The sequence below is a fragment of the Haliotis asinina genome, chromosome 7 (assembly GCF_037392515.1).
Source record: "Haliotis asinina isolate JCU_RB_2024 chromosome 7, JCU_Hal_asi_v2, whole genome shotgun sequence".
Lineage (NCBI taxonomy): Eukaryota > Metazoa > Mollusca > Gastropoda > Lepetellida > Haliotidae > Haliotis > Haliotis asinina.
In genome coordinates this window covers 40,621,952-40,843,488 of record NC_090286.1, presented here as the reverse complement: position 1 = coordinate 40,843,488, position 221,537 = coordinate 40,621,952, and the positions used below count along the sequence as shown (strand labels likewise).

At 38.9% G+C, this 221,537-nt stretch overlaps 11 protein-coding genes across 15 annotated transcripts; 7 read left to right on the top strand and 4 right to left on the bottom strand.

Moving 5' to 3' along the window:
• The first annotated feature begins 25,308 nt into the window (after nt 1-25,308).
• LOC137290472 (WD repeat-containing protein 70-like) lies at nt 25,309-38,039 on the top strand. 3 transcript variants are annotated; one of them, XM_067821424.1, is made up of 17 exons: nt 25,309-25,451; nt 25,772-25,840; nt 26,425-26,514; nt 27,053-27,363; nt 27,887-27,946; nt 28,661-28,794; nt 29,105-29,258; nt 29,531-29,607; nt 30,594-30,774; nt 31,681-31,780; nt 31,918-32,002; nt 32,482-32,620; nt 33,734-33,834; nt 34,888-34,967; nt 35,294-35,410; nt 36,455-36,623; nt 37,035-38,039. In XM_067821424.1, exons 2-17 carry the CDS (start codon nt 25,828-25,830, stop codon nt 37,123-37,125), a joined length of 1,902 nt encoding a protein of 633 aa, XP_067677525.1. In that variant the 5' UTR covers nt 25,309-25,451; nt 25,772-25,827; the 3' UTR covers nt 37,126-38,039. The 3 variants fall into 3 exon arrangements, with proteins under 3 accessions (XP_067677525.1, XP_067677527.1, XP_067677526.1); XM_067821426.1 differs by having other exon boundaries at nt 25,317-25,619; XM_067821425.1 differs by having other exon boundaries at nt 25,320-25,435.
• Nucleotides 38,040-38,441: 402 nt separating this feature from the next.
• Nucleotides 38,442-41,163, bottom strand: LOC137291027 (alpha-1,3/1,6-mannosyltransferase ALG2-like). Its single transcript, XM_067822283.1, has 3 exons — nt 40,517-41,163; nt 39,541-39,741; nt 38,442-39,204 (listed from the first exon to the last, which is right to left on the bottom strand). Exons 1-3 carry the CDS (start codon nt 41,010-41,012, stop codon nt 38,693-38,695), a joined length of 1,209 nt encoding a protein of 402 aa, XP_067678384.1. The 5' UTR covers nt 41,013-41,163; the 3' UTR covers nt 38,442-38,692.
• Nucleotides 41,164-46,950: 5,787 nt separating this feature from the next.
• LOC137290756 (NADH-cytochrome b5 reductase-like) lies at nt 46,951-51,214 on the bottom strand. The gene is made up of 7 exons (XM_067821873.1): nt 51,088-51,214; nt 50,234-50,837; nt 49,229-49,371; nt 48,673-48,760; nt 48,454-48,558; nt 47,870-48,073; nt 46,951-47,250 (listed from the first exon to the last, which is right to left on the bottom strand). The coding sequence occupies exons 2-7, from the start codon at nt 50,429-50,431 to the stop codon at nt 47,047-47,049; spliced, it is 942 nt and encodes a 313-aa protein (XP_067677974.1). The 5' UTR covers nt 50,432-50,837; nt 51,088-51,214; the 3' UTR covers nt 46,951-47,046.
• Nucleotides 51,207-62,839, top strand: LOC137290754 (probable proline--tRNA ligase, mitochondrial). Its single transcript, XM_067821870.1, has 13 exons — nt 51,207-51,552; nt 51,757-51,934; nt 54,511-54,584; nt 55,045-55,125; nt 55,518-55,590; nt 55,859-55,966; nt 56,981-57,074; nt 57,750-57,781; nt 59,203-59,285; nt 59,618-59,697; nt 60,781-60,916; nt 61,488-61,667; nt 62,182-62,839. The coding sequence occupies exons 1-13, from the start codon at nt 51,385-51,387 to the stop codon at nt 62,299-62,301; spliced, it is 1,407 nt and encodes a 468-aa protein (XP_067677971.1). The 5' UTR covers nt 51,207-51,384; the 3' UTR covers nt 62,302-62,839.
• Nucleotides 62,840-68,194: 5,355 nt separating this feature from the next.
• LOC137290849 (NAD kinase 2, mitochondrial-like) lies at nt 68,195-76,166 on the bottom strand. The gene is made up of 9 exons (XM_067822002.1): nt 75,773-76,166; nt 75,302-75,390; nt 74,292-74,462; nt 72,064-72,153; nt 71,569-71,802; nt 70,955-71,106; nt 70,352-70,492; nt 70,039-70,078; nt 68,195-69,777 (listed from the first exon to the last, which is right to left on the bottom strand). Exons 1-9 carry the CDS (start codon nt 76,019-76,021, stop codon nt 69,642-69,644), a joined length of 1,302 nt encoding a protein of 433 aa, XP_067678103.1. The 5' UTR covers nt 76,022-76,166; the 3' UTR covers nt 68,195-69,641.
• Nucleotides 76,167-77,381: 1,215 nt separating this feature from the next.
• On the top strand, nt 77,382-98,442 carry LOC137290755 (zinc transporter 7-like). The gene is made up of 11 exons (XM_067821872.1): nt 77,382-77,551; nt 82,484-82,585; nt 84,076-84,189; nt 84,414-84,501; nt 84,762-84,882; nt 85,760-85,810; nt 86,703-86,903; nt 87,502-87,637; nt 87,836-87,926; nt 89,259-89,408; nt 91,715-98,442. Exons 1-11 carry the CDS (start codon nt 77,475-77,477, stop codon nt 91,760-91,762), a joined length of 1,179 nt encoding a protein of 392 aa, XP_067677973.1. The 5' UTR covers nt 77,382-77,474; the 3' UTR covers nt 91,763-98,442.
• A 1,118-nt stretch (nt 98,443-99,560) lies between these two features.
• LOC137290940 (voltage-gated purine nucleotide uniporter SLC17A9-like) lies at nt 99,561-138,991 on the bottom strand. Of its 3 annotated transcripts, none has more exons than XM_067822156.1 (11): nt 138,899-138,991; nt 138,200-138,326; nt 133,856-134,075; nt 125,265-125,364; nt 123,395-123,468; nt 122,177-122,342; nt 116,514-116,610; nt 110,361-110,448; nt 108,282-108,488; nt 107,398-107,427; nt 99,561-107,023 (listed from the first exon to the last, which is right to left on the bottom strand). In XM_067822156.1, the coding sequence occupies exons 1-11, from the start codon at nt 138,985-138,987 to the stop codon at nt 106,884-106,886; spliced, it is 1,338 nt and encodes a 445-aa protein (XP_067678257.1). In that variant the 5' UTR covers nt 138,988-138,991; the 3' UTR covers nt 99,561-106,883. The 3 variants fall into 3 exon arrangements, with proteins under 3 accessions (XP_067678257.1, XP_067678259.1, XP_067678258.1); XM_067822158.1 differs by lacking the exon at nt 116,514-116,610 and adding an exon at nt 115,548-115,644 and having other exon boundaries at nt 138,899-138,979; XM_067822157.1 differs by lacking the exon at nt 116,514-116,610 and adding an exon at nt 113,699-113,795 and having other exon boundaries at nt 138,899-138,979.
• A 205-nt stretch (nt 138,992-139,196) lies between these two features.
• On the top strand, nt 139,197-152,791 carry LOC137290753 (protein LTV1 homolog). Its single transcript, XM_067821869.1, has 11 exons — nt 139,197-139,309; nt 140,807-140,941; nt 141,704-141,859; nt 143,389-143,494; nt 144,069-144,213; nt 145,264-145,447; nt 146,060-146,187; nt 146,741-146,862; nt 147,312-147,370; nt 148,509-148,703; nt 150,035-152,791. Exons 1-11 carry the CDS (start codon nt 139,307-139,309, stop codon nt 150,146-150,148), a joined length of 1,347 nt encoding a protein of 448 aa, XP_067677970.1. The 5' UTR covers nt 139,197-139,306; the 3' UTR covers nt 150,149-152,791.
• Nucleotides 152,792-157,364: 4,573 nt separating this feature from the next.
• Nucleotides 157,365-170,829, top strand: LOC137290750 (thyroid peroxidase-like). The gene is made up of 13 exons (XM_067821867.1): nt 157,365-157,433; nt 159,211-159,292; nt 160,046-160,167; nt 160,452-160,616; nt 162,644-162,701; nt 163,056-163,144; nt 164,892-164,999; nt 165,400-165,495; nt 167,180-167,644; nt 168,114-168,312; nt 169,446-169,615; nt 170,304-170,406; nt 170,711-170,829. Exons 1-13 carry the CDS (start codon nt 157,382-157,384, stop codon nt 170,766-170,768), a joined length of 1,767 nt encoding a protein of 588 aa, XP_067677968.1. The 5' UTR covers nt 157,365-157,381; the 3' UTR covers nt 170,769-170,829.
• Nucleotides 170,830-185,398: 14,569 nt separating this feature from the next.
• LOC137290965 (peroxidasin-like) lies at nt 185,399-196,170 on the top strand. The gene is made up of 13 exons (XM_067822196.1): nt 185,399-185,470; nt 186,331-186,412; nt 187,606-187,727; nt 187,901-188,065; nt 190,004-190,061; nt 190,405-190,493; nt 191,005-191,112; nt 193,007-193,102; nt 193,415-193,879; nt 194,534-194,732; nt 195,179-195,348; nt 195,640-195,742; nt 196,054-196,170. The coding sequence occupies exons 1-13, from the start codon at nt 185,419-185,421 to the stop codon at nt 196,109-196,111; spliced, it is 1,767 nt and encodes a 588-aa protein (XP_067678297.1). The 5' UTR covers nt 185,399-185,418; the 3' UTR covers nt 196,112-196,170.
• A 2,561-nt stretch (nt 196,171-198,731) lies between these two features.
• LOC137291723 (peroxidase mlt-7-like) lies at nt 198,732-211,495 on the top strand. The gene is made up of 13 exons (XM_067823189.1): nt 198,732-198,800; nt 199,594-199,675; nt 201,664-201,785; nt 202,479-202,643; nt 204,445-204,502; nt 204,752-204,840; nt 206,184-206,291; nt 207,073-207,168; nt 208,139-208,603; nt 208,952-209,150; nt 209,812-209,981; nt 210,573-210,675; nt 211,379-211,495. The coding sequence occupies exons 1-13, from the start codon at nt 198,749-198,751 to the stop codon at nt 211,434-211,436; spliced, it is 1,767 nt and encodes a 588-aa protein (XP_067679290.1). The 5' UTR covers nt 198,732-198,748; the 3' UTR covers nt 211,437-211,495.
• The last annotated feature ends 10,042 nt before the right edge of the window (nt 211,496-221,537 follow it).

Sequence of the window (221,537 nt, the reverse complement as noted above, 5' to 3'; positions counted from 1 at the left end):
TTGTCCTGGTCTGTCACATTTTTCTTAAATGGACTTATGGAGTGGAAGGAATATTAGGTGAATGACACGACTTTAGATTAATATCATATAAATTATTCATTATTCTACTGAAAGTCAATTTCTTCGACAATTGTACTGTTTCATAGCCGTGTGAATGTTGATATTAACACAGAAATGAATAGATTGATCTAATGAAAAGATATTGATATTTTCAAACCTTTACATACAATGAATACACATTATGTTAACGGAAAGATTAATGGAAAGGGTCATTAATTCACCGATTATGAAGCCGTCCGCGAAATCTATCTGTATAGATACAATCACTTCACGCCCTTATTTGAAGCACTCTCCATAAGTTTATGTAAGCATCAACAACAACATAACGCATACGGCACCATACCATGTACTTGTGTTAGCAGCATGATTGTATCAACAAGTTTCTACCCAAATTCTTATAAAACAACTCCAGGTTTTAAGTTACGCTACCTCATTACTTTTTCTATGTGTTTTCCTCTTAAAATAAACCCGAAGAAATGCAAAGACCAGTCTAAGACAATCTTTCATAAAAAATAACGAAAGCAATGTCTAATCTATCTTAAACTCGAATTCCGCCTTTGGCTTTTCCCAATTTGCCGTAAAAACTCCACAAGAGGTAGGGAAAACAATTTAGATAAGGTTCTCTATTTGCTTTTGTTATAAGATCAGATTTTCGCTTTGTCGTTGAAATTCACAATCAGAAATATCTTTAAGTCTCATACCGAAAGTCGATCGGAGACCGACGGTTGCTAAGAAAACTAAGGCTGTCATTTTTTTACAAACGTCCACGTAAGACAATATTCCGTCCGCAGACACACATTAGAAAATACCTCGGTTAAATAAACATGGATCGTTTACTTTTCATGTCATATATATATTGTAGATTTCATTGGCAGGAGCCCAATCATAGACATCAGTGTTTTTGGAGTGTTGTTTTCCCAGGATTTGATTTCCTCTTGTTAGCAAACTACATCTAATTAGCGATCCTCAGAAACACATGACACTTTCTGACATGAGGGAATCAGCCCCTGTGGCAATGTCGGGGATCTTCTCGGAAACAGTCCCAGATTTCGAATACTTCAGATAATGGACTAATATGAATAGTTGGATGTTGACTTATCGTACATCGTTTTCGCCTGTTGGAAACAGAACTGTTATACATAGTTTAGTATAGTGTTAAGTTTTCGGCCCACCTAGTCCAGTTACGATATCCACATATATATTGTTAAGATTACAGAGAAAGCCGCGTTTTAACCTCTGGAGACAAAAGCATGATCATTCTTATCGGTATACCAGATCAGATAAAAATACTCCTCATCCTTCATCTACCCAACTTCTAGAATGTCAGTCGAAGACCTCTGGAGGCTGAGTAAGCGGGTGTCACCTCAACCTAACCTATTTGTCATGCCCACATGTCTTGATACGGTTAACATTACAGAGCAAACCGTGTTTTAACCTCTGGAGATAAAAGAATGAGGAAAGAATGACCCGATATGTTTCGACATGCGTTTTTTCTGTGTTTCATTCATATCATTTGACCGCCATTTTGTCTTCTACGTCCAGTGGACTCTTTGTCATCGGATAATAATAGAGACAGGTTACTTTCTGGAATTGACGTCCGTACCTACTGCAACATTCCAGACTATTAAACACGCGAAGATCCGCGCTACAACTGATTTTCAGCAAACCATGCTTGTCGTAAGTGGCGACTAACGGTCGCTGACTTGGTTGACACATGTCGAATCCAAATCGATGATTATATGCTCTTAATCACTGGATTGTCTGGTTCAGACTCGATTTTTCAACAGATCGTAGCCACATAGCAAGAATATTGCTGCTCACTCACTCTAAGACTATTATGGTTCAAGCACTTTTTCTAAAGAAAACACATCTTTGTATCAGCGAAACTGATATCCTGTACTGGATTTTTCCTCAATATTCAAAATTATACTTCTCGAAAGTCGAAAGAGGTACTAGTCTCTCTATACATACCACAAATCTTATCACTGCCTTAACTAGCACCTCGTTCGAATTATGGCAATTATGTAAGTATATCAAGGTTCTACCACATACTGTATTCAAGATCAGCAATCACCACATAAGTGACGATAAAACGAAAGCCGCATCCAAATGTACAGCGCGCGAAGGGTTACTGTCAGGTTTGATTTACTGCATGATACATCCTATGCTTGAACTGGAAATTCATTGCGATAACATTGTCTAAATACAAAGGAAACAAAACACTTTCAGTGAAGGATCTGCTGGGTGAACGTAACAGACATTCTGGGTCATCGTGACCCAGCACGTCGCTACACCGATACTTATGTTATAAAGGTAAAAGAGGGACACTGATTGGCGTCTGGGCAGTTGACACCATATGAATGGAAGGGAGACACGTTCACATCCCCAATATGAGGAGATTGTGGGCAGAGACCAGATCTGTACACTCTGTTTGGTCTGTACAGTCGATATACAGTGGTTGTAAGAAAAGGGAGTCTTGTCTGAACTGTGAGAAGACATGGCGATGAATGTTATGTCTAAATGTCTACTTTCGAGCTTGCAAGAGCCTATCAAGCCCCCGAATAACTACTTTCCTGTTTAACCTAAGACAAATATTTCATGAAAAACTAACATGTATTTAACAAGCTAAATAATCTCCGTCTTATATTAATAACAGTAAATGCAAAAAAGTCCAAAATATTCCGGACACGGATTCAACATTTAAAAACGTCAAAATACCACAGCCCTATCAGTTACAAGTGCAAAAAGCAGGCATACGCAAAGTAAAGTCGATTATCAAGAGCTTTAATTACCGTGGCTCGTTGATGTAATTAGATATTTTCTTTTAAACGGTGAAAAATAGAATGTTTGTTTGCGTATGCTATCATGCGGATCAGCTTGACCGGGCGAGACCTATATACGGAAACAATGCGACTTGCAGACGGAAGGGAGACTTGAGCTGCTCAAGATATGATCTTAACCTTCAACATTCCTTCTTTAAACGCTGGCAGATAGGACTGGGCCTTGACGAGGAATTGTAATAGCTCCAAATATGAGCACGAAGATAGCGCGAGTAGAGGTGGATTTTAAGAGGCACTTGCAGAAAATCTATTAACATACAAAGTGGGGGAAAAACACGTGTTTGGAGTACTTATAAGGGGTTTCGTTTTCGGCAAACTCTTTCGATTTTTTTTCACTGGTTTTAGGTCAGATAATTACATTTTTGAAGTGAGCTAGTTTTATTTCACCGACTGACTCTACAGATATGCCATTGCTTGTAGAATTGTTTACGTACACATATAGATATCTGTCCACTATTTTTTCTAATTTTTAAACAAAATAAAGTTTTCTTGTGTGCTATTTGAAATTTTAAAGAATGTTAGAAATTTAGCAGTACGTTCTCATTGCTATTATTATTATTGAATTAGAATAGTGTTATAGTATTAGGACAAGACGCAGATTGCCCATTGACAGTGACTATATAGCTAGTTGCGTCATGTGTGACCGCCCATCATTCACTGTTCGGTGTGGGAAAGTGTTTCTTCAGATCAGTCTTTCAAAATGTGATATAACTAAAATATTTAAACATCCGTCTTTCCATACACTGATTTTAGAGCACCCCACTATACATAAAAGTTCGCATCGCTCTGCGTTAAATTACATGTACCCTAGTCGACCTGTACTATTGGTTGATACTGATTTATGCATTCCTTGCCCAGAACGTCCATTCCAAACGCATGGGAAAGGATTTCTCCTCTAATAAATTAATCGGTATTTTTTTTTTTTTTACGTTTTCACAAAACATGACACCAGATGATCGCTGGGTTTTTACACCCCTCATGAGTGTCGTTCAAACTGGGCATTGCGCACTGGTGTAAAGTAGACTGACTATGTCATGATGTTTTATGTTTTGTGTAACTGAACCCTATTGTGTGAGTGAGTAGCGTCATGCTGTCTTCAGCAACATTCAAGTAACATCGCAACAGGGGCTTGAAGCATTCAAGATCCATGATGCTAAAAAAGTAAACTGTCAACAGCAATGTGTTTCGACGTCATGTGTAATATTTATTGTGGTACATCACGCTACGAGGTCAATGAACCCACTGACATCCATTCACTGGACACACGGGCCACAAGGCCAAGTGATGTGCCAGTGTTATGTTTCCTGTCTTTCAGTAAGACTCACAAGTGCTATAATTCCTTGCTTTCATGGGACTTGTGATTGTTTCTGTACTCACTGACTGTTTTCTGCCCCATCGACCTCCGGATGTGGAACGATATCTGCGAACAATGGCATAAGAAGAATTTCAGATGACGAGACCGTGCTGTCAGTGTGAACCGGATGTGAACCAAACAGTATATGTCCGTTACACAATATCATTGCGAGAGGAGTGCATATTTTTTTATGTGCTGGAGTATCTCAGTTCAAAAATTGTCTGCTGCAGTCTCAAGTTGCTTTTTGGTCACTTGTATATTCACACAGAATTTTCCACAGAGACGTATTGTAATGTCTTCCACTGTTCAGTCCAGAATGTACTCCTCGGATTCTGCGTACCGAAAGGGGTTTTTACTCCCTAGCAGGGGAATCCTGAATGCAAGTAGCAATACTTTGATTAACCTATTCTTTAAAAAGTTTATATCTGTGATAAAGATGACACCTACCAACAATAATATGGATACGTAGATCTATAAACAACAGTTTTAAAAATACCATTAATTCATGTTGCCTTAACTTTGTGGAGTCGGAGACGTCTAAGTTTTGTGTAATTGTGCAATGATCACTTTTGGGAGCGTCATTCTATCCCGGAGGGTACATCAACTCATGCACCGTGAGGGGCCATTGAACAACGTATGTAATTTACCGTACACCTCGATGTTAATATTGAATTGTTTGAAGCACGGGTACAAATCGGTTTGCAACCATCGCTAGATTCTTCAAACAAGAAAAGCAGATTTAGAGTTATCTCCCTTCCATCGATTTGCATTCGCAAAACATCGGTAATTTCCGTGCATCGTACGTGGTCAATGCCATTCGAGATAGAGAATTACTACCACGAAGTTCCAAATGAGTTCAGCATTCCCAGCGGAATACATAGAAATGTCTCTTGCAAGCAGGGTACATTGAAAATAATGCAAGAGCGCTCATCCAATCAGAAAATGTCCCAAAATTCTCTTCAATACTTTAGACAGTTGTGAATGATCCCAAACACCATAGAAAATCGTATTATTATATTATTAAAAAAATATATAAGTATACCTTTCAGAATCGAGAAAGTTGTAAGTATACCCCTGGAAATATTAGAAAGTGTTAAGTACGGCCCTGGTACTTGCGATAGTTGCGATTATACGTCACCATTACTCGAGCAAACTTCCCCCAAACTCTAGAAGGCTTGAAATGTAGTCCCCTTCAAAATACTCGAGAAATATCTACCTTTACTAAATATATTCTATTTTTTAGAAATAGCCGTAAGTATATAAAAAAAGCTACAATTCTTCAATTGAAAAAATAACAAAAAGACACGGGAAAGTTGAAAGCATCCGCGGTTACGCGCATTCCAGAAATCACTGGGAAAGTGTGCATTCTACCTACTCCCGTAACGGATAAAATTCCCTTTCAACACTACCTCATTCTCTACATCGCCACAATCAGAGAGGCGACGATCCAGCCACTTCACTATCTAGTCACAGGCTCTTTAAGCAACAGTGGCATTCTTATATTTATCATCTCCTGCAAGATATCAAACAGATTGTGTTTCAGCTTTCTCTTAATGAAACTGTCGCCTATCATTTTTCAAGGAGCATCAACAACCATTTGAAAACAAAACAAAGCGTTTTCTTTCTAGTTTGATCTTAACCACGGACATCTCTTGATAACCATTTAATTCTTCTATTAAAATAATACCCTTTGAATGCAAGCGTTTACTATGTATCATCTTAGGATAAAACCCAATTGATAAAAAGTTGATAGGGCTCACCCACATCGTGCAAATATACATATTCCTTCAAATGATTTAATTATGATAAGTGACGTCACGTGATACACATCAAATGATGGCGCCCTCTGCTGACGATAAAGGTATCCTTTTAGCATAAGACCGACAGAACATAGAGGCACAGACATCGGCTCCACATCTTAATAATTTGTCGACATGTATTTATTTAATATAAATGGGTGGGTGGGTGGGTGAATAGTGTGTTTTATAGTGAACACGTAGGAAGTATTCGAGCTCCTTGTGCACTACGACGGTCGGGCAATGTAGACTGAGCCTGGTCTCCTGATCAGTTAGCTGCAGGTGACTGCACACGCAGTGTCTTCAGTGAGTGGGTTTAGTTTTACGCCGCTTTTAGCAATATTACATCAATATCACGACGGGGGACACCAGAAACGGACTTCACACAATGTACCCATGCAGGGAATCAAACCCGGTCTTGCGTGGCGAGCGAACGCTTTAACCATTAGACTACCCCACCGCCTCCTCAGGATTAAGTCCTGGGCAGTGACTTCTGTAACTAGTCATAGGTAATGTTGATTTTCTTAAAATTGAGATGATTTGCCATATGGCTGTACTAATGAATGCTGAATATTATTTTGAAAAGTACATCATGGTTAACACGATGCTGAAAAAAACCCAACTAGTCAATAATATACATAAATGGTTGAAATATTATTTTTTCAAAAAAAAAGAAAGAAAGAAAGAATTATGCGCAAACAGAGGCCGGTCAGCGTCATTGACCGTTATACTGGTCTTACAAATTTTTAAACCGTTCTTGATATAGCATCATATATGCCTCTGATATATGCCTCAGCAATCAAATAATACCTCAAAGCCTGAGAATAACCCGTCTCTATTATCTGACGCAACGGATCTCACTGAGTGTAGTGAAGTTTCTAGCCTATTTTATCGGCCCAATGTACAAGATAGAAATGAATAATCCCCAAAGCATCTAAGCAAAAAGCTTTGCTTAAAAGATAATCAAAGTCGACACATAGGCAGTGTTTACAAATGTTTCACATAAAACATGTGACCATAGTACAATCCTCCCAACAGTCAGGCAAGAAATGTCTAGAAGGACAGTCATGGCCAACTGTAGTAACTACATTATAATGAACACGCTTTTTGTTTTTATTGTTGTTGTTGCATAGTGTGATTGAGTATTATCACTATTTCAACCTAAAATGCGTATATACGAACACAACAGGTATGCCGAACTAAAGTTAGAGGTCCCTATGAGTTCCTTACAACTGTATGTTATGTACAAATTTGTATCTACTTCCTTGTTGGTGACAAGTATCACATGATCTTAGATATATACAACTGAAAATTCGTATTTATTTGGTATTCTGATCAGGTACATGCATTTCGCCATGTCATTCTGTGAATTTGAATGAAAATATATACAATATGCCCCATTTTCATTTATTTTGAAATATGGACCATATTCTAAAGTAAACGTAGGTCAACACGGATGTTAGAGAAATGAAAAAAAACAAAACAACATCTCTATTGTCAATATACACAGGCACGTCCGTCTTGCCTTGCTGTGCTACTTCTTGTCAAGAAAGTGTTGCTAACTCAAGTTGTCCAAACAAATAATTTCACGTTCAACTGAACCAGGCAGTGACTTCAAAGCTCGGAGAGGCGACATACAAGCCTTGTCTTTCTTAAACAAATATACTAAGTAAATGTGGAGAAACAACATGGCGCTTGCATAGTTTCCGCTTGACTTCCGTTTTGAGGGAACTGTTAAGATTCCTTACTGCCATATATGATTCACTCGTTTGATTTACATCGTACCGAATGTGTTGTGTCTTTGTTTGTGAGATGAAATTATATTGAATATGTTTTCAATGTTTCTTTGCAGAATACCGGCATTCGCAGCATTCCCCCAGTCCATATTCACGTTCCTGAAACGAGAGTGGAATCCTTAAAGAGACTTTTCATTGATATAACCAAATATGGTGATGGTGTATATTTTATTAAATGTTCAGCAGCCAATGTATGCATTATTTACATAGAAAAAATACTGAACGCGGTTCTCGCTAATTAACTTACGTGTGTCCTTTAGGTTTTTGAGTCAACATGTAATCCACGACAACCACTGAAATATACTCTTGGAAACGAATAAGGGAACACGAAAGTACAAGTGTTCCTATATGTATTTCCAGAATTTCAGCCATAGTACAATACATACAGTCCCTGTAGCAGGATATGTTTTACTGATGTCAGTCTTTTAAAGTCCCTGTAGCAGGATATGTTTTACTGATGTCAGTCTTTTAAAGTCCCTGTAGCAGGATATGTTTTACTGATGTCAGTCTTTTAAAGTCCCTGTAGCAGGATATGTTTTACTGATGTCAGTCTGTTAAAGTCCCCGTAGCAGGATATGTTTTACTGATATCAGTCTGTTAAAGTCCCCGTAGCAGGATATGTTTTACTGATGTCAGTCTTTTAAAGTCCCTGTAGCAGGATATGTTTTACTGATGTCAGTCTTTTAAAGTCCCTGTAGCAGGATATGTTTTACTGATGTCAGTCTTTTAAAGTCCCTGTAGCAGGATATGTTTTACTGATGTCAGTCTGTTAAAGTCCCCGTAGCAGGATATGTTTTACTGATGTCAGTCTGTTAAAGTCCCCGTAGCAGGATATGTTTTACTGATGTCAGTCTGTTGAAGTCCCCGTAGCAGGATATGTTTTACTGATGTCAGTCTTTTAAAGTCCCCGTAGCAGGATATGTTTTACTGATGTCAGTCTTTTAAAGTCCCTGTAGCAGGATATGTTTTACTGATGTCAGTCTTTTAAAGTCCCTGTAGCAGGATATGTTTTACTGATGTCAGTCTGTTAAAGTCCCTGTAGCAGGATATGTTTTACTGATGTCAGTCTGTTAAAGTTCCTGTAGCAGGATATGTTTTACTGATGTCAGTCTTTTAAAGTCCCCGTAGCAGGATATGCTTTACTGATATCAGTCTGTTAAAGTCCCCGTAGCAGGATATGTTTTACTGATGTCAGTCTTTTAAAGTCCCTGTAGCAGGATATGTTTTACTGATGTCAGTCTTTTAAAGTCCCCGTAGCAGGATATGTTTTACTGATGTCAGTCTGTTGAAGTCCCCGTAGCAGGATATGTTTTACTGATGTCAGTCTGTTGAAGTCCCTACACGGATATGTGATTTTAGACCTGACAAAGAGGTTTGCTGTTGAAGAATGAGAAACCTACCTGATTAGAACACAATTTGAACAACTGATACAAAATGAACCCCGTATCATCGTTTAAGGGTCATGTTGGTGATAAATAAAGAGTTTCAGCTCTAAACTTTTAAAAACAGAATCAATTGCTGCAAAAGAGTACACCTTCATTTTGACGTTAAATACTGGACCGTAAACACAAATTATCGTTTAAGTATATAATACATTCCACAATGTCATCACAATTCTTCGTGTCTGACATAGAAATGAACTACGGAATTCTCAAAATATTTTTCTTTTTGTTCACGGAAGCATAAGTGAAAAAAACCCAACATTTTGGACCATGTCTCTCAATCCCTTGATATAGTTACGTGAGCTATGTCAGTATCTGTGCTCGTCAAGCGATGCTAGCGCGATACAGAAGAGATAGGCCATACTGTAATTTGCCGCAGTTTATGTTGTCGAATATACAACACGTTGTCAACAACTACTTCTTCAGCTCCTGTGGTTGCGTGGGTGATGAGAACATACGAAAATCAACGAGGACCAGTGTGATGAGTACGGGGAGCGTACACTGCAACTCTGTGGAAATGGCACGGGTTCCCACGTCGCGTCAACACGGAGCCCAGGTCGCAGAGTGTAACATTCTATAATATCTTAAATTCCGTTTGCTATCTTAATTTTTCTTCAGATTTTTTTTTCGGAAGCAACAGATGATAAGGGACCCTTGACGTGATGGTGGTGATACCTGGGTGTCCTTCAGATAATTATTAGTCTTCTGTGTTTTAGAATTTCATTTTTGTGATAGAAAAAAGCTAAGTGGAAAAAAGAATGGGTCTGTACGTTAAGATTGTAACATTCCTTTTGATATGACATGCATTGCATTTGCTATAACTAGATTACATTTATTCAATATCTTCCTCTAATGGATTTTTATGTTAATTTATGATTTTACTATAAATAAATGTGATTAAATGAAATAATTTAATACGTGGCGTGGAATAAACATTTAGCTAGAAGAATGCTGATGTTCTAAAGTAAATGAACTGTACATAAAATGGGGGAAGTATCATGTCTGAGTAAATTTTACAGTGCTTTGAACAATACTTAAAACTTTGTATATCACACCTCATATAGACCAAGGGGAGAAATGCAACTCCTAAAAGCCTTCAGCTGTGGTAAAAATCACAAGGTCGCTTATGGTGCTTTACGTTTTTCAATAAAATATGTTCATTTCAGAGACTTGCTGTTAGTCTAGGTGCAGGCAAACCTAGAAATACATCATCCGGCATTCGAACCCACGTCGATATTTCTCGTTGACATGTTCCTGGTGGTAGGGAGGACAAAGACCTAACGTGAGTAGAGGACTGCCATCGAAATCATTTAAACAACTTTAAACCACCTTAACCATCTAAAACACCCAGCTAGATATCGTAACTGCATTAACTAACTTAACCAATGTAGCTATCTAAACTTCCTTAAATCAACAATTTAAGTGGCTTTACAAACCTAACAACCATCACCACCTTAATCTTTCAGACCCCCTCAAGTGGCTTCAGCAACATAACAAACTTCACCAGCTGAGCCATCTGAACTGCTTTAACTGAAATTACCATCTTAACAACTATAACTATTTTAATCACCTCAAACACCTGAATCGCCTTACCAATGTTAACCTGTTTAACTATCTAATCCAAAGAAACCGACTTAACTACCTCTATTAATCACCACCTATACATACAGAACTGATTCCTACAAACTTGAGCTTGATGATCCCTCGATCACTGACTTGTTTCACTGCGTGTCCCGATCTCCTTTTGCATGAGTCGCTAGATTGTCTGGTCCAAATTGGACTGTTTACAGTTAGAATGTTGTCGAGTGCGGCGTTAAACAACAACAAAAACACGTATATTAAAACTGTTTTCTCATTGCTGTCTCTCAGTCATCCCCGACTATCTCAACTATTTACAAATCACCGCTGTATAGCTGGAATACTGCTGAGTGTGGTATAAAACTAATATCACTCACTATTTTTTCGATTATATCTCCAGTGTGTTAATTTATTGCTTTGTTGTATGCGGAGTTATATTTAATATATATTTTGAGGAGAGGTCATTTAAAGCTAACTATATGTACCCTTTTCCGAATTTGACATAAATATGTGAGTAAAGAAAGCCATTGATCCAGATGTTTTCATCTACTGCATGTACATCTATGTAGACCTGTATATATTACAATAAAGTGATATAACACCAAGCATGCGAACTTAAGTCAATTTAAACTGAACTCTACCTACCTCAGAGTGTGGCATAGCCACGGTGGAATTATTTCAACAGACAATTTGAAGTAGATATAAACAACAAAACAAAATTAAAGGGAAATTTTATAATACATCATCTGTATCACATGCATCAGTGTATGTGTTTACAGTATCAAAAGTCGCTTTGACATGAAATGATTAATTACAGCTTTTAAGACAGTTCCTTTCCGAAACCTCATATCTAGCTCAACAAGCACTTCATTTCCACACAACGAAAGGGCACGCTAGCTGGCTCATAGTCTTGAGAAGAGGCATTAGTCAACAATCTAGTTGGACATCTTCCAATTACTCCGACAGGGCACAAAGTTTTTCCCGACTTTGATTGAAATTTAAGGATTATTTAATACGAGTTATCTGCCGAAATATTTATGACGAAATTCGCATCACATTAAGATACGATTTACAAAACAAGATCACCCGGGTTGAACCCTTTCTGCTTTTGAATGATGAATTCATTTACATATCTCCCTGAAACAGGGCTGTGACGTCTCGTTTGGACTCTTCCCACTCTGATATTGCATGCGGTTTGAAAAAAACTTCATAGCTATAACTGTTGAAGAAACTCTTGAGCTCCTTGCACTAATCAGATAGGCGATAAATCATCTCCTTGTGTTACTCCAACGATCGGAGGCGAACCCGCCGTCGCTGACGTTGACGCAAGGGAGCACGGAAGCGTTTACGGAAAGTCAATTACAATATTTCCCGCAATGAATATCGCCACGTGAACAGGCCCCTTAAAACGCATTTTACGCTCGTTTAATTGAATGCCTTGACTTTTCGATTGTGTCGAGAGACGTAATAGTTTCCAACGATTTTCGGTACGCCATCATACAATTCCGTGTGTCACTATTTGTATAACAATCACGGATAAATGAACAGTTTGAAAGCTTAAGAAAGGGGAGTTGTAAAGGCGAAATCAATCAATTACTTCTCAACAAATACAGGAGCAATTGCTCCATAAATAGCTGATAGCTCACGAGTTGGTGTTGTTTGTTAGAGGCTTAAATGGAAGAGTATGGTTCGATGGCTTTGAAGAGTTGGAGGGTGGAGCAGTTAAAAGTTTAGTATCTTTAACTGAGTATCCAAACAGTGAAATACTGTACACTTTCGAGTCTTAACACAACTATGATATCTGTATCAAATAAAGGCCGTGCGTTATCCCAGTGGTTAAAGCGTTCGCGCGTCACGCCGAGTACCCGGGTTCGATTCCGCACATGGGTACACTGTGTGAAGTTAATTTCTGGTGTTCCCCGACGTGATATTTCTGGAATGTTGCTAAAAGCAGCAATAAACTAAATTCACTGACTATCAAATACATCACCATCAAATAAGTATTTCTTGTTTCTATCAGTCTTAGCCAACGTCGAACAATAACGTAAACTTTCTTCTGTCGAATACTTTCTTTCTCGTGCGTCGGGGAAATGAATAAAATTCAAGAATACATTTAGATCTGTGTATAATGGCTGAGAGAATGATTGTTGCTTTTTAAAACATCCACTATCCCGGTGTATACCACGACACCTTGTAAATACACGAGGGAAATAACCACACGATTCATTAGGCCACTTCTAACCATATATAACTCTTTCTAACCCGTGCTGTGGCGAGGGTATAACATAGAAGTAAATTAAATCCCAAACATATCATACACCATTAAGAAATATAGGGGATATTGGATTTAAAAGATTGATAAAATGCAAATGATGAAGTCAAGGAGGAAACAGGCGATGAAGAGTAAAATGTGACGATTTATTCCATTTCTTGGCAATCTGTTTGGATAGATATTAGATTTTTTCATATGCATTGGCACTGACTAGTTTCATGCACTCAAACTGGAATGTCCCCGACTTATTTTGAATGGTATATATGCATTTAAACGTATTTCTGTTTATCATCGATCTGTGCGAAGAAATCGGACAAATGTAAAACGCGGTAACCACACTTTCGTCAGAAATAGAATCGTCAAAATAGATTATGAATGGAATTTAGACACATAATACATGGCGACGGGATCCATTACAGATAGCCTAATTAAAATCAGATCTAAGCGTAACGAGAACTAAGATCTGATGTTAATGGGACTGAGAGAGTGATCTCTAATTATACAGGGCACGGAATGGCACATTCACCTTCAATCTTACTATCACGCTTTTCTCTAGCAAACGTTAAAAACTGGTGTTACACATTTTACAGTTGTATTGATATGGATTTGGCTGCGAACGCTCAAGAATATATGTCACCCTCAGCACAGAGATCAAAGGTCATATGTGTAACATACGCCCCTCTCAGTATCATGATGTCAGGGCATCGTCAAGGGTGAAGGTCAGTCAACGTAATCTTCTATCTGACGATTTGGACGTGTCGTCTGCCACTTTTCACGGAAGCTCAGAGTAATTAGCAGTGCAAGCGATGAAGTCAAACCTTACGGATCACGTGATAAAACCCTGCACATTACCGAGGTTCGTCCTATCAGAACTAGATTCATAGATATTAAATGAAGATTAGTCAAAATAGTGTTCTAAATTGCCAGCAGAAAGACACACAATTCTTCATCTGTGGTGTGGTTGATGTTTCGGGACGGTGAATAGTTACGCCTCTTGGACATGCAGGAAACATGATCATGGGTTCCAATCCAGGTTTTCTCCGACTGTTTTTAGCCCCCATACCCTTGCACGTTTTTGACACAAATTAACAGCAAATGAAATTCAGCTTCAGTCACAGTTAAATCAGACACAAATAATTCTGCTCTTCTATGACTAACGCATAGACCCTGAATATACATATAATTTTGATAGTAACGAACAAGCCCATTTAGATTTAGATTTAGATTCAGATTTAGAGCCCCAGAATGACCAGAGGTTACTCGATGAAATCTAGAATACTTCATCTTGGGCCTTAGGTTCTACTACACTAAATGAGAATCACATGCTCCCCAAGCGAACAACTCAAACGGACTGAAGATTGTGACAGCTGTGATTGGATGTAATAGTGTAAGATGTTTATGGGTTTAAAAGCACATTCATCCAGTAACTAAAACTGACCACAATTTTAAGTATTCAGTGCTGTCATTTTTTATCACCATGACCTATGCTTATCTGTGCACCGATATTTTCAAGTAGGTGACATTTGGTGCGGAATGGGGGGTTGATGTGCTCCGCTTCCAGTGCTTGGACAAATCGCCGGACAACTTGGACAGAATGTGTGTTTTAAATAGTTTTTGTAGTTTAAATACCAGACTGTAGCCCTATGTACACGGAATGGCTGTTGATAGCTTGGGTATTTTTTTTAAATATAAGGTTACTATAGAAGTCTATGGGAAAACTTTTGGTGTCGTGTAACTTTTAGCATGATTCCAGGGAGGGCCAGGCAGTAGGAAAATAATGTGATTCAGTGACGGCGAAACAGCCTGGCTGGGACTACCCGTCTATGTACACTCCACTGAACAAATATTTCTTAAAATCATGTCAACAAATGATGTTTCTGCTCATTCTGTCTTTCATCATGTTTATATGTGAATTGTTAAACATATATGTGGCAATAATACTCCTTTGGGTTTGCAGCCTTTCGATGTTCTATAAACCATAAGCTTATCCTTACCTTGTGGCTTCCATCAAAATGTAATCGTCAAAGACACCGTACTTCCCATACTCCTCAAGCCGGCACCACGGAAGCTCACTCACTCACTCTGGCCTGCCACGAGAACACAAACCATTCCTTGGCAGACACAAACATTCAACAAACGTAAGGAGGACAGGATTTGTATGATGATGATGATGATGATGGTGATGACGTTGATGATTATAACTATTTCATGTGACTCGATGGGTTAACCAGTTCATAAGTCCGGACTAAGAAAGGACGCACGCACGCACGCACAAACACAGGCACACACACTAACGTGTAACTAACGCATATCATGCATACATCACATATATAGTGCGCAATTAAAGATGCATGACCCCAGTCCCACCACCTTTTGAGTTGTAGCAAAGTCCGATGATGATAGTATTGTCGGTTTAAGGTATATATTTACCGTAATAATCCATAAATTCAAAACTATAAGGCAACACGTCTATAACATTCATCACCTAGAAGATTCCTACGTTAAGATGTGTACTTAAGTAACAGATTCAGAAAGCTGTAGTGTAGGATCTACGAATGCTGAAGCATGCTGGCAAATAGCTTCCAAAGCAAGCATTATACCTTTAAATGTTTAAACGTCTTCATTATATCATAAGGAACATAGATGCCAGATACAGTTATAAACTAACCAGAGAAAGAAAAACAAACATTTTGTCAAACAGACACAAACTTTGTGAAAATACGTTCATATTGCAAAACGTGACCAAACTCCTTCCAAGCTGTGTTTATATATAAACAAAGTAAGTAAGTTTTCATATCACTGCCGATGACGTCATGGATCTCCGGGAGGCAGAGACTTTGATGTCCACTCTAAGACCCCGAAGCTGAATTCCTACTCCAGAAGCGTAACACTGTGGTGGAGTCGCTGTGTTTAACATTCCTATCGCGCAAGCGAAAATAAAATATGTCGTATGCTTTTGTGGGTTACAAAAAGAAAGCATAAATACGCCTGATATTTCCCCTCGTTAACTCTACACACATCAGCTGAGGAAAGATAGGATTTTGTGTGTTTGCAATCTTACGGAGAAAGTTTAATTCTTGAAATATTTGAAATACTTTCTCCAAGATATACTTTTATAATGCATCATATGTGGAATTTACAAAGTATCCGCATCAGCAGAAATGAAGACTTATTAGGCAATCTGTGGTGCTGAGCGAGCAACTTGTGCATGTAACATTAATCTTCACACAATGGTAACCAGAAACTACTCACGTCAATGTTACAATGTAACATAATCCATGGCTGTGTAACTGCCCGGCTCTCTGGCAGACCAAATTTGGACATACCACAGAGAAACTGAATTTGTCTTAGAAGTAACTCAAGCTGCATGCTTGCAAAACTATAATGTTTGTTTGTCCCAAGAAAAAAGATAATATGTCGATGCTTGTAGAATATGTACAGTACATAATACTACATATGTAATTTTAAGCTAACCTTCGTAAATATTTCCGAATACTGTAAATCTTGAAATGACTGTTGCCTTGATTCGAGGGCCAATAGTGTGGGTCAATATTTACATAAAGTCCTTGGAAAAAAAAAGCTGACATAGGTACATATATTTTTAACGGTCGATGGACCCTTTAAAAATCACATTTGTCGCAGTTTGACAGACTGTTTTACGTCAAGTACAAACTGTTCCATACAAAGTGTTCGTCACCAGGGAGATATGTAATGAGCGTTTACGTGTTACACGTGCGTACTACACGTGAATAAGTCTTGTGTCCGTACGTGTGCACCATTCCAAATAAGCCGTATTTGTTTCAAAATGCTTTCATCATTACACTTTTGAAGCTTAGGAAATAAATGATTAGGAAAGATGCTTTAGGTATCATCTTTAAAAGTAATCTCGAATCCAAATGACTGCTCTGATACATCAGCATTAGCCTTCACGTATCCCCTATGTCTCCAAGAACCATTTAGATTCACTAGTATGGATGAAGACAATATGTGCAAATCAGTTTGATAGAAAGCGTAACGTTTGACACAGTTACCGATATTTTGAATGACATGTGACATTCTCAGAATCTAAACAGGTTAACATGCCACGTTCGATCTTTCAAGTCTTATATTTGTTTGTTTGCCTCTTTCATGATAAAGTGTTTTACGTAAAATCAGTGTAACGTCAACAAAATATATGTACTTTAGCAACTATGGTTTTAAAAACAAATCCATCGAAGTGATTTTAGGCATAAGAATAACATAGTTATCTCTGTAGATATATAACATTGACTTACTATGATATAACTAAACGTTACTATATTAATTATAAGCGGCAAAGGTATTACAAACGAAAGGGTATAGTTTTTCGTTTTACTTTCCAATATTCAACCAGTACAAGACCTGTAATAATAATAAGAAATCTGTCTTAAAACTAGCTTGACTGAACCAGTTCCACTACACGCATCTCTAATAAAGATCTGTTTCAGCGTAGAGAAAAAAAAGTGCTTCACGATATAAACTTTTTCACGGTTATTCCAAATGACAATCCGGTGATGTGTGTTCACAACCAAATAATAACGTTTTGACGTTTTGTGTATTTAAATACTGAAACCAAGACCCCAATGCCTCATCCACGAGACTGCGAAGCCATATAGCTGGAATATTGCTGGGTGCGGCGTAAAACTAAACTCACTCACTCCAAGAGAATGCGTCCTTAGATTGTCAGCATATAACAATTCCCCAACCGCTTAGTCCCAACGAATCCCATTGCTTCCGTTACAAGAATCCATATGACATTACTGATCTCATAAACTGTACCAGGAAGGAGATCCAGTACCACACTTCATCACAGAGATTTCGTGTAAAGGATTATCTTATTGCACTGAGTAATCTAACCATACACTGACACATTCTTTATTTGTATAACTGGCACTGAAGCTAACAACAAACACATTTTTTTACAAAAGGATTGAATCACCGAAGTCCGAATCGTATACAATGTATCACAATAAATGTACCACAAATTTACGCGTTAATTCTGTAGAATGTACTTGAATCTTAATTCAATAAAGAATGATCAAATTCATTGCATCAGCTGACTCGGATACAATCATTCTTTTTTGTTCAATCCGATTTCATTCATCAGTCGAACTGGTTGTTAAACATGACGATACATTGTGTAAAATTAAGTGTATGAGATTCCTTAAAGTATTGACAAAGTCTCTTTCCCAGGGAATAGCGCATCCTTCAAATGTTCAGAATTCCATATGAAAAAATATCAAGTCAAGAGCGGAGTCCAAACTGGGAACCGGTCTTGTATTGTTGCTATTTCAATCAACGACTTTGACACTTCCGCCAATTAATTGCTATATACTATTGACCTTTCTATAGGTAAGCGTGCTTTGTGACTCTGTTCCACACAATGCCCACTGTTCTATGTTGACATTATCCTGTATTTGTCTCGAGCTGACAACCACACAGAACATAAGCATAGTGTCTTTTAGCGGAATATGCAAATATCAAGTTTCAAAATAAATGTGCTTATTAAACAATTCGTGAAAATGATATTGGGATATTTGAGAATTCGTTTAATTTAGTTTAATATATAATTAAAGTAAGAAAGACAAGCAATAATTTCTCACACGTATGAAACTTGCCTCGGGATTTCGTTACCACTGGTGAGTGGCTACACATTTCCGGATGACGTTTAAAATTTGAATTTTGAAATCCTACCGCCCGATGGATCATTTTGTTCCGCTATATATTAGTACCTTATCTGTTGTTGTGATATGCTTGTCTCTTATTTCTATACTCTTCCCAAATCGTATTACGAGAATATGGGTATGTGATTTTATTCTCAACGAGGAATTAGGATTGGTCATTGTTTGCTACATGAAAGAGAAAATGACAGAAATATTACTAGGCTTGGTTCAGAATAAGCATTCCTTTCCTGTACCTACTGGCAATTTTCTAATTTACTATGGGAATTACTGGCGGCGAGTGTAATGATCTCTCGGTTGTGGACAAATTGATATTTTCAAAGCGAATTAATTCATAGTATTTTCTAAATAAGGGCTTGTGATGCTAATGATTTCCTCAAATGATGGAATAGTTATTTCAGTGAAGTAAGGACCACGAATGCAGCACTTCTACACATATATGAAAACAGACTAGATGTCCTTTTACCACATTGGTGAGAGCCAAAACCCGAACCACGTATCTAGGCCCATCTAGACTGTACGAGTTCCTTTGTAGTATGTGTTACTTCGTTTGCTGATAGTTTTACACAAATTCGACAAAAGGAAAACATGTAGTTATGAAATATAAAATGTGCTCATTCTTGTGTGAACATGCTTACATGTATACATGCATAACTTTGTATTTTAAATTGATACGTTCATATTCATATGTCAAGCACATTGACATTCTTTTGTATATCTTAGGAATTTGTCATTAATATCACAGTATTACGTATGAAAATAGCTAGTTTTACATGCTTTTTATAAATTACCGACACAGTTGGCATGCATAAGCATAATCTCTGTATTCAGGGATAGCTAAATCACAAATCAAGTAAACTTTTGAACTCTGTGACTTTATCTGAAGAAACTATTCTATTTGATGATATTCTTAGCGGTTAAAATTATATTGTATTTTAATTTTACTCATTGTTTCATAGCATGAGCATTTTAAAGACTGATTTTATTTTATTAGTTGTGGAAAGCACACAACCCGTTTGAATTAAGTATTCATGTCAGTTCATATTTTATGTAGAAAAACCTGACATGGTTCAACTTTATGATTGTTCACCATTAGTTTATTAATTATCAAAATGACGTTTTTGATTAATGGGCATATTAAACTGTTGGGATTATGTACTACTCAAAACAAGTTAAAGAACACCCAAGACAGTATGTGCTTCAGTACCCACTATAGTCATATGAAGCAAATCGTGTTCCCTGACTTCTTATGAGAAGTATACGTGCTATAGCGTGTATCATTCGTGTAATAATATGTTCAGTTATATTGTGCCAAACTCCACTCACGAGGTGAATGGTCATAGCCCTAACAGTCAAAGCAGGCACATTATTTCCCCGGATAACCCAAGCTGCCTGTTAGGGTTATAGTCACATGACTTATCCCACCGGGTACCCATTTTCTGCTGAGTGAACAGACGAAATTGTGAACACTCTCACTTACCCAAGACGAGACCACATGTGTCATGCGCTTCGTTGTGGGGCAGGACTAAAGTCCTAGAAACTCTCAGGAGTCAAGCTGCTGGTCACCTAGACCGAACACTGTCCGCGCCCATCGTTACTTAACTTCACTTCATTGTGACCTGGGCCTAGATTTTCGAAGCTCTCTTAACGCTAAGATAGTCGTACGTTAATGTTAATGAATGGCACTTACGACTATCTTAGCGCTAAGAGAACTTTGAAAATCTGGGCACTGAGCTTTATGCACAGGACCATTGGCCACCCCATTTTGATGTCTTGATCAAAAACTGTAGTCCCTCAAAACGGAAAGGCTAATTCAAGCAACTGTACAGCACGATGTTTAAAAAACCCCAAAACAAATGACATAGTGAAATAGTGTTGAAAACATTTTTTTGTTCGTTGTTAAACACCACTCTTAGCAATATTCCAGTTATATGACTACGTTTTGTGAATAAATAGTGGAATCTGAACCAGACAATCCAGTGACATGATGATTGATGTGTCTACTCTCTCACATATGTGTGTGTCTCTATATGTGTGTGTGTGTGTGTGTGTGTGTGTGTGTATGTGTGTGTATGTATGTGCATATATACGTGTATGGATGTATGTATGTGTGTGTATATTTGTACATATGTGTATATATATATATATGTGTGTGTGTATATATATATATGTGTGTGTGTGTGTGTGTGTGTGTATGTATGTGTGTGTGTGTGTGTATATATATATATGTATATATATAGTAATCTTTGTCGGGATATTACTTTCACACTTCACATAAACTAGTTGGAAGATTTTTAACATGAACAGTGTCAATAACGTCTTGTTTATCAACGGTGTTTAATAAAATTCCAATAAAAAATGCATTTTCTTGTCACTTCTCAAAACAATCGATAAAATCTTGTAAATAAAAAGATTTAATTCTAATGAGTCAACGGCCCATATGAACATCAGATAAGGCAAGCTGCAGCGAAAGGAGCGCGTCTTTCCAATAGCGCGGGCCAAATAAATGACTTGCTAATTACTTTAAACCAAGGGCCGCTTGAGATCGCAGATTTCGATTTGCTCTAGACTAAAGCCACTTCAGTCGAAAGCATTTCTCAAGTCTCTATATGAAGAATTGAAGAATACAACTTAGGGTAAATACAGGACTATTTCCGTAATACTGGAAACAAGCTGGGCTGGATAGAAGCTGTCGCTGATGTAGCCAGCACCCAAACCAGATTGTGATATTGCCTCATATCAGATTCAGCCCTATTGGAGCCACACGGTACTTATAGTGTTTACGAAATATTACGGCTGTATTGAATTTTGAGATATCAAACGACAGAAGTGTTTTGTAAGAGAAATTGTGGCATGAACTTGAAACAAGTGTTAAAATTTAACGAGTTTTCGATTTAATCCTTTTAAAGCGTGTCAAAGGTTGTTATACTATTGCCTTGCCCCACCCCTAGTCTGTGCTACTGGAGTCTGACATGGTAGGCTTTTGCACTATGGTGAAAGTGTCACGATAAAACCAACACCGCTGACAAATGTTTTCTTATCAGTAAAAATTGGAAAATAAATCCAAATTAGTTATTTTATTTCTGTTTGTTATTGACAATCTATTTTTTCCTTTCAATTTCTTCCCACATTAAAAACACAAGAACATACAACAAGGTTATCCTAAATATCGATTTCTTGTTAAAGAGAAAAACATTCTTATTTTTTTTTAATTAAAACATTGCTTGATGTTGATATCGTATATATCTTTGATGTAGGTCCAGGCAATCGGAGATTCTGTTTTTGTGTGAAGAAAAACATCACCAAAGAAACTCTCGCGGAGAACAATAAATGTGTGTGTGCTGAACGGTCACATTATATGACATGGCGGTTCAGCCTTAGCTTGAATAGTGGCCTGTGGTATTATTGTTTATTCACTGACAAAGAAATCGACAGTTTGATAAGGAAGTACAAGCAAGGTGGTGTTGATTCACGCTTTTTTAGAAATCTGTCAGATAAGGAAATATGACAGCAGTTCTCTTGTACAGTTGTAAAATTGGTAAGTTCTATTTTTGTCTTTGGAAAGAAATAGATGGAAATTAAAACGGATGCGAAATCGAAGATTATGAAGATGAAGAGGACAGCTGTTCTCCAGCTGACATTTAGATGCAGATTAGGCTACATGAGATGACTGTGTGGTTTCAAAGAGTTATGTGGTACAAATTCCCATATTTGACCCACAAGTGATAAAGCTGATGTATGATGCAATTCACTGTGATGGACGTTATGTCAAACGTGTGTAAAGAGCATCATCTAAGGTAATGGGTTGGGCAGAATTATATTTCAGATGGATAGTTTTAATGAGATGCCGATTGTTATAGGGAGTGAATATGGTTTCACGCCGTTTTTAGCAATATTACAGCAATATCACGGCTGGAACACCAGAAGTGGATTTACACATTCTACCTGTGCAGGGAATCGAGTCTAAGTGTTCGTCATGACGACCGAACTCTTTGCTCTTTGGTGTAATCCAAGAGGTTTGATATTTTGATCATAACCGGAATGAAGCTTGGAATAACCCCAAAGATTAGCGGTTCCTGTCAACTTACCGGGACACAACTCTTTACGTCCAGGTGCATGTGCTTGGTACAATAGGTTATGGAAAATAGTGAACTGGTGAAGACGCATCTTTTACATCGCGTTTCGCAAGCAATATTTCAACAATACCAACAACAATTGCACTTTCACAGCAAGGTGCGGAATGTAGTGCTTTTTTAGAATTAGGTCCTATACGGGATTCGAACCCACACTTCCAGAGTAAAGCATCCAGTCATCATAAAAAATCAGCAAATCTAATCACAAAAATGGATTATCACAACTAGTCGTCTGAAATACGATTTCCGTGATCAAGGGCTTGAAATACACAATGCCTTTTAGAAACAATTCTATTTTTGTGGAAGTACTTTACTGAGAAACTGAAATCCCAAATATCATCTTACACTAACCACTTTCTACGTGTTATCACATTCCAGTGATCGATGCTCATGGTGTTGATCACTGGATTGTCTGGTCCAGACACGGTTATGTACAGACCGGGTTGGGATATTGCCGAGTGCACATGGGACTGCATTTTCCTGTACAAGAAGTACACTAGTCCGTCATACAGACCCTGAAGTATAAAACCCACGCAAGTCTAGAAAATGTGGCAAGTCTAGATTTCCATAGCTTCAAGACAAATGAAGAAAGTCTCAGGGCTCCATTTCATTATATTATTTTTTTCACTATGAACGTTTTTTTTTCAGGAAAATATGTTCATTTCAGAGACCAGCTGTTAGTTCGATACCCGGCCGTATCATACCCAAAGACGTGAAATGTGGGTACTTCAGGTTACCCTGTTCGACAAAGGCTAGCTGGCCAAGAGTCAGTTTACCATGTCTGAAGTCGGCATTGCTTTGGGCACAGACAAACTGCATATAGGGCTGCATTTTGTCTTTGTTGCGCAAAGATTCCAGACCCCGGGCACCATGCAGTATCTCTTCGGTCACAAGTCTACCATACCTGAGTTTGAACATGAGTATTCTTGTGTCAAAACACGACAACGTAATTATCTAAAATCACAAATATTTGCCAAAGAAAATGTCACTTAGGGACTGCTCCAATTGCAGCTGCCAAAAAGATGTACCAGAGGACACGTATCTTGTCCATGACTTCCTGTGCAGATTTGCGTCCTTTAGAAACCGGTCCTAGGTTCGAATCCGCAATGATTATGTGTTAGGGAGGTTGCCAGCACCATATGCCCATCTATGTACCACATAGGCGTCACTCACACTTCAAACTTGCATACACACTTATTACACTGACACATTTTTCAATGAGTTGTGAAGGTAGTCTAGCGGTTTATGCGTTGGCGTCACTCACCAAAGAACCTGGTTCGATTCCCCTCATGGATACAATGTGTGAAGTACATTTCTAGCTGATGTCCCAGGCCGCGATATTGCTGAAATATTCCAAAAAGCATACTCATTCACTATTCAAACCCACTGCTAAAAGCTCCCTCAGATACACACGCTTCCATGTTTACAATCTCTCGGCGTTATAGTACTCGCAAGTGAATCACTTAACGAATGTGTACTCAACTATCCGTATAAAAACAACCACTGGCTCCCGGCCTATCATCTCACACGCCTTGCACATTCACACGCTTCATGACAATAATAACGCATTTGCATGTTTTTATAACTTAAGTACATATTTTTTCTCTACTTTCTAATTGCTCTACTTATTATGAGTGCGTCATAACGATTGCAGCATCTGCATCAAAACGTGGCGAGACTTTCCAGCGGGAAGTTCATCCAAACAGTTGCCTGTAATATCATAAGGTCAAGTAACCCCAAAAGTATGTAGTGAGTGAGCTGGGTTCTAACACCACTTGGGATTTAGTTTTACGATATTTTTATCAGTATTCCAGCAATTTCACTGCGGTGGACACCAAAAATGGACATCACAATGTATCCATGTTGGGAATCGAGTCCGGTCTTCGGCATGACAAGCGAACGCTTTCGCCACTCACTACGCTACTGTCCCAAATAACGCCGCTTTGAACATTTTTCCAGTTTATACCACGCCGTGTCAGCCTAACCACCAAGGAAGTGCAGTATGTTTCACAAGAACTGCACTATACTGTTTTCCTTACAGTCGACCAGATTCTGTAATGAAAACGCTCTATATGGAGCAAGGCTAGACTCAGGTCCTGCATTACCCATCTGACAGGGGCTTTCCTTCAGTTTAAATGGAGTTCTTTGTTCTCTGAGTCCGATATATTTTCAAACTAAGCGCTACACTGGAAGTGTGAAAAAGTGCATTTCTCGTTTAAATACATTTTCAGCCAGTTATACTATGCATCTTATTCCTGTGTTATTTAATCGGCCCCATTAGTGATGATTTTGTGCAAATATTTAGCGGTATATCAAAAACATCACGTTAAAAATTGCCTCCCTTCCCAAATTCTTATTTCCAGTTCCGGTTGTAAACAAGTGCACGTTTTTCATATGAAACGTAGAGACATTGTTAATATATATTTCCATGAATGCCATTGAAGGATTCGGATTTTCGGTTTAAGGTGTTGCAATGTGGTCGTACGTTTGCACATATATACTAGTTTATTTCAGATCATTTTCTAAGTGAAGTCATGTTATAAATCGAAAACACAATCGAATGTGTTCCTGTCAGAGTGTATGCTTTGTCGCAAGTTGCCAAATCTATAAGGACTGAGAAACGATTCGAAATTGCTACGTAGACATGGGGTGAGAAATATCTGTTAGTACACTGAGTTATTTGTTGTTTTAAGGGAAAGGAACTTATACTCCGTCGTCGTCTTGGAATGACTGTTCGATCAAAATATTGCAGGTTAATGTTTTTTGTTTCCCTAAAAGACACATTTACATTTTTACTTCAGTGCTGAGCATATCACTTTGTAGAGACTCTGAGGCAGGAAACAGCTAAACAAGAACCATGGAGCCTTCAGGTACTTTTGACAAGATGTGTTTGTACTCATAAATTTATGTTAAACAGTGTCCTCGTTGGGAGCAACTGGTTTGAGAACAGCGGTTCAGTGATCTGATACCTGTCTTATCAAGAGCCATTTTTAAGATAGTACTTGTTGTTTCTCTGTCTAGTTCTTCCCATTATGGAATAAAAGCTGGCTGGAAAGTTTAGGGCATTATATCTGAGTGGAGCATCAGGGACACTCTGTCTGAGTGGGTTATCCATTGTGATCTGCGATGTGATTTCTCAGTATGCTGGCACTATAAACCACCTGTTGTCCTGACATGTACAAGCAGCCGGACAAATATACGTTTATTGTATAAGTGCAATAATCGTAAATGCATTCAACACCATTTCACTTCACCATGCTCTCCAATCCTCAACTAAACTGAAACTGACAGATGTAACTATTCATACTTATTGTGAAACAAACATTAAGCAGCAATTATTGGTACTGAAAGTTTTAATCTCTAGTATTTAATGCTAAGTGGAAATACAAAGCCACAACAACATGAATTAAGGTTACCCTTACCATTCTTACTGATCCTATACTTCTTTCTACAGGTACACAAAAGAAGGCTCGGACGTTTGACTTCATGGCCATGTTTGAAGAAGCCCGTCAGACGGCAAGAGAAAGAAATCAAGACAAAGGGGGTTTGTACAGTTACCTACAAGATTTGAAAAACGTTCCTCATATCTCTAAACATGCTAATTATTCAAAATCACTAAATATTATTCTTCATGCTTGTTTCAATATCAGTGGTAACTAGTGTTAAGGCAATTGTGGATCCCAGCATTAACAATAATGCACAGATTCACACACAAAAAAACCCATCCTTGGACTATGTTGAAAGTGTGATTCTGATATCCAGCTTTATCATTAGTTTGTGTTAGGATCCATGTTATAATTGGATGCAACCCATGCTTGTTGCAAGAAGTTACTGAAGGAATCTGGTGGTCAGACAGGTATTTTCTGACTGCCAGATTCTCAAATTCACCTGTCCAAAGGTCGGGTTAAATATAAATCATTATTGTTTTACAGGTTTAATTTAATTATACTAAGTGAATTAGTATTCTCTGTGGGAAGGTAGATTTTGATCATGGTTGGCAAGGTTTACATCTAACCCATCCAGTGGTCTAGCTGGAACTTTATGGCATTTCATACCATGTATTAATGTGCATTTCTTTCCAGATACAACTGGTGAAACTGTTCAAGAAACTACAGAGAAACAAAAAACTCCCAAGGATGATTCAAGCGACTCCAGTGATTCTGACAGTGACTCAGATAGCTCCTCCTCTTCGGATAATGAGGGAAGTACAGATGAACCAAAACAGAGGTCAAAGGGAGGTAACTCAGATGACGACATAATTGGACCACCTCTTCCACCAGGATTTGCTCAAGTTGGTGGTGATGATTCGAAGATGGCGGGATCTTCAATGGCAGTGTCAAAAAGTGGGGACTCAGAAGATGAAAATGATGATGAGGAAGATGATGAAGAAGAGGTGAGTTGTAAAGACACAATTATTCTTGTGGAACTTCTGGACTCTGAAATGTATATATACAGAAAAATTATTCCTGTATTTATAAAATATATGAAAAAGGAGCTCAAAGACTAAACAATTGTACAGTGCCATAATTTGCTTGGAATCATATTGCTGGAATATTGTCAGAAGCTTTGTAAACAATACTCATTCACTCACTCATGTATAGAGAAGGATAACAATACATGGATGGATATCTCTTTATTTCTGATATTGCCATGTTTCAGTGCAGGTTCTAACACCATTATTTAGACTTTATTGTATTAGATCAGCAATGAGAAAACCTCCAACAATGAATCTTCATCTTTTAAAATCCTGTTCATTATCTTCCGATGATGTCACTTGTGAAATGAAATTAAACAGTTATTATCACATAGTTTGTCAGTGGAAACATTTGCAGAGGTATTATCATTTTAGCACCTGAAGCATTAGGAGTTTGACTGTTTTATGTCGTGAATAATATGATGGTTTATTCTGTCTGCAGTCACTTGACAAGAAAATTCCATCAAGTCATGATCTTGTTCTAGATCATGGGAGCAAAACTGTAAGTTCTCAGCAACTAATTATTCACTAGAGCTGTGATGATATATCGTAGTATCAATAATCATGATACTTTATTGAACGCTAAATACATCAATACTTTTTTTTGTGTATCATGATACGTATCGTTGACCTCAAAGTTGTTAATTATCACAAGAAATTGACGGTTACGTCAATTTTTACAATGTTACTTGATATGAAAATATATGTTTCTGAAAAAAATAGCTGAATAGCATATCTTGATGTGTAGCGAGTCATATCGTATCATTCTAAGACAGCACGATATGTATCGTATCGTGAATTTTCTGTATCGTGACACCTCTATTATTCACACTGGAAGAAAACTGGAAGGTGTACTGTCCCACACTATGATAAATAATCTTTTCTGTTAATTGTTGCCAAGAATTCCAGTGAACAGATCTCAGGAAATACACTGTGCCATCATTTAATTAGTCTAAGGCAATATGAAGATTGCCAGGTTGTCAAGGGTAATACCAGTTATTCATTTATAAAAGCCATTATTAAGGATGAAGGACTTAGGGGCATACGCATATCTAGGGTTGTATTTTAATAAAATACAGAAATGACAAGAGTTGAAATTGGTGGTAAATACATGGTTTGGGGCAGGTTGCTTAAACAACATGTCATTAGTATAAAATATCAGTTTTGTCATAAAAATTACATTGTTAAAACTGTTCATGTCGATGTTGTGTTACAGGTGTCTGCTCTGGCATTAGACCCTTCAGGGGCCCGTCTAGTGACCGGAGGATTTGACTTCGATGTCCGATTCTGGGATTTTGCTGGAATGGATGCCTCATTACAGAGTTTCCGAAATTTACGTCCATGTGAATGGTAATAATCTCCAACTATTATTACTAATACTGGTTTATGGTTGATAATGAGTTCCTTTGTTTTTTTTGTGATTACAAGTGTTTATATTTGGGCATGTTCTTACAATCATCAAAACAGGATTATATTGTTGTAACAAATGATTGTTATCAATATTTGGAACAGTAACGACGCCATTGAAATGCACACCAGGAAAATACAATATGACTTCTGGGTGGAAAATGTCACTGTGGTGTAGAGTGAGTATGTGTAGTTACTAGAATCATTCTGGTTGTTATCATATCTGAATACAAACAACTGTGACATATTTCAGCCATCAGATAAAGTCCCTCTCATACAGTACAACAGGAGATAAGATTCTGGTAGTGGCTGGCAGTGCCCAGGCAAAGGTCATCGACCGTGACGGCTTTGAGGTGCTGGAGTGTGTGAAAGGGGACCAGTACATTGTAGACATGGCCAGCACCAAGGTACTGGGTCACAAGCAGAAAGTCATGGGTCCAGTTGGTTTTCTCACTGCGATTTGAAGTGTGCTTCCATTGCAATGAACAAATATGAAAGTTGATTCTGTAAGTTAACTTATTCAACATGATCCCTGTGACCAGAAATTGTTGTCATTTATGTTCAGTGTATGTGATTGGAAAATCTCCTCTTATGAGCCATTTAAATTCAATGTATATTAAGATGTACTTTCAGTGGTGTGCATTTTCGATAACTCTTCCTGTTACCATGGTTACTGCAGGGCCATACAGCCATGCTGAATAGTGGAAGTTGGAATCCCAAGATCAAGGAGGAGTTTCTCACATGTTCAAATGATGGGTAAGCCATGTGCAATACTTGTGTACTAAAACAGAAAAATGTCAGCTCTATCGTTTATCTAGCATAGATAAAACATGTAGCATGTATACACATTTTGTTTGTTTTATATGTCTATACATTTCATGAGCTTAAAGTTCCTAAAGTAAATGATACATTTCTTGAACTTTTGTTCTGAGTGATTCATTTATACTTCTTTCTAATGAATCTTTGCTCTACGCTGCTTTGAACAACAGTTAAGTCAGATCACATTGTCTTATCTTGAGTTGGGGTGAAAACCAGAGAGTGATGTTAAGTCGCAGACATTTACCACCTTAGTGATACTCTAAGCACAGGTTTGGTGGTGACATGTTTTAATCAGGACAAACCAATGACCATAGGTTTCTGGCATTGACAATGGATGTAAATCTGCACCGTGTACTTAGGCCTTTTTATTGATTTCTTGGTTTACAGATTTTTAAATAAATTTATGTTGTCGGTAAGTAGGGAAAGAAAATGGGAAAATGCAGATGTTATTTGCACACATGAGTGTGTCATAATTGCTAGGTGCAGCTTGCCCAGTTGAGCGGCCTGTGACATAACCTTTGTCTCTTTTCTGTTCGCTTTCACAGAATGTTTGAAAAATATGATTTGCTATTTTTTCACAATTGTATTTTCACTTCTTTTCTATCAGGTCAGTGGCATATAATGTGTCAAGTTCTAGTTAGAGTGCAGAGATTGGGTTAGAGTAAATTAACATAAAATGATTTTCTTTCACACTTTCTTATCATTATAGGCCAAGGAATCCATAAACCATGTAGTGAAAAAAAGGGCTGACATACCTGTACCCCCTATTCTTAACAGACTCAAACCTTACCCTTACACCAAACTGGTTTACATTTACAAACAGTGTTGTTAAAGACTTTTATTTTCATTGCTAAACAACTTTCAAATCAATGTACACTTGCTGCCAACTTGCTTCCTTACTCTAATAAGTTGGATTTGTACAGCACACTGCGACTTTGGGATGTCAATCAGTCTAAGAGACACAAAGGAATAATCAAGCCAAAGAGTAACAGCGGTCGTCGGACTATCCCAACAACCTGCACCTACAGTAATGACGGCATCTACATAGCAGCAGCATGTCAAGATGGCTCTATTCAGCTGTGGGACCACAGGAAACACACTTTTGTATGTACATATAGTATTGATTGTTGAGTCACTGGTATCACACTCAAAGACTCTGCTTTATTGCATGTTCGATAATTCCACAGTTCTGTAATTGCACAGGTTGGTAGCTGAGGCTGTGTCCCCATTCATGTGTCCATTGATTCCAGATCAGTTTTCCTCTGAGTGTCTACTGAGGCAAGTGGTCATCCAGTAATAAGAAAAGCATGCAAACACTTATCTCTCTACATTTTGGCTGCATCTCATGAGAGTGAGTGAGCGAGTGAGTTTAGTTTTTCGCCACACTCAGCAATATTCCAGCTATATGGTGATGGTCTGTAAATAATTTTGCCTGGACCAGACAATCCAGTGATCAACAACATGAGCACTGATCTGCACAATTGGGAACCGATGACATGTGTCAACCAAGTCAGCGAGCCTGACCACCCGATCCTGTTAGTTGCCTCTTACGACAAGCATAGTTGCCTTTTATGGCAAGCATGGGTTGCTGAAGGCCTATTCTACTCAGGGACCTTCACGGGTTCATATCATAAGAGAGATGAGGGGATAGGGTGACTGCAACAGCATGTTCCAACCCCCTTGACTTCATTTAAATCAAATAATTTACATCCATACTGTGTTATGTGAGATTAACTTTCTCTCTGGCTGATGTGCTATGAGACTTCTACATTTATGGTACAAGTTGGCCAAGAGCTATTGTATTTGTTCATGGAGTAAAACATATTCATTCTAATGTGACATCGCTCTGGATGCACTGAAACCCATGGTGGTTTGCAGTGGGTGATTCAAACCTGGGAAGTGAAGAACAACTGCTGAAACATTGGCAGTTGGTTAATGTATGTGCACATCCTCTTGCACCCCACACAAACATACATACGAAGGTACCTAACTGTCCATTGCATTACACAGGTGAATGTCGCTCTCTACAACAGATCAGCCCACATGAATGGATCAGAGACTTCATGCCTGTGTTTTTCCTATGATGGGACAGTGTTGGCTTCAAGGGGAGGTAAGTCTTTCAGTAGAGTTGAACATATGAGTGAGAAATGTGTCCAAATGACTTTCATCAACTGTCCTGTCAAATTGTATAAGCATAAATCATACAGATTTCAAATCCTAAACTAGCCAACTCACTTTTGATGCCAGGGGATGACACTATGAAGCTCTGGGACATCAGAAAATTCAAGGAGCCACTTGCAGTTGTCAAGGATCTTGAAAATTTCTTCCCAATGTAAGTACTGTACTCACAGAATTCCTTACGTAATGAAAGACTCGAAGTGACCGTCCATTATAATTTAGGGAAAGGTGGGATGATGATGACTGTCATGGAGAAGCATGTACAGTGTGAATGATACTCCACTTAAACTCAAGTGACCCTGTCCTGTTATTTACAAAGTCAATGCCCCCCCCTCTCCCTCCCCAACCATCCCCTCCCCAAACATCCCTTCCCATAATATTTAAGCATAATTATTTTATATTTCTATGTACAATATTGCTGACCCCCTCTAGTACACGTGTTCAAAGTTGATGACTTCCTGCCTCCCCAAAACAAAATGGGTGACCCCTAATTAAATCATCATCACTCGCCTGGCCATATATTATGGTCTCTAAAATGGCAGGAGAAGTGAGAAGAGAATTTCTGTTCTTTCTTTAAGACTTACTCATTGTAACTGTAAAGACTTCATTGATTGGCACTATGGTCGTCTACAGGACAGACTGTCTGTTCAGTCCTGATGATCAGATGGTTGTGACTGGGATATCAGTAAGGAAAGGCCAGGGTCCCGGTAAACTCATCTTCTTTGATCGAAACACACTGAACCGGGTGACAGAAATGGAGATAAGTGATTCAGTAAGTACTCATGACTTCCTACTGGAAAATATAGTCAAATTTCTGTTTCAAGGTACATGTCTCTCTTGAAAGTTTTCATTTCTAAAGCTGTTTTCATGTGGAGCTGGCTATTTAAACTAATGAAGCAATTTAAATCTAGATGAGTTTTGAGAAAATTAGTGCAGATCTCGCAGAATGACCAATGCATGCATGTCAGTAATCTTACACTAAGATATGGTGCACTATATCCTGTATATTAGACACTTTGTGTTCAAGACTATATCTCTTTTATAACTCCTTCATGTGGCATTTTAGAAGTTGGGAAGTACAGTATAGACAACCTGTATGGATAACAACTTCTGTATTTTGTAAGTATGAAGCGTCGCTATAGATTCTTGTACCTGCCAAACTCACACTGAGATACAGACGTTGTTATCCATAAAGTTTGTCTATATTGTATTCTCTTTTACAGACACATGCCTCCGAACTTATGATACTGTGCCATCCAATCCTTGTTTTATCCCTAACCAGCAGGAAGGGTAAAAAGTAGTACCATCTTTCAATGCCTTTTGGTATGAGGGGCGGTGGGGTAGCTTTGTGGTTAAGGTGTTCGCATGTAACACCAAAGAACTGGGTTTGATTCCCCACATGGGCACAGTGTGTGAAGCCCATTTCTGGCCTCTGCTGTGATATTGCTGAAACATTGTTAAATGTAGCATAAAACTAAATTCACGCACACACCCACCTTCAGCATGAGGCAGTAAGGTAGTTAGACCACTAATACTTCACTCTCTTTACTCTACCCAGAACTTGACACAATATTTGTGCTGAAGAGATATAGGCCTTAGTGAGCTTAAGAAAATATTTCCCAGGAAAATGCCTTAAGATTCACTTGTCTAATTTTCTTAAGTAAATATAGTTCCATGAGAAAATGGAAAACATCCAGTGTTGAAAGACATACTTAGAGGTCAGTATTCTGCCCCAAGTCTGCAGAAAATAGCAGTGAAAAAGAGGCTGTAAAACCTAGTGAAACAGGATTGCATTGAATGCAGAATTTTGGTCTATAGGAACTTGAACTAATTAATGATTTGTCCCAATTTGCCTGGAATGGTAAATAAACTTCTTATGTTACAGAGTGTGGTACGAGCACTGTGGCACCCCAGGCTAAACCAAATGGTGGTTGGATCCGGTGATGGCATGGTTCGAGTTTACTATGATCCCAAGAAAAGTCACAGGTCAGTTCCAGTCATGAATTTTCCTTGTTACTGTCTGACATTTGCATGTTACAGAGCTGCAGTGTTCCATGATCGATGTGCTTCTGTTGAATATATATCTGTATTAACAGCTGTCTGTTTGTCTCAAGGTTGGTTGGTTAGTTGACAATCCAGTGATCAACAACATGAGCATTGATCAATATAATTGATATAGGATGATGACAAGGAAAAAGCCTGACCACCTGATTTTTTGCATGGGTTACTAAAGACTAAACCAGATCTTCACTGGGTTTGTCTAATGGTAACAGTATCCTTAGGCCTAGTCAATTTTTTTCTGGCTTTTTAACTCTCCTGACTGGACTGATAAACTACTTTGGTCAGTAAAATCCTGTACAGAAACCTTGTGATGTCGTTGATTCCAGTTTCTTGTTCTGTCTTTGCACCCTTAAAAGTCTGGGTTAGAACCCATGCTATGAGGTGACTAGCGGGGTCAGACTCACTGATATTCACACATGTCTGTGTATCCGAACTGTGTAGGTGGCATCTCATGATGGATGCTTGTGATGTCAGCAATTATTTCATCCAGGCAGGATTATTTACAGACCAATGTCATATAGCTGGAAAAATGCTGAGGGCAGCGTTGAACAACAAACAATTTAACAATTTTTCTTTCTTTAAGTATGTGAAAGGCAAAGTTCGAAACAATAATGCAATGCTCATTTATCTATAATGTGCAAAATGTGCTCAAATTGCTAAATATCTGCCTCAGTCAGTGTAAATCAGTGTGGACTTAAATTCGTTCTCAGCTTCTTTGGGAGTATACAACCCATGATGTGTGAGAGGCACTAGAAGGTTAATATCTAATTTTACAGGGTACCCATTCATTTTTCCTTTAGCCTTGGCATATGATGTTTTCAGTTGTTGTTTGATGGTAATTGTTGATAGTTGGAAGTCACATTCTACTGCGTACCCATCATGGGACAAGTAGTTTTGGCATTGCATATATTTAGATTGTTGTTTGAGTGTAATGCAACTCAGTTCTTTGTGTCCCAATGTGTGGTTGTTGTACTACAGGGGGGCCATGTTATGTGTCGTCAAGCAGAAACGGAAGGCCAAACAGGTGCAGGTGATGGCATCACAGACGATCATTACACGTAAGTCAGGTGGTATTGGAGTTGGTATTACTAAGATTAAGGCTGAAAACAGGCAATGATGAAATTACCGTAAGATTCAAACATGGAAGAAAGTGGTACATAACTGGAAAACAGGTTATGATGAAATGTCAGGTTTAGAGGAAGACTGTGAAAATATGCAAGTCAGGCAGACAATTTCTGAGGGAAAATGTTCTGTGACCTTGGACATGTCGCTGTAGATAAGTCAGCATGGTTGAAAAATGTAAACAAGTCATGACTTGTTGTCAAAATGTGAGCAGTCATTTTAAGTTTCAAACATCTAAATTTGCTATATTTGCACGTTCCAGCATATGCACTGCCTATGTTCCGTCAAGGGAAACCCACCAGCACACGTAAACAGGAAGAGAAGGTCAGGAAAGATCCCTTGAAGAGCAGAAGGCCAGATCTACCTGTTAGTGGACCAGGTGAGTTAACAAGTGTCTATATCTATGAAAAGAACGTGTGATTTAACAAACACAAGTGAGTGAAAGTTGCTCAATGCTACATTAGCAGTTTTGCAGATATTTGTGGCAACAAGTATGAAGTGAACAAGTTTAGATAATGTAAACATTGTTGGGGATATCTTGGAGCACAGTGGTGTTGTGGTTAGTATGCTGGCCTCTCACACCAAAGGTTCGAATCCTGGTGGAGACACCAAAATTTGTGACGTGGGTCTCATACTATGATGTGTCCCTCGGCAAGGCACTTTGTCCACATTGCACTCAGTCCACCCAGCTGTTTAAATGGGTACCTGAATAGTGGATGTATGGACCTATATCGTCATGCCTAGCGCTTAGTAGCAGCTCTGAACGTACAGTTCCATCAGGGTAATGATGTAATGCTAGACAGCAACAGGTGGTTGGATTCTAGGCTAAAAATTAGCATTATTATAAGATATTGAGATAACATGTTAGTGGACCAAGCAGAAAGCTATTGTACAATTGGGCCAGATGGTTTAATGAGTTAGATATACAGAGCTTACAAGTGGAGCAAGCAAGATTAAAGCTGTGCAAGGCTAACTGATGAAGTAAGAGCATGTTTCCTGACCAAACAAATAGCAAATGTGGATGTGGATTAGGTAAGTTAAAGATGTGGACCAGGGTCTGAATTTTCGAAGCTATCTTAGCGCTAGATTGCCGTAAGGTAATGTTAATGAATGGCGCTTATGACTATCTTAGCACTGAGAGAGCTTCGAAAATATAGGCCCTGGAAAGTTAAATATGTGGACCAGGTGAGTTGAAGTAAATATGTTAGTGGAACTGGCAGGTTAATGGTAGTGGACATGTTTGATCTTGAGAACATGACAGTTGTCAAACTTGGTTGGGGGAATGTAATGAGGAATGAGGCAGATGCAGGTGGTTGTACAACCAGATGGGTTTTAGTGACACAGGGTAGGTATGTTTGGATGAAATGAGTTTGCGTTTGCTGTAATATATTTGCCCATGACCCCTACTCATCCTCTGTTACAGGTACTGGTGGTCGAGTCGGAGCTAAAGGTGCTACTCTGTCTCAGTATGTGGTTCAGACACTCATCACACGCAAGCCGGACAAGTATGAAAATGATCCTCGTGGTGCCATCTTGAGACATGCAAAGGAGGCAGAGGAGAATCCATACTGGGTGGATCCAGCATATAAGAAGTAAGACCCAGCTCATTATTCTGGAGCCTATCTTAGCAGATGGATAGCAGAGACGGATGTTCTGTTGCTGTATCTATAAATTTAGTAAAACATTCATTGCAGGTCTGTATCCAAGTATTGGCGTAAGATCAACTAAGTGCTCAGAACATCGGAATCTGGTATTTTGTTCAGTTTTCCAGATGTCATGCCATCTACAGACAGTGGAACCTGTTTTTGTCATCAGACTGCATTATGTCATCAGAAGGTATTGATAATATGAAATGAAACAAAATTTTAAAAAATAAGAAAAAATATGGAAGAGAGTGTGTAATATGGTCATGGACTGTCAGCTACGTACAGATCCATTTAGTGCAATAAGTTGTCAGAAAGATGTATATGAGATGTGTGCAGTGTAGAGTCTGTTGCTTGCAGGACACAGCCTAACAAGGTATTCCAGGAACCAGAGACAGAGAAAAAAGATGATGATGATACCCCTTTGTGGAAGAAGCAGAAGATAAGCTAAAATGCATCCTGAGAATCCAGCTTGATGCCTTGTGTATCTCACAACTACTGTTAATGTCCATTAGCATTATGGATGAGGCATTGTTGTACTGCATCTGCACTGTCAGTGGAAAGGAACAGCTAAATCGACGAAAGGACACTTTATTACACAAAAGTGACATGAATCATGTAGATGGATATAAGTGCTTTTATCCTGCGATTAAACAACTGAATCTTGATTTACTTGACACCAGAACTAGAAAGGCTGTGTCCACATCATTATGTCATGTTCCTTCCGTCATAAAGACCAACAAGTCAGGCAATGTAATTAGTCAGACAGGTGTAAAACTACTGGGGGAGGTGGAGTAGACTTGTGGTTGGTGTATTGTCAGTGGGTGGGCATAGTCAGTGTCACTCTGAAGACTTGGGTTTGATTCCTGGCACGACTACAATGTTTGAATCCCACCCTGCATGATATTGCTGGAATATTTCTTAAAGTGGTATCAGACCATATTCACCTTAAAATAACTCTGAAGGTCTGCCCAGCCATTGTCAGTGTAATTTTTACATCGAGAGTAACACTCAACCATGTTCTCATTGTTGATATATGGCAATGATCAGCCTTTACCTCTGTATAACCTTAAAGTGTACACATATATATACAGTGGTGCCATTACCACAGATTATATAAAAAATTAACATTGTTCATAGTTTCATGATCGTGGAGGCTATATTATGATGTGACACATGGAGCTGACATAAGTTTACAGCTACACCTTTGAAGTAATTAGGATCGATATACATGGAGTCAGTACATTGTTTTAGAACTGTTGATAAGTACTGTTAAGTCTCATAATGATGTTCATCAACTGAATATGAAAATCATAAGATTTATGTAAATATTTGATGCAATAAACATTCATGATATAGCATATATACAGCACTGATGTTTTCATTTTAAAGACTGCCTTAACACTTCTGTCACTGAAAGTTTATCAGAGGCTGGAAGTATGGGAAATGATTCATTAACATGATTAAGCATCTTGTCATTATAGGCTACCAGATGGACATGATGGTTGGATTCTTTGACATGGCTGATGATTTTTCACAGTTTCGGTCATTGTAAACAATATCAATCACTGGAATATCTGACCTGAGGATTTATCACAGCTCATCTGCTTATATTGCAGGAAAGACTTTTTATGTTACATGACGTATGGTGCGGACAGTCATGAAGAATAACAATAATGACTCATGGTCCCTGACATGGCTATGGGATGAACTCTACACTGTGTATTACAGAGCTTTAAAGCTGAATCAAAGATAAAAAGACACGCATTCAATGTCATATATAATTTAATTTAGCAGAATTCCTTCAACATACATCCTGTAACCTGTGGTAACTTGTTTAACATAAACGTAATTGATCCCATTCTTCATTTCAAGGTAGTGAGAACTGAGATTTTAGAAACAGTGCATCCGTTACTTTCTTAAGCACGTGTGTTAAGGAAAAAGGAAACACAGTGATGTCCACTGTTTATTCAGTTCCGTCATATCACATACAAGAAAGACTGCAGTTTTTCATTGACTCAAGACTTTCCAGAGAGAAGATCTGTTACAATACCATGCAATTTCTCAGTATAGTGTTCAAAAGAGAATTTTGCAAGCACTCTTTCTTTCCCAGCACTGCCCATTCTTTTACTGAGACCAGAATCCTTTACAAATTTGTCCATTGCTTCACTAAAACTCTCTGGAACAGGCTGACAAAGGAAGCCAGTTTTCTCATCCTCAACGGTCTCTAGGGGTCCTCCACTCTTCACTGCAATCACTGGACACTTCATATACATGGCTTCAATGGGCACAATACCGAAATGTTCCTTGTCAGGCGTGTATAGGAGACATGAACAGTTTGTCAGAAGCGTTCTCTTCTGGGAGTCACTGAAAGAACGCAGGAATGTGATGTTGTCGGCCAGTTTCAGTTTCTCAGCCAGACTCCGAAGCTCCAGGTAGTGTTCTACATTTTCTGTTACCCTTTCATCATACCCTCCTGCCATTATTAAGTGATTGTCTTTCACATCTGGGTGTCGCTCAGTCAACTGACCTGCACAATACAAATGTCTTGATAAATAAATGTTTACCAATCCTTAAACAAAATTAACAGAGAACAATGTGAATGTAATAAGTTATAGAAGCATAAACTTATTTGACAATGTCGAGTTACTACATAACCTGCAGTATACATGAGCATGACAAGAACATGTTAACTTTGCAGTTAACAGGGTGAAGATACAAAGATTCCAAACTATGTGCCTATGGCAGACAATTGTTTCATTGTTTGTGGTGACACAGAAGCCACAAAGCTATAGTATAACTATGATAAAATTAGTTATAATTTGGAAATATATTTTCATTATGTTGCTCTATATGATATACTAACCAAATGCTTCAATTGCTAATCCTAGATTTTTCTTCCTCTCATATCTGTTGATTGATAGAAATATCAGCTTTTTATTTGGGGGCATCAGCTCCTTGGTAGGTGACTCCACTGGCTTGTCGAATGCAGTGAAGTCTGGGATTGGGTACAACACCTCCGGCTTCATGTCCCTCAGTGAGCTGAATGTGTCCCTGAACACTCCAGCTATAAAAAACAGAGTAAGAAATTCATGTATGTCTGTATTCATTCAGTTTCTCAGCAATGATCATCAATATCTTGCCATGAGCAATGTTTGATGGACACATTCATGTTAAAGGGATTCTAAACAGTTAAGACTGACAATCAAAACGGACATCAATCAGTATAAAGACAATCATGAATTCCAAAATTATTTGAAAGATCTTTCTGAGTCTCAGCTGATAAGTCAGTTTCCTTAGAACAATTTGTTTGTTCAAATTTGCTTAGAAAATATGACTGCAAAATTATATACTTAATTATTGTTACTGCATGAAGATAAAATTCCCTTAAGATATTGTGCCCTGTTGTGTATATATCTACTACATCAGTGATGATGCAGCCAAACATAAATTATACACGGTCTCCTTTGATTTGCTTAGACTATCATTACAATAAGGCACATCTTAAAGGATGCACCTGGACATGCATGACTTTACTAGGCTCAGCACAAGCCAGCACCACAGAGCAATTATATCACTGTAGACCTCCACCCTTTAGGATCCCTTGGGGGTAGTGTTACTGTTAGGTACCTTCTACCATCCTTAGGGTTAGGGTTACACAAACTTTACAATGCTAAGGGTTTGGGTTTGACGTTAGGGTTAGGCACACTTGGTCTGGTACTTTTTCCGAACTTGAGGGAGTGCTAATTAATCTGTATCAGTGCACTCGGTAAAGTGCACTACTCCCACTTTCTCCTATACACTGGAAGTAACACCATAATATGTGGCATGGCATACATTACCTGTGAATTTACTGTTGACGAGAACACAATGTGCCATCCCTGTTGTTCGCTCTTCCAGCCAATCTATCGGTGTTCTATACAACTTCTTCAAGAAACTCCTCCTCTGTGTCAGTAGCATGTCAGGGAAATGACAGTAGAAAAGAATTTTGGCACTGCTTAATCGTAACACTGGTATGCATGCAGAAATTTGATCACAAAAAATGAGATCAAAAGAAAGAGAGCTAAAAATAACCAGATAAATTGCCGCATAGATCATTCTGAGATAGGCACAGAGGGCGTAACACTTCCCAAATATACTCCGTGGTAGCCAGTCTCCAGCAGTGATAACCTCGAAAGTTCCATCTTTAGTTTCTTGGAAGCAATGTGCCGGATCATGGTGTGCTGTAACAAACTTGACGTCCATGCCTTTTGATTTCAGGGCCAGGGCAGCGTCGATCACTGCCCTTTCGGCTCCCCCTATTCCCAAGTCGGGATGGAGGAAAATTACTTTTGACATGCCGTGGAGTTTCCCGTAGTTTATGCACGAAATGAGATAGTTTAAACTCCAATATAATACCCACAAAAGCGCACACAGTGCATATTGCGTCAGTTCATAAAGCCACGTCCCTGTAATCACGTTCACCGGAAGTGGACACCATCTTGGTCTCCAAATCACGAAGAGCTACTCTTAACCGTGTAACCATAGCCAGAGTATGGATGAACGACTAGTGGTCATTATTTTAAACACGTTAGAGGACGTTTATATGTGTGTGAAGTGATTATGGTTAAAAGCTGGATAAAGTAGTATCATATATCTATATGTGTATCTTTATATATCTCACTCCGTGCATAAATAAATACTTATTAACTGTAAACAAATGATAATCTTCGGGTGAACATGCAATCAGATACCATAAAAAATATTATATGGTCTCTAATGCAATAAATATATAAAAGATGAGTCCAGATATTTCCTCTTATGAAAACTGCGTTATAAGTAAAGGAGTTTTGAAAAGTGTTAATTATGTAATGAATAACTGTAAAATATCTGATACAAAAGATAACTTCGTTGTAAAGATAAGCCACCATTCCAGATTGAACATTTCAATCCAATGTGTAACTCTGGAACGGGTTGTGGGTATGATGGCATTGTGACATAGAGTGGTTTGAGCAAGTCAAAGATATGACAAAGACACTGATGAAATAGTGTTGTAAACCTAAACATCCATTGATCTTGCATGATGCTCGCTAATCTAACCAGACTTCCATCCCACACAACCTTATAGGACTCATTATTGCATCCTTCCATCACCCAGCAGAAGAAACCACTGGAGTGTGATAATCCCCTTTAATCCCGTATTTATTCCCCTGAAATAACATCCGGGACCAAATGGGATGAAACACTAAAACTTTTGACTCAGTGTTTGTCTGTATTTATTGATTAAAATACATGTACAAGTCTTCCAGTTTTATTACGTACGAGGGCAAACATATCGGAGTTCATCACTTTGTCGTGGTGACGTGACGTCATAACGATGCTGTGACGTCACGTTTCTTCTGCAACATACTATGTTTAGGACATTCATGTCTAAATATCGGTATATCCCTCACTCTGGCTCGGGAAATACCAACATTTAGGCACCCGTATCGTAAACGTAGTATGACATAGGCACTCATATAATATCCTCTATTTATTACTCGCCCGTGGAAGATACTGCAGTGTAATATTTTACGGCAATATTACACTAGTGTAATACCGCTTGACGTATGACGTCAAAATGGTTCAAAGTTGTGACGTCACAATGCTAATGCCGATGTCGCAATTTTACTAGCCCTTGCTTGACTCGGAAAGCTGAGAGTGGTCACACTGTAGGGAATTTCGCGGCAGTTTCTGTCAATTTATGTTGGCGAGTAATAAACAGAATACTAAACTCGATTCCGTGAAATATCATTTTTATTAAACTCGCTAAAGATTAAGTATCAAACTCGCTTTCGCTCGTTTGATACCAGATCATTAACTCGTTTAATAAAAATGGTATTACACGGAAGGTCGTTTAGTATCCTCTATTTACTACCTACGAGGACGAACATATCAGGGTTCATATTTTTCATAAGATGCTCTAGTGCAAAATATCACTTAGTCATGGTAACATGTGATACATACATACATACATACATACATACATACATACATACATACATACATACATACATACAAAAAATTATAAAGCGATTTTTATCAATGCAATTGCGCAAAAGCGCTATCTGAGTCCACTTTATCCATGTGCAGAGGTGAATAGGTGCGTCTTAAGGCCACTTTTAAAAGTTGATAGTTCTATTTCGGAGTGAAGGATGGATGGTAAATTGTTCCAGAGGAAGGGCCCTGCTCTAGAGAAAGATCTATCACCATATGAATTACCTCTATAGTTTGTGGTATTTCAAGGAGAGACTGGTCTTTTGAGAGGAGTGATCTAGTTGGGTGATATTATGGTGTCAGGAGATCTGATAGGTATTTTGGCGCTAGACCGTTTAAGCACTTGAAAACAAGGAGCAGATTTTATAATCGTTTCTTAAGTGGACTGGAAGCCAGTGTAGAGTTTTGAGGGCAGGAGAGATGTGATCAGTCCTGTTAATTTGACAGATCAATCGTGCGGCTGAATTCTGTATTATCTGTAACGTATAGAGGACTGGTTTGTCACACCATAAAGCAAAGAGTTACAATAGTCCATGCGGGATGCCACACATGCCTGAACAAGAGCTTGTGCAGATTTCACGTCCAGGTATCGACGAATCATACCGATGTTACGCAGATGGAAATAAGATTGGCGACTGACATTGATGACACGGGGTTCCGTGCTGAGGGAAGAGTCAAAGGTTACACCAAAATTGCGAACACGTGGGCGCACTGTTATGGCAGATCCACCGATGCAAAACTGTGGAAGCAGAATCTGTTTTTGTAGTCGAAGAGGATGGAACACACTGAATTCAGTTTTATCATCATTTAACATGTGATAATTTGATGACATCCATCTCTTGATGCAATCTACACATTTTTTCTACTTTTGAAAATGAGAAGTTGGCTGAAGATGCGTTAGATGGCTTGAAGGATAACAGATTTGGGTGTCATCAACATAGAGATGCATACTTAAGTTGTAGGACCTCACAATATCAGCAAGGGGAGATGTAACATGTGACGGAGCCCTGAGGCACTACAAACTTCAAGTATGTTGCCTCAGACCTTTCACCCTGAATGACAACTGCCTCCTTCCGGTCACTCAAGTAGGAGACAAACCACCTTAAAGCAAGATATTTGACATTGAAGCTGTTTTCATGGGTAGAGAGTAGCACAGAATGGTCAACAGTGTCAAAAGCTGCAGATAAATCAAGCAATACAAGAATGACCGCTCCACTGGTGTCTATGCCTCTTAAGATGTCGGTCTGAGCCTTCAACAACGCAGTTTCCGTGCTGTGGAAGGATCGATAGGCAGATTGGCACTCTTCATAGGAGTTGTTTCTGGTCATATGGTCTCTGAATTGAGAAGCAACCATGCGCTCAATTAGCTTAGAGATGAATATCAAATTCGATATTGGTCTGTAGTGTTTTAACAATTCATGATCGAGATTCTTCCTCTTTGTGAGGGGAGTGATACTTGCTGTCTCCAGCTGATCAGGCATTACACCTTGGCTTAGTGAGCTGTTGACGACATACGTCCAGATAGGAAGAAGTGATTGAATGGTTTGTTTCAAGAGCCACGTTGGTAATGGATCAAGCAAACATGATTTCCCTTGACATTTGGAGACAAGTTTGGACACTTCATCTTGTGTCACAGATCTGAACGATACCAAAGGAAGGGAGTTCGTGGTTACAGGAATTTGCGCAGCGTCATGATAATCTTTGAAAGTTTGACGTATGATGTTGATCAGTGAAGAAACCGGAAAAAACGATTGGCCAGTTCAACAATAGATGTGTGAGATGGGAGAACAAGAGAGTTCCATTTAAACGACAATCTGTTGGCAATTCTGAACACTTCCTTCTGTCCAGTAGCTGATTTAATGGCACGTTTATAGAAGTTTGATTTTGCTGTCTCTTGCTGTGCATCTGTTTGTGGATGGTTAATTTAATTCTTGTGTACTGACGTTCCAGCCTCCGCCTCTGTCTCTTTGCAGCGCGGATGCTATCGTTATACCATGGAGACTCAGGATGAGCTGTGATGGTACAGGTTTTGACAGGTGCATATTGGTCCACCAGCTGTCGGAGCAGTGAATCGTACATATCCACAGCGTTAGAAACAGACATGTCTTGGTAACTGAAACATGCTGTTGACATATCTTTACCGAGAGACTTAATGTCAACGTTCTTCCTTTTCCGGTATGTGACAACATTCCTCGATCTCCTTTTGACTCTGATTTTTACAGTAAAGATAACACATGTGTGGTCAGATTTGACTGAGTGATCAAAGGTCTTTATGTCCACCTCCTCACGGACGATCACCTGATCCAGAATATGACCCCTAGAATGGGCTGGAAATCCCCACACACTGGCAGTTTTTCACTAACTGTGTTCAGTGTATCCAAAAAATGCCTAGAAATCATCGAAGAACATGTTTCCAGAATTTGGTGGCCTATAAAGCACTACAACATTTACACGCTGTGATGTCATGAACAGTGCAATGACATCACGTTTCTTCAGTGATGTTGCGCTCTACATGCGGCGACAGCAGGTAGCCAGCCCATTATGTTTGAAAGTAGATTTGGGTTTATTGTCCTCAATTTAACGACTTCTGTAATAAACAGAATATTATATTCGTGCCCACAACATTATGTTTACGACACTCGTGTCTAAAGTTTGGTATATCCCTCGCTCTTGCTCGGGAAATACCAACATTTAGCCACTCGTGTCGTAAACGTAGTATGGCACAGGCACTCGTGTAAAACAACTTCAACTTGTGAAATATGTTCACCGATGGCGAAGAGATTGCTCAGCTCGGCCCTGATTGAAGTGCTGGGTGAAGTTAAGTCACAGCCAAAGCATGGGTAACAGATTCATCCTGCACAATAACTGATCTGTAACTGCTGATCTCTTTTAATACCACCGAGCAAATTGGGTAAGTGGAATGACTCCTCACCCAGACAGGCAGTTTCCAGATGCCTTAAAACAACAATATTTACTGTTCAATGAAAAGATTAGCTACTACCTGTAACCTATAATGGAATAGTCTGAGGCGATATTTCCATGTTGAAAGATGGCCAACATACATTAATTTGATTTCATAACATTTGGGTTTAACCTTCTCATTTGACTAACCTTCAAGTTCAGTGTCCATCAGTCGACTGTCTGGTAATTTGAAGACAACACACATTATCTGACTCAATTTGCTGTCTAACACAAGTAAATGGGAAGGAAACTGGATTGGTGACAATACACTAACTGGTTACCTTTGGTCTGTGAAGACTTTGATGATACAATGAGTGCATGCTAATTAATTTATTCAGTCTAAACTGACAAAGAATACTGTGGCTGTTCATTGGACAGTCAGTTATTTGGAAATTCCCTCAATGCTAAGAGTTTGATAAAACATAGGTATCTATAATGAAAGCCTCTTCATATTCCTGATTGCTTGCGTGTGTGTGTTTGGTCCTTTTTGTTCCCGCTCAGCAACATTCCTGGTATATGAAAGTGGAATATAAATTAACAAAAACTGGACTAGGTGATGTGTGTCATTCTTTCCCTTTTGGGAAGATCAATATTCAAGAGCATTCACAATAGGGATAGAATGACATGATTACATCACTCAGTGAACTGTTAGTTGCCTCCCATCACAAGCATGCATTACTGAAAACCAATTGTACTTCACATATTTGAGTGATAAGATAAGTGAGCCTGATTTGGATCAGTGTCTTTTTGATATCTTGATGTGCAATTAGTTTATGGGCCACAGGGAGCCAACAATGCCAGCAGCCTTGACAGCCCTCACTCAGCAACGGATTATGTGGCTCAGGACAACATCAACAATCTTCCACGGTTGTCTCTTTCCCTGGATATGGCTCTCATTAAACATTTTGAGATGACATTGAACGTAGGATCGCTACAGACAGACAGCCACTCACACTTGCACAGTTGGAATAGCAATTGGTGTTTGAGTGGAACCACTTGCCTCAAGCATTTTTTCAGACTCTAGTGAGCTCAATGCAGCGATGTTGCTTGCCCTGTGTGCAAACTTCAGGCCACTATATATGCTACTAAACAGACTGTCACTTTTTGCATTCAGGGGTATCTTCATTTGACAGACTGTGATCAATTTGAACTTACTGGAATTCTTTTGCTGTTCAATATAGAATGAGCCAACCTTGGTGTATGTACAATGATATCCTCTGTAGTATTCAGCAAACAGGCATACATGTATTATTTTTGCAACAACAAAGTTCATATCAAATACTTAAGACCAAAAAGTTCCTTGTCTTTTATAATTTATTCAACAAATTCAATATAAAAATACTTTACTCACATCTTGCAAAAATAAATGATAATTTATACCAGTTATTATAACTTTTTAAAATCTGAAGAATTTGTCCTCTGAGAGTCCAAGAGTTTTAAGATGGTCAATCATATCTGCCTCAAAGGTCTTTGTCCCACAGATAAGCACTAGAAAATTCTCCTTCCTGTTGCCTAGTTCAGAGTCTAGCAGTGTGTCAGAAACTCTCCCGGCATGCACTTGATCTCCGTATCTATAACATCTGGAGGGTTCATCGCTTTCCTGAAAGACATGTGATACAAATAAGGATATTCCTTTTGGCAAACGCACTATTTTGAAATAGTGGTATACCCAGAAAGGAGACAAGTTGTTATTCACCTGCCTGAGGTATGTTATGAAGAAGGAAGGGGTACTGGGGACTTAGGATGTTTGCTAAGTGCATGTTATTGAATAACATGGAGTGCTTGAGGCCTAGGACACCAAAAGCTACTATTCACCTCCCTGAGTGTACTGACCAAAGAAGAAGTACTTGAGGCCTAGGACATCACTAGGTACTATGCACATCCCCAAGTGTATGCTTACTCACTAAAGAAGTACTTGAGCCTAGGACACCAAAAGCTACTATTCACCTCCCTGAGTGTACTGACCAAAGAAGAAGTACTTGAGGCCTAGGACATCACTAGGTACTATGCACATCCCCAAGTGTATGCTTACTCACTAAAGAAGTACTTGAGCCTAGGACACCACAAGCTACTATTCACCTCCCTGAAAATATGTTTACTGACCAAAGAAGAAATGTTTGAGGCCTAGGACACTACTAGCTCCTATTCACCTCCCTGAGTGTGTGTTACTGACCAGCATGGTGTAGTGGTGACCAAAAGTACCGTTAGCTGTTATTCACCTGACTGAGAGCATATATTACTGAAAAGTTCCAGAAAGATGACCAGGCATCTAGTTCATCTTTCATCAAGATATCAGAATAGGTGCGGCAGGCATAGATCAGCCTCACTCTGGTCTCCTCGTCCTCATCTCCAACAACTGCTTGTATGACCTGTGACATTGGGGCTATGCCGGTGCCAGCTGCTAGAAGGTACAATGTTTGACACTGAAAACACAGGGGAATTGCATTACACAGATAAAGAACAAATCTGAAATGATTCAGGTGTGCGGACATTTTACACATCGTTGAAAACCTCATGGGTATGGTGCTGACAATCCTTGACACATGGTCAAGGTCAGTACTTATGAAAGACTGAGTAGATGTTATGAAATTTATACACATTTGCACTACTAAATACCAATAATAATTATTCCACTGCACGTAGTTGGTCATTTAAGCTGTGAATAATTCTTAGCAAGGTTCACTGAATTATTAAACAGCATTTTCTCAAAATCATACATTAATTTCAGAGAATTCACTAAGATGTGACTGTTATAGAACATTTCATGAAAGCTGACAAAGGTAACTTTAAGGAACATACAAACCTGGTTTCGCTTGTAGGAGAAAGTACCAAAAGGACCCCGAATATCAACATATTCCCCTTCCTTCCATGTTTTAACTACCTGGGACATCTGTCCTTTTGGATAAATCTGAAGTAAACAAGATAAACTTATGTCATACCCATATGATTTGTTACAATTGTTTGGAAATGAAACATCTTACATCAAAATGCAAATTTAAAACGTTTTACAACACAAACTCACCTTTATTAGCAGATCAAAGTAACCTTTGACCTCAACACTGGATATAGGTGTGTACTGTCGGGTAACAGGTGTCGAATCTAGGTATCCCCTGGAATAATGGTAATGTAAGATCAGTGATTGTCTTCAGAAGATGTTACATTTCAGTACGTTTGTTTATGTTCACACAGCCCATTCTCTCTATGCTTCGACTCCCCACATGGGTACTGTGTGTGAAGGTAATTTCTGGTGTCCCCCATTGTGATATTACTGGAATATGTGTGAGTGAGTTCAGTTTAATGCTGCACTCAGTAATATTCCAGCTATATGGCGGCAGTCGGTAAATATTCAACTCTGGACCTGACAATCCAGTGATCAAAGCATGAGCATAGATCTGTGCAATTGGGAACCCAATGACATGTGTCATGAAAGTCAGCAGGCCTGACCACCTGATCCCGTTTGTCGCCTTTTATGACAAGACTTACTGAAGATCAATTCTGATCTATACTTTTACGGGTCTCGAATATCAATAAGCACCAATGAGAAGTGTGAGCTCTTGATATTGTTCAATGTTCCCTACCTGATTATGATGTGCTGACCTGTACTCAGACCCAGTGACTTTCCCCTTGGCAGCCTCATCCTGTATCTAGCCGAGTCCTTGGTTTCCATGGTGACAGATATGACTTCAACTCTTCTGTATTTATCTTTTGATAACGCTGGTTCCTGCAGGAAATATGCCATTGGTTTTCTATAATAAATCACAGTAAAAAGGCTCTCCGCTTCCTTGTTTCAAGGACATGTCTAAAAAAACCCAACATATTACTGAGAAATTAATCACATATTGAATTTATCTTCTTTACCACTCCAAAGACTTGGGTTTGATTCTCCACATGGACACAACGACTGTGAAGCCCATTTCTGGTGTCCTGTGCCATGACATTACTGTAATATTTCTAATGGGTTGTAGACCATTTTAGTCTGGATTAGATAAAGCAGTGCTTGATATAATAAACATCATTCAGCAAGGTTTTGAAGTAAGATGACATTTAATTTACAACTCACTTTCATGTATCTATAAATAGTTGCTCCCAAATAGTATATTGAAAATATTGATAGCTTGTGACATGACATCATCTTTTGATGAATGGCATCATGGGTTTTTATTCAGGTAACAGTTTGATGTTGTTATCAACTCGCTCTCCTGTCATCAAGACAAATGATATGATTAAATGATGAAAAAAAACCCAAAACTGGAAATCAAGTTACAATGGTGAACACTTATGAAACTGTTTTCAGGGACAAAGAAACTGATTCATCAAACAAATGACACAGATCTCTTGGATTTATGAATGACTACGAACTTATGAGAAAAATGTGGTAATGACGGCTTTTGGTCAGATTGAACACACAATCCACGATCTCTTTCAACATACTAGAGGCCATTTTTGACCAGGAAATGGTACTACTGATGTTTATATGATTGCAATACATGCAATATTTCTATTGACACTTAGGGATTTTATAGGCAAAAAGTGTCAAAGTGGCAAAAAATCAAGGAAAATATGTTGTTGTATTTGTCTTTTACCTCATTGCCACTGTCTTCTGAGTCAGACACATTTCCATGCTCATTGTCCTTGTGCTGTAGTCGAAGGCATTCCTGTTCCCAGATCCTCATTTCTTCATCATAGATATCAAAGACACATGGCACACACCCATTACCACAACAATCTGAGTCCAAAGGCTTCACAGGCTTCTCAGGCAAATCTGTAGACTCTGCCATCATAATTTTTCACAAAAACAAATTGGGCATTGCAGTCTCAACTCCTGACTGTCACCAGGCTGATACATTTAAGCAATATTCCCACAAAAATCACCTGTTTTAAGTTTCTTAAATATTCAGTCATTGATGCAATAAAAATGGAGAAGTTGATCACACTGACATTGCATGATGACTTTTCAACAAATGTTTCAGTCATCCTTTTTTCTGACTGCATGTGGTTTAGTATTTTCATAAGAAATTCCATACATAAGACATGTCATCCAAGAAAAGCCCTCTCTAACATGGCACTTGGAGGTGGAACTAGCATTTCTATCATTATTGTTGTTGTCACATATCCTGTTATTCATGCCATCACCTGTTACATTTTCTATTTCTAACTTTCTCTTCACTTGCTTCGATTCACAAGTGCCTGAAACATGAAAACAGAAACACAGTTAATCGTTTAATGTTCCGCATATTCTTAAGCCTAAGGAACATAAAACTAACTTTGATCTAACATTTTCTGGGGCCCATTTTCTTTTTCATATTCATACAACATTTACAATCTATGGAAAACGTTTCTTAACAATCAGCTGACGAGCTGATCTATGTCTGTTCGAGTCAAGTTTCCATTCTTGCTGACGTGATAACAACTATTTGTACTTATAGATCTGTCTTACCACCGCACACAGGCTGGCTTTCTTCATTCATCTTTAATCAAATTTACATCTTTTTCTTGAAATTAAACGTTCCATAACCTTCAAGAGTCTGCTAAGAGTTACCCCCCTTTAGAGCTCTTTCTTCTATGAAAGTAATATAAGTGTCTACTTCCGTATTCAGAAATAGCCCACATGTGCGATGCAAAATAATGTTAATCCTAAACAGTAGTTAATGCTTTTTTATGTTTCTTAGGTACATCAACTCTGACGTGATTATTGAAACACTATATATTGCCGATAGTACCATAATTGCTCGAAATGGCTCAACTCGCTCGTGAACGAATATTGTGTAACATGATTTCGTCTGCTTCATTCATGACTCAAACAAAACGGTGTCTCCACAATAGAAGATACGTCACAAAGATGTTCCAGAATTTTGGGAAAGTTCAGCCAGCGGAGACAGAGTTTACATGTTCGAGTCAGAAGGTTGTTTATATATCATCGGTGTTTTAGGAAAGACACAAGCATCATTCATGATGCAGATAATAACATAAAACCATTCAGATTGCAAAGAGAACGTGTTTTTTTAAGGGAATCGTTGTAGTCCAGATAATAATTGTTTGTGTCTAAATCAAGGTGGATTTTTATTGCTCATTAATTAAACATTTAATTTTATGTCCTCTGTTTCAGTTAATGTTGTACAATGAAGTCGTCCAGTCCTGCCATTCTGGTACTTATCACATGCTGCCCCTGGGACTGAGAGCACTGGAGAAACTCATTAAGATAATAGATAAGGAAATGCAAGTTATTGGTGGTCAGAAGATTGCAATGCCAACTTTAGCCACAGCGACAGTGTGGAAAAAATCAGGTTGTTATTAATGTTAATATGGTTAACTTCATAATGCAGGGCTGCATATAGTATAACTGTTGAGTGGCATGTTTAGAAATTGGTAGTCAGGTAAGGACAAACTTTATGGATGAACAACTTCTTTATTCAGGCACAGGCAAACTGTAGTGCAAATGGAGTTGCACATCATAAATAATATGACAAGTCTTCTTATATGTGAGCGAATTATATGTACCTTCCTCGCTTCGGTTTGAAAAATATTTTTCATGTGAAAATAAAATATTGCCACCATCAAAGGTACACTCCCATTGACTCACTTTGCTGTGGTCTCACATTTCTTACCCCATGTTTAGTAATTCCTCACGTGAAATATGTTTTAGTCAACTTTTTAAGTGCCACTCATGGTACTCAGATCATTCTTCGCCTCCATTACCCCTGCCAGCTTCCAGTTAAACAGAGCGATGGAAGATGAATAAGCAGAAATTAAAAAGAAATACCATATTGCCTAATTTTATCGTGAACCTTTTTGGAGTTAATTTGTCTTATCTGTCATCGCTATTGTTAGAATTTTCGTAACATTTATTCTACATAAAAACACTTCTTGCAAAATGGGTGAATGATGCAGGGGAGGTAACTGTAAGTATTCCATATAGAATAATACCCTCCTGTTCCTTCACTCCATTGACCCGGAAGCTGGAAGGGGGAATGAGGTGAAGAACTGTCTGATCTACCATGAGTTGCGTTTAAAATGTTGAATAAAAATATTTCACATTATTATGTTCAACATGGGGTTGGAAATGTGAGCGCACAACTCAGTGAAGAAATGGGTGTATACATGTGATGGTGGCAATATTTTATTTTGACATGAAAAATATTTGTCGAACTGAAGCGAGGAAAGTACGTTGCCAACCTTTGCTCGCACGTAAAGAAGACTAGTCATTTTCTCTATGATGCACAGCCCATTTGCGCTACAGTGTGCCTGTGATTCAGGTGAAGCAACGTTTTGATAAAGAAGTTGTTCATCCATAAAGTTTGTCCTTATTTGCAGATAAGGTCCATATCAGGGTATGTGTGGATGAAAAAGATGCACGATAGGGAAGGAAATAATCTAGGAAACATAGTAGGTAAGCACCACAGCAATGGTGTATGGCCTTAGAATCACTTACTGATGTATTTATTGATCTGTTTACACTAGAAAAGCAATGTTGTGGTGCCTATCTATGAATCAAAACCCAATGTATCTGATATACCTTAGATGGATCCAGAAGAGGGAGCATGGGTGCTGAAAGTTTATTAAATGACCAGTGTGCACCTCCTTTTCTCAAAACTGTACCTGCCCCTGTCCCTGCCCATTAAATTCCATTTGGTATTTTAAATGTTTCCAGTACTCTTTTTTTGAAAAAATAAGGGTTAAATACTCCTGATGTTTAAAAATTATCTGGAGCCCTGTAATGGTCATTTATGTTTAGGGTACTAGATGATCTCTGTGCACATAGACTTGTACCCATTGAAATGGCTAATCTGTAATTGAGAACTGAACTGGTTAATCTGTACCATTGTGGAGATTTGATACTGAATAGATGCATACTTGTTCACCAGTTCTGAGAACCTGTACAAAAAGAGTACAGTCTATGTAAACTTAGCGTCAGTACTTTCCATTACACTCCTTTACTGAGTCTAACAAAACCTTACGGGAGGTCGCGTCAGGTAACCTTTGAGATAGACCAATCAGAACACAGCTCACCAAATCGCCAAAGTGGACATTCGCACATAAGTTTGGAACTTTTTATCTTGAAAAGGTTCGTACACAAACAATTCTGAATGCTATTTAAGGTACGATCGCTTCCGGATGATGCACACAACGCAGGTTACAACCGTGACAATGGTGAGTAAACAGTTGCTGAAAATAGTGTTCTTGGCCATATTCAAGGATGTTATCTTGTGGAAATATTAGCTGATGGTAACCATGTCAACAGAATCCCCAAAGTGTATATACAGCTGGTGAAATACCTGTGTTATATGCAGATTTATGTGTGTGGAGACATCTGTGTCAGTGACCTGAATATTTTGTAAGTCCCTCTGATCCCTAAGTAGTAGCCGTTGTCTGATTGGTTAAATCTATTTAACAGTGTCGATATTGGTTATAGGTCCCTCAAAGGTTGCCTGATGCGACCTTCTACTAGGGTTTGTTAGACTCAGTGGTGGAGTGTAACGAATAACACTGAGACTAAGTTTAATTAAACTAAAAAATAGGAGGAACCATAACCATGTATGTTCGTGCTTGTTGCATGTACAATGTAAAAAGCCCTAAATTCACATATTCTAGAATACATATAGGGCGCTTTAGATTTAATGTATATTGATGGACACTTAGAGAGTTGTCAGATTCATTCAGTTTCAAACTTTGTTGATTAGGATAATTTGTACGGTGGATTAGCATGTTCAGCACACTTTACACATATAGTGTCCTACACAAGCATTTCACATTCATTGGTTGGTGATCTTAGTCTTTCAGAACTAAGCAGAATTTCTGGAATTTACATATTTGGTTAATAATAACATCCAGCCCCTATCTACAGTGTTTATTTGTATTTTAGGTCGATGGAAACAGACTGGTGCTGAGTTATTCAAATTGAAAGACAGACATAGTGTAGAATATTGTCTGGGTCCAGTAAGTATACCAATATTTATGCAACATATTTGAAGAAGAATCTATTCATTAGTCATAATGAAACTTAAATGGACTCATCGTTGATATGCACCAAATCATACATACTTCAGAGATTCATGAAAGTAAGGATTTGAATGACATGTTATTGTTTAAACAATAAATAACATGCTCTCTTTTACAAATTGTTCCCAAATGATTGAATTGTACAACACGAAGTGATTCTACAAACCACTGGCTGTTTTCCTTTTGAGGCCGTCTGCAAGAACGGGGAATGTGAATTGAATATACTGCTTAAATATCATGGGATGACAGATAAATATTTTCATGTGAAACAAATGTTTGGTCAGAATCTTTTTTGAGTAGTAAACTTGAATATATTGCATGAATGATTGATAAATGATCAAATCGTAGAATTTGATTCATTTTCTTTATAAGATATGAAACACTCATTCAATTGCAGACACATGAGGAACTGGTGACGGATCTTGTTTCTTCAGTGTCGCCAGTGTCATACAGACGATTACCACTTTTACTGTATCAGGTAAACTGCATGACAGATTCAGAAACTTTGTTTACCTCTTGAAGCATGGATGGTAAGACTCTAAACTTAACCATGATTGGTGGCCCAGCAGTGTAAGGTGTTGGTGTTGTGACTTTTGGCCCTTCAGGATCAGGTAAATTTGGGTTTGAATTCTTTGGTGGTGCTGTGTTCTGCGTAGTATGTCAACACCTATGTGCAGGCTTGTGGGTCCTGCCAAAGTGTATCTCTTTGAGCTTGCCACCACATTACATGGATATAATGGAATATAATTAAAGTAATATTCAACTCACTCACACTTTCTGTAAACAAAAATGATTGAAGTTTGCTGAAGGAACAGGTTCAAATTTGAATTGTGCTTTTAAGAGATATAGTAACAAGATTATTTTTCTTAGGTGACAAGAAAGTTCCGAGATGAGATGGCCCCGAAGTATGGATTACTGAGAGGAAGAGAATTTGAAATGAAAGGTATTTAATACTGCTCCTGTTTATCATTATGAATCAGATACCCTAATACCCTTGCCCCATTTTCTACCAGTCTTTAAAGTGTTAAATGTCTTTACTCCTGCAAAAAGCTGACACTTTTTGATGTGGCTGGAATACTGGTCAAGGCGGTTTAAGGAAGCAGAGAAATGTGACCGTGCATAGTTGAGTCACAACAAAGTGAGTTTTCGTGTGATAATTTGTGTGAAGTATTCACATTATTCTTTTTGAACTGAGACCTTTTTTGTTTCAGATATGTACACCTTTGATGCGACAGAGGAGTCTGCCAAGGAAACCTACTACTCTGTATGTGAAGCTTACAGTAAAATATTTGACAGACTTGGAGTTAAATATGTGAAGGGTGAGGACGTAGCTGTTTTGTTTGCTCGTGTGGGGTTATTGTAAATGTTTGTCTGATATTCTAAGATGTTTCGGTGAAAGATCAAAGGCGATAACAGTACTTTATCAGACAATAATACGATGTCTTTTCATTGTGTCACAATGCCTTGGCATCACAGCGCCATTCTAGTCTGCTCCCTCGTAATTGAACACTTTTGCGTTACGTCTTTTGTCTGTTAACGTTCGTCTCACCATGTCAAAGGAAGAGTGCGCCAGTTAGCCCCGTGCGAGCATTCTTAATTTAGGTCACCGACACCGTCATTTGTTTTCTGCCTCAGATTAGACAAAGGTCTAAGTAAACTTATCCTCAGTACTTTTCGTTACACTCCACTACTGAGTCTGAGGTTGCGTCAGGTAACCTTTGAGATTGATCAATCAGAACACAGCTTACCAGATCATGAAAGTGGACATTCACACATATATTTTGAACTTTTTATCTTGAAAAGGTTCATACCCGAACAATTCCGAATACTATTTAACGTACGCTCGCTTCCGGGTGATGCACATGGCGTATGTACAACCATGACAACGGTGAATAAACAGTTGCTGAAAATAATGTTTGGGGCAATATCCAAGGATGTTATCTTGTGGAAATATTTGCTAATGGTAACCATGTCAGCAGAAACCCCAGTGTGTTTTGTAGTAAAAGTATAGTCTTTCCCCAACATCAAAGCACTTTAATTATAATAGTTCAGGGCAAAGCTATACTTTGTTAGAAAACACATTGGGGTAGAACACTTTAATTATAATAGTTCAGCGCAAAGCTATACTTTATTAGAAAGCACATTGGGGTAGTGCAAACTTTATTCCCTAATTAACATATTGTGATTGTATACTGAAGATGTTATTTTTTCCTATATTTTGTGTAAGATATATTTCTGGGTTCATGTAAAATTTTCTGTTTTATGATTTTATGTAACTGTTCTCTGTAGTTGATGTACATTTCAGTCATCTGTGACTTGTTGTTTTTGGGAAGCTGCTGGAGACACTGGAAACATTGGTGGAACGATGTCACACGAGTTTCATCTGCCAGCAGAAGTAGGGGAGGACACTCTCCTGGTGTGTGACAGGTAGGATGCAAATGTGTGACCGTTGGGTTGCAAGTGTGTGACCGGTTGGATGTGAATGTGTGACAGGTTGAACGCAGATGTGTGAGAGGTAGGATGCAAATGTGAGAGAGGTAGGATGCAAATGTGTGAGAGGTAGGATGCAATTGTGAGGGAGGTAGGATGCAAATGTGTGAGAGGTAGGATGCAAATGTGTGAGTGGTAGGATGCAATTGTGAGGGAGGTAGGATGCAAATGTGTGAGAGATAGGATGCAAATGTGTGAGTGGTAGGATGCAAATGTGTGAGTGGTAGGATGCAATTGTGAGGGAGGTAGGATGCAAATGTGTGAGAGATAGGATGCAAATGTGTGAGTGGTAGGATGCAAATGTGTGAGAGGTAGGATGCAAATGTGAGAGAGGTAGGATGCAAATGTGTGACAAGTGGGATGCAGCTGTGTGACATGTAACAGCTAGAAAGGTTTGTGTACTTATCATCTCAAATTCTTTGGGGTTCTATTCTTTTTGCTAAGTTTTACACAAGAAACATATTTTGTTACATGGGTACATATTGGGAATTAGTAGATCGCAGTATTTGAATTTTAGGTTTCAAGAACCATATCTCAGAAAACTGGTACCACTGAGTATATACCCACAAAATAACTGGAATGGAATTGTATTTTTCTGGTTTGCTTTTACAGATGTGGATTTTCATCAAATATTGAACTCCTAGGTAAAGTATTACATATTTTTGTGATTGGTTATATGTACTAGCCACGTAAAGAAACTGTGCACAAAGAAAATGCATTCAAAACTGAAATACAACAGAGCAAAGGCGAAATGATGTAGACACTTTATAAGCTTAAGCATCAGACCACAACTAAATGTCAAAAGAACATGGACAATACCCATAACGATGTCGTGAGAAGTTCAAAATCGAGTAAGCTGTCACATGATGAAGTTACAAAGTAAAGAAATGGTATAATCACTGTGTGCATTTGTTATTGATGATATTGTATCAGAATGGGTCGTGTAGCAGGACGTAAATGATTCCTGACAGTATCTGGATGGGTTCAGTGCTGTCGTGGAAGGATCTGGGAAATGGTCAATACCGTCTAGAAACTGTTTTGGAGATGAGTCACTCGAATCCATCTGTCCTGTCTTGGTTTTGTTACTCAGGGATGCCCAGAACTTGGGTGTTTGGCGATGTTAGTAGTGTTTCGATAACGTCTGACCAATGAAGATGTTGTGATGGCACTGGAAATACGCTGCCACCTGTTGCTGGCTCATTCCTGCTTGAACCGTTCCAGTGATTCATAACGTGGAGCAGATGTTAATCTTGGCACGATGTGCATGTGACTTCCCGTGTGAATTTGCGAATGTTTGAATGACCAAGGGTCAAGCTATCGACAGTGACATTATTTCTGAGTTTCACATATTGTGTGCAGCTGCACAGGCTGCACTTGCAGGAACACACTGCAAGTCCATAGGTCACCATCAATGATGCCAGGTTACCTGGCCTATACACGAGCCTTTGATTGTCTCTTGTAGTTGCTGTGTCACATCTTTATTTATGTATAAAGACAGTGTGTGCCTATATTCATATACATATGTTTGGAGAGGACAGTTTCTTAATGTGCTTAGTATATAAAAAGTTGAGCCCTATTTACACAGACATTTTGGTTATGTCTGAAAATCATCTAGATAGACTGTTGTCTTGATATTTGAATTTATCTTATATCTGTTAAATACATTCATTGCTAACAAGACTCTTCACTGCATTTCCTCACTGCCAAATCGTACAGTGTGGGGTTGTGTTTACAAGTATGTAACAAAGACACACATCAAAAGAGAAATAGCAGTGAACACAATAATCAGTTGCCTGGTAAGCATTAATTCACAAAACAGAGTTTGGATTGAAATATCATTGTATGGGTCACAGTGTGCAGAATTTGAGTATATGAGTACATTTAAAGACAAAAAGTTTTGTTTCACAAAAACTTGTGCGGACGGCAGGATTTCAAACAGTGCTTGACTGCATCAAATATACTCGCCATTTGCTACTGACCACTACTCGTCAATGTATTTTGATATGTTGTATGATTTTTAAAATAATTGTGTTGGATCATATCAATACTTTATTTTTTTTTTCAGAAAATTATGTGGAGAGTGATTGTAAAAGGTTCTGTCCAAACAAACAGAATGACTGTGATGTGAAGAAAACACATGGCATAGAGGTGTGTCTAAGATTTAAGTTGGTTCACCCAGTTGCATGGTATGTGTCTGTGAACACAATGCCTGAAAATATTTCACATTGCAAATTGTTGTTAGTAGTCTCAATATAGTTCTGTTATGTCATGTTAGATTGTTATTTTTACTAAAAAAGATAAAAGATGAATATAGTGAAAATTCCACACTGACTGTTGCTTTGCATCACACAACTTGCAAAGGTGGGTCTTGGAAATACACATTTTCACTTGTCATTGGGGTGCTTTTAAGTTTTGTACTTTTAAGGTGTTTTTGTTTCAGACACAGTTGTGACTTAGTTGTTTCTATGTTTCATTTGTAGGTTGGACACGCCTTTCTGCTGGGCAGCAAATACTCCTCTGTGTTTGGGGCAAACTGTCAAACAAAGACGGGCCAAGTGGAGTAAGTTATTGATAAAATAATAACAAGCATTAGGGCAGTATATACAAACACAATTACTCATACAGTTTTGTGATTGATAATCATGTATGTCGTTCTAGTTAAACTGAACTTTACATATAGTACTCAAAAGAAGTTAGGGATGACTTGTTCTTTCATGTTACAACAGTAAATAGTAATGAGAACAAATTGGGTGCTCTTTAACCTCTTTGAAAAGTGTAGTATGTGATGCATTACTGTGTGAATGAAAGATATTAAGGGTTTTGGGTATCTTTTTCTTGTGTACTTATTGTTGAACTGTTGCAGAAATATTTTATCTATACTAAGACAGCCTTTTAAATAATCAAGTTTATATGAACAGGCCCCCTTAAGTAACTGAAGGAATTACGGCAAATTTGATGGAATTGCATCTCAAATGTAAACAAAAGCAGCCCACTCGCGAAACAATTGCAGCAAAATCGGTAGTTTAGCGGTAATAACATAAACACAACGCCCCTATCGGAAACAATGTCAGTAATACTTGAAACACGCTCTGCCATCCTCGAAGATTTCTTGGCTCTTTTCTGTGAGAAATAAGTCTGACCCGGATGCTTCTGATGTTCAGACATAAACAACCTCCGGGGGCATGACTTACGACACACTTTTGCAGTGATGATCCTTTCCTTAGAAAATATTCTGTAGCTCCGACAACACCTCATACCTAAACGCATTCAACACAGGTGGTCAAAGATGGATAATCATAAAAATGAAAACAGTAGAAACTAAAAACAAAACTCACCGAGGTGGGTGCTACTTCCAGTGACGCCATGTTTTGATGTGTGAGTTTCAGGACATGACCGACTAATCACAGGGCGGAGCGGAGAAATCTCCAAATGCTACCATCCAAGCCACAGAGTCAATTTATCTCTCATGACCAGCACAGGCAGCTCAGAAGACATTGAGAAACACAATCATTCACACTCATTCCATAGGGAAGTTTGAAATAAGTTTGTCATCTTCAGACTGGGACAGTCTAGTACGACTGATAAATGGGGATGTTAAAGGTGACAGATGATGGAGATGGACCTTTTTCCGTCAATGTTTCAGACCTGCACAGATGGGATGCTATGGGTTGGGAGTCACCAGGATCCTACAAGGATGTATAGAGGTGTTGTCATCATCAAAACAGATCCACTGGCCTGGTCTCATAGCACCATACCAAGTTTGCATCATACCACAAAAGGTGAGGAACCTGTTGGACAAGTTTAGGACCACTTGCAGTCATTCCCTAGAACTGATAACCATTCTTTTGTGTTCTTGTGAAGTTTTGTGCAGTATCAAAACTTTGATTTACAAGACATGTCTTAGAACTGATAGAATGTTTTTTTGAGTTGCTGTATGGGAAGTGGATGGCTCAGTTGTCTGAGGTTAGGGGCATAGCTGCCATTATAAAAAAAACAAAACCCCGGCTTACACATGATTGTAGCTAAAACGGTTGAGCAAGTCCTCAATATCATCTGAATATAAGGCTTTACATTCTATCAGGCTTATACGAAAAAACTGACTCGCTACGAGTCTGGTCAACATTTTGTGGTGCTTAGTTATCACAAGTTAGGCAGGCAAGCAACCTGTGATTGTGCACACACTGCACACCAAATATTAAGCATTTAATCTCTCATGTGAGGCTTTTGGATATAACTAAGAGATTTTTCAAAGTGGTGTTGAATCGAGATCACCCTTTCTGTAAGTTTCTGATTGGCTGTAAGATTGAAGCAATAAACTGTGCCTCATTTATATAGTACATATTTCCTCAGGAAGGATTTGAGGCAGACACCTTCTTCAAACTTGCAGAGGACTTGAGTGACCAACTCAACACCATGGCCAACTTATCAGGGGAGATAATCATAGATGACCGCACACATATGACTGTAGGGAAACGCTTGTACGAGGCACGGAGACTGGGTTACCCCTACATAGTGGTCATAGGAAAGAAGGTAAGGATATAGGAAGTGACTTTAGGACATCTTCATGCTGTCAGCAGAAGCCTAGTGTTTCTGTGAAAGTCTGGGTTAGAATTAGTTGTAGGCAGCATGTTTCTTTGGGAGATTTCTTCACCCTTGTCTATACTTAAGAGATCATATTTCTCTGTTTTTCTCATGGGCAAGCAATATCTCACAGAACCTCATCCGATATAAACACAGACTGCTATTACAGACTTGCTTTGTGGTTCTCGTCACTTGCTGAATATTTCAGTCGAAAAGTGTAGAACAAACTATGATTTTGAAAAGCTAAAATTAGTAGTTCTCTTGAAATAGTTATAATCATACTTTACTGTGGGGTAGCTCAGTGGTTTAAGCGTCTGCTTGTCACACCAAAGACCTGGTTTCTATTCCCTACATGGGCACAATATGTGAAGCCCATTTTCTGGTGTCCCTGCTGTGATCTTGCTGGGAATATTACTGTTTTGTTACTGAGCATGCTTTTGCACTAGACAACTTTGCCTTAAAGGCCCTGGACACAGATGCTCAGTATGAAGTAATACACAACCTGAACAAGGAGCCGGTCTTCCTGTCACGTGACCAGATAAAACATCGCATGGCATCAGTAGACACCATCTCAGTATTATGACGCCCTCAGAAATACCAGAAGTCAGGAGCAGCATCTTGGCAAGACCATGACTCCATAGTTCCTCGCAGCCGAACAAAGAGGACATGCCAGTCTGGTTAGAGATATCTATGTGAAGATGTAATACATAACATTTCCTTCTCTTGGAGGAGCCGAACAATTTCGTTTCAACAAATTATTTTTTCAGGGCATTCAGGAGGTTCAATCAATAGGTTTCTTTTCACAGACAATGCTTCCTGAGTATTTTGAGATGAAAGAGGAGATCTGTGGTGAACAAAACATATTTTCCCCCTCAAAATACCTTAGACCCCCTTATAGCATCCCTCAGACTGTTTACGCCATCACTGATCACTTGTTTGTGTGATTCGAGGAGGTAAAAAACAAGAAGTGGATGTTACATTCATGTTTATTCTTGAGTATGAGGTACTGTATAGCTGCTAACACTCATGTTCCAGAGAATGCTTGTAACTGGGTGTGAATTTCACAAACTCTTATGTATCTTGTGACAAACATTGAAATAAACATATATTTGTTATATAAATACGTGAGCACTCTTGATTTGCTTTTAGTATTTAAAGTCAGAGAAATCAGCAGGCTATGATACTGAAGAATAACCCCATATCACACACCTAAATCTTGTTTACTGAACACACTGCAAAACAGTATTAACTTGGTTATCTTTCTTACAACCTGTTACAGAATGGCATAGTAAAGTAAGTAATATGATAGATGCATGTAAAATGCACAAAGAAAAGACGTATTTTACTCGGTCATGTAGTTCAAGTATGATTGCTCCACTGTCACAGAAAACACTGAGACAATGGAATACACACAGTCCATTCGCTACATCATTTTTTTCCATGTCATAAATATCAGCACTTCAACAAAAATGAAAACATTCCTACAATGCAAATAATAAACAATGGTGCTTTTCAGTAAATATAGAAAAATGATAAATATGTACAAAAAAGATATTTGCTTTGCTTTGCTTGAAAATATTATATTGTGTACTTGGAAGCACATATTAACGTTCCACAAATCTGAGTGAGTGATTGAGTGAGCAAGGATGGTTTTACGGTGCTTTCAGCCATATTTATGCAATAACATGGTGGGGGGCACCTGAAATGGGCTTCAAACATTGTACCTATGAAGGGCATTGAACCCTGTCTTCAGTGTGATGAGCGGATACATTAACCACTAGATTATGAAAAGTGATCAAACTGAAAGGATGAAACAAATATTCCTTGTTAATTGATACACGTGATGGCGAAAACAGAGAAATAGGAGACAAGTAGTTTTTGTTCACATGTAAATGTGAACCTTTGACTGTACATTAGTGGCAGTGGGATTTAAGTTGGCAGCTCTAACTGGTAGGCCTCAGGTGCAACACTTATTTTACATCATAAGTAATACCACCAAAATGACCTTGACCTAAGATTCTGACTGACCTGGACAAGAGATGACAGAGATTTGTGGTTCACAAACCATTAATGTATAAACATATTGAACAATCAACTATGAATGAGAATGAAACTTTGTCATTTAAGGATATCTATTTGGAACTCTAACTGCACAGGTAAGGCTGATTTTAGAGGTTTGCAGTTAGCTTTTCACTAACATAGGAAAATAGTTATGTTCTCTAGAGGTGTAGACAGAATAAACTCGAACATATTGAAGCTAGAACTTACAAAGATGTTAGCCATTTAATATGGTGTGATGAATTTCTAACCGGTATCATCAGTAAATAGGATTACAAACTTTCCTGCAACTCCAAATTTAAACAATGGGTCCAAATTAGCCATCATCCTACCTTGTAATCTATAAGTTTCCATCTTTCTACACATTCGGTTTGTAATTTTGAGGCATAATTGACCAAAGTAATTATTATTAATAGATCAGTTAAAATTACAAATGCTTTTATCCATAATGATCAACCTACTTTAACATATCAGTCTTCACATTCTGGTTTAGTATGTTTCAAACAAACAAAAGAGGACTTAATACGCCGATTTTTAACAATACAACTAATTATTAATATGCAAAAGAATCTGAAACGTTATTGTTTATAGATTTTCAAGAACGTCGGTCAGAAAAAATAGAACTTTCTATTCAAGGAAATAAATATTCAAAATATTGAAACCAAAAGACATAAAACAACAGTTGAACAGTTGTTGACATGAAATTGAGCTTATCTTCATTAAGTAGCAAGGAGAATAGTATAAAAAAATGCATGACATGCACATAAAGTGAAGCATTCGTTGCAGAATCATAGTAATGAAATGGCAAATAAATATATATTTGAAAGCAATACAGTCATCTTAAGTGGCATGAAAGTCATTTGTCCAGATGACCCTTGTTACAAATGTCATTAAAAACAAACATCTACATGATCTTTTGTTAAACAACTTTTCCTCTTCTTCATGTCAATGTCTGAAATTATAGTGACAATTTGGCATGGACTTAAATGCCATTGAGGACAATGTGTTGCTTTCCAATGTGCACATACTGTAATCATGAAATTAATGTGAAAAAATGTGTCTGTACTCTTCTCATACTGTGGTAATGATGCATTTCAGTCTCACCATGTCTGCTTTTGAAAACTTGAGACAAGACAGAGAACGTAAATCTCTTGCCCCTCTTTATTGATGCATTTTAGACTAGACCCTCACACTTGCGTTAAATTCATGATGCAATAATTTCAAGATTTGCAGAAGTTGCCATTTCATCGGTACAATTCTGCAGCAAACAGACTATAGTTAGAGATTCAAGTGAAAGGGTGGCACTCCATCTAAAACAGGAATTTTAAACAAGACAAAATTGTTTTAAACTAGACAAAATTGTGTCTCGGGACACGGATGCCTCCACTGCTGTCTCCACTGCTGTAGGAAGCATTCCCCCACATTCAGCGTGCTCTGGTGATTACATGCTACTAAACAAGTTCAATATACATCTATGCGACTATGAGATTTACACCTCTCGAGTCCTGATAAGCTTAATCACTTCTGTTGAGCAGTTTTTGTGGAGAAATGGATAGACTTAATCCCCTATTTAACTATCATCAGAGAAAAATTCCACAAAACTGATCTAAGTTCAAATGTCTCTAAACATATAAAAAGCAATAAAATACAAAATTAAAATATGAGATGCACACCTTTAAAGTTTCTATAAAAGACATATGTAACTGTGTTTTATGCAGTGGTTTTTGAGAAGTGAATAAAGTACACCCCCAGTTGTATGAGACAAACAGGGTGAATAGAACCAAATTCAGCTAAGTTCAAGAAGAAGACAAAACTAAGAAACTGGATGAACAAGATATGAGCATCTCCATGAAACACAAGTAGACGCTCAATCAATTCTGTTCAGCTGCTTTTGTGGCAAAGTAGATAGACTTCATTCCCCATAACACTACATTCAGAGAGAAATTCAACAAAATTTATGTAAATTCAAACGGCATTAAAATTGGAAAAGTAACTAAAATACAAAATCAAAATATGACACGCACATGCACGTGTAAATCTAAATGAATTCCATACAACAGTTTTTGAGAAATGGATAACGTACATCCCCACTTCATCCCCTATTACACTATCATCATAGAGAAATTTTGCAAAATGTATGTACGTTCAAATGTCTCTAAACTTACAAAAGAACAATAAAATACAAAAATGAAATGTGTGATGCACATCGTTAGAGTCCCAAGAAAGCCTATGTATAAGTTCATTGAATTCCATAAAGTAGTTTTCAAGGAGAAGAGGATAGAGTACATTCCTATATGCCCGCAGCCAAGCAGCTGAGAGATGGGTATGCTGGACTGGACTGGGACAAAGATGCATATGGAATGAATGAGTGAGTGAGTATGGTTTTACACCCCTCAAGGCAGGGGATGCCAGAAATGGTCTTCACACACTGTACTCATGTGGGCAATCGACCCATGTCTTTGGTGTGGTGAGCGGAGGTTTTAACCATTAGGCTTCCACATCACCTGAGGGGAACACAGAACAGGAAACTTCCACTACAGTTCTGAATGAACAGACAAGCAGCTGCCACAAGTCAGGATAAGGAAACATTACACAATGGAATGAATCCAATTTATACTTGATATGTTTATATTAACACTCCATTAGCCACTTGGTACCTCAGGTATTTCAAATAAAGTACAGGTATCAGATTCATTCAGTCTCACCCCAACAAAAGTCAACAAAAATAAATAATAACTCACTCTCTACTCCAACCATGATCACGGAGTTAGTCTAACAATGATAATTTTCATGAAAGGAAACTTACTGCTGTGAAAATGGTGTGTAATGCTGTCTCTTTAAAGTAATTTTTGCATGCTGATTGGCAGAATGTGAAAATTACAGAGACCAAATTGACAGTATCCTGAGCTCTTGTGACATTTTCAGGAATCTTATTTTTGAATAGTTCTTTAATAGAAAATTATTAAAATCTAAATATTTTAGATATTGAAACACTTACGTTACCATAGGCTTTACGTATATTACCTCAAGCTTTGTTTAAAAGAGATCACACAGCTGTTGATTTGCCATTCTAGAATGGCTGCTTCATGTATCAACGAATGTACAGGAATGGAAGTCATTTGGTCTACCTTCCTGCGCAAGCACAGACTATCCAAAATATTCCTCGCCACTGGAAATCTGGAACAGTTACCACAGTGGCCTTACCTGCTCTGGCATCCTCACAGTCGCCAGCTGCATCCCGATCCATCTGAGTTCCATCTCCATGGGTGGACCATCTGCACACAGCATTGATGGCCAAAGGTTTCTTAACATGTGTGGCTAAAATTATTGTTCATGCTCATCGAGTTTCCATGAAGTATTTTGGGAAGTTTTGTGAGGTAGCCATCTCTTTTAAGTGAAGCTTGAGGTAATATGCATTAGACCTATGGTATGGTAAATATTTAAATATCTAAAATATTTTACCTTTGGATTTGTTCAGAAGACCATTTGAACTGACTGTTTTTACTATTAGGATGTGGTGAATAAACAGTATTCACATCTTTATTGAAACGATGACGATTATCTTAAGGTTTCCAGCCATGTTGGTGGGTTAATGGCTGCAACCAACCAACAAAAATAAAGGCTCAAATGACTGACTGTGGGTGTGTGCATGTGTGTGCTTGCATGTGTTTGCGCGCGCATACACACGCCTTGGTACATGACTCAAGACAAACAGATTCTGAGATACAATCATCAAGTTTTAGTTGCCATGATATTCAATGTATACTGAAGGAACAAAATAAAGGATCACATGAAACCACAAGTGCTCCCTTATTTTTTTCCAAGTTTCACCACCAGCTATGAGATACAGTCTTTATTACTTGCTTGAAATGCCAAACTGGGGGAAATCATTCGGTACTTCGTGTTGGTAATTCTTTACCTTGAACAACTGAATCACATATAATATGCAGAAATTACCAGTGATTTTCAAATGCAAATAAGTGGAGATGAGATAACTCTGAAACTGTTTCTTACATGAAAAGCTAGTATAGGCTAATTGCCTAACTCTGGTACTCCTTATCATGATCTGATACCCATGCTTCAGACAGTTAAAAATTCACACTGAGGTGTTTGAAAAGAACAATACATTGTTCACTGGACACACCAGGGCTCCAGGGTTGATGTACCCCTCGTTGCTCAGGGAACAAAAACAAACATAAAGGGTATATCAACCCATGTCCCCCTTGTGACCAGTCAACAACACATAATATGCCATGAAACTCGGACTTCTCTCACAAACTGTGGGTCATAATTTGAATAAATCTTGCATTTGAATCCATGTCTAAGGGACACAACTCTTCAGCACCTAAGCATAGTTTAAGCTAGAGGTCACAAGTCATATTAAACAAAGGAAAACAATTAATATTGTAAGCATCATATTTCTTTTTTTGTTATGTTGTTTACTTTTTTTAGAAACCTTCACATAATTCCCGGTGAAACACATTATTTGAATTGACTCCAAATGACAATAGAATTGAGTTACATATAGTTCTTTGTATACAACAGTCAGTACCATGTGCACTAGCATGTACCTGAGGTAATACAAGACATCACTTTTCATTCCTTCTACAATAACACGATTCAGACAAAACATGGCACACACATTCAATATTATACAGAACTATGTGTGATGTTTCAATACAGATTGACAAAAGTACAAGAGTCTGATTCGAAATGTCACACTCACGAAGTAAAGAAGTTTTTATCCACGAAGTTTGTTCTATACTGGACAAAAATAGTAAGGAATATTTGTAAAGTTTGAAATTATGAAAAATGATGTATTTATTCACTGACATGCTGATGAAATATCAGTCATAAAAATACCAACATACCTAACTTATTTCGTCCAGTATATTTTGTACTTCTAAAATGCCAGCCAAACAAGTTACAAAATGAACTGACACTTTCAAAGTGATGGTAGTAGATTATATTAAATCAAGTTGCACCAGTGCAACTAATCAACGTCTTTGGTCATGTAAGCAGCATTGCAAACAAATAACAAAATGCTGGAAAATATTCACCCTGTCATTAGGTGTAAAGTAAGCATGATAACTTGCAGTTTTGTTAAAAACAAATCTTCATGTTTGCGACACATTCAGCAGAAACAACACAATAATCTTCCAATGTGTTTGGAGACTGATGGGTAAGTATGAAAACATGGACAGTATATTCAAGGTGAAGTTATTATGATATTTAGCAATTTTCTATATACAAACCATTTTGGCAACTGATTTAGCTCTTAACGCTGTAATACATGTGTAGCCATCTACTGACAGATGAATTTGGGAACAGTAGCACTTGAAATATGGCATGGGTAAATAACCTACTTCATGAGCTACCCTAAACATGTATTTCTATCAGGGTATTGATGTAACATGCAACAATACACAGCAAATGTCAAAGCTATTGTCACAACCACAGCAAACCTGAACATACATTTTCTCTCTTTATCAGTAGCATGGTTATGTGTATTGTGTTAGAAGGTAAAACACTTTTATTAGTTTTAACTGCCTTCAGTCCCACCATGTCTTGCCATGGATAATTTGATTGCTTGACCACTTCAAAATAAAACCTGATGATGACTATTGTCACTACAAGCTTGCCTCTCATAGAAGTATGAATCTCTTCCTGTATCCATTGTAGCTGGAAAATGTCTTCACACACATTACACTTGAATCCACATCACACGAAACTTGATTGCATTCAATGCTGATTTGGGGCTGTAGAAGAAAACAGCTAGTCCAATGAACTGTATAGCGATTTCATGGCTTGGGAAGGACTGGAAGCCATTTCACAATGATACAATTGTATTTTCAGCACAATAAACTAGTGAAACATGACTGTCCGTAGGGCGTCTTCATCACAGATCTCCAGGGTGGCGATAGCACCATCGTTAAAACGGAATGATGAACCCCCATCAACCACCAGACATGCATCCCACATCCGCGACCGAATGACAACTCTGACAAAGAACATGATTATATACAGTGAGTTCATTCCTGCCCATGAATATGGGAATTAAATAAGGCAATTTTCGTCTTCCTGAGACTTGCAGATGTAGACTTTCCAAATAAAATAGTAATTTATTGAGCAGAATCTTATAAGATTATGCGGATTATCAGCATTCTGTATTAAACTGTAATTCTTCATTTGGTGAAGTGTTGAACTCATACAAGTTTATGAATCCAAATATACAGAGGTGAAATACATTTGTTATACATACTTGTCAGCAAATCCCCTTGGATTATTCATTCTAAACACATCTGAAATTAAACATGGGAAAAAATAAACATAAGATATATACAACTGTGCAAAATGACATGGCCTGTCTTGATCAATGATATGCATTCAGTCTCCTGGGGTGCTATTAATGGTTATCAAAGCAGCATACAAGTTACAACAATTACAAAATCTAAGAATTTTACAAACAAAAAAATCCCAGAATCGTGAGGCCGAAACTCACCAGAGCGAGCAAATGAATGAATGAATAAATAAATAGATACTCTGTTAGTGTGAGAGCTACAGACTGGTAGTACCATTTACTACAGGATCTCTGATGCTGTAAGCCATGCGCGGTTCACTAGGGTCAAAGGTCAGAGAGTAGTTGAATGAGTCCTTGATCTTCTCAAGGAGTGAGGCGTCATCTACAGGGAACTTGTGTTCAGTGTATTTGTTGGCTGTGGAAAGGAAACACGCTAAATCACTTGTCTTAAACAATTTCTTGTACCAAGTTCTCAATAAGTCTTCTGATGTACTATGCACAATGTACAGGATACACGGAAATCATGATCACACACTAACCATAGTGAACAGTATACTTGTACACTTATATCCAAAATCATGGTTACAAGATCAGTTAGTTGGTTGTTTAACGCCACACATGGCAATATTTCAGTTATATGAGGGTTGGGTGTAAATAATGGAGTCTGGACCAAACAATCCAGTGATCAACAGCACAAGTATAGGTCTATGCAATCAGGATTTAACATGCTATTGTACTAATATATCTAAAAGCGTTTAGTCATGTTTTTATAGATCACTGAAATATTAGGTATGAAAAAAAGGTTTGAAATGTGCAATTCCTTCAAAATATCTGTGAATTTTCATACTTGAAGTAATTTAGACACTGTTTTGCTGACCTATATCTAATATCTCCTTGACTCCCTCCACGGGGAGATAGTTTATATGGAAGAACCACGAACTTGACCCTGTGCCCGTAGACACAGTCACTCCAGAACTCTTCTGCTTCTCGGAGATGCCTTTCCCCACAGACAGCTCATAGTAGGACACTCTGAAGCAGACATGTTAAACATGGCCCGTGACTAGTCCAAATATGAATATTAGACAGCTTCTTCAAACATATCCAGTGTTCATGAATGGTGTTTGAAAGTAACAGGACATGTAAATATCAGATGTTTGGCTGATCTACTGAAAATTTACAGGACACATTGAATAAACATTATACACACATTTCACTTTTAACATTTCTTGTAATTGGCATTGAAAATGAACAAACGTTCAATATATATACATCCAACAAATGTGACGCGTCACATAATATGACAACTTCAGTCAAAGTCATCATGAAATATACAGCCAGACACTCTGGCCGGTGGGTTTTAGGCTTCCACCAGGCCACTGACAAATCTGCCGGATTTGTGCGAGGGTCAGATGCTATTCGTGAACACTGCCAGATCATCAAAGAAAATGTAAGACACATACAGCAATGCATATGTTGGTATTCATATCCCACCTTGCCGACAGCTTTTCTGCAATAAACACTTCATTGAGGGCAAGCACTGGCAGTACACGCTGGTTTGGAATGTCTCTCACAGCACAAATGGGGTGTCGGACTTGTTCATTCTCTTGAACATGTTCTGTAAATCTATGTTCAACAAACTGCAATTGTTGATCATGCAGCTCAATTGCTTCATCGTTGTCATGGCAACCTGACATGGTGATTCGTATTCTATGACGCCATTTCCAGCTGAATAAGGAAAGGTAAAAGATGTCATATGCTAATATATTTTGACCGAAATTATTTATTTTTCTTCAGCAAAGATGATGGTAAATTTTTAAATACAATTGTTCTTATAAACAAGCTTTAAAGAATTACTAATCTAAAAATGATAACTTGAAGAGCAAATGCAATCAAATTTGGGCAGTTTTCATATTTGTATTATGATTATTGTTTCTATCAATTGACAATAAATCTTATGGAATCAGTAACATAACATAGGCATGGTACCTGAAGTTCCCATCAAGCAATCTCTTCAATGCAGAATGGAAGTTCTTCCCACAGTAGCCATTTTTAGGTAGACAAAGATGGCCTTCAGATCTGAATAATCAGCATGGCATATCAAAATGGTACACATGTACGTAGTAAAAGTAATTTATTCTTCTAAACTTAAAATCAATTGCTTTCTTAAAGTCAGTACATTTACCAGCTTTCTTCAGCTTAATCTACATTTGATGTTGGTTTGTTTGTTGTTTAACACCACCTTCAGCAATATTCCAGCTATATGGAGGCAGTCTGTAAATAATTGAGTCTGGAACAGACAATCCAGTGATCAACATCAGCACTGATCTATGCAATTTGGATGACCTTTGTCATCCAAGTCAGTGAGCCTCACCACCTGATACTGTTAGTCACCTCTTACGACAAGCATGTGTTACTGAAGATCAATTCTAACCTGGATCTTCATGGGACTGATGCATTTATGAAACGAGTAACCAGCCACATAAGTGAATGTTATTTTATGTCACAGTGATGATGAAGTGATATCTGATTCCTGTCAGACCTACTGACAAACATTTCAACTTCTTATTCAATGAGAGTGAGTGAGTGAGTGAGTGAGTGAGTGAGTGAGTGAGTTTTACACCACAGCAATATTCCAGCTACATGGCAGTGATCTGCAAATAATCGAGTCTGGACCAGACAATCGTGATCAACAGCATGCACAACTGGGAACCAGTATCAGTGAGCTTGATGACCTGATCCCATCAGTTGCCTCTTACATCAAGCATAGTCACCTATGACAGATGACTGTAAAATCTCCACTGTGCCAGCCTCAGGGTCTCAAAAAGTTAATGTCAGACAATCAGGTATAAAATACAATTGATAATTTTTCTCAGTCTCATACAAACGCTAAACCAATTTACCTCCCGTGAGTAGTATATTTCATATGTCCTTACTTATTTCATTGACTTTTCAAATTGAGCAAACATGCTGATTGGACTTATTGAAAAGTGAAGGAAAGTAAATAATGGAACCAAAGAGCAATATGGAATCATATTTTTAAAGTGAAAAGTCACATAACTATTTCCCTTCCCATTCATGGTTAATATGAATGACAGAATTTCAAGAGTATGACTACGCATTCTCTTCAATGGCTGAAAGTAGGGGTTGGCAGATTCATTAAGGTATTGTTCTTGTCCAATGCATGATATGGATGAGATATTGCCGATGTGACATTAATTATTAACTGATTTAACTCACTCAATGCTCCACATTCCAACTATATGACAACATCCTGTAAATAATCAATCTGGTCCAAACAATCCAGTGATCAATATTGTGAAGAACGATTCTTGCCACTGAGAAACATTGTCACATAGTCAACAAAGTTATTACACCAGACATGTAACCTGCCTCTAAGACCGGGGTAGATACAGTCCCTCCTCGATTCCGCGGTTGCAGAAAAAATCCCGGAATTTACCTGTCCTTGCAGAAAAATGTCTAGTCCGCCAAAAATGCCTTTTCTTGCAGAATCTGTGCAGAATTTGCCACTTTTCTGCCGCGGAATTTTCTTATTTTAAAAACTGAGTAAAAACGGACTGACAGCCGAAATGAAAAGTAGAGATAATGTCAAAAGTAGGATCGGTTACACATAAAACAAACTGACATATTTACTTTGACAACATTTACAAAATAATTATGATTAAAGATACTTTATTAATAAAGCAAGTTTGGGGCATCTTTCAAATAATATTAGATGAACTTGACACTGCAATTATGTTCTCAAAATTGATCACTTTGAAAACTGAAATTATTTCAGATTTAGTTTAAATATAAAATTGTTTTTTGCATGAAACAGGAAGTTGTTGGTCTGCATCTAAATTACAAATGAGAGGAGAGAAATAACTTTCAGCGAGTGTTTAATTCTCAAACACAGAAAAAGGTGTGGGTGCTTTGTCATCAACTTACTCAAGGTGTGATGTGTACTGTCGACTTAACATTATCTGTGTTTGAGAATTAAACTATGAAGGTTTGTATACTGTTTTTGTTGTTTTTCCTAAATGTTTTAACTGCAGAATGTTTTGCAGAATATTGAAAAATAGGGTGCAGAATTTGCTTAAATTCTTAAAATTTTGCCGCAGAATCCAGGAGGGACTGATAGGTAGCTCTGGAGATATTGTCATGCACAGTCAATGAGAGATATCAATCAACAAAGATTCAATGATAACCTGTCTCACCTATCTGGATCGGTGTTGATTCCAATAACAGGTTTACTTCTGTCATTGACCTTACTGGCAGCCAGCAGGAAAGTTCCATCTCCTCCTGCTGTGAATATAACATCGGCCCAGTCGATCAGATTACTGTCAAACTGTAGTCGACTTACAATTCTCGTCTCTATGTTAGCTCCTCTGTTGAAAGAATTATAGAAATAGAATGAGTGATACTAGTACTTATTTTACCATGTAGAATGCAATTAATATTTGACTGTATCAAAGCTAGGACTGCACATACAACACAGTTTACCGATGCAAATGTATACTGCGATATTTTCAGACTGTATGTACTGCAATATTTTTTTTCCTAATTTCTGGTAAAACAGGTTAAAAAGAAGAACAAAATGATTACAACTCGTCACATTGAAAATACAACGTACTTCCCAATGATACTGACTGAGAAAATGGCGGAACTGCTGAAGAGTATTCACTCTCACATAGTTACCTCCCTGTATTAATAACGACGAAGTGAAGACTGACCATGCTGGCTTTGACATTGTCCTTAGTACATACATGAAGGAAACAGGATCAGCATGTATAATCAGCATCAAATCAAGTGAGGTCTTAATGTTAATACAATTCTTTGCCAAAACACAACCCAATAGACGACTGTAAATATTCAAACCTTGAGTCAGACAAACAAAGGGTTGACAGAATGATTAACAAGACAAGAAACTGTAAGTAACACACTTTGACAACCCAGGTCCTTATTAGGTGGTCATTATGACGAGATGGAATACTGAGGACATATTCATCACATAAGGCATTAAAATTGTGAACACAGTGAACTATTATTCATCAAATTTCTCAGTATGTAGAAGACAACTAAACTTATTTCTGAAATATTTTTTGACTTAGAAGAAGTAAGATTTCTGCTTAAAGAAAAATGAAAACCTGACCCTTTTATTGCCATGTTCCTTTATATCTTTCTATGGCTAAGACAACAGGATGGTGCTTGGGTGGAAAACACTCACTCTAAATTTTTCTTTATGACTTCCAGCCCTGCTAGATGTGTGTTATGTCGATCCACAAGTCCTTGATAGTCTGAGTTTTTCGACTCCAGCTAAAATGTTCATAAAATTTATGAAAATGTTACGGCAAACAAGGCAAACATTGTCATACTGACAGTTTCTATAATGTCCCGAACAATGTACACCTGAAACGTACAAGTCTTCATCATGTTCATACATTCACTTACTGTTCTCAACACATTCATGCCTTTAACAAGTTTAATAAACTAGTAATATCACCATAACATCAGCATGATAACTTCAGCATTTGTCCTTATATTTTAATTGCGGACATGATCATGTGTGAATCCTTTTGTTTATTAAATAACCGACCAAGTTACAATTTACTGAAGTTCACCATGGTGACTAGGTGTATAGAACTGCGATAATAATGTGAAGATGGTGTAGACTCAACATGTCAGTTTTCATACTTACATATTTCTTCAGGTCGGTCTCTGACAAGCCGCCACATCGTCTTTTCTCAAATTCGTATCTAGTTATCCTTGTTAAGATTGCAGCTCTACGCGGAGTGAAAACAGGTCGATCATCAGAACCAAGTTCTGTACTAAGCGAACGTAAACAGGACAGTCTTGAAGGCCACACCGTCCCGGCATCTGTCAGCCGAGAAGGCAGTCGGTGCATGTGGCCAAATAATTTCGTGACATGCAAACACTGAACGTTCATTTTAGAAAATATGTAGTAAACCTGCTGAATCAAGAAAGATTCTGGTAGACTTTGACAACATAGGGCGTATCATAACAACTTTATCGCTTTTCTTCTTCTAGCCTTGGCAGGCCCCCTCTTAGGCGGCCATGTTGCTTTAATAAGCAGAGCTATCCTTGGGTATTTTGTAATAAATAAGCGTTTGAAAATTTCGTCCCTTGGATTAAAAAAAAACAAATTAGAATTCCGAATAGGGATAATCTGAATTTAAAAACTTATATCTGTGCTACGAGATCACCGAAACTTAGGCAACGTCAAACATAGGAAGTGTTGGGCTATTTCAACAACAGTTGTTTCCCCTTCCAAATCAACTGCAACTCCAAACAGCGTTTTGTCACTTCTTGAAATTATGGCTAGACGAGCCATGGCGTCGTATAGAGTATGAGTTTATCCACGCCATGTGGATTGATGATTATTCAGGTTGACACTGCGTGCTATTTTCTTTTCCACTTTAGACATGTTATGAATGAATGTAGTAACAAATGCCGCAGATGCTTTTAGGATTTGCAACTGAAAAAAAAATATCCTGACTTCATTTAATTTAAACGTGACAAATGTCTTGTGGTGTATATTTTTCTCGTGTTTCCCGTTTTAATCTATAAAGGCTATTTTAAGATAACTAAACGAGAATTTATTTAAACATACATCGTGAAAAAGACAGAAAATACATTACCAATTACACACACGCACATACTGACAAAGTATACTTTTCATTTAATGGCATTCAGACAAAAGCTGACCTTGGTGAAGAGTGACTCTTTCAGCGTGGAGACACTGTTTATTGCTATAGATGCTTGATAACATTGTTAGCATCTCTTGCAGTTAAAAAAGTTGTATATCCATAAAAAGGTTGCTCTTATTCATTACCGCTCGCCCAAGAAAGAATTCAGGAAAGAGAGAAAGAAAAACGAATGTCTCCCTCGTGTCCTCATAAGCCCAACGAAAGAGCAATGCTTGTATTTAAATATTGGAATTGTTACCATTGATTATGTATGATGTGTGAAATACATACAATGATAAATTATCGTAAATTATATTAAATAAAATAGATATAATGACAAAAATAAATATGGCTGTAAAGTGATAAAAAATTAAAATAAAAAAAATAATGTACAAAGATGAAAATAATTGCTACGGTAGTTGCAGGAAACAATTATTCTTTTAATGTTTTACTATTAATTACATATAATTGGGAATATTTTGCAGCATATTTGTGCGATCGTATGTGCAACAGACACCTCTGTACACCAGCCCCTGAATATCCAACAGACGCTGGATGTAGTCATGTAATGAACGTTCAGTGGTTAGGTTACGAGTATGTGTATTCATTCAGCCACGACTGTGGTGGCGAATCATGTGTAGTTCTCTTTAGACAGTGTTGCCGGTAGATTACGACTGATTTGTACGATTCAACATGTTGCCACTTCACGTAGATGACAAACAGTACCGTCCTGGTTGGAAACTGAAAGAATCTATTCTAGGATGGCTACGGTGAGATTGGTTTTTACGGACCGTATGCTAAGACGTGGCATTGCTTTACAAATACCTGTCAAATGACTGAACGTGTATTGCAGGAAGTGGGCCGTTTGGAGTCAATATCTTTTTATTTGCTAACTTCATATTGATTACTTCCAAATGGTTTCATTTTGCCATAACTATTATTATTTGCAAGACAGTTATCATAATCTAATTCTGTGTTGAATTTGTTCTCAGAGTAAGTAAACAGACTTGTGGCAGGATGAGGGTCCATATGGGTGTCCAGTGTTGATTAACGCCAAGTTATCAAACATACTCTTACATAGCGTTTTCACTAATTTTCAAATTGACAGTTTTTACTTAGGAGATAAACATACTGCGTTGGAAAATCAGAGGTACATAACGAAATTATAATAGCTCTAAATTTTGCATTTAACACGCCACACTACATGTTTGGTTTTAAATCAAACTTAGAGTTATAATAATTTCGTTATATATCTCTGGTTTTCCAAAGCAGTATGTTTACCTCCTAATTCTACCACAACTTCAGTAAATATTGGATTGTGATTGGATAATCAAAGTCATTCAGAGGTTTATAATCAAGTTATATACTTCTGATTTTCCAACACATTACGTTTATCTCCATTCTACCATAACCGCATTATTCAGATTTTAAACAAATACATGATGTGTTAGAAAATCAGAGGTATATAGCGTGATTATGTCATACATCGGTTACAGTGTTGCTTTTATTTTATAGCTATTTGCTATGTGAAAACTGAAGCATATGCAAATCAGTGTCAGATTAGGGACACTGCTGATGAATTGCAGTTTTATTACTTCTACCATAGATAATGATTCTTGCTCAGTTATTTGCAACCAGGAAGTCTTTAAAATGTCCATGTGCATCATGCAGTTGATAAAATCTTAAAACCTATGTGCGAAAGTTGAATTGCAAGAAAAATGTACATTGTGGGAGATGTAGAACTTGTATGGGTTTTAGCATGTTACGTTATTTTAAACATAAGGGGATAATGGCTGGAGATAATGTCTAAATCAAATTTTAACAAGACAAGAAGTCAGTATTCATGTTTGAGCCTATTATGCAAGTGTAATAGTGTGCCCTCAAGCACACTCCTGATCCTATAGAAGAAATAAGCCTCTGTGTGACAACCATCATTCATGCATCAATCTCAGTGGAGATGTCTGTGCTGGCTTCCTTTATGTCAGTCTGACAGCTGTGTGATCCTTGAAGGTCTGGGATAGAATAGGCCTTCAGCTACCCATGCTTGCCATAAGAGGCAACTATGCTTATTGTAAGAAGCGACTAACGGGCTGACTTGGTTGACACATGTTCCCAATTGTGCAGATCGATGCTCATGCTGTTGATCACAGGATTGTCTGGTGCAGACTCGATTATTATTTACAGACCAGTGCCATATAGCTGGAATATTGATGTGCTGCGTAAACCTAACCTCGCTCACTCACTGCATTATACTAGGTAGAATTAACACCGAAAGCTCAGCTCTTTGGAGTAACAAAATAATTTCAATTTTGCTCCAAATTCGTGTACTAAAGATGTGATATTTAGCTGTTTTAATGTCTAAAATAAATACTGATTCACAAAGACGATGACAGTTGTTTTCTAAGCAGTAATTAATTTTTATGAAATACATTTACTGTACGTTACATTCTCACGCTAGCTCTGGTTTCGTTCGTTTCTGCAAAAGGAAAAATGATTTTTTTCATGACATCTTCAATCATCAAAATTGTACTTCTTGTGACGATATACACAGAACAATATAATGTTATTGTTACGACACACTGACAATTTATAAGTCTCCCCGTGTCAGAACATTCTTTGAAAAAAAATAGACCGCGAAAATCATCGACTTCGGATTTGCTAAGCTAAAGATCAACACATCGACGGCTAACTTTAGGAGAAATACTACAACACAAGCAACAAATGACAACTGCTATTGAACACAACAAACAGTAAATAACTGAGGATGACTGAAAGGTAATTCTGGTGTATAGTGTGGACCTTACGGGAATTTGAATCAGTTTAGAAAATGTATCAATGGTCGTTTTCCAACTCGTTCATATTTTACTTCCACGAGTGCCATGCCGTGTACGTGCGTCCGGTTTCATCAAGGGTGGGTACAATTACAAATATTGTGATATTGTTTCATGATCTGCATTATGTAGGTATTGAGTCGTTTTCTTTCAATGTATATGTGTTCAGATTTTGCTTATGAACGCATATTTTCAAACATCCTTCGTATCTTGTCACTTGGAAAGACCGCGAGTTTGGCCATGCCCTTTCGGGTCATCTACGGCTGTCAACTTTGTGAATGTTGGAAAGTTTATCAAACAAAATCAAAATAAAATTGCTAAATCTGGTAATTTCTGTGCAGAGACAATAACATTTACCTATTCACACCGTGTAATTAATTCCAGATAAAATAGTTGGATATGTCAAAAGGATGGCACATTTTCGTCGGCATCATGATACATGTGGAGTTGTTTGTTTACCGCCGTTGCCATGATCGTTCCTGTTCGTCCAATCGATGATGTAACATTGAGATTGGTTTTGTTTATAATTATTTGAGCCGAAAGTTACTAATTTTTAGAAAATGGGAAACTTATGGGCTTTCTCTTCGTCAAGGAACAAAAAATATTGATTAAACTATCAAAATATATTTCATTATGAAGAAAATATTAGTCTGGGTACCACACGACGTGGTGCACTGGAAGTCAACAATGGCCGTTATTTTCGACTGCGTGCCGAGAAATTCGTCGATCTCATTTTTATTTCGCGGGCGTTTCGTTTTAAGGTATATAAACGTATTGAACATTATATATTTAAAAAGGTGAGAATTAGCACACTCCATACATAATTCATATGACACGTAAATCCGACTCGTTGAATAATTATTGCAAGTTTTATTTGGAGATGTCATTATCCTGCACTCCTGTCGAATGGGTTCGACGGCAGCATTGAGAGGATTAAAGTCATCTGACACCAATCATGGACAGTTGACTAAGTTTAAAATGATTTCTGAATGATATTACTATGTTAATAATATATTAAGTCACTGCAAATAAAACCCATTACTTTGGTTAGCCTTGTTGTAAAGTACTTGTTTAACATGTGAAAGTCCTGGTTTTGATTCACCCCTTGGGAACAGTATTATAATTGTGAAGCAGATTCTTGGTGTAGCCAGCCATTCTCAAAACTGGGAAGGATGACAATATATGGATGAACAACTTCTTTGTTGCTGTGAGAGCGACATTTCGGTGTAGGTTCTAACACCGTTATCAAGCAAGGATGATGTTCATCCATATATTGTCATCCTCCCTTACTACTCCACCTTCTAAATGCCTCTTAAAGATGTCATTCTCAAAACCATGAAAGCAATAATTATTAATACTTTGACTCAGTTGTCAGGATCATATAGTCCTTTAGCAGTGACTAAGCTGAGATGGTACTTTAAATGTTGCCCCCCAACTTTAACTTCTGTGTCAAGTCTCTGTTAAAATACAGTGGTATGATATCAGGAGTTGTTCAACATTACAGTTTCATATATTTCAAGACTCTGTAACACCTGTGACAACACAGTTGTTGTATGCCATATTGTGGGAGGGCTGCAAATGACGACATTTAATCAATATGTATCGTCTTTACACCAACATACATCATTACTGTCATGAAAGCTAATCCACGGTTTTTGTGAAGTAAGCAGATTTTGTGGGAAATAGTGTTGGGTGAATAATTGTGGATTATAATCAATATATGCATGTTTTTAATGTAATCACTAATTTTAAAGGTTTTTTCCCCTTGTTTTTTTTTCTGGTTTATGTTTTTTTTTCATAACTAATACTGTTATGTAATGAAATGCGTGCATGCAAGAAAGACACTGGAATTGTAATTAAACAATAGCAGTGGCTAAGAGTATACAATGTGCATAGCTTTATGAAGTTGAGTGCATCTTTGTCCATGAATATTCATCAAATTTAATGGTTAGGTTTCTTCGTTCATTTGTGTTAGACTGGAAAACAACCAAATTCCGATTTATTGTTGAATATGTTTTTTGCAATAGATGATAAATTTTAATTCTTCTTTCAATCGATTTTCGATTATTATGTGTCATCAGAACACCACTTGTGGGAAATATAATTATGAGCATGATAAGATGTCTTTCCACTTTGTTGGAGGACTGTAATGATGTAGCAAACTATCGATGGATTGCAAGTCTTGAGTCTCCGATCAACTGATCATTTTGATTATAGTATTTTGTACAACATGATATATATCTAGATACAGGGGTACTGCACACACTTGATCCTAATACAGTACTTGTATTTGATGATATGTATCAGTGCTTCTGTGTGACTGTAAAATATAATATGTGCCCCAACCCTTAACAGTGTTTTCAATTAAGTGGTATAGGTGGGATGCCTATAGGATGAAAAGGATTTTGAGTCCAATCCTTGATTCAAACCCAGACCTTCAGAGTCATGCGCCTAATTCCAGCACTGAAAATGGTGACAGGCTCTGAGGGTGTAAGTTCGAATCCAGAATGCAACTCAACCAAAAAAACAGTACTAAAATCTGTACTTTACAAAGAAAGTGTTTCCCAATATCCCATAGTATGTTACTTCTAAATGACATTGTGTATTCATAGCTTTTGGACATGAGAGCCATGACAATTTACACTTATCAGAGGGGTAAACAAACTAGGCAATCTAGACTATGCCTGACTCCGAGGTTGTGTGTCTGAATTTCTCAGTGGACTCAATCCCCCAAAATACTAGAATCTTTACTTAAGAAAAAGTGTAATCCCAATATTACATCTGACCGCTTTTTAAATGGCATTGTGCATTCAAAGATCTTCTATGTTGTAAATGTGAAATATACATATTACATTGATATCTATGTTTCAGGTTGATATTCTCAGAGAAGACATCTCGTCGATTGTTTGGATTCCTGGTACTTAATCTGTCATTTGCTTTTGTGGAACTTTTCTATGGAGTGTGGACAAACAGGTATGGGTTACTGTGGATACCATGTTCATTCTACATTGTTCACGAATGATGTTTCAGAGTAACAGGACATTGGGTCATGTAAGTTTCAGATGTCTGTCTGACCGACTGAAACTTTACAACACCCATCGAATAAATATTAGACACACCTATCAGATTAAACATTGCATATAATTGGCATTGAAGTTACTGACAAATGCGCAATTTATAAACAGCAAACAAGTGTGACTAGTGTCACATAACAACTTCAGTCAAAGTCATTGTGAAATATACAGCCAGACTCTTGGGCAGGTGGGTTGTAAATGTCCACCGTACTGTCAGCAAATCTGCATAATTTGTCCATAATTTGATGCTATTCATGACCACTGACACTGGGCCTTAAATGCTTGAAAACGAAAACGGTAAATTAGTACCCTTCTTACAACTGATAATAGTAGATTTTCACTGCATTAACTATCTTCTATTTTGTAAGAAGACTGTGCAAGAAGAAATGTCTCTGAACAGTTTGCAGTAACTATGGACATACACCATGATGCAGTAAACTAAATTTATAACAGATTGTAAAAGACCGCTATTTTTGGTTTGTTTTAATTATCATGGCCTAGATTTTCGAACCTCTCTTACCGCTAAGATGTATGGTACTTACGACTATCTTAGTGCTAAGAGAGCCTCGAAAATCTAGGCCCATAACTGTAATTTGTTACACACATTTCAGCTGTCTGACATTTTTTATCAAGTCGTGTGATCACGTCATGTGACTGTACAGTCACATTACTATGACATCTTTTCTATCAGTAAAATATGAGATTATAATGAGACTGAGTGGAATTTTAGATAAGGTTAGTGTTGATACAATATTGCCATATGTGAATCATTGATACTTGTCTTGTCACTGAGAAAGAACAAACACTTGTGTGTTTGGCAAAAATAATATGCTTGGTTACTGAGTGCTTGAAACTAAGGCCAAAGATGACAATAGTACTTATGTTACCTCACACATGAATGTCGCTTTCTGACTGGCTGAGCGCTATTCTGTTATTTTCAATGTACACTGCTGGGAATTCTGAACTCTTCTGGTGCTTCATGGTAGTACTTCTTTGCCTCGAGTAACATTGAATCATGCACGAAGCTCAGAAATTACTGATGTTTCGCAATTGAAAATCGATGGAAACTCTCAGTTCGTTTACTTTTGTGTAAATTAAAATTCAGGTGTTCGGTAAGATAAATACGTTGTGCACTGGTCCCTCGTGGGGCCATGGTCTCATGTATCCTCGAGGTTTGTTTGAGGGGAACATAAACACCCCTCGAGGGTACATGAGCCCGTTTGCAACTTATAATGTTAAAGCTCTTTGGCTGAATTTATTAAACAGAAATGATGCATTGTCAAGAGAGTGATCTCACATCACAAGACTTTGTAATTCCCTATATCAATATTTCTTGTCAAGTAATGTATAACGTGAAAACTGACAACTATATGTCTCTTTCTTCTGCAGCCTTGGTCTCATCTCAGACTCGTTCCACATGTTTTTTGACTGCACAGCTTTACTGGCTGGCCTCATTGCATCAGTTATTTCACGATGGCGCTCAACAGAAGCATTCTCATACGGGTAAATATCATGCTTTGTGCTCAATAAGATGCAACTATTTGTATGAGATCATCGGTGTTTGCATAATTCTTATCATTGTATCCCAGATGCTCGGATTTACTCATGGTGTCAATCAGTGGATTGTTTGGTTCAAACTTGATTATTTCCAGACCATTGTCATCATTTGAAATATTGCCAAATGTAGTGTTAAGCATACAATTCATGCTTCCGTTTTGTTGCTTCAGATACGTGCGAGCCGAAGTGATGGCTGGCTTTGTGAATGGTCTCTTCCTTCTTTTCATTGCATTCTTCATCATGTCTGAGGCTGTTGAGGTAGGCACCCTAAACTTGTGCTTCAAAAGTTAGGCATTCTTTTTTGAGAACTTGTATATTTATAATTCCATTGGTAGTTTAAGTCATATGAGGTGGCTTTTAAATATTGTGACTAATAATTGGTCAGATGAATTTCAACATTTAAAGTCAGCATATTCATTTTTCAGTATTATTCAGTTTGGAAACGGGTGTTAAAAATGTACAATAAGTTGGAGTTTGATATTGGTGAATCATCTGCAGTTGATCTTTCTTCTCTCCAGCGTGCTGTGGAACCACCAGAAGTGAAACATGAGAGACTCTTTGTGGTATCTGTACTTGGTTTTTTTGTCAACTTGGTTGGTATATTTGCCTTCCAACATGGACACTCCCATGGAGGAGGAGGTAGGTTGTTTACAAAGGATTTTGGACTGATGGTGTTAAAGCATACTAGATGCTATTAACTGGATTGGGTAGTCAGGCCTGCTGACATGGTTGACTCATGCCGTCATATCCCATTTGTGTATATTGATGCTCATAATATGATCTATTATAACTAATAATTAACAGAGCACCACCATACAGCATACCAACCAAGTGAAGCATGCCTTGGTAGTCTGGTCTTTGGCCAGGCATTGGAACTGTAGAGTGTTTTTCATTTCTAAGAACCTAATGCATTTCAAGTTGTGCCATCTTTTATGCTAATGTTATTTACATTCTAGCCATGATAAATGTACTCTTCAAAAAAGTAGGGAAAGTGTACTTTCAATGTATGATTGTTGAAATTGGCAGATATATGGTACTGAATTAGTGTTGATGCAATAATAATGGATGTTTTGAGAATGCATCACTACACAGATTTCATTCAAAGCAAAGCTGTTTGTTCAGTTATCCCCCATGTTAGGTGACTGGAGTATGACATGAAAATTTCATGTTTAAATTGTCAGTAAGTAGTATGTGATTTGACCCTGTCAACCCTGACCATGCACAGATGCAAAAAAATTATCGAAAAAAATGGACGAAAGTGATTTATAGACCTGCCTGAAAAACATCAAGATTCATAATGACACCCCATGCACGTGTGAGAGGCTCCCACGTTGTGCATGTGCTTCCCATGCATTGTGTTTGCGTGTGGTGATAACGTGAAATGATGCTGTATACACAAGATGAATGTCAGTGTCAATGGGTTTTGTTTCTACCAGCCATTAAAGTTCAGGTTCCCCTACTTTTTTTGAAGAGTATATATATTAACTCATTGTGATTGTCTGAATCTCCTTTTTAGGTCATGGTCATTCACACTCGATTGGTGGTCACGGACACAGTCATGGGCTTGGTGAGAGAACTTCTGTTAATATCAGTTATTGTCAATGTTGACCCTGAAACCACATTTTGTTTTGTACGGCTCTGCAGAGTTGCCTCCCTTACCCCTGCTGATTCATGGTTGGAAAACTACAGTTGCCAGACGCGTCTGTGTTAATAAAATTGTTGAATCCCAGAGTTACCCCCCTTTTCTGTGCTGATCCATGGATTGAATCCCAGAGTTACTCTCTTCACAAATGCAGATACAGGATTTGAATCCCAGAGTTGCACATTTTACCTATAGGTTTCTGTGTTGAAATCGAAATATGTTAAGGTATACAAGAAAATAGCGCTCAATTGAATTTTGATTCCAACAATGCTATAGAAAACATCTTTGAACCTTCAGTAGGCATATTTTATCAGATGACCATGAGCATTCTTGTTAGAATTAGTCATGTTTGTAAAACAGGGCCCCGTTTCACAAAACTCTCGTAAGGCTAAGGTCTCGTAACTTTTCTCGTAGCATTCGTACCTCCTATACTGTAACATAGGAAGCAGGAATGATACGAGAAAACTTATGAGACCTTAGGCTTACGAGAGTTTTGTGAAAGGGGGCCCTGGATGGTCAGGCCGTCTGACTTGGTCCATGAATGTCATTGTGTCCAAGCTGCATAGATTATGCTGGTCATTAGACTGGCCAGTCAAGATTTGCATATAGGTGGACATAGCCATCTTATAGCTAGAATATTGCTCTGTATGGAATTTCAGAGTAAACGAAAGATAAGCTAAGATAGACATGAAGCACTGTACAAAGACATGTTAAATGTCACTCACTCGCTCTCACCATTGAACTGATGGATTAATGAGTGGATGAACAAACAAACAGTGGAAATGAGACCCTGTATTTTGGTCAATCTCTTCTCTAGGTTTGCAAGAAAAGGAGGATGATCATGGTCACAGTCACAAAGGTCATGGTCACAGTCACGACCACCATGGTCATAGTCACGACCACCATGGTCACAGTCATGAGAATCATGGCCATAGTCATGGAGGTAAAGGTGATGAAGGACATGGCCACAGCCATGGAGGAGCGCAGCCCCAAGCTTCTCATAGTCAGATCATGGAGGGTATGTACATCAGCATGGAAATGCCTTTACTAGGCTTTAGACAACCTTTGGCATGGTTACCCAGAACTGTTTTGATCCTATGATCACACACCATCACCATTTTTGTCATATTTTAGCATGGAATGTATTAGAAGGAAACCTTTAAACCTGTCATGGGTGTAGAGCAAGAACAGTTGATTAGCATTTCCATGTTTTACTCTTACATCAAGGCTTGAGTTACTTCTTTCATTTAATATGTAAATGTAATCACATGTAGCCTTGCATTAAAACACCTAATCTTTGATGCTGAGACTTGATTATTCAAACGTGCATTGCTTCATAGACTGAATGGGGCAGAGGGTTAGTGTAGGGCTTAATGCATTTGCTTGTCAGGCTGAAGACAGTTCGATTCCCCATACAGATACAGTATGTGTAGCCCATTTTTGGTGTCCTCTGCCGTGATATTACTGGAATATTGCTAAAAGCGGCGTGAAAACCAAACTCACCCATAGACTGAATACTCAGCAGTTGACATGCTTAATTAATATTGTTATTACTGACACTGTCTTGTCATAAACATAAGTGTACATGTTGGCTGATGTACGATTGTTTGTTTCAGGTGTGTTTTTGCATATATTAGCTGACACATTAGGCAGTGTTGGCGTTATAGTCTCGTCTGGCTTGATACACTTCTTTGGCTGGATGATAGCAGACCCTATATGTTCGATGTTCATCGCTATCCTCATTGGAATCAGGTAAACGTTCATGCAATTCTATAAGTACTGACAGTCTTGGTGCAAGCTGCTCACCATCAGCACTTTAATAACTTAGTTGTGCAAGAATGTAACCACCTCATGTTTTGACATGCTAGTACAGATATGACATGGTTAGCTGCAGAACCTTTCATTCACATGCCTCTGAATTATGCTCTGTAACATCTCTTGGTTTTTCAGTGTGTTGCCCCTTCTTCGAGATTCTGTAGGTATTTTAATGCAGCGGACACCACGACAATTGGACCACGTACTGCCAGGCTGCTACAACAGGGTGAGTAGTGAACTTATGTCAGTGCAAGAAAGTAGGCAGTAAATTTATGGAGCCCTGGTAATTCTAGATTTGCCTTGGTTATGCTAGGGATTGCACAGGTTGTGCAGATGTCCATATTCTCTATGATGAGTTCTTTCCCTTAGATGTGACAGGATTGTTGGTTTGAGTCACAGATTTGTCGAGATTGTGTGTCTGTGTTTGTCCGGGTGGTGGGGAAGTCTAGTGGTTAAAGCGTTAGCTTCTAACGATGAAGACCCAGGTTTGATTCCCCACATGGGTTCAATGTGTACAGACCATTTGTGGTGTCCCTTACCATGATATTGATGGAATGTTGTTGCTAAAAGCAGCGTAAAACCATACTCACTCACTCACTTACTCACTCTTTCTTTCTTTGTCAGTACCATACCCATGCTTATTGGTTTCATCAAGTTGTAAACATGTATTGGCTTTCAGGCTGCTTCTGACGTTAGACTAATGTAATAATGCAACTTGAAATACTGAAAAAACTCCTCACATCTTGCTTACGGTTAGACCCAGAAATTTAAACTCTACGGGCGCAGTCCACAAGGATCTGCAGATTCATACTGATATTGAACACTGGGCATCGGGAGTGATTCTTCTGGGTGTGGTGCTGAGTTTCATTTGGCAGTACATAGGCAGATAGACATTCGTTTTTAACATCTAAATTGTGAATCTGATGTGCACCACATTTGCCCATGACAGGTTTTTGCTATGATTGCTCACCTACCGTAAACCCATGATGACAAATGTATATGATCTACCATTTGTAGTTCCTGTGCCAGACGATGTAATTATGGTTATATCAAACTAACATGAGTAGTTACTTTGATAAAGTTGTCACCATTGCTTACTATGTTTGGTTTTGGGAATAAAAAGCGCATACGGTCATGCTGTTAGGCCAGACCAATTTTATTTCTATTTATACAGATTTATAGGTTGTAGTTTTTCAGTATTTTTAATAAATTAACCCTGCTCTGAACATGAAATCCTAATCTTACGATATATGGGACTTTGACTTCTCAAGACACAAAGACACGGGTATCTGTTGTCAGCCACGTTCAACTGAATTAGCTAATAATATCTGTGTTAGACCTTTGAGCATCTCCACAATTTGTGAATGTGAAAAACAATGTCTTTAAAAAACTCAGTTGGGTTTTTGCTTTGACTGGACTTTTTTATTTAATTTTTTCTCTACTGCCTTTAGGTTTTCGGAGGACAAAAATCTGTAATGCAAGAATTAAATTTGGTCTGGCATTAGTAAAGGATGCATGTTTGGTGTGTTCTCACATACCACTGTGCTGTGTTGTGTAGGTGAGCCAGCTGGAAGGGGTGTACAGTTTACAGGAGCCACACTTCTGGACCCTGTGTACTGATGTCTATATTGGCACCGTCAAGCTGGAGGTCGCCACAAATGCTGATGCCAAATATATCCTAAGTCAGACACACAATATATTTACACAGGTAAGTCACAATATTATTATAGAAAATTTATATGGCACACATATCCATGCAACTATTGCTTGCTCAGGGCCCTGGTATTTTTTCCCTCGATCATTGGATGTCCATCTCTGCATCACACTATATTATCAATCTCAACTCCCTGGGGTGTATACAACTCTTGCTGTCTCTAAGTGCACCAAGTTTATTGTGGCTTTCTCATCCTAATGAACCACCCATTTCACAGCTGGGTGGACTGAGACACATAGTCACAGTACTTTGTCCAAATTTACTGCACGTTGCTGTACCCGTAACTAGGTGTATGCACGTATTCATGTGGCCACCATCTAGCCATATAACAACGGATTCGTGGGTTCTTCTAAGTGCACACAGTTGTGTACTGCACACTAGGGGTTATGACAAGTCTGCACACAAAGTTGACTCAAAGGTTTTTACACCCGGTCACAGGTGGGCTTGATCCCAACACCTCAACCTCACTGGATCACTAGTCTGGCACTTCAGCCAGCTCTCCCACCTTGCAATACAATATTCCATACTGTAAGAGTAGCACCAACTTGTCTCTGTCAGAGGAAGTCACTGTGCAGGTTTGCGTTCCATGAGTACAACATAGCTGGTTAAAATTCTGGTTTGCCTTGATAGATTTCGATGCTTCTGGAAATAACTGCGCCAGATTGTGTTCCTTAAACATTGTTACCAAAACGGAACAAAGATCTAATGAGCAGTGAACATCTTGCTCATGCATTTCACTTTTTCAACAGACTCGCATTGTTCACTGTCTAAGCCCATGTCCACATTCCCACAATGCATCTGTGGAATGTCGTATAACTATACAGCTCATCTGGATGCGCTGATCTAATCTTATACTGGAAGCAGAAATGCCCAATACGGTTTATGATAATCTCTCATTTAATCAAAATAAATAAGGAGAGGATATTTTTCCTGAACGTAAACTGTGTTCAAACTGTGTCATTTGCTGTCTTGCTAACATGCGTGTTAATGTAGAGAAGCAGACACATCAATAGTAATTGCTTGTCACTTAGCCCTGGTTGTTAATTTAGGTCACAGACACAGTCATTTTTCCTGTTAGTTTGCCATAAGTTAATTATTGGTATTAAATTTGACATCTGTTGAAAGAACTATACATCTCTGTACCCCCATGTACAGTGTAACAATGTGCAGTGTTAGCCTAAACTGTCATAATACTGAAACAAGCATCATTGTGCCACAACAATACTAGTTCGGGGCAAAACTGTACTATTTTGATAATTTTATACTATACTTGGGGGTAGAGCAAGATGTATTTCTTCCTTAAATCCTGTTCAGAGATGCATGTAACCACAATCACTTAACCCTACATCTGCAATAAGTCATTTTAACAAACTGAATTCACAGATTGGAGCAGAAAGTGTGTTGTGTATAACATGCTTACCATTGCAAATGTAGACATAAGTTAAGCCAGTGTTATATTGTGTTGTGCTTAAAACTGATATTATAATTATTTATATCGGTTACTATTGCAGTATACTATAATACATTTTTTTAAATATTGTGTGTCCTTATTATACCTTTCAGTATTCTGTTGTCATCAAAACTGATAAAATACTGTTAGTATTATGTTGTTCTTGAAATATTGTTACAATAAAATATCATAGTCAGATTGTGGGAACATTTGCAATTCTGTCCCCCACTGTCATTATCCCACTGCTCAACATGATTATTGTTTATGTTTTTGTTTTTCTTTTGACACATTACCTGTGATACAAAATTGAAAGTTTACCTGAAAGTCTCTTTTCATAGTTAAGATAGAGCTGAAATACTGTTAAGATTGGTGCCCACTTAAGGGCGTTAATATTGAAAACTGACATGAATTCAGAATGAAGACTGACATGAATTCAGAGTGAACTATTGATATTTAAAAAGCTGCTGTGCTGAAACCATGTGTATTTTTCATAACAAACAACAGATTGTTGAAATTTGATTTAATCACCCTACAATTATCTGAATCTAGACCATCTTATATTTTTTAAGTAAATATGTTTGTTTGTTCAGGCACTTGACACCGGTAGCCTGATAGACGACATTGTGTAGCTGGTATGCCTGTTTTGCTTGAGCTGAAATGTGACATACTTGCTGAAATCCATGAAGTCGGTGCTAACCAGAACTCAAACTCATAATTGAATTTGGCTCACCCAGCGGACACAACTTTGTGATGGATTAAAATTATCTCCTCATTTGTAGGTGGGTATTGTGAAACTTTGAGGTCTTATTGTATAAGTGTTAAAGATAACATACAATTTTTGTCTTTTCAGATTGGTGTGCGGCAATTATATGTGCAGATTGACTATGCTCCAATGTGAAGAGACAGACCAGTGCACATGACCAATGAACTGAAGCTCCTTCTAGAAGATGGTGCTAGTTACCACACAGCTAATCTGACTCAAATATTATTTGGCAAGCCTCTGCTGGCTGACATCTTTGGCATGATCACAGTGAAACTGTTTGCCATATCTGATTTTGAGGCTGCCTCCGTTGGCTTGTGAGAATGTCTTGTGTGACTGTGTGTATGTTAGATTTGATGTATGTGTTGACTATGTTGACGATGGTGGTTCAAATGTCGGTGGCATTGTGTCAAGTACATGAATGATCTTCAATCATTTTGTTTTAAATACACATGGACAGTCATTATCTTTTTGTTTTTTATTCTGTTTCTCCATAACAGTTTTAGATTCCTAATTCTGTATTCTGCCAAACAGATTTTCTGTTTCATCATCTTCAGTCAAGTATAGTTAACATATTTAGTGATGTGTGTTGCTCTATTCACTCACTCTCAATTTGATGTCAACTTCTGTTGATAAATTGATGGACAGAAATAATTTTTTCAGGTTAATTCCATACAAATTCATGAAATATGCTAATTGCATTCATACCAAATGAGAAGTTCAAAATGAGGTGGTATTGTTGCATTTAGCTGTAAATTGTGAATTTCCTTTCAAATTTTTATTTGCTGTTTCAAAGAAATGTTGTTTCAGATGAAGCATCATGGTTATATTTCTGCCAGTGATTGAGTGAAATATATTCATAGGACTTTATTGTGAAGAAATTGTCAAAGCATTGAAATACTGCAGTTTGACTATGACTAAGTCAGAACAATTTCTTCACCATAATTACATGAACCAGAAGCTGGCAGGGGTAGTGCAGGCGTAGAACAGTCTGATGTATCACAAGTTGTGCTTAAAATGTTGAATAAAACATACTTCACATGAGTAATTCTTAAATGTGGGGTTGGAAATCTGAGAGCACATCCTAGTTAGGAAATGGGCGTGTACTTTGATAGTGGCAAAATAAAATTTGACATGAAAAATATTTTTTGAACCGAAGCAAGGGATTGTGTTCCCAACCTTTGCTCGCTTCGCTTGCATATATGAAGACTGGTCATATTCTCTACGCTGCACAATCCCATTTGCACTACAATTTGCCTGTGGTTAGAAGATGCATGTAATTATGGTGATGGAATTATCAAAACATGAAAATACTGCAATTTAACGACGACTAATTTGAAAGAGGATGCACATAAGCAGTTTTGTGATTATAACCTGGGGGTAAAGAGTGTGTAGAGATATATGCATGGTCATTTAATCATGGAAATATGGTATGAAGAATTATCACCACTTTTAGAAGTATTATGACCAGCTGTCTTTGACACCATGATGTACATATTTTGCCGTTTCAAAAACGCTGGAATGATAATTATGTGTGAACTGAATGTGTATGATTTATCATTCCAAGTGACATACTTAATGTGCTTCCTAACAGACAAATGCTCCATATAAGAAAGACTCATTATTTACTGAGTAACTTGTCAGTTCCTGCTGTAGCTAGTTCACATTGCCAAACATTACCAAGGTCAGAGGCATGTTACAGGTTATTCAGCTTGACCTGAGCTGCTCTACATGTACATGACCTGGGAGGTCAAATGGCACAAACAGCCGGTCGACTTTACTCATTAAATAGGTGAGCTTGCTGCCTAAAAGCCTAAATAGGAAACATTAAACCATATGTAGCTAATTGCTTAGAGAAAGTTAGGACATTGCTGACAATTGCTTGGTACCTAGATGTCAAACGGTGACCTTGTCTTGGCTGTTCAGACATAGTAACAATCACCTGACAAAGACGCACCCCTCCACAGAAATAAGCCCAACCAGTTGTGACATGGTCCTGCTGTGTAGAGACTACATCATGGTCTTGTTCGTGAAGATGAAGGCAGTGACCTGCGACATCTTGGTGTATGAAAGGCCAGTTTTGATTTTTGAGTCAATAAATGTATGTTACAATTGGGTCTATGACTAAGAATGCGGTACTTTTTTTAGATTTGTTTGTGTTGACATTTTACACATGGAAATTAACTATGATGTAATGCTCTTGTAGTCAGACACAGGGTTCTCTGTTTGTATCTGAATTGTGTAAATCGGTCACATTGAGCACTGGAGTGTCAGAAAGGGTATGATTATTAATAACACTGCCACTTACTAATATTACTCAGTATGGCATTAAACAAACATGCACAAACACAAACATATGGTTGATTACAAGAATAGCAATCTACTGTTAGTCCAGGTCACTCGCTATAAGTTCAAGATCAGGTGGTCAACTCTTTCGAGAAGTCAAGGGAACTGGACTATGTCCAGATTTCCAGCCATTATTATTTAGCGAGATAGTTTTCCATTCTGATTTCAAAATGAAACAAAATTATTAGAGTTTGCTGGTTTTCCAGGATTCCCACATGGACATTGCAAGGGTAGGGATAGTTTCCAGCATAGAACAGCTGATTGGCTAGATCTGAGTGATATATACATGACATGTTTGATGTACTTAACACTTGTTATCCAAGCCCCACCAGTGATCGTCATCATCACCATTCAATCATGCAGTGCTGATTGTCATTGCTGAATGTCAGATAACATGTATTTTTATCTTGGCCCTCAACAATTAACTTGTTTGGATGTTTGAAGAATACGTAATTATTGGCAGATGAAGGGAATGTCAGAAAAACCTCTGAAGCATTGAAGGATAAAGCCCCTTTTCATTTGCACACTTCATTCAAAGATGAAAACATTGTCATATAGCTTGCTACAATATTTAAAAAATATCTTCATGACAATTTTCATTTCTTTTCCATTTCTTTTTTTTTTCATTATGCAGTCCCCATGCAACATAATATGACAATTCATTGAAAACTTACTGAATATCTTGAAACTAATGTTTAGGGTTTTCATCTTGTTTGCATATTGAATGCCTACATACGGTTGTATTTGAGAAATGTTATTTTTGTTCTTAACATGTGATCAATGGTTAAAGTCAATTTTTATTCAGAATTAACTGCATTCATCTTGTTTTTTGTATTGCGCACAAACATATGCATATGAAATGCACGTAGTAGTTAGTATCAATGAAAAAGGCACAGTAGATGCAGTAATGAGTATGTGGTTTTCTGAATTGCAAAGGCAGCTGGTTGACTAGGTTGGCAGTTTGCATTCTATATTGCCTAGTAAGTTGCTAGTTGGTTACTAGCTAATGGCTTTCTAGTAACATAGGGGTTAAAAATCCCATCACCTGATGCCCAGGACAAGTCAGTTTTCACTTCGGGTACCGTAGTCAAATAGCATCTTACTTGTCCATGGGTTACTAGATAATTTCACCTTATGGTTTCAACTGCAAAAAAACTTGAATTTCATTTCGTATCTGCTCAAAATGTAGCTATTTAAATTTTGCAGTGATAATTCAGGGCTCAATTTAGTGCTTTCATACTTACATGGGTGCAACCCAATGTTACAAAGTGCAACTTAGTTATTAGTTTAACCTGCACCAAGGTGCAAGATTTCAGATCTTCTTATGATATTAATTTGAAGACTGAAGTTAGGTAAAATTGATGAAAAAGTGATGTTTTGTTATTAAGTTAACAAAAACTTGTCCTCCAAAGCTTTTGAAACAGCTAAGGAGAACTAACGAACAATCTGTGATGTAAACCAGATTAGTAAATGTGTGGTTATATATAATTGTAAACCAAAAGTTACTGTGTTCTGTAATCTGATTGGTTGAAAAACATGATTAAATGGTATTAGATTCCCAGAAACTGAAAGACTATTCACCGCGTATTGACACGAAAACAATTGTTTTGTTGTGTCGTCAACAGTGGTGACGTCATTCAATTCATATTGTGACGTAAAGTTAGAATGACGTCACAAATGAGCAACTCCAGATGCTACCATAACGGCCAGCTGATGACACTCCACTGCTGTGTCCGTATTTGATGTAAACGAGTGCAGACAGTAAAACCCCTTTGGTTTACTTTCGTGTTTACAATGTCGATAGACATCATGTGTTGGCCAATTTTTGTTGACGCCGTCGGTTCCAAATGCATTCCCGTGCTTCAAATACTCAATAACACCCGGAAATTGGCCAACACATGATGTTTATCTCCTAAGTCCCATCTTATCAACTTGAGCAGCATTAGCAGCGTTTAAAATACCTGCCTGCCCAATCACCTGGGATGGATTCAACACAGATTGTCAGATTCTCAACAGTCGGGTTTAAGTTTAGACACGTGTATATTTTAATTTAATTATATACTGAACAGCAAAATAAACACAACTCTGTCAGGATTTTGAATAGAAGATATAACATGAACTCTTACTTTAATGAGATTTCATTTTGTTTTAAACTTGTGTTTCTTTTGCAGTCCAGTATACAAGGTAGATTAGTATTTTGTTTGGGCAAGTAAATTTTGGTCAGGGCTGGCAAGTTTTACACCTAACCAGCCCTGTGGTCTGGCTGAAATGTTGGGAGTTTCATACCCAACAATTTCAAAATGTGTAAAGTAAAGTTATGTGCAATGTGCAGTTATTAAATAGTGCAATATTACTGTTGTCAGTCACTGCAACAGGACAAGCATTCTATGTCAGACCACTAGTGTGCATGTTTTCGTAGTAGATACCAGATGTAATGAACTTATGTCTGTGATAACAATACATTAAACTAAGGTTCTAATGAGATCAAAGGGACCACTAAGTTTGGTTTGTTATGACCTGAGTTCACCATATACATTTGACTAAAACCCCAGTTCTTGTGTTCGTTATTAATACACTTACAAGATGCTGTCGTGTCCATTCATCTGTTAAAAGGCGACTGTGAAGGTTGTAAGAGGCGACTAACGGGCTTGGGTGGTCAGTCTCACTGACTTGGTTGACACACGTCATCGGTTCCCAATTGCGCAGATCGATCATGTTGTTGATCACTGGATTGTCTGGTCCAGACTTTATTAATTACAGACCACTGCCATATAGCTGGAATATTGCTGAGTGCGGCGTAGAACTAAGCTCACTCACTCACCCATTCATCTGTCATTGAGCTTGTACCTTCAGTGAGATTGCTGGAATGTTGCTAAAAGCGCCATAAACTCAGCTGACTCACTCACAGACCTTGTACATTTTGTGCAGCTATTGATCCAAACAGCTCCTGCACTGAACAGAAAAAGTTGAGGATCATGAATTTTATGGGGATATATTTAATAAAAATGTGTGCTCAGTTTTCTCTTAAATAACATCCCAAATTTATTCAAGATCCCAAACTTTTAAACTTTCAGTATATCAATATCTAGTCACTTTGTGGAAATGAAACAATTCAGTCGTGAAAGTGCTTTTTGTGTCTCCAATACGGGAAACATATACTATAGGCTTTTCTGACCATACGGTTAACATATGTAAGTAGTGTTCTTAAGATTTATGCAGCAGGATTATTTATGTCATCATGTTCATATTTAATCTGTTTATTCCATTCAATACAAAAACTTAAGACAAAAGTTGAAACACACGTATCATATATTTCAAAAGATATTTCCGTTGTGATTTTATTGATGCCTATATCCTGCTTTTCCTCACACATTTGTTTCAGCAACAAACATATAACTGTTTAAAGTCTGTTTTACAATGTCTCATTGATTTGTTTAGGTTGATACAATGAAATGTAATTGCCAAAACCTCTTTGTGTAAATAAGATCAGTGACTTGTTCATTGTTACCTTGCAGGTGGAAATTGGTTTAACATATAGTTATGTTGTACCTTCTGTTTATAGTTCTGTTGAAACTAGTCTGTATTTTTATTATAGTTATTGTAATATAATGTATAGTAGTCAGTTAGTCATGTTGTACATTTTAATTTTATGTTATTGTTATTTCTTTTAAGTAGAACTGTTTGTGCACAATACGCTTCATTGGCTGAAGGAAAATGCTCATGCCAAAAACAGTCACAAATCTGACCTGTCACACATTAAAATCTGATTGGTAGATTCGACACAAATGTTGCAAAGGTATTTTCATAAACATATTTTTGTACCCATATGCAGAGGTGATTTGTGGTGAAATAACTTTATGGCAACACTTATCAAAATTAAATTTTAGTTTGGTTCCCATGATTGACAAGTTGAATATGTTCCAAACTATTTGTTTGAAACTGCTGGATGCTAATTAGGAAGGTTTGGATTGCTCACAGCATTGCTCAACATGGGTTGTTAGGGAAATATTACATTTGTCACTATCAGTGTCAATGTGCTCTGCATTTAAGTTTCACAAATTTTAGCTTTTCAAATACTCATTTCACATAGGATTGAAATGTGATATAAACAGACCTTAGTTATACTCACAAAGTAGTTCGAGAAATGATGTTTTTTCACCCAAATAAGCAGAGTAAGATAAAAGATATCCTATAGACTGTAATTAGAAACAAGAATTGATAAACTGGTGACATATCTATATTTTCCAACATGTAGGATCAGAATTTGCGAGTTACTACATTTGGAGTTCGTTTACCTGATGTTTTCATTTTCAGACTGCCATATGAATGATCATCATATTGTTATGAGAGTATTTATGCTGTTGTATGATGTTTTTGGTGAAGGATTTGTTTTGTGAAGACTGAATGAAATGATGAAAGTACACACATGCATGAATACCTGAATCGGGGAAAGGAATAAAATCTTTTGAAGACGTTATATTCATGTTCCTTACTTCATATTGACTGGAAAAGACTTGAAGTTAATGTCTTCCCTTGTCACACTAATGACCTGGCTTCATTTCTCCACAGACCCGTGAAGGTTCCCGGATAGAATATTCCTTCAGCTTGCAATAAAAGGCGATTGTGCTTGTCGTGAGAGGCGACTAACAGGATCGGATGTTCAGGCTAGCAGACTTGGTTGACACGTCATTGGTTCCCCAATGCGCACATCGATGCTCATGTTGTTGATCACTGTATTGTCTGGTCCAGACTTTATTATTTACAGACCACCGCCATATAGCTGGAATATTGCTGAGTGCGGCGTAAGACTAAATTCAATCCCTCACTCATTTCTCCACATGAGTACTGTGTGTGAGGCCCAAATGTCACATTCCCCATCATAATGTTGGATCTTGTCAAGAGACATAAATTTATACTCATTCATGCTGGTTTTTGGAGTGTAAAATGAGAAGTGAGTCAGGTTTACAACTTTAAATAGTACTCCAGTTTCTCACTGCATATCTTGATGTTGAGTGAAATCCTTAGTGATGCAGGTCAGTTTGGTTTAAATGATTGTGGTAAGGCAAGTGCTGAACACATTGTTGAACCCACCCTGGGATTTGAACCCAACAAGGGTCATAACACTCCTCGGCCAATTGCAACACCTTTGACAAAAGAGACACAACAGGAATGCACGTGGGAGATCCAATGAATGGATGCAGATCTTGCCTGATAAGTGAAATTCTAAAAAAAATGTCATAATACTTCTTGGATTTGTGTACACTACTTTCAACCATCAGCTGCCAACACATACATGGTGTAGTTGCTATTTCTGAGCAATGAAGCCCAATACCAGGACGCAAGATTGACAATCACTCATTACAGTGTTCAGCTCTTGCATCAGCTGGGTTCATCTGACATCTGTCCGCTATACACAACATTAATTTAATTAGCTGTCACAATTCACAACAATGCAGCATGCATGAATAATAGATCGGCGATGGCAGAATGATGGAGAACAGCTTTCCACCTCAGCTTCTTGTGTGGGTTAGTTGGCACACACTGTAATTTCCTGGCGAAATGATGGATTAATATACAACGGAGTCTTAAGCCCTTCTTATGTTTTATTTCATCATCAAGAGGACACCATAAGCAATGTACACATCACATGCACAGGCAACATTCATACTGAGGACACCAAGTATGTACATGACTGTACAGTCATATTGCAGCATTGCGCATACCAAATATGTACACATTAAATATGTACACATGACTGTATCGTAATTGCATTACACAGTATTAAACTAACATTTAACTATACTGCTGGGACCGAAAGGTGCTACTAAAAGGAGACAGCAGTATGTACCAGTAAATGAACATTATATAAATAAAACATGACAACATATAAGGTCATCTTCAACTAAAGGTTGTCATGGCAACAAACTCTTCCTGTCACTGTTAATTTATTTTCATCAGTATATATTATCAACAACAAGACCTATAAAGTAAAACTACATTTATAACTCAAATGGACCACTAACTTGAGTTCATTATCTGGAGTTTGCAATGTGCATTTCAACTGACCTATACATGGATAATAAATAGGTTGTTATGAACATAGTTTATTGTATCTCTGTTCAAGATTCACGTATGAGTGGAATAGTGAGGTAGGATATTATTTTACTAGTTACATTAGATGTAATGCAAGTAACTGTGTAAAACGTCTTTCATGTAAATAATCTTGACACAAGATCATTCAGCCCATTCCCACATCACTCAGTTGTATAACATCTAAACATTTTTTATGTCCTCAACAACAAATATAATATAACAATCTAGAACCTCAACAATTATTACTGTCCACTAAGAATGATGACCTGCAACGGTATCTATATAATGTACTGAACAGCAAAAAAAACCACAATTTTCCAAAAAGTGAAATTTCATTAATGCACTTATTTTTGTTTTCTATGTAAAAAAATTGACTAAAAGACAGTTGCTTTTCTTTTACTGTTCAGTATGGTCTAAAGAAGTTGTCATCTATGAACTGTCGTGTATTGTTACTCACCAACTTCTGAAATGTCAGTCATATAGCCCTGTACAACTATTTTTGTTTGACTTCAATGGTCATTTTCCTCTTACGTTGTACTCAAAAAACAAAATAATACTGGAGAACAGAAGGTAAATAAATATAACAAAACAAAGCAACAATATCTTCAGGATAATTGTGTTGTTACACCTCACAATACTAACCTGAAGTAATGTGAACAGAATTACTATGGTACATAGATTTGAACTTTTAGCACGGCACCTGTGTCCCGTGTATATTGTATAAAAAATAATTTATATGTCATAATGAACATATATCTTTTCCCAAGGTATATACGAGGGGATTTCAATAAGTTTTGAGCCTTGAGCCTTTTTCATACCCAGGTGTCACAGCCGATGGTACGACATTGAACCTTGTATGTAGCTGATGTGATAAGTTTTGGTATCCTACTCTCAGAAGTTATTGAACAGCTCACATTGACAGAAAGAGACCCCCCTCACAGCAGTGAAAATGAATGAAATTGAGTGTAGAGCAGTAATTAAGTATTTAGTTCTTGAAGGAAACTCTGCGAAGAACATTGAAGAAAGGCTTTCAGCAGTTTATGGGAAGTCTTCCCCTTCATCTGCTACCATCAAACAATGCGTCAATGAATTTAAGCATGGTAGAGAGAGTCTTGAAGACGACCCCCGTCCAGGTCACCCAACAACCAGCACTAGTCAGGAAAACATTGACAGAGTGCATAGACTTGTGCTGGAAAATCGTCGACTCACACTCCACGAGTTAGAGGAGACCACAGGCATTTCACACGGATCCATCAGGACAATTCTTCATGAACATCTCGTCATGTCTAAGGTGTGCACAAGATGGATGCCAAGAACGCTTACAGATGAAATGAAGGAAACAAGGGTCACCATAAGCAACTCCATGCTAACCAGATACAACAAGAATCCAGAAGATTTTCACTTTAGGCTAGTAACCTGTGATGAAACCTGGATCCACCACTATGATCCTGAGAGCAAACAAGAATCCATGGAATGGAAACATGTCACTTCTCCCTAGACCAAAAAGTTCAAAGCCTCCAGATCAGTGCAGAAGGTAATGGCGACAGTCTTCTGCGATAGGAAAGGTGCCATCCACATAGATTACTTACCAAGAGGAAGAACAATGAATGGGGAATATTACGCTTACTTGTTGACGCAAGTGTGACAGTCAATCAAGGAGAAGCACCGGGGCAAGATCAGACATGGTATTCTTCTACATCAAAACAATGCTCCAGTACACACCTCTCGCATTGCAGGCGCTGCTGTCAAGGAATGCGGGTACAAAATCTTGCCGCATCACCCCTACTTACTCTCCAGACCTGGCACCAAGTGATTACCATCTGTTCCTAAATCTCAAGAAACACTTGCGTGGTCGTAGATTTCAGGATGATAATGCACATATTGCTGCTACTGAGGCTTGGTTTGAGGACCAAAATGGCGCCTTCTACAGAGATGGCATCAGCACCAGGCAGAAAAGATGGAACAAGTGTCTTGACTCACAAGGGGACTCTGTTGAAAAATAAATGTGGTTCATACCAATATTTTGTGTTTTTCTATGCAAGGCTCAAAACTTATTGACGTCCCCTCGTATGAGAGAGTCGTTGTAATATCATTCACAAACGTTTGGTACAAAAACTGCTTTGAAAGTCAAACTAGATGCTAGAATTCATGATCCCTGCAACCCACACAGAAATGAAATATTCACTTTACCATGATCCATGATTCACTGGCACTTATTGCTCCCATCATCAACACTGATCACTTATGTATGTGTGAAGACAAAGTCCCACACTATAACATATTCTTTCAAAAACACTAAGGTTGTTTGTGCAGAATGACCCTGAAATATGGTATCTTGTGAGTGTGCCCTAGTGCATATAAGAATTATCTATAAGTTAAAGATGGATATGCTTAAGGTGATAAAACGTGGGGAATCATCATCGGATGAACACATAATTTATCATCCAAAACTGTTCCTCAGGAGATATCAACTGTGTGAGATCAGACGATATCTCCTAGGATGCTACATGCCCTGACAATGCTATGACATCATGAACTTGATGATGTCACAATGCTATGACATCGCTGCACTGCAAATCTAACAACAGTACTGTGTCCAGAGAAGTATATTTTTCATTTGAAAACTAATGAAGAATGATTTTGGATGATAAATAGAATCTCACCCCCATGTCTACTGATATCAGTTATATCAACACTTGTTGATAAGGTAAAAATATCTTCAGCAAGCCTCTGATATTTGTTACTTTATCAACTTGTGTTGATATATTTGATATCAGTAGACACTTGGGTGAGATTCTCTATGAACTACGGAAAAATGTTCAACCTACCAGAAAGACGTCATGCTTCTAGTTCAAAGATGAGGTTGTACAGAAGGTAACAAAATGATCTGAATCAAGATACCTGACCACAACAGAATGTACTGTGAATGAGTGACTTGTGTTGACCACCATTTTGAACAAAATGTCAGTTATGTCATGGTGTAGCATGAGAAAGAAAAACCCAAACTGATGCATATTGGCGAAACAAATGTGAAACCCTTCATGCATGATAACACACAGTGATAGTGTCAGTAGTGTTACATTCCCACAGAGTACTGCGATGAACACTTCGGATGCATGAATGAATATACCCACCTTAATCTGTAACTTATTTCAAGGCTTATGAATATTTTACAATTAACATGTTATATCTGGGGTTGCAATTTCTCAATAAATGGCATCGCACATTCATAAACAGAGGATATCATATGAGTGCCATTGTTACACTATGTTTACGACATGAGTGATTAAATATTGGTATTTCACGAGCGAGAGTGAGGGATACACCGATATCTAGGCATGAGGGTTGTAAACATAGTATGATATGGACACAAAAATATAATATTCTATATACTACTGAAGGCATCAAATTGAGGAAGATAAACCCAAATTCTAGGCTGGCTACCTGCCATTTCCGCATGTAGAACACAATGTGACAGAAAAAACATGACATCATTGCATTGTTCATGATATCAGGTCAAGAGCTACTTTGCCCTCGGGCATCATATGAAAAATACGAATCCCAATTTTCCCCCTCATTGGTAATAAATCACAATAAGAATTACATTTCTATTTGTTTAGTGTAGAAGAAATCCTTAATACTTCACATTTTACATTTGTAAGACAAACATGCTAATGTGTCTGTGAAAAGCAGATTAATCTGTATATATGTCACTGCTGCCACATAATAATGCATTACCATAAAAATATATATGTGAAAACAACATGTTTTAATTACAATAACCTAGAATCAAATTCACAAAAATATTCTATGACAAAAAATACACGTATTTATTTGTTCAAACTCCTTAAGTAGAGAACATTTGGTGTAGACAGTTGGCTGTCTTGTTTTGAATTGAGCCAAGCGGGTTGTAATAACAGATCTGTTGGTTTGGGTTTTAATCAGTCTCACAATCAACAAGATTTTATAAATAGAACTCTTTACAATATATATTCAAGGCAAAAGCTTTAATAAGTACCATGACATGTTCTGAAAGAACTAAGTTAATGGCAGTAACCCAAAGCTTCTGCTGCTGCCGCTGCTAATGCTATCAGAGTACATGTACCCCTATTCATCACAGATGCAAAACATGCATTAAAACCTTTGAACCAATGTCACAAGATGAATGATGGAATTCCTGGTCATTGAAGCATCATTTTAATCACCCCTTCCCCACAGTTCTACTGATACAATATGTTTGTCAGGACAGGTCAGTGTTATTCTATGTGTATGCATGTACACACTCATAATCAGAAGTTATTGTCATTTGCCTATCAGAAAGTCATTTTCAATTCAGGAAAAAATATGAGAAAGAATATTTGTCTTTGATCAAAATATGAGTCTGGTGGGAAGATGGTAATTATTGATGCCTAACACAAGGTGACAGTGAACCTGTGTTATGTTATTTGGTTGTTACTCTACATACACAATCATTTATACACAAACTGACATTAATCATCAATCATGCTAAACAGAAAATGTCCCTTCTTTTAGCAATCTAGACAAACCTCCGCAAACAATATGATCATAAAACGTTCAAACAAACAAATAACACACTTGCTTCCTGAACAACTGGCAGTACAAACACTCAAAAACAGATTGCATCCAGTGGGACACAACTTTCTACCCTATTGGGACTATCCTCTGGATAACAGCTTTTATCCACCCTGTAGGAACTATCCCCTAGATAACAACTTTCTACAGTATAGGGAGTATCCTTCTGATAACAGCTTGTATCCAGTGGGCACAACTTTCTACCCTATATGGACTATCCTCTAGGCAACAGCTTGTATACACACTGTTCGGACTACTTTCTAGATAACTACAAGTATTGGGATTATCCTCTAGATGACAGCTTGCATCCACCCAATTGGGATTATCCTCTAGATAACAGCTAGCATCCACCCAATAGTCCGGACTATCCTCAGATAACAGCTTGTATGCACCCAACTGGGACTTTCCTCAAGATAACAGCTTGTATCCACCCACTAGGGACTATCCTCTTGATAACAGCTTGTATCCACCCACTAGGGGCTATCCTCCAGATAACAGCTTGCAACCACCCAATAGTCTGGACTATCCTCAAGATAACAGCTTGTATCCACCCAATAGGGACTATCCTCAAGATAGCAGCTTGCATCTATCCAATTGGGACTATCCTCTAGATAACAGCTTGTATCCCTCCACTTGGGACTATCCTCTAGATAACAGCTTGTATCTATCTAGTTGGGACTATCCTCTTGATAAGAGCTTGTATCCCTCCAAATGGGACTATCCTCAAGATAAAAGCTTTTATCCCTCCAATTGGGACTATCCTCAAGATAACAGCTTGTATCCACCCAATAGGGACTATCCTCAAGATAACTGCTTGCATCCAGAGGGTCCAGATTTCTGGTCTGGATGAGAGGACAGATGGAAACACATGACACAATGAGTTGAAAAAAAAACACACTTATAATTTAAAGAAAATAACAGAACAACATAAACATTCACTCCTTACAAGAATCACGTAAAATATAACACAAAAACATATACCAACATCTGTCTGAACAATAATCACCTACAGTATTATCTCTCCCCAACATATAAAGAAAATAACTGCCAGTCTATCCTCTTACTGCCTCGTTCCCCCCACTGAAGGTAGAAACTGACTCCAGATGAAATTATCCAGCCCCTGGCTATTGTTAAAATACCCCAAAGACTCACCTATATTCAAATGACAGTGTACAAATCACATAAATCATCATACCATATACAGTCATCCAACTGTATGAGATTCCTACGATAGAGCTGTTTGTGATGATGATGTGAACAGTGTCACATTTTGTTTATATCTAGTTTATATTCAGAAAGCCTGAATTCTACATAAATAACTTGCATATAAAGAATCAATTAACTTTAAATCTAAGTCTGAATCACTTTGATGAAACCAAAGCTTCTTGTCAAGACACAGCAAAAGTCACAATAAACTCCGATTCCCCATTACCTTTAAGCCCATATTATCAGAATATCTGAAAAATTACTCATTCTATTACACCATGGCAGATTGACGGTACTGACAGTATTCCAATTCCCACAAGCTCTGAAATGCATTAGACATATCACGTTCATAACATATAAAAGCATATTTCATACACCGAGATGACGATTGACTTAAAATATCACATCTTCAAAGTTCATATTTCTGTTAGATGTGATGTTCATAGGAACTACATTTATTTGGCTGTGGAAGTACATTTGTGAAGTGAAGACAAAAATGAAAACAGACATATTGCTCCATTGTACATGCAGGTTGTGTTATCAGCTACACATATTTATCAGTCAGGTATAAATCAAATCATTATATTGCCTTTGATATTCTCTCTCACATTGCAAAATGTATACATGCAGACTAATGGCTTCATGTTTCTTGCAGCCAGTCATAACTATCACACACATTATATCACATGGTTGCTGCGATGACTGCCTCATACAATTCTCTCATCATGTCAAATATCAAGTTACAGGAGTTGCCTCCCTTTTCCCCATGTTTACATATCAGTGTTTATTCCACCCACACACATCCAAGGCAAGAGGACATCAAAGCGAACAGTTCCATGCAGGGTTCTCTCCCTTCAGTTAGGGAGCCATGGAATCCTATGGCTAGAGAAATCTGGTCAGATGTGATAATCATGGACTGTGTTTATGAGAGGTTGTTATCTCCCTTGTATACAAGCACCTGTTCAGAGCAGTTAGCTCCCATGGTTCAATGTCAGTTGCTGTTTCTATGTGCTGGGCATGTCTATATAATCTTCTTTCCTGTACCAAAGAGGGTGTAGACAATCAGTCCAAATATACAGACCAAAGCTGTTTGGTTGAACACAGCACTCCAGCTCTTGGTCACTTCTAGGATATGACCGGCCATGTACACCCCTATGAAACCTGAAATGAAAAGCGTAACAAATCATGGAATACATTGGGACTGAAGGTCTAGAACATCAATGACCAATCTCTCATATATGTTTGTGTGTTGTATATGTATGATGTAACACGAATGTGTGTTTATGCTTTTGCAACACTTTTAGTAACATTCCATTCCAGCAACATTATTGCAGGGGACACCACAGATAGACTACAGACACTGCACCCATGTGGGGAACTGAACCTGTGTCTTCAGCATTTTAAGTAAACAGTATAATCACTTGGATGCCCTACCATAACCTACTAGAATCATTGATGTACTTCAATGAATTCTAAGATATCTCACTGAACAATCAATGTTGCCACAGTAACTAAGGGTGATCAACATTACTTACCTGGAATGGCCCCAGCCATGTTCATTATACCTGAAACGAAGACAGTCACTTCAATTTATTGATTTCTTTCTTAAAGGTAAGTCAACAAACAGGGTACAACATAGAGAAATCAATGCGATCTATAAACACATATTCACTCAATGGCTTAATGAGCTTTTGTGTAAACAGATCACGTCTGGTAAAGGGTAGCACTGATCACAATTCTGCCTATACAGTAACATACTGGCACAAATTAACACTGTCATCTATACAATATCAGTTTTCACATCCATGAGCGATTATTATTGTTCTACATTATTATACACCATTTCTTATTAGGCCAGACCATTTCTACTTTTTGTTTCACAGATTTTTGTCCTCAGAAAACCTAAGCACAAGAGGGGAAATAAAGAAAAATATAATCACCAGTCAAAGTATTATTCCTTCTGAATCCTAAAAGTGTTTTACTTTTGGCAATTAATGAAGTGAATGTGGAGCAAAATATCATCAGAAAATAACTTTCTTGTAAGTTTACATTTCTGGCCAATAAACACATTATTTGGAAAAATTAATATTTGTTTTTTTTCTTACTCTTGAAAAAATATGAGACTTGGATCTGTAAACCAAGAAATAAAATTGGTCTGGACTTAACAGCAATGATAAAATCTTTTGTTTCTTTTCACGTTCACCTAACTGAAACACAGGTCAATAACTTATTAAAAGTTTTTTGGTTTTTTTTAAAACATTCATCTAACAAGACAAACTTTTATGTCTTTCTCATAAACTGACTAAAAAACCTATGAGGCCTGATGACAGGGATATAAAACTATCTAAATTCATTTCAAACAGCAAGGTAATTGCTAATAAACAGTTGGCGATGGCAGGGAAGGATCGAGGATGCCTACCAAAAACAGATCCTGCATGTTTGGGCGCGATGTCCTGTGGGTTGACGAGGATACCACTGTTGTGGAAGCCACAGCAGCAGACGGAGAGAGCCATGCAGATGAGCGCCGCCTCATAAGATGTGGTGTATGTGATGATGACAAGGAACAGCGCTGTACCGCCGAGGGCAATGAACTGCATCAGCTTCCTCACAAACGTCACTGAGAAGCCTGTAGACACGGAGAGTGATGTTGTGTTCAAAACTGATTTTATCGTGTGTTAGTTCAAAGGATATGGAGGAACTTTGAATGAAGAGATGGCAGTCATAGATGTGTACCATCTGGGTAAATCCCACTAGCAAATCTGACATCTGAACAAATGAACATGGGATCCCTTTAATACCTGAAGCATAAGGACTGGTCCAGAATTATGGTTCTCAAATACTAGTAGTCAATGAACATTGCATTTTGCCATCAACAAATTATTGTTTATTCTAAGCACTATTTACTAGTCTCAGACTAGCAGACTATCATGAATTTCAAAAACTGCTCTACCATCCAGTCACTTCAAGTTATACAGCCTCAAGAATGAGGACACAGTTTTAAGCAAGGCTGTAATTCAGAGTTGAGAAATATATGAGAATGAGTGAGTTTAGTTTGATTAACAATATTCCAGCACTATCACAGGAAGGGTCACCAGAAATGGGCTCCACAAAATGCACTCATTTGGGGAATCAAACCAGGGTCTTTGTAGTGAGTCTGTGATGAGCGAACACCTTAATCACTAGGCTACCCCACCACCCAGATATATACTGAGGGAAACAAATAAGGGATCACATGAAAAGACAAGTGTTCCTTTATATTACCAGGGTTCTTCACAAGCTATGCAATAAAAACAACAAGGGAACACTTGCATTTTCATGTGATCCCTTATTTGTTTCCTTCAGTATATATGGGAAGTGAAATGTCTGCCTATGTTCAAACAGAATACAGTAATATTCGTTTATAACGAACTCAAAGGGACTGTTGTTTTCAGTTCGTTGTAAGCGAAGTTCGTTCTAAGCGATTCGGGAATGTTCGTGAATATTCGGAAATTACCGAGAATCGTCACCACGCCACTGGTTTCAGACAAGATCATGTTCACACAGAAAATAAAATAAGATAAAACCAACGAACATATAATTGTCATGGATCATTCATTTCATCATCGATCATGTATTTTATTACGCATCTTTAACAAAATCGGTAATTTTGTGCTTCTGTGACGTCAGCCAATCATCAACTGACTTGCTGTCAACAGACGAGCTTTCTCTGTGTGTCATGGCTGAACATATCCCTCGTCGCTTCTTAAATCTCTCTAACCACGACTGATTGGCCTTGAAATCTGTATGTCCAAGTCTGCTGTCATGTCAGTCTTGGATTTACCGCCTGCATCTACAGCTTGGATGATTTGGTATTTTTGTCAAGATCTAGAGCTTTGCGTTGCCGTGACAAGCCCATCCATGCTGACTTGAAAGAAAGACTTCCCACATCGCTATTTATGCCTTGACAATGTCAACAAGATTCACAAGATTAAATAAATGATAACATTTCACAGGTAAGTTTATTTTATTATCCCCTTGATCCCCTGTGAGGAAGCCTGTTTGTTTTCACAAGCTAATTGGTGACACGTGAGATGACACGCAAGTGGATTCGGATCAGCTGTTCGTTATAAACACGTCAATTAACGTGTGAAATAGCACAGAGGGCCCATCAATTTGTTCGTTGTAACAGATAATTCGTACTATCAGTGTTCGGTGTATACGGTAGTTAATTCATAACAACATATAGGAAAGCAGTCGGGACTTCTGAATTTGTTCGTTGTAACCGGCAATTCGTTGTAAGCGTGTACGTTATAAGTGAACTTTACTGTATATCCATTTCAAGAATGGGTACCAAGAAGGACCAATTGATGACTGAATGATACCATTTAAAGTAGACTGAAATAACTGGGATCATAAAAGGTGCTTGTTGGGGCAACTGTAATCATCACTGCAATGATCATCATCATCATTTTGACAACCTATGTTCTTAGGTCACAGCTTACAGATGTGTGGTACTGACCTGATGAAATCATCTTGTCTGCTAGGTAGCCACTGAATATAGAGCTGGGTATTGTGACGACCCAAGGCACTACGTTGAACACCCACCCCTGAAACACAGACTGACATTAGTCCACAGACAACATGGATGTAACACACACAGTGAAGTCATAGTTCTAAAATATATTTTGTCATAAACAAACAATCAAAGAAATGAGATCAGTTTATCATAATGAGAACTTGTTCTGTCTTTCACTAACTCATGCTGTAAGGTTGCAGTGAGGCTCTTTGACTGCAGGTGCCCTTATAATTCTTATAGTACTAGGATAAAGAAACTTGAGGGTTTGTCAGGGTTTGACAATGCTCTGAAGGATATTTTGCATCTCAACAGTGGTGCCAACAAACCTAGAAACTTAATCACGGTGATTACGATTTCATATCTGGCATTCCTAAGACATAGAACTCTGTACAGAGAGTAGAATCACTTCATATATGTCACTGAGAACATATTCATTGGGACCAGGTTAAATATAGTGAACCAAACAGCAGTTTCTTCATAAGTCTGTACACTTATTCAACTCGTTAATGATGTTAACATGCACAATCTTTATTAACAGTAGGAGTAATATACCATGATTCTGTAGCTCTCTTAAATATGTTCATCACTGTTTGAGTGAGTTTAGTTTTACGCCGCTTTCAGTAATCTTCCAACTATATGGCAGCAGTCTGTAAATAATTGAGTCTGGACCAGACAATCCAATGATTAACAGCATGGGCATCGATCACTGCTATTGGGAACAAATGACATGTGTCAACCAAGTCAGTGAGTCTGACCACCTAATCCTGTTAGTCGCCTCTTACGACAAGCATGGGTTACTGAAGGCCAATATTCTAGCCCAGACCTTCATGGGTTACATCACTACTTGAAAACATACCACTGCATTCCAACTTATGTCACTCTGTCATGTGATAGTCTTACACATTTTGACTAGAAAGTTCAACAGCCAAGTTATGTCTACAAAAGAATAACACTATTCTATGCAACTACAAATAACATAATATAATACTGTACACTAACTATATGGCATATGCAGGCCTAATAGCTAAAACTCTGAATAGTTTATAGTTGTCAATTTACCATGAGTCGAATTATAAATGTGGATATAAAGAAATCACATGATACGATTGCTGTGACATTTACTTGTACAGATGGAGACAATAATTCTACATATGCTGTTTTATGCATGTGTGTGTGTGTGTGTCAGTATAGTTTAACACTGTTTTTAGTAATATTACAGAAATATCACATTGGCATAGGCTTCACACATTGTACCCATGTGGGGAATTGAACCTGGGTCTTCAGCATAGTGAGCAAATGATTCAACCACTAGGCTACCCCACTACACCCTACCCTATTGAAACCTACTTTCAATGTGGAAAGCAAAAGACTTCACACTGGATTTTTGCTGTGACATTTGCTAGCATGCATTGGTTACAAAATTTCAACTTATGAATAAAATGTGACTGTAATAACAATGTACAGTGGACAGCATCCTGTCAAATTTGCTTGCATGCACTGAAAACATATCTCAACTCCAGTTTCCAATGTGGATGTAAAATTTGTTTACAATGGACAATTGGCATTCATATTAGTCTCGCATCAACCTTTGGTTCAAGCGAACGTGACATCTTGGGAGAACCAGCAGAGATGTGCATGCATCAATACAATTCCATGTTTAGTCTGCATGCATGATGCACTCCCCTAACCAGGGCACAGTCTAACTTATTGTCTAAATATGTAATTGCAAAGAAATAAGTATGTAAGACCACAACCCGGGAAGTAACTGGCATCAAGGAATTCACCGTGACCCGATACGAACAGCATACTGATCACAAAGATTACATAGACATAACATTAAAATTGGTCATAGCAATTATGCGTATTACTATTAGAAACTTCATGGATCAGGTATATACATCCTCAGTTCCCAAATATTTTTCATGTTTCTTTGTATATTTATCACTAGTTTGTTTAGTCCAGACTCTGTTTATCACATGTTGTGGAATCTTGCTGAATGTACCATTAAACTTGCTGAGTATTCAGGTGCCACTTAAACATTTTGTCTGTTTGGAGCTGAGACCAAAAGTCAGGAAGAATAACAGGATAAAAGTTAATAACTGAATATAAAATTACATACTGAGATAATAACTATATACACAAGTTCTCAATACTGTCATACTTCCTATACAGATGGCTGTGCAGTTTAAATAAATTGTAAGCAAGTAAAGCACATGTGTAGGTAATTTCTAAGTACAGTATTACTTAAGGAAATATATTCTGACATATCAGTCCTCCAAAACATCCACCAGGCTTCTGCTGTAATGAATAATCAAACCTCTCAAGGTTGAACTTCTGCTGCCATGCCACCCAAGCAAAGGGGCTGAAAAAGTTATACTCAACCTAATACTGTCACATAAAGTTAATTTATGCCCCCTTTCCAGTTCCAGAAGCATGCAACACTGTATATATATAAAAGATTCTACATACAATTCCAGGATCATTCCATCACCATGGTTACAGTTCTATACCAAGTGATGTTGATAGGGTCACTGTAGATGGATACAATCACGATGTACCCTGTATACAAAATCTTATACTGAGTTGTACCTAGGGTTTCTCACTCTGAACATACTTAAACATACTATGATTTTGGACATCTTGCCATATTCTATGTCCCGAAGGAACTCACAATAATACTGTGGCATCTAACAATATGACTGTTCATGCTAGTAATTCCCACAGAAACACAAACATTTTCTTGAGTTTATTTCATGCAGTCTGCATAAAGGTACATAGGTGGGTGAGGTGGGTGAGGTGGGTGAGGCTGGTGATGTGAAATGGGGTTTAACGTCACATGTAAGAATAATTTGCTCGTATGACAACGTGCATACATGTGTCTGACTGCTTGTACTAGCCCAGACTTAAGATGGTTTTATAGTGTTAGCTCACTGAGATGCCATTCCGCAGGTAAACATGGATGCTCTACTCAGGCACATTATACTGACTGAGATGACCAGTCCTTACTGCTAAGCACAAGGCAGGGAATAACAAGAGCCATATTTTAACGTTTGTTGGTATGATGCGGATTGAACCTGCAACTTTCTGCTGTAACCGCTACACCATGGAGACGGTCCATAAAGAATCTAGGTACGACTCACATATATACTTTGGTACACAGAGTACATCTGGACAGTTGACTAATCAAGAGTGGCCCTGTCAGCCCTTGGACAGTGGAAAGAGACAAGAGTAGGAGCCCACATGAAAAACAACCTTTTATGGTTAATGCATTGGGTTCTCACCTTGCCAGATGGGAAATTGTCATGGAAGTAAGTTGGTGCCCAGAATAGAAGGATTTGAAATGACAGTGAGTGGCAAAAGTGTCCAGTTAATAAAGCCCTGAAATAACACAAATGTACGGCTTACTGTTCATGAATCCCAGAGAGATGTATCTTTGGATTCCCTGGTATTTTAGTTCCATGCTGTAGCTGATGATGTCAGTCACTTTTGATTTATCCAATCTATTAAAAACATGCTAGTCAGACACTTGTTTTTTTATGACCAGGAACTGGTTTCATGTGAATATTCCCACTAGCTCACAGGCTCCTTGTAGCGCAAAGAGTGGAATTTCTGCATGGATCTTCTGAGGGCAACTTTTCGGTGGGGAGTTGGTCTGGGTTTAATGTTCCCTTGATAACTACTATTTGACAAAAGGTTTCATGATGACTGAACATCTATTAGATATGGGTGATTTGGGAATCTGATCATATTTCTTGTGGATCCTGTTACTGTCAAGGGATGAAACTCTGTAGAGTGGAAGGTAATATTTTGGATGCCTGGACTTAAACAAGTGTACAATGTAGCCTCATAGACTTCAAGCCACATAGCCCTTTTTGTTGGATATTCTTGCAAACATCAACTCAATCTTTTAAGGTAAAACTAAAGCTACATGGGTTCATTTTGAGAATAAGTATTACTTCTGTATCACACAGAGTCTGGAATAGACAAGCCAGTGGTTGATATTGTGAGCAATGGTCTATCCCATTAGGTCAAGATGACCTGCAATCAACAAGGTCACTGAGCCTGACCACCTGATCCATTCATTAACCTTTACAATCAGCATAGTTTGCTCACTACTAAACCAAACAAAATCTCCATACAGTCTTTCTAAAGTTCATCGCTATTTTGGTCAAAATTGGGATTTCAAAAATATTCCTATTTGGAAACTTCTGAGGTATTTCTAAGCTGTACCGCTCTCAATGTAACATAAGACAAGACAAAGTCATCAATATCCCCTGCAATGGCAAAGTATCCTTCATAAATATGTCTACAAGTTATGATCATGCCAAAATTTTTGGTGTGTATATAGGAAGTGGAAGGAGAGCAATGAAAGGTTTTAAAAGTTGTGCTTCTGAAAGGAGCACAACAACCAATTATAGTTTCTGTCAACCTTGTTGCCATGAAAATGCCAAAATATTTCAATCAGAATTCCAAAATTACCAATGTTCCAAGTTTGGTGAAGAAACAGTGAACAGTCTTTGAGTTCTGCTGCAGAAAAGAGCACTACCAACCATTGTAGTCAAAGTCAAACTTGTTGCCATGGAAATGCCAAAACTATTTTATTCAGAATACCCAAACTACCAAAAGGCACTGATACACAACCAGATTTATCCATATGCCAAGTTTGATGAAGAAATATTGAATGGTTTTAAAGTTCTGCTCTGGACAAGATAAATGCGCACGGATGGACGGACAGAATGCATTTTAACACCCAAAACACACTGGGTTTGGGATAACTAAACATAAAACCTCTTGCCCTATGTTGGTTTGGTTTTGTTTGGTCATTTAATGCCACACTCGGTGATATTCCAGCTATATGGTGGCAGACACTATGCGGGACTTGTTATCAATGAAATACAGAGCTACACAGCAAAGAAGTGTGTTGTTTGTTATAGATATTATATTGAAAAGGGATTTTTTTATTACATCAGCTGAAGAACACTTGGGGCCATGTATCAGCTAAATATGGCCTTGTTAAAGTAACAGTCCATACTATATCATCCAAACTCTATCAATGACAACAGCTTGACGACAAAATATCCATGGAATCCAAGGATGCAATGATACCAGGTCGGTCTCCCAAATCCTTACCTTGGCAGAAGGGAAATTATCATGGAAGTATGTTGGCATCCAAAATAAAAGGATTTGAAAAATCAGTGCTGAAGAAAAATGCCCTGCCAACATTGCCCTGAAAGCAAAACAAACGTCAGAACAATGGTTGCACCTACAATGGGTTATGTCGTCAGCCATGACTGATTAGAGTACAACATGCATGCAGACAGCACCTTGAACAATCTACAGTAAACCAAGCAGGAGAATTAGTACAATCGTCTTGTATTACACACACCAACAGTATCACACTTCAACATCTGTGAAGAATGGGTAGTGTTAGAGGTCAAAGCATTTGCTTGTCTACATGGGTACAATCATTTTTGGTGTTCCCTGCTGTGATACTGCTCGAATATTGGTAAAAGCGGCATAAATATTAGCTCATTCATTCAACATCTGTCCAAGTATTTGTATGAAGTTCAGTATTGATCAGTATAGACTGGTAGTTGAAATACACCTGAGACATCTGTTGGCCATGTGACTTTGTGGTACATGCAAAACAAGACATGGAACAACTACACAACTGACACCCTCAACACTAACAGATAGCTTCAAAGGGGCTTGCATAAATAAGTATTTTTTCCAGATTTCATTGCAAATAGATTTCTATGTTTGGGATTTTTTTTCTACCACAAATACATCATTATTACAATCAACCTCCTTTCTGTGGCTGTAATGACAAAGTGAATTACTACAATTAAAATATGAATAACAAAAACAAAGGAAAGTAGATGTCATCCTTGTCTTAAACCTTTCACCTTCACTTATGGCCTAAAGTAAAAATGTAAACCAGTAATAGAATAATTTCCTTTCTGAATTTGAGTAAGCTTTAGTTCATACCAGCAATTCTTGGTATTGCAAGCCCTTCAAAACAATCCTTGTCAGTGCTGAGAAGGTCAGTCAAGCATTGGGCAGGACTTGCAATGAAATTTGGTGGACAAAACTCACCTTAGCTGTGGGGAAATTTTCATGAAAATATGTGGGCAGCCATGACAAGAGGATGTAAAATGCATTGTTTTCACAAAAGTGGCCTACAATTAATGACCTGGAAGTAAGAAGTAAAGATACAGATCAACTAAAATACAGTAAAAGATGTCTATAACCAACACGACAGATATAACAAATTATGTTTTTTGTCCTGGAAACTACCGGCATATTACATGTTTAATGAAAAATGGTTAGAAAGAACTAAACATAGTTATAGCTACAATTTACTGTATTTATACAGATGTTGGTAAAACTGTTTTCAGGTACCCCAAATGGGCATTTCCATTTTCATATTTCTGCTGATTGGTTAGTTAACACCCATTGTTTGTGTAGAGGCTGAGAGTTTGCTGCCCATGATTGATGATGAATTGCTCACTCAGCTGATGCTAACAATAGAACCAATGAAAGTTAATGTTTCTTTAAAAGTATAGATGATATTGGTGTTTATATCACTGTTCCTGCTGAACATACTTCTTTAAGAACACACGGTCAATAAGGAAAAGAAATACATTTCCTGTCCACAAATTGTATTTTTTAAATACATAATCATGCAAACAGTTAAAATCAATGTAATCACTATAAGCATGGGACATGATAATTATTTCAAATGGTATTTGTAGTTTCCAAGGCTGGAAATCTAATTCTCATAGAGATGATGTAAGAACTGATGATGCTGGAACATTCACATGCTCCATGTTGTTCTACAAAAGGAGTATATGACCTCATATACAAAGTATAGACAGCAGAAAAATCACAATGACATATCCACATGTGTCAAATATTCCCCCTCAAACATCCTAGTTACACCATTGCAATACATTGGAGAAAAATATTGTTAACATTTGTTAATTTGATAAAAATTCTATTATTACCATGGCATATATTTTACTTTAAAAAAATATTTATATGAAATTCAGATTTGATTCTCCTTCTATACAAGTTCGCTCAAACACAAAAGAAATTAATAAAGTTTGTAGATGGAATTGATTTTTCCAAATCTTACTTGTACTAAAATCCTCTTGGTTTGTTGTACATGTTTCCACAGAAAATTTCCACCAAGTTCAGTGTGCAAGATATAATAATTCCCAAATACAGAGTAGTGTGCTACTAAAAATTTTGAAAGTATGAAAGTGACTATAGTACAATTTAATATGGAAGAAAACAGCAGCTTGTGTGATTGAAAACAGAACAACTTAAATAGATACAGCATGAAAACTCTGTCATATCTTAAACAAACAGAACAAAGTGCAGAGTTTGTGTTACTGAAATGATTGCCAGTCATGTTTCCTGACATGTGTTAAGAATGTTAAGGGGAGCAATGGTGTTAAAGCCATAGTTAGAGATAGACTGGTGTAAATAAATACGGTCATCTAATATACATGATGGAATGTTATGACATAATGAACATTTAAAAGCAATTCAAAACACATGATTATTCAAAATAGCGACATACATTACCATTGATAAAAACAGGGGTAAATGATAATTACAAAATTATTTTGAATGTTCACAGCACTAAGTTACTCCTAGGCCAAATGTAGATAAAATATCAAAATCAGATAAGACACACCCATCCTTATCACCTGCACTGCATATCTTGGACATGTTAAATGTCAGTGCTTGTCACCCTCCATTGGACCATGAGGTTAATATTCAGTTGGTCAGAACAGTGACTAAGTAATTTGTGTCTGCACAAACAAATTGTGCATCAATGCTGAGAAAGAATGGTGGTTTTTGTAGCATGTCTATTATCCCTCTTTGCTGTCTCTTCTTATGGCTGAACTACATCAGTGATCATGGTAGGTTTTGTATGAGTGTGTGCAAATATAAAATTAAAAATATGTAGTCCAGATGTTTTCACGTGAATTTTTCATTTACAGTCTTGAATCATTCCGAAAGTTATTTTTTCCCCAATATGTGTAAGTTTCCAGGTACTTTTTTTTAATTTAAGAAGATCAGAATCAATGCATCCAAAACACGAACTAAAAATATTTTTTGTGTGTTTATATTATTTTTTTGTGTGAAAAACGCAGGTTTCCACGTTCATGTGAACACTGTACATGTATTATTTTTGTAATACCAGTTACAAATTCCCAAAATGCTCATGCAAAGGAACAATGCATCTACTCTCTTAACTGTAACATGGCAATAGTTCAGATACATTGATTTTATCAAAAGTTTATTACATTTCAATGAAACTTTGTACCCTGACCTCTTTGGGCATTAATGTACAGTAAACATTCTTTTCTACTATAAATCTTATCAGAGCAAAGTAGTGGTGTTCCAGTTAACTGAAATAAGACTGGCCGCAGTGACCAAACTACCAAGTAATTGACTACATTTCTCATAATTGAGCACAAAAGATTTTGGAACTACTGTTTTAGTGTTTGAAACACTTGCTGATGGAACATATCTTCGAAGTTGTCAGTGCCTGAAAATGTGTTTATTTCTTAAAAAACTCACTTCACTAACTGAAAAGCCATGACTGAATATTTCTTGAAGACTCCAAGAAATTTATGTTCATGATATACTGGTATTAGTTATCACTTTAATATAGCAATTTGCATCATGTTATACTTATCTGAAATAACAACTTGATAGGAAAATCTGAAAATTGAAGCCAACCAATTTTTTTCAAAGATTGTTCATTGGTAATGAAGAAATCACCAATTGTGAGATTTCAACCAATTTGCAACACTAGAGGAAAGTGAAGATATTTTCTACTATGCACCATTTACATGACATTAATACTATCAATCTCAATCAGGATGCTTAGTCTACAAGTAAAAAGTGTCTTATACATGTGGTGTTGGTCAAACAGTGGAGGAAACCTTGTTTCTTTTCAGTAACCAGGGATTGGGAAAAGCAGGGTCATGGGTCATTTTGCACACTAGAGTGAATGGCCTATTAAAATTTGGAAGTTAAGAATTGATACAAGGGCAGTGGCCCTTTGAAAATTCAGAAAATGGCTAGTAATCCTTAAAATGGCCCATTGTCAAAGTTCTCTTTCCCAACCTGTGAGTAACCTGGTCATTCTATGGCTGGTTCCATATTGACACTTTCTGGAAGGTGGGAGAAGTCATGCTGATTGCTACATATCACTTTTACAGCTGCAGAGACATCATAAAAGATTGATATATCTCTTACATTTGGCCTAGGAGAAAATTCTGAACTCTTCAGCACATGCATCCTGTTTTGGATACTCTCAGTATAATATTACTCATCAATGTATGATCTTCTTGCAAGGAAATGAAAAAAGTCAAAACAGAATAGAACCTAAAAGGCATTGTACTTCAAATATTCACTACTTGAGTTCAAAACCAAATATCTTACTTTTATCCCTGACTGAAACAGTCCTTGCATAATTAATTCATAATGCAATAAAAGCAGTGCAACTGGAATTTGGCTGATGCATCTAGGCTTGGGTTGCACCTAATGCAAGCAGGTTAACATTTCTTATATTGAACCCTTCTACAATCATTGTATTGTGTGACCTGGCTTGCAATGAACTTTTGTTTGTTTTTGTTTTAAACATAATGCTGGAAAAACTATACTTGATGGCTAATTAGAAGAATTTAGTTCAAACGGACTTCATGAAGTGATGGTCATACTGTCACAAACACTTTGTAAACAAAACCAACCAGAGAGTCCCTAACAGTAAATGTCCCTGAAGTCATCATGCCGACCGAAGCTCCACAAATATATCACAAAGATTCACATTTAACAATATATTTTCAATTGAGCAAACTCCATAGACATCGTAAAGGCCGTTTCTGATCAGCGTGACGGAATATACCGAGTTGATTCGGATTGCGATGATGACAACACAAACAGTGATGCAACAGACCAGGCCCCACCTTCATTCGCAGGATTTATGACCTCCGGCAATCTGATTGGCTAATACTTTTGTGTACAAAACACACTCCAGTTTTTTCACCCATGCGAAGTTGTAGTTTGCATTATTAACCAATCAGATTGCCAGAGGCCGTAAAGCCCATCGCTGACGACCTAGCTTTGTATACTTCCAGTCTAAGTAAACTTATCCTCGATACTTTTTGTTACACTCCACCACTGAGTCTAACAAAACCCTATGGGAGGTCGCGTCAGGTAACCTTTGAGATTGACAAATGAGAACACAGCTTACCAAATCGCGAAAGTGGACATTCGCACATACCTTTTGAATTTTTTATCTTGAAAATGTTCGTACACAAACGATTCCGAATGCTATTTAGTGTACGATCCCTTCCGGGTGATGCACACGGCGCACGTTACAACCATGACAACGTTGAATAAACAGTCCCTGGAAATAGTGTTTTGGGCAATATTCAAGGATGTCATCTTGCGGAAATATTGGCTAATGGTAACCATGTCAACAGAATCCCCAAAGCGTATATACAGCTGGTGAAATAACTGTGTTATATACAGATTTTTGTTTGTGGAGAGATCTGTGTTGGTGGTCTGAATATTTTGAAAGTCCCACCGATCCCTAAATAGTAGTCGTTGTTTGATTGGTTCAATCTATTTAACCGTCTCGCGTTTGATTGGACAGTTATAAGTAGCTCAAAGGTTACCTGACGCGACCTTCTACTATGTTGTGTTAGACTCAGTGGAGGAGTGTAACGAAATACACTGAGACTAAGTTTACTTAGACTGTGTATACTTCCGGCAAGTGACGAGTGCGTAATTGTCCGCTTTTCGATCATGTCGCCGTGATTTCGTGATGCACCCTTACAGGTTATATGGTAATGGGGTTGGATAGTATACCGAGACTTAGTTTATAGATTTTGGACCCGCGGTGGGTGCCTGTGTAAGATTACTGACTTTGTAGTGAAAAAACGTAATATGAATGAATGAATGTATGAATATACTGAGTAGGAATGTGTTGTACTGTAGAGTGTGTTTTACTGTTCTTTCTTTTCGTGAATAGCCAACTACGGATATATAACGAACTAATTTCAGTGGTCCCTTGTACTTCATTATAAAAGTATTTTACTGTATTAATAACAAGAGTAAATACTCAGTGGCAGCAATATATTACTGGAGCACTGGCCTCTTTACAAAGTAGACCTGGGTCTTCTTTCTTAAAGCACTTAGGTGATTGTAAGTCTGTAAGGTAAACTTAGTGCAATGTCAAAGAAAGGGAGTGCAATGTTAAAGAATCAACTTACATAACAAAGCTTTGACAGACAGTGTTGGCTGCTGTCTGACATATCAGAGACAGAATGCCAATGGAGAATGTCATGCCAGTGTGACAGTGATTCACAGGCAATCAACAGAAAATAGTTTTGATCCATAATTGCTGCAAGGACTTTCCTCTGGCTTTTGTTTGCTGTACACTACTCAAAAGAATTGAAGAACGTCCACTGCTCCTATACATCTACTGTAAATCATACATAGCATATAGTTGCCTTGCCTTGACAAATGAACTTCAGGCCTTAAAAGAGAAGAATATTCATCAACTTCTTTTCAGTAACATTTAAGCCAGCATCTCTTTATTAATATTACATAGACATGACTGTTAGCTACAGTCTGTAATTTTGATGATCATGAATGGCTACCATGGTAACCATGGCGATGAGGTATCAAGTTTTAATATTTGGCTATGCATGCTTGATGCTACTTACCAGAATGCAGCTTTTGTAAATAGTGTTATCCATGGAACTCCATGTGCTTCTTTTGCTTTGTCTGGGTACCCAGACCCATCATGTGAATGTAGACTGATATACTTTTTCCTGTGATGGTTTACAAGACAGTATCTCATTATCAGCATCCATCCCAGACCACACAGACCTGAAAATATACATAACGTCAGTCTTTCCTGTGATACATGCTGCTTAACTCATCATCAAGAATTGAAAACACTTTCCAAAAAGTATTTATGTATGATATGCATTTTAGACGCCATAAAAGCCTACTAAAGTGCCATGTCTCTTGATATGTAAACATAAATTCATTTCCAAGAGTTACATTTCCCCATCTTTGTATAACCTGACAATTCCTTTCCATTACTACTGTGTGACTCTCCAGTAACATTCTGCTTGGTCAGATATACTCAGGCAATAATATTCTATATGATAACACTAATCACTTCTGAAACTGATACTTACAATGCAATTACCATTTATTAGCTTACTTTACTCAAAAGATTTGCACAGGCTGATATTCCAAATCTAGTGAAACTGTAACTTGTACTGGAGCAGTAAACAGCCACTACAATAAGCACACTTGGAGGTCTTTGAGTGAGTGAGTGAATGAGTTTAGTTTTATGCCACACTCAGCAATATTCCAGCTATATGGCGGCAGTCTGTACATAATTGAGTCTGGACCAGACAATCCAGTGATCAACAACATGAGCATCGATTTGCGTAATTGGGAACTGATGACATGTGTCAACCAAGTCAGTAAGCCTGACCACTCGATCCCGTTGGTCGCCTCTTACAACAAGCATAGTCGCCTTTTTATGGCAAGCATGGGTTGGTGAAGGCTTATTCTACCACAGAACCTTCACGGGTCTGGAGGTCTTTGATTTTACAAAACAGTAGATTACTTGTCTTGGAACAAATGTTATAATTTCTGCAGCATGACAAGAAATAACATTTAACATCTTGATAACTATAAAACACAGTTAAAATCATACAGAACCATGCTCAGTATTCATGGCAACTATTTGCTTTAGCCAACAGGCCATTATCCCGTTGTATCAAACAAAAGACACAGTACTGTACTACACAGTGTGTGCTATCAGCTTAGAGGATGGTCTCCTATGTTATTGTTTGGTCGAGCAGGCTTTTCTGGTTCATTTCTAATCTTGATCTCATGCAAGAAACATATTGATAACTTACCAATGAAATAGAATGGCATTTGCCAGCCATATCGGTCTAAGAGGATAGACCCCACACTGCCTGTAAATAGAGTGCTACAACACAAGTGAATGAGTGAGTGAGTGAGTTTGAACCCTGCTGATGCAGATTTACATACAATTACTATGGCACAACTCATCGTGTACACAACAAAAAATACACACTGACAGCATACAGTGATTTATAATATATTATATCACACACACACAAAGACTCTCTTCAAAGGAACTTCATAATTAGTTATGGAGATTGCCAAAGACTTCTCTTTACTTTTAGCAGTATGAGCGATACTATCAATACTATTTGTCAAACAAGTTTTTAATATTTAATAAAACATCAGAAAAATTTTAAGCTTGTAACCTAAGGAATGTTCAAAACACAAAAAGCCAACCCCCAAAGCAAGGAGTTTCCTACTGATTATGAATCATGATTACAGACATGGTTATATGGATTGGGTTTTGCAGAAATTGTCTGTGGTCAGTATGTGCAAGATAGATATATACAAGTTAGTTTGCAAATATAGCTTAGATGTATGGGGTATCATTTATGCATGATCATTTATACATGTACATGAATCCTGCCATGAAATGTACACATTCCACCAGCTGTTCACAGTTTTAATAGCACTAAACAAATAGGTACAATGTAAACAAAATTATTTCTCTCCTAACTATGCCCTCCTGCGACATACAGATTTATTTATGGAGGCTGCGATTAAAAAGATTGCTGTTTTCATTTCTTTCATTACATGTTACTTTTTAATTAAACTGTGCTGAAAAAATTATATGCACCTCTGCATTCTGATGAACCACTTAACATCATAAGCAACAATAGCAGTCAACCACCAAATCAAAAACCAACATGCTTGTTGGTTTTCTGGGAAAAAAAATGAACTCTGTCAACTATCTACAGAAACAGACTTCAGACGCTCTGTCAAGAGTAAAATAACATTTGTTTGGAAATGTTAACTCTACATTTCCATGCAGCAGTTATGTCAATATTATTAGCTGGAGAAACAGTTAAGAAACATTTCTGAAGTATGAAATCTGTTTGTCAACTAGCTGATAGAAAGAGGAAGTCACATAGATGGAGAAAGCAGTGAACTAAATCCAGGTCTTTGCTGGAGGATATACAGTATTGGAACTTACACCACAGAAATATGAGTCAGCTGATCCTGGAGTTTTTTCATGACTGATTAACTACAGCAATGTGAAAGAATTGAGTAGTCCAGTTCAGTCTAGTCTGTTTGGCTCAAAAGAGGACTGATGAATTGTAATATATAGCTCGAAAACTAAAGAATGTGTAATTCTCAAAGAAACAAAAACATCAGACCTACTATGTCAGGTTGTGGCAACATTTACGCCCTAAAAATAAAAAAAGTTCTTTAACAAAGTATTTTTAAAATCTTGACACAGTTCGCTATTTGTTACGAGGGTGGAGTGCAAAGAAAGAGACAGCCAGGCGTGTGAGAAAGGATGGAGATGGCACAGCATAGGTTACTTTAATGAATTAATATTTTGGTCAGCACTTGTGCACATGCTCCTCAAACATCTCTCCTCCCTTGAAACAAGTAGTGACCTGTGTCAATATTTTAACGATAGTTTGTTAAACAACTTTTTACTATTTATAGGGCATCATTTCTGTAAAAACCTCACAGAGGTGGTCTGATGTTTTGATTATGATCAGCGTTTTATTGAGCATTATATGCTTATTAGTTATCGAGTTCAACTGTAATTCATTTGTCTGTTTTTGAGTCAAAAGGACTATAGTATATTTCATTCATATTTCACTGATAATGAAGTCTTTTAATTATTTTCTCCACCTATGGAACATGAGAAGAAAAGACCCTTACCCAAAATGGGATCCCGCAGCTATAAAGCTATATGTGAGAGATCGTTCCTGCTCCACAACCTTCCTTGATATTAAACTTGTCATTCCTGGATAATGGAACCCTGTCACAAAAATTGGTCATAAGAGACAGGGATAGACGGAGTCGTGCAAAGGCAACTAGCTCATTTCGGACAATAGTTCATGTCGAAAAGCCAAATTTGGCTTGAAACAACTATTCCTTGGTCTCTGCCATGTTTGTGGTTGGTTGAGTTTAGATTGAATAGCCTCCGCAAATTAATGTCAAGGCTTAGATTTCAGTTACAGATTTTGTACCTATGATTGACATTCAGGCAAACAGTGGTAAGGACAATATCTATCACATTTATCAATCTTCTTACAAGTTCATTTTGCCAATATGACAGTATTATTATGGTGTCAGGGTATTCTTGTGGCATTGGCTTCTGAGCCATGAATTTGCAATCAGTTGTTTTTCCAACCGTTATAATGCAATGTACTAAATCCATTTACATACATACATACATACATAGATAGATATATATATCCATTTACGATGATATTATTATGTAGACTCACAAGTGTAAATGTAGCAACTTACTTCTGTCAACTGTTAACTAAACTAGACTCTGCAAAATATTCCATACTGTTTATAGGTACTGCTTATACATAAAATGATGTATTATAAAACCAAATTGTAACTTTGAAAGGATTCATGTCACAGGTTCCACATATGATAAAACTGTGAAAATGGGCAATAAAACTTTACATCAAAATGCAGCTTTTCACATATATGATATTTGTACATGCTTCTCCCGATGATCCTTGTTCAATTCATCTGCATAAGGTTTGCAGTCAGTTCCCCCAAGTTAATGGAGAAGTCAACTTCAATGTAACCACCTAACAATAAGTGAGTGCTTTAAGTGAGTCTTTTGATAGGTAGTATATTACAACACATGTCTTCATCATATTGATCAGACTTTTGCTTTTATGCAGGACTGCACATTAAATGAAACACTGAGAACAAATGGGGTTGGTCTAAGTTAACGCTTATCACATAATAAACGTGCATTTGTTTCACTGTTTCAACTACTCCACTTACCCCCATGTAATACAAACCATTAACAGTGATTTGATGATTGCTTGTTAAACATCTTTTAGCCTATGTTGAATAAAATTCTGCGATCTAAATTTTTAATTGGCAAGGCAGAATTATGAGGATTCTCAATCTTAATTTGACTGTATTTGACTTACTTTTTAATTTAAAGTAAAAATCATAAGTATGTTTTCACTGCAACCCAATTAATATTACTTCCCAATTAAAACACATGATGACAGCCATGATATGCTGGATGATTTATTGCTACCTGCACTGGGAGCAACCTGTTACTAAAGGCAGTATGAACCTGCCATTATCAACATACACTAGTACAGGTTGTAAATACCTTAACCACACCCTGAACTACCATACCCTGTGCATACATATACAAGCCTGTGCGGTGTAGGTCAAGACATGCAATGTTGTCCCTACTTAGAAATTTGAAATGGTGACACCACCATCCATAATGATGTAAAGGTTGAATCAAGGTCAAACTTTTTAATATCCCAGTGGAACAGGTGCATTAGGAACTTTTACTTATTCACTTCAGGTATGCTAAATGTCAAGATATTGCTGATTAATGCTCTTTAGTGTCTTCCTAAACATAGTTGCTATGACAGCCATTTCTGACAGCTAATCAACATCCTATGAGTATTATCTAAAGACACCATAGCTAAGTCCATCAGTGTTCACATTCTGAGGTCATGTGTGATGCTGAATGAGAACACATATTTATTGGCTACATTATACTATATCAAACATTCAAAAATAGCAGTGAATCTCCAAAAATGAAACTCTTTTAACGTCACAGTTGTCACGGTCATAGGATCCAAATAATGTAAGCTGTACTCATGGATACTATAGTCATTCCTACAAGGTTTCTGTTAGTATAGAAACCTTGTAGTTATGGAGATGCTGAAAACAAACAATTCACGACATAAGCAGAGATTAAGCTCCCTATACTTTCATGTCATGTGAATTGAAAGGTTTGTTTCTTTGTGCGAACCTAATAATGCAGACTGTATATACTGGTAATGGTCACACCAGCAGCTGCTGCCAAGTAATATCTACATTGCAATTAATATTTTATTACCATCACTTACAACAGCTGTTGATTCCTGCTCATGTTTTAGTCTCATTTGGGAGATAAGCTCACATTCCACAGCAATACACAACACAACCAGAGACTAATTATTCATGGTATATGTGGTATGTGTGATATCAAACATGGGTTTCAAATTCTGGGGTTTTGTCAACTGACATGAAAATCATCTATAACAAAGCCTATTATTTTTCATAAAACATGTTCTGTTTCAAGTATCAAATTACGTTTGTTCTCAGCACAAAAAAGAACCACTGCTGTAAACAGGAATTGCAATACCTTGTTAACTTGTTCAGTTGCTTGAGGTATGTAAGCTGATTAAAAAACATGTTACAGAGCACCTGATTTTTCTCTATATAATATTTGTGACCTTCATGCACATGCAGAGTTGTCATCAGCTCAATATTACAATACATGTCCCTGGGCAGCTTTATACTTCTTTCTCAATGTTCCTTGGAACCAGAATTAAGATCATATTAATCTCAGTTGAGGGGACTGTACCAAGTTTCAGGGTGTACTCCTTTCAGTAACCCTCCTAATGCACAAGTTGATGAAGTCTGGTTTTCTGATTACAGTAAATTTTCTGTGTATGAAATAAGGCAAAAACCTAGCCAGACATCAGGGTTGGTGACTTCAAACTGTTACAAGTCCAAGATTGAGTTAACCAGACCAAGCAATCCAAAGAATATTACTGGAATATGTTTTCCAAAATTTTGACCAGATCATCAGTCTGGCTAGCTGTAAAGTTAGACCATCTGTTAGCAATCTAGTCTGTCTTGGGCAGTCGGACGGTCCTCATTTCATACAACAAAATTATGCTGAAATACACATGTCTTTATCAGACATCAAGTATGCACCGTCTATCTGATCAGCTTGGCCAGCTTGTTGATAAACAGTTGTCATTTGTAAACATCAGTGCAAAAGACCATCTCCAAGAAATTCATGGCCTGACTTGTTGTGGAGAGAGAACATCGAGCTATTGTCATTAAATTCAGCCTGTCTGCTGACAGACTTTATAAATCTACCAAGAATACAGATTTGGACAGGGTACTAATCAGATAATGTACAAATCATCTGTGAACTCTCCACACGATACCAAGCACCCCTTCAAAATCAATCCTTAAATCACCACTTTAAACTCTTTATATTCACCCCTGCTTAGATAATGATCCAAAGAACAATGTTACTTGTCAATGATGACATTTTCTTACTAATGAGGTGCATGAAACTTAGGAGTTACTGGTTAAGTCATTTTGTCTTATGATCCATCACAAAGGACTGTTACGATAAGCTCTGTAGATGTGGCATTAATACATAATTAATTCCAACTGCTGTTCAAATTTTGGAACACATTTTCAGCTTTGTAGTGATTTGAAGATTGATGTTGATGTTGTCTACAATGGCAGGCCAGGGAAAGAGCGTGCTTGTGGTGAAGGCCAGGTTCTAGTCTACTAGCGGATATAACAACCCTCGTACTCACCCCCCATATGTACCAGCGACCACGAGAGAGCAGTATCCTGACCGCTCTTTCTTTTCAACATACTGACAGGTCATACTGGTAGTAGCCGGCATGTGTACACCTTACAACAGGTCAATACACCACAGGTCACAGCATCAGTACAAGAATTGAAGTGCAACAGTGAGTGAATAAGTGAATTTAGTTTTACGCTGCGCTCAGCAATATTCCAGCTATATGGCGGCGGTCTGTAAATAACTGAGTCTGGGGAACACATGACGTGTCAACAAAGTCAGCCAGTTCACCACTTCATCCCGTTTGTTGCCTCTTTTGACAAGCATGGGATACTCAATGTCAAGTCTTACCAGGATCTTTAAGTGTGGAAATGCAACAGAGGCAACATGCTGATATCAACACAACTTCTTGTAATCATGGTAATCTTGTGTTATGACCAATGATTTTGGCTGGAACATTTGGGTGTATATACATGGGGCATTTCCTGTGCAAAGCGAACATGCATAGCTTTGGGGCAGATAGTCTGGTTGTCAAACATATAAGGATGAATATCTATTAATATGAGCGCTTAGGTTGGTATTTTAACTATTTTGTGCTAGCATGTGAAGGAATATACTTACTAAAGTTACAACACAAAGAAAACACTATCTAAAAGCGTAATAACTTAATGTATGAAATATGCCAAAGTAGGATTAAAAGAGCTGGTGGAACAAAGGACAACTGATACCCTGGTAAATAAATCCAAAAGAACTGGATTTCTTCACTGACACAAGCATAAAACTTATATACTACAGAATTACTATCAACCTATTGAGGCTCATTCGTTCTTTAAGACATCTGTCAAGAGAACTTGAGCTAACCTGAGTTCTCAGAATCTGTATCTAGACCATTCTCTTCCCACAGAGGTTACTTGTCATATCTTCCTGCGAACCTCTGTTCTAATATGGCCATGTTTCGCGGTTCTCATAAAATACCCTAGCGGCAAAAAATGGCAGCAGATTTATCTCCCTTTTTCCTTTCCAATCAGAACACGTGTTACATCGACCTAGATTCAACAAATGCAAGCAATGTGGAGAAACAAATATGAGATCACGGCGTTCTGTCTAGAAGAAGCATTTGAGGATCGCGCTCGGGAAGAGGTTCTAGTTTTCACGATGCATCCGGAAATTACCGAGATCTTGCGAACGATCACTTTTGAAACAAGGTCGCTGATTGCACTACTAAATCTGATTGCCTCCAATCACGAGTCTTGAATACTCGCACCAAGAAAGGGTCGCATTAGAACAGAGGTTACATAGAAAGATATGACAAGTAACCACTGTGGGAAGAGAATGTATCTAGACCTGCTTGAAGAAGAAAATATATTTTACTCTTACTATGATCACAGTGTTGTCAGTTTCATTCAGTTCAGTTCTGTAACAGAATCCAAGAATGTTAGCTGTCAATTCAGCAAGAACTATCATAACTGGATTTTCACTAGCCTTCAATACAATTACGTACTAGGGACGGGATGGGTAACATGGGTACCCAGGACGAATGAGTAATAAGATGGACCCAGGTACCAGTACCAATACCCGGACCTGTATTGATCATGAGACTAATGGATTCAACAACGTAAGAAGTTATTCTTTCATGATTAAAAGGTTATATTGTCTTTGAAGATTTAGATAAAATTATGCAGTCACCTGTTTTGAACATAAGAAATGGTTAAGATGCTGAAAAACTCCAAATTGTAGCTGAAGAATATATTGCATTTTTGACAAATTTGATGTCACTGTCAGGCATTAACGTAACTGGTATCCAGTTAGAGTAGGATAATAGGGGGTGGGGTACCCGGGTAGAAAATTTGGACCTGTTCTAGCCCTCTTAAGTAGACTCGATTTAGAAGACCAGCATTAATTCCAAAGGATGTCTGATGTTGAAAATGACAGTTTTTTTTGTAAAACTGAAAAGGTCAGGAAGTTCCTAATCCTAAAGCCCTCTTAAGTAGACTCGATATAGAAGACTAGCATTAATTCCAAAGGATGCCTGATGTTGAAAATGAAGGTCAGGAAGTCACTAATCCTCATACATTTTCACACCTATGATTAAAAGACATATTCTAATTTTGACAGCCCAACAGTAAGTGATGGCTATCTCCAACCATGACGTCCACAGTTGATTTGCTTTACAGATTCCACATAGTTTGCATAAAAAGAAGTCTTGTAACTCAAGACCCTCATAATATGTAAACCCCATCCAACAGACCACTATTCATGTGAATATTTACACAGTGACATCATCAGATAAATACAAATTGTTAACATGGACAATCATTGACCTAGAAGATTTTGTAATACATTGTTTTGTCAGTAGCAAGAGAACAAAACCTCACTAAAACCCTTCAAGTATATAGTCGTACCATACATTCCTAGAAAATGGTGACAGTAACCTATGTTTTATAGGGACGAAATTTACAAAGTAATTGTGGACATAGGGAACAATTCTTTTAGTCCTGGCCACTTGCATGTATTAGCTGAAATCTTTTCCATGAACTGAAATGAAATCACCTAAACGTCAAGCGAAAGCTTGAAAATTCACAGTTAATCAACGAATAATCATGGTGAAGCTGCTTTTTTATCATGTGAATGAACAGGTAAGACCAAATGTTACATTGAAGATTTTGTACAAGTATTTGTACTTGTGCCTCTCTATGTTACTCTGTGTGTGTGCGTGTGTGTGCATGTGTGGGTGGATAGTTGGGTGCGTGGGTCTACAGTTTCTTGTAATGTCAGTCTTATAATGCTAGTGCATTGAGATAGCAAGCTGCAGCTTAAGATGGATTCCTTCCAAAGACCCAGCATACTAACTTCAAGCTGGCCAGTCCTTGTATTATCACGTCAATTCCTCACATCAGGCAAGGTAACAACAAGTAACATGTTCTGGTGTGAAGCACCTGTTGAGTGAACCCGAAATCTTCCTAAGACAGAAGCTTTATCACGTTTATTCACTAAATCATGCAGGCAGTTGTGTCTAATATACTGCTGATTTCATTTGAATTTATAATGGGTTACAAAATATGTTTTGGGTGAAATTTGATTTTCCTGCCAAGAAACAAGATATAATTGGTATTAATGTGTTTATTTTCTTCAAAACAGTTAAATTTTAAAAACTTTCTCTCTTCACAAAACAAGTTATTAACTGTACCGAACATTTAATAACATGATACTTTATTGGACATGATTGACATACATGTAATATGTATTCAACACACAGTGTTTACGGATTCATTTCCAGATTGATAGTGCATGACATCAAACCGCTGCTCTCTAGCAACATATTTATATTGTGATGCAAATGAGATGTGACAGAATGCTTGATCACCATGGATGACAATGATTTTCCATGACTGCGTTACAATCTCAACATGTCAGCAGCTGTCCCTCTTTCAATCAGATCTGAACGGGAATATCACAACCTGATTCAGTATTCTTGATGGTTCAAGAAAAACATGAACGTTCTATAACCAACATAAAAAATGGGACTTACGTATGATTCTGTGTGAGTCAAATTAGGAAAAATTTTATTTAGTTCACAACTGGTATTTTTGTAAAGTCCTTGTTTTCCTATACCGTGTATCCCTGATGTATTTTGATACTGCTTTCAATGTGATTATGTTAATGAAACATTTAAACCTAATCCACTATATTGATCCTGTTACTAATGAAATACAATTCACTTTGCAAAAAACCTTATCATCATCTAAAAATACATACTTTGCAACTGCATTTGCTTGATGTTAGGGACTAAAATTGGCCTCTGTCTTTGTGTTGATAAATCCCTGAATAACTAAGGTAAGTAAGATTTAACACTTTGAAATAGTTAGAAATTATAGTGCAAGTGAACTTTCAGCCTTTGCAGTAATGGTGGCTGAAAAAAAGACAATTTGTGATGGCATTATGTAACATATCACATTGTGACGTGTAGTATTATTGATTTATGTACTGGTACATACACCAATTTGCATGGGAAAGATTATACAACAATAGTGTGAGTATCTATCTGTCTCACTAGAGGTGAACAATGTAGTATCCTTATTAGTAGGATAAATGTATAGATGAATACATAACTTCCACATTGACACAAAATAAAACAAAATACTTCATATCATATAACATAGGACATGTGATGATGCCTCATATGTTAGTTCAATACTTCAGCTATATTCCAGTCTGTGAGTAATCAAGGGAGAAGCAAACAATACATGGCTGACATAATAAGAATTACACAATGGCACATCAGCCTAGTCAAAGAGAGTAACCATCCAATCCATTTAGTCACCTGTTACAACAATTATAGTAGCTTCTCATGATGCACTTAGGGCTGCAATGAATACACTATGTGGTGAATATGATATGGCACGAACATTGTGTAACGAATACGAATAACTATTCATGAATATAACATTGTAGTTAAGTGATTGATGCACAATATGGAACTCCTATGTTGACAGTTAATTTGTCGTAGTAATAACTAGTGATCTGACATGACACTCAAATTTGGTATGTAACAGACTAGTAGTTATAGTCCACAGTACCATGTGCAGCCCTTGCAAACTGACATGACTTGCACTACTGCAAAGCTAGTAACATATTCCATTCTTGCATGTCTCGCTTCAATAAGGGTTCAAAAGAAACTTGCTCAGACAAAGAATTATAAATGTTCATTCATGTTCCGTTCTGGTGACCATGAATAACAAATTGTATTCACGAAGAAGTACAGTTCGAATCACCGAATATGTGACTATGCACTGAATAATATGCATTGTGCCCTCTTATGATATGCATTGTGACCTTTTATGACAGCAAGATTACTTCTCATAACAAGGCATCAGACTCCATATTAAACACTGTTAAACAAACTAAAAATAACCCCATGTGATCTCACCTTGACAAACTCCCAACAGGACTCGGGACAGCACAACAATGTAGAGAGCCATGTGTTTGTCTGTGGACAGATATGCTACTTGTGGCGTCCAGAATGTGATCAGGGACCACAGACACGCTGCTATGGGAAGGACAATGTCTCCACCGATACGGTCACTCAGATATCCACCCAGAAACTGTGTCATGGTGTACCCCCAGAAAAAGGCAGACAAGACAGTTCCCTGAAAGAAAATTACCAAGTCACCGTATATATAACCATCAACACATTTTGGCGAACTTCCCTAATGAAAACCAATATTCTGGTTAATCATTCCAGAACATGACAACATCGTGATTATCATCAATATACATGGACAACAGAAAAGCAATATTTACTGTGCTGTGGTGAGTCCCTAAGTGTGCCATGATCCTAAGATTCTGGACGAAAATCCCACAACCAGCTAACCACTAAACAGTTCACCAATCAAACACCCCTTCAAATGAAAGCTATGCCAACTGCCTTTCCAGAAATCTAAAATACCAACCATGCTAACAGTAATTAATACATACCAATACATTGCATGAGTGGATGCAGAGTTTTAGAGAAGGGGTATTCCACGTAAATCACAAAGTACAAAGGTTTGGGGAAAGCACTCCACCGGGTATAAAATTTCAGGGGTGGGGGTGGGGGTTGGGGTGGGATGAGTACTTCCCTCTGGATCTACCCCTGCATCCAATAACTTTCTCATGACTAGTGAACACATAATACACCATGTTTCTTTCACCCATTACAAATAGTCACTATGTGAAATTGTACAATAAGAAGACCTAGGGATTAAAAACTATTTTCAAAAGCCACTTGCCACAAGGCAAGTGACTTCAAGAAAGTAACTTGTCCTGACTAATTTTCCACTTGCCCTGATTTTATGACACAATGAGTGATGTTGATGTGGACTGGACTATTTATCAAAGAGTGATAATTTCACTCTCTACCAGCTCTACGTTATTATTATTGCGAACTTTAATAGCTTCATTATGAGCAAATATGAAATGAAATCCAAGATTATTTGTGTTTGAAACCATAAGTGGAAATAATCTAGTAGTCCAAGACAAGTAAGATACCATTATTTGATTGCCCGAAATGAAAACTGACTTGTCCCGGGTGCTGGGCAATGGGATTTTTTACCTGCATTTTCTCCTTCTCTGGAAACATCTTGATCATTAAAATTGGTTGAATATTTATTACCTGTCGCATTAGGTCACAGCCTTTGTGAAATGTGCTCCTAGTCATAACTTTACCTTGATAAAAAGCTGAAGTTGCATTTCTTTTGCCGTTCTTTATAAACGAATTGTGTTATTTCATATTGCGGTATGCAGAATGTGTAGTGAATCAATGGATCCCAAGAATCTGGTCATCAATAATTTGTCAACAGCATCCAGATCAATATCAAGTTGTATTCAATGAATGGTTTGACCATGCACAATAACCATGTGTATCAAAGGTACTAGATTGCCATGGTTACCAGGTCTTTCTGTACCATATATCTACCAATGAACCATGAGCCAAACTGAAAGGACTGGTTAAACCAGGGAGCCTATATAGAGAGGGAGAAGAAACTCTTCGAAAACCCGCTGAACGTATGCCTCGCCTCGTCACATGACCAGTGTAGACAATACAGCTGCAGCTTAGCATTTAAGATTGAGCCCCTTTTATTTTCAACAGCTGATGACATTCACTGAGTGTTGTGAAAACTGAAAACCTATCTGTAGAAGATAAGTAAAGTTTAGTAAACTACTTTGTCATTTCAGTTTAAGTCAAATATTTGTTATTAGTGTCAGTATTGGGACAGTAGATTTGTAGTTATGTTTCAAGTCGGTATGTTATAGCTCAGTGGCTTCCATTCTTGATTCACTGTGAAGATAGACTAAATTAAGTCGATAAAAACTTCTTCCACACATCAGTTTAAATTTTAGAAGGGAAACATAAATTTAGGTGAAAGGTATTTGCAAGTAATAGTGATAGTTTTATGACTTAGAAAAAATAGCTACAGTGTATTTGAGGTGTGTGAAAAATATGACATATCGCCGATCTGTTTTGATCCGCCATTAAAATACTACACAGCGTTGTTTGAGTGTTTCTAGTTATTGCTTCAAAAACATCTCTCACATACACATTTCATTCTTATGAGGGAAATATACTATCAGGTGAAATGTGTTTGCAAGTAATAGTGATAGTTTCATCATCTAAAAAAACATGTTAGGGTGTATTTGAGGTGTGTGAAAAATGTGACATCGCGCTGATCTGTCCTGATCCGCAACTGAAATACTACACTGCATTGTTCTAGTTATTATTCTAAAACTTCTTTCACATACACCTCCAATTTTATGAGGGGAATATCCATCAGGTGAAAGGTGTTTGCAAGTAATAGTGATACTTATATGATTTTAGAAAAATTGTTAGGGCATATGTGATGCGTGTGAAAAATATGACGATCTGATCTGATCCGCCATTGACGTGGGTAATTCATGAGGGTTATAGTTCTGTAACTTCTTTCTTTCTTGTTGATCTTAATATTTCTTGTTGATCTTAATATTTGACAAAACTGGAAAGCAGTTTATAAGGTTTTGTGATAATTTTAAACTTTCTGTTTTTGTGTGGTGTGTGACAATGTGAGTTACCATTTTGTTAATGTCCATGTCATTCCCTACATTCAATAACATATCTGAATTTACTATTAATGTGAACAAAAATGTCTCCAAGTAGTAAATTTTTTTAAAAGGACAGCTGATGTTAAACACACGTGTTCTAGCGATACTTTTGTGTTCTTAAACATGTTTTGGGAAGGATGGCCATGGTGTATCATTTATTCTTTCATTCATTCACATATGTACTTTTTTCTTATTGCTTTCATTCATTCCAGCTAATACAATAAACTGGCTGAAGTTCTGCAAAATACAGCTAAAGTTGAGCTGAAAACGAGCCAAGTCACTGTGTACATTGGAGCATGACCAGGCACATGTTAATTAGTACAAATGGTAAAGAAAGCAAGGGATTGACCTATCCCTGTTGTAGATTATCACTGATTAAACACACTTTAGCTGACTGAATGTAAATCAATTCCCTAGTTCTAAAAAGTAACACAAAAACGTGTCAAAATGTGTCAAATGTGAAAATAGTTTTTGATTTATGAGACAAGGACATTTAACAGTTTTGTGCTATTCCATCATCATATTCTCATGGTAGGCCAAAAGCTGGCCTTGTATACAACACAGTACAGTCTTTTGATAATGTTGTGGTTTCAAAGGATTGTACAATTTATACTGGCATTTCTACCCACAGTGTAACCAAATTCTGTTACATTCAAAATGCGTTAATTGCCTTTTCAACAGTCTCTAAACCCGAAAATCCACACGATCCCATTAGTCACCTCTTACGACAAGCATAGTCGCCTTTTATGGCAAGCATGGGTTGCTAAAAGCCTATTCTACCCCAGACCTTCACTGGTCTTATTTGTGCGGATGGTAAACCATTATCCACCAAGTGATAGACATAAAATAGTGGCACATCTATAAACAATGATAAAGTGGACATGCTCTGTTGACCACTTTGAACCGTGCCAGTGTTGACGTGTTGGGTCATGAATTTCCTGATGGTAAATGCAACTTGTACAAATATGCAAACCTAAAAAAATACACATCTGTCATCGACTAAACATTAATAGTCTCATGCCAATAGCTAACAAGTGGGGAAAAGTAAAGTGTTTTGAGCAGTCTGGTCAGATCTCTTTTTCCAAATTAGCTGCCTTGCCAAATTATAATTCACTTTAGTGCATAATCAGAATATGACCATGATCACACCCAGCAAACGGCATGTGGTCACCAAATTCCTAATCTAACCATACTTTGCAATGTCAGCACTGTATGGGAATTTGAGTAACACAATGTTAAATCTGAAAAGGTTCGTATTGCTGATCATTGGAATGTTAATATTGTCTTCTCAGTCAGTCAGTGTTTAACATGTCAATTCATCAATGAACAGGAACATTTTGGAAGCCAGACACAGTCATGAGACACTAAGGTAGTCTAAATTATAGTGAGGAACAGTTTTGGCTTAAGAGAGGGTTTTGGAGTGTTTTGACTCATCAACTTCAGTGAGGACCCCCTCTATTTTACATCTGCCCATCTATTTAACATTGGAGGGGGTCCAGAAACATTATTTTCATCAATTTGGACCCACTCAAAATTTCACCCAAATCTAACACTGGTTAGGAACCATGTAATGGCCAGCAAATGTGTCAGGACTCAGGATTGTTCTTTAAGCAGATGTTCATGGAAATGTGTACAGGATTATCAAAAGCAAACTCACTGATTCTGTCTTGTCCCAAGACATCTCCTCTGACACTGCAACTACTGCCATCGGCATGATTGTACGAGAGGCGTACAACATAGATGTCCCGGCAAATAGTGCCATGGCCCATTGTCGTTTTTCTTGTCTGTAACACAAACATATAAAACATTTTTTTGGGATTACACATTCTTCATAAATTACAGATTCTAGAACATTTTGTAATAACATTGTTGATTTACTGAACAGTGACATCTTCAAGTGGTGAAAAATAAAATCTCTCACATAAAGCTTAAATATTGGTATTGGTGAATTATAACAGTCTAATATGAGGGTGAAATTTACAGTTACTAGTTGCAGCATTGCAAGTTCTAAATGCTTAGATTCAAACCTGAGTATTTTGGATCATGTTATATAGTATTTGGTAGGCAACTATATCGTTCATGCCACGGCATCTTCAATATAAATAGTGTTTACAGTTTCGATGTCTCATGCAATCATATACAAATCGGAGACTGGCCCATCTTGACGTAATTAGGAATCAGTTAACGCAGCAGACCGGAACAACTTGTCTGCACACATCGTGACTCTCAGCTATACGTTTTAAGAGTTCGAACCGCTATCTTTCGGATCTGTGCTGACTGCACACGCGGTGGCAGTTGTTTGGATCATAATGGCTTATAATAAACACAATCGTGAGTAAAATGGAGCTTCCTGTACCTGTTCCAGTACACACCACCAGGAACCTTTTTGTCTTTGATCGAAATCGTGATGTCTGGTTTGTAGACGTCATCTTCGGTTTTCGCCATGTTTTGAAAGGTTGGTTAAAAAATATGAAGCTGGAATAAAATAATTTAAAGGTGACTTTCTTTGATAAATATACATATCATATTGTTCATTGTATTATTTTGACTGCTAACTGGCAAATTTCGTACCATGTCTAGTGCATGAAAGTACTGTTAGGAGTTTTCAGCGCACAGTGAAAGTCTCATTTCGTTTTATTATTGTTCTTTACTTTAACCCTTCCCAGTGGTTGCAACTTCCGGCTGGAAAACCACGTTGTGTTGTGTTTACCGTTTTCAATGCTGAAGCTAAATTGAATGGTTTTGTCGTTGTTTTGCTGTCAGCATGGTGAGACTGAACTATCGTGACGGTATTATAGACTGTTAGTTTTGTCTATTCCAAAGATACCTTGTATACCAGTAATAAATACGTGAGGCCTTGGCAGTCACACTCACAGGTGATCTGACAAGGTGACCACAGAATCGGGTTCTGGAAATTGAGAATTCAGTTTGTTCATAGATTTGTTGACTATTAGCAATCCACATGTAAACATGTCACAGTAAATCACGTCTGGTAAATATGACAAACAGTTGTACTGAATTTAACACCAAAACCTTGAAACTGTAGAACTTTCCCATTCTGGAGTACTGAAGTATATATCTCACGCTTGTACCCCACTGACTTTACTGTGTCAATGTAAATTTTGTAATATGTTTACCAGGTGAAGTTAATATAGGTTAAACAGACTCAGGCTTCTGTTGTGGCTCTTGGTTTTTAGATTAGGTTATATCAAATTCTCCCCCCAGTGTTAATTAACTGTTTACCCCCCCAAATTGTGATTGTTTGGGTTATTTACCCCCTCCCTATCAAAAACCTCCAAGGCCTTGTGATTTTTTGCATGAAATAATTGAATGTAATCATCAGTATCTAACTGAAAGACCTGTGAAAATCCAGATTAGAGTTGATCCTCAGTAGCGCTGAAGGGGCCGTTGTCTGCACAGGTACTACAGAAACGAACACCAGGTACCTTTCTGTGTACAGAAATGTACCCTAGCCGAAGTAAATGTAGTACCTGTGCCGACAATGACCCCTTGAGCCTTTGTAGCCCATGCTTGTTGTAAGAGGTCACTAACCGATGGAGATCAGCCTTGCTTGGTGAACACATGTCATTATATCCCACTTATATAGATGCTCATCCTGTTGACCACTAGAATATAGCAGGAATATTGCTGTATGCTAGGTTAAAAAACAACAACAAACCAACTCTTAACTGAAAATAATAAGCATGACCTTAGTTACCTTCTGTTGGGATCTGATTTAATGATTAAACAGGATGATTAGACAGGCCTGAACTGTTTAGAGTCCTTTTACACAGGAACCTATTACATCAATGATAATCATACTTGTTCTTTGCTGATACTGATAAGTCATGTATTGTGAGTGAGTGAGTTTAGTTTCGGGGCCGCACTCAGCAATATTCCAGCTATGTGGCGGCGGTCTGTACATAATCGAGTCTGGACCAGACAATCCAGTCATAACAGCATGAGCATCAATCTGCACAACCGGAAACTGATGATATGTGTCAACCAAATCAGTGAGCGTGACCACCAGATCCTGTTACTTGCCTTAACAACAAGCATAGTTGCCCGTTATGGCAAACATTGGTTGCTGAAGGCCTACCTTCTATTCTACCCCAAACCTTCACTGGTCTCACGTTTTGTAAAATGCGATAGTAACCAAAATAAAAGCACTTTTGTATTATTATGATCATAGACTGATCATGTTGACTCTTGTAATGTTCTTTGAACATAAACCCTTTTCTCAAAAGCATGTCCTCTGTTTTAGCCACACAGAAAGAAGAAGAAGTTTATTGATAAGAAGAATGCACAAACATTCCGCTTAGTTCACAGAAGTCAGAAGGATCCCTTACAGGCCAGTGATGATGTTGGACAACGAGTTCTTCTACCTGTTGAAGATAAGGTATTGGCCGCAACTATCTCATTAAAACTTATTGCACCTTACTCTACCACAAAGTTCTGAGGACTTTCAGTTATAAGTCATGTCAAAATGACTTTTACGAAGTTTGAAGCCACAAATTAAATAGCTAACCATGGTAATAGCAAGATTAGATTAGCCAATCAGAGAGCAGCCTGTTAACTTAAGCTTAGTGGCCTTGTATTGTAGTTCCATCTACATCATGTTCGTTGTTATACGTATAGTTTGGGTTTCACAGTTGGTATTAGCCATGATAACAGGAAGTGAGTAGATAAGATCACAATAATACTGACACTGTATAATTTCTGTAAAATGAAATATTTAACTCAGGACTTACTGATTGTCATCATTATGTTGTTGGGCTCATTGCTTAATGAAAACTGGATATGTATTGAAGAAAGCATTTCCAGGAGATAAAAATGCATGTCAACCAAGTTAATATCCTCCTTATCATCTGGGAATTTGGTAGTCTAGTCTAGTGGTTGATGTGTTTACTCATCACTGGAAAGGCCTGGGTTCCGTTCCCAGCAGAATATAATGTGCGAAACCTATTTCCATGGTGATATTGTTGGAATAATGCTAAAAAGCATTATGCCTTACTCACTCACTCGCAACCTTATCACCATTTTATACTAGTATATTTTTATAAGGACTTTTATGTAATGATCATCAAGAGTTTGTAGTATAAATAACATGTAACATGTCATGCAAATAAAAAGTAAATATGTGTGTTGTTTTTTGATACAGGAAGCAGAAAAACGTAAGAATACTCAACGTGAATTTGGAGTGTTCTTTGATGATGATTATGACTACCTTCAGCATCTCAAAGATGTTGATGAAACCGTGGAATTTGAACCTGTTGAAACTTTCAGGATCCAGGAGGCTTCACAGAGAGCTAAACAGGTTTGTCAACCTCACCATTCCATGTAGAAATAGTAGATAGCTGAGTGATAATGATTAACAGTCATGGTGAAAATGTGTTTCTGAACAATTTTTACTGTTTTTGTGAAATGTTCACAAACAGTTATCAATATATAGTGAAACTTGCCAATACCTGCGCCTGTCTAATCTGGTACACTGTCAGTACTGACATAAAATGTTTTTCCCACCATTTTGCAACAATATTAATCATAAATATATTGATCATTGAAATGTTGTATAGTCTGGCATCTCCATATTCTGTATTTCAGTATGACTTTCCAGTATCAACAAGCAATTTTAACTTAATTAACACTGTATAACATGGCATGGGAATAAGCTGTCCAATCAACATAATCAATGACCCATAATCCAATACACTAATTAATCCTCTTGGCATGATAGACAATCAGGAAGTAGTGATTTACAAACACTGGGTGGTTGCATTAACTGTTTTCAAGTGAGTGACTCATCAATCACTATGTGTGTCATGATGGCATGACTAGCTAATCAGGGACGGGTGTAAATAGCAGCCATGTTAAAAATGATGATCATTGTCAAATTTCGGGATCCTATCTAAACCTATATATTATTATGTTCCACGGGAGGCTGGTTTAGACAGGTTTCACTGTATTATCTATATAGTTAGTGAACAATATTTCATCATTCTAATTACATAAACAGTCTGAGAGTATGAGCTGTTGTATGTAAATTCAAGACTGCGTATCAGAGTTGTCATGAGTTGTTGAAGTCTGTTGTTGCAATTGAGGTTATTGACCCTTCAAACATATGCTGACTTACGTTTAGTTACATGTTTGTTTTTGAAAACTGGAAGGAGTGTAATGTCAGTGTTTAGTTTCTTTGAGACATCATCATTTCTAGGGTATAATTAGTATGCTGTCATGTACATTTTAGATGTGCCAGAAACTGCTTTGTCATGTTTATTTCTTGTTTGCTGGTACAGTACTTATGCTCACGTATGTCCCCAGTCGGGTAGACAATCCAAAATTAACATCACTTAATCTTCAGCTCCCTAACGTTGTTTGGGGATGGAGGGGTGGCTAAGTAGTTATAGTGTTTGCCTGTTTACCTGATGTCCTGGGTTCAATTGCCCACATAGGTACAATGTGTGAAGCCAAACTCTGCCATATTGCTGGAATATTGCTTAATATGGCATAAAAACCTATTCACTCACTCAGCCTTTGTTATCATGACATGTAAAACTGTCTTTTCACATCAGACGGGGGTCAGTGGGGTAGCCTAGTGTTAAAACTAAAAGCATTCACTTGCCATGCCGAAGACCTTGGTTCGAGTCCCCCCCATGGGTACAATGTATGAAGCCATATCTGCTGCCCCCTGCTATGACATTTTTTTTATATCATGAAGAAAAGAGTAACATGATCAATATTGATGTAACTATTCATATCGCTGTTGAGATTGTTGAATGTTGTTAATATGGATTTAGCTCATCGTGGTCAGTGTCTAGAGTTATTTATCTTATTCTTTTCCTTTAGTCTGATGTCACAGCAAAGGATCCTAAGTTGAAGCTACCATCAACTGTCTTCGCTTCTCAAGTTGAGACAGAGGTCGGCCTCCTCAACAAGGCAGCCCCAGTGTCAGGTGATTCTAACATTATATTGTCAACATCAAGGTCTCTCATGAAGAACCCCAATATACATGCAGGCATAAGAGCAGACTAAGGGGAACAAGTGGCCATGTTCTATAAACAACCATTCCTCATGTTCCTTCCTGTAGTATTTACCCGAAGTTTTTCAATCGGTTGAAGAAGTTAACTTGTTAAGATCCACAGTTGATAAGGATTTCTGTAAACTGTCATGATATGATGGCGAACTGCTCATGGTAAAATCTATTAGTAAGGTCATATTATCTGCTATAGTGAATTTCTATTGCATTTTATTAAATTTCTTATTAAATATCATTACTTCATTGATATTCTGAGTATGCCTTTCATGTATGGTAGAGTTAGCTTAGTGCAGGCAGCGACTACGGCCAGAAAACAATAGCTGGTGTCAAGTAAATACACTGTACTTCTACCAGTGTACTTAGATCACATCATATTAATCCAATGGCTGAGACTAAAATTTACTGAAAATTTAACCGAAGTCATTTTTAGACTAATACTAATAGACAAAACACTTTGTCGCTGCCTGACACTGACTTTGTTCAATTTCAGGCCCGCGGTTAGACTGGGATCCAGATATCGTCGCAGCTTTAGATGAAGATTTTGATTTTGATGACCCTGAGAATGTGTTGGATGATGACTTTGTGTTGAAGGCTAATGAAGCAGTTGAAGGGGGACAGGGGGAGGAAGGGGAATGGTAAGTCCAGGAGCATTCATCCTCAACCTTCTGTCAACACTCTTTTATTGATATTAAATACTGTGTTCTTTGTGCCTCAAGGTTTTGATGTAGGTTATAGTGGTTGATACAATCTTGTAAAAGCTGACTATGTTGATAGGTGGTGTGGTAGACTGCGGTTAATGTGCTTTTACTGCACAAAGAAGACTCAGAATCGGGTACAGTATGTGAAACCAGTTTTGGGTTGTCCTGCCATACTGCTGTAATATGGCTGAAGGTGGGTCAGAAACATACATGCTCATCCTGCAAAAGAGGTGTCTTTATGCTGATGCTGTAAGATTTGAGAATTTGTTGTGGCAGTGTTGTGGAACAACTACTCTCTCAGACCTTTCAACAGGTGTATGTGTAAACATAGTATATGCCTTACAAATATGCAGGAGTGACTTTTGAAAAAGTAGTTGAAAAACAACACTGAGTTTGTGTATAGGTGTGGGTTGTTCTCCATGTGTGTCTGTATTTATGTACAGATGACATGTTCAAAGTAATGTTATGTGAACATGCAACAAAATACATTGATATTGCCAAGTATGGCAAATGTCAACCTTCGTCAAAGTATGTTGAGTGAGTGATTTTCTGGCATGGCAGTTTTCCGCAGATCCGCGGAAATCCTTGTATTTAAATGCAATTGATCCTCGACCCAGATCCCAACTGAATTTCAGCTAAAAACACTTTCACCTGTTGCCATACCTGGATTTTAGTTTTATGAGGTACTCAGCAATATTCCAGCTGTATGGTGGCGGTCTCTCTGGATAGGACAAACCAGTGATTACCACCAGAAGCATCGTTCTACACATTTGGGATATGATGACATGTGTCAGCCAAGTGAGTGAGTGCAACCAACCGATCACGTTAGTCATCTCTTAAGATAAGCATGAGTTACTGAACCCCAATTCTAATCGGGATTTTCACTGGTGCAGGGATGTATAAAACCCACCTCACTACAAGACATCTTGATACTGATGAGTATAAAGAAACTTGTTCAGTATGATCACTTTCACTTTTGTTTTCCAGGACGGATGATGAAGATGTCGCATCTGATGAGGCAGATTTCTCTGACGAGGCCATGGACCAGCTTGGCAATGGTGACATGTTTGAGAATGAGGAGACAAAGTCCCGATTTACTCAGTACTCCATGACCTCTTCTGTGATTCGCAGAACGGAGGGACTTACACTGCTTGATGACAGATTCGAAAAGGTGGTGTAACGTAGAATTACTTACCAATTACTGACGACTCTTGAAGGAAGAGGCATTGTTTAAGGGCGCAAAGAAACTGGCAATGGCCATGTCTGTCTTTTTCTGTTTAGTTAATGTGTGAATGAGTGAATTTACTTTTACACCTCATTCTGCAATATTCCAGCTATATGGCGGTGGTATGTAAACAATTAAGTCAAGACTAGACAATCCAGTGATCAATAGCATGAACATCGACCTGCAAAACTGGGAACCAAGTCAGTGAGCCTGACCACCCAATCCTGTTAGTTTCTTTTTACGACAAGCATAGTCGCTTTTAGCCAATGACATCAAACAAGTCGACATTTTGTTTGAACTGGATATTCTGATTTGCAAAAAGCTTGCAATATGCTCTCATTGATTTGCTGAATGTATTTCTCCTTTGTGAGTCCAGTGCATCATCACAGTTTTTGGTCATTGGATGGCATGTCAAGTGACTATGGCTAAAATGATGTGTGATATATAATTTGACAGTCAATGTTTTTTTATTTTGTCATGTTATAACGGTATCACTTACTATGCTTGAAATGATTAGCTTGATACTTTTTGTGTATACTCATATCCTATCTGTTGCAGCTGTTTGAGGAGTATGATGAGAGTGAGATCGGAGCATTGGACCATGAAGATATCGATGGACAAGTTGAACCCAGCAGTCAGATACTGGACAGTGTTCTAAATGAGTTTGAGAAGGAGCAGACAAAAGTGTAAGTCAGGGAGACGTGGCCATGTTGCATTTGTGCTTCAAGAGTCTAAGATGTCAGTTTTAAGTGTTTTAGTATGTTATAAGTGGAGATGTATGTTGGTTTACAAATAACAACAGTAAAGCTTTAGCGTTTAAGTTGATGAATAAAATCATTTCACTGTTTCATTTTCTTATGTTATAGGGGTGAAACGGTATACCATGGTATTAGTAAAATGGCTTTAATTTGACTGTGGCTCAGTACACCGTAATGTAGTACAAACATTCTGAATTTTCTGTTTTCAAACTAGCATGTAAGAAACCTTTTCTAAAATGTCTATAAATCGAATCATTTTGTCACACTGTGCATTTGCTTACTAGACAGTCATTATTTTCCTGGATGTAAGTTCCCATATACCGAACCGAAGCTGAAGGAACCGAAGGCCCTGTACCACAATACATACCTTACCATGGTAATACCATACTGTTTTCACCCCAATTACTTTTCCTAGACATTGCCTGGTATGCAATGTATTTTTCACTGGTATAATGTGGGATGCTTGTTTCTGTTTATGCAGGCAGCTGTCGGATGTAGTGGGGAATGATGTAACGGCTGATTCCGAGAGCGATGATGACACGGAGCTGGTGAAGATGGTTATTGAGGAGCCTGGGGAGAAGTGGGACTGTGAATCTATACTTAGTGAGTACCTGTTCCATTTTGTTCGGAATCAAGGAGTCCTTTGTGGGAATTTAGGAATGTCTACTTCCTACCATTAGGATTTAGGTGCACATACTTTTGTTCTTATTTCAGTTACACTTACTTGCTATTGTTTCTCCATGTTTGTAACAAAGATGCTTATAATGAACTGACAGATGAAACAAACTTTTTTTTTTCAGTCCAGGACTCTTCCTGTTTATGTTAATCAAAATGTATAATCAGGGTTATGGTTATGACAAACTAGAATTAGTGATCCCATTAAGTTTCTTAAAAAAAAGAAAAAAAGAGTTTCTTATAATTTATGGTACTTCTTTTTGTTGTTATGTAGCGGAATCAAAAAGGACTCAAATATATGTCCTGATAAGCAAGTGTAAGAGTCCTCTCCTGCTGATTAGTTGTAGGTTGAGAATCTGTATACGTCTCTACTTCAGGCACATACTCCAATCTCTACAATCATCCAAAGTTGATATCAGAACCAAGAAGTAAAAACGTAAGTCCATGTTTTTGCACCTTCTTCACTGTGCATGATCAGATTTTATCGGTACTGACACAATGATAGAGGGTTAAATAAAGGATGGTGATTAATGAAAGAGAGAAATTTCTGGTGTTACTCTGCTGTAGCACAGTGAGAAATAATGTGTTTAACTGAAGTATTCGTTTGAAGTTTGCAATGATTTGCACATGATATGTGAGTGAGTTAAGTTTTATGCTGCACTAGTGTGGCAGTAGTCCACTAGAGTGACTTTAGAGACACCAGAAATGGACTTCACATGTTATGCCCATGTTGGAAATTGAACCCTGGTCTTTGACATTACAAGGACAGTGGGGTAGCCAAGTGGTTAAAGTGTTTACTCACACCAAAGACCTGAGTTTGATTCCACACATGGGTACAGTGTGTGAAGCCCATGCCTGGTGTTCCCCACCATAATATTTGCTGGATTATTGCTAAAACTCACTCACTCACTCATTCACTCACTCACTTTGGCATGACAAGCAAATTCTTTAACCACTAGGCTACCCCACCGCCTCCTGTATGATATGTGCTAGAGTGAATATTAATGTGGAAGCAGAGGAATTCTGTATGACTTTGCTGTTTAGAGCAACAATATTCACAGGGTAAATGTAATGTTGACAGTTACTCCTTTAGCAAGTTTACTAGTGAGGCTGTACAGTCTTTCCTTTCTTCATGCTGTAGACCCGGCTTCGATTCCACACATATGCACAATATGTGAAGCCTATTTCTGGTGTCCCCTGCTGTGATATTGCTGGAATGTTGCATAAAAGTGGTGTGAAACTTAATTCTTTTCAAGCTCAGAATATCTATAAAGGGTCGTGACCTGTGATGGTTTGGGATAAAACAGGCCTTCAGCAACCCATGCTTGCCATAAAGGTGACTATGTTTGTCATAAGAGGTGTCTAACAGGACTGGATGGTCAGGCTTGCTGACTTGGTTTACACATGCCATCAGTTCCCAGTTGCGCAGGTCGGTGCTCATGCTGTTGATCACTGGATTGTTTGGTCCAGGTTCGATTATTTACAGACAGCCGCCATATAGTTGGAATATTGCTGAGTATGGCATAAAATTAAACTCACTCACTCATAATGGGTTGTTGATATCCCATTTCCAGAATATGAACATCAAATTAACATCAAAGCTGGGGATTCCCCTAGATGGGCTGGAGCAGCGCGGACTGACGCAGAAGCAGATTGAGCAAGAGATGCGTAACTCACAGAGGGCAGACCGGGCCAGCACGTACAGGCCTCGGGGAGAGACACCAGACGAGAAGAAGGCCCGGAAACAGGCCATTAAAGATGAGAGAAAGGTCAGTGTACCTTACCTGACATTGTATAAGAGAGACCGGCTGTGTAGGGCTCAGATCTGTACCAGTACCAGTGAACATCCACATTAGAACTGATCTTCAGCATCCCATGCTTGTCATAAGAGGCGACTGACAGGATCGGGTGGTCAGGGTCACTGACTTGGTTGACACACTGTGTTCCAGTTGCATACATCAATGCTCATAATGCTCATCACTGGATTGTCTGGTCCAGATTTGATTATTTAAACAACAAACCAACAAATCTGTAGCAGTCATGGTGTTCAGCTCATTTTGTTCATGCTTGTCCGAGTTCCAAGGGCCTCAGATGTTTAGCAAGTCTCTCTTGTCTTATGCACAATAACTGAACATCCTTCATCAAGACTGACTTGACAAGACTGAGGATCAGTAACAGGGTATAATCTCACTCACTATGTGAAGATCCAGATTAGAATTGAAGGGATTGGGTCATCAGATAACTGTATGTTTTTACCTACAATCATCCAATCAAAATGCTTGTTCGCAGCACACCAGAGGCATGTTCAGCAGAAAGAATACTCATGAGAGTTATGAATATCAGCTGCTAAACGAAAACAAAGTCTTGCGTTCCTGCAAATACATGCATGACCACTTAAAAGCAGTCACGCCATGAGAGTTAACATGTCGTCCAGTATTGCTAGGTGATATTTCAGTTATTAATGACACCTCTTAGAAGAACCTTTTTTTTTCAACATTTTGATTCATTTCATTGGAGCATTTGCAATAGTATATAACTGGGCTTTGATGACAAAACAATGTTGGCCTGTGAGACTAGTACAATAGGTAGTGCCTAATACAGTCTCTAAGAAGAACCTGTCACTAAGCTCCTCGTCACGACAGAAACGATAAAGGACTGATGTAAGTTCTTCCTGGGTTATCGTGAACAAAGTACTGGCAAGTTACCATTCAGCAGCTATTTGCGTGTAAATGAATATTCTTTCTGTTAAACACACCCCAGGTTATTCTCATCTCCATTCGGTGCAGTGCTGAGTGAAATAAAAAATAGTTTAATCATAGAATTTCTAGTACCAGCTTTACTGTCCCCAGAACAGTTTCAATCATGTTATTTTTTATTTGGCCACTTTCTAGACATTTTCGTAGCTTTTGGCAGTGGGTGTTTCAGAAAATTTACACTTGTCAAAGAGGTACACGAAGTATGTGACCTCAATTTCAAGTTGTTAGACTTCCATTTTTGTGCAAGCCTTCTACTATGGGAAGAAAGTGCATTCCCAGATATGCCGTGTAAGCAAAGTACATGAAGGTGCTGATAGTTAATACCATTCTGTGTATTGCTACAGGAAAGAAGAATGGAGAAGAAAGCTAACAAGGTGGCGTTTGGAAAGGAGAAGATACGCCAGGATAAAGAGCAATACAATCTGAAACAGAACTTGCAGGGGATGAAGATGATTTAACCTAGGCTGTGACAGAGCTTTTGACTCTCTGATTGTGCAGAACCTGCAGGAGTGAAAGTGTTTTAATCAAGGTTGGAACAGAGCTCTGGCATCTCCAATTGTACAGAACTCACAAAAGTTAAGATGTTTAACCCTGGTCGCAAGGGCGCTCTTGACACTCTTGACATAGCACACAGGAGTGGAAGTGCTTTAGTCAAGGCTGGAATGGAGCTGTGGACTTACTGATTGTTCAGAACTCACTAGAGTTTAGGTGTTTTAACCCTGGTTTGGATGGAGCTTTCACACTCCGATTGTACATAGCAGGGTTGAAGATTCTTTAACCAAGACTGAAACTAAGATGTTACATCTCAGACTACAGAAATACAGATATTCTTTCTGCCAGGTGGAACTGGATGACAATGTCCACTCTGTCTACAGAACCTACTCTTGCTGACTGACTGACTCTCAACAGAACCTACAAGTCCATTCATCCTTGGTGTATGTGGCAGCTGTGTAAGTTTCTGTCACTATCTAGGAGGACAGATCTATGCTCATCACCCAGCATTGCTAGTGTCCATTGAATCTGTAATTTATGTATGCAAGTCTTTATGTTAAACTTTACAAATTATAGTCATCTGGTATTGACATCTATGGGCTACATGAATTATATGTATCAAATTACATATTTTGACGGTTTTGATTATCTTCATAAAAAAAATGTCTTTGTATTATATGTTGAGAACAGATAAGTACTGAGTAAATTTGCTGAAGATCTCCATCTCCTGCCCTCAAATGACCAGCCCCTTTCAGTGTCAGTACCATTATTTGTGGTGAGAAGTGTATAAAATGATTACTGGTACTAGGAAGGTCAAAGCCATGAGCATGCTGATGTGCTTGTGGGAACAAACTGTGGGAGTGTTACACCATGAAGAAGGGGAAATGTTCACAATCCCAGGATGCCGAATGAAGACCCAGTCAAAATCAGTCACTACATAGGTTATACTGGTTGGGCTAAACAACCTAGTGCTCTAAGGTCCTTAAGTTTGCTGTGCAGAGATGCACCATGAGCTTCTGTTCAAATGACTGATTCACCCTGATTTTCATCCTTGACCAAGTGAGATAAGTCATGTGACTGTCATCCTTCAAGTGCCTCATAGCCAGCTGTGGGTTATACCTGAAAATAATAATTCTGACTACAGCATCCAGTGAGCAAATAGTCAGATGGCTACTGGGCGCTGTGTAAGTGCATTGTTATTGCTATTGATCCTTTTACACAAAGTGATTCTAGCACATTGATTGTCGGTCTGTGTTAAAGTATTGCAGTTGTGACAATCTTAGTGCTAAGATCACTCTGTGGAATTGGTGGGCTCAGGGCTTCACTGAAGAGATGTTAATGACCTTTTTACAGTGGACTTTCCTCCAACATTAAGTTGAAACCTTGTAGGAATGGAATGATGTTTAATGGAGTCTTACTCCCAGTTTCCTAAGGCATGAGTTTTATTGTCAGAATCACACCATGAACACCCATTGTAACTTTACTGCTTGACGTTTTTGGATATGTCCAAATATTCTTTTTATCATTGCACATCAGGGATTTTAAAAGCATTTATAGTTTCATAACTGCTTTCAGGTGAGAGTGCAGCAAAGATACGTTTGTCTATCTCGATCATGTCCCAAAGTTTCTGGTTTTACTGCTAGGATGACATATTGATAGGCAAAATACTGCATTGATTTATGGACTGTTTAGGGATGTTCAGCAGCATCACAACATGTTATTTATGTGTCTGGGTGTCATTCGCTCAATATAATTGTTATGGTATTGTTGTTATGTCTATTTTGATGTCTGCGCAGAAAGTGTGACTTTTAATGGAAGACATTGTTACTTTTGTTAAACATAACATAAACAAGTCCTTGCTGCAATACCTCTGTGTTACTCTCCTTTCTGAAGTGTATTTAGGAAGTGTGTGCAAGATACAATTGAGGCTAGAACAATTTCTTCTTGCAGTAGTACTGTTTGACACATTATGGTTCTTGAGAAACGATACACCTTGCTGGGAGGTGTGAAATGTCTGCTGAAACAGGGGAGATAATTCTATGGATATACGTTGTTTTTATTACCATATGTACGACATTTTTCTCAGATTGCTGTTATGTAGGGATTCGAACCCAGGTCTTAGATATGACCAGCAAACACTTGAACTACTAGGCTAGGCTAACTTCTTGACTGCAATATGTGTTTTTACTATCACCCTTGTCAATTGAGTCATCATCTCCAAAATGTTGCGCATATGGTAATGAGGAAGTTTATCGATAGAACTACCTCCGTTTTTCATCACAACCACTTCTAATTTAAGGATGAACAACTTCTTTGAAACATTAAATGGCCCAATCAAGGTGTTCATACATATTAGAGTTGTGCCCCAACTTCTAAATACCTCTCAAGGAAGTCATTATCTGATGAACTATTTTCTGATAGGTGTGTTCCTGATTTTACTAATCAGGTAACATGGCATGTTTTCAAATAAATTGTAAATTGATCATATGGTGATTCATGACTAAGCTGAATCCTTTCAGCCCTATTTTCACATGCAGTGTGTATACTACATACAGGACATGGCTGAGAAGATGAAATAAAGTAAATGTAATGGAAAATATGCCTATAAATCAAGTGTTTTGTTTTTATTTTTCTGCTCAGTGGGACATCAGTAAGTGGAGTTGATGTGGTCATGCACATTCCGTGTCAACTAGGTTTCTGTGTACTGGAATTTATTCTATTTAATTTCTGTTTATGGTTTTCAAACATTGAAGCAAATTATTTGTGTTTGTGTATTTTTCTATTCTCAGAGAGAGCAGTAAATGTATGCAATACAGTCGTGCCCCGTTTATCCGAACACTTGTGTTTTTATTGAAATTGTCCGGATAAGCGAGTTTTCGGATATCTGAACCACGGAGATACGATGTCATGCATGAACTCTATCAGCAAGCCTGACCACTCGATCCTGTTAGACGCCTGTTAAATTAAGCAATGGTTTGGAGACCAATTCTAACCCATCTTCACGGGTCTATTTAGATCAGAAAAAATATTTTTGGCCACTGAAAGGTTTGTATAAAATCTCATGGATTTCTCTCTCCCCTCAAACATTTGCTAAACCGAAACAGTTTTTCTCCAACATCAGGTGAAAGAAGTACCTTCTATTGTACAAAATTATGCAGTTGCAAGTCTCATTTGGTTGAACTTGGCAGCCATATTGGATGAAGGATACATTGTTATTATATATCAGGAGGCGGTGATGCATGTTGTAATAAATGTTAGATACATCATACGTTACTGGTCTTTTTAATCTAAATTAAATCTGGGAGGCTGTTTGTGATTCACAGGTGTGGTTTTCTGTAGACCGGATATTTCATTACCTATGTTAGGGCAAGGTTTCATTATTTACCACGCTCACACAACATACAGACGCCTTCACAGGCACACCGTTCACACACTGCCCACCTATGCTTGTAGGCATGTCTTTACACAACACTGTTAACGCAGACGCCTTCACACCTTAGGTACACGTCAATACAGGTACACCAACAACAGCCCTCACACGCGCGTCACCTTTACAACATACTTTACTGAAGAAGTAAAACAACCAATAATAATAATAATAATAATAGGATGTTTGTAACGCGCGCGTGCGCTCGCTCGCGTCCATGCTTAAGCATGCTCAGAGCGCACAAAATGGAGATGAGATTAAAGGAAAGGACTATAGTTCAATGGCTATCTTGAACATGTGTGTTATTAGGTTGGATTTGAAGATATGAAGGTCGCAACAGTCTCTCAGGTTTTGCGGGAGACTGTTCCAGGCTATTGATCCTGCATGGACAAAGGACCTGTTTCCGCACATCACTGTGTTTACTTTGGGAACACCAAGCAAGATCGGGAAGGCGTGTACACTGTTAGAAAATTGGTTAGACAAGAAGGTGCAGTTCCAGTGAGACAGCGGAAAACAAGGCATAAGAGTCTAAACTGGATCGGAAGCTCTACTGGAAGCCAGTAGAGAGTGTACAGTAGAGGAATAACGTGCCCGTAGTTTCCAGATCCAGTCACGATGCGGGTGGCAGCATTCTGCACTCTCTGCAGCCTGCCTGCACGTCATCCATACGCCCTGACACATAGCTCACACGCTAAGACACAGTCTAGCACATCACGCATGGATTAAGAGCGCTGGGGGTAGCCTAATGGTCAAAGCGTCTGCTCGGCATGCTTAAGACCCGGTCCCATATAAGTACACATTGAGAAGCTAATCTCTGATTCATATCCCGAATTTGAATTTCTGTTCACATTCCGGATTTTTCTTTCCTAGATTCAGCATTGCATTTTTTTATATGTGCGTGCGTGCGTGCGTGCGTGCGTGCGTGCGTGCGTGCGTGCGTGCGTGCGTAACATACATTTTTGAATATTTGAACCTCACGTTTGAGTTTTCAGCTTATTCGGGTTTCGGCATTTGAATCCCGACTCTGAATGTTTTTTCAGATTCGTGATTCATATCCCGATTCTGAATATCTTGTTCAGATTCGGAATTATGACCATCAGTGTCAAGATACATCATCTCACCCTTCTAAGGTACTAGGGGTCCCTAGTAATCCTGGGTATCTTAAAAACATGAACACCCAAACCTACATTTTTCCATATTTCAACCTCAAGTTTGAGTTTTCTTCATATTCGGGTACGGCATTTGAATCCCGAATCTGAATAATTTTTTTCAGATTCAGGATTTTTTTCAGGGCTACAAGAGATTCTAAGACTTATACATTCGATTCCGAAGAGATGTCGTACAATTACGGATGCCCACAGTGGTCACACTAGGTATTGACTTCAGCGCCATAACACGTCTGCATGTAACACTCAAACTGACTTTCCACGACTTGGTGCCAAAGACGGATAAGTCTGCATTCCCAGTGTGCAATTTCGCTATATTTCATTGACGCATGAAGCATACACGAAAAACATTCAAATATAAACCCGAATATGAAGAAAACCGATTTGAAATATAGAACGTTCAAACCCCAGACTGACTGTCCCGGAACATTTATCGTTAAAGGCAAATAGCTACGAAAATTAAGCGAATGGAACTGGTGTGATAAAATGAATCCTATCCTGTCCGATCAGTAGCATCAGTTTGCCTGTAAGAGTAAGCATGTACAGCCCAGTGCTGCATCCATGCCATGTAATACATCCAGTAGAATTTTCAGATACCAATTACAGGACACCGATTATGTCTATCCATTAAGGTACCTTCAATTTTAACACGTCATGCATTTAGAAAGAAAAGAAAGCATTTTTCAATAAAATGAAACTGTTAGAAATTTACAAGTCTTTCATCGATATTGTAGGGGTGGTAGGTAATGTATTGCGTACATGATTAAACTGTCTGACGCAAAGTAAAATATGGGTGGGTATCCATTAGAATTGCATTAAGAACATCTGTAATATTTAGGAGTAAAACATTTCGTCAAGAAATAGGCCTTTCCATGGGCATCATTATGTTCAGGTCCTTGTGGTTCTGTTTCTGAATATTCAGATTCGGGGTTTGAATCCCGAATCCCGAATCCGTTTCTTACTTCATGTTGCTTGTCCACCGCCATGAATATTGCTCAAAGCGGCGAAAAACCATACTCACTCACTCGGTTACTAACTGGTTGGTGTGATGACCAAGGGAGACGGTTCTGTTTCTTAATGCCTAAAGTTTCTGTTTGGGTTGGCAGAATCAAAACTGAAGCTTCCGGTACATCGATGATGCAATATTTTTCAAAAGCCATTAATCAGCCAATTGCCTTCCCTGATTTACCCGCCTGAACTTGAAATTAAGGACACAAATGAGACTGCCTCAACTGTTTCATATTTAGATCTATGCACAAAGATTCAGAGTGACAAGGAACTCTCCACAAGGCTGTATGACAAAAGGGATGGTTTCAACTTTCCAGTAGTCGACTCCAGCCATCCAATATTCCAAACGTTCCGGCTTTTGGTTTTTACATTTTACAGCTCTTTAGGCACAACCGATCGAGCTCTTTTTGCCAGGGTTTCAAAGACTGCCATGCTACTCTTGCTCGCAAGTTTTTATTATCAAGGTTAAACTATTCGTGGCCTCAGTAAAACTTTCGAGACGTTTTATGGACGACACGTAGAGGGAATTTCCAGATTTGATGGATTAGTGACAAAAGGGATGTCCGATGCAATTCACTATTTTGTCCTGTACCGTACGTTCCCGGATTATTTCAGGTGGACAATTAGCCAGACTAGGTATGTGTTTATGACGGGTGCTACAGGTATACGCTCACCTTTTCGCGAACACCTGGTATGTCACTATAGTGATTCATAAACACATGCTTTGTCATCGTATCGCATGGTGACAATCAATGGATTGTCTAGTCCAGGTACGGTTCGTTTACAAACAACATCGTACAGCTGTTATCCTGAAATAAATATATTTTCGTGATATTGTCTTGAGATTGCTTATGGATGTGGAAAGGGTTTCGTCGCTCCAATTTAGACATTAATTATACTTATTATTAATTATCGAACTTTAAGCGCAGGGACGCGCACGCACTCACACACGCATAAGGACAGACACCCACAACCACAGACGAAAACAGGCTTACTGAAACGCACAAACACAAAAAACACAGACAGAAAACACACACACACACACACACACACACACTCACACACACACAATCTCTCTCTCTCTCACACACAGACACACATACAGACCCCCCCTCCACACCACCCCCCTTTCAAACACAAACATACTCCTCTTTGAGAACAACATACACCACGTGCAATGACTGAAAACAATTTACTGGTATGTTACTTTATATATTTGTTTGAATCAGCCGTAACTTTTCACTTATTTAAGCCGCAAACAATGCACATGTACTAATAGTTCTTTTAATTAGCAAAGATTTTATGATTATTGACGTGAATTTTGTCGTTATTACCTCATAATCGCCAATTTATATAACAGACTGTCCATTACTCCGATATGGCATTATTAAAGACCACCGTTATCATTCCTTAAAAAAAACTATACTGTATATTTTGTTACAAAACATGATCGTGTTCACTGCATAAAATTATAGATTGTTTTGAAGAAAAAAGTACAATTTTAATGAAGTGACACGTTGTTATCTTTGACTTATTGTCTAAAGACTATATAAGTAGCGTGTATTTAACTCAGTCAGTGCTTGCAGACTTTATGCACTATGATGTTCCAAGTATTCATCGGTGTTTGCCTCATAGAGGCTGTTAGTGCATGTAAGTATTCTTCACACATTAATTTAATAATTTGAAACTGTTTTCCTTACTACTGGACAAAACTCATGCATCAGTCATGATTTGAACATTTATCTCAGGGTATCACTTACGTTAGATGACCATTGGCCTTTTTCTGAACATTGGACATACACTGTGTATTTGAGCAGACTTATGTCAGGGTCTCAACTGGGCGATATGAAGTGATATATCTAGATACATCGGTACCAAATTACTGTAGCACAGGTAATTGCAAACCATTGACGTTATTGCTGACTTTAATGACACGATGGGATGACATGATTAATTATTACGTCTTTAAACAATATTTATCAATAATTGATGTAGTTCTGGATGCACTATCATGCTTAGCACGACTGAAAGAACGTTGTTACCACGCATGTGTTGATTCGCGGAGAGGCCATGTAAACAGTCTCACGACGTCAGTCTCATAAGGTGTACTTTATGGTAGTTGAGTAAAGTACCTATAGTCTCAAAATTCTCTCCTTTAGTCAGCAATGACTAAATGTGTGTAAACATCACACATTCTTCAGGAAACACAGTTGAAAGAAGTAAGAAAAGGGGGATTGCTGATTTGGTGAATCCAACGAAGATTTGAACAATGTAGCAAATGTTAAATTTAGGATTACTCATTTTTTTCTTAAGTACAGATTTTAGCACCAGTTCCAATCGGGTTTCGAATCGATACTCTTCGTACCAGGGACCAATGGTAGCATACCTCGTAATTTTGAGTACCCTTATGACAAGCGTAAATCCACTCTCCATATATACTAGAATCCATTCATTACTGGGAAAGTGTAATCCACAATATAATTAGTATGGTTGGGTAGCCTAGTAGTTAAAGCATTCACTCGTCACGTCGAACACCCGGGTTCGATTCCCCGCATGCGTACAATGTGTGAAGCCCATTTCAGGTCTTCCAGCCGTCATATTGCTGGAATATTGATAAAAGCGGCGTAAAACTAATTCACTCACCTAAATATAACATGAAACGACATGAAACCAGTTTACCTCCCAAACCTTGAGCAAGAATATCAACAACACGTCATCTTAGGCCATCCCACATTCAATCCCAGATTATAAGCTCATCTTTCAATATTGCATTCAGAACTCAGAAGACTGAGGACCCGTGAATGTCCCGGGGTAGAATAGACCTTCAGCAACCCATGCTTGCCATAAAAGGCGACTGTGCATGTCGTAAGAGGCGGGTGGTCAGGATCGCTGACTTGGTTGACACATGTCATCGCTTCCCAATTGTGCAGATCTATGCTCATGTTATTGATCACTGGTTTATCTGGTCCAGACTCGATTACTTACAGAGAGCCGCCATATAGCTGGAACATTGCTGAGTGCCGGTTAAAACTAAACTCACTCACTCACTCAGAAGACTGATCAAACGTTTGAAGACTGGATGGATATGTATAATAGGAAATAACATATATTCATAATTTTGTCCGCTGTCTAACTGGGATTATGTATTCCTGGTTTAATGTAGCTACCAAAGGCGAAGGTAATAACTGACACAAACACAGGGTTTCAAACCCAGGATCTGCGCATGCGTGATCCCATATTGCGTCCTACTTTTAGTCAGAGATTACCGGATGTGCAGATGTACGCTCCATATGGGTGGTTGGAGTTCGGTTACACACATACTAAGCCATACCAGTACTTCTTACTGGGTCAGGAGAAGACTTGGTCCCCATAAGTTTATTGTTCGTTATTCCATCCTTAAACTTCCTTGATTTTTGGTCTTTCGCAGCTACTGAGAGGGTGTGGCACCCCGGAACGAAAATTAAGGAGATTGTTACTCGGGAGAAGGCTGATCTCAGCTCAAGGGTCAGGTAAGTTGTTCGATCCAATACGTCAAATTACGAAGAGCGCTGTTATAAACTCTTGTGTAAAGTGTTTCAAACAGATCAGATATCATAATGAATAAACGAAATGGCTTTAAGGTATCCCGTGAAAGACCAGCACTCAGTCTCCGCTCTGATTTGGCATCAACACAAACCTGTCCAGTATTTGATATGCACATAGTTAATGCCATTTGTGAAACAATGCTCAGCGAAACTGATGAAATGGCACACCAATGCATCGGTGCATCGTTTGACGTTCACATACTCATCGAAATAATGTAACATCCTTCACTTCCGGGGTATATGAATAACTTCAAAGGCATATATTATTGTATTTATTGCTACACCTAACTGGATTATTGTGTACAAAACAGTCTTAATGCTGTAATGCTGGCTTATGTTAAAGTTTGACATTTTCTCATTTGGTAGCCATTTCAAATAATATAGAAAATAAATTATCGACCTCCGGCATGATGGAACTCATATTCTGCCCCTCACAAAAATCCCAGAAATTTGTCTATTTCCGTGTAGCGTTAATTCATACAGGAGTTTGTAACAACGCTATGAAAATATGAATAAAACGTAAACTATTAACACAAACGTGAATATGGACGAAACTAACACCTTTTGACAGACACAGCAGCGTACATACTCATCACACTTGACGGAACTACACTGTATTTTGTTCGCTAGTTTAATTGGGGAAATGATGCAGTTCATGAGACATGATTACGCTTCTAGCACATGTGACGACGACTTCACCATCCGTCCCCTGAGCGGAGTTTGCAACAACCTCGACAACCCAGGATGGGGAGCTCCTCTACAGGACTTTCGGCGACTCATCGATGCCGTTTACGATGATAGTATGTTCCTAAAGATAGGTTTAGCAATGTTGCACATATACATGTAAGCACACTAAGTATTATTTACGACTTTACGTATGTATGATACATAATTTCAATGATGCACAGGTTCAAAATATTTCAAAACAAACTTCAAATATTTGAAAACGTTTCGAAGCAAAACAACACCTTAGTTCATGAGCGCCATGTTTAACAACACAACAACATATACGATGACGAGTATCTCTGCGCACTGCTGAATGATTTGACTTCCAGCTGCTGGTAAACCCTGATTTGACTTCCAGCTGCTGGTAAACCCCGATTCAATGACCTACCCAGTGCCAGGGCGGTTAGTGTTGCGTGTTTCCCTGACGACAGTGACAGCACCCTGGAGGCCTCGCTGAATCAGATGGTCATGCAGTGGGGGCAGTTCATGGCTCACGACTTTGCTGGGACACCAGGGACGAGTGGTAAGAAAGTTCAAATATTTATTCAATTATTACTTTATATTATTTTACAGATTGAGACGAAAATGTAGCAGAGGTGGTTCGGATGCCCCTGGCACAGTCAGGCTGTTAAGGCTCATCATCCCTGCCCAGGCAGCGAATGCGATTTCCAGCAGTGTAAGTAAACTTAGTCTCAGTACATTTCGTCACACTCTATTACTGAGTCAAGTAGTTTAGTGTAACGAAAAGTGCCGAGACTACGTTTACTTAAACTGCGACTTCCAGGTAACCTGCCTTGTTAAATAAATAAAATGTTTCACAGATTAAGACATGCAGCAGAGAGGGTTTTTGTGATCCTGGCACAGTCAGGGGCCCGTTTCACAAAACTCTCGTAAGCCTAAGATCTCGTAACTTTCCTCGTAACATTTCTACCTGGCATACTGTAACATAGGACGTGCAACTACTGCGAGAAAAGTTACGAGATCTTAGGCTTGCGAGAGTTTTGTGAAACGGGGCACAGGCTGGTAAGCCTCATCATCAGCTCAGGGCCCTCGCCCCCTCTACACGCAGCCCAGACAGCGAATGGGACTTCTCCCAGGAAACACTGCCTAGTCGAACCCACCAAGAACTTTCTGAAGAATATGCAAAGCTGCAGCCCTCTGCATTACCCAGAGTGTCAGAAGGGTTGTGCTCCAGATGGAGACCCCAGACATTCTCCTGATATGCGCCAAGAGATCAAATGGTACCAAACCAAGGGCACCAAGAAAAATAGGGAGCCTGTCGAGAGAGTACTTGGGATGACATTTCAAAGGCAAGGTCCTCATATTTAGCAAGCGTTTCCTGGATCTGCTGTCAAAGACAACAGAATAGTCAGTGACATAAAATAAATTTGCTTTACCCAAAATGGCAAGATCAGGTTTGCTGACTGGAATTCTTCTGAGAGTGTATATGGGCTTGTTCCACAGAAGTTTGAAAGCAGCACTATCGCTTTTACCCCTCTCTGTCAACACACTATTATTTACCTTTATCTAATTCTGTCTCCAGCGCCTTTCTCTTCTCCCGTTTCTATTTCTACACCTTTGCCTTTATCTCGTTTTGTCTGTCTTTCTGTCTCTATACCTTTATCTAATTCTGTCTGCAACACTATTCCATTTCCCTCTTCTGTATCCATTCGTTTACCGTTATCTCATTCTGTCACCAACACAGTTCTCTTTATCTTTGTATATCCACAAACATTTCTCTTTACGTCTATGACCCGTGAAGGTCCCGGGGTAGAATAGACCTTCAGCAACCCATGCTTGCCATAAAAGGCGACTCAGCTTGTCGTAAGAGGCGACTAACGGGATCGGGTGGTCAGACTCGCTGACTTGGTTGAAACATGTCATCGGTTCCCAGTTGTGCAGATCGATGCTCATGTTGTTGATCACTGGATTGTCTGGTCCAGACTCGATTATGTACAGACCGCCGCCATATAGCTGGAACATTGCTGAGTGCGGCGCAAAACTAAACTCACTCACTCACTTTACGTCTATTTATCCCCCTTATTACTCTGTTTCTGTCCCCATGCAATCAACGATATTCCTGTATATATTTGCCGAAAAATGTAATCTTTTTAACGCTGTCTCTTTCAGCCTGCAACAAATATCAACCCAACCAATATGTCGGCAACAATGTTGTACATCTCTCTACCTCAAGTAGTTCTCTCCCGTTATCTCGGGTTCACTACATTGTTCCTTGAGGAAACTTACTCGTAAAGAAACTAATCTGCCACTAGTGGCTACAACTTTTTTCTTTATCAATATCAAATTCTTTATGTAACACAATTCCCTTTATCATTATCCAAATCACCTTTACCATAAAGTTCACCCCCACTCCGCCTCCCCATGCCTCAACAATGTTGTAATTCTATGCACTTCAAGTACTCTCCAATTTTCTTAGGTTCTTGTCTCCATACATTGCCCTTTATGAGAATTCCCACTAGGAACTAACCGAAATGACCGGTCCGGGCGTAGCTACAGCCATTTCATTGTCATGTTATTATCTGTTCACAGCCAGCGGATGCTGTTCAGGAATGGACAGCAGCGGAAAACATCCCGACTACGACTCAGAGTGAGGCATTTCGATACATGCAGTATTGGAGAGTTTACACCCATTCAACATACAAAAATATTTCATTGTACTTGTTTATAATAGATTTATATAGAGAGTATGGATATAGTGAGTGGGTTAATATTTTGTGTCATGTCGACAGCATTGTCTCAGTATAAAAGGGAGCAGTTTCAGTGTCACCCTGGGGCGGTGAGGTAACCTAGTGGTTAAAGACCCGGGTTAGATTCCCCACATGGGTACAAGCCATGTTCAATGTGTGAAGCCAATATCTGATGTCCTGGGATATTGCTAAAAGCTGCATAAAACTATTCTCACTGTCTCATTCGGTCTCACTTACCTGTTTTCTATCTTCAGCGGAAATTGCTTCCCAATCCTTATCCCATCTGGCGACAGGTACTTTAACGACTGCCTACCATTTAGCCGATCGCAATCCTCCCCACAAAGTAAGTTTAACCTAGCAATCTCTGCAGATGTTGCAGTGTTGTGCTTGAAGTCAGTCAATCTCTACAGGTGTTGTAAACAGTGTTGTATTAGAAATCAGTCAACCACTTCATATGTTGAAAACAGTGTTGAACTTGACGTCAGTTGATCTCTACAGGTGTTGTAAACAGTGTTGTATTAGAAATCAGTCAACCACTTCATATGTTGAAAACAGTGTTGTACTGGATCTCAATTAATTACCCTCTACAGGCGTATTAACCAGTGCTGGGATAGAAGCAGTCAGTTAACCTCTTCATTGTTGTACTTTCGGTTCAGTTATGCTTCACTTCTGTTCAGGTTTGAGAAAATATAGGAATAACCATTTAACAAACAAAATTATTGTCAGCTGTAAACACGACTATATTCCAGTGTGTGAAATATTTCCAACTTTTGGTATCCAGTTGGGCTAGCTATGTCTGAAAGTTCCTAGCCCACAACATGTTTCACTAGCACGAAATTGGAATGTAGAAACTAAGCAAAGACATACAAAATACACGTGAATAAGATATTGTCCGCAAAACACGGATTTCATCGTTACGCTGTTAATATGATGGATAATGTTACGTGGTCATAATCTTGCATGATTTAAAAGTGTGTCATAACCTAAAACGTTGGAGCCAGTTGTATTTTTAAAAAGTTGTATTTTTACAACATGACCCCATAAAAATTCACAAGCTAGTCGGGCCTCTGACTGGAGATTTACTGGCCCGATTGGATTTCATAAAAGCCATGGGCTACCCGGCCAGTGGTTAATTCGCACACTGCTATGATCACGCAAGTAAGGCCATCATACATTAAGCATTGCTTTTTACATCAGTGTCAGCGTAGCTCGGGTAACGTGCCTTGGAATCGAACTACAGACCTCCCGCTCTCCTGGAAGACGCTATATCCGTTACACTACGAGGACGATATATTATATCTTGGGTGCAGTTTGACAAAACGACCTTATCTTTATCGTAACTCCCACGCCATAAAACAAGACTTACGACTGTCTTAGCGCCAAGGTGTGGTTTCGCGGCACCCTCGACGTTTAAGCTTTGGTGAATCTTATTGTTATAGCTCTTACAACCAGTTATCATAATGTGAATATCTTAGGTGTATATCTTCTGACCCGTGAAGGTCCCGGGGTAGAATAGGCCTTCAGCAACCCATGCTTGCCATAAAAGGCGACTATGCTTGTAGTAAGAGGCGACTAACAGGATCGGGTGGTCAGACTAGCTGAGTTGGTTGACACATGTCATCGGTTCCCCATTGCGCAGATCGATGCTCATGTTGTTGATCACTGGATTGTCTGGTCCAGACTCGATTATGTACAGACCGTCGCCATATACCTGGAATATTGCTAAGTGCGACGTAAAACTAAACTCACTCACTCGCTCACTCTTAGATGTATATCTTCTGACCCGTGAAGTTCCGGTTTAGAATTGGCCTTCAGAAACCCATGCTTGCCATAAAAGGCGACTATGCTTGTAGTAACAGGCAACTAACGGGAACGGGTGATCAGGCAAGCTCACTTGGTTGACTCATGTCACAGGTTTGCAATTGCGCAGATCGATACCCATGTTGTTGATCAGTGGATCGTCTGGTCCAGACTCGATTATTTACAAACCGCCGTCGTATAGCTGAAATATTGCTGAGTGTGGCGTAAAACTAAACTCACTCACTCACTCACTCACTGTATATCCACTCACCTACTCGGCATGTCCTCAGACACGTCACCTCGGGAGCAGTTCAACATTCTCACCTCCTACATCGACGCCAGCACCGTCTACGGAGGCTCCGATGAGGAGTTGGACGAACTAAGAGCAAAATCAAGCGGTAAGTTCAATCTGGAACACCATATGTGAGACGTTATGACACTATTTATGCATTTTGTAACATAACACGGCAAAAACATGGTGCAGGTTTGTATAACAGGTTTGTATACAGGGAAAGGTGTGCGTAACATATATCGTCGACATTTGTCCAATAGTTGCTCGCTAAGCTGGTTACCTGAGCTAGCGGAGAACAAGGTTTATCTTTTTTGCGAGGTTTCAAATAGTTTTGAGTCGAAGAAACAAACGAAACTGCCTCATTTGCATCGTATTTAGATCCATGAGACGGTATTACTAAAACACAAACTTATATCTGGAACAGTATAACGGACAGTACTATTAATAAGGCGATATTTCCACTAGTTATGTCTCTTTAAATCTCCAAATGTTTTGTCATCTTGTAGGTTTGTTGAAAACCACCTCAGGGGGAAACCAGCTCCCAAATTCCAAGAAGACGTTTTGCCTACTGAGAAAAGGAAGTACTAAATGCCCGAACGCCGGTAGGTGGTTTCGTCATATCATTCTCATACGATCACTGAGAACGCCCTTGTAGTTGTACTAAGAAATAAGAGATTTTCCTAAAAGTGAATCAGTGAAGAAGGTTTTACGCTGTATTTAGCAATATTCCAGCAATATGACAGGGGGAACACCAGAAATTGGCTTCATGCATTGTACCCTTGTTGAGAATCGCACCAGGTCTTCGGCTTGAGGAGCGAAAGGTTTAATCACGTGGCCAGATTCTTAGACGAACAAACAGTTGTATTCGGAACTATGGCCTCGTTTAGCTCGTTCTTGACCTGCGACAAGTTGTCACAGATGGTCGTATTCCAAGAAAAATCCATCAGACCCAATAACCTTTTCAGACATTGTTATAGCCCTCCTTGAAGACAAAGGATGGAATTGGACGTCAAGAACCAATGCTTGACATAGAAGTCTCTTGATGCATGTTATCGTACGGCAGCTGCTCAGTTTGACTCACATGATATCAGTCACTGGATTGTTTTGTCCAGAATCCAGACCACAGACCACCGATATACACCCTTGGAAAAAAAAGAAACGCAAAATGAAATTAAAAAATGATACTTACAATTTTGTACTTATATGTAAACTCAAACATTCTTTTAGGACTGTTCATCCCAGCGCAATAACTCGATTGTGGGATCGATTTCGTCAAATAAATTCGACAAATGACCGTCCAAGATGAGGAAGACCTAGAGTCACCATACCTGCCCAAGGTCGGTACATCCGGGTAATCCACCTACGTGGCAGCTATCGTACCGCCCGGGACACAGCACAAGAACAGTTTGGAGCCCGGACAGTGTCCGATCAGACAATCAGGAACCGTCTCCGAGAAGTACGAATACGTGCCAAGCGTCCAAAAGTTGCCTCCTCCTTTACACGACTACATCAACGTTGACGAGTGAAATGCTGTAACACGGCGCTGCCATGGAGCCTGGCAAACTGGAGGTATATATGGTTTAGCTATGAATCCTGTTATCTCCTCAAGCGACGCGGTGGTAGAGACCGTGTCTACAGGCGACGTCATGAACGTTTTGCTCATAAATGCATCAGACAGTCGGACAGATTCGGTGGTGGGAGCGATCTCATATACCCGCAGATCGAAACTTATGCTTGTCCAAGGCAGTCTGACGGCCAATCGACACATCGACCAGATTCTCCGTCCGCGCGTCCTTCACTTTGTTGACCGTCAACGGCACTTCTTCCAACAGGATGACGCCAGGTCCCACACACCACGTACCACCGTGGACTACCTGGTCAATAACAACATCAATACCCACCCCTGGTCCTCCAGATCCCTGGATCTAAACCCAAACGAACACCTTTGGGATCAGATCGATAGACGGGCATGTCGGCGTCGCAACCCCCGACAGAATCTTCAACAGTTGTTCCACATGCTGCAGGAGGAGTAGAAAAGGATTCCACAACAAAACATCCAACACCTGGTTCGATCTGTACCCGCGGTGTTGGGCAGTGGTAGCAGCTGGAGGTGGTCATACAAGGCACTAACTTCAACACCACCTGGTGGACAGCAGTAATGACTGCGAAGACTGTTATTCTCATGGAATATTGACAAGATAGCAATGCACTGCTCCACAAAATTTCTTTTTCTTTTGAAAAGTACATATATAGCCGTATAATGACTTGCAAACAAACTTGTTTCAGGTGACTGGCGGGTCAATGTCTTCGCTGGTTTGACAGCCACTCACACGCTATGGGTTCTGCAGCACAACAGGCTTGCAGCTGGCCTGGCTAAAGAGCACAAGGATTGGGACGATGACACTCTCTTCGAGGAAGCTCGCAGGATTGTCATTGCAGCCATACAGCGCATCACCTACGAGGACTGGTTGCCTCTGATCCTTGGTGACGACTTCTACGATGCTTTTGAACTAGGCAGTACTTATGCCTATGACGCTTCTGTTAATCCTGGTCTTTACAACAGTTTTGCTACTGCTGCTAACAGATTTGGTCATTCTCAGCTCCGCGCCACGTACAATGTCAAGGACTACTCCGACCTCAAGATACAGGATATGTTTATGGATGTATTCTACGCAAACAATGGAATCAAAGAAGTCTTCGAAGGGCTTTTGGTGGACAAGAATCAGAAGACTGACGAAAAGTTTACTAAAGGTGGGTGGGTGAGCGGTTGAAAATAAATTGTACGGTGATGATATCTAATATTTCTCTGTGAATTAAAAGCAATGAGGGAAGGGGAGGGGGTGATCTTAATGTTTTTTATTGCACTAATGTACCAAAACAAAGTGCTTCCACCCACTGCTTGAAAATGTAATACGACAGATGGTATCTGGTATTTCTCGCTTTATGTTAAAGTGCTTTCTCTGGGATTTGGAGAGGTACCTTGCAAAAATGTACTGAAAACAACACGCCACACCCACTGCTTATCATAATATTGCTTGACCTCGAGAACCGTGTTAAAAGATCAACACAGGTTAACTTCCCAAAATGTGTGTAATATCTTCCACGACGGCTTCCTACAAACTGTCAAAGATTTTGTGGAATATCCCCCATTTCTTTGTACCCCCTCCTTTGACCCCCAAACCGACTGGCTTACCTGTTCATGGACATATTGTTTTGGCAGGTGTCACCGATCATCTGTTTGAGCATGTTCAGACAAAAGACGGTGCCAAAGACTTAGTGTCCTTCAACATTCAACGTGGCCGCGACCATGGCCTCCCGTCTTACCAGGCCTTCAGAGACAAGGCGATCAAGTTCGCCTCCGACAATTCCATCTCAATCACAAAGCCAACCGTCCCTTCATGCGCTTCCTCGGTGTACTCGTAGGTGTTTTTCTTCTATCTTTACAAAAGCGGTACTGCACATTCATTTGGAACTTTGGTAGATGTACGCATCAATCTTCTAATCCATGGTCTTTGTAAACAAAGAAGTTGTTCACAACATCACACTACACTGTTGAAGCTACCCGTGAAGGTCGGGATCGTGACTAACGAGATCGGGTGGTCAGGCTCGCTGACAATTTCGACTCATGCCATTGTGTCCCAGTAGCATAGCTCGATGTTCATGCCGTTGATTTCTGGACTGTCTGTTCCCGCCTCGATTATTTGCAGACCTCCGCCATGTAGCTGGAACATTGCTGTGTAGCGTAGCACTAAACTCACGCACTGTTGCAACAGACTCAAACAATTCAAAACAATTGTGTCAACTTTCAATTTACCTCGAAGTTTAAGCCTGGTTCCATCACATTCCTGCTATATTCATCATTCCTCTGATGTGTCGAACTACGGATACCTCGAAGTTATGAGGTAGGTCCACCCACTGGGACACAGCATTGCCTGGCTGTATTGGACATGTATTATTTGCTCTGTGATATATCTCTTTACATCTAAACCCCGTCTCTACTTCATTCAGCAGCATTAACGCTGCATACTCAGGCTTCTTCTATATGTTTATATGACGTTGCCGTTGCGTTTAATGCGTATTCTGATTATAGGTTCGATCCGAAGTTCGCGTCGATCGTGCGGCTATCTCCCTCAGCAGGAGCTCGATTGATTTCAGCAAAATGGGCAATAGGATTGAACTGTACTGACACCAGTTTCAATAAATACGCCTCACATTCACTTTTATGGGTCAGTGGGATAACGTAAGGCCCGTTACGCCGAAGGCCCGGGTTCGACGTCTAATATGGCAGTAATATGTGACACACGAATCCGATATCTCTGATGTGATGCGACGCAATCGTTTTGAAATATCGCTAATCCACACTCACCAACGTACTCTTATTTTCAGGGGCGTCATGGTAGCAAGAGGTTAAAGTATTGGCTCTTCACGCCGAACACCTGCGTTCCATTCCCTACATGGATATAATGTGTAAAACCCGCATGATGCTGGAATATTAGAAAAAAAACAGTGTGAAATTATACTCACTCGCTCGCTCGCTCACTTTTATTTTCAGAGACACAGACAACACAGACCTATTTGCAGGAGCTATGAGTGAGACCCCTGTTCCTGGTGGTCTCGTTGGGCCAACGTTTGCCTACATAATGGGACTTCAGTTTAGTGAAATACGTTCCGGGGATCGATTCTGGTACGAAACGAGCAATACAACCATTGGCTTCACATCAGGTAGGTCCGTCAGGTTTCTCTGATAAGTTTTGAATATTCAAACTGCTTCACAATCACCCACTTAAATGTTTTCAGCATCTTAAGAAATATTTAACTCTCAGTAAAATAAATGGTAATATAATCATATGCATTCTGGGAATGTGTGAGGGATTATTGCAATACCTATTTACATACAAACTTTCAATAATATGATCTATACTGACTGGGGTCCGATTATTCCATCCATGCGGAAATGTGTACCTTTTGTAACACTATTCGAGAGTAACAGATTCGGGATAACCATGGTATGTTTTGCGACTATTCGACACATGCCATTGGTTTCCATTTGCGCAGATCGATGCTCATGCTGTTGATCACCGGATTGTCTTGTCCAGATTCGAATATTTTCCAACCGCCACCATAAAGCTGGAATATTGTTGAGTGCGGCGTAAAACTAATCTCATTCACTCAATATATTGTGGTGGATTAGCGGTGGGTTAGCAATCAGCATTTTACTGAACATATACATGAACTTGACATAAACTGTGGGGCTGAAACTCACTGAGCCACTAACTAAACAATTCACCAAATCCTGCTCCCCATGTGTCCCATTCAGTGAATATAATTTTTCTCCATGTTCGTTGTATTTCATTGAAGCATACTCACTGTACATATCATATAATGCAGATACTGTCGTACTGTTTCACAGATCAACTCAATGAAATCGAGAAATTAACCTTGTCTCAAGTGATCTGTAACAACGTCGGTATTGACACTATCCAGACCGACGCCTTCTTTGTCGCAGACGCCATGTAAGCGTTTATCACTATTTTGAATATACCTGGTTTGTGTCGGTGGTTAAAATCATTGTTGTGTTGTCCCGGATCGAAAATGTGTTTCATATGTTGTAACGTTAAAAGGGCTACTTTTTGCCCCTCTTTTAAGTGTGAATAACAGGTCGGGCGATAATGACATATATAAAATGACCGATCTTGTACTTATTTATATAGATGGATTTAAACATACCTAGAAATATCTCATTGTAAGATCCGACATACACGTGTGTAGTTATGCCTTTGATGCCGATAACGAAAAACACAATTTGGTTCATTTCAGGACTAACCCAGAGGTCAGTTGCAGCAGCCTAGGCGACATTGACTACTCCCAGTTTTAAGTGTCCACATTCTCAAGTGATGTATGATCCAGAGACAATAAAACTATATCAGCAGCAAATATTCAATGTGTTATAAGGTTTTCAGCTCCTGGTTCACAAGACGTGAAGCCATTTCTCTGTGGTTGCCATCGTTTGTTGTTGGAGCGTGTGAGTATGGTTTAGCGCCGCTTTTGTCCATATTCCAACAGTGCCATAGCAAGGAACGCAGACATGGGCTCCACACATTGTACCCATGTGGGAAATCGAACACGAACGGGTCTTCAATGTGACCAGCGCACGCTTTAACCACCAGGCTACCCTGCCACCCAGTAAACACATGCCCACAAGAAGGATAACACTCGTTCCGTTTCTGAAATCAAATCTAAGAAATTCACTGGATATTTTCAGTATCTTCATTGTATCTATTTCGCTTTTCTCCATATTATTTGTGCTTATTGAGAATGTGCCAACGAAGGCATTCATTTAAGCAGCCAAAAAGGCCAGTTAAAAAGTTGAAAGAGGGGCAAAAGCTTCATTCCTATTGTATAAAGTCGAAACTAACCAAACCAGCGAGTCTGGCTACCAGACCACGTCACAGATGGTTGGTCCATCATTGTGTAGGGACGCACCTTTGTCACTTGTCTGTCAACATGTCCGAACAGAAGGGACAAGGTCGCTGTTCAACATTCTCCACTCCCCTATTTAATGCAGTTATATGCCGTTTGCACCAGCTGACCTATGGTCGTGTATATGTCGAGTGGCTCAGGTCATGCTGAACAAGTTGTAGTCGCCTCTTGTGACAAACATGTTTCACCGAAGTCCACTTCGAAACGGTATCTACATCGGTTCGTCTTGGTTCATAGCGGCGATTTGAACAGAAAGTGGACTAATACTTCTGGAGGGGCACCGATGTTTGATTATGTGATGGAAGACTGGATAATTATTATTGTACAAGCACGACACATGACGTAATAGTGCCGGATCTCGCTGTCTGTATATGATATCTCCTGGGGTGTTGACATTTGCAGAAATATGGGGCGGGTAGCCAGTGGGTGGTTCATGTCAAAACATTGATTATAGAACAGTCTCGTTTAACTGGATACATAAATACTAATCAGTATGATTACATACGCCTAAGCACTTGCGAACTCTGACAAACGGAAACCTGAAAATCTCAACTCGAGGCTCTGCCGCTAGAAAGCTTTGCGGGTCTGGTACGGAATCGATATCATATCATCTCATTGTGCGTTACAGAATTACACTGAATAAGCGCAGGAAAAGCAACATGTGTAACCAGTGAGTCAGATGCATTGTCAATCATTTATGACCTCATCAAACAGGGGCAGTATGTGATTTCTTAGGTATTCTGTCTAAACCTCGACATAAAATATTGAAGTACGGTGTTATTCAAGTTTACAGTTAAAATTCATTTGTACTTACCATTTTTTATGAAACAAGGAACTGGAATTCAGTGTAACCTGGGTTGTTTGTAGTATCTATTTTCACTTCCATACGAAAAAATTCGGATCGACTGAAAAGTAGATCATTGTCTGAATAGGTTAATGAGACTCATGGTTCGTTGTGTCCGGATGAGGCACAACAACTTTCTTGAGAAAGTCCGTGATGTAGCGCTAGACATTAAGATTTCCCTGAAACAAATGTCAACTTACAGTCATGGGCGACACATCTCCCTTTCCAAATCTTAGCCCCCCGCTTCAGTACTTCCGACCAGGGGCCTACAAACTGTTATTGAGTGGGTGAGTTTTTATCCCTTTATTGTATTTTGCTATAAGTAGACTTCCATGGCCCTGAAGGGTAAGACTGATATGACTGGTATAAAGCCATGACAATATAAACAGTGCGTGAACAGGGTTGTTATCAGGGCGTGAAAACTCAGGGGCCACTGTGGGAGGGGCCACACCGGGAATACATCAAAAACAACGTCTTTCCTTCAAAGGACTAATCGCTAATAAGTAATTTCACATCGCTGGTTAAGTAAATTGCTTTTGTTAATAATGGCGAACAAGGTGTTATCTTGGGTGATTAATGAAACAACACACCAATGTGAGATACCCGAAACGATATGTGACTTTTTCGCATATTAAACTGTTAAAAGACACAAGGCATGGAACAGGATTCTTTATTAGCTTATTCTTCCCGTCCACAATTTATTGCATTTATTTTTGAGGAAAACAGATTTGGGTGCGCTTTGGCGAGTTGTCCTCAATGATTCAAACTCGGAAATGTTTACACACAGCGTTCACCATAGATATACTGATTACAGAGACACCAATGATTCAAATTCGAAAAGTTACATGGAAAAATACTACCTATGCGGTTTTTTGAGTAGTTTACATTAGTATTTTTTCCGTAAACGAGACTCTACTTAAAATAACACTATTTGTGACACTGTAAAGTAATACTTACTGTTCTGCACATGTCGGAAGATTTGATGGCATCTGACGTTTGAACCATGCGTAGAGAAGACAAGGCATGAACAGCAATTAAGAATTGGAATCGTGGAAATGCCCCGTGACTGAATAGTTTACTGGGAGAGGGATACATAGAATGTGTTACACTCACGACGAAATCTTAAGTTCAGAAAATGAAAGCTGTTCAGTTCTTATTTCTTCAATTACCTTTCTGAAATGAGTGCCTTATCTGTTGACACCCCTTAATGTGGACAAATAACAGCCAGAAATCGTAATAATAATAGCAGTCTGTACGATGTGATCTGGTAATGCTGATAGCATTTTGTGTTGTAACTTTTGGTTTGTAGATATTATAATACGCTCTTTCGCCGATTGAATTTTTGCTTGAATGTTGGACTTGCCCTTTTTCTATTTTCAGTGGGTAAATTAGCTGAATTGTCCAGGTGAACATTTCAAAACTAGCATCGGTATACATGACCTCTTTGATACACATGCTAGAAGCTGAGTAGGATGGTCACTTTTATGAATACACAACTCCTTTATAGGAAATATAAACCCCTGTATACAAACTGATTATTAAATGGTTACAATATTGAAACAAAAAGTGAGACGTTTTGCTGTGCTGGCATTGTGTGGCAAAAACACTCAAAAAAAAACAAAAACAGTTCTTCTCGAGTCCGAAACTCTCAACAATGAAACAATACAACAAAACAAAAATCAAGTGTAATTGGATCAACTGTGCGGATCGTTTTTTAGTATTATCATTCCCAACATGAAATACCAAATTCTCGAACATAAACAACAGGCACCGCAAAAACCACCAACATTCGGCTCTTGTTGGATAATATGCATCTACATTGTAGACTTACATTTGAGATGACATAAAAACCTTTTTGAGAAAACAAATCTGGAACCGTGTTCCCCTCAACGTATGCAACACTATCTATTCTACTGGAGGGTTTACAATAGTAGACACGCATAATACATTGTCACAAAATGAATGAACAGTTAAACATCCACAAAATGCAACCAAAGGTTTACAGAAGTAACCGCACATAATACATTGTCACAAAATGAATTAACAATTGAATATCCACAAATTGCAATCAAGGGTTTACAGTAGTAAGCATACATAAAACATTGTCACGAAATACATGAACCGTTAAACATCTACACAGTGCAACCAACGGTTTACAGAAGTAGACACGCGTAATACATTGTCACAAAGTGTATGAACAGCTAAACATCCGCATAATGCAGCCAACGGTTTACTGATGTAGACACGCACATGATACATTGCATCAAAACATATAAACAGGTAAGCATCCATATAATACTGCCAACGAACCCAGGCAGGATTTCGACTCTATCCTCTCGACTCTCCCTGAACACACTGCATAGCCCAGCTACGTTGCTACAAAACCCAGCTATCATTTTCTGATTCTACAATACACCACACACAAAACAGAGTCTATGCATAAATGTACATGGCCGGAGATGGGCACAGCTACACATCCATTAAACCCCTGCTCTCAGTATTAGGGAATGCATACATCTTCATTAGGGGTCGAGGCTTTGCCCTCCTTAAAGGGTACCGCTCCATGCCTTTGTCATCCCTTTTATCTGTTTGGCAAGACTGTCACCTAGGAGGAAGGTGATCGGCGCTCATGCAGACGTTAATTTCTCTGAAAAGCCAAGGATAAACACATTGATGTCAATACAACCGACACTTGGTTTGGTCTGTGACAGCTGCTCATCACAATCAACATGTTGTTTTCTATGTTTCAATATACATGAATTAAACCATTTTCGTTTTTAAGCTGGTATCAGCTAGTATCAAGAGGTATCAGAATCTCCAAACTTGCATTTAGTGTTCGAGGTGACTTTAATGTTTCACATCTTTGATACTTACTACATTGATAATGAATGCCAAAGGTACATGGTGCACTACCACATGCACCACTACATAGGGCACCAGAGCGTGGGGCACCAAACCCACATCACCACTACATAGGACACCAGAGCGTGGGACACCAAACCCACATCACCACTACATAGGACACCAGAGCGTGGGGCACCAAACCCACATCACCACTACATAGGACACCAGAGCGTGGGGCACCAAACCCACATCACCACTACATAGGACACCAGAGCGTGGGGCACCAAACCCACATCACCACTACATAGGACACCAGAGCGTGGGGCACCAAACCCACATCACCACTACATAGGACACCAGAGCGTGGGGCACCAAACCCACACCACCACTACATAGGACACCAGAGCGTGGGGCACCAAACCCACATCACCAGTATATGGGACATCAGAATCACACCCACCACTACCTGGGGCACACAACTGCAACCACCACGACATGGAACACACAGCCACATACATCACTACATGGGACATCACAATCACACCCACCACTACAGGGGCATCACAATCACACCCACCACCACATGGGACACACAACCACATCCATCACTACATGGGACACCACAATCACACCCACCACTACATGGGACATCACAATCACAACCATCACCACAAGATACACACAACCACATCCATCACTACATGGGACACCACAATCACACCCACCACTACATGGGACATCACAATCACACCAACCACCACATGAGACACACAACCACATCCATCACTACATGGGACATCACAATCACACCCACCACTACATGGGACATCACAATCACACCAACCACCACATGAGACACACAACCACATCCATCACTACATGGGACACCACAATCACACCCACCACTACATGGGACATCACAATCACACCAACCACCACATGAGACACACAACCACATCCATCACTACATGGGACATCACAATCACACCCACCACTACATGGGACATCACAATCACAACCATCACCACATGGGACACACAACCACATCCATCACTACATGGGACATCACAATCACACCCACCACTACATGGGACATCACAATCACACCAACCACCACATGAGACACACAACCACATCCATCACTACATGGGACATCACAATCACACCCACCACTACATGGGACATCACAATCACAACCATCACCACATGGGACACACAACCACATCCATCACTACATGGGACATCACAATCACACCCACCACCACATGGGACACACAACCACATCCATCACTACATGGGACACCACAATCACACCCACCACTACATGGGACACACAACCACACCAACCACCACATGGGACACCACAACCACACCCATCACTACATGGAACACCACCATATCCACCACTGTACGGTACAATGCCACCACTATACGGGGCTCTAACACAGCAGGGGACAACGCCACCACTACAGGGGACTCCAACACAGCATGGGACAACGCCACCACTACAATGTACATCATCACAGCAATATGAGACACGACCATTCCCACCACTACATGGAACACCACCGTATGGACACACAGACAGACAGACAGATTGTTAATTTGTATATGTGGCCCTAAGGCCAATAGTACATCTGTGAAAAATCATACCAATGCTATATATGTGCTACCTGTAAATCCGTATGCTTTAGCTACATGATATAGTAACATAATCTATAGACACTCATTTGTAATTTACATCACTTTCCCTGTACCTAGGTATGTGGTACAACACAAGAGCTACCTTAAACAATAGGTCCGTATTTTCTGTGCGGAGCAGCATACAAATTTTTTGTCTCGACGGTTGGTTATGAAAGAAATTAGACAGATATTTTTCTCTAATTTCTGAGTATTGCGGGCATATAAGTAGTACATGGTACTCATCCTCTTTCAATAGATTACAAAATGGACACTGGATATCTATTGCATTTACTGTTTGGGCAAATCGTACGGCTTGGACATGTGGGCATTACATCTAAATTTTGTGAGCACATGCTTAAGTTGTGGTGATTTAATCTTTGAAAAGTAAATTTCTGTATTAATACAATAGTTATATTCTGTATGAAAGTTTACAGATGTAGATGAAGTTATTTCATTGTACCAGTCTTGTTGATAAATATTTTTGCGTCTCTATTTTTTTGAGGTATACATTTTCAAAGCCATGACTGAAAAGAATAGTTCTGAAGAAGGAAACCCAATTAGTATCTCCTGTATCATCTAATGTTTTAAGCATTTTATAACTACATCGTGAATACCGTGGAATTGGTTGTCTCATCATTCTTAACAAGTAGTGGAAAACGTCCATATTCAGCTAAAATAACCTTGTTCGCGGTTCTGTAACCAATACGTAACAGGAACTTATAGAACTTTCAATGTACCGCTTCAATTTTCTTATATTTCCCAGTGACCCATATTTCAGAACCGTACAGCAAAAGTGGTTGGATTTTCCCATTAAACAGTTTAAAACTTGCTTGGATCGGTAGTTCTTTGTATATACAAATGAATTTCTTTATGGCATGTAGGGTTCGTTCAGCTTTTATAGATAATGTTTCACAAGCTCTGGAAAATATATTTCTACAGGAACATGTGAAACCTAAATATTTATAATATACTCCTCATAAATAGTTAAGAACCAGTGGATTTTTCCAACATCGTTTGGATACATTCGGGTAAAACACTATTCAAGATCAAGATGGTTTATTGTACATAAGGCAAAATGCCCAAGGCTATTTTGAGCATCACTGAGGGATCATTGCTGTGAAGAAAGATAACAAAAACCAAATGATGAAACTGGAGTCTTTAGTAACACAGACAAAGACGTCGTTAGAGATACAGCCACTTCATTACAGAAATCAGCATTCATTTAACCCTTGGAAAATCCACTGTTAACAAGTCTAATAGCGGGTATGACCACCCCGTACACGGATCACAGCTTGGCAACGTCTTGTAAAGCTGAGGACAAGGTTCTGGAACACCTGGTTTGGAATCTGTTGCCATTCCTGAACAAGAGCATCTGCAAGGTCATTTAAGGTTGTTGGTGCCACCGGAAGTTGTGATATGCGAGTCTGAAGAGCATCCCAAGCATGCTCTGTGGGACTGAGGTCCGGAGAGTACGCAGGCCATTCCATAAGTTCAATGGATTCTCTTGCAAGATAATCATTGACAACTCTTGCTCTTTGAGGTCGAGCATTGTCATCTATTAAAATGAAGTCATCGCCAATGGCACCAGCAAATGGTCTAACAATGGGATCCAGGATCTCGTCTCGATATCTCACAGCAGTCAGACTGTCATTCCTAATGACATACAGGTCTGTAGCTCCATCAAGAGAGATGTCCCCCCAAACCAAGATTGACCCCCTCCAAATCGGTCATGTTCCACCGCATTGCAGTTTGCGAATCGTTGATTTTTCGATCTCCAAAACAGGCCTACGTCCATCATTAAAGTCGAGACAAAACCTAGACTCATCTGTGAACAAAATGTTCCTTAGTGAGGCTCTATCAAGATTCACATGTAATCTGGCAAATTCTAGCCTGTTTGTTCTGTGATGCACGGCCAAAGGTGGGCGTACAGCTGGCCTGCAGGCACGAAATTGCTAGTGTGGAGTCTATTCCTTACTGTCTGATCAGAAATCAGGATACCTGTAACATTTGTAAACCCGGAATTTATCCGTTTAGCATATTTTATCCTCTCCCTCTTAGCAATCATAACCATTTCTCTGTCCTGACGTGGAGTAGTCTTCTTTGGACGTCCACTCCGAGGTCGCTGCTTCACAGACCCTGTCTGCTGATGACGTTCACGTAGTCTACTGATCACACTGTGACTCACATTAAGTCTCCTGCCAACTTCTCTAAACGACAGACCAGCATCCAAAAGACCAATAGCTTGTGCTGCCGCTTCTACCGATAAGTGCCTTCTGTTGGGCATTTTGCAGCTACCAAATGTTGTTTCAACTCCGACAAACCAAAAGACCCTCATCTAGTGAGACGTGAGACTGCAGACTACAGCAACTCTATGTTGGCAAATCAATTGCTTGAAATTCATGTTTTCCCTTTACATTCACCGCGTCGCACATTTCCCATGCAGGACGAAACATGCAGGCAGTGTGTAGCAAGGTCTCTATGGTTGCGTTTTGGCGCCATAGTTACAAAATCCAAACCCCAGAAAGTAAGGTCGTCAGACCCAAAATATTAGTGGTCCATAACTTTTTTGGAGGAGTAGATACCACCTCCAATATTTGTCCGTTGAGGAACCATTTTTCACTATAGGAAATTTTACCTCCATTTTTAAAAACCATTACTGGTAAATACATATAAGATGATACACGACCTGACAAATGACCCCAATTTGCATACTTGGGAACGCACCACAGAACGATCCACTAGAGGGAGACAGGTTGTCTGATAAATATCGAGAAGTTCAATTTCCCTGTGCGGTTCACGCATGAATTGTTATAGCACACTCGATTTGGGAACAGGTACAATCCCAACGAACTGAATCAACACAATATACTGAGCAAATATGTTTAGGACCACCGATCCATTTCACTTAGCAAATGACATTTTCCTGTTTTGTTTTTTTTTAACAAAATTGTTGAATATCTAAAATGCCTGTCAATGCCCCAATCATCTATTTGTCTTCGTCTTAACTAAAGGTTAGCGTGGAATATCAGTATCTTATGCCTGAAATTGCAGTCTTATCATTCGAAGGAATATACGGTGTTGATTTCATGTCACGGTTAGCATGTATTGCACGTGCATAATCGTCAAGCTACCTGTAGGAGCCAAGTGTACTCTACCAATTCGTTGTACCGCTTCTCTTGTCACAAATGCGTTTAGTGCGCAGGATCATCTAATAGTCTAGCGGTACTTTAGTTTTACTCATATTTATCTCGAGGCCCCATTTCAACCTGGACAACACCACGTCATCGACATTGGACACCACCACGTCCACAACTACATGGGACACCACATGGAACACTACAACTACATCCACCACTACATGGGGCACAACCGTTACCACCACCTCTACACAGGACAGCACAACCACATCTATTAATAGACATGACATCAACCCCGCACCCAACACTACACGCGACATAGCCACAGCCACCACTATATGGGACTGTGTAGATCTGCACACTATGTCTTGTCAGTCGGGTTGAATAGACAGAGCTGATGCTTCAGATACATCATGGTAATACAACACGGCGGATTACATGACCAATAACATTGAAGGTTGGTTTTGAAAGAGATGGCCGATTTGTTTGTGGCATTTGTTCGTTTGTCTTATACAACTTCAATGTGTGTGTTTCGTTGAGATTGTGCAATAGATTAAATGGAGGTATAACTTGTGCAGCGAACGTTGTTTGTTTTGACAGCTGAAAGTTTGATCTTTCCGTACACCCGTATATGCATTGTATGCAGACAATATAGTTTGCCTGTTCTTACCTAATATTTATTGTCGCTTTACTTTTGGAATCCGATCCAGGAAGTCAGAGAACTACACATCAGATGTGTCTACAGTGTTTTTACCTAAAACTATAGACTATACATTTAACACGAGTGTTGCACGGGTGTCCAATTTGACGTGTGAGTGCTCTGTCCTGAGACACCTCGCTGAACTAACGATGTACACACCTGTGCAAAAGAATGGCAGCAGTCAACCATAGCTCGGTTTCCGTTGGAATCCTTCGATCCTTCCGTATGTTTGTTTTAAAAATGGTGATAGAAGACATCACGATGGGTTCTTTAAGGTGACCTATCCCTACCGGTCTAAGCTACAAGACGCTTGGAAATGAAATGAAGATCCCACTATCTGTTGTCCCCGTAGACAGTTTTCGTAAACAATCACCTGACATCATAGACGATCAATTTTATGACAGTGTGGCCATGCCAAGTGAATTGCTTACGAGCTGTAGAACATAATCCGGTTTTGTTGCGACAGAAATTGGTTTTATCGTCAGCAGCTTGAATCTTTAACGTGGAAGTTTTTTCGTTCAGTACTCAAACAAAGCCAAACAATCATCTACTGATTAATAGGACATTGTATCGTATAATTGTTAATAATGATTAATAATTACAAAGTCGATGTACATTTACGTACAGTCTGTTTTCAGCAGCATTAGGCATTGGGGTTGTGAAACCATGATCTTTCGGGACCTTCGGTTTCGTTTGGATTTGGTTCACGCGACTTGGTTACGGGTATTAGTCCTTTGTGCAAAGTTTACTTAGCTGAAGACAGGCTTTCAGAAAAGGGTGGACTTGTGGGGTGAATCGGCCTTTTTATCGTCTAGAGTTGAATGTCTGTGCCTGGCTGGGGCAGTGTACTTAGAAGACCAATGACGTGCAAGTACAACGTGCATATCTAGCGGTGTTAGCACTATGCATTAAAGTCACCGAGTCTGTTAATATAACCATTCTGTTGTAAACTACAAGATGATGAGAACACACTTGGAAAACGATTCAGCAAAACGCAGACGATACCTCAGATATGAATGCGTTGTTATCTGTACATAATTGTAAGAATACAACTGTTTAAGGGTGTTGTGTCAGTGTTTGATGTTTGGTATCGTGCTGTTGGACAGACGACGATATTATATTTTAAATGTTTCGTCTAAACCATTCCCCCACATCTTGGGACTGAGCATGGGCTGGTGTTGCCGTGTTCGATACATCTGTGCTAATTTGTTTTGCTGGCATTTGTTTGCTATGTATCATCTGTGTTTCAATGGCAGACATGCCAATACCCCTTGACGGTCAGGGTTCTAGCGATGTCAGCAGGGCTACATGGGGGACCAAGTCGGCTGATGGCTCTCCTCCATCACATCAGACAGGCCTTCATGCTTGCTCAAAGACCTCCCATTTACCTACACAGCATAGCCACTTTATACACGAATAATTACGCCCTGGAAAGTCTCTGTAGGATTTCATTTTGCTGTACCACAAGCAAAGCGAAAGTTAACCTATTAGTGGTAATTATTTCATTCAGAAGAACGAAACACTGACAAGTAATACATGTCAAACCTTTTCATTGATATCTTTCAGATAATCGGGATCATCATTGCAGCCTGTCTGAGCAAGTGGGAAAGAAGTATAATCAGCCTTTCGTCTTTTTCTTTGCGGATCGGTGGTTGTACAGACAAAATATCATAATCAGCTTAAAATATATTCAATTGATTGTGTATACAATCTAGGTAAATTACAGCCTGTAAATTTAGAAGCTATGTATGTGATCAAATTTCAGTGATGGCTGTTTCTTTTTCTCGTATGTTACCAGCCAATATTTCAAATCAGTTTGGGACAATTATTATGGAACACTGAATATAAGTTGTCATGCAACTAGTTAACTTTCTTCGGCACGCGCTTCAAGCACCATCTTGTGTAACTGTTATACCTGTTTTCAATATTTCAGTCTCAATTTCAATGAAATAGTTCCCTGACTTTTATATGAACAACCTTAAACAGTTACAGGATTATGGTGCATAAAATAATTTATTTTCAAGGCCATAAAAACAAGTAGAAGAACATAAGAGTTGTCTTTTTTATTTTCGCATAAACTTGAATTACTTTAAAGTATTTCAATTCGAATCGTCATATTATGGCACATTATGACAGAACAATAGGAAACATTTATTTGTAGTATTTTTTACAAAAGTCACATCTGGAGTTCTGGGGTCCAGTACACATCTTTAGAACTTCAAACAAAAAGAAGTTTCAACCTCAGGGCCACTTCAATGCCAGCTGAAATTGGTATCACACAGCAGTGCATAAATTGACGTCATTTAGATATATTCATCACAACAAGCACTAAAAGAAGAATGTTTTTTGCAGGCATTATCAAAGTAGCTTGCGCAGCATTGACGAACTTTGCGGTTAGCTATCCATCTTGTTCCTCGTCCTGTTCCCACTTTACTTTCCCTGCCCCCTCTTCTTCCTCTAATCGCTTTTCTTCCTCCATGTTCCTCGCCTGTGTTCTATCTTGATCCAGCCATATAGCTGGAACATTGCTGAATGCGGCGTAAAACTAACTAACTCACGCACCCTATCTTCCTCATCTGTCCCAGGGACATTTTCTACATCCCTGTGTTCTTCTACCACTCTCCTCTTCCTACTCTCATCTAAACCACTATCTCAAATACTTCCATCAGACTCCAGGCCAGACACACTGGGGTTCGCGTGGATTCCAAATAACTTCTCAAGCTAATATTTTTGTGAGAGAGGTCAACACAACTTTTTTTTGCGCATGTAATGGCAATACGATAAGAGAGAACTACTTAAAATATTAACCGAATGTGATCATTCTCTTAGATAAGAATAGGGAAAGCTTACTTATGGGATCCCCGTGGACCCCCAAATGTACTTTTTTAAATTGTCTACATAAAGCCAAAACCATTATTATGTCCCTAAATGATAAAAAAGCATGCATCAGTTTTAAGTATGTGTGTCATTTATATCCACTCATAATATCGAAATCCTTTCGAAAGGAATTGCTCGTGTTGTGAAACAAATTATTTGAGAATGTTTGGTGCTGTCTGTAGAGAGTCAGAAATAAAGCACACAAGTCCTCGTGTCACACACATTAAGGTCCCCACAATGTTGGTGTTTTATGAAGCCAGAAATAAATCATGCAAGTCCTCGTGTCACACACATCAAGGTTCTCACAATGCTGGCACAATGGAAAGGCAAAAATAAAGCACGCAGGTCCCAATGACACACACACACATACACACACACACACACACACACACACACACACACACACACATGAAGGTCCTCACAATGCTGGCGCTATTTGAATACAGAAATAAAGCACACAAGTCCTCATTATACACACACACCAAGGTCCTCATCATGTTGGTGTTGGAAGAACACTTAAAGTCATCATTTCACAAACACACCGGGATCCTCATATTGGTGGTTTTTGTATGTCTTCATGTGAACTACTTTGGTTTGTCAACTCCGGTATAGTCTGGGACAAGGCAGTACCTTTGTGTTGACTGCTGATTTCCTTTTCAGAAATGATGTGTTCAAACCAAGTTATACTCTTTTATGAATCTAACTTGAGGACTCATGCAGGCACATGTCAGCTCTCATGCGTTTTGAGGACCTGACGCAGTGTATGATCGGTAATGTCCTCGGTTTGCAAGTGCTCACAAGTCATGCCTATTTCTAAAACCATCTACATTTCAAATTAAATAAACCGATGAAAATGTTAATGGTGATGGTTTACATGAAGAAATACTGTGAACCGCTGGCAGAAACAAGCTTTAAGGGTCCTTGGAAGGGTTGTTCCAGAGCCAGGCCCGGACAACGTAGTTGATACGAGTGTGTGTGTGTGAGAGACAGAGAGAGAGGGAGAGAGAGAGAGAGAGAGAGTGAGAGAGAGAATGGGTGAGTGAGTGAGCGTGTGCCTGTGCGCGTGAGTGTGTGTTTCGGGGTAAGTCTACTAATCTAAAGTCTACAGAAAGCCAGTAACCCATCGGACGCTCATTGGCCTTGACTGGTATGCCAGTTGCTCGCATACTCACCATCAATCTCAGGTTCAGTCCATTAAACTCCTTGCCATGTTAACGTGTATAGATTAAACGAATGTCACACTCAAGTCTTATACCCTTGAACGGCCATGCCTAGATAGTGCTGTTCATAGTATGGGTTGGTACCATGTATAATATGCATTTGTCCTTCGTGTTTGGAAAATTCTTTTAAACAGTCCTTGTATTTCATTACCTCACTTCTGAACAATATCATCACTACCATATCAGAATCATCAGTTACATCACTATGGTGAAATATATTAGACGGTGTTTAATTTACTTCCATGTGTATATAGTTGACACTTATTCATGTAGGGACCACCGAAAATCAGTGACGACACCAGGTGTTCACGATAACGTTGATAATGTCCTGGACTATCGGTAGCATCAGTTTGTGGATTTAGTTAATAGTTAAATCAAATTGCCTAACTTACACTGATGATATTGCTGTAGGTGAAAGCATATAGTGCACGTCTTTGTTGAAAGTAATAAACCCTGGTGAATACAGACACTCCGTCTCTCTCGAAAACATGCACACACAATAGCAATTCGATATGCCATTGTTAAAGATCACCGTTATTACTTCTTTTACAGTTTCAAAACAGCATGTATATTCCTTTATGAAAGACGATTGTGTTCTCGTCAAAACAGTACATTTTTTAATATGATATAAGCATAAATACAGTATTATTAAAGTAAATAAGTTATCTTTGTCTTGTTGCATAAAGACTATATAAGCAGCGTGAATCTACCTCTGTTAGTGGTTGCAGACTTTATGCACTATGATGTTCCACGTATTCATTGGTGTTTGCCTCTTAGAGGTTGTTACTGCGTGTAAGTATTTTTTCAAATATTCCATTTTCATAATTCGAAATGATTTTTATGACCATTGGGCATAAGCCTCACATTTGTCCTGATGGTAAGATTTCTCTTGTGCGAAATAAGTGATATCTAGAATATTTGGAGTAGATATTTGCTACCCACTGTGACGTTATCTATGAATCTAATAGTGCTATGACCATACGCCATTAATCATCTTAAACACTGGTTATCAATACTCCAAGCCAGTGTGAATGCACCATCCTGCTTGGCACGACTGAAACAACGTTGTTACCACGCATTGTTAATTTAAGGGGAGGTCATGCTAACAATCTCATGACGTCAATCCCATTAAGACCAAGTTCATAAAGTGTGGAGTAAAGAGCAGTGTGCACCTTTGGTCGTTTAAGTAAGCATCTTAGAATTTTTAGAAACCAGCCTGTTTCTTTGTCTTTGTTATCACATTATATTCGTTCGTCATCCGATGTGTGTAGACCAAAATTTCGTCACAGTGAAAAACACTCAGTAGAAGGAAGGAAGAAGACTGGCGATTTGATGAGTTCAACGTAGATTTGTATAAAGTGACAAATGTTAAATCTGGGATTACGATTTCTCACAGTACAGATTTAGGTACTTTCAGGTGTTGGGGCCCAGTCGGTCTCTGACAATTGATAGTCACGCTTCATACTTCTATCAATGTAAACTCAAACCCCCAAATGTTCCTTGCTGGGGACAGGGATATTCACCCATACTATATTATCCCATATAGAACATATGCTACATTTGGCCACTTTATAAGATGCATTGTGTATTCATAGATCAGTTTATTGTTGGTTATTCCATCCAAAAGCCCTTATACTTTTGGTCCTTCCCAGCTGCTGCTAGGGTATGGCACCCGGGACCCCAAATTAGGGAGATTTTGACTCGGGAGAAGGCCGACCTCAGCTCAAGGGTCAGGTAGGTTGTTCTATACGTTACGTCCGATAATGTACAGCGTCATTATGAACTCGTGTAACTCGTGTAAACTGTCTTGATAAGTTTTATAATTTAACATGGAATACACACACACACACACACACACACACACACACACACACACACACACACACACACACACACACACACACACACACACATATATATATATATATATTTGTGTGCAAATACACATATATATGTATGTGTGTGTGTGTGTGTGTGTGTGTGTGTTCGCGCGCGCGGACTGTGTGTGTGCGTGCGCGCGTGTGTGTTTCATAGCTAGATTTTCAAGGGAAAGTCACTGATGTGTGTTAAGGTCATTTCCAAATAACTAATCACGTTTGTAATGAATATCAGTCTTAGAATTTACAATGTTTGTGTAATGCAAAACAAACTTAGAGTGAATGAGTGATTTTAGTTTTACACCGCTGTTAGCAATATTCCAGCAACATGTGTCCATGTGTCCATGTGGTTAATCGAACAAGGGGTCATCGACGTGACTAGGGTACACCACCGCGCCTGACAAAATTACGTATCATATCGAATAAAGGAAATGTATCACGTCGAGAACCAGGGCTCGATTTCCCAATCTCTGCTTTGATTAAGTATTTTTTGTGGCAAACAGTTTACATAATTCACCCACTCTATGTATTGACCGATTTGAGAATACCAGTATACTGGTGATAGGCTTTCAACTTTCAACAAACAAACAAACACAACATGCAAGCAAACATCATGATGGAAATTGACATCTTCTAGGGAAACAATTTTTTTTATTGTTTTGGAAGAAGGAAATCTTCAAAACGTGAAGTCATTTTCTTGATCTGGATTTCTCCAATTTCGGAAGACAAGACAATTGCTATAAAGGCTGTTGAGAATTTCTATATTTAAGAAAAAGTAGAAACAAAAAGTTATTGTTCTCTGGCACGATTGAACTAATAGTCAGCCTCTCGTCAAAATCCCACAAAACATTAATTTGTCGATCCCCAAGTAGCGTTAATTCATACTGAATTGTTTTCACAAACGTGATTAAAAGTACATATCATACTGAATAGACTAGCAGTTGCTGACAGGCACGACTGATCTCATAATTATGTTTGCCAGAAGTACAATGTTTTAATGCTAATTTAACTTTTGCAAATGTTGCTGTTCACATATGACTGCGATTCTAGCACATGCAACGATGACTTCACCATCCGTCCCATGGGTGGCATCTGCAACAACCTCGACAATCCAGGATGGGGAGCTCCTCTACAGGACTTTCGGCGACTTATCGATGCCGTTTACGATGATGGTATGTTTCTAAAAGATGCTAAACATTATTAACCCCATACATGAAATCACACTAAATATTATTTACGACTTTTTATGCATGGCACATACGTTTTTTTTAAATCACAATTTTAAAAAAATAAACAGACGCATACATCAGGATCTCCTTGTACTACTGATGGATTTAAATTCCAGCGTCCGGCAAGCCCCGGTTTAATGGTCTACCCAGTGCCAGGGCGGTTAGTGTTGCGTGTTTCCTTGACGACAGTGACAGCACCCTGGATGCCTCGATGAACCAGCTGGCCATGCAGTGGGGGCAGTTCATGGCTCACGAGTACTCTGGAACACCTGGGACGAATCGTAAGAAATTTCAGCACGTCGCTATTTCATGTATCATTATCGTATTCTGTTCACAACCCTCTTCTTTGAATGATTATCTAACGGTCTACATTACCATTCCATTATCATTGTTCAGTTGTATCTACATCACCATTCCTTATCTGTATTCAGTTGTATCTACATCACCATTCCTTATCAGTATTCAGTTGTATCTACATCACCATTCCCTTTATCAGTATTCAGTTGTATCTGCATCACCACTCCCGTTATCACTATTCACTTGTATCTGCATCACCACTCCCTTTATCATTATTCAGTTGTATCTACATCACCACTCCTTTTATCATTATTCAGTTGTATCTACATCACCATTCCCTTTATCATTATTCAGTTGTATCTACATCACCATTCCCTTTATCATTATTCAGTTGTATCTACATCACCATTCCCTTTATCATTATTCAGTTGTATCTACATCACCACTCCCTTTATCATTATTCAGTTGTATCTGCATCACCATTCCCTTTATCATTATTCAGTTGTATCTACATCACCATTCCCTTTATCACTATTCAGTTGTATCTGCATCACCACTCCCTTTATCATTATTCAGTTGTATCTACATCACCACTCCCTTTATCATTATTCAGTTGTATCTACATCACCACTCCTTTTATCATTATTCAGTTGTATCTACATCACCATTCCTTATCTGTATTCAGTTGTATCTACATCACCATTCCTTATCAGTATTCAGTTGTATCTACATCACCATTCCCTTTATCACTATTCAGTTGTATCTACATCACCATTCCCTTTATCATTATTCAGTTGTATCTACATCACCATTCCCTTTATCATTATTCAGTTGTATCTACATCACCATTCCCTTTATCATTATTCAGTTGTATCTACATCACCACTCCCTTTATCATTATTCAGTTGTATCTGCATCACCATTCCCTTTATCATTATTCAGTTGTATCTGCATCACCACTCCCTTTATCATTATTCAGTTGTATCTGGATCACCACTCCCGTTATCGTTATACAAGTCTGCCCATAACACTATTCCCTCTACCATTTGTCTACAGCACTATAAGCTATATTACCCTCGAAGGAAGAATACAACGTATCTATTTTACAACCATGTTAGATATACAAAACATCACTTTATTTTATTTTAAAGATGGGTAACCCAGTATTGCCAATACTGTAATTTGACAGGTGGCCATCAGGGCCCGCTGCCGCCTGTCCGCTCTAAAACCTATAGGCCCTAAATGTAATCTGCCGGCCCTTTGTATTAAAGTCAAGTCAATAAAAAACAAAGAGACTACACAATTTCACACTGTTTCTACAAAATCGGCGCAGAGAGCCTCGAAGTTTTTATTTCTTTTTAAAGACTGGTGTAGACATTCCTATGCGAAAGCGCAGAAATAAAGGAAGTGAAACTGTAAGTCATCGTAGCATTATGGATCATGGATGATTCGCGAATGTTAGTAACGAAAACGAATTATGGAAAAGGTTCCAGCTGAAAACAAAAAACAGATGACAGAAAATTTACTGACAACCACAAAGGCCTGCAGATATTTAAAACTGTAATATTTTTTTTCCAGTTGTCAACCTTCTTTGAGGGGTGACAAGCGTTAAATTTTCATTGATCAATGAAATTAAAGTATTTTACATGGAAATAAGATAATATTCCTCTTAACATTGTCTAATTTTATTTGCAACACTATTCCCTTCATCTTTATCAAAATCACCTTTACCATTGAGGTCACTCCACTCATGCCACAACAATGATGTACGTCTGTGTACTTCAAGTAGTACTCTTCCATTTTCTCAGGTTCCTGTCTCCAAACATTGCCCTTTATGAGAATTCCCACTAGGAACTAACCGAAATGACCGGTCCGGGCGTAGCTACAGCCATTTCATTGTCATGTATATTATCTGTTCACAGCCAGCGGATGCTGTTCAGGAATGGACAGAAGCGGAAAACATCCCGACTACGACTCAGAGTGAGGCATTTCGATACATGCAGTATTGGAGAGTTTACACCCATTCAACTTACAAAAATGTTTCATTGTACTTGATTATAATAGATTTATATCCAGGGTGTGGATATAGTGGATGAGTTAATATTTTGTGTCATATCGACAGCATCGTCTCAGTATAAAACGGAGCAGTTTCAGTGTCACCCTGGGGCGGTGGGGTAACCAAGTGGGTAAGGACCCGGGTTAGATTCCCCACATGGGTACAATGTGTGAAGCCCATATCTGATGTCCTGGAATATTGCTAAAATCTGCATAAAACTATACTCAATGTCTCATCCGGTCTCACTTACCTGTTTTCTATCTTCAGCGGAAATTGCTTCCCAATCCTTATCCCGTCCGGCGACAGGTACTTTAACGACTGCCTACCATTTAGCCGATCGCAATCCTCCCCACAAAGTGAGTTTAAACGAGCAATCTCTACAGGTGTTGCAGTGTGTACTAGAAGTCAGTCAGTCTCTACAGGTGTTGCAGTGTTGTACTAGAAGTCAGTCAGTCTCTACAGGCGTTGCAGTGTTGTACTAGAAGTCAGTCAGTCTCTACAGGTGTTGCAGTGTTGTACTAGAAGTCAGTCAGTCTCTACAGGCGTTGCAGTGTTGTACTAGAAGTCAGTCAGTTTCTACAGGTGTTGCAGTGTTGTACTAGAAGTCAGGCAGTCTCTACAGGCGTTGCAGTGTTGTACTAGAAGTCAGGCAGTCTCTACATGTGTTGTAAACAGTGTTGTACTAGAAGTCAGTCAATCTCTACAGGCGTTGTAAAATGTGTTGTATTTGAAACCCAAGTAACCAACCATTACAGCTTTTGTACTATAAGGCAGTAAATTGCAACTTGTTATAGACAGTATTGTTCTGGAGCCTTATCATCCAATGTCTGAGAATCATATCCACTCACCCACACGGCATGTCCTCAGACACGTCACCTCGGGAACAGTTCAACTTCCTCACCTCCTACATCGACGCCAGCACCGTCTACGGAGGCTCCGAAGAGGAGTTGGACGAACTAAGAGCAAAATCAGGAGGTAAGTACAATCTGGGACACCTGTGATTATTGTGCATATGTAAGGCGCTGTGACATCATTCGTTTAGTTTCTAAGTAGTCATAATAGTATCCGAATAGGGAATCACTTGTACCACATATGGGGGCGTTTGGCGGGTGAAGTGTCTAAGGCCCCAGACTAGTGATCCAGTGAGTTTGGGGTGTCGGGATCGAGACCATCCGTAACCGGGTATAAAAACTTGGAGTCACCTTTGTGCGCAGGCAATGCTGTCACAACCTCTAATGTACAGTACACAATCCTGTGCATTAAAAAAAGAACCCACGAATGCATGGTTAGGTGGCCAGATGCTGGCCATTACAATATCACAGCCACACATCTATAGCCAGTTTGTAGTGAACACGTACCGACGATATTTACTTTAAACAATAAAAGTAGATCAATTAACTGAAATTAAAACTGCAAAATCCTCATAATCCTACCTTGACAATTGAATAGTTTCTATAAAATCTCAGAATTTCGTTGCGGTTTCACCGACTATAGTTGTGTTCATCAACATGCAGTAAACTTGTGACTACGTGTCTCAGTCCACTCAACTGGGAATGGCGACCTCGTAAGGATAGGAATGGCACATTAACTCAGTGGCCACAAGAGGTCTATGATCCTTAGGGAGTTGAGATCGATAATACAATGTGCCGTTCGAGACTGACATGTAATGATAGTACGAAAAAACTAATCTCCAATCTTTCCTTGGCACAAACAGCATATCTTAAAAGACATGATGGCATGGCTCGTTGCTTTTACTGCCGTTTCCGCCTTGCCTGTGGCTTTGATTTTGGAGTCCATCCATGAACACATCCAGGACGTCATGGAAAATGTTTTATTTCAAACTACTGTGGAACAGGACCATATATACTCTCAGAGGAATTCAAGCCGACAAATCTGATCTTGTCCTTTTTAAAAAAATCAATGAATTTGTTGAATTTTATATCGTTGAACTTTCTGCCCCCCTTTTACAACAACGTGAATGGATTCAGGATGCTAAATATGTGGGCCTCGCCTTGCATTCCAAGTACACTGTCGTCAGTCGTTTTCGGTGCCCATGTTTTGGCATCTCCTGATCTCTTGGCGCAGATCAAGGGAGTGCCTTGGTTCTCCACCAGAAGCGCAGTCATTCTGACTCTCTGGGTAATGCAGAGGATGACTGCAGGGATGTATTCTTGGTGGGTTCGACTAGGTAGTGTTTCCTGGGAGAAGTCGCATTTGCTGTCTGGACTGCGTGTGGAGGGGCGAGGACCCTGAGCTGCTGATAAGCCTTACCTGCCTGACTCTGCCAGGATCACCCGAACCCTTTCTGTTGCATTTTCATCTTAATATATGAAACATATACCATCGACATTCAGCTAAGAGTAGCCCACTAATCTGATTGCGCGAACCCACACAGAGCAGGTTTACCGTTTAGCGAGGTTTCATCTGTCTTCAAATCCCTGTCATCTGTCCAGTATAAGGACGGCTGTGTGGCAGCTTTGAATGAATTCATCCTTCGTGTGATGTAACGGGTATGCTTTCACCACGAAACCTATTACAATTAGCATTCTTGTTAAAATGTGTTGAGCATGTGGTTCTTTGTCAAATTGGACAAACAATATGTCTGATATCCTCCATTGTCTCATGCTGAGGTTTATTTAGGAGGACAACTGACTTGTGTGTGTGACGGATGCCACCGTAAGGCTGGTCAATGTCTGGTTTCATCACGTGAATGTCTGGTCGCTATTCGATAGGGATTAGTCAATTATAGCCAATGACATGGGTCATTTGGAACTGTATAATGAACTGTGCTATAAATAAGGATATATTCTCTTTTGTTAGGGAAACGATTATGTCTCTTTAAATCTCCACATGTTTAATTATCTTGTAGGTCTTTTGAAAACCACTTCTGGGGGAAGCCGGCTTCCAACTTCCGACAAGCCGTTTTGCCTTCTGAGAAACGGGGAAACTAAGTGCCCGATTGCAGGTAGGTTTCATTCCATATCATTCGCATATGATCAGTATGTATAGCAGTATAGATGTTTGATTATTATTTCTGTCTTTCGTCACTGTGGAGTAAACGAGTCGTTTCTATCGCCATTTTGGTAGGATATCAGTTGTCATGTATTTTTGCCCTTACTTGCAGAAAATAATTTATTCTCATAAGACGGTATTTATTGAAATTAACTGTGACAAGTGACTAGTTGTTACAGATTGGAAAATTTCGGGGAACATTTATCAGTCCAAAGCTGGAAAATGACTAGGCGTAGCGTTAAACGACCAAACGAATTTGTTTCAGGTGAGTTTCGGGTCAGCGTCTTCACTGGTTTAACAGCCATGCATACGCTATGGGTTCAGCAGCATAACAGGCTTGCAACAGGTCTTGGTAAAGAGCATTCGGATTGGGACGATGAAACTATCTTCCAGGAAGCTCGCAGGATTGTCATTGCAGCCATACAGCGCATCACATTCAAAGATTGGTTGCCTCTGATCCTTGGTGACGCCTTCTACGATGCTTTTGAACTAGGCAGTTCTTATGCCTATGACGCTTCTGTTAATCCTGGTCTCTACAACAGTTTTTCTACTGCTGCTAACAGATTTGGTCATTCGCTGCTCCGCGCTACTTACAATGTCAAGGACTACGCTAATCTCAAGATCCAAGATATGTTTATGGATGTATTCTACGCAAACAATGGAATCAAAGAAGTCTTCGAGGGACTGTTGAAGGACAACAGTCAGAAGGCCGACCTAAAGTTTACTAATGGTGGGTGAGAAATCAGTTGATTAAAGTTTAGGACGATGATGTCTGATATTTTCCCGTTACTTGGATGCGTGTTTATTTATTTATTTATTTATTTATTTATTTATTTATTTATTTATTTATTTATTTAATATTTAATTATTTAAATGGGAGATTTGGGTGTGTTTAGTACACTAATGTGCCAAATCAACGCGTGTTCCCCACTGCTTGTCATAATTTTGAATGCCCGTGATGAAGACTAACAGTCAAGTAAAATATCGCCTTACGGTGATATCATACAGATAAAACCTGTACGGTGATGATAGATGATATGTCTCTGTATAGGGATGCTTACTCTAGGATTGAGAGGTTTTTAGAGCACTCATGGACCAAAACAATTCGTCTTGCCCACTGCTTCTCATATTTTAGGATGGCTGGGATAAAGACGAACAGGACAAGCGAAATATCGCCTTATAGCTACATTGTAAAGTATCCAATTTGAACAACATATGTGAAATATTCCATGACCTCCTCCACTATCGGATTGTTTAGGAATATCCCTTGGTTTTCTTGGGCCTTATCTCCCTTGTCCCATCCTTTCTATGGCATATAATGGCCTCTAAGGCGAGATAGCTATATTGACAGGCTTCCATGCTCATGGATATAGTGCTTTGGCAGGTGTCACCGATCATCTGTTTGAGCATGTTCAGACAGCAAACGGTGCCAAAGACTTAGGGTCCTTCAACATTCAACGTGGCCGCGACCATGGCCTCCCGTCTTACCAGGCCTTCAGAGACAAGGCGATCAAGTTCACTTCCGACAATTCCATCTCAATCACAACACCAACCGTCCCTTCATGCGCTTCTTCAGTGTACTCGTAAGTCTTTCTATTGTGAACAAAGTTATTGTTTACATCGTTACGTTTCGCTGTTTAATAGACTAAAACAGTCAAATCCAGTTGCGTCACCCTTTGGGTTATCTCAACGTTTCAGCTAGGTCCAACCATATCCCTACAGTATTTACAATCTTTCGGTATACGCGAATAATACGGATAACTCGAAGTATACCGCAGGTCTGTCCTTCAACGTCGATACAGCAGGGTCTGTCGACATTTGTCCTGTGTTGTATGTCCTGGCATACATCTGAACCTCTGAATCTTTTCATTCTGAGGCACTGGGAGTATCCTTGTGATTAAAACGTTTACTCACGCCGGACACCTGGGTTCGATTCCTCACATGGAGATGTCGTAAGAAACCCATACACTGTGTCTTGCTGGAATATTAGCGGAGGCGATATAAACCCATACTCACGTTTCACTTTCAGAGACACAAGTAAGATAGATCTATACCCAGGAGGTATGAGTGAGACCCCTGTTCCTGGTGGTCTCGTTGGGCCAACTTTTGCCTATATAATAGGACGACAATTTAGTGATTTACGGTCAGGGGATCGATTCTGGTACGAAACGGACAACACAACTATTGGCTTCACATCAGGTAGGTCCGTTAGGATCTCTGATAAAAGCTTCATATTCTATACTGCTTCACAAATCACGACCTATATGTTTGTAATCCTCAGTAGCTTAGGTGTGAATGCAGTTATTTGTATTCTGCGAATGTATTAAGGATTTTTGTTATACCTATTTACTAAAATGTAATAATATTTCAACATAAAATCCTGTTCCCTGAATGTAACTTTCAATGCATATAACATGCATCACTGTTCAATGTATTTCATTAACTCTTCTACATAAGTCGATCAATGCATATTGTCGCACTGTTTTACAGATCAATTGAACGAAATCTCGAAATTAACTCTGCCTCAAGTGATCTGTAACAACCTCGGTATTGACACTATCCAGACAGACGCCTTCAAGATCGCAGACGCATCGTAAGCGTTTATTACTGTTTTCAGTATAACTGGTTTGCGTTGGCGATTACGTCATTCACCGTTGTGTTCTCCAGAATAGAAAATATGGTGCACATGTTGCAAGGTTTACGGGCTGCTTTTTGCCCCTTGTCAAGTGTGAATAACATGACTTATAAGAAATAACTGATCTTGTACTTATCTATTTATAACTGGCTTTAAACATGCCTAGAAATATGTCATTGTAAGATCCGCCATACACTCACAGTTGTGTCTTTGATGACGATGCCAGTGTTTGATGCTGATAACGAAGACCAAAATTTGGTTCATTTCAGGACCAACCCCAAGGTCAGTTGCAGAAGCCTTGGCGACTTTGACTTCACCAAGTTTTAAGAGTCCCCATTCTCCAGTAATGCACAATCCGGACAAAATAAAACTATTTCAGCAGCAAATATCCGTTGTGTGATAACGTTTTCAGTTCTTGGTGCACATATTTGTGAAACCATATTGTGAATGAGTGAGTGATGGAATGTGGTTTTCGGTAGCATTTAGCAATATTCCACAAATAGAAATGTCCTTCTCAAACTGTACCAGGTGGGGAAACAAACCGGCGTCCTCACCATTACCAGCGGATCTTGTTCGTGACATGGCCTCAGGAAGTGTAGCAAAGCAGATGTTAAATTTCATAATCTGAAAAGCAACATGATGTCCATCTGACTTTACGTCTTCCTGTAACGTTTACAACACGGGTGTCTAACGTCAATGTTGTTAACTTCAGGCTACCTTTCTCGACCAGGTCACAGAAAGTTATACAGTTTTGACAAAATTTTGTTGACTTCAGGAGACTAATCTCCTCCTTTCTCTTAAGCTTAGGTGATAGCAAATGGGAACGACAAAACAATCATAGAATGTTATACAGTTTTGACGATGTCATGAGTCTGTGTTTGTTTGACGCCACATTCAGCGGTATAACAGCTGCACGACGTGGTCTGCAAACAATAGAGTCCGGACCACACGATCCTGTGACTGACACACTGATACGATGGCAGAGCATGTGTTTATTAATCACTATCAACCATCATTTCAGTCCAAATTAAACCCAGTCAAAATTACATGCATATAAAACGGATGGCACATTCGCAAGATTTACACCCTTGAACGACCATGCCTAGGTAGTGATTTTCATAGTTCGAGTGAGTAGCGTGGTTCATAAAACCCTGACAGCTTCCGTACCTGAAAGATAATGTCTAAATACATACGGCCAAGGTTGGCTTATGGGACACTGTAACATCCGCAACACATAAGCGACATAACAGCAGTAAGTATAATTCACAGATGAACATACACAACATCCACAACGTATAAATACCAGACACATCACAAATACCACCATACATACACACATGCAACTAAACAAACGTATGTTCGCATGTACGCACACACATGCACACATGTATGCATACATATGTACATATGTACTCACGCGCGTACGAATATATATAAATACACCCACACTTACACCTACCTACCTACCTACCTACCTACCTGCATCCATGAATGCATGCATACGTACGTACGTACGTGTGTGTGCTTACAGGTGAACATACGTTAGTTTATTTGTATGTTGCACTAGGTACATTATGTCCTGCACTGCAAACATACATAGCATATGGTCAGATAACACATCCATAGCATAACATAAGGCCATGTTTGGCTCATGAGACACCATGAAATCCGTAACGCATGCTCAATGTATCAGTTATTAGCATAATTCATACGTGAATACTCATACAGACACGCACAACGTACACACGTATAAATATACAACATACACACCATAAATACAACCAGACAGAAAGACATACATACACACAGACACACATACACACACAATCACATGCATGTACACACACACATACATACATACATACATACATACAGACAGACAGACAACAAAGGGTCCTTAAAGCCGATGTATCCCATTGAGTGAACTTCTAGATGTCTGTGCTAAAGGAAATGATATTCAGTTCTCAATAGTTCCTTTTTATCAAATTCAAAATTCGGACAAAACCAAAACGAATTTAAAAAGAACACTACTTCATAGAAAACCATTCTTAAACCATTGTAAGCTTTGACCTTGTCACTCTGGAACTGTGTCCCTAGTGTGACGTCATAATGTAATTGCTACAAACTCCCTGAAGATAAAATTGAAGCATGTTGGAGAAAACGGCATTCTGTTTTAGTTAACTATTTGATATTTATGACTGAACACCTGTACTTTTTTCACATTTTGTGCGTATAGCTTAAATGGTTTAACATATATATCACCCTGTCTTATCTGCCTCATGCCTGCTTGACAACGATACAAGAATCTGTATCGAAACGTTGCTTCAGTTGAATAAGGAAGTTGTTGGTCCATAAAGTTTGTCCTTATCTGATTCACTAACTTCCAAACATGCCACTCAAAGAAGTTAGCAAAATATACTAGCAAAACGCGTGGACATCCTGTGTCGTGTAAAAAGTAAGTCCAGAAAAGAGTGTCTACTTCGTGTGAACGAGGTACTGGGCTAATTAGACATACTCTCTCTCTCTCACCACACATATACACGCACAATAGACAGCAGACACGAAAACAAGGTACCGTTTTTTTATAACATTTTTAAATCAGCCTAAACTTTCCACTTATTTAGGCAGGAGACAATGAACATTCCTAATAATTTAGATATAATGATAGTTGCATGGAATGTTGCAATTATTTAGTTGATACGCATCAATTGATATTATTGACCGTCAAGCAATTCGATGTGGCATATTGTTAAAGAGTACCGTTATCAATCCATTCAGATCGCCAAAACAGTATATATATTTTGTTACTGAACATGATTTTGTTCACGGCATAAAAGAATAGATTAGTTTTTTGAAAACGTACAGTTTTAATAACGTGACACGTTGTTATCTTTGGTTTATTGTCTAAAGCCTATATAAGAAGCGTGCGTTTACCCCAGTCAGTGGTTGCAGACTTTATCCACTATGATGTTCGTCGTATTTTTCGGTGTTTGCCTGTTAGAGGTTGTTACTGCATGTAAGTATTTTTCACACATTAATTTCATTTTTATAATTTGGAACTGTTTCTTCCTCTGAATATTTATCGTCAGTCATTAGTCATTACTCCATGTACTTAAACAGATTTATGTCAGGGTGTCAGTTGAGCGATATGAAGTGATATATCTAGATATACCGGTACCAAACAACTGCACCACAGTTATTTGCTTTGACGACAGTCAGTCACTTTAAACACTCGCTATCAATAATCCATGACAATGTGGCTGCACCATCATACTTGCCACGGCTGAAAGGAAGTTGTTACCACGCATGTGTTATTTTAAGGGGAAGTCATGTGAACAGTCTCATGGCGTCAATCCCTAGAAGTGTAGCAGCAGGATAAAGGAGAGTGGTCTTTTAGCTAAGCATCTTAGAAGTTTTAGAAATCAGCTCGTTTTTCTTGTTTTTGTTATTACATTATATTCGTTCATCATCCGATGTATGTAGACCAAAACTTCAACTCCATCACGGTAAAAGAAGCAGGAAGATTGGCAATTTGATGAGGTCAACGTAGATTCGTATAATGTAACAAGTTTTAACTTCGAGATTACGATTTCTCACTTAAGAACGACTTCCCGGTTTAGATAAAAATGGAACAAGGACAACTGGTAGTTAAGGCTTCATACTTTGGTAACCTCAAAGACTGGGGTTCGATTTCCCACATGGATACAGTGTGTGAAGCCCATTTCTGGTGTCCACCGCCGTGATATTGCTAAAGCGACGTAAAACTACATTCGTTCACTCACTCACTCTTTAATTTTGATCTTTTCCAGCTACTTCTAGAGTGTGGCACCCTGGATCAAAACTTGATGAGATTGTGGAACGGGAGAAGGCTAACCTCAGTTCAAGGGTCAGGTAGGTCTTTTTTCCTGATGAGTCAGATTACGGAGAGCGCCATTATAAACTCTTGTGTAAATTTTCATATATAAATTACATGCATATAAATCATTTTATGAAGCAACGCTCATCGATACTGTTCATACTACATCTATAGTACAGGTGAAATAATATCAATGTAGATGTGCATCATCTGAAATACCCATTTAAAGGTGGAAAGTTCAAACATGTACATGTAAATTCGGATCTCCGTCCTCGCTGAACTGAATATGCCCCCAGAAACCCAAGCATGTCTCCCCATGCGTATTCAAGTCAGAGAAGGACCTGTGAACTTTTCTAGGTTGTGAGAAGCGTCAAAGCTCATCGCTGGTCAGTCAGTTGGTGTCACTTGATAATGTAGCTCTGTACTTGACGACGTCACGTTGCTTTACGTATAAATAGCTTGCTTGCATGGTCGCAACTCCGGTTTTTGCTGGGCGCTTTCAAATAACTGACAATTGCTACTTTCGACATTCAGTTAAATTGAATTCAAATAAAAATACAAATGTTATAAAGAGTAATGGAAATCAACATCTCCTCTTGCTTTGAAGAAAGAAAATCTTCAAAAATATGAAATCACTGTCTTAATTTAGACTTCTACTTTGAAAGGTAATGTGACTATCAACCTTTCAGTGCATCACTGGCAACTTTAGTCTTATGTTCTATGAGGATCTTCTACGAGGAAAATCGAGCACACACTGATTTACACTATCAAGGGTAACACCATGAACATTCACTTAGGTTTATCACTCTATTATTGTATTATTTGGTATACCTACCTGGATCCTCAATTCTTACAGGTCGATAAGGTTTGACATTGTCATATATATTATTCTCATAGCTATTTTAAGACCGCTGAAAATACATGAATTTAAATAGCTCAGAATAAATAGCCACAGGATGAAGAAACAAACTTTTATTGTTTTATGGTTTGATGGAAACAGTGTGTCGAATAACGAGCTATCAGCGGGTTCGTTACCCGTTATTCCTTTTTCGAGTGACGAATAACGTGCTGGGAGTGGGTTCGTTATTCTAAGATAAGACATAAGCCAACCAACAACGGGTATGGTATTGAGACACGGAAAGATAAGCGTTAGGTGCCTACATCCCAGCGAATTCGTGTTTCGTAATTCCTACGTAGAGAAAAAAGAATAATGTACTAGTAGCGTCTTCTTTATTAAAGGATATACATGAAATATCTGCAATTATATTGTCATTAATATTGAAATTCGTGTAATGAAAGACCGCAGGTTTGCAGGTGCTCTATGGCGCAAGAGCTGTTTAGTTATTCCGGGGGTGGGGGTGGGGTTTGCGACAATGGGATAGCTCAGTGGTTAACCCGTTCGGTCTCCATGCCGAAGACTCAGGTTCGACTCAGGAAGACAGTGTAGGTTAGCTTTTCGTTAATCATAAGTGCTGAACGACTAAACAACTGTTACACAGTAGAACACCTGTTAAAGTAACCTGTTGTATCTCCATCCATGGGTTTCAATGTATATGACTACACAAATGCACAGCCTTTGAATGATTAACTGAGTAGGTTTAGTTTGGATGGTCTATAAATATCTATTCTGGTTAGCGTATATCATATATATAATTTTATATTTGACACAACTGGTGGACACAGAGTGAATAACGAACGCAATGCTATCACGTTATTCGTTATTCGAAAAAACAAATAATGAATTACGAACCCGCTGCTAACTTCAACAGCAATGTGGAACGGCTCTCTCAAACGTCATTTGTCGACTCCCAAGTAGCGTTAATTCATACTGGATTCTGTAAAAACATAATAAAAATACGAATAAAACATAAATTATTAACACAAACGTGAACATATACGAGACATTTTTTACAGACACAACGTATATGCTGATCATGCTTGACAGAAGTACACTGTTTGTTGTTCGCTAGTCTAAATAGTGGAAATGATGCTGTTCACATGAGACATATGATTACGGTTCTAGCACATGTGAAGACGACTTCACCATCCGCCCCCTGAGTGGAGTTTGCAACAACCTCGACAATCCAGGATGGGGAGCTCCTCTACAGGACTTTCGGCGACTCATCAATGCCCTTTACGATGATAGTATGTTTCAAGTAGATTTAGCATTGTTGAACCCACACATGAAATCACACTAAATATCATTTACGACTTTAGTTAGCATGCCACATCATTTTTCTGATACACAATTTCAAAATAACTTCAAATATTTCAAAGCTTGGTTAAATCCATACACGAAATGACCTGCACATTAAACAGTGTTTATGACTGTAATGTATTTTTGTAAGCACAGGCCGTTATTTCTGTGAAATACAATTTCAAAATATTTTATAATAACTTCAAATATTTAAAAAATTAAGCATTGTTAGACCCATACATGAATGGACATTAAAACATTTAAGACATTTACGACGATCTACTGATATCTATTTCTATTTATCATCTATTTATCAATGAAAAATGTACATACCTGAACACAGCACTGCCATTAGATTTGCAGTGCAGCGATGTCATAGCTTTTTGACGTCACCAAGTTCATGACGTCATAGCATTGTCAGGACACAAAATCTACTCTCCAAACGATATCTCCTAGGACATATCGTCTGATCTCACACAAGCAAACACAGTTTGGTACGATAAATGAACACACAGCTTCAAAATAAACTTCAAATATTTCAAAATATTTTAAAGCAACAACTTCAACATAGTTCATAAACATCATGCAAAGATACACGAGGATCTCCATCCATGTGCAACTGAAGGATTTATAACTTCCAGCGTCCGGCAAACCACGTTTCAATGATCTGCCTAGTGCCAGAGCGGTTAGCGTTGCGTGTTTCCCAAACGACGATGACAGCAGCCTGGAGACCTCGCTGAACCTTCTGGTCATGCAATGGGGGCAGTTCATGGCTCACGACTATGCTGGGACACCAGGGACGAGTGGTGAGAATGTTTAGATATTCATCCCATTTCCAACAAGTTTGTTGTTTTTTTCTGTCAACGGTGTGTCTTAATTGTATTTACAGCACTATTCACTTCATTGGTTTTCAATTCAGGTTACAAACAATTCCATTTATCATTATCCAATTTTGTCCCTTGCACTTTTTCCTTTATCATTATCTAATTCTATCTACATCACCATTCCCTTTTCCTTATCTAATTTTATCCACAGCACTATTCCCTCTATCATTATCTACTTCAATCTATAGCACTATTCCTTTTATCATTAGGTAACTCTACTGAAACAATATTCTCTTTATCGTTATCTAATTTCATCTTTATCAGGATCTAATTCTATTCACAACACTTTTCCCATAATCATTATCTAATTCTGTCGACAACAACATTCCCTTTATCGTTATCTAATTCTATCGATATCATTATTCCCTTTTTCAATATCTAATTCTATTGACAACAATATTTCCTTTATCATTATCAAATTCTGATAACTATTCTTTATCTCTTTCAATTTGTAAACCTTTTCTCTTCATGTCTTTCTACCCCCCTTAGAATTTCCATGAAATGTCTTTTTCTGTTGTCTGCTTTCACCTAAACAGTTGTGTTTATACCCTTTTTGTCTGTCTGCCTTCAACAATATTAACTCCACGCTCCATATCCCGGCATCGATATTCTGTTTATGTGTACTTCAAGCAGTACTGAGTGAGTGAGTGAGTGAGTTTAGTTTTACGCCACACTCAGCAATATTCCAGCTATATGGCGGCGGTCTTTAAATAATCGAGTCTGGACCAGACAATCCAGTAATCAACAACATGAGCATCGATGTGCGCAATTGGGAACTGATGACATGTGTCAACCAAGTCAGAGAGTCTGACCACCCGATCCCGTTAGTCGTCTCTTAAGACAAGCATGGGTTGGTGAAGGCCTATTCTACCCCGGGAACCTTCACGGGTCTCAAGCAGTACTCTCTTCTGTTCTTGTCTGCGTAAAATTTCCCACAAGAAATGAGGGGTACGGGAATAGATACAGTCATTGCCCTTTTCTTCTGTTCTTGTCTCCATATATTGTCCCTCATAAAATTTCCCACAAGAAATGAGGGGCACGGGAACAGATACAGTCATTGCCCTTTTCTTCTGTTCTTGTCTCCATATATTGTCCCTCATAAAATTTCCCACAAGAAATGAGGGGCACGGGAACAGATACAGTCATTGCCATGTGATTATCAGGGGTGAGACGAATCATTGGTACGCATCCATGAATCGAACCATTCGACGCCGATACAGGGAATCGATACAAAACTTTACATTATCGCATATCTCGAATGGACTTCAAATGGACCACGAGGCATCGATGTTAACTTTGAATATTACTGAATCGCGATATCTGTCAGGAAAAAGAGACTTACTTTTGTTGGATAATTAAAATATTTGGTTACTTGCAAATACTGTGTCAGACACACTCGCTCGCTTGTTATGAACATTACCATAATCCATGTATAGAACTTAACTGTCTGGTTTTTTTTAATGAAAATTGAAAACGCTGGCACAATGTGACAAAAAACGGTTTTGTTTTGATTTTAATGAGTTTTATAGTTGGTGTTAGAATTAAATATTTTAGCATTGTGATACGAATCGTATCGCCAACCTTCTTTCGGGATCCGTCTTCCATCGCAGTTTCAGTGCACAATACTTTGACAACATATCGTCGTGACTAAACCTTTAGTATCGTGATGTATCGTCTCGCACGTTGTATGCCAATACCAGCACTAGTGATCATCTGTCCACAGCGCACGATTGCTGCACAGGAATGGAAAGCAACGGAAAGCATCCCGACTATGACTCTGAGTGAGGCATTTCTTTTTATGCACTGATGGAGTCTCAGAATATATACATATTCATGATACAAAAATATACCAAAATATTTTGCTTGGTAGTAATATTACATTTATGACCACAGAATGATATAGAGTCGAGAACACTTGACATTATTCGTTCTGAAAATTAATGTACAATTACAAAGTAATTTACAGATTTTGTCTCGGCATAGAAAGGAACGGTTCGGTGTCACCAAACTGTTTTGCTTTTTATTTTCAGCGGCGATTGCTTCCCAATCCTTATCGCGTCGAACGACAGGTACTTCAACGACTGCCTACCATTTAGCCGGTCGGATTCCTCCCCACATAGTAAGTAATACCTAACAATTTCTACAGGCGTTGTGATTTGGCAACCGATTTGATTCTCGATAGCGAAAAAACACCAAAAAACATAAATGACCATAATCAACCCTCATGTAAACATCAATATGTGTTAAGCTCCTGGACAAATGGTCATAACAATACAGTGAACAATGAAATAAACAAGGCTGGTAATGTCCATGTGAGGTACACAAAACAGTTTTTGAATACATGTCCAAATGGTCAGCTCGGTACAACATGACCACAGGTGTTGCCGTCCATGATAAGTGCTCTATGGAATTACCGTCTGGAGAGCGAGCTGTCCAGGGTAATGTGAGGTCTTTATTGACGTTAAGGGCGTTTTGCACGACGTTAGTAGCAGGAAGTCTGGCACCGTCGTTTTGGAACATAATGTCCCGTGGCTCTTACCAAAGGAATGGAATGACGACAGGATGTAGGGCCTCATCTTTGTAGCGTAAGACATTCAACTTACCACCAGTGATGGCCTAGATTTTCGAAGCTGGAAGACAGCCGTAAGTACCCTACATTAAAATTAACTTAGGACTAACTTAGCGCTAAGAGAGCTTCGAAAATCTAGGCCCTGACCTCTTGGCACTCCTACCTTAAAATGACCTCTTGCACACAACAACGGACAGTGCGTTCTCCTGTTCCAAGATAAACACGTTGTCTGCATTCAGAATGGAACATGCATAACCTGCTCTCGTCGGTTAATAAGGACGAGTTGCTAATTATGACGTCACCAGCGCCTCATTGTTCATGCCCATCGTAGTCTGAGACGACGATATCAACAGCAGGAAGTGTATGCTGTAGCTGGCTGAAGTGATGTTGGGTTTGAACTGCTACATACTAATGATGGTTTCATAGTACCAGCCAACTGAGATTCCAGTATACAGACTCCGAGCCGACCAGTCCTCGTTTGAACCTGAAACACCGAGTGTCAGACAGGATGACAATAAACTGGTTACCGGCTCCATATGCGCCTCAACTTGGGATCTGCGAGAGAGAGCCCAGATTAGGGTACATGTAACAACAATGAGAGTTTTTTGACGTCTTTTAGAATGACGCTGGCAGCAACGGACCACAGTCTGCATTGCGCTACGCGGGACGGTCAACTCTGGTAGAGTGTGCACCTGGACAAAGCGATTTTAGCTTTAAGGCGATCGCAACTCCCCTGCCTTAAAATATAAGACGTTCCTAACGCAAAAGTCATTTTGTATACACCATCAACATCCTGGACGTTTTTTGCCTCTGTGAATCAAACGAGTGCCATTAGGTTTCAACCAATCATCATCTGAGAATGTTATAAACTCATCCACTCGGCATGTCCCCAGACACGTCACCTCGGGAACAGTACAACATCCTCACCTCCTACATCGACGCCAGCACCGTCTACGGAGGCTCCGAAGAGGAGTTGGACGAACTAAGAACAAACTCAGGAGGTAAGTATACATTGGACGCCTGTGACAAATGTGTATATGTATGGAGGTGTGACACCATTTAGCCTTTAAGTAGTCATAAAACAGTTTACACCCGAATACGGCAGTATGTGCCGTCGACATTCCGATAAAAGTAGCTCGCTAAGCTGTTTGCCCAAACCGGCACAGAGCGAGGTTTCATTTGTCTTCAAGTCATCTGTCTCCATCGTGATAGCGGGGCGGTGGGGGTAGTCCAGTGGTTAAAGCGTTCGCTCGTCACGCCGAAGATCCGGGTTCGATTCCTCACATGGATACAATGTATGAAGCCCATATCTGGCGTGCCTCGCCTTGATATAGCTGAATTATTGCTTAAAGCGGCGTAAAATCAACCTTGCTTATTCATCGTGACAGTATGATATCACAAAGGCGGTGTGACAGTCTTGAATAAATTCAGGGAGGAATTCATTCTTCTTCTAATGCTTGCCCCTGCCACGAAACAATTAATTTTCTTGCTTAAAACGCGTTTAGTGAGTGGTTGTTCGCCAAATTCGACGAAAACATATTTCCTCCGTTGACTTGTGTCTCATGCTCACAATTGACTTTCCCTTGCATATGTGTGGGTAAGGCTACATATTCTCACTTTGAATGTCTGGTTTCATCATATGAATGTCCTGACTTATCGCTATTCGACAGGGATTCGTAAACAGACGCTTAGACTTTAGGGCTAACTGTATAAGCAGATATTTCATCTGGTTATGAAAACGATTTTGTTGCCTAAACCTCCTAATGTTTTGTCATCAATTAGGTTTGCTGAAAACCACTTCTGGGGGAGACCTGCTCCCAACTTCCGACAAGCCATTTTGCCTTCTGAGAAACGGAGATACTAAGTGTCCGAATGCAGGTAGGTGTCTTTTTATATCTACTCCGTATGATCAGTATGAATGGAAGTATAAGTGTTTCTTCATTATTTCTCTTTCGTACCTGTGGAGTAAAACAGGCGCTTCTATAGCAGTAAACTAGATGTATGTTCCTCACATTGACAAAGCCATTGTGGATGTATGTTGTAATGCATATGTGCACTTACTTACAGGGACACTCTGAAGAAAATGATTTTCATTCGACCAGACGGTTTGAAACCAATCTGTCCTGACAGCTGACAGATTGTCACAGATAGGAGTATTCAGGAGAAAAGCTATCGCGCCAATAACAGTTTTTTTAATCATGATCTGATATCATGAACCAATCATTGTCGTAAAAGTCACAAATTGAAGGGTTAGATTGTGTTACATTGTTAATGCATTTTATCTTACCCCACTAACGTTACTATACTACTAGATATTTGTATAGCGCCAATATCCAGTTGGTTCAGCTGCTCAAGCGTGCTTTGTTTTGGTTTCCCCGATCATTGGATGGCTATCACTACGGCACACAGTATTGTTTTCAATCTCCACTCCCTGGGGATGATATAACTCTTGCAGCCTAAAAGGCGCACCGAGTTAATTTGACTTTCCCATCCCTACGAGGTACCCATTCACAGCTGGGTGGACTGGGGCAGATAGTCACAGTACTTTGTCCATGTTTACTACACGTTGCTGTACCCGCAACTAAGTGTTTGCACGTATTCGTGTGGCCACCATCTGGTCATCTATCAACGGATTCGTGGTTTCTTTTACGTGCACAGGGTTGTGTACTGCACACACGCGGTCACAGGTTGGCTCTATCCCGGCACCTCCAAGCTCGCTGGATTAGTAGCCTGGCGCCTTGGCCAGCTCGACCACCGCGCACAATTACTTACAGGTCTCTGACATGTAGCTGGAAAGTGACTAGGTGTGACATTAAGCAAACAAATAAACATGAAAAAATTGTTTCAGGTGACTTTCGAGTCAATGTCTTCGCTGGTTTAACATCCATGCACACGCTATGGGTTCTGCAGCATAACAGACTTGCAGATGGTCTGGCTGATGAGCACACGGATTGGGACGATGAAACTATCTTTCAAGAAGCCCGCAAGATTGTCATTGCAGCCATACAACGCATCACCTACAATGAGTGGTTGCCTCTGGTCCTTGGTAGCGGTTTCTACGATGCTTATAAACTAGGCAGTACTTATGCCTATGACTCTTCTATTAACCCTGGCCTCTTCAACAGTTTTGCTACTGCTGCTAACAGATTTGGTCATTCGCTGCTCCGCGCTACTTACAATGTCAAGGACTATTCCGACCTCAAGATACAGGATATGTTTATGGATGTATTCTACGCAAACAATGGAATCAAAGAAGTCTTCGAAGGGCTTTTGGACGACAATTGCCAGAAAGTCGACGAAAAGTTTACTAATGGTGGGTGAGAAAGCAGTTGATAAAAGTTGTAGGACGATGATATCTGATATTTCCGTGTTATTTATTTATTTATTTATTTATTTATTTATTTATTTATTTATTTAACGAGGAGATTTGGGTGTGTTTAGTACACTAATGTGCCAAATCAACGCGTGTTCCTCACTGCTTGTCATAATTTTATGACCTTATGGTGATATCATATAGTGTCCAATCTGAATTATCTCTCCAAATATGTGAATTATTCCACGACGTGTTTCCACTGTCCTGTTGTTTTAGGAATAATCGACCTCTAAAGCGAGAGAGTAACATCGACTGGCTTTTTTGCTCATGGACATATTGTTTTGCCAGGTGTGACCGATCATCTGTTTGAGCACGTCATGGCGGCAGGTGGGGCGGAAGACTTAACATCCTTCAACATTCAACGTGGCCGCGACCATGGCCTCCCATCCTACCCGGCCTTCAGAGACGCGGCGATCAAGTTCGCCAAAAAGCATTCCATCTCAATCACAACACCAACCCTCCCCTCATGCGCTTCCTCGGTGTACACGTGAGTCTTTCTTTTGTGAACAAACTAAATTATTGTTCATACCATCACACTTTATTGTTTAACAGACTGGAACTGTCTAACACACTTGTGTCAATTATCTGGTTATCTCGGCATTTAAGCTAGATCCCATCATATTCCAACAGTATTCAGCAATGTCTAGTTGTATCGAGTTACCGATAACTCGAAGTTGTTACATAGATCCCTTCAGCGTCGACAGAGCAGTGTATGGCTGTATTTGTCTGGTATTGTTTGTTTTGTCTTACATCTGAAACCCTGAATTCTCTTTGTCTCGCCACGCCGAAATCCCGGTAGGTGTCCCCCACCGTGATATTGCTGGAATATACCCGTGAAGGTCTCGGGGTAGAATAGGCCTTCAACAACCCATGCTTGCCATAAAAGGCGACTGTGCTTGTCGTAAGAGGCAACTTATGGGATCGGGTGGTCAGGCTCGTTGACTTCGTTGACACATGTCATCGGTTCCCATTTGCACAGATCGATGCTCATGCTGTTGATCACTGGATTGGCTGGTCCAGACTCGATTATTTACAGACCGCCGCCATATAGCTGTAATATTGCTGAGTGCGGCGTAAAACAACTCACTCACTGGAATATTAGTATAGGCTATATAAAACCATACTCATTCATACACTTTTGTTTTCAGAGACACAAGTAAGCTAGACCTATACCCAGGAGCTATGACTGAGACTTCTGTTCCTGGTGGTCTCGTTGGGCCAACATTTGCTTTCATAATAGGACGACAATTTAGTGATTTACGGACCGGGGATCGATTCTGGTACGAAACGAGCAATACAACCATTGGCTTCACATCAGGTACGTCCGTTAGATGTGAATATTACCCACTGCATAAGAGCTGAATATATATAGAGATGAATATACATACTTTTCCAGAACCGCCAACATATATATTTGTTTTCAGTATCTTAAGAAATGTTTTTTAATCATTAGTAACTTGGGTGACAATTTAGTCATATGTAACTTGTGAATGTATGACGGATATGACTCTTTAATTGTATTTCATTGTATCCTCCTCTGTACCTTCGTATCTATGATTGAATCCTCCCTCCTTCTGGCACTGTTTTACAGATCTACAGAAAGAAATCGCAAAATTAACCCTCTCTTAAGTGATCCTTAAAAATCTCGGTGTTGCAAATATCCAATATCTTCAATAACTTGGGTCACAACATGAGTCACATGTATCCCGAGAATATATGCCGGATACTTTGCTGTGCCTATTTACAAGATTAATAATATTTCAAAACATACTTTACCAAATGTCCCATTCAGTGCATATAACATACATCACTCTTTAATTGTATTTCATTGAATCCTCCTCTGCATATCTTCTTATCTATGATTGAATCCTCCTCCATTCAATGCACAGATTGTGGTACTGTTTTACAGATCAACGGAAAGAAATCGCAAAATTAACCCTCTCTCAAGTGATCTGTAAAAATCTCGGTATTGCAAATATCCAGAAGAACGCCTTCAGAGTTGCTAACGCCACGTAAGTGTTCCTTTTTCATATTTTTCCTGGTACATATAGTTAAATTCACCGTTGTTTTGTCCCCGACAAAATATAAACGCCAATCGAAAAGAAAAACACATGTTCAAACCCACACACATACAAACTACCGATCGCGAGCAAAAGATTTTAAGTATCACCGACCAGAAAATAGAAGCACAGACGTATGTGACATTTTTATAGACATTTTACTCACTGACATAATTTGGAAGATGATAAGGAGAACAGTTGTTTTATGGATGTCAACTTCTTTTTTAATGAGGTGCGTTCCTCAACGTTTCGGAGTATAACCCTTCATCCGGAACAGGACGGTTTAAAGGATATATCCTTTCACCTTCATCTGATGAAGAAGTACACCGAAACGTTGCGTTCCTCATAATAAAGAAGTCGCAATCCACTAAATGTCTCTTTTCCTTGTGTGCATCACTTCTAAATACCATTCAAAGGCCCATTTCCCAATATCCTGATTGAAATTCCATGGTAATGCTGTTGTTGCGTTTGTCGCAAGTCATAAATAGGTCTAAATTTAAAAGTGAAAAAATAATTTTCTTTTAAAGAAATCAAAGTTCATTCACGAAATAAGTTATGGTAAATGAAACCTGATATGCTCTCACGTAGTTATGTCTTTGATGACGATGCTAGTGTTTGGTGCTGATAACAAAGACCAATATTTGGATCATTTCAGGTCTAACGCCGAGGTCGGTTGCAGCACTCTCGACGACATTGACTACAGCAAGTTTTGAGTGTCCATATTCTTCAGTGATGTATAATCCGGAGACAATAAAAGTATTTCAGCAGCAAATATTCTTTGTATTAAGAGGGTCCTGGTGTGGGTTACGATCGTAATACTACTTGCGTGAGTGGCTGAGAAACGTTTTACGCTGCTTTTAGCAGTATTCCACAAACAGAAATGGATGTTAAACGCTGTGCCATACGGGGGATCGAACTCGGGTCCTCAGCGTGGCCAGCTGACCTTGCTGATCGCTCTTTAGTTAAAAGAAAACGACCAATAGCCACAGGATGGGTAGCAAAGCAGATGATAAATTTGATTATTTCGTTAATGTTCAGGAAATGAAGCTTGATGTCCATCTGACTTTATTCTTTCCTGTTACGTTTACAGGAAGGGAATCAGAAACAAGAGGTTGTTGAAATCAGAATACCATTTTCAACTTCCCCTTAAGCACAGATGACAGTAAAATAGAAACGACAAAACAACCACAGAAAGTTATACAGTTTTGACGATGTCATGAGCCTGTGTTTGTTTGACGCCACATTCAGCGGTATTTCAGCTGTACGACATTTTCTGTAAACAATAGAGTCCGGACCACACATTCCAGTCACTGGCGTGTTACGATACGATGATAGAGCATGAGGTTATGAGTAACTATGAAATAGTGATAATATCAGTTGTTCGGAAAAAGGTGACCGTATCCTGCTTCATAATCTACTATGAAACATAATTTCTGGCCAATTCGTCCGGCGTATTTCCCAAGCACAGGAAGCTGAACATATCAACCCTAGTTTCGCACCAAATGTCACCTACTTGAAAGTATCCTTACACATACATGTATAAGCATAAATCAGGGTGATACAAATAACAACACTAAATACTCAAAATTGCGTTTTAACTACTGGATGCAAGTGCTTTTCAAAAACATAAACATTTTACACCATTTCATCCAGTTACAGCTGTCACAAGTCTCTGTCTCTTGTTACGGTTAAGAATTTACCGTGACAAACGATGTAAGAAATCCCCTTGTGAACCAGCAAAACAGAACAAAGACAAGTCATAAACGTTCAAATTATGTATTATTACGCAACGAGAACAAGGTGTACAAAGTCATAAGTTAATGGTCACAATGCTGATTACAAATTCAGTACAAATGAGACAAAATCTAAGGCATAAGAAAGCAAAATACAATATAACAAACTCACCAAAGTCTTAGTGTGAGAGAGAATCAACTATGCAGAATGTAAACACAGCGATCGGTCTTAAAGCATATAATGTAGATTCAGGCGGTGACGAATTTTGATGATCAAGCGTTGGCAGTGATGTATATCCTGTAATTAATATGAATGAGTGTCGCCCTCAACACGGCAACAAGCTTTTTTATATATACTAAGTCATTTCCCGAAAGTTCGGCCACTTTCGAGAATGCCCTCGAATAAGTCTCCCGGAAGTAAACACATTGAAAACTAAGAGCAGACAAATTCCGGAAAACCAGAATCCCAAAAAGGCTTGACCATCTATTAAAACGAAATGTGACCCATCATAATTATTATTCAAAACACTAAGTGTTGTGGCCCGATAATAATTATTACTTAATTAATAGCAAAAATATACAGAAAATACATACTTAATACACTCTTCAGTTGTTGCACGCTTCATACGGTGCACACTCAGGGATGTGCATGTGATTCTAAAACAGTGTAGTAGCACCTCTATTCCCCCTGCCAGCTTCCGGTTCAGTCTAAATATACGTGCTGAATCACGGTCCGTCATACTGAATACACTCGCAGTTGTGGAGTCGGATTTCGATGGCTTCCAATAGTTTCATTTTCGTGAAGTCTTGATTCTTGGTTGATTGGATTTCGAGTTGTCAGACTTGATTTGATGGGTGGGGGATTTCTGTTGGTGATCGGAGAGGATTGATTTGCTGTCTGTATTGGCTGTTGATGTTTTATGTTCTTTTATGGGGTTATCATTTGGGCGGAAGGTTTCACCTATATAGGAGTCGCAGCATTCACAATTAATCTTGTAGATCATTCTTTTGTGGGGAGGGAGGTGCTTTCTGGGGGGGAGGTTACGGACATTGGCTTGGAGGATGGTCCTGAGGGTTGGAGATCCAGTGAAGATGGTGTCGATGTGTGCTTGGTGCTTTAGCAGTCTGCTTTAGTAGCGCTCCAATCATGCACACGTCATACCTACGATTTGGAAAACATCAAAGATCGTCCCGAAAGCGAAGAAATGCAAACCTAAAACGTTGAATGACTTTAGACCAGTTGCTTTAACATCCATAGCTATGAAGTGTCTTGAGCGCATTCTGTTAACTTTTCTCCTACTTGATATCGGTCATTTGTTAGATCCGCTACAGTTTGCATACAGGGCCAGTCGTGGAATTGACGATGCTAAACTTGTTATTTTAAACCACATTCATTGAAGTGACTAAGTCATATGTTCGAATACCTTTTGTTGATTTTTCCTCAGCTTTTAAAACGATTCAACCCCACATTTTACACCAGAAGTTGTTAAACATGAGCGTTAATGGTAATCTTTTATTATCAATTGAAAGCTTTTTAACCCAAAGACCACAATTCGTTAATGTTAATTCTGTTACCTCATCTACACTTGTCACTAATACTGGAGCTCCCCAGGGTTGCGTCATCTCGCCCGTGATTTTCACTTTATACACAAGTGATTGCACAAGCCAACATTCCGATTACCTCACTGTCAAATTTACCGATGATGTGGCTCTTGTAGGTCTGATCACTGACAGTGAACTGCATTACAGAGACAAAATCCGGAACTTTGTATCTTGGTGTAAGGACAATTTCCTCTTGTTAAATGTGAAGAAGACAAAGGAACTTATTGTAGATTTCAGGACCAAAATGGATAAGATTGAACCTGTTGAAATTGACAATACCGCTGTGGATATCGTAACAGAGTATAAATACCTTGTCACTATCATTGACAATAAATTATCTTGGAATGCAAATGCAGATTTTATCTTTAAGAAATGCCAACAAAGACTACACTTTTTAAAACAGAGCCCTTTTATCCCCACAAGCATCCGCCTTTTAAACGAAGACTGTATTTATTTACTATTTACTTTATTTGTATTTTATTTATTTGTATTTTACATGTCAATGCACTTTCATTTGTAAACCAAATTCCTCTCGAGGTAATAAAGTATGTCTTATCTTATCTGCTGATTTGATGGGAGGTTTTGACGATGTAGAGTAGGGTGATTCTGATGGGTGCAGATTCCGGTTTGGTCAGGTTGGGCTTGTGGAGGGTGGTGGAGATGGTCTTCTTGACTAAGCTGGTGGAATACTGGTTGAAGACATGTTGAAGATGGTTCAGTTCTTGTTCTAGGTCTTGGCTACTGGAGCAAATGTTCTTGGCACGCTTGGTTAGAGTTGATATGACACCGGACTTGGTTTACTTTTACATTCTGGTCATTCCCTTTCCTTCACTCCGTTGAACCGGAAGCTGGCGAATGGAGGCGAAGAACTATCTGATATACCACGAGTGGCGCTAAAATATTGAATATTACATATTTCACGTGAGTAATTATTAAATATTGGGTGTCAAATCTGAGAGCACAGCTCAGTGAGGAAATGAGAGTGAACTTTTGATGGTGGTGATACTTTATTTTGGGATGAAAAATATTTTTTGAACCGATGCGAGGGAAGTTCGTTGCCAACCTTCTAGATAAGATTGCTTGGTTGAATACACTAGATTCCGAAAAAAGGGGCAAAACGTGCCTTGATTGGGTGGTAGGGTGGCAGGGTGGCAGGGTGGTAAGGACGTCAGCCGTACTTTTGCCGAACGTGATTTGTGACGCCATACTGCTAACACGGCTAGTCTACAACTACATTTGACCACGGTTATGACGAATTTATAGGGATCTGGGTTCGTAATAACCGCAGTTTGTCTTACGCATTTCGAGTTATGTTTTAAGCAAGTCTTAGGGACTAACAATGTCACATCGTTACATTTGTCAGTTCCTTATAAGCGTGTTCATTATAAACGTAGTTTATTGTAATTCTGTGGTTGTTGTTTAGCGCCGCTCTCAGCAATGTTCCAGCTATATGACGGCGGTCTGTCAATAATAGAGTCTGGACCAGGCAATGAGGTGATCCACAGCATTATCACTGATGATGGCATACCATGACAGACATGAGCCAAGTCTGACCACAGGATCCCGTTAGTGGCCTCTTACAAGAGGAAGAGGAATAGGTTGCTGAAGACCATTTCTAAACCAGATATTCAATCAATTCATTCTTCTTCGTAGTGGAGGCAAAAGGAACAGGCTACATTTCAGGGCGGTACACATGTACATATGTAGTTCAAAGGACAATGAATGTACAAAGAAACTCTGATGTTACTGGCTTAGGAGCGAATCTCTAAGTGTCATTGCATCGTGCATATAAATAGCTACGTGTAGGTTTTTTTCACAATAACTGGACTGCCAACTGACATGTGCATATTAAACTCATGAACAGTAGGATTTGAATAAAATTTATGTGGTAACATTTCAGGTTTTGATGACATATACATACTAAAATAAAATTCATTTTCAATAAAGTTATCGTTACATACGATAATATATCGTTAATATATCGACCGGTTTCAATTTGGAGATGGCACCTAACATCCAGCACACTCTGAGGGTGCGAGTTCGGATCCTGAATGGGACTCAGCTAAACCAAGTACTTACTAAGAAAGTGCAATCCTATATATGCCATATCTTACATCTGGCCACTTTCCAAATGGCATCGTGTAATCGTGGCTTTCGTGCCAATGAACACTTATCAAAGGGGTACACAAAGTCTGCAGTCCAGACTACCAGTTGTCCAACTTCCATTCTTCTGGAAGTCGGGGTGGCTGAGCGGGGGTTTGGCGACTGACTCTGTGAGCTGGCGATTTGGTGCCTGACTCAGAGGGTGCGAGTTCGGATACCGGATTGGACTCAACTAAAGTGAGTGAGTGAGTGAGTTTAGTTTTACGCCGCACTCAGCAATATTACAGCTATATGGCGGCGGTCTGTAAATAATCGAGTCTGGACCAGACAATCCAGTGATCAACAACATGAGCATCGATCTGCGCAATTGGGAACCGATGACACGCGTCAACCAAGTCAGCGAGCCTGACCACCCGATCCCGTTAGTCGCCTCTTACGACAAGCTGAGTCGCCTTTTATGGCAAGCATGGGTTGCTGAAGGCCTATTCTACCCCGGGACCTTCACAATTTGTTACAATTTGTTAAACTTCGTCTTCTGTGACCACCAAGCTATGCCTTCCTAATTCTTGAAAGGAATCTTTGCATGGTTCAATTGTTCAACAAATGCATTTATAGGAATTACCTGAACTAACTGCATTTTCACCACTTAAGCGTACTTTTCATTGTCATTGTGTCGAAAGTTACTGAAAGAATGGTTTGTTCTAAGCCTGTAATCGACGGGAATGTCCTGCAGTCAATATTACACAGTCTGTCGATGTCTTCACCTAATGCTTCAAATCTCATGGTCTGATCATAACGAAGTGATACAGGCTTTAGATTTGGCATCATTTCCCAGAGTCTGTGCCTCCTCAAACCTCCTCCCATACGAGATCGCATTATGGGAACCCCCTACACCTTCAGAGAGAGCTGTTCCCTATCATCCTGACGTGAACTCACACCATTTTCACACCACAGGTCACACTGAGTATGCTGAAGATGTTTCAACAGACTCCCCAATTGACCATCATTCACAACCCTCTATGTCTCCGAAGTTGCGTCGGTCAGGTCGCACTCAGATGCCGTACCACCTCTCAGACTACACCCTGGACTAGATTATAATGTGTGAGCATCCTGAGGTTGTTGCTGGGTTAGGTGCTTTTGAGGTCGCCTTCACCTGTTGGCATTTCGGCAGACCTATTGCCAATGGTGATAGCGTGCCATTATATACACTGTTAATATTGTGGCTACCATCTCGGACTGCTGCGACGCTGGAGTGACCAGGACCACGTGCATATTCCACGGACCCATTGGCTCTGCCAGTTTGCCAACAGACTCCCATTAAAGGGGACAACACCCTGACCAGTTTGACCAGGTTCCAAAAGGCCTGTGACATGACCCCTTCAGCAGTTGTAAAAAGCATCTCATTTTAAACAAGGTTACTGAACATTGAACGACTGTGAAATTTTAGTCAGTTCCTCTCAGACCGTGTTCACTATTGCTTATGCATTATGTAATATATCTGGTAACAAGCCGAAACACGTGAGTCACCTCAGTACAAGGGTTGTACAGTAAATCAGTAAATAATCAGCCGTGTTCAAACGAACTTAAAGCCTTGTGTTGAAGCCACATCGCGAACATCCTGTCAATGAGAGCCTATGTGAATTTCTTGTGTGACCTTTTGGGCCTTTGATGTCCTTCCGATGACCGTGAATTCTTGACAATAAGAGAAAAGTGACTAACCACAGAACAGATCTCGACACTTGAGAAGATTTCTCTTTTGAATCTCCTCCGCTCCAAGTCATGGCCACGTGACACCTCTTGGCGCACTGACATTGGCGAGAAAATTGTGAAGAAATACCTGATCAGATGCAATATTTTTTATGCGAGAACAATCAAGCCAGACAAACTTTCTCGTGCTTATCAGCAGTGGAAGAGCATTCATTCCGTCTTTGTGATACAACATCCCGAATATTCTTACTTTTGTTGCATCCAGGCTAGGTCAATCCATCACAGAGCATACATACAGGGGACGTCATGCTTGTCATATTACTTCACCTAGTCCTTGACAGTCACTGGAGTCTCCAGTTCGCCCTATTGCACTTGTACTATTGGGTAAGTACATATGAATTTCATGTTATTTATTTTCCATTAACCCGAAGCTCTATGTAAAATATAATTCTGGTTCTAATCGTTCATGAAAATAATATTTCTCTGGATTCTTTTGTACTTATTTTAGTTCATATTAAAAGAATTCAGTATTGTGAAAATGAGTGAGTGAGTTTAGTTTTACGCCGCACTCAACAATATTCCAGCTATATGACAGCGGTCTGTAAATAATCCGGTGACCAACAACATGAGCATCGATCTGCGCAATTGGGAACCGGTGACATGTGTCAACCAAGTCAGCGAGCCTGACCACCCGATCCCGTTAGTCGCCTCTTACGACAAGCCTTTTATGGGAAGCATGGGTTGCTGAAGGCCTATTCTCCTCCGGGACCTTCGCGGGTCGTATTGTGAAAAGTTGACACAACATTGGATAACCTATTCTGAATTTTCTCCAATGTAAATATGAAAATGTTTTATAGTAGTATAGGGAATGATAGTCCGAAAACACTTTTCAAAAACCCCTCTACAAAGCCTCATTTACTAAATGAGGCTTTGGTGGGACCATTAGCTCTTGCTACTATTGCCCCTACTACAAAGCCACGCCATCACGTTTACCGTGACTTGGCAGGCGGTAACACTGTGCCGTACGGTACGATCAATAATTCTTCTCTTACAAACCCCCTACCCGGCCCACCCCTCAAGTAGTACAAGTTAGGTTCGTCGGCTTTTATATCCACTTTATCTATGTTGTAAGTTTTGACTGACCATATAGGATCGGTGGCTCGCTTACGACTATCGCCCTCGTGTTCCCCCGGCTGGTATAGATACCTCACTAGGGCCCTATCCGGTATCTGTTTCTCCTTCCCACGCAATGGAGCGGCCGACTCTGCAACTATTGATTTTAGTTTGATAGCGTCTGCCGGTTTCTTACCGGTGAGACGGGTGACTTCATGGTTGATTGCCGACACCACCTCGGGTAACCTCGTGACCCATTCGGTCGATCGTTTTCCAGGGGTGGTCATCTCCCTAGCATACTGATAGCCGAACAAGCGCTCAGCCAAAGTCCTATTAAATCTCTCAACTATGGCTTGGCTGCGATGGGCTCCGGCCGTGCCACGCCTGACCTTTGTATCGTGTTTGGCTAGCAGTTGTGACACGGCACCCATGAACTCCCGTCCGGGGTCAACTTGCAGCTCTGTTGGCCACGTCAGCGGGCTGCGTTTGTATATACGTTCAAATCCTCTGGCTACCTGGGCCGAATCTTTCGTGGTCAAGGGTTCGGCTTCCTTGTAACGACTGGCTACGTCCACTACGGTTAAGGCATACTTGTACCTCTTATCGTGGGGTAGGAACAGTAGGTCTGCCTGGTGAATGCTATTAGGTATGTTAATACCGAACCTCCTTCTAGGTACGTAGCGTGGTGCAGGCAAATAGATCTGCCACAGGGCTTGTTTTTCAAGCCACGCTTTGGCTTCCTCCGGGGGTACTCGCGCTAGTTTAGCTAGCTTATCTACTGCGCTAGCTCCTTTCCAGTACCCACGCGGGCTGTAGTAAATAGACTCAAATTTTTTCATGTCCATACGCGTATGTGTTTATCCCATCAATAGCTATCCAACGTTTCGTGTCCATAGGCGATAGGGACGTCTTGTTTATAGTCAGTCCGTATATCTTGTGCCCATCACTTCTAAGTGTGTTCATTTTATGTCTAAAGGTACGGGTCTTGAACAGGGCTTCCTTGAATCTGGCGTGTTTGATGTGTTGTTTCACCACATACTTCTTAACCCCCTTAGCCTTCCGGATCTCGCTATTGTCGGCTTTCAGTATGGAGTACATCTTAGGCCTCAAACCTATGTACTCGGCTATGGGCGTGCCAGCACACTCGTCCTTCATCTTACCTAGGACCTTTTTATTTACCGTACTGTGCATGGCATGGGTCTTAGGGTAGTCGCTGGTGTCGTATAAATCGATGTGTTTTTTCATGTCCTCGTACACGTCCTCGGTTCGAATCTCCATCAGCAGGGAATCCGTGTCAGTGTACAGCACTTCGCACCTGTCGCCGTACTGTTTCTTGAGCTCGTTGTAGTAAAAGTCGTACATCAGGTGTTTGGATAAATCGAGGATGCTCATCCCCACGTAAACAGGTCGGTTGAATTTTATGTGGCTTTTCTTCATGTGTAGGGCAGCCAGGTCGTCTGTGAATATCTTGCTACGGTTGAATGCCGGACTGGCTATCAATTTCCTGAGCTTGTCTTCCTCACTAGATCTAACCAGCTTCACGGTCACGCGTTTCCTCAGGTTCTCCATAGTCTTACCAAACACCGAGTTGTTCATGAGCTTGTAGAGATTTTTCTCGAAATCATTGGTGGCTTTTTTTCGTAGGTCTGTGTTCATTCTGATGTAGGGCTCCATCCATGGGCTCTGGTCGAACATGAGCACCCTGTGTATTTTGGTCAGCCTCATACCCAACGACAGGTACAGCTGTAGGTTGCGATAGTGAACGATATACTTGGTCTTATTCATTAAGTTAGGCACGAGTTTTTCAACGTCTGTCACACGCCCACCTGACAAGTTATGTTGGTACTCAGACATCCAGTCTGTATTAACCCTCATACGTTCGGGTGCAAGGGGGTAGCTGTTGTGCGATGTGTGTAATTCCTTGGGATACTCTAAGTCAACTTCGAGGATATACCCTTTGTTCGAATCTGGTGCGACCCCCATAATATCAACGTGGGGTACCCATTCGAATCCCCCTGTAGGTAGATACTGGCTCATGGCCCAGCCGTACAGGTTGTTTGCGTCGAGGTATAGAATGTGATTGGTTGGTTTGTTAGGATCGTAACCTTTCACGTATTGATTATTTGCTTTCGCGTATCGTTTGGATGCCATGGAAATCCCACCTCGCAAGCCTTTCTCAATGAATAGGTGCATGTCGTAATCTGTTAGCAATTCCAAATTAACTCCGGTCTTTTTAAGCAAGGCGTCCCACGACAGACCTGGGCTGGTGTAATACCATGCGGGGTCGAGTTTATACTGCTTGAAACATGTCCGCCGAAACGTCTCGAACACGTCGGCTAACAGCAGTACATATGTCCTCAAGTACAGGTCGTGATAATCGCCCAGGTTCTTACAACCCAGTTTATTCCATACGTTAGTCGCGTGCGAGTAATCATCTCGTGAGACGGACGCCTCATTCAGCTTGCTATAAAAGCAGTCAATAGGGGGTAGTCTGGTCTCGGTGAACTTAGCCCAACTATCCATGTACTCATAGGGGTACACACCCTTCCTCATAAG

Coding starts and splice junctions, on each gene's coding strand:
- LOC137290849 (XM_067822002.1), bottom strand. CDS start 76,021: ATGAACGTTCAGTGTTTGCATGTCACGAAATTATTTGGCCACATGCAC. Junction 75,391..75,772: donor AGACCGACCTGAAGAAATAT/GTAAGTATGAAA, acceptor TGAACATTTTAG/CTGGAGTCGAAAAACTCAGA. Junction 74,463..75,301: donor GTCATAAAGAAAAATTTAGA/GTGAGTGTTTTC, acceptor TTCTTTCAACAG/AGGAGCTAACATAGAGACGA.
- LOC137290755 (XM_067821872.1), top strand. CDS start 77,475: ATGTTGCCACTTCACGTAGATGACAAACAGTACCGTCCTGGTTGGAAA. Junction 84,190..84,413: donor ACAGAAGCATTCTCATACGG/GTAAATATCATG, acceptor TTGTTGCTTCAG/ATACGTGCGAGCCGAAGTGA. Junction 85,811..86,702: donor CGGACACAGTCATGGGCTTG/GTGAGAGAACTT, acceptor TCTCTTCTCTAG/GTTTGCAAGAAAAGGAGGAT.
- LOC137290472 (XM_067821424.1), top strand. Junction 29,608..30,593: donor CTCACATGTTCAAATGATGG/GTAAGCCATGTG, acceptor GGATTTGTACAG/CACACTGCGACTTTGGGATG. Junction 34,968..35,293: donor ATCACAGACGATCATTACAC/GTAAGTCAGGTG, acceptor TGCACGTTCCAG/CATATGCACTGCCTATGTTC.
- LOC137290750 (XM_067821867.1), top strand. CDS start 157,382: ATGATGTTCCAAGTATTCATCGGTGTTTGCCTCATAGAGGCTGTTAGT. Junction 160,617..162,643: donor TGGGACACCAGGGACGAGTG/GTAAGAAAGTTC, acceptor ATCTGTTCACAG/CCAGCGGATGCTGTTCAGGA. Junction 165,496..167,179: donor TACTAAATGCCCGAACGCCG/GTAGGTGGTTTC, acceptor AACTTGTTTCAG/GTGACTGGCGGGTCAATGTC.
- LOC137290940 (XM_067822156.1), bottom strand. CDS start 138,987: ATGGCGAAAACCGAAGATGACGTCTACAAACCAGACATCACGATTTCG. Junction 110,449..116,513: donor AAAATTTCCCCACAGCTAAG/GTGAGTTTTGTC, acceptor TCTGTGTTTCAG/GGGTGGGTGTTCAACGTAGT. Junction 107,428..108,281: donor ACATGCAGGATCTGTTTTTG/GTAGGCATCCTC, acceptor TCTTCGTTTCAG/GTATAATGAACATGGCTGGG.
- LOC137290756 (XM_067821873.1), bottom strand. CDS start 50,431: ATGATGGCAGAGTCTACAGATTTGCCTGAGAAGCCTGTGAAGCCTTTG. Junction 48,559..48,672: donor ACTTTGATCTGCTAATAAAG/GTGAGTTTGTGT, acceptor TGTTTACTTCAG/ATTTATCCAAAAGGACAGAT. Junction 47,251..47,869: donor TAATATATGCTCTCAGTCAG/GTGAATAACAGC, acceptor CATGTCTTTCAG/GAAAGCGATGAACCCTCCAG.
- LOC137290965 (XM_067822196.1), top strand. CDS start 185,419: ATGATGTTCCACGTATTCATTGGTGTTTGCCTCTTAGAGGTTGTTACT. Junction 186,413..187,605: donor GACCTCAGCTCAAGGGTCAG/GTAGGTTGTTCT, acceptor CTGCGATTCTAG/CACATGCAACGATGACTTCA. Junction 193,103..193,414: donor AACTAAGTGCCCGATTGCAG/GTAGGTTTCATT, acceptor AATTTGTTTCAG/GTGAGTTTCGGGTCAGCGTC.
- LOC137291027 (XM_067822283.1), bottom strand. CDS start 41,012: ATGTCAAAAGTAATTTTCCTCCATCCCGACTTGGGAATAGGGGGAGCC. Junction 39,742..40,516: donor CGTCAACAGTAAATTCACAG/GTAATGTATGCC, acceptor TGTTTTTTATAG/CTGGAGTGTTCAGGGACACA. Junction 39,205..39,540: donor ATTAGCAATTGAAGCATTTG/GTTAGTATATCA, acceptor TGTATTGTGCAG/GTCAGTTGACTGAGCGACAC.
- LOC137291723 (XM_067823189.1), top strand. CDS start 198,749: ATGATGTTCGTCGTATTTTTCGGTGTTTGCCTGTTAGAGGTTGTTACT. Junction 202,644..204,444: donor TGGGACACCAGGGACGAGTG/GTGAGAATGTTT, acceptor ATCTGTCCACAG/CGCACGATTGCTGCACAGGA. Junction 204,503..204,751: donor CATCCCGACTATGACTCTGA/GTGAGGCATTTC, acceptor TTTTATTTTCAG/CGGCGATTGCTTCCCAATCC.
- LOC137290754 (XM_067821870.1), top strand. CDS start 51,385: ATGGCTCAACTCGCTCGTGAACGAATATTGTGTAACATGATTTCGTCT. Junction 55,967..56,980: donor TGGAGTTAAATATGTGAAGG/GTGAGGACGTAG, acceptor GTTTTTGGGAAG/CTGCTGGAGACACTGGAAAC. Junction 59,286..59,617: donor AGAAAACACATGGCATAGAG/GTGTGTCTAAGA, acceptor TTTCATTTGTAG/GTTGGACACGCCTTTCTGCT.
- LOC137290753 (XM_067821869.1), top strand. Junction 144,214..145,263: donor CAGGGGGAGGAAGGGGAATG/GTAAGTCCAGGA, acceptor TTTGTTTTCCAG/GACGGATGATGAAGATGTCG. Junction 147,371..148,508: donor CAGAACCAAGAAGTAAAAAC/GTAAGTCCATGT, acceptor TCCCATTTCCAG/AATATGAACATCAAATTAAC.